At 47.3% G+C, this 203791-nt stretch overlaps 2 protein-coding genes across 2 annotated transcripts; both read left to right on the forward strand.

The window, feature by feature from the left end:
* The first annotated feature begins 10259 nt into the window (after nt 1-10259).
* On the forward strand, nt 10260-10605 carry LOC128058673 (protein preY, mitochondrial-like). The gene has a single exon (XM_052651165.1). It carries the CDS (start codon nt 10260-10262, stop codon nt 10602-10604), a length of 345 nt encoding a protein of 114 aa, XP_052507125.1. The 3' UTR covers nt 10605.
* A 22674-nt stretch (nt 10606-33279) lies between these two features.
* TOX2 (TOX high mobility group box family member 2) lies at nt 33280-187094 on the forward strand. The gene is made up of 9 exons (XM_052651226.1): nt 33280-33378; nt 94488-94553; nt 134437-134682; nt 179953-180192; nt 182401-182628; nt 183111-183191; nt 184226-184621; nt 185289-185416; nt 187058-187094. Exons 1-9 carry the CDS (start codon nt 33280-33282, stop codon nt 187092-187094), a joined length of 1521 nt encoding a protein of 506 aa, XP_052507186.1.
* Nucleotides 187095-203791: the final 16697 nt, after the last annotated feature.

Here is a 203791-nt window from a genome sequence, read left to right on the forward strand (position 1 = left end):
GAATTTTCTTTTTCCTAAAATAGAGTGTTGAGAAAATCAATGCACATCCCCAGACCTCTGGAGATGCATATTGTAAATTCCCAGGTATTCTGATTTTATCAGTGTGTGATGAGCTGGCACTTTTAAGAACCAGGATAAAAACCCATTGTTGGGATGAAGGAAAGCTTTTTAAAAGTCCCGCCTTTGCTGCTCCTGAAACGCCATGATACCACCTTTGACGGTCACTTCACCACAGAAACTGGAAGCAACAGCCCAGACCTCCAGTGTCAGTGGAGTAAACACAGAACAGCAAGGTGCTCTGCTGGCATCCTGGAACCATGAACTCACAGCCCCCAAAATAACTAGACAGGGAGTGCCTTTCTTAGGGAAGAAAGACAGGAAACTAAGTGCATCCCACCTGACACAGAATTATTGGGACCGATGGATCCAGAATTTAAAATAAGCATTACAAAAAGACTCAAAGAAATAAAGGAAGATGTAAAGAGTGTGAAGAAAAACTAAGAAATTGTTTAAAAGAAGCAATATTAAGCGTGGAAAACATAACAGCTGAAGGAAAGAATTCAAGAGATAGGATGGATCAAGCAACAGTTGACAGAACCTCAAGGAGATGCTGATAATTCATTAGTCGTCATTGGACATTTTATCATATTCTACTCTGAAATGGACAGATTAAGTAGGCTAAAAATAATCAGAAATATAAAAAAAAATCTATTTGCTCCCAGTGTTTTGAAATTTCACAACGATATCCTTTCAGTGGCCCCCAACTTTTTTGGCACGTGGGACAGTTTTCGTAGAAGACAATTTCTCAGTGGATCAGGGTGGGGGCATGACTCAAGTGCACTGCATTTATTGTGCACTGTAGTTCTTTTAAAATTTCTAATCTAATGCCACTGCTGATCTGACAGGAGGTACTGGTCCATGGCCTGGAGGTGGGGGACTCCTGCTTTAGTCCATTTTTGTGTGCATCTTACTAGATACTTATGGACTTTTTCAATCTGGAAGTTGAGATCCTTCTCTTTGGGGAGAATTGCTATTATTTTGTTACTGACATACGGTAATATTGTGATTTATAATGAGAAATATACGTTTAGTCTTTGACCCCTTTCCTGGCACAGAGCTAACACCCTTCAAATTTCCTGTGAGAAGAGTGTCTTGTTATGTTAATGAGATCACTTTTGGATAGCCCTTAGGTAACCTAAGGCTGGAGGCTGGTTGCCAGGGGGAACAACCATGTCATTAGAGGGTTAGAACTTTCAGTACCCCACCCTCCATCCCCCACTCCAACCTCTGAAGTTGGGGAGAGGGGCTGGAGGGTGAATCAGTCACCAATGGCAGATGATAATGAAGCCTCCAAAAAACCCCCAAAGGACCTGGTTCAGAGAGCGTCCAGATTGGTGAACACACGGAGATGCGAAGACAGTGGCTGTCCTGGAGAGGGCTTGCAAGCCCTCCACACCTTGCCCTGCACAGCTTTTCCATCTGGCATTTCCTGAGTTTTACCTTTTCTATAATAAACCAGCAAGCTAGTAAATAAATTATTTCTCTGGGTCCTATGAGCCACTCCAGCAAATTGCTGAAACCTGAGGAGGGGGTGATTGGAATCTGATTTCTAGCCAGTGGGGTCAGAAGCACAGGTGGAAAAACTGGACCTGTGATTGGCTTGGGTGAGGGAGTCACATAGGATTGAACCGTTTACCCGTGGAATCTGATGCCTCATCCAGGTAGATGGTGTCAGGATTGAGTTGAATTGTAGGACTCCCAGCTGGGGTCTGAGAATTGCTTATTGGCGTGGGGACCTTCTGCCACATTGAAATTGCTACCAGAACCCATTTATGTACTCCCCTATGCTCCTCTGGAACTCCTCTTATTTGGATCATTTTTACCTTTCTTGCCAATTTTCTATATTTTGTCTTTTTGGTCCACTTTCTGGGAGATTTCCTCATCTATATCTTCCAACCCTGCTGCTGATTTAAAAAAAATTTTTTTTCTCCTATCTTATTTTTAACTTTAAGAGCACCCTCTTGCTCTCAGAATGTTGCTTTTCTCAAAAATAGAATCCTGTTCCTGTTTCATGCTTGCAACCCTTCATACCTTTGAGGAAATGAATACTCAGTAAAAAGAGGTCTTCTTCCTGAATCATATCTCTTTTTTTGAAATCCCTTTGTATTGGTTTTTATTGCTGCTGTAACAAATTAACATGACACAAATTTATTGCCTTACCATTCTGTAGGGAAAAAAATGTTCAATATGAGATGGTTAGATAGCATCACCAACTCAATGGACATGAATTTGAGCAAACTCCAGGAGATACTGGAGGACAGAGGAGCCTGGCGCGCTGCAGTCCTTGAGGTTGCAAAGAGTCAGATCTGACTGGGCAACTGAACAACAACAACAGGTTTCACTGGGCTATAATCATAGGACTGTGTTCCTTTCTGGAGACTCCGTTTTCTAGGCTTTCGCAGCTTTTAGAGGCCACCACATTCCTTCCTCACAGCTCCATTTCTCATCTGCAAAGCCAGAAACTCACAACACTCTGACTCTTTCTCTAGTTGTCACATCTCTCTCTGACCATAGCCAGGAAATGTCCTCAGCTTTCAAGGATGCATGTCATTAGATTGGGTTCATCTGGATAATCCAGGATAATCTCATCTCAAAGTCAGTTGATTATCAAACTTGCTTGCCTTTGCAGCCATGTAACGTATTTAGCACATTTATAGGTTCTGGGGATTCAGACATCGACATTTTGAGGGGGTCATTATCCTGCCTGCCATTTTTTTTAAAAACAAGTTTGGGTTCTGATTTTCACATTAGAGGTTTTCTCAGATATCTGGTAGTCCTTAGTTATCTGAACATATTTAATAATGGGGGACTAAGGAATGTATCAGAAGCTCTGAAAGCATGAGCTGAGCTTGTTGACTGTGAAACTCCCTGTGAGTGTTTTGACTGGTCGTGCATGCGTGCCCAGTCACTTCAGTCGTGTCTGACTCTCTGCGACCCTATGAACTGTAGCCCACCAGGCTCCTCTGTCCATGGGATTCTCCAGGCAAGAATACTGGAATAGGTTGCCATGACCTACTCCATGGGATCTTCCTGACCCAGGGATCGAACCTGAGTCTCCTGAATTGCAGGCGGATTCTTTACTGCTGAGCCACTGAGGAAGCCCCTTGAATGGACATATCCATGGGCAAACTCAATGTTAGTAACTTCGGGACTTTCCTGACGCACTGCTCTGATTCCCAGAGAAAACTTTCACAGTCGCCTGCCTGGAGGAAGAGGGCCTGGCCTTCACACTCTGAAGATGAGTAAGGGAGGAGTCGGGGCTTTCAAAATCCAGGGAGTCAGTGTTGACTTTGCTCTTTGTTTCCTTCAGTGTGGCTTGGTGTCCTTTGTGCAGAGACTAGACCTTCAGTCCTCTGTTTGGGTATGAAGAGTCGGGGAGGGAGGAAGGGGCAAGGATATTGGACTGTTTCCCCAACAGAATTTCAAACCACCATCCAGCTTCCACTTGAATCTTCTCTGCCTCTAGAGATTCCTGATAACAATTGCTGATTATTTTGGCAAGGTGGGAGGGGGTTCATATAAATTGAGTGGGTTCTTGGATTTACCCCTGCTGTCTTAGAACTCAGCTTTCTTAGTTCTCAGTTAAATATGTTTCACTTGTTCCATCTTTCAAATATTATGTTGTTGCTTTTCCTCTTATTGGTCCTTTTTAATCTGTGCTTTATTTGTTGTTGCTAAATCCCCTTGTGTTGCTTTCTAAAGAGAGCAGAGTGCAATGCTTGGGTTCAATTCATCATCTTTAACTGGAAATTGGTACATGTTTCTATATTTGTTGTACCTACTGGGCAACATGGAGATGGGGAAGTGCCCTGGCCCACCGTTGGCAGGCGGAGGCCTCTTCTGATTCTCAATTCTTCCCCCTTTTTGGGAGTGGATCAATCAGATTGAAGAGATGTCAAGCTAAAGGAAAAGCTCATTACTATAGGCTTTCTGTGTTGAAGACTAAGGGTATTCCCACCCCAACCTTATTTGTTGATGATTTGGTCTATATTTGTGAGAATAGTCTCAGGATGACTGTCCCCATCTTCCATGATTCTGCCTTCACCTTGATAACATCTGGCGCACGCGCGCGTGTGTGTGTGTGTGTGTACGCACGCACACATGCGCACGTGTACGTGCATACACTCCTCATTCTTTAGAATGCTGTACCCCCAGCAGTATTCAGACTCTGGCTCAGAGAAATGTGATAGGAGCGTTGCTCTTATTGGCTCCATTACGACGGTTTCAGAATGCTGTTTATGTAGGGATCTGGGTCTCAGGTTTTCTCAGGACTCACCTGGGTCTTTCTCTTCATGCCTCCTCTGTGGAGATAGCGCCATAACTTTGCGTTAGTTTTACAGCCATGTGTGCTAAGTCTCCAAGTCCGACTCCTTGCGACTCTATGGACCATAGCCCACCAGGCTCCTCTGTCCATGGGATTCTCCAGGCAAGATTTCTGGAGTGGATTGCCATGCCCTCCTCCAGGGGATCTTCCCGACCTAGGGATCCAACCCACGTCTCTTACATCTCCTGCACTGGTGGATTCTTTACCACTAGCACCACTTCGGAAGCCCCTCAACAGCTGGGTTGTCATTTCCTTTTCCAGGGGATCTTCCCAACCCAGGAATTGAACCCAGGTCTCTTGCATAGCAGGTGGATTCTTTACCATCTGAGCCATCAGGGAAGCCCTTTATAGCCATAGGAACATCCAGTACCATACATGCTTAAATACAGGGCCAACCAGAATATAACACATATCTCCATCCATTTTCCAATTTAGAATAGCCTCTGGAGAATCCCAGGGACGGGGGATCCTAGTGGGCTGCCGTCTATGGGGTTGCACAGAGTCGGACACGACTGCAGCGACTTAGCAGCAGCAGCAGCAGCAGCACCAGATTCTTAGTCATCTTTAAAAAAAAAAAAAAAACCTTTAGGGCATAGTGGAAACAGGTATTTACTTACAAAATTTTTTGGAATAATTACACACATTTAGAACTATATATTACAAAAAATAATTTTATTTATTGCTTTATTGCTTTTTTCCATTTATTTTTAACAAAATTTATTTATTTATTTATTTTTGGCTGCCCTAGGTCTCCACTGCTGCTGTTCTCTAGTTGTGACGAGCAGGGGCTACTCACTGTGGTGGTTTCTCTGGTTGCAGGGCACGGGCTCTGGAGCACATGGGCTTCGGTAGTTTCAGCTTACAGGTTTAGTTGCCCTGAGGCATGTGAGATCTTCCCAGCAGGGATCAAACCCATATCCCCTGCATTGGTAGGCGGATTCTTAACCACTGGACCACCAGGGAAGTCCTGCCACTCATATTTTAAGGAGCAATTTTGTTCAAGGTCTTCACCAACATCTCGGACATCAGTGTTCTTGTCATCTGTAGGGCCATTTTGGGGGGAATCATCTTAACAGTTTTCCACACCACATTATCTTTATTTCCGTTTAAGGCATTTGAGATACATTAATGTTTGAATCTATATTTTTGCTTTCATAGAAACCTGTATCCCAAGCCACAATAATGCATTATGTCAGGGCAGGTTTGGGTTGTTTAATTTGTCCTGGTGGTGTTTGTGCATGACTTCCACAGACAACCATTTCCTGTATTGATTTTAAAGCAAGCTTTAAGAGGCTTGTTTACAAAGACGTCGGCCGCCTGCAATTGTGAGGTGATACCTCCAGCAATAATTACTAAATCTGTGTCAAATTTCTTTGCCTTCCTTATTTACTGACTCTGTCAGGTGCCATCTCTAATCATCCCAAACCAGCATTGATTGAGGTCATTTCAGGTCATTGTTTCTTCCCCAGACAGGATTTTTGTTCGAAACAAAGAAATTGAGAGTGAATTCCCATAATATGAGATTTTGTAAGGACTAAAATTTAGGGCAATTCTTTTCTGAGAGTTAATTTTTAGAAATATATAATACTTAAATTCCGTACTGAATTGGTCTTATTACTAATTACCAGTCCTCTTTCATCATGATCTCCTTATTTCTGGTTCTACACTTTGATCCAACAATCAGCAGGCTTTGAGTACAGTTGTTTTTAAATTTCATTTACACACTGATGACTTTCAGTTTTATACCTTCTGACATCTCCCTTGATCTCAGCTTATATATTCACCTGGCAACCTAACACTTCCAATTGATGTCTAGTAAGCATCTCCAATGTAAACCATCCAAAGCAGAATACCAAAGTACTGATTGATCCCCTCACTCCCTACTTTAGAATCTGTTTCTCCTTCGTGCGTGCATGCTCAGTCACTCACTTGTGTCCGACTCTTTGCAACTCCATGGACTGTAGCCCGCCAGGGTCCTCTGTCCGTGAAACTTTCCAGGCAACAATACTGGAGTAGATTGCCATTTCTTCCTCATTTCCAGGGGTTCTTCCTGACCCAGGGATCGAAACCCACATCTCTTGCAGTTTCTGCATTGGCAAGGAAGATTCTTTACTGCTGAGCCGCCCCACTCCTCCTTATTTCAGTTAATGACTTCATGCATTTTTCTGCTCAGGTTCAAACACCAAAAAGTTATTCTTTATTCTGTTCCTTCCCTCATCAACCCCCACTACCCAATTCATCCCAAATTCTATTAACACTTCCTTCAAAATCCACTCATTCTCATCTTCAAACCTTTTCATGTGCTATTTCCTGCCTGCAACATGTCCCTTTGGACATGCGTAGGACTCACTTCATTCAGGCCTCTGATGAAAGACGTTTAGATGTCCTCTTCCCAAAAACAACCCACTGACATCTTACCTTCAACTTTTCTGTATCCTTCTATTTCAGATTTATCTCTTGTTAAAGAACATAGGAGTTTCATACTTTTTAATATGGTTTATCTTTGTATTTATTTTGACCCTTTTGACTATTTATATTTAGTGTAATTAAGAATGTATTTAAGTTTAAAGCTACCATTTTACTGTGTAATTTCTATTTTCCTCTATCCTTTATTTTGTTCTGTTGAAGTTTGTGTTTTTGTGGCCTCTTTTGTCATCTTAATAATTATACATACTTTTACTATTTCCTTAAAGGCTACCATAGAGACTACAACAAGTGTCCTTGATGTATCAAAGTCCAACATTAATGTGTATTTTTATCTTCTTCCCAGTCAATGCAAGGGTCTTAGAACACTTTAGCAGTGTTTACCTCCTCCCAACCTGGTTGTGGGATTTAAATGGAATAGGGTATGTAATGATAGGGACCAAATCTTGCTCAATCTTTCTCTCCTCTTATTGAGGGAGAGGCTTCCTATCGTGTCTTCACCCTTTGGTTCTATGGGCTGTCAATCATTGCAGCTATTTTTCCCTGGACCAGAGCTGGAGAATGGAGCCCATTGGGGCAAGCAGAAATCTTCTAGGAGTTTTCAAACTGGAGTTAAAGGAAGAGGTGTAGCATCTTTCAGATGGGAGAGTGTGGGAGGTGTGAGGCAGGAAGTTGGTGGTGTCCAGGTGGCCCAGGAAGTCAACATGGAAGAATGAAGCCTAGAAAGCACTCTGGAGGCATTTCTCTTTGGTTTCTGATTATTTCTGCAGCAGCTGTAGCTTGTGCTGTATTAAACAAACACACATATCACATATTCTATCTTGCCCAAGCTAGATTACCATCGATTTCTGACTCATGTCTAAAGTCACCTAATTCAGTGATCAGACACTGAAGGACCCTCGGATGAGGTCATTTTGCTCCTTCATCCTTTCTCTCTTCAGAGCCTTTATCACTCCAGTTTTATATCGTCTTCTCTGTGATTCTTACTTTCCCATCAGATCTGAGGTTGTGTGCAGAGAAATTTAGTCATTCGACTTGGTCTTCCTGGTGAGCTCTCTGGGGGTTCAATTGGTGTTTGAGGATGTGTTGATTAACTCACAAGGCTCGGGCATCAGAGTCCTGGGTAAGGGAGTGAGGGTACTTAGAAAACTCCAGTATGGTTGCCAGGACTTCTGCCAACTCCCAAGGAGGGCTAAATTTGGACTCCTGTGAATTTCAATGGCTAATTTCATTTCCACTCAGTTCCACCAAACCCAAGTTTCTGGAAGTGCGTCCTGAGAATCCACATATGTATCAAGCAACTGGGAGATTTTAGCATGACCAAAACTTGAGACTCTCTGGACTGAGTCTTTTATGAAACTCTGAGTTAACAGTCTTACTTCTTCAGATTTCTGAGGAGAGCAGTTTGGGAAAAGTTATGACCAAAACAAGCCAGTGAGCTTAGTTTCTTATGCTAATGGTTCCAGAGGCCTCATAATTACATGACAACACGAGTGTCCCATAATTAGCGTCTGCTGTTCTGTTCCTGGGGGTCAATTGTTCTGCAACAATGGCCATGCTCAGCCCTGGACAGCCCGCATCCCGCTCAGCTGCTCCCCTCCACATTCCATTCTCATGAGAGAAGAGCCCCGAGTTCTCAGGGCTTTAACCCTCTCCTGCCAGGACCCAGGGACCAGAGCCAAGCTGGGGGAGGTTCACGATCTGATGCTGGGCACCTGAGGGAAGTGGAAGAAAGATTCCGAGAAATGACTTGAGTGTTTGGAGCAGCCAGCACTTTGCATCTAAGACTGTGTTTCTCACTCTGATCTAATGAAGCATTAACTTTGGGGATGGAGGCATAGGAATCCTCCCAGTGACTCTGATTATATTAGGATTTGGGACACATTGACTTAATCCTTACCTCTTTCAGGCTGAAGAGCTGGCTAAGAGGGCAGGGAAACTTGCCCTTGACACGTTTCTGTCACTCAAGCTACCAGAACAGGCTTTCTCCTCCTCGGTGGGGTGACGAGTGACCAAGCAGCGGAGTGGTGTGGTGACAGAACACCACTGAATCTGACCTGGAAACCTGTGTCAAATCCTGGCTATCAGCCACCAGCTATGTGACTCTAGGAAACTTGTTTCATCTCTGAGCTGCTGATTCCTTGCCTATAAAATGAGGATAAGCATGCTTGCATGCATGCTAAGTCACTTCTGTCATGTCTGACTCTTTGGGACCCTGTGGATTGTAGCCCACCAGGCTCCTCTGTCCATGGGATTCTCCAGGCAAGACTACTGGAGTGGGTTGCCATGCCCTCCTCCAGAGGATCTTCCTGACCCAGGGATCGAACCTGTATCTCTTATGTCTCCTTGCACTGGCAGACGGGTTCTTTACCACACGTGCCACCTGGGAAGCGAGGATAAGCACACCCAACTTTATTACTTGGAAATTTCTTTCCTCCCTTCTCTCTCTCTTTCTCTTTTTTAGGAAAGATCCTTTTACTGGGGTGGACATGGAGCACGCACTAGTCCATGATAAAATGACTTAAGAGAAAGATGCAGAAGGGCTGACTTCTCCCCCCTTACTCAGTCTTAGAGCAAGGTCTGGGCACAGAATAGGTCCCAGTGGAACTTGAGACAAGGCAAAGTCTTTAAGGCCTGGACTGGTAGGAGGGGCTGGGAGAAGGGCCCCCCCCCCACCTTTGCTGGCCAGCCGCAGCAGGGTTCCGGCTCTAGACCCTCATAGACATGCTCCAGTTTTCCAGAGAACTGGGGGGCAAGAGGAGGAAGGAGAACTGGACGGGGGTGGGGGTGGGGAGGTGAGTAACAATATTTATTTTTTAAGCATCTACTGACATCACACTACTGGGTCTGACGTCCCCTGTAACCATCACTTCGTACATTTTACCAGCATAAATAAAAACTCAAGGAAAATAAATACATTGGCTCCTATGAGGTTGGAGGCGGTGTGGAAGCGGCGTGGTGGGCCTCTGGAGGGGTGGGGGTGGGGGTGGGGGTGGGGGTGGGGGTGGGGGTGGGGGTGGGGGTGGAGGTGGGGGTCGGGGGAGCTACCACAATTCAGGTGGGCGAGGAGCAGACAAGACAGGAGGCGCCCGTGGGGGAGCGTGAGTTTTAAGGGTCCTCGTGAGTTTTAAGCCCCCTCGTCGGGGGCTGTAGTCCGTGCGACCTTGCGGGGCGTGGGGTGCCGAGCCCTCATCTTCCGGGTCCACTGGCTCCAGGTCTCTCTTCTTGGCGGCATTCTTTCTGTCCCATTGCTGATGTAGGAAGCCCAAAAGAATGTTTCTTCTGTCACGATGATCTGTTCAGACGGGTACTCCCGAGTGGGCAGGGAGACTGAGGGACGTCGGTTCGAGGCTTTGCACCCAGAGTCGGCATGAAATCTAAAATCGCTTCTGGTACTAGAGCTGCCCGGGTGGCCGAGGGCGCGCAGAGGCCCGGTCGCGGCTGCCAGACCATGCTGAGCGAAGTGTGCGCCCGGCTCGCGTCAGCGCTGCGAGGGACACGCGCGCCGCCGTCCGCGGTCGCCCTGAGGTGTCTGCACGCGTCCAGCTCGCGGCCGTCCGCAGACAAGAGCGAGAGGACGGAGAAACCGCCCCGCGCCTTCGACCAGGCCTTGCTGGAGTTCCTGGTGTGTCCGCTCTCCAAGAAGCCGCTCAGATATGAAGCATCGACAAATGAATTGATTAATGAAGAGTTAGGAATAGCCTATCCAATGATTGATGGGATTCCTAATATGATACCACAGGCAGCTAGGATGACACATCAAAATAAGAAGCAAGAAGAAGTGGAGCAGCACTAGATCATACTTAAAAACAACACACACAACAATCTAAATACCACCTACCTTTTAAAAAGTCAGAGTGGCGGGTGATAAGTGGAGGAGAAGGATGTTTCTGTCTCTTCCGACGCTGACTGTCCTGATTCCACTGGTGTCTTTGGCAGGACTGTTTTACTCAGCCTCTGTGGAAGAAGACTTCCCTCAGGGCTGCACTAGCACCACCAGTCTGTGCTTTTACAGTCTGCTCTTGCCGATTACCGTACCTGTTTATGTGTTCTTCCACCTTTGGACTTGGATGGGTATTAAACTCTTCAGGCATAATTAACGCAGCCAGAGCCAAGATGGTATATGCTAAAGATATGCTTGATGCCTGTCTCTGAAGGCTCATCCACATGGGAATACTGGGAAACCCACTTAATTTGCAGGAAAGATGCTTTGCCTAGCTTTCTGTCAGGGGTCTAAGGTCTATGAGAGGCTTAAGCTGCAGAGGCATGTTTATTGTATTTTGGTTCTGCCCTTGTTTTTTGAAGGTTCTCATTTATACCTGGGGTATCAGAAGGAACATTTCAACAAAGTGTCTTGTTGGAAATTAACAGCCCCAACCATCACTTGATGGCTTATCCCATTCATAATTAAAAGTTACTATTTTGAAATTTTACGTTTATTTTAGATTCAAAGGCTTTGGTAATGTCACGTTAACGATGACTAATTCCGAAGGAGCTATGTTGGAGTCGTTGTAGAGAAATGCATTTGAACTAATGTGATGTAAAACTATAATAAAATGGAAATTTCATGGAAAAAAAAAATCGCTTCTGTTGTAAACAGGCAGTGCTTTCAGAAAATCTGCCATCTTGTTTCCTCAGCCGCCACCACCGCAGCCACCTTCTTGCCCCCAGTAACTCCCCCGCCCCGCCACTTTTACAAAATTCTTGGCATTATGAGTTTAGCACCCAAGGTTCTGACCAGTGGATGGTACTTGGGTGTCCACAGAAACCACGTGGGGAGCTTTTATAGAATGAAGACCTGACCAGTTGAGCTGGAACCCTGGCAAGGGCGTGATTAACTCGGGAATGAGTGTTTGAGGAGAGCTCTGAAGGTCCTCCTGATGGCACTGCTCACACCCATTCATGAGAGACTCTAAAGGACTGTGACGTGTAAAAAGTGGGTGATTTTACAGAGGCATCAGTTTAAATTGTGCACGTTGATACGTTCAAGTTAGCAGGGAGTCAGCATGGCATTCACAGGGGTCCAAACACTTTATCTGATTCTCTTATTTAAGCTTGGATTTGTACTGCTAGCCTGGGCTACTTCCATGATTCATGCCTCCACCTACCTGTCTGCTCTCTGCACCTGAACGTGAACAGACTTCTCCAATGAATTTGTTCCAGCAGCTCCTGATCTCCCCTATGCCTGTTCCACTCTCAATCTCAATAGTAACTCAATTCTTATACTTTTGCAGGCTGAACCTTCTAGTTCTTACTACATCTTCTCCTCCACCTCCCCAAGGCTCAGCGGTATAGAATCCGCCTGCAGTGCAGGAGACACAGGAGATGCAGGTTTGATCCCTGGGTCAGGAAGATCCCCTGGAGGAGGAAATGACAACCCACTCCTATATTCTTGCCTGAAAAATCCCATGGACAGAGGAGCCTGGCAGGCTACAGTCCATGAGATTGCAGAGTCAGACATGACTGAATGACTGAACACCTGCGCGCACGCACGCACACACACACACACACACACACACACACACACACACTCAGGGTACGGTATCTTTACCATCTTCATGGCTGCCCATCCTAAGCCGCCATTACCTCTCTCCTCAATAATCGCTCTAGCACCTAAACGATCTTGCTTCTTTCACCCTTGACTTGCTCCAGTCAAATGTCACCTTAACAAGAGTCCTTTCTGCCTCAAATGCAAGCCCCTCACTCCATCTCATTTCCTATTTTTTTGTTTTTCTTTTTAGCATTTATACTAGCTCTGATAATTTGTTATTGTCTGTTCTTTCCTAGAATGTAAGTCCCAAGAAGGTATGAGTGCTTGTCTGTTTTATCAAACATGCTGTGTTCCCAGTGTTAAAAACAACACCAGGTGCATGACAGGCACTCTGTACATGTTTGTCAAATGAATGAATGAACTGCCCACAACAACTACATATTACTGCCTTTTTTTACTAACCAGGAAACAGAGGTTCAGAAGGTGTTACTTTCCCCAAGGCCACACTATAAACAGTATGAATAGATTTTTGAACCCAGAACTGATGAGTTTAGAAATCATTCTTCTGCATGTAGAGGAGGGGCCACTTTTGCAATCTACCATAATTTCCTTCTAAATGTAGCTCCTGCATTGGCATTTCAAATCGAGATTACTATTCTCATAGATGAACATGGAAGCTTAACTCAAAGACAAGGTAGCTTTCTTATCCCAGCATCTCAAAGCTCTCTGCTCTGAGCCAAGATAACCCTGTAAGGCAACCATGGTCAGCACTGACGTGATAAGGAAATCTACCCTACATGGCTCTTTTGCTCAGTGTTTCCCGCTGGAGAGGAACCATAAAGAGAAAAATACTCAAGCCATGGGAAGCCCGTTTGTAAAAAGATTTTATTTTATTTTTTTAAGACATGTAGTATCAGTAGTTGCAGTGCCCAGGCTTCACTGCCTCGCGGCAAGTGGGATATTAGTTCCCTGACCAGGGATCAAACCCTGTGTTCCTGAATTGGAAGGCAGATTCTTAACCACTGGATCACCAGGGGAAATCCCAGCACAAAGATATCTATCACTTAAGTACTCACTTATTCAGGAGAATCCTTGAGAATTCTAAGTCTGAGCTCCAGGGCCCATTTGAGAAGTCTGAGAGCCGGGAAGGAGTGAGCAAAAGATTCCATGAAGGAATCATTTGGGAGGTGGGAGGAAAAGAAAGGGCATGTGATGTCCTGGGAGTCAAAACAGAACAGTGCATCAAGGAGGGTTCCTGGAAACAAGATCAGAAAATGGTTTAATATGGAGAGACTAATGAAAGAATGACAAAGAGAAAATAATGAATCTCCACTCAAGGATATGAAATAGGACTTTAATCAATATAATAATAAGTACAGAATAGGGCTTCCTATCCTGAATAGGAAGTATTGGTATAGAAAGGATGTACATTCTTCTTAGATTAGTCTTTATTTTAAAAAATTAAAAAAAAAATTTGGCCACATCACATGGCATGCAGGATCTTAGTCCACCATCAGGGGTTGGATCCCACCCCCTGCAGTGGAAGCTCAGAGTGTTAACCACTGGACCCATCAGGGAAGTCCTCTTAGATTAGTCATTAATTCAAGGTAATCCCAATAAAAACATCTCCCTCAAATTGATGGGAATTTAACAGTTATTATGAATCTTGACCATTAGGTGTGAAAGAATAGAGCCTTTCCTGAAAAGGAAGCACGAGTAGGATTCACCCATTCATAAAACATGTTGCCAGTAAAAGAGATGGGGTGATGAATTGAAGAGGCCCCAGAATGAAAGTATAGACTCAAGAGTCCATGGCTATTGTCATATAATGAAGTGAGTATTTCACATTTGGGGAAGAAATGATGAATTATTTATTAAATCCTATCTAAATTGGCTCACCCTTGGGATACAAATTTAAGTTAAAAACTATCCTCAGGTCTTACTCCAAAATAAACTGCAGAGATAAATCAAAGATGAAAAGAGGGGGGAAAAGCAATCCTTAAATCCATACAGCATAAAAAAATTCAAGAGAACATTTTAGTGATCTTTTAGAAAAACTAAAGGAAAAGATTGACAGATTTAATTGCAAGAAAACAGATTTCTCTTTTAGTTTGTTGCTGTTTTTTAGAGGACACTTCTATACAGCAAAAGAAGGCTTGAAGCTAAAAGACAAACACTAATGTGGAAGAAAAATTTTAAAACATCTACGAGAGAAGGGGTTAATAGCATTAAGATTAATTTTGAGGTTAAAGTTGAGGGTTAAATAAATGCTTAGGTTGACTGCCTTAGACTCTATTGGCCCTTCCTCCAGTAGGTTTCCACCTCATCTTCCAGGTGGGCAGGCTGGGCCATGGGAAGGTTGAAAAGAACCCAGGAGCTGAAAGAACCCCACTCCTCCACCCAGAGGCCCCCCTGGATCCTCCTGTTCCATCCCCACCAAAGGGGTGGCCATGGGGACCAGGAGGAGTCATCCAAGTCCTCTTTCCCTGAGGCTGATCCCAGGGAACTTGAGGCCATCCTGGGCATCCACCCTGGAGGGTGAGCAGCTAGAACTGGTGGGTAGGGGGTAAGGGGTGTGCAGCCTGAGGGTAGATGGGGGGACATGTGGACGTTGTGAGCAACATCAGGAAGGGGATTGGAGAAGAAGAAGATGTGGGGATGGAAGCCATAGGTGGGTAGGATCTGAGGTCAGAGGGGAGTGTCACAGGCCCCAGAAATGTCATTTTTGCACACCCCAATCCTCCAGTTTGCAGCGAGTTCCCTTTGCTAAAGAGGAGGTACCCTGATGTCCTTGTTTTCAGGAAATGATGTGATGTATGAAAGCCTGTCTTGGGACTTAATTACTTAATTGCTTTATTCATTCAAAGATGACTTATTGATCATTTGCTCTGATCCACACCGTGCTGGTTGCTGGTAATACTCCCCATGACTTTGTTGACACATTTTAAGGCAACGTGAGAACACGGGTTTAAAGTGGAAAACCATGAATAACAGATTTCTCAGCAACTCTAAGTCGCTGCCTTCTCAGGGAGAGGGGATCAGAGAAAAACCAGGGTTTGGGTTTCCATCCTGTTTCCTAAACCTGCTGTGTGCCAGGTCTGGGGGAGACACTGAGATAAAGGGCTCATGAATCTCCATTGCTTATTAATTCCATGGAGGCGCAAACACAGGGTCACACAGTGTCCACAGTGAAACAATCTTTGAACTGACACAGCCAGTTTCAAAGCAGCTGAGATGGGTTGCCTTTTTGGCATTTGATTTTTGGTGCTAGGCCAAAAAAAAAAAAAAGAGGGTGGGGGGATTTTATCATAAATACTGCTATCTAATCCTCTGTCACTTTGAATTTTTGATGGAAAAAAAGGGTCCCTTTGAATTTTTGATGGAAAAGATGTTTGTGTCCGGGTCCAGTTTCAGGACAAAGGGATATTAACGAACACAGAGCTCAGTTGATAGTGTTTAAAAACAAGTTCAAAGATCCTATATTTTGTAACCGAGTTGCTGAGCAATAATGGAAGAATTCCTGACCCAGCAGGGAGAGCCTGGCCAAGCCCTGCCCACAGAGGCTGACAATAAAGGCTCCTCCTCCCAGCTGTCAGTAAAAGCAAATACTCAGTCTTGATGGCCACAGGCTGCTCTCTCCAAGCTCGGGCAGAAGAGAGTGATGCGCTGGGCTGTTTTTCTGAAATGACACGAAAATCTCAGTCGTGTTCTGGGGGATTGATTTAGAGGTCGGGGACTAGGTGGGTCAGCACAAGACTGGGAAACAGATGCCCTGGGTTCTAGTTCTGACTTCTGACTTTGGCGAAGGTCTTCTTTGAGGCCCTGTTTCCTCATCGGTCTAAAAGGGGTCATGAGCTAGTGAGTTCTATTTCCCAAGACTCCATGAGGATCCAGCATGAGAGAGTCCATCCCCACCCCCACAAAACTCACCTGCATGGTCCAGTTAGAATCTCAAGCAAGGCCGAGAGCTCAATCCAAGGCTCACTTGCTGGCTGCTCTTGTCCTTGGCCATGACCACACCTCTGTACCCACCTTCTTCACATCCGTGTCACCTCCTGTGTCCATGAACCAAACATCAGGGGTGCCCCTTCCATTTCTGAAAAAGTGTCTTTCCAGGCACCAACTACATTTCCCAGCCTGCCTTGCATCCAGGGTGAGCTGTGGACTAGTTCTTATCCAGAGAAGGGGAGCGGAAGTGATGGGTTACTTCCTGGTTGGGGTTTGTATGAAGTAGCTGAAACTTTTCCCTTCTCCTGGCCTTTTATCTGCCTGCTCAATGCAAAGGGCTCCAAGGCCCTTGGGGTATGATGGAGCCTGAAAGAGAGGAAGCATGGATCCCTGAATCACCACATGGAGGAAAGCTGTCAATCAAAGAGTAACCGTGAGGTTAAACCACTGATACTTGGCGAAGCGGGGTGGGGGGTATTTGTTACAGCAGCTAACATTACCCTAAAAGAGACACTGTCTCTGTGTACTTGCTTCCTCTGGCACACCTTCCCCTGCTTCCTTCCCTTCCAAACCTCTCAGACATTCACAGGTAACAATCAGAATATTGGGGTCATTGATGTTATCAATTCAGTCATTAATTGAACAAATATTTATAGCTCATGTACCATGTATGAGAAGCAGGGCACCTGGAACACAAAGCAGATTCCACCCCGTCCTCCCTGGAGGAACTCATGGTCTAGTTAGTGGCCTGAGGCTTCACCCTCCCATCTCAGGAGCCAGTTCACAGCCCAGTCTTCTGGTCCTGGACTCCACCTTCTCTCTGAAGGACAGCTACCCTCACTGCTGAGGACATACCCTAGAGACTGTCTCTCCCTTAGTGCTGGCACTCCCCCATATTAGATTAAAACCTGGCAGGCCTCATACCATCCTCAGCCTTCTCATAGTTCCTCTAGCCCCATCCCATGGAGCCCTCAAAAACCAGAGCCTCCACCCTTTTGCATACTCCATCCCCTCCTGCCTTCTCTTCTCTTAATTAGGATTGACTTGGAGATTGAGAGTTTTCACTGCTCCTTTGCAAATACCTTCACCCTGTGTTGTGGAAGGCGAGAAAATTTGGGTGGACTGGAGTGTGCCTGTTCCTGGCAAGCCAAGTAGGCCCTAATGATACTGGAGAAACTGCTAATTTATCCTGATTCTTGCCTGGCCTGCCTTTGGACTTTTCACCCCCTCCCCTCAACAAACACTGCCTGGAGTTTGGACTGAGGACACTGTTGCCCACCCCTGGGAATAGTCATCTGAGTAACTTATGTTTTTGCAAACTGACCTTACTGCCTTTTTAAGTAGAAGTATTTGGACATGGCCACTGGGCTTAGCCAACAGAATGCACGCTGAATTTCAACTCTACTCACCGCCTTTACACAGTGCACAACATGTACAACTGTCCATGGTCGCCTTGGCGTTGAGCTCTAAGCCTGGCTCACAGGGTCCTCCCTCTGGCTTTGTCTCTCCAGCAGTATCCAGGCCTCTCTGCCATGCTCTGTACTCTCTACCTATTGCCAGCTTCATGGAGCTATTACATATCATGGACTATTAATACTTCACCACTCTGTCTTTTTGCTTTTGCTGTTTTAAATGAACAAAGCATTGTTCTTTGCTCAGCCAGCTCTGGTCATTCCTTTGTTTGGGAGTGTCCTCGGCCTGGAAGTCTTTCTGTACTCCTTGCATCCTCCCTTCTTGCTTCCTGCAGCCCAGGGTCCCTCCCGTATTGGGCACTCGCTGTCCTCCACTGCACTGTCTGCACACACAACTGTCTGAATGCAGCCCTTGTTGGGCAGGGACCACGTCTGCCATCCAGATAGTCTGCTCCAGCCCTGGACCTGCCAACAGAGGACAGCAGGAATGGAGCTAAATGAGGAAGATGACTTTGACCTCAAGGAGTGGTTGGTACAATGAGATGAATCCATACTGAGAGATTCGCTCATTCTTGATCCACTGGTTCAACAAATACTTTCAGAGTCCACCTTGCATGCCAGGCATTGTGCCACCGCACAGTGAATAAGACAGGTCTGGCTCTGGTGGAGACCCCAGTCTTAGCTTCTATTAATACATACATCGCTGGATCAGAAAGAGGAATGTGAAAAATGATGCTGATGGGAGCAGTGATAGAGAACATGAAAAAGGCTGTAAGAGCTTCAACTGAGCCTAACCCGCAGGCAGAAGGCTCTGGCAGCAGACAGAGGGCCGTGAGTGTAGCCTGGGTCTGGGGCTGTTTTCCACCCACCAGTGACCTTGAAGAGCCGAGGCCTGGAAGTCAGGATGCTGGGTTCCTAGCTTTGCTCTCACAGGACCAGTTCAGTCATCTCCCTAGGTACTGCCCAGCCCCACTTCCTCTCCAGGGTTTCAGCTTTGAGGGACGAGGAGAGTCCAAGGCTGAGGGGCACACTTGAGCCCCAGCTCTGATCAGAGTATGTGAGGGGTGCTCCCCTGTCCTTAGCACAAGCCCCTTGCTCTTGGGAATAGAGATCACTGCAGATCCAAGGGTGGCCAGCACTCTTTTCTGGGCCAGAGCCAGGCCGCTTGCTAAAATTTGAAGAACCCATTTGCTCACCCACTGCTGCAGGAGTTGCCATTTAATAACCAAGTTTAGGAGATTCAATTAAGATTGGGAACCACATCCTTCTTCCAGGGAGGCCTCACAATTGGTATTTTTTCCTTGCAAGAGCATGAGTGGGGCCCTTTGCAGGGGTTTTTGTACAGCAAGCAGCACAGAGAGAAGAAGGGGGAAAAAAACAACTTTGGCTCAAAGATGCCAATAATAGGGGATTTCTTTTCCTGGTCTCCCCATGGAAGGTTGTCAACAGTGCAGGCATAATCGGGCCGGCGGCTGCCCTGCTCAGAGAGGGGGACGTGTGCTCCTTTGTTACGATGGGCTGAATAGGATGTCCCTGCACCCAGACCTGGCCTCCCGGCTAACAAAGGGCCCCTTTGTCACCCCGGGCAAAGAGTGCTGCCGAGGTTGCCACAGCAACTCAGGGACAGAGACTTAACGTGCAAGTGACATTTCAGATGGGAAGCGGGCATTCAAAAATTCAAATTTCTTTATGTATAGTGGTTTCCTTCTCTGGATATTTTAAAGGAATCATCTGGCAAACAAAAGAAAAATAAACAAGCCAATGATAAACAAATAGCCAAGCAAACGAATATCACTTCAAGTCGCAAAGCCCGCAGGTTCGTCCTCCCTTGATGGGTAAAAAGGCTTGTTGTCAGCATCACTGGGGCCCCTGGGCGAGCTGTGTGTTCTCCTTATCCAAAAGGCAATCAGACACCAGTAAAGAAAGTTTGAAAGCAAAATCATCTAGAATTCTACCTGCTGGATTCAGGACACTTTTTCTCTGTCTTTCTGCGTTCCTTAGACAGTCCTGTATGATCCACTGCATGCCAGACGGAGACCTGGGGTGGGGGATGCAAAGATAAGGCAGATTCTTTCACTCCAAGGTGGATGGTTTGGTGGTGTTCCCAAGTACCATGCTCTCCTTCTAACTCCAAATGGACTTTAGTTGGAGCCTAAGACAGTTGCTCCTCAGAGGGAGTAGCCAGTGCTGCTTGGGGAAAGGGGAGCAGCAGCATAGAGGAGGGGGAACCTGAGAAGGGATTTGCTGCCAACCCAGCACTGGCACTTAGTTGCTGTTTCCTGGATGAAATGAGGGAGGAAGGGAGGGAAGGAAGGAAGAGTGGGAGGCAGGGCTCTCTCTCCATTCTTTTAAAGGGGAAAGCATCGTAAATAGCAGGATGCAGGCAAAGCGGCAGGCAAACAAAAAAGGTCTTTAAACAATCGCCACCACAATATACCAAGATCTTTTCCTTCAACACTTTTTCATAACAGTTTAGTAAACAATACTGAAGGAATATTACAGCCAACACCCGTATGCCTACCACCTGAATTTGGCTATTGACTTACGTTTTCCGGCTTTATTACATATTTATCCATCTAGCCATTTCTCCACTCATCCATCAGTCCTTATTATTTGGACACATTTCAAATGCTGGCATCTTTTAACTCCCCTGGAATACATCAGTATGTGTGTAATTAATAAGAGTCTGATATTTGTTTACATTTTTTCTCTTGATTTGAAATTTACATGCAATGAAACAAGCAAATCTTTTTTTTTTTAAACAAACTTTTATTGAGAGTCTGTTACATTTTTTCTGCTGTTTAGTTAGCCTCTAATCCAATGAGTGGTGCATACTGGTTGTTTCACAAAGGTAGTTTTTTATTTTATTCATTTTTATTTTCGGCTGTGCTGGGTCTTCGTTGCTGCACGGGGATTTTTTTAGTTGCAAAGAGCGGGGGCTACTCTCTAGTTGCAGTGCGTGGGATTCCCATTGCAGTGGCTCCTCTTGTTGCTGAGCACAGGCTCTAGGACACTTGGGCTTCAGGAGTTGCAGCTCCTGGGCTCTAGACTGCAGGCTCAATAGTTGTAGCACACCAGCTTGGCTGCTCTGCAGCAGGTGGGATCTTCCCAGATCAGGGATCAAGCCAGTGTCTCCTGCATTGGCAGATGGTTTCTTTACCACTGAGCTATCAGGGAAGCTCTGTACAAATCTTAAATGTACATTCTCTGAGTTTTGACAACTGCATATGCCTGTGTAACCCAAGATACAAAACATTAGGATCACTCCAGAAAGTTCCCTCATGCTCTTTCCCAGTCTATCGTTAACACACATGTGTACACACGCACACACACACAGACACACACACCCCACCACCACCATTTTGTTATTTGTTTTTCACTTACCACTGTAGTAAAACAATTTTTCTTGTTGCTCACTAGCCTTCATGGTAATCTGTGCTTTTCACTCATCCCATTCTTTAGTTTCCTAAGGTCTGCTCTCTCCCAGGCATTGGAGACATGACCCCATATGAGATGGTGCATAAGGGTTCTGGAACTAAGTTGCCTGGGTGTGAATCTTAGGTCCAGAGTTCTTTAGGGGAAGTCACCTAACCTTTCTGAGCTTCACTTTCTTGACCTGTAAGCTGGGAAGGCTAACAATGACAACTTCACAGGTGGCTGAGAGAATTAGGTGAAAAACACTTAGTACATAGTACGTGCTCAATGGGGTTCTTCAGAGAGTCCATAGCTGAGTGCTTGCTCTCAGTATTCCAGGACTGAGAAACCCTTCTTATTTCTCATGGCCATAATCAGATTTCTCTCTGTCCACTTTCAGCGACTCCAAGGCCTACTTTCCTGAACATCTTTGGGCCAGGAAATTTAGGCTTCTCCCAAGTAGTTTCTTGAGACCCCCAAGGAAGAGAATTGGAAGAGAGTGATCAGAGAGTTGTACATCTTTTATTTTAATGTACTGGTTCTGATATTTCTTCTAAGGCTGGGCCTATTTACAAACCATCAGCAATTGGGGAGTGGCTGTCACTCTAAGGGGCTTTGTCAAATATCTTCTTCAACATGAGAAGTACCAATAAACTCTATATTTATTCTCATTTGCCCAAGCCTGTATATCACTAAGGCTACTACAGGTGATGGAGAATATAGACCAGAGGGCTGTCTGGGCCCAAAGTGGAGCCTTGTTATCCTTAGAAGAGGGAAACATTAGCAGATATTCTCAAGCTGAGTCAACTGAAGATGGGCCCAAGGGTAGAACCAAGAGATACCCAATTTCTTTACTTGCCTAACTCCCAAATATCCTATCATGCCCAATTCATCATCACCTCCTTCAGGAAGCCCTTTTTTGTGTTCCCATTCTCATTCTTCTTCTCACCTCTACTGTGTTTCCTGGAAACAGTGTCAGACTTTATTTTTTTGGGCTCCAAAATCACTGCAGATGGTGACTGCAACCATGAAATTAAAAGACGCTTACTCCTTGGAAGAAAAGTTATGACCAACCTAGATAGCATATTCAAAAGCAGAGCCATTACTTTGCTGACTAAGGTCCGTCTAGTCAAGGCTATGGTTTTTCCAGTAGTCATGTATGAATGTGAGAGTTGGACGGTGAAGAAGGCTGAGCGCCGAAGAATTGATGCTTTTGAACTGTGGCGTTGGAGAACACTCTTGAGAGTCCCTTGGACTGCAAGGAGATCCAACCAGTCCATTCTGAAGGAGATCAGTCCTGGGATTTCTTTGGCAGGAATAATGCTAAAGCTGAAACTCCAGTACTCTGGCCACCTCATGCGAAGAGTTGACTCACTGGAAAAGACTCTGATGCTGGGAGGGATTGCGGGCAGGAGGAGAAGGGGACGACACAGGATGAAATGGCTGGATGGCGTCACTGACTCGATGGATGTGAGTCTGAGTGAACTCCGGGAGTTGGTGATGGACAGGGACGCCTGGCGTGCTGCGATTCATGGGGTTGCAAAGAGTCGGACACGACTGAGCAACTGGACTGAACTGAACTGAACTGTGTTTCCTACACTATTTAATTGACTATTTGTTTGTCTGCTTTCTCAATTCAGCTGTGAGCCCCTTGAGAGCACAAATTAAGTCTTTATCATACTTCAATCTCTAGTCTCTGATATGTGATCAAAAATATTTTTCACATATTAGCTTTACTAATATTTGCCAAATACTTTCTAATTGCCAGATAATTTATAATTGCCTTTCTTTAAAAATATTAATTTTTAATCCAGTTGCTATAGAAAATTTGTAGATTAGAGGAGAATATAGAAAATAGAACATATATAATATAGAAAAAAATATAGTCTAATGACAAAGACAAACCTTGATAAAAAAAAAAGGAGTGAGAAAGAATGGATAATAGATAAGAAGAGTTCTTAAAACCGTAAGACTAAAACACCTTTACACTAATACATTTGAAAAGTTAGAGAAAATGAGCAACTTTCTAGAAATATAATTTACCAACACTCACTGGAGAAAAATATGACATAATGATACAATTATAATTTAAGCAGTTGAATCAGTTACCAAAAGTCTCCCTCAACTCATTAGGCAAAATGAATATAGCCTTGACATGCAAAGCTTGGCAATAACAGAAAAAAATTTTAAGAAGAGTTTCAACTACTAACATAGATGCAAAAATTCTAAATGAAATTATGCAAATGGCTTTAGCAGTGAGCTAAAAAATGAATTATGACTGAATAGAATTTCCAACAGTTATCCCAGGAATTCAAGGATGGTTCACCATGAAAATACATATTCAGTTCAGTTCAGTTCAGTTCAGTTCAGTTCCTCAGTAGCGTCCGACTCTTTGCAACCCCATGAGTCGCAGCATGCCAGGAGTCCCTGTCCATCACCAACTCCCAGAGTTCACTCAGACTCACGTCCATCGAATCAGTGATGCCATCCAGCCATCTCATCCTCGGTCGTCCCCTTCTCCTCCTGCCCCCAATCTCTCCCAGCATCAGGGTCTTTTCCAATGAGTCACCTCTTCGCGTGAGGTGGCCAAAGTACTGGAGTTTCAGCTTTAGAATCATTCCTGCCAAAGAAATCCCAGGGCTGATCTCCTTCAGAATGGACTGGTTGGATCTCCTTGCAGTCCAAGGGACTCTCAAGAGTGTTCTCCAACACCACAGTTCGAAAGCATCCGTTCTTCGGCACTCAGCCTTCTTCACAGTCCAACTCTCACAGCCATACATGACCACAGGAAAAACCATAGCCTTGACTAGACGGAATTTACAATGCTAGTAGGTTAAAAGATAAAATCCAGATGATTATTGTAATAAATGCTTAAAAAGTGTTATAAATTAGAATTAATCCATGATCACCAGAAAAATCTCTTAGCAGAATAGGAATTAAAAAGCAATTTTTTTAATTGATAAAGAGTATTAACAAAAGTTTACAGTAAGTATCTTACTTAATAGCTTAATGACAAAATGTAAACTGTGTGCTTATTAAAGTAAGGAAAAAGACAGCATTCCTGATATCAACACTTCTATATAGCATTGATTCTAGAGGAGGTGGACAATGCAATAAGAAAAAACAAACAAGTAATAAGATGATTGGAACAGAAAAGCAGATTCAGTCTCCCTCCCATCCTCTTTGTACAAATAATGGGGCCATTCACGCAGAAAGTTCAAGAGAATCTACAGGAAAAACTGTTAGAATGAGAGAGTTTAGTTAGAGAAATTTAGTTAATTTAGTTTTGTTGATATAAAATATTCATCCACAACTTTAATAGTATTCCTTTATATTTATATGTCGTTGTTGTTTAGTCACTAAGTAGAATCTGACTCTTTGAGACTCCATGGACTGTAGCCCACCAGGCTTCTCTGTCCATGGGATTTCCTAGGCAAGGATACTGGAGTGGGTTGCCATTTCCTTCTCCAGGGGATCTTCCTGACCCAGGAATCAAGTCTGTGTCTCCTGCATTGGTAAGTGGGTTCTTTATCACTGTGTGCACCAGGGAAGACTTTATATTTATATATATATACATATATATATGTATATATATATAATTTCTAAATATTGAAAGATTTTTTTATCAAGAAACTCTCAATTCTCTCCAAGTTAATTTAGTAACTAAATACAATTCCAATAAAACACTAACAGAGTTTTCTTTTTTGTATAAGGTGAAATTTACATGTAAGATTAGAGAGATACAGTGAGGTCTAGTGGGCTTCCCTGGTGGCTCACACAGTAAAGGATTTGCCTGCAATGCGGGAGACCTGGGTTTGATCCTTGGGTTGGGAAGATCCCCTGGAGGAGAGCATGGCAACCCACTGCAGTATTCTTGCCTGGACAATCCCCATGGACAGAGGAGCCTGGCAGGCTGCAGTCCATGGGGTCACAAAGAGTTGGACATGACTGAGCGTCAAAGCACACACAGCGAGGTCTGGTGGTTATGAGTATAGGCTTTGGAGTCAAATCAACTAGTTGAAAATCTTGGTTACACCATGTGCTAACTACAAATAAGTTACTTGGTTTCTTTGTGCCTCAGTTTCTTCATTTGTAAAATAGGGATAAGAGTAGAACCTACCTAATGGGGTTGGTCAGGATTAACAGAGCTAATATATGTGTAACATTTAACACAGTCAGGCACACACCTGGTACTAGGTACTTTTTAGCTGTTATTAGAACTTCTTTTAATTTCTTCTTAGAGAACTGCCCATGGTGGTTTATTTAGATTTCTTGTTTCTTTTTTGAGTGGGGTTCATTCACATTTAATTTTCCTGTGTTCTCTCCTTCTGTAACCAGTGCACAGTAATATACAGGTGTGCACACGGCAGAGACAGGTGAGGAATCCCTGAGAGTTCTCAGGGAATGTGTTCCAGATAGCTCTCTCATTACAAGCTCTTCGTGTTGTAAGACAATCTGCACGATGTAATTTAAACTCAAGAGCAGTGTGCTCTTGCAGAAGGAGCATGAATTCCAAATACGCATGAGGAATCCCAGCTCTGCAAAGTCCTGGCTGTGCGTCTGAGGTTCAGGGAATTTTCTCTAAGCCTCAGTTTCCTCATTTGTAAATGTGCTTTGATAATAATGCCCACCACGAAGGCTGGTGGGGGGGGGGGGCTGATGACACGCTGGTTCCCACAGCAGGGCTCCGTGATCTCTAGTTCCCGCCCAAGGAATCCTCCCAAGGGTTCTCCAACCTTCCTCCTTCCTCCCAGCAGCCCCTCCCCTCCCCATGAAAGTCCAAAGAGTGCAACGCCTCCCAGATGGGCTCTGGCACTGCCCTTCTGGAAGACTGGAGAGGGGTCCATGGGTGGGACATCAGGGTGAAGCTCCCTCCTTTTCTGAGGCGACTTTACAGTTGCTAGGAAAATGTGCCTTACTAACAGTGACTCACAGCTGAGTGGTGCTTCAGAGTTCCAGAAATGCTTTACCATTGGTGTCCTCGTTGCTTCTCACAACAAACCCGTGGACTAGGCTCTACCTTCCCATTTTTCAGAAGAGGAAACTAGGCCTCAAAGAGGTACATTGACTTGGATAGGGCAAAACAGGGAGTTGAGCAGAGCTGGGGAGTTAAACTCAGAGCCTTTGGTGTCTCAGTGCTGTTACATGCAGGGCCTGAATGCATTATCCTGTGCTAAAGTCTCTGCCACACGTGCGTTTGGTTCATTTGATCTTTCATCCAGCATTCGTTTTGAGTGGAAGTTGTGGGCTGACTTGGCCAGTGGTCAGAAATCATAAGTTGGAGTGCTATTGAGGGTGCATAATGGTTAGGGCCCCAAGAATGCCCAACGGATGCACCAGACAATAGTCACCCACTTCAACCAAGTTCCTGAAGGAGATGCGTGCATGCACACACACACACACATGACCTGAGAGTACCTAAAGAAAGCAGAGTTCTGCTCCACTATTAGATGGACTTGAACCCTGTGGCAGACACTAATGGGGCTCTGTCCACATCCCCACAGACTCACCGTTCCAGGGCATGAAGCCTGAACTGCCAGCTCTTGGTACCTGCATCTCTTTGCCTATTGACTCTCTGGTTGCCAGAGCCCCATTTTACCTCCCAGGCCAAACTGCCTTCTGAGAGCAACCATCAACCAAGACTATGAGGAGTTGGTGGGTAAAGAATCCAGCTCTCCACCCCTCAAGTGCAATGACTCCCTGGCTGTGTTCTACATTATTTTCCAGAATTCCCCACTGGAGTGAGGCTCCATTTGCCTGCAGTGGTAATTTGCTTGATAACGTGCCCCTTACTGACTGTCTTTCTTTCTTGGGATCACTTTTCCACCCCTTTGCCATGTGTCCTGGAATCCCTCTCCAGTAGATTACTTGCACAAGGATTCTTGCTTCAGAATCAGCTTTTGGAAAATTCCGACTAAGAGAGGTGAGCCTTTCCCCAACCCAGCTTGACATATCCCATGACATCGAAGCCCGGGTCAGATCTTATGCACAGTGGCCACTGGGAGGGAAGAGACACTGCCGGAAGCCAGCCACATGTGCTACACGGTGACTCCCCCGACTGGCAGATGCAGCCCATCTGGTCCCTGGAATCTGAACAATTCAGAGGCTACTACTTCCTGAGTGTGTGTGTGTGTGTGCGTGTGTATAGGAAATCCCTTGAGAGCTCTACCTCCCCTGGAAGTGGGCATGAAACATCCATCCTGTGTTAGTCACTGGAGGCACCAAGATGAATGAGCCATCATCCCTCCTTAAGATACTCTTAGGGCAGTTGTGTTATTACAGTTGGGTGAAATCTAACACTAACAGTCCTGTGTGCAGACAGTTATTGGAGCAGCAAATTGCAGCAATGAGTTGGATTCTTGGAGAAGTCTTCACTGAAGAGGTGTTACTTTCATTGAGTCTTCAGTTCAGTTCAGTTCAGTCGCTCGGTCGTGTCCAACTCTTTGTGAACCCCATGAATCGCAGCACGCCAGGCCTCCCTGTTCATCACCAACTCCTGGAGTTCACTCAGACTCACGTCCATTGAGTCAGTGATGCCATCCAGCCATCTCATCCTCGGTCGTCCCCTTCTCCTCCTGCCCCCAATCCCTCCCAGCATCAGAGTCTTTTCCAATGAGTCAACTCTTCTCATGAGGTGGCCAAAGTACTGAGTTTCAGCTTTAGCATCATTCCTTCCAAAGATATCCCAGGGCTGATCTCCTTCAGAATGGACTGGTTGGATCTCCTTGCAGTCCAAGGGACTCTCAAGAGTCTTCTCCAACACCACAGTTCAAATGCATCAATTCTTCAGCGCTCAGCCTTCTTCACAGTCCAACTCTCACATCCATACATGACCACAGGAAAAACCATAGCCTTGACTAGATAGACCTTAGTCGGCAAAGTAATGTCTCTGCTTTTGAATGTACTATCTAGGTTGGTCATAACTTTTCTTCCAAGGAGTAAGCATCTTTTAATTTCATGGTTGCAGTCACCATCTGCAGTGATTTTGGAGCCCCCCAAAATAAAGGCTGACACTGTTTCCACTGTTTCCCCATCTATTTCCCATGAAGTGATGGGACCGGATGCCATGATCTTCGTTTTCTGAATGTTGAGCTTTAGGCCAACTTTTTCACTCTCCTCTTTCACTTTCATCAAGAGGCTTTTTAGTTCCTCTTCACTTTCTGCCAGAAGGGTGGTGTCATCTGCATATCTGAGGTTATTGATATTTCTCCTGGCAATCTTGATTCCAGCTTGTGTTTCTTCCAGTCCAGCGTTTCTCATGATGTACTCGGCATAGAAGTTAAATAAGCAGGGTGACAATATACAGCCTTGATGTACTCCTTTTCCTATTTGGAACCAGTCTGTTGTTCCATGTCCAGTTCTAACTGTTGCTTCCTGACCTGCATACAGATTTCTCAAGAGGCAGGTCAGGTCTTAGTGAATGAGTTAGAACTTGTTAGCGTTTTCGTGGTGGAAGGAAAAGAAAAGTGGGTTAAGAATGCCCACACACTTAAATCTCCCACCTGGAAGTGACATGCACCACTGTGCTCATGTTCCCTTGGCTAAAGCAAGTCACAAGGTCATATACCTAAGTACCAGTGGGTGGGGAAGTACAATTCTGCCACATGTCTGCATGGAAATGATCCAAACTAGCCAACCTAAACTTGCTTACGCTGTGTTGGCTGTTGCTTCACTTGCGAGTATGTGTGTGCTCAGTCATGTCCAATTCTTTGCCACCCTATGGACTGTAGCCCTCTAGGCTCCTCTGTCAGCGCAATTTTCCAGCAAGAATGCTGGAATGGGTTGTTTCCTCCTCCAGGAGATCTTCCTGACCCAGGGACCAAACTGGCGTCTCCTGCATTGGCAGTGGGATTCTTTATCACTGAGACACGGAGGAAGCCTGTTCCTTCACATGGTAACCACAATACATGTTCTTGCCTACAATTATTCCCTCTCCCTTGCCTCCTAACTGACACTGGTGTTTCCCCATGTGGCCCCTATGGTATGGCCTGCCTCTTCTCTTGGAAACTGTGAGCAACATATTATCTTTTCAATGTCAATTGTTTCCTGATTTACCTTCCTTACCATAGCTAAATAATAATAAAACATATCAAGACACATCCATATTCTGATATCTCAGCTATTGATGATATCAGAAATTGAGAACTGGGAGATGCAAAAGCAGATACTCTGGGTCCTCAAGCTGGGTTGTGGCAGGCAGGGCAAGACCAACCCAGCCTCAACCAGCTGAGAGACCCCCATCTCCCAGAGGAAGAGAAGCCCCACTCCTGTCCTGAGAACAACAAATGAGGCTGAGGCATTTCTTCGGGGGAAATGAGTCATTGACTTCCTATCTGATCAACTCCCAACAAAAAACGGGCAAGCCCAAGCTCTGGGGTCTGCGTGGCTTCCTTGCTGCGCTCCACTGCCAAAATGCCCAGAGATCTCTTTGGTGCTGACCTCGCCTCAGGGAAGGGAATGGACATAGGTGATTGTCAGGGGTGGACATAGGTGACTGACAGGGTGGCCGAGTTGCTTTCCGAAGTTGACCCATTGCACTTGGGCCTCCATCCTCTGGTGCTTATTGTTCTACAGCCCCAACCAGAGTCAGTGAGACCAAGACTGTGGAAATATGGGCAATGGAAAGTGGGATTCCAGGCTTAGGTACCACTGATTGATTAGTCCAGCTATTAACACTGTGATGCTGAGGATTCCTCACTAGGCCTCATACTTATCTGTAAAATCATGACAGCAGTCTTATTTCCTAACCCAGAAGATTTACAGTGAGGACTGATCTCCTCAACCTGCAAAAACAAAATGAAATTAAACAAAAAAGCAAGTAAAAAAAAAAAAAACTTCAGCAGGCAACATAATAAATGGTGAAATATTGATAATGTTCCTTTGAGATCAGGAATGAGATAAGGATGCCTGTTACTATTACTTCTTTCCAAAATGTACTGGCAATACTAGCCAGTGCACCAAGGCAAGAAAAAGAAATAAATGTCTAAAGATTGAAAAGGAAAAATGAAATGATCACAGTTGGGAGCTAAGTTCCAAGCTGGTTCCTGTGAGGGCAAGAGGCTCACTCCCATTTCTCATTTTTATAGATGAAATAGAATGTTTGCCTGCTCGTGTTTGTGTGTGCTCAGACACTCAGTTGTGTTTGCAACCCCATGGACTGTAACGCCACAGGCTCCTCTATCCGTGAGATTTTGCAAGCAAGAATACTGGAGTGAGTTGCCATTTCCTCCTCCAGGGAATCTTCCTGACCCAGGGATCAAACCTGCGTCTCCTGGGCCTCCTGCATTGGCAGGTGGATTCTTACCACTGTGCCACCTAAGAATCTACAGAAAAATTGTTAGAATAAGCGAGTTTGGTAGTGTTGCTAGATATAGAGGCATTGCACAAAAATCTATTTCTATGTATGTTCCAGATCTCTATTCCCAAGTAACAAATCATTCCAAAACTTTATGATTTAAAATTATAATTGTTTATTATCTCTCATGATTTCTGTGCATTTTGGATTGAGGAAGAACTCAGCTGGATGTTTCAGGATTTTTCATTGTTTCAAGATTGCAGTCAGTCAGTATATGGAGCTAGAATGGCAGGGGACTGGTGGCATTTTCCTGTCCTTTTTCAGTCTTAAGGTCACTGCATATGGATTCTCTGTGTGGGCTACTTTAGACTTCTTCAAAGCAGCCTAGGGCTTCTTACATAGTGCTTAGTGTTCCAAAGACAAATGTCCCAAGACAAAGAGCCAGGCAAAAGATATATCAACTTTCATAACCTAGACTCAATTCTGTATCACTTCTGCTACATTCAATTTATTAAAAACCATTAAAACCAACACTTTTAAAGAGGAAGGTTATAAGGCTCCATTATTTGGGAGGATATCAAATAATCTGCAACCCACTCCAGTACTCTTGCCTGGAAAATCCCATGGATGGAGGAGCCTGGTAGGCTACAGTCTATGGGGTCGCTGAGAGTTCGACATGACTGAGCAACTTCACTTTCACTTTTCACTTTCCTGCATTGGAGAAGGAAATGGCAACCCACTCCAGTGTTCTTGCCTGGAGAATCCCAGGGACGGGGGAGCCTGGTGTGCTGCTATCTATGAGGTCGCAGAGAATCGGACACAACTGAAGTGACTTAGCAGCAGCAGCAAATAATTTGCTGACGTATTTTAAAACCAGCACACTATGTTGGCAGCAAACGGAAAATTTAAAAAAAAATCCTCACAAATAAAAAAACCATTGATAATAGCATCAAAACCATAAAATATCCAGGACTAAATCTATTAAAATGTGTGCAAGTTATATATATAAGAAACTACAAAACACTGCTGAGATGACTTTTTTAAAAAACCTAAATAAATGAAGGGACATACCATGTTTATGGATAGGAAGGCTTAATGTTTACTAATGTCAGTTTTACCCAAATTGATCTAAAGATTCTATGTGATAGCAATCAAATTTCAGCAGGATTGTGTGTGTTTTATGAAAGTGCAAATGTCAAGAATAGACAAGGCACTCTACATTTTAAAAGTGGGTAGATTTAGTCTATGGGACATTAAAGATTTATTGAAAACTACAGAAATCCAGTCAATGTGACAATGGCTCAAGGAGAGACAAACAGGCTAATGGAACAGACTAGAAAATTCAGAAACCGTCGGATGAACATATGGACTGCCTGGTTTATGACAAAGTTAACACTGCAGAGAAGTGGGAGGAAAGGTGATCTTTTCAATAAATGCTGCTGGGTCAGTTGGATGTTCAGATTGGAAAAAAAAAAGGAGAGGGACCAGTGGAAATTCATTCTAATAAGATATGACAATGAATTTTAGAAGCAATGATTGGTGAAATGTATTTAGAAGTTCTTTCCTTTCTGAGCTGTAATTTCCCTCTGTTGTTCCCAAACCTTTAGTGAAAGCCTCTTTCCCTCACCTATCCTGTATCAGGGCATCCTTATGGTCATGAATAAGTGGTCCTAGCTTGAAGCCAGGACCAGCAAAGCCCAGATCACAGTTGGGAGCTAAGTTCCAAGCTGGTTCCTGTGAGGGCAAGAGGCTCACTCCCTTTTCTCCAGATGCCATCTCGTGTTCTGCTGCCATTCAAGACTCCCGTTCTGACCTGCTTCCACCTCCTGGCCTCAGACCCTTCCCAGCCAGGCATCCTGAGTGTGCCAGAGTCGGGAACCAGAGGGCAGGGCTGGTGGCCCAGTCCGTGGAAAGTGAGGGCGTAGAGGCCCTCCGAGTAGACAATTCTTAGATGGGAAGGGGAGGAGCAACACAGGCTAGCTGTCCGCTGGTGATGGGAGGAGTTAGGGGCTTTTTTTGTGGGAGGGGGAGCTCGTCTCAGTCACCTCTCTGCTCCACTGTGGGAGCCATCTCACTTCCAGTCTCTCACTCCAGGAGACCGTGGTGGTTAGTGGTGGCGTTTGTTGGTCGTGATGATGGGGTGGCCGATTCTGGCCGCTTCCCCAGAACTTCAGTTCCTAGTCTCTTCTTTCTATGCCCCTTCCCTCTCTGTCATTAAAGGATGCTTTAGACTCCTCCAGGTGGTTTCAGTCCTGGATCCTCTGGGGACCGTGGAGCCCACTCCATTACCGATCCCACAAGTCCTTGCCTCAGTTTCCTCATCTGTAAAGTGAGAATTTAAGCAGCAGCCCCCCAGGCCCCTCAGGGCCGCTCTTTCAGTGACTCAGATCAGTGGGACCGGGAGCGAGGACATCCTACGATCGGCCGGCCTCGGGCTCTGGGCAACACCGGGTAACGCAGCATCCATCTGCGAAAGTGTTCCTTCTCCTCTGCCACCTTCCGGGCTCAGCAACGCCCTGGTATCTAGGGCGGGGAGAGTCCCACTTCTGGGGAGGGGTGTAGTACGGCTTTCTCCCTCCCCTCACCCTTGGTGGCGGAAGGCGGGACGGGAAAGGGCCGTCTGGACGGGCGCGCAACCCTCCGGGACCCGCGGGGGCGGAGAGCCGGGCGGGGGACCCGGCGGCTGCCCGGCCCGCGGGAGCGGTCTCCCCCCCGGGCCCAGGCCCCCGGCCCTCCGCGGCGCCCGCGGCCGGAACAATAGCGCGCGCGGGCGGGCGGGGGCGGGGCGCTCCGCCGGGCGCCGCCCCCGGCCCGCCCCCCGCGCTCGCACACCCGCTCGCACACTGGCTCGCACCCGCCGCCCGCCCAGGCACTGCCCGCGGGAGCCGCCGCCGCCGCCGCCGCGCCCGCCATGGACGTCCGCCTGTACCCCTCGGCGCCCGCGGTGGGCGCGCGGCCCGGGGCCGAGCCGGCCGGCCTGGCGCCCCTGGACTATTACCACTGCGGCAAGGTAGGCGGGGGCGGGGTGGGGGCCCGGCGGGCGGGGCCTGCCCGCGCCTTCGGACCCCGCGCCGCGCCGGAGCGTCCCGGGCTGGAGCGCGCGGGCAGCGGTCACCCGGGGGCTCGGGACGCGGGCGCTCTCGGGGACCCGCGCGGGGAGATGCTGGCGGTGTGGACGCGCGGGCACACGCACCCCCCAGCCCTGCCGACGGGCACACACGCCGCTCACGCCGATCCCCTTGGTGGTGACACTCAACGCCCGGAGTTGTTGGGATCACAGGCAGAAGTCACCCGACAGTTGCTCACACGAAGTCACAGTGACACACTCACCACGTCCCCCCTGACGGCCTCGCCCGCATTCACGAGCCGATGCGCAGTGACCCAGTGTCGCCCAGCCACGCACCTGCTCACACTACCGTCCCGCACAGGTCACCCTCGTCCGTACACAACCACACAGTCACGCGCCCACCTGCACTGTCACCCCGCCACGCACAAGTCACCGTTCTCACGCGACGCCGCCGCACACCGCGTCGCGTGCCCCCACGCCGCCGCACGCGGCCACAACTCGGGACAAGCACACAAAGAAGTCTCTCCGACAGTCACTCGCCCGCACTCCCAGTGACTTCCACAGTCGCACGCTGTCACCCACAGCCACCCACCCCGAGGACGGTGAATCTCAGGCACACGAATCGCCCTGACAGTCACCCAGTCACGCGCGGTCACACCCAGGGGCAGCAGCATCCCGCGCCCGGCCGTCCACACCCGCGCGTCGGGGTTTTTAACTTCTTGCCGCCGAAGCGCACGAATTGGGCCGTTTACGAATCGGTTGTCATCGCCCGGCGGAGCCTCGGATTCCGAGCTGGTAATGGCCCATCGAGGCCTGTCCCCTCCCCGGAACGGCGACCGGGCGCTTTCCCGACTGGAGTTGTGGCGAGGGGCGCCCCTTCTTTCCCGAGATCGCCACCCCAACCCGTGACCCGGTCATACCCAGAGCCAGGTCCCCGCCGCGCTGCCCGGCCCGGGCGCGGTGAGAGCTCTCGCTTCTGGAAGCCGGGACGGGCGGCGTCCGACCCCGCTCCGAGCTGCCAGACCAGCCCTGGACCCTGCGGGGCAGCGGCGCAGTCCGAGACTCTTGTTTCGCCCGGGAGGGAACTTTCAAACTTAAGTTAGGAAGCCGGACAGTCCGTGCGTCCGCGGGTCGGTGCGTCGGTCCCGGGCTGGCCGGAGCCGAGCGCGGCTTTTCGTCACTCGGAGCCCGGATTGAACGGCGCGCGTGGGTTTCACCGCGGCCAAGGCGCAGACGCGCGGGCTCCGTGGCGCTGCGTGGTGAGTGCCAGTCCGGTGGCTGGGTCGGCGCCCCTCCGGGGTCTTAACCCCACCCCGCAGTCTCTTCTTCAAGCTTCTTGCTATGGGGATGCTGCGGGGAGGGGGCGTCCCCGCGCGGAACCTGGGGGCCGCCCCGGCTGAACCTCGCTGGCTGCGTCCTCAGGCTTTGCGGAGCGGGTTCTGAAGTCTAGGGGCAGAGCCCTGGGCAGTTCCCCTGGGGCATGGGGTGGGGTCCGGGGCCCCCAGACCTGGGGCGGGGACGGGCGGTAAGTGAGATTGAGCGGAGGATGGGGCGATTTATCTTTGGTCCAGTGACCTGCAAAGTTAGAAGAAGAGGAGGATGGTGTCTTCAAGAGAAGGCCAGTTCTCTGGCGCTTCTATCTGATGGAGGGGAAATTGATGAGAAGTAGCAAGTGGAATCTTTAGGAAGCAGAAGACAGTTGGATGGGGGGGTGGGGGTGGGCAGTGGTCTATCTGCTGCCCTTGGCTTTGTTAGTTTTTTAAATATGAAGTTGGCCAGGTTCCAGCCTCTGGTTTGGGGGCATGGGTGAGTCTGGGGATGTGTGCCTCAAAGTCTGGTTAGGTGGGTGCCCCTCACCTGCAGTGCTCCTTTGCAGGGTGGTGTTTCTGTAAACGCGGTTAGAGTGAGGTGGTCTCCTAAGGGGGCCTTTGGGAGGTGGCATTCAGCCGAGGCCCTTGCTTTATTCTGATATTCTGTAAAGCTCTGACTCAGCACCAAGATCCAGTGTGAAACCCTGGTGGGAGGAAACCAGTCAGGAAAGGAGAAGCTGATGATTCTGGTTTCTGTCTGTGATCTCCCAACCCTTGGCCCAGAACGCAGGGTGTGTCCAGGTGGGAGGAGGGTGGCGTTTGGGTCACTAGGGTAGGTGAAAACCAGATCTGACTTTCTACTTGGATGTGGGAAATGCTTCTCAGTCCTGCAGCCTGGTGGCAGGGGGAGACAGAGGATGTCACTTGGCTCAGGGAGGGACGAGTCAGAAGCCTGTTTGTTGGTAGCAGATCACCAATGGGCACTCGCCTTCAGTGCTAGTAGTTGGGGGTGGTGGTGCATGGTGTACCAAGGAACTGATGCCCCTTGTTCTCCCAAGCTTCTTGGTACAGCAAGGAGGGACTGGGGAGATCCTGGTCACTCTCCAGACTGGAGGGGAGACACACCCAAGATGCAACCATGACCACAATTGGGATCTATAGACTGGGGTGCACAGCCAGGACGTGACCCACACGTTGGGGTCTTGGTCACTGGAATCTAGATAAGAGCCCGGTCCCCACAAGGACCCAACCTGAGAAACACAAGGACAAGCCTTTGCCAAGTGACGCTGGACAACCATGGGGCAGTTGATCTGGAAGGGCCCTTGGTGACTGTCCCCTTAGTAATCCTCTAACATAGAGATTCCAGCCTCTTTAAACCAAAGTCATGAGCACTGGCTGTTCTTTTGGTATCTTTTGTTTGAGAAAATGCACAATGACAAAGCTGCTAGGGTTTCATTTTTGCTTTGAAATAGATGTTTATTTTATTAATCACAATAATATTAGCATGCATTTGAAAAATAGCTTATAAGATATGAAAGAGGTACATTACTTATTTCATGTAGTAATGGTGCCTGGTTGAGCATAGGGATTTGCGGCCTTGTAGCTCTGTGTGTCTCCCTACGGGGAACCACTGATCCCCTCCTTCTTCCTTCACACAAGGGGAGACTGAGTCATGGAGTAGGACACTCACAGGTTACACAGCAGATGAAGAGCACAGCGGAGGCCTAAACCCGAGGTCCTGGACTCGCAGTTTGATGCTTCTCTGGCATTCCGCACAGGTCTCTGTCATGATCTGGGAGTTGGAAGTTATGACATCCTTCTAGGGTAACTATGAAGTCCCTTTATTTGGGTTTTGGTAAGGTGCTTTAGCAGGATGGGTGCATTGCCTGGGGCTCCCCGCTCAACGATGGCAGACTAGTGGAAACCGGCCAGTGGCATTGAACAAATCTGGATTCAAATTGCCGCTTGTGTCTTTGTGACCTAGGGCAAATGATTTTAGCTCATTGAGGTGTGATTTACACGCACTAAAATGGAAATTTGAAGTGTACTGTTCCATGAGTTTTGACAAATATAACCACCCTTGTGACCCCTATCCCAATCCAGATATAGAACATTCTGTCACTCCTGAAAGTTCCCTCATGCTTCTTTCCAGTCAACACTCCCTACCTCTGGAGGAAACGACTTACCTGATTTCTATTATCAGTGGTTTATTTAAATTCAGTTTATGTGTACTAAGTCAATTTAAGTCCTATAACTTCATATGAAGCATATACATTTTTGCATCTGGGTTCATTTTGCTCAATGAAGTGTCCTTGAGATTCATTCATGTTGTATTTATCCCTAATTTGTTCTATTTTATTGCTTAATAATATTGCATTGTATTGGTTTATTTCTTCACCTGCCAATGGACATTTGTGTTTGTTTCCATGTTGGGGCTGTTATAAATAAAGCTGCTGTGAACATCCTTATACAAGTTTTCTGTGAGTGGGGCAAATTACTTAATATCTTTGAGCCTCAGTGTCCTCTTAAGGACAACACTGTCTACTTCTGAGGTTCGGGAGAGTTAATTGAGTTAATATAGGGTATAGAAGTTCTTGGCGCATACCGGCTACTAATTAGATAGCAATGGTATCAACCACTTGGGACCTATTCCAGTGAGAGGCTTAGCATCTCTGTGTTCCACATATCCTTCATCCCTGTTTCAAACATCCTTCAGGGCCAACTTGGGTACCATTTTCTCCATGCAGTGCTCCATGGTCAGTAACCTTCTGTCTTTTTCCAGGCATCCCCCCAAGAACTGGATACTGCTTGGGTTTTGGCATGTTCTGCCATCCATCACTCAGTCAACAAACAGTTATAGAGCACATCTTTGTGCTAGGCACCGTACTTGGCAACAGAAGTGAAACAAAGTGACTCAAATTGGTTCCCTCTGGAGCTTATGTATCAGCATGGGAAGTCATAAATATATGGATGAGATCGTTGTGGTATTGTGACCGATGCCATCAGTACAACTATGGAGAAAAAGGAAGCAGGGAAGAGAGTTAGGAGTGTCAGGTCCAGGGACTGGTTTGCCATTTTAAGTAGTGAGGTTGGGGAAGGCCTTGTGGTCTAGACCAGGAGTTCTCAAATTCATGGACACAATAGGAATCATCTGGCAAGATTTGAAACACAGGTTCCGGGGCACCCTTCCTGCCCTCAGATTCTGATTCAGCTAATTTGTGCTGGGGTCCTGAGGGTCTGCGTGTCTGACGAGCTCCCAGTCTTGCCGCTGCCACTCCGGAGACCACATGTAATGTAGCAGTGGTTCAGTTGTTTGTATACAGGGTTTTGTGGGCTCCCACCAGGCAGGAACCATGCCCAGCACCTGGCACAGTGCCTGACCGATAATTACTCAGGAAATTGTGCTGGTGGGTGAATGATTCAACTCTCCACCCCCACAGCTCTGGGCACAGCATCTTACCCCTGGATGCGATCTAGACAAGCTTGGGTAGTGAGTGATTGGTGGCTCCTTGTGACGAAAATCCACGAAGTGGGAGGGCCTGGTCCCACCTTCACCCAGACTTGAGGTTGGAGAGGCCTGCTCAGCATCCCTGGTAGGTGAGATCCCCATGGCATCTTTCTGCTGGGACACTGGTGGCTGTGGGCAGGTCCCTGGGGGAGGAGCCCTGGGCTGGCTGGTCCTGGGGGAACTTTGGAAGGGCGCCTGTGTTTCTGTTAGGAGGCTTTTTCACTTTCTGTCCAAGGATGTTCTCTATAGGATGTCCTCTATAGGATGTTCTCTATAGGATGTCCTCCCCCAGCCTGTCCCAAAGGTTCTACAAGGACCACACTTCTATACCGTACCGATGTCAGGAGCAGCAGCCCAGGTCTGGCACAGCTGTCCCCAGTCTACTGGATGACCTTGAGCATGAAAATGCCGTACCCGGGACCTGTGTTCCCCTCTGTGCAAAAAGGAGAGCAAATTAGTGACCCTTAGTCTTGTGAGATGGGGGGCTGTGGTGTGGAAATCTAATGAAATGAAGTCTGGGCATGTCCTTTATAACTGTAGAGTGGGGTCCCCCTGGCAAGGATGAGGATTATGCTTTTTGAAGAGTTGGGCTCTCATATACTCCAGTAGGTAGGTTACCACCGTCTCTGTCTCCTTTTACTTTTGTATTCCCAGAGCTGGCCTGGCACATAGGTGCTGGGTAAATATTTGCTGAATGAATGAATTCTGGGCTGGCCTGTTGTTCCCTGTGGCTTGAAGAACTTAGCATCTGTTTGGCTCTTATAATCTGAAGACTTTTGCAGTGAGCGCATGGTGTTCAGGGCAGGGCAGAGGCCAAGAGTCTTTTGGCTGACCTGACATTCCTAGAAGAGCTTCCCTGCGTAGGCCCGGGGGACTGAGCCCAGCATGGAGAGCAGCCAATAAGCTGGGAAGAGCCTTATCCTTATCCCAAGGATCTCTGTGTGGCATAGCTGCCAGCCCCATGTGATTCTGTAGGGCATTTATTTTGCTCCTCTGATTTCCCAGTGCTGGTCTCAGGTTAGAAAGGCAGTGTAAATTCTGTAACCCAGCAGACATGGCTTTGATCCTCAATGCAGGCAAGTAATTTCACCTCCCTGTGCCTCAGTCTCCTCATCCGGAAAATGGGCACATCAATACTTCCCCCCACCCCAACCCCTGACCCCCATGAGGTTGCCTTGAGGACTAGAAATCCTGCTTGTAAGGCACTCAGCGCCAGCAGGAAATGCTTTCATTTCTATTCACAAAGAACAGCACAATTGAAAGTTAAAATGCAAGAGAAATCTAGTTTCAGCGCAGGCTGCTGGGGAAAGGGTCTTCCTAACGTGAGGTCTCTTCGTGCCGTGGTCTCTGGATCTGATTTTCCTGGGCCTCCAGTTTGAAGCAGTCACTGCACAGCATTATGGAGGGACAAGGAACTGTGCACTTCCTTCGCGTCTTTTTTTTTCTTCTTCCTTCTTGAATCTGTGTGGGAGGGAAGGTGGGTTTTGGAGGCAGAGAAGACCAGTACAAATTGCAGCTGTGTGGTTCACTGGCGAGGGCTGATGACCTGTGTGCATCATTTAACCTCTCCAAGTCTCAGGTTTTTTCATCTGCACAAGGGAGGCATAATGCCTTCCTCATATTGTTGCTATGAAGCTCAGATTAAAGTAACGGATATGGAAGTTCCCTGTAATCTAGAGCAGTGTTTCCCAACCTCAGCAATATTGACAGTTTGGACCTGACAATTCCTTGTTGTGGGGGTTGTTCCATGCATGATGGAATGTGGAGCAGCATTCTTGGCCGCTACCAACTAATGCCAGTAGCACCTCCCCTCGAGTCATGACAATCAAAAATGTTTCCAGACTTTGCTAAGTGTTCCCTGAGGGGTGGGGAGCAAAATCACCCCTATTTGAGAACCACTGATCTGGAAAGTGGCGCAGGTAAACTAGGAGATGATGGTGATGACAGTGGCAGAGTTTGAGGTTCATGCTTTCTGTCTGGTATTTTAGTCCTGTGTCTCCCTGTCAGCAAATCCTTTATCCACATGGTTGGCCATTATCTTTTTTTTATTTGTTTACATGGACTGAAAACCTACGTAGTGATGTTTCAGCATGGTTTGGGAGCAGCAGGAAAAACATATGGCAAGTAATTATTAACTTAATGAGTCGTGGTAAATTGTAATTTTATAACTTAGTGAAAACATGTTGTATAACACAGGATAATAAATTTTGATCAATTATCCTGAGGCTTAAATTTCCTACTGTACAGTTGCTGTTTCTGGTGCCTGCAAGAAAGAGCAACAGGGTTGTGGTTTTACAAGGCTGGATTTTCTGCTGGGTTTTTCTGATGCTCAACAAGTTTTCTTGAGTGCCTACTGTGTGCTAGGGGATTCAGCCCTGTCCTGAAGGGTCAGTGACTTGATAGGAAACTTGGCTTTCCTAGATGAAAGACCATGTGGATCTGTAATATTTTGGCTCAGAATGCAGAGTCACAATTAACTATATAACTGTCTGGGGAAATGACAGTGTCAGAGGTGTGAGTAGGCTTCAAATAGCAAAGTCTTACAAGAAACACCTAGCGGGCCATGTGGGGCACATGCAGAGTGGTGGGAAGACCTTCTAGGCAGAGGGGCAGCTCTTGCAAGGTGGTTTGGGGATACTGTCAGCCTAAGTTGGGGAGACCAGCCTGCAGGAGAGAGGGATACCAGTAGGGGTCATTATGCGGAGGGTTGAATTCGAGCTGCTTAGGTTTTAAGTGGAAAGACGCGGGGGCGCTACAGTTATCGTTCAGAGTATGAACCGTTCGTTGTTGCTGGATCCAGACCATTGTTGGTGACCGTCTCTTGGTCTTCTGCTGTAGAAAAATTTTTGTTTGTTTTGGTAGAGGGTTTAATATTATTATAAATGCCTATAAAATATTCTTCACCTATATGGATCTGGCATTCTCTTTCTCTTTTTATTGCAGTATAGTTGGTTTACAATATTGTGTTAGTTTCAGGTGTACAACAAAGTGATTTAGTCATCATATATGTATTTTTTTTTCAGATTCTTTTCCATTATAGGTTTCAAGATACTGTATTTGTTGTTTATTTTATGTGTGGTAGTGTATATCTGTTGGGCTTCCCAGGTGGCGCTAGTGGTAAAGAACTCGCCTGCCAGTTCAGGAGATGTAATAGATGCAGGTTCGATCCCTGGGTCAGGAAGATCCACTGGAGGAGGGCATGGCAACCCACTCCAGTATTGTTGCCTGGAGAATCCCATACACGGACAGGGGAGCCTGGCGGGCTATGAGGCCATAGGGTCACAAAGAGTCAGACACGATTGAAGTGACTTAGCGTGCATGCAGTGTCTATCTGTTAATTGCATACTCCTAATTTATCCCTCCTCTCCTTTCCCCTTTGTTAATCATAAGTTTATTTTCTATGTCTGTGAGTCTGTTTTTGTTTTGTAAATAAGTTGATTTTATTATTTTTTAGAGTCCACATATAAGTGAGGTCATATATTATTTTTCTCTGTCTGACTTACTTCACTTAGTATAATATTCTTTAAGTCTGTCCATGTTGCTACAGATGGCAATATTTCATTTTCTATGGCTGAGTAATATTATATATATGTATGTATGTATGTATATAAACACACACACACACACACACACCCCACATTTTCTTTATCCATTCATCTTTTGTTGGACACTTAGGTTGCCTCCATGTCTTAGCAATTGTAAATTATGCTGCTGTGAACATTGGAGTGCATGTATATTTTTGAATTAGGGTTTTCATTTTTTCCAGATGTATACCTAGGGGTAAGATTGCTGGATCATATGGTAACTCTATTTTTAGTTTTTTGAGTAACCTCCATACTGTTTTTCATAGTGGCTGCACCAATTTACATTCTGCTGTGGGAAAGTTTAATGACTTATGTTTGATTTCCCTCAGTAGTCAGAGATGCTCTGCTTCTCAAACTTTAGTGCAACAGAATTACCTGGAGGGCAGTTGGAACTCAGAATGCTGGTGCCATGCACATACCCCCGCACCACCCCTGCCTCGCCGCACCCTACAGTTCTTATTCAGTAGGTCTGGGCAGGAGTTGGAAATGCACACTGCCCACAGTTGGCTATGCCAGTGCTTCTAGTCTAGGGAGCACACTTAGAGAACCGGCTCTCGTCTAGATGATGGAAGAACTTTGTGTCTTGGCTTCGGCCAGCAGGGATGTGCTGCTGGCCTGGGGCATGTAAGCCTGGATTGGACTTGGTCGGGTGTCTCTGAGATTCTTGCCTTCTTCAGGACCCCTGTGGGTCAGGGGGAGTGTCTCCATCTGGGAGACAACTTTACGTGGAACTCCTTGGAAACGGACTCAGATGGAGAGTTGCCTGTGGAAGGTGTATTTGCAGGGAAGTTCTCAGGAGGAGCACCGTGAACGGGAGTAGGGGAAGTGTGACTGGGCAGAGGGAGGTACTGGCCTGGAATATGCGTAATGATGAAAGTGACTCACAGGGAAGTTTGGAGCTGGGCTCCAGTGTGTCCCAAACTGAAGCAAGGGGGCTGCCCACTCCTTGAATTCTTGTGTCCTCTGGTCGCTATCTTCAGGCAGCCCCACGTATAGCTGTGAGCCCAACAGTTTGGGAGTGAATGAGTGGAAAGGGAAGCATCGCAGTATCTCTTTCAGGGAGCTGCATTTGGGGGAGAAGACCCACCTTCTTCTCTGACCCCAAGAAATCAGGGGCCAGCGTGTTGTTAATTTTTAGAGACTTTTGAGTCACTGACTGGATTCTTCTTTATTTCATGCTGTGAGTGAGAACAGGTGGATAACTGCTTCTTAGGACCAAATGAAGAAAAATGGTTATTAGTGGGATATTCTGGGGCCCAGCGAGTTTCTGACACATTCCTAGGTAGGATTCCAGAGTTTTTGCATTGAAATGTCACACGTTTTCCTGTGTGGTGGGGAAGACTCCACCGTATTGGTTCCTGAGGAGCTTCTGGGTCCTGCCTGAGTGAGGCACATCTGGGCAGGGGGCCGTGGCTTTCTCTTTGGACTGAAGTCCTGTCACATTCTTCAAGAGCCTCTTTGCCCTGCCCCAGTGTAAGTCAGCAGCCATGGTGGTCTCTTTACCAATCTTTCATCTTCTCTGAGCAACCAAGAAGCTCAGAGGCAAATGCCTGGGTCACTTGTAGGCATGACATAGGATATCATAGGACATCTTTTGCTCATTAATTCACTCCCAATTTCATTTCATTCTTCTTTCATTTCCCTCTTTGTCTTAAAAGTGAAAGTGAAGTTGCTCAGTTGTGTCCGACTCTTTGCGACCCCATGGACTTTAGCCTGCCAGGCTTCTCCGTCCATGGGATTTTCCAGGCAAGAGTACCAGAGTGGGTTGCCATTTCCTTCTCCAGTGGATCTTCCTAACCCAGGCATCAAACCTGGGTCCCCCACACTGCAGGCAGACGCTTTACTCTCTGAACCACCAGGGAAGGCAATATTATTTTTTATTTTATTTTATTTTAAAAAAATTTTAGCTGCACTGGGTCTTCATTCAGGTGCATGGGCTCTTCATTGCAGTGTGTGGGCTCAGTGTTGCAGCACGGGCTTAGTTGCCTTGAGACTTAGACGATCCCCCCAGCCAGGGATCGAACTTGCATCCCCTGCATTACAAGGCAGATTCCTAACCACTAGACCACCAGGAAAGTTCCTTGCCTTTCTCTCTTTTTTAAAAATTGTTTTTATTCTCTATAAAATACACTGAAATATGTTAAGAGTAAAAAAAAGTAGAGCCTCTCTCATTCTCTTTCATTTTCCCCATTACCCTCTCAGCCCTGCTACCTAGGGTTAATCACAAAGTGAAGTGTGGTGGGTATACTTCCAGGCATAACCGTTCTTTAGTTCAATGCTTCTAATAAGTATCATTTCTATTTCTGTAATCACTTTTTCATTTCCCAGAATACTGTATTGTTTCTTGATTGATCTTATGTTGTAGTAGCCCATCCTTTTCTAAATGGATATATGAACATCTTGAATCTTTTTGAAGACGATAATTCAATTGTTTAAAGTCATTCTCTGTTTGCTGTGTTAACTCTGTTTTCTTGTTGACTAGCTCTTTGGTTCACTTCCTGGTCCCTCTTTTATGCTGTTATTTTCTACAAATGCCTGGTAACTCTTGGTTGACATTTATTTGTAAACAAAGCTGTAGATTGATCTATTCTGTGGTTGTAAGTTTCCTCAACATCTGTGAAAGCCACGAGCATGTAGGTAGGCAATGCAAATGTTGGTTTGAGGTGCCCTGAGGATGGTCTGTGTGTAGACATTTGAAGCTGGGGACTTCTGCTGGAACATGGGACAAGCTCACTTGCAGCTGGGTGGGGACCTCCATGTCTCTTATCAGCCAGCATCAGTCATGGGCACTAGTGCACTTTGCGTTTCCTGCTTCATGCGCATCCATAGCAAGGGGGAATCCCTGAGACAGACTTCCTGTTTAATTATAGAGTTCTTCTCCCTGGCTTAGTCCCAGGTTAAAGCCAACAGTCAGCTTCTCTGAGGACTGTTGTTGAGTCACTAAGTGTGTTCGACTGTTTGCGACCCCATGAACTGCAGCACACCAGGCCTCCCTGTCCATCACCAACTCCCGGAGTCCACCCAAACCCATGTCCATCGAGTTAGTGATGCCATCCCACCATCTCATCCTCTTGCCCCTCCTCCTGCCCTCAGTCTTTCCCAGCATCAGGGTCTTTTCCAATGAGTCAGCTCTTTGCATCAGGTGGCCAGAGTATTGGAGTTTCAGCTTCAGCATCAGTCCTTCCAATGAATATTCAGGGTTGATTTCTTTTAGGGTTGACTGGTGTGATCTCCTTGCAGAGGACTATAGGTTAACTCAAAGGTCAAGTCTCTCAGGGCTTTCAGCCCTTGCTGCCTGTTCTTTGGGATTTTCTGGATTTCAGTTAGGAAAATAGCTTTTCCTCTTCTAAACCCCACTAGAATGACAAAAAAGGGGAGACAGATATAACACAGATATTCATAATTCATATACACACATATGTATTCATAATTCAGATAGATGAAAGCTGAATAACTCCAAAAGGGTCTGTAAGAAAACAACAAAGGAGTGGGCATCAGAAACATAGAGAGGGTGCTGGAAAGTAAGAAGTTGAAGAGAAAGAGGGTTGAACCAAAACCCAGGAAACCCCAGTCTAGTGGGTTTAGAAGAGAGAGGTAAAATTATGTGTTCCACCCACCATCTTGAAAAAAAAGCACAGTCTCACTGACTTTTATTTCTAAGGTTTGTGCTGTTTTATGGAGAAAAGCAAGGTCAGAATAAGCACAAATTATTATCTGAGCATTTACTGTGGGACCAGAGCCAGGCTCTCTCACTTCTATCATCTCACTAAGTCTTTGTAAGAACTGTGCTAGACACACACATCCCCACTGTGGAGGTGAGAAGACTTAGGTCCTAATAAATCATGTTACACAAGGCAGCAGAGGAGCTGGCTGGCGGAGCTGGGGTTCAGACTGCCCTCCCTGCTCCTTTCTCCTGCCCCTTCCGTGGTGCCAGCTAGAGCTTCCTCCCTCTGCAGGGATGCAAGAGTGGACCAGCTCACCCCTTGTTTCAACTGTTTCGGCACTATCTATTCTAGGGGGTCAGGGGATTCCCAGCTGGGCCTCCTGCCTTGGTTTTCAGCTTCAAACAGCATTTGGTAGTAGAATGCCTTCACATTAGAGCTAATTAAAACATGCTTATATCGAAGTCGGGCCTAATTTGTAGGAATGATTTAGAAACTTGTTGGAAAGGAATCTACCTCAGTAGTCTAACCCAGGGTCAATCTCATGCATAAATTTTGCTGTTGCACGGTGCTGTGTTTTGACTTGAAGTATTCTTGGTAATTGGTGCTAGTGGTAAAGCAACTGCCTGCCAGTGCAGGAGACACGAGAGACCCGGGTTCCAACTCTTGGTCAAGAGGATACCCTGGGGGAGGGCATGGCAACCCCCTCCAGTATTCTTGCCTGGAGAATCCCATGGACAGAGAAGCCTGGCAGGCCACAGACCATAGCAGAGCAAAGAGTCAGACACAACTGAAGTGACTTAGCCTGCACACACATACTTGATGATGTGGAAGATGGACCCTGGGCCTTTCATTGCTCATTTGTTCTGCAAAGATTCAATAAGTGCCTATTGGGCACTACATTATTTAAGGAGATCCCTTTACTCTCCCCCCACCCCCCGCAAAAAAAAATCTGGGATGGTTCCTTGCTGACCTTCAAGGGGCCAAATGACCTGAGCAGCAACCCCCACCTCTACCCCATGCGTTCTCTGCCTAATACGTCCACCTGAGCTGTAAGTGAATTTTTATGCAAAACCAGATAGTGGATTCAAATATGACTTTCGAGGTCTGTGGAGGTATTTAGGTTCATATCCTGGCACTTACAAGCTGTGTGACTTTGGACCGCTCACTTAACCTCTCTTCTGCTGCTGCTGCTAAGTCACTTCAGTCGTGTCCAAGTCTGTGCGACCCCAGAGACGGCAGCCCACCAGGCTCTCCCGTCCCTGGGATTCTCAAGGGAAGAATACTGGAGTGGGTTGCCATTTCCTTCCCCAATGCATGAAAGTGAAAAGTGAAAGTGAAGTCGCTCAGTCGTGTCCAACCCTCAGTGACCCCATGGACTGCATCCTTCCAGGCTCCTCTGTCCATGCGGTTTTCCAGGCAAGAGTACTGGAGTGGGGTGCCATTGCCTTCTGAGCCTCAATTATCTCACATAACTGCATTTGCTTCGCAGGTTTGTGGTTAGGCCTCTGGGAGATCAAGTAAGTCGTATCCTCCCTCATTCTAGTCCTGGGTGTTGTTCAGGTCATCTGGGCCCTTGAAGGACAGTGAGCATAGGTGTCATGCCAAGTTTTGTTTTGCCTGCACCTCGCAGCATGTAGGATCTCAGTTCCCTGAGCAGGGATTGAATCCACACCCTCTCTTAACCCCTGGATCGCCAGGGCAGCCCGCATCCCAGGTTTTCATGTCTTTTGTAAAGGAGAGGTCTAAGGAGCTTTCAAGTGCAGAAGAAGTGTAGTGGTGTTTCTGATTGGGATCGTCTCTTTCCTCCTCTACATCAGTTCTCTTCTTTCTCATGAACGCTCTCACAAAGACTCTAAGGTTCAATGGAACATTCAGCTTCAAAAGACTCACTTGGGCAACCCTTGGTACCTGTCTCCTCGAAGGACTTGGAACAAGAACCACTGTTTGGCCAGCAGGACACGTGATCTGTGCCTCTTCCACGGGAGAAGTTCCAGCAGAGGTCTCTGACATTGTCCATGGAGGGGGACTTCTCTTTTCTTTATCAGCTCCCCCCAGTGCCAGGTTTTAGTTCAGATGCAAGAGAAGAAGATCCTCATTAGGTGACTTTGGAAACCACTTGACTTAAAAGCTTCAGTTCCCAAAGGACCATCTCATTTTCTAGTATCTACTTCCCTGCAAGGGGCATGTCGTTACAAGAGTCATTACACTCGGGGGAAACCTCAGATGTGGCTTCTTTTTAAATATGTATTAACTTGGCTGTGCCAGATCTTAGTTGCAACACTTGGGATGTTTGATCTTCGTGGAGGCACATGGGACCTTTAGCTGAAGCATGCAGGCTCTAGTTTTCTGACCAGGGATCGAACTTGGGGCCTCTGCGTGGGGAGCACAGAGTCTCAGCCACTGGACCACCAAGGGAGGTCCCAAATACAGCCTCTTAATCAGATAGTTATAGTTTATTTATAGTTCCTTCCAGTCCAGATGCAACTTATTCAATCAAGGGTCATTTTTGCCATAAGCAGAGTGGCCTAGTAACACAGTTAGCGTCCTGCCTTCTTCAAGTTACCAGGGGAGTTATGCTAGACAATTAACCAAGGTGAAAGGCTCTTGAGAAAGGGTTTGGTGAACCCTTTATCCATATTCACCATCCTGTTTTTCCCCAGGGGTGTCGCTTTTTGGCAGCTCTTTCAGAGGTGTGAATGAAGCTCTCAGTATGTTTTGAAATGTATCCCATGTTTCTGTATGTTTTCTGATTAATTATATAAAGACACACACTCACATTCCGGTCAAGAGATATGCTTTGGAGTCATATTGACCCGGAATCAAATTCTGGCTCTGAAACTTAGAGCTAATTCATTTATTCCTTCATTCGTTCAGCCAAGCAAAGAACATTCTCTGCCTGCTGTATGTAGGCCTTGGAGGTAGATGCCAGACATGAACAGATGATGAACACCTAGTCCTTGTCCTTGAGAAGCCGCAGTCTGATATATTAGAGAGACAGGCAAAAAGAAGCAATTTCAATGGGTGTGAGACTACCAGGCCAGGCAGAGGGTAGAGTGGGGTGGGGGGAGTCAGGGAAGGATTCTCAGAGGAGCAGACACCTGGCCTGTGCTTGGAGATGAATTGGCCAGGGGAAGAAGATAGGGAAGAGCATTCCAGGTAGAAGGAACAGCCTGTGCAAAGGCATAGAAGGGGCCGAGAGGGCATTTGGAAAGCTGCTTATTACCTCTGGGCCTCAGTTTCCTCATCTGCAATACGGAATTAACTGTGCTATCTGTTGATAAAATTAAATGAGATAAGTGTGTTTAAGCATCTGAGATACTTAATCTCTTTTTCTCTTTCCAGATCTGCTTATTGATGTCTAAGAGCCAAAGTTTGATTTTAAATGAGACAAAGAGGAAAAAAACTCCAAACCTGAAGGGCCTGTTCTCCCACCCTGCGCAATGCATTTCCTCCATTGGCTCTTCTGTTAGCTGATTTACTTATCTTGTGAACGGAGCACTACATGTTTGCACACTCTCTTAGATTATGTCTTACAGTATCAGTGAAGCACAGAAGTGTGTTTTCCTGATGGCTCCCCATTAACAACAAGCCACGACCCTGTTGCAGCATCTTTGGCACAATATTCTCTCTGCCAACGGCCTTGCCTCTGTCCAATGCTCGGTCAGCATGTCCTGTCACTTGCTGCTTTATCTTGCTCTTCCAAAAGATGGCCACCTCCCACATACCAGCTGGGGACGCTTAGCTTTGGGGGACAGTCGCTATCCAATGGCCTCGAGTGACACAGCACAATGCGCTGAGGAGCCATCTCGACTGTGATCGGGTTTTGTTTGATTTGTGAATGAGATCCTGTCATTTTTCTGGGCACAATTGCTTATGGGTCTCCATGGTGGCTTAGTGAACTCTGCCCAACCAAAATCAGACCTCTGCTTAAAACCTTCCAGTGCTTCCCCTGGATGTGTAGGTAATGTTAAATGCCTTTTTTGGTCCAGACATCCTGGTATGATCTAGCCTGCTTTTCCAGCCTCACTCCCAGCTGCTCTGTCCAAGGCCCTGGGCTTTGAGTTGGGGATACGATGGGGAGCAAAACCAGCCTCCATTGACTCCATTCTGGCCACCCCAGGCTTCTTGCTTTTTCCCCAAATGCCCCCCCGCCCCCCCCCCCCCACATGCTTATTTTTGCTTGAAGGTCTTTGCATACGCCATTGCCTTTGTGTGAAATGTCTTTGTCTTCATTCTGTACAAGGCTGTCTCCTGCTCATCCTTCAGGTCTCAGCTTTATCCTCACCTTCTCCAAGACTCTGACCCCCTCATCTTTGCAGTTACCCTGTTATTTTCTATCTTAGCCCCCAGTGTGTTTTTCCCCCTTGCATGCTAGATCTGTAAGACGATTTGAGGGCCTGTTCCACCTTGAGGACAGTAAGCTTTCCAACCACTGGAGTCACGCTTGTTTCTTTCAACACCGAGTCCCCAGCACTTAAACGTGGTGTCTGCTAGGTAGTAGGTGCTCGGTGATAAGTTGTTGAAAGAATGAATGAATGAGTGTGGTGGTTATGTTTGCCACCATAGCCATCATAACATATCCCAGGCTGTGTTTCCAAGAATAATTCGGTGTCACCCTCTCTGGGCCTCCATTGGGTATTTGTGCATTGTTGCCGAGAGGATTAAATGCATAAATATGAGAGACACAGTGTCTGGGGCTTTGCAAATGTTAATAAATGTGAGTTCACATTGTAAAGACCACGCTGAGCCCAAGGAAGATGGTTGAAATGGGAGTCAAGAGGGTTGGTGGTTGAAACCCTTAGGATTTTTCATCAGTGTGGTTTCATCTTTCGTCAGCTTGCTGGGGGAAGGGCTGGTGGATCTCAGCCCCATTTTGTCCACTTCCATTCTCCCTGTGGGTGATGACCTTGCCATTTTTAGGAGGGAGGCATCACTCCCAGTTGCTTGGGTTGGGGGAGCTGGAGTGCAGTCAGCCTGACCTTCAGAGATAAGGAAATCTCTCTCTAGCCCATGGGAATGCTTCTGCTGGGAAGGCAGGACTTTTTTTTTTAACTTTATAAGGAAAGGTTTTTAATTACTTGTGAAAAACTAAATTCACCCTGTAAAATAAACCATGTAGAGCAAAATCACAGTTAAGTGTAAACATCCATAGTAAATGATAAATATTGTAGAGAAAGGTCCCACTGTTTATGTACTACCCCTTATCAAGGTTGCTAAAGGTCTCCCTTTAAGTGGTGGCATCAGGCTATAATCAAGATCTCTGTGTGGCTGGGGACTTCCCTGGTGGTCCAGTGATTAATCCATGGTATAATGCAGGGGACACGGGTTCAGTCCCCGGTTGGAGAACTAAGATCCCACGTGCCATGGAGCAATTAAGGCAGCATGTTGCATCTAGAAAATCTGTATACCACAGTGAAAGATCCTACATGAGTTCACCTTGTAAAGACATGCCAAGCCCAGGGAAGAAGGTTGATATGGGAGTCAAGAGGGTTGGTGGTTGAAACCCTCAGGATTTTTCATCAGAGCTTGTCTAAATGGGAGACAGGCTGGTGGATCTCAGCCCTCGGTTTTGTCACAACTAAGACCTGAGGCAGCCAAATAAATAGAAAGACATAAATAGATAAAAAATAAACATCTATAAAAAAATCAGTGTGGTCATGCAAGATCACCTACTTCCTCTTATTAAAGTATAAATTGTGAAGACTGTGTTCCCTGCCAAGATGTTTAAGGTATGGGGAAGAAACCACCCGCTACTCTCCAGCCACACAGACTCAAGAGCATGTTTATTTGGGCTCTTTCCTTCCTTACAGTTTAATGCTGCTGATTTCTCCTTTCCAGCCAGTCCACCAGAAAGCCCTTACCCATCTTTTTCTTTTCTCTTCTCACGTGTCGTTTGCCTATTCATTCTGTGTATTGTTTTTGCCCCACTAGATTATCAGCTTCACAAGGGCTGGCTCTCTGCCGGTGGCTCATGGTTGTAGCTACAAGAGCAGTTCTCACTGTGGTGCCTCTGGTTTGGGCATCTTCCTCCCACCTGGCAGACTCCTATGGACATGTCTTTTAAGTTTCTGCTCAAGTGACACCTCCTCCAGGAGGCCTTCGCTGCTTGCCCCCGCTCCAACACCTGGCACACCATAGCCTCCCCAAGAATTGGAGTTGTTTCTGCTCCAGGAGATGGGGCCTTGAAGGCCATGTCCAGGAGTTTGGACTTTGTCTCAACGGTAGTGAGAGTTGAGGTATGCTGCACTTATCTTTGTGGCTGTCTTATGGGGAAAGCAGTGGATAGGACAAAGAATGGATGCAAGGGGACAGTGGGGAGGTGATCACTGTGGTTTAGGAGGATTGATGATCGCTTGGGGCTGCACACTCCAACATGGTAGCCACTCGTTACATGTGACTATTGAGATTTAAAGTAAAATCAATAAAATGTAGTTCCTTCATCATGCAAGCCATATTTCAAGGTCTCTATGTCCCCCATGGACAGTGCAGATATAGAACATTCCTGTCATTGCATAAAGTTCTGTTGGACCACTCTGGCTTGGACTGAACTGCTGGGATGAGAGTGGAGACAAATAGAAGGATATGGGGGATGTTAGGAGGAGACTATATGTGATTTGGGGATGGATTGGCTATGGGACATGCTCGAGATGGGGTGTCAAGGTTCAGACCGAGGCTGTTGGCCACGGCCAAAGTTGAACTCCTGGCTCAAAGGAGTGAATGTTTTTATGCCTCTGGATTCAGGACGTGGTACCAAAGGGTCAGCCATGTCCACCAACAGCCCAAGAAAGCACCCATCTTAAGGCAGCCTCCTGGCAAGGCTGATTGTCTTTTGAAAAACCTTCAGTTGTGTATATGTCTCTTGTCAAATCCGCCTTCACTTGGGGTCTAACATGTGGATCATGAGATCTTTGTGATCAGGGAATTATATGTGTATTAATGCAGATTTCAATCAGAAGAGTTATGTTTGCCATTGTGGTACGGTCTGATGCTGTTTAAATGCCTTCGGTAATACCTTCAATCAGACGGCAAATAGAAAACAGGAAAGTTAGTAATAAAAAATGAATTAGAGCGATTAGCAAAAGGTGAACCACTTCCCTCCTCAGGCAACAGGCAGAGATGACAAGCTTTGCACGGTTGCTCCTGTCCAAACACCCGGCAGGATTATTGCAGCCTCCGGGAATGGCCCTGGGGTCCACTAGGCATGTAGGACTTGGTTATTGCCTTTCCTTTTGCAAAGGTCATAGGCATCCCCTTGGAGGGGCTCTGTGGGGCTCATTCCCTGGGGTGGGCTGGAATGGGGCCTCTGAAGAGGGGTTTCTGACTCATGGCTGGTCAGGAATGTTCTTCTTCCAAGGCAGTGACATCAGTGGCCTTGCTCCCCCTCCCTCCACCCTCCAGGGCCCTGGGGAATCTGGACCTCTTTGCACCATCTTCCCCCAAAAGTGCCCTTGAGGAAAATTTCCTAGCTGTCTGGTGTTGAGTTGGGGGTCCCTTCAAGAAGGCAGTAGAGGACTTCCCTGGTGATCCAGTGGTTAAGAATCCACCTGCCAATGCAGGGGACTCAAGTTCGCTCATGGTCCGGGAAGATGCTACATGCCGCGGGGCAATTAAGCCTGCCTGTGTGGCACAATTACTGAGTCTGTGTGCCTAGAGCCCGGAGCCTGTGCTCTGCAAAAAGAGAGGTGACCTCAGTGAGAAGTGCGAGCGCAACTAGAGAGAAAACTCATTGCAGTGAGCTCGCCCCACTCATTGCAACTAGGGAAAAACCCACACAGCAACGAAGGACCCCTACAGTCAAAAATAAATAAATAAATAGTTTTTTTGAATAAAGAAGGTAGTAGAGGCAGACACTCTGAATAATGCAAGCAAAGGAAAACAGAAATGAAACAGGCATGAAAGAAAAACAGAGTTCTGGTGACCGTGTGAAGTGTGTGAGACTGGAAGTCAAATCAGAAGACATAGGGCTTCTACCTCGCTTATGCTGGAGCTCACATCCAGCCAGAGCCTGGAGCGTGGAGATGACATAGCTTCTTAGCCATACGGTTGCCACAACAGATGGGCAGGTTTGGGCAATACCACGGTTGGATGATCCCCACGATGGGCTAACTATCTCTGTTAAGCCAGAACGTCTCAAATTATACCTTGCATGGGAATCACATGCAAGTTGGTTTCTATAAAAAGGCAGTTTCTGATTTAGTAGGTCTGGGTGGGGTCGGAGAGCGTGCATTTCTCATGAGGTCCGGGTGATGCTGTGCTGCTGCTGGTGAGTGGACCACAATTTGAGGACCGAGGACTTTGTGTCAGGCTGAGCTCCCTAGCAGCAGAGCTGCTTCTTGTGAAAGAGAATCAGTGGGGAGTGCTTTCATGAGAAGGGGAGTGGGGGCAGCAGGGCAGGGAGAAGATGAGCAAGGAGGTGGTCTGCCTGGAGACCTGCTTCATCCTACAGGGATCCCTGAAGCACGAATGATGCTATAGGACTGGTCCCATCTTGAGATGGAAGGTGGCCTTTTGTACATCCATCTGAGGTGGCCATGGCCATGGGCTTCCTCAGGAGGGGTAGGGAAGCTGGGTCATGCCCCCTAGGCTTGTCTATCAGCCAAGAGCAGTTCTACGGAGAACAGCCTGTATTGTCACTGAGGGGCGGTCGCACAGCCTGAAAAGGAAAATCAGGGTATGGGAGGGGAGACCCCATCAACACCCACACTGTATCCTTGCCTGACAGTGACCTTCAGGAGTGTGGATGGGGGACAGGGTTCTTGGCTTTTGTTTGAACTCACTGTGTGACCTTGGGTAAGCCACTTCTGCTCTCTTGTGCTGTAGCCTCACAAGATTTTGGTTGTGATTGGTCCTTGGTCCCTATACTCAGGTTGTGATGGGGCCTGGGGTAGGGTTGGGTGGATTGGTTTCAGTTTCAGTTCAGTCACTCAGTTGTGTCCAACTCTTTGTGACCCCATGGACTGCAGCATGCCAGGCTTTCCTGTCCATCACCAACTCCAGGAGCTTGCTCAAACTCATGTCTATCGAGTCGGTGATGCCATCCAACCATCTCATCCTCTGTCATCCCCTTCTCCTGCCTTCAATCTTCCCCAGCATCAGGGTCTTTTCCACTGAGTCAGTTCTTCACATCAGGTGGCCAAATTATATGGGTTTGGGGCTTGGGTAGGGCCTGGAGTGTCAGCCCTCAGGGTTTGGATCCTGTAGTGGGGGCCATGGAAGGCCATGGGGTAGGTGTGACGCTTGCAAGGGGAGTCATCCAGTGTCGTTCCCCTCTGCTCAGGGAACCTTCTGTCCCCATGAGGGGCCAGCTCCCCCACAAGTCAGCCCTCCCTGGATTCAGCTTCATAAGTGTGTGTTGGGGTGGGGGGCGGGCAGTTGCTGAATCCATCCTGGAGACTTCCTGGTGACCACCTGTTGACATTCGGGGTCCTTGGGGCAGAAGGGCCTCTGCATTTGTGGTAGGTGCTTTGTGGGACAGAGGCCAGGCTAAGATGCCGACGTGTGCATGCTCAGTCATGTCTGACTCTTCGCGACCCCATGGACTGCAGCCCGCCAGGCTCCTCTGTCCATGGGATTCTCCAGGCAGGAAGACTGGAGTGGGTTGCCATGCTCTCCTCCAGGGGAGCTTCCTGATGCAGGGATCAAACCCACATCCCCTGCATCTCCTTTATCGGCATGGGGTAATTTTTTACCACTGAGACACTTGGGAAGCCCAAGATGCCGACTGAGGCCTGGGAATCATTCAGGGGCTCAGAGCAGGTTGCCTTGCGCCTGTGATGTGCCCACCTGCATCCTTCCTGAGTGGCCAGTGCCAGGCTGCCTGCTGGTGTCTTGGCGGTGAATGCAGGAAGGACCACAGATAATCATCCCAGATGAAGACAGATGTGGGCTTGGGGTGTGTCTGCCTTCAGGGCAGGGGCTCGGGTCTGAATCATCTCCATTTCTCTTCATGCTCTTCACCACAGCCTGAGTTTTCTCCCCTTGTCAGAGCTGCCAACATGGAGCTCTTTCCCTCTCATCCTTCAAGCAAGCCTTTCTCTCTTTCTCTCTCTCAATGTTACATAAGCAACAGTCAAGACTTGTCACCTGGCACAAGATATTGATCTGGAACATGGGAACTCTTACTCCACGTGGTGTGTTGGGGCAAGGTGGCAGAAAGCGGTGCCAGTGGAGTAGAGGTGGGGACAGAGGAGGAACTGCTATTTATAGGACTTCTATGTGCCAGGCACAGTGTTCCAGGTCTTATGTATACTGTCTTATTTAACCCTCACCATAGCCCTGCGTATTATGTACTGTTGCCAGGTCAGGGGACGTGTATCAGGTGACACCTGAAGCTCAGAGAGGTTGAGAGACTTGCCCAAGGTCACTCAGCCTGACAGCAGCAGGGTGAATCAGGAACCGGCATCTGTCTGCTCGGAAGTTGTGAACTTTCTTCTGCAGCACGTGTCTACCAGAGTCTTTAGCTTCCTCTGGGCAGCTCTTTCACATCCACTCCCTGTTTAGACTCAGACTACCCCTCCTGGGGAAACTTGGTTTGTGATGTGTCATTCTCATTGCAGAGATGGGCAAACGTAGGCACAGAGGCAGTGCCCACCTTGTCTAGGCTCAAGACAAAGTCACAGACCAGCAGGGCTCAAACCCGGAGACTTGACCTTCAGCCCCCAGCTGCTTTCCACCTCCCAAGACACTTTTGTTGTTTTCAGCTTGATGTTGTATTGGTCAGACCTGAGCTCTTTGGCTGTGAGCATATCTTGGCTCCTCTATCAGTTACCTTTTGCTGCATAACAAGTTATCCCAAATTAGTGCTTTAAAACCACCATTTTATTTGGTCACAATCTGTGGGTTGGCTGGAGGGCTTTCTGAGCCAGGCTGGCCTCTTCAAGGCTCTGTTCTGCATCTGTGGTCAGTTGGCCGGTCAGTCGGCAGCTGGCTGATTGAGGATGGCCTCACTGATGTATGTGTCTGGCAGTTGACAGGTGGGGGGCTGATTGTTGGGTCAGCCCTTCCCAGAGTCTCTCATCCTCCAACAAACTCACTCTGGCGTGCTCATCTGCTGCTCCTGAGTTGTGAGTGCAGCGAGTGAGACTGTCCCGGGGCAGAAGTGCTTTTCAGGCCTTTGCTTGCGGCACATTTGCTGCCGTCTCATTGGCCAAATGGAGTCACATGGTTAAGCCTGCCTTCAGGGCATGCACAGACAGACCCGGGTGCTTGATGGGAGGAGGTGTAACATTACAGTGCAGAGGGTGCATATGAAACCTGAGACCCTGTGGCATCATTTTAATCCATCACAGCTGCCCACGCTCTTTCAGAACAGCAGACACTTATCCAGTCCCTGCAGGGTGCCAGGCACTGTGCCAGGGACCCCAGCACAAGGCAGACCTAGCGCTGTATTTACGTGGCTTTTAGTCTGGTTAATAAATGATCACACAACGAAGCACGATCTGACCGTGACAGGTGTGATTAGCAGGGCTGCACGCGCGCTGCCTGGCTGGGTAACAGGGAGGGTCAGCGAGGCCTTCTGTGACCCTTAAGCCGAGACTTGAAGGAGAACTAGGACTTGCTAGATGGTAGGGACAAAGGGGAGGCATTCCAGATAGGACGGCATGTGCAAAGGCCCTGTGGAGGGAGGAACCTGGCACATCGGAGCTCCCAGTGAAGTGCCAGTTCCCTGTCAGTGTCAGCAGACTTGGGCTGAGAAGGGAACTGCTGCTCCATAGCTGTCCCATGTAACACAGGAGTGGGGATAGACCCTTCCGTGGGTGGCCCACTCGCAGGGGCAGCTGAGCTCGGTGGTCTTCGGGAGGAGGAGGGGACTGATGCTCCCGTGAGCACCCAGGAAATCCCGATGGAAGAGGGGGATCTGAGTATTGGAACGGGCAAAGAGACAGCAAGGGAAGGGTCATAGGCATAAAACTGAGGATGTGTGGGGTGCTGGTTAAGTGGGAGGCTCAGATTTAGTTCTGTTGGCCAGCAGTCTTTGAACCATGAACTGAGAATGGTGTGGTCAGATCTGGGGTGGGGACCTGAGTGTTAGGTCCCCCTGGGGAACTCCCTGCTTACTCCTGTTGATGTCTCTGAGCATTGGATACGGTCCTCTCAAGGCATATCAGGAGGTGCAGTTTTGGGAAAAGGCCTGAGTTTCCTGGGAGTCAGAGTAATGATCATAAATGAACCAGCACACAGCTGGAAAAAATGGGACAGGTTAGACAGTCCCAAGTTTGAATCCCTGCCTCTTGCTGACCCTGGGCAAGTCACGGCCCAAGCGCAAGCCTTGGTTTTCTCATCTGAAAGTGGGGTTTGGTTCCATCCACCCTGGACTGGATGGAGGGGGGACCTGGGGGGCCTGTGTTACCATCAGTGCCTTTGCTTCTGTGCTTGCAGGCTCTAGCCTGTGTGCAGTCGAGGAAAAAGAAAGGGACCTCGGTGATTACACTATCAGAGTGTAGCAAACACTCGTCTTTACCAGGCCTGGATGTCAGGGAAGCTGTCTTTCCCAGAATAAACAGAAACCATGGCAACCGGGATATGTCACGTGGGCCCATCCTGCTGCAGATGACCGGGGGAAGGCCTGTCTCTGAGGCCCACTAGAGGTGGGTTGACCCCCAGAGACTTCTTTGATCCCCTTCCTTTCTTGAGGTAGGACGGAGAAGTTCTGGAAAGATGAGTCCGGATTTGGGCTTTCTGTTCAAACTCAAATTTTATTACTTAATTTTTTTCATCCTGTTTCAGAAGGCATGTCTTGAATGAGGTAAGTTGGAGCAAACCTCCCTGGCCTTCCCAGCCCTCTGGCATCTGCTGATGGAGGCCTTGGAAGGGTTTGCCAGGACGATGCTGGAAGTCAGGCGGGCACCACTTGGTGGCAAATCTACACGGGGAGAGAGGGTATGGGTGCCAGTCTCCCCAGACATGCAGCAAGGCAGTGGGTTTAACACCCAGTATATGGAGGGGCTCACCCTCATCCAGGGTTCACGGCTAGTAAGTGGCAGAGCTGGGATTTGAACCTGGCTCTTCATGCTTCAAAACTCATTTCTAGGGACTTCTGTGGCAATCCAGTGGTTAAGACTTCATCACTTTCCAATGCAGGGGTTGGGGGTGGGTGGGTGGGGGGGATGCAGGTTCCATCCCTGGTCAGGAAGCTAAGATCCCCCATGGCTCACAGCCAGAAAAAAAAAAAAAAAATACAAAACATCAGAAGCAACATTGTAACAAATTCAGTAAAGACTTTAAAAGTGGTCCACATTAAAAAAAAAAGAACTAACTAAAACACTTGAGTCAAAAATACCAACAAAACAAAAAAACCTCATTTCCACACTGCCTTTGACTGAATTGGGCACTCAGCCACCAGTGTGACAGGGAAGAGGGAGTTTTTGAGCTCCCTGAGTAGGGGTGGGTGGCCTGGGATGCCTGCCCCCAGCACAAAGGGGTCCAGGGCGGTGGTGGAGAGACAGCTGAGGCGGCCTTCGTGCGTGTGCGTGTGCGTGTGCGTGTGTGTGTGTGCACTCAGTCGTGTCTGACTCTTTGTGACCCCGTGCACTGGGATCCTCTGTCCATGGAATTATCCCACCAGGCCATTCTGTCCATGGGATTATCCCGGCAAGAACGCTGCAATGGTTGCCATTCCCTTCTCCAGGGGATCTTCCCAACCCAGGGATCTGACATGAGTCTCCTGCATTGTAGACAGGTTCTTTAACACTAAGTCACCTGGGAAGCCCTGAGGTGGCCTTGGAAGACCAGGAATGCCTTCCGGTCCTCGTGTTTCTCCCTGGCAGTCTCTCTTTGCATCTCTGGCAGGAGTGAACGTGTGCCCTGACTTCTAGAAGCACGGCCTTGGCTAGGCCGGGAGTTGGGAGAGGGGTTTCCTGGAGTCCCTGGCTTCTCCCTTTTTGCCTGCAGCCATCCGGACTGGACAGTCAGAGCCCAAGCTCGGCAAACCCCTGGTCTCTTAAAACTTCACGTCCTTATCTATAAGATGAGGGATCCTGCTGGGAACATGCACAGTAGAGCCCAGAACCTTAGTTCCAGTCCTCTCTGTGACACCTGAATAGCTGTGCACATCCAGTAAGTTACCCAACCTGCACCTCAGTTCACGCCCCTGTAAGATGGGAATAATGACCATACCTGGCTAAGAGGGTTGTCGTGGGGAACACTGTTCGTAAATGTGCGGAAACAGTACCTGGGACAGAGGACATGCTTTTGCTAGTGGTACCTCTTGGGGTTGCTGGGAAGTTGGTGTGGACGTAGCAGGACCTGTCGTGCTTGGCAGGAAACAGACGCTCGGACACTGTTAGCTTTTTGGTTGAGGAAAGGAGGAAGTGGATGGGATCAGTATGGAGGAGACAGACTCCTGGACCAGCTGTGGGACCCTGTCCACCTCTCCATGTCTGGCTTTTGGTGCTTGCTCAACTTTGGTCATTCTTTCACAGGAACACTTATGAAGATATAAAAGTCTATATAATACATTTAGAAAACTGCTACAGATGAACCCACGTGCAAAACAGGAATAGAGATGCAGACGTAGAGAATGGGCCTGTGACCACAGGAGGAGGAAAGGGAGGGTGGGGCGAATTGGGAGATTGAGCTTGGCGTACGCACACTGCCGTGTCTAGTATAGATAGCGAGTGGGAAGCTGCTATATAGCTCAGGGAGCTCGGCTCAGTGACGACCTGGAGGGCTGGGATGGTGGTGGTGGTGGGGAGGGAGGTCCATGAGCAAGGGGGTATATGTATCCATGTAGCTGATTCACTTCCTTGAACAGCAGAAACCAATACAACATTGTAAAACACTTATACTCCAATAAAAAGAGAATTAGAACCAAGGAAAATATAGAATAGAGCAAATTCTAAGTGAAAAATGAAAACAGATATGTTGGCTTTGGGTCCTATAGTTACTGAAATTGGCATACCCATCTGGCTCTCCGGGCTTCCTGGTGGACAAGTGAAAAGGGAAATCGCTTTATTCCAGGATTTCTTTATCGGGGAAGAGGCTCGGCAGCTCCTCAGGTTTAACCGGCATTTGGAACGAAGAGAAACCCCTCTTACCTGCTTTATTGACATCCTCAGGGCTCAGTTTCCCCCGGGAGGGAATGAGCCCCTGCTCTCTCGCCTGTCTGGCTGCTTGTGGGCGAGGGTACGTGTGCACGCCGGGCGTTCAGTGGGCGCCTGGAGGGAGTGGTTCTCAGCCCTCTGTCCCATCACAGCAGCACCTCTCAGTGTCTGGGCATAAGTTTGAAGTCAGCACGAGGTCAGCGCACACATACCTGCTCGTGCTCTAGAGCACAGTTCTGCCATCAGAACGCGGGCGGGGGAGGGTTTTGAGTGAGTTCCAATTCACAGGACACCCCTGGTGGTCCGGTGGCTGACTCCGCGCTCCCAACGCAGGAGGTTCCGGTCAGGGAACTAGATCCCACGTGCTGCAGCGAAGACCCGGCACGGCCAAATAAATAACTAAATAATAAAAAAATAGGTCCGCGGCCAAGGCCAATGAGAGCGTTTATAAAATGAGACTGGCACGTGGCGTGGTGCAGAGCTCGCCGCAGGCGAGTCCATGCAGTGGTTGGAGGACCGGCAAAGGCCCAATGGGTGAAACTGCGATCAGACGTGAGTTCGAATGCGGAGAGGGCCGTCGGGATGGAGAGAAGTGGGAGGCAGTTGCAGCGGACGTCGGGAGGCAGCACCCTGACGTGTGCAACGTGGCCCCTCGGTGATCAGCGTTTCCCGCGAGGCAGCACGTGGGATTCAGCAACCACGAACCCTGGTGGGTATGAGGATCCAGGCAGGACCTCTTAGAGACTCAGGCTGGCTACAGGCACTCCCCTGGGGCGAGATTTGTTCTACCTTGAAGCAGCTCCATAGCTTCTCGGCGCTTGCAGGTGCTGACGGCGGCATCAAAATATTGTGAAATTCAGCCGCAAAGCCGACTTCATTACCAGCGTACCTGGCAAGGGAGCGGCCGCCTAAGTTAGCGCCGATGACTGGGTATGACAGAGCTAAAACTGAAGTTGGCAATTACCGCTCATGAGCGCGTCTCTATGCTGTGAAAGGAGGGTTCCATGGAAATCAACCCTGGTAATCACAGGGTTTAAAATTAGTCGGTTACTATAAAGGCTGCTCTGTCAGTGTATGCTTTGGGGTGATGCACGGGAAAGGGCCATGGAAAGTGGGGTTCTTGCTGTTTTGAGTTACCTTGTGTTCACCTGCGCCAGATCTGTTTTTTTCCATTAGTTCTCGGACAAAGGTTTGAGAGACCCCACCCTGTTGTGCTGCTGGATGGCTGTTTGAAATCCAGGTCCTTTTTAGAGTCCTTTCCTCTTTACTTGCATGAGCTCACACCTCATTCTCAGCTTTTCGGTTTTCTCTACACTCTGAAGGGGTTTTCCTAACAGCTTCTTGCATCTCCTTGGGATGCTGCACAGGCAGCTTTTGTGGACTCCTAGACCCGGGGAGGGGGGGGAAGAAATGATGTGCTATTATTGAAGGTTTCTTTCTGAGCCCTTCATGGAATTATTTTTATGAAGCCTTGGCTTGAAAATTTCCACCATCTGAGAACAATGATTCCATGCTGCCAGTCAAGAGTGAGGCAGCGAGGGGCTGGTGTGTGCTTGACTGGGAGAGTCAGATGGAAAGCACAAGCTCGTCCAGGGTTCAGTTCTCAGTTGGCTTGAGATGTGGGCCCTGATTCTCGGGAATGGGGAGATGGGAACTCAAGGTAGCTCATTGCTTTCAGCCTCAGTTTCCTCATCTGTAAAATAGGAACCTGGGCTGGGCAGGTGTGAGGCTTCAGTAAGATAATATAGGTACAGTAGGACCTCAGCACAGGTGCCTGCTGTTAGTAGCAGTGATGTTTATGGTCCACCGTTTCCATAGGAGACTGCTGCTGTGTACAGAGATCCTGTGAGAGATTCTTAACGCAGGCTCAGATAGGGTTTAACTTTGTCCAAGTCTTCTCAGTGAGTAAGGACCTGGGTCAGCATTCAGACTCAGGCCATCTGACCCCCACCCCCCTAGAGCCTGGCTTTTGTCCCTGTCCCTACTCTGGGAATAGCTGATCATCAAGGAAAACAAGGCAGCTGGGATGAGCTGCCTGGAGGACGGGGAAGAGAGAAGCATTAGAACAGAACCACGTTTTCCAAAAGGGCTGCAGCCCTTTCACAGGAAGCTGAGTCATCTCTCTTTGTTTTGAAGCAGAACCATCGAAAATCTGAAAAATAAAAATAAAAGAATGCTGAGTTTCATCATGGTGCAGGGGCCCCTCCCTGGCTCTGCAACATGGGCAGCTGAGCAGAGGATCTTTCGAGCTGGGACCCCCGTCACCCTGCACTGCTGGGCCAAGTACTCAGCACTGAGCAAAGAGCCCTCCTTCTGGAATCTAGGTGCTGGCGTTCACCTAGCTGAGCTACCAGTACCCAACCTGCCAGAGGGGCGCTCCTGCCCCACCCAGCACCATCTGCCCTGTGGGTCTGGGACTCTCAGGGTGAGCGAGTCACGTTGGGACGCTGCTCTGTCACTGCACACTGAGGACAGCATGGTCACAACCCCAGCGTTCCTCCTTCCAAGACATCCAGAATCTTCTGTCCTCAGACTCAGTCTCCCTTCCACCCAACACGTGGTGGAGGTGTGTTTGATGGAGAATGTCAGGACTTCCTGCATTTATCCCATATCAGCCCTGCTCTTAGCATGCTTCCTCTGTTCTCCGTGCACCCAAACTTGGCCCCTCCTGCAAATATCAGCCCGAATGACACCTGTTCTGTGAAGCCCTCACTCAGCGCATGACCCTGGGCCCTTAGTTGTGAGCACTGTCTTCCTTCCACCATAACCTTTCGCTACGTGCGTGAGCTAGGGTGTCTTTTTTTTTAATTTTTAAAAACTTTTATTGGTATTTATTTTGGCTGCAATGGGTCTTAGTTGTGGCACACAGGATCTCTTTTCAGTTGCATGTGGGATCTAGTTTACTTGACCAGGGATTGAACTGGGGCCCCTGCATTGGAAGTGCAGAGTCTTAGCCACTGGGCCACTAGGGAAGCCCCTGGGATGTCTTTTTGATGATACCAACAGTGCCCTGCTCACACATTGCCCTGGCGTCTGGAACCCGCCCTTCTTGATGTGGGACCTAGGCAGAGGGAGCAGAACATGCTCAATGAGTGAATGAATGAATACATGATAACTGAAGGGTTTTTATCTTCACATTCTCTGTGTGCCAGTCAGTTACACCTTTTACTTATCAGCGTCTCTGGTTTCCAGGGACTGAGTTTAACATTCAACAAATGTGAGCTTCTTTCCATAGCAGTGAATGCTGACCATTTCATAGGTGCCTAGTATTCCATTGTCCAGAGAGTTGTGATTTAACCAGTCCCCTCTCAGTGGATTTTATTTTTGTAACCATATTCTCAAAAATAATGTTGCAATGAAGAATTGCTTGACAGAGACAGAAGCAGGACTTCTTTCTCTTTGAAGCCTTTTCTTTCTTTCTTTTTTTGAAATTATTTTTATTTACTTATTTATTTTGGCCATGCTGTGCGGCACGTGGGATCTTAGTTCCCCAACCAGGGATCGAACCCGTGCCCCCTGCAGTGGAAGGATGGAGTCCTAACCTCTGGACTGCCAGGGAATTCTCTCTGAAGCCTTTTCTAATCCCCTCAATCCATCCTACTACTGACATGCTGGGCAGTGACCCCCATTATCATGTGGCAATTGCTGTTGCCTAGGCCCTTCTCTCTGTCTCATAGTTTATTATTGTGATAAGTGGGGTGATTCCCCCAGGACCGACCCCTCTCACTTAGTCCTGGATGCCCTCAGCTCTGTGGTGCTTTCTCAGCAGCCTCTGATAGTTCTGTAATGTCCAAAAGATTAAAATTAGCTTCATAGCACCCTGCACACTACATGGTATCTAGTAGGCACTGTCATCCCCATTTAACAGATGAAGAAACTGAGGCTCAGGGAAGTTAACTGTTCCAGCAGGCAGCGCAGCAATTCAAACCCAGTTTTGTTTTATTCCAAAGTCCACCTTCTTCACCAAGCCCTAATTTAACTGTGTTTGTATGAATGTCAGTGAGGCTGCTGGGGGATCCATAGTGCTTCGGGCCGGCACTGTCCTAGGCTTAATTCCGCCTTGTGGTGGGTGACCTTGGGCCTTGCTTGGCTTGCTGGTTTCAGAGGAGTGGGAAAGGAACCAGGGAGGCTCTTATGTTTTTGTTTTAAACTACAAATGTAGTACATGCTTGTGGAAAAGGAAAAAAAAATGAAATAGAAAAAAACAGCAGCTGAAAATACCTCCTTCTCCTACTCCCCAGGGTAAGCACTATTAACAGTTTGGCATCTTTTATAGTGCATATCCAAATACACACTCAATTATGGTTTTTATAAAAAAGGGGATCATGTCCTTGACTTTCTCCCAACTGGTTCTAAGTCAGCACCTACACATCTTCCCCATTCCATCATATTCCATAGAATGGATGCACTTCAGTCGATTCAGCCTGACCCTGTTGTAGACATTTAGCCTGCCTCTAATTCTGCTCTGTAATGAGCAACATCAGTGGGCTTGCGTGGTGCACGCAGGTACAGGTATTTCTGCAGAATGGATACTTGGAAGTCTAATTGCCAAATGAAACAGCATGCAAGTTTCACACGTTGACAGGTGCTGCCAAATTGCCTTCTGAAAGCCTTTACAGTCCAGCACCCACTCCCAGGGCAATGGACATGAGTGGGGAAGGCTCTTAAGCCACAAATAATACGGAGCCAGGCTGCCTCCCCTTCCGCTCCGTGAGACCTGGCGTGGAGACTGCCACCAGGAGCTCCAAACGCACAGGCCCAAATTGGGATAGAAGATGGATTTTGATAAAAGAGGTTAAATAACAGGTTTTTCCATTTCACCTTATAGGAATGGGATGGGGGGCGGGGGTGCTGGGCCTCCAGCCAATAGAGGACCAAGAGTTGTCAGGAGGGCTTATAAAGCTTGCTATTTCTGGCATTTTTTCTCTTTCTCTGCTGATTATGCAGCAGAATTGCACAGAGGCTGTCGCGGGCGCGTTCTCTCGCTGCCTGGGCTTCTGTGGAATGAGACTCGGGCTCCTTCTACTTACAAGACGCTGGTGCATTGCAGGTGTGTTTCAGCAGAAGGTAAGCAGTGGGCGCCCGCCACCTCCTGGGGTAGAGGTGGTCAGGCTGGCACTGCCAGGGTGAAGACAGACAATGTCTGGGTGGGGGCCGGCAGGGATGGACAGGTGTCTGTCACATTGTAGAATGAAGATGCTTTGGAAGGTCCAGGAGGCCTGCAGTTGGCAACGCCTTCCTAAAAAGGAATTCTGGCAGTGGCTGGTACCAACCCCCGGAGAGCAGGTGTTGGTGCCTAAATGCTCAGAGAGCATTTGCTCTTGCACTCATCCGTCCATTTAGCATGCCCTGCAGTAGGCCTGGCCAGGCACGATGGGGCGATCTGGCTAACTCAGACTGAAACAAGGATGGAGCTGGCTCATGGCATGGTAGGAGCCCAGCAGGTGCCTGGGATGAGGGGTGGGAAGAGCCTTTCAAGGCGGGCGGGGAGGGGAGTGAGGGGTAGCCGGGGATATCACCAGGAACAAAGTTTCAGCTGCCTCTTCCATTGGATTTAGGAGTTCGTGGAATCAGTAAAAAACCCTCACCTATTGTGGTGAGTGCCACCTTTTTCTCTTCTCCATTAACGATTTTGAAAAGATAACCAGTTGAAAGGACAGCAAAAAATGAGAAAGGACACGGTGACAGATTTCAGGGTGAACACATACACACGGAACAGGTGACCGGGAATGTGAGTGCAGAAACCCAACATCCGCGGCATTTTCCCCGCCGTCCCTGGGGAGATCTTCTTTGTGATAGGAGTTGGCTGAGTTGGAGGTGGGGCTTGTTACACTTGACAGGGCTGCACCCGGCTGAGCAGAGCGAGCAGGAGGCCTGACCTCTTCTGGTGCTCTGATTCATCACAGTCACTGTCGGTGTTGCAAATCCAGCTGTGAGCATGTGCGTCCCAGAAATGGAAGCCCTGTAGCACGCTCAGGCCTTCTTTCCCGGGCTTGGAATATCCCAGGTCAACTGAGACCAAGGAGTGTGTGATCTCTACTTTCTGCACACTGGGTCTCAAAGCAGGCAGTCACAGGCTTTGCTCAGAAGGCTTTGGAGCCAGCCATCCGTGGAGGAAGTAGCTGTTGAGTGTCCATTGTGTGTCGGAGCAGATCAGGTACTGGTTGCAAATGTCAGCTCTGCCTCAAATACAGTCTGTGACACTGGGCAAGCTTCTTGAGCCTCGCAAGTCTCAGCCTCCTCATCCATAAAATGGGAACAATGATACCTACTTTTCTGTGTTGTGATGATTGTGTGTGTGTGCACGCATAGGTGTGTATGACCCAGGGAGCTCTCCCCTTGTGCTTGTAGCCTGAAGCTCTGTGTTCTGGTTCTCTTCTTAGGAAGCTCGAATGCAGGGCCACAGTCTGTTTTTTTGTGGCCCAGGCTGATACAAATTTCTCTCTGTCTCTGATCACACCCATGAGCTCTTGACAGGGAGAGGAGTAAATTACAGGGGTTTACTGGCTGTCTTGACACAGAACTGACTCTTATTTTTAACACTTCCTGAAGGCTTACCGAATACCAGTCACCGGCATTGTAGAATACAATTGGGATCTCAAGACAATAGTCCCCTTAGTAAACCAGTGTTTGCTGAGAACCCTGGGTCAGGGAGGAAGACCTGGGAAGGGAGGGAGGAGAGGTCTTGGAGGAGAGGGTGTGGCTGGAGTATCACCTACACCCACCCTGAACCGGGAGAACAGAAGATGAACCCAGGTTTAAGACTTGGCTGTGAGCTCCCTGCTCGCTGCGTGATCTTCAGCACCTTACCTGTCTGAGCCAGAGTTTCCTCTCCTACAAGGTGATGGATTGTTAGGAGGATTAAATAAACACTTCATTGGTGCTCAGTAAATAAAAACACTTGTCTCTCTCGAGGAAGGCACACTGCAGAGCCTTTGACAGGGTGTGGCACACAACAGGCACCCCTGAAAATTTACGGAAAGAACAAAGGTGCCCAGGGAGTGGGAAACCGGAGTCACATGTACATAGCCTGCTAAGTAATTGCTTTGTGATCTGGGGCAAGTTCTCCACCTTTTTTGGTCCCTGATTCCTTCAGAGAAATAATTTAGGCTGGTCCCAGAAACTCCAGATGCTTTATTCCATGTTAGAAATCAGGGTTGTGTGGAGACCTTCCAGAAGAGGATGAACTGCGTGTTTGAAGTTAATTTCCTTCTCATGATTAGTGGCACCCACAACGCCTCCTCGTGTAGCCACAAACCAGTAATTAATGAAATTAGGGGCAGAGGCAGGAGTGCAGAGTTTCCCGAGGGGGTGCCCCTGTGGCATCCCCCTGTGACTGTCCTGGGGGCCCGAGGGCTATCCAGGAGTCATGGTCTCTGTCTAGTCAGGGGCCCTGGCAGGTGTTCACACATGTGGAACAAGGACAGACAAAGTCCTGAACTATCACAGATGGGATTGGATTCCCTAGCTTCTCCCAGACCCCGCGGTGCCGTTTTCCAGGGAGGGTGTGTGGGTCCCCTGCTGTTGAGTGTCTGTCGACTTGGGCATTGGAATGGGCATAGGTGAGCCTGGATGGGCAGGCTTTGCTCTCATGATTTCTGACTCTGAGACTTCAGGCAACATTCTCACCTTCTGCAGGTCTTAGAACTGAGGAGGCGTGGAAACTGCCAGCCACTAAGGATGGGGAAATAGTGTAGAGAGGCAGCCTTGATTTGCACATCCTCAGAGCCAGCAGAAGGTTCATTTGAAGGAGATGGTGCCTCTGAACTGTCCTTATCTTGACGCACGTGTGCCCATCCCCAGACATGCCCACTCCCATCACCCCATCCTGGTAAACCTCATGGCCTTCCAGTGCTTGGCTTAAGTCATCCCTGACCCCTCTCTCTGCCTTACTCCCTGACGACTGCACACCTAGGCTACAGCCACGTCTCCCTGCTTCTCTATCACCTGTGCTTGGGTGGCACAGGAGCCTCTACCCAGGACTCCCTAGCTGCTCCTTCCCTCTTAGAGTCTGCTCTGTTCACAGACCCCACCCCTGCAGTGCAATCTCCACAAACAGCTCCTCTGCTTGAAGCCTTGGTCACTTGGAGCTGCTGGATCTGTTCTGAAATCTTTCATATGCCTGCTAGTGGAGCTGGGGCCCCTGTTGGAGCTCAGGCTTTGGAGTCAGAGCTGGCTTCTGCCTCCTCCCTCCCAGGCAGAATCACTGCCCTCCTGCTTCCTAAAGCTCCTCCCTGCTAGCCGAGCACTCATGCTTCTTGGTTTTGTGCACCCAGACTCTATTGTCCAGAATATGCTTCCTTTACCCTCGAACTCCTGCCTGTTCTTTTTGTGTTAATAAATTGGCTCAGATGGTAAAAACAAACAAACAAACAAAAAAAAGCCACTTGCATTGCAGAAGACCTGGGTTTGATCCGTAGGTTGGGAAGATCCCCTGGAGAAGTGAATGGCTACCCACTCCTGTATTCTTGCCTGGAGAACTGGACAGAGGAGCCTGAAGGGGTCCTGATAGGATCTGATAGGGTCGCAAAGAGTCAGACATGACTGAGTGACTAACTCACTTTAAAATTAAGTCATTATTTTTGGTTATGCTGGGTCTTTGTTGCTGTGTGCTTGCTTTCTCTAGTTGTGGGGAGTGAGGGCTGCTCTTCACTGCAGTGTGTGGACCTCTCCTTGCAGTGGCTTCTCTTGTTGCAGAGCAGGGGCTCTAGGTGTGCAGACTTCAGTAGTTGTGGTGCACGGGCTTCAGTGCTTCTTGGCATATGGGATCTTCCCGGACCAGGAATCAAACCCGTGTCCCATACATTGGTAGGTGGATTCTTAACCACTGGGCCACCAGGCAAGTCCCTCCTTGCCTTTTCCTGCAGACAGTGTTGTGGTCACTGCTCCCTAGAAACCTTCTCTGATTGCCACCTCATCCCAGCCCCAACAGTCTGAGCCAGAGCCCCTCTCCTATGCCCACTGTATCACAGTCCTTCCCATCAGTGCTGTGATGCTTGGAGGGGATTGAAGGCATGTATGATGTACCTAGATAGCATATTTAAAAGCAGAGGCATTACTTGGCCAACAAAGGTCCGTCTAGTCAAAGCTATGGTTTTTCCAGTAGTCTTTTATGGATGTGAGAGTTGGACTATAAAGAAAGCTGAGCGCTGAAGAATTGATGCTTTTGAACTGTGGTGTTGGAGAAGACTCCTGAGAGTCCCTAGGACTGCAAGGAGATCCAACCAGCCCATCCTAAAGGAGATCAGTCCTGAATATTCATTGGAAGGACTGACGTTGAAGCTGAAACTCCAATACTTTGGCCACCTCATGTGAAGAGCTGACTCATTTGAAAAGATCTTGATGCTGGGAAAGATTGAGGGCAGGAGGAGAAGGGGGCGACAGAGGATGAGATGGCTGGATGGCATCACCAACTTGATGGACATGAGTTTGAGCAAGTCTCAGGAGTTGGTGATAGACAGGGAAGCCTGGGGTGCTGCAGTCCATGAGGTCGCAAAGAGTTGGACACGACTGAGCGACTGAACTTAACTGATGATGTACCTTTATTCTCATGCCTTCTAAAAGTCTGGATAGCACAGACTATCTGCTTGGTAAACATTACTTTAGATAGTAAATGCAGAGAGCCCCTTGCTAATTAACAACCTTCAGACCTAGACTGACTGAATCGGAATCCTCAGCCTGTGGTTTGACTTGGCTGTGTGACCTCAGACTAGCCACCTAACCTCTCTGAGCTTAGAGAGTCAAGAGGTTGACAGGATGATACCTATAACAAATTCCTACTTCTTTCCCACTTACTGAATAGGAAGTGTCCCCAAAGATACTTGGAACATTTAAACGGCTCCTCCCTGTTGGTCTGAGCAGAGCAAACCCAAAGAGGAGCTGGGCCCAGCAGCCCCTGGCCCCGTGCACAGAGGAGCCCTGCCTTGAACCCCAAACAGGAGCAAAAATAGCAGCCACTGGGGCAGCCACAGGAAGAAGCCACAGGCCTAGCGGATGTCAGCTGCTCCGGGGCCCCTCTGAGGTTCCTCGGGTGTGCCGAGTTGCGTGTGCATACCCCACGCCTGCCCTCGCCCGCTCCTCCAGCCACAGCATCAGATAAGGCAGGCGGAACAAGTTCTCCTTCCTCTCTCCGGGGAGGGGTAATCTCAGTGCCATCTGGGGGTACACGCTCTCCGCTGTTAACCTCTCTGGCCTCCCCTCCCATCCCCCTCACTAGCTCTGCCCACCTTAGTGGTCTCCACCGGCACACTCCTACCGTTGGCTCTTTGCCCGGCCTCTCCCCAACGTACCTGCCTGGCTGGCTCACTCACCTCTTTGCAGTCTTTGCTCGACTGTGACTTTCTCAGGGAGGCCCACCTTGACTACTCTGTTCAAACTCTCACCGTTGCCGACTCACCTCACCTGCCCCACTGTTTCTTCTCATATAGGTCTCAGAACCGTCCAACATACTAAGTAAATGACTTACTACATTTATCATTTTTCTTTTTAAAAAATTTCCCCCCAGTGGACTCTGAGGCTTTTGGGGGCCAGGACCGTATCTCCAGTGGATGTGGGGAGCTCTGGGCTTGTGAGGAGGGTCGATGCTCCTGGGCCTGCCTGAGGGAACACATCTTCCAGGCACCCAATTCCTGTTGCACCTGGTCTTTTAAAAAATATTTATTTATGTTATTTATTTTTGGCTGTGTTAGTTGCCCCGAGGCATGTGGGATCTCAGCTCCCCAACCAGGGATCAAACCTGTGCCCTGTGCATTGGAAGGTGGGTTCTTAACCACTGGACTGCCAAATCTTGGCCAGGTCCCAGTGCCACCCACATTCCCTGTAATGCTAAACACTCTGCCTGGCATTTCAGCAGCCTGGCAGATCCATGTGTGCCCATGGAAGGATGTAAGATCTGAGTTCTAATCCCAGCTCAGTCACCTAATAGCTGTGAGACCTTGGGCAGTTTCCTTTACCTTCCTGAGCCTCAGTTTCCTCATCTGTAAGATGGGCATACAGTGGGATGGTGTTCCAAGGGCCCAGCACATGTGCGCCTAGTGCTCGAGTCAACTCTAAACTGCCTTATTTGAAATCCAAAAGGCTCTGAAACCAGCAGTTATTTTGCAAATATGCTGCAAACTCACTCGGCTCCCAAGTCTGATCTAAACGGACAGACATAATCTCTACCTAGCCCTCTAGGGATTCACTATAGAAATCTGAAAGTGTCTTAACTCGAACCTCACAGAGGCTACTACCTAATTTGTGGAATTATCACTTCCTCACTTTTCTGAAATCCAAACAAATTCTGAATTCTGAAACTCTGTGGATCCTGGCTAAGGGCTGTGGACCTGGGCCTGTGAGTTGCCACTTGAAGACCCTCCTAGGGTCTCAGAGGCCCCATGGGGCCTTTGACAGCCACAATAAAGCTAGAAACCTCTAGTTTCCTCTTGGTTTCTTGGCAGCCAGTGTCTTTTTAGTTACCTGGGGTTAAATTGAGTTCTGTTGGCTGAGGGGCAGAGGTTAAGGCTTGGGTAGGGTAAGCTCCGGAGTTCAAGCATTTTGGGTTTGAATTTAAATGGGGAAATTTTTTTTTCTTATGAATCATCAGAAAAAGAAATCAGAAGGAAGTGTGTGACCAAGGAGAGGAAATTAGGGTTTGCAAAACTGTGTGAGTCACCCCTTTTCTGACTCCTGGGTGATCCTTTGCTCTTGGCAGGTTTCATTCATCTCTGAGACTCTTAGTTCTGAATTTTGGAAAATACACTGGAGATTGTCGTGGTTTTATTCTGACTTCAACCCTGCTTCCCTTTCTAACCATCAATATAAATTTCTATTTTTGAATCACTGCCATGCTTTTTTACTTATTATTTCTTTAGCAAGTGTTTCTACCCTGCTCAGAGTCCTGCTTCTAGGCACTGGCCCTGGATCATCACAGAAGCTTCTTCCTGGCTCTGTAGACAGACTCCAATCCTATCTCCCCCAATCCATTTTCTACCCAAGGCCAGAGGCCAGTTTCTAAAATGTAGCTCGTTCTATGAAAAATGCCATTGGTAATTTGATGGGGATTGCACTGAATCTGTAGATTGCTTTGTGTAGTATAGTCATTTTCACAATATTGATGCTTCCAATCCCAGAACATGGTGTGTCTCTCCATCTGTTTGTGTCATCTTTGATTTCTTTCATCAGTATCATACAGTTTTCTGTGTACAGGTCTTTTGCCTCCTTCAGTTCAGTTCAGTTCAGTTGCTCAGTCGTGTCCTACTCTTTGTGACCCCATGAACTGCAGCACACCAGGCCTCCCTGTCCATCACCAACTCCTGGAATCCACCCAAACCCATGTCCATCGATTCGGTGATGCCATCCAACCATCTCATCCTCTGTCGTCCCCTTCTCCTCCTGCCCTCAATCTTTCTCAGCATCAGAGTCTTTTCCAATGAGTCAGCTCTTCACAGCAGGTGGCCAAAGTACTGGAGTTTCAGCTTCAACGTCAGTCTTTCCAGTGAACACCCAGGACTGATCTCCTTTAGGATGGGCTGGTTGGATCTCCTTGCAGTCCAGGGGACTCTCAGGAGTCTTCTCCAACACCACAGTTCAAAAGCATCAATTCTTATGCACTCAGCTTTCTTCATAGTCCAACTCTCACATCCATACATGACCACTGGAAAAATTCTTTTTGCTGTGATGGTAAATGGGATTGTTTCCTTAACTTCTCTTTCTGATCTTTTGTTGTCAGTGTATAGGAATGTAAGTGATTTCTATGTATTAATGTTGTATCCTGCAACTTTATTGAATTCATTGAATAGCTGTAGTAGTTTACTGGTGGCATCTCTAGGATTTTCTATGTGTAGTACCATGTCATCTGCAAGCAATGACAGTCTTACTTCTTTTCCAATTTGGATTCCTTTTATTTCTTTTTCTTCTCTGATTGCTGTGGCTTGGACTTCCAAAACTACAGGGAACTCTACTTACTGCACCGTGGTGTCCTAAATGGGATGGAAATCCAAAACGGAGGGGATATATGTATATGTACAGCTGATTCATTTTGCTCTGCAGTAGAAGCTAACACGCTACCCTGGTGGTTTAGTGGTGAAGAACCGCCTGCAATGCAGGAGAAAGAAAGGAAAGAAAGAAAGTGAAGTTGCTCATTTGTGTCCAACTCTTTGCCATCCCATGGACTGTAGTCTACCAGGCTTCTCTGTCCATGGGATTTTCCAGGCAAGAGTACTGGAGTGGGTTGCCATTTCCTTCTCCAGGGGATCTTCCTGACCCAGGGATCGAACCCAGGTTTGCTGCATTGCAGGCAGATGCTTTACCCTCGGAGCCACCAGGGAAGCCAAGAGTCAGGTTCAATCCCTGGGTCGGGAAGATCCCCTGAAGAAGGAAATAGCAACCCACTTCAGTATTCTTGCCTGGGAAATCCTGTGGACAGAAGGAGCCTGGCAGGCTACAGTCCATGGGGTCACAGAGAGACATAACTTAGCAATGAAACAACAACAAGCTAACACAATATTGTAAAGCAACTCTACTGCAATAAAAATTAATTAGTAAAAAAATAAAATGTAGCTTACAATATGGACTTAGGTCTCCACCTCCCACCCCCACCCCATGTAGCCCTGAAAAGCCTCATCAGGTCCTGTTTGCCTGAGCAGCTCAGCTCTCACTGCCTCCCCTAAGTGGGTCCTCCTCTCCTGCCCTCTGGCCTTGGCAAATGCTGTTTCCACCACCCTCTCCCACCTGGTGGTTTCTCCCTCACCTGATTAACTCTGCTCAGCCTGCAGGTAGGTGGGCTTAGAAACCACCTCCTCTGAGAAGTCTCTAGGTTCCCGTGACCTCTGGCTCCCAGTGCACTTATCACCCGTTCATAATGGCTGGTCCTTCCTCTTCGCTACACCAGATGCTCAGAAGGGCAAAGACTGTGGCCTGTCCATCACTGATACCATCCCCGGCGTGGAGAACAGAAGCTGCTTCCAGGAAGACTCGGTGAACTTGAGACAAATAGGCAGCGTGGTGAGGGGGTGACTCTTGAGGCAGCCGGCAGGGGTCTCGGGCATTCATCTACCCTGCTTCCCGCTGGCTCTCTGCCTGGGGGTGGCTGCCGTGTTCCTTTCCAGTAGGCTGGAAGCTGCTTTCCACGGCAGCAAGGTGGAAAGTATCCCAGTTTCATTACAGTAGGTGTGTTTCATGTACATTTCTCCCATGTCCACAGAATCAAGCGCACGGTTTTTCCCTATGTACTTCTCTTGCTAGACTGCCTCCTGTGTGACGTTCCTGTTCGTTCTTGTGTCTTTTTGTCTGTCGGGACCTTGCTGTCTCTTTAATTTGACTACGCCGTTTCTGCGTCGTATACATTAACTGTCTCATAGTTGGTGCTGATGTCCTTTTCATTTTGATTTTATTATGCTTCCCTCTACAGAAGATAGGAATGCGTATATATTTGAATCTGTCAATCTCCCTCCCTCCGTGATTGCTTTGAGGACTGAGGAAGTTATCCTGCCGCCAGAGATCTGATAAGCATTCTTTCTGTTTTCTGATATTTCCCTGTAACGTGACTTTTTATACTTAACTCTAGAATCTGTTCTCAGGACATGTTGGTGGATGGCTTGCGATGGGTATCTAGTCCAGTGTTCCTAAGTGGGAACAGGATAACCCCTCATTCTGTTCATGAAATAATTGGTCTTTGTCTCTTTGTTTCCAAAAGGAGAGGCAAAATAGAGTGGCTGTTATGGGCAGGAGCTAGCAGAGTTAAGGTTCTGATTTTGTCACTTTGTAGCCGTGTAACCTTGAGCACTCTGCTTACATGGAGCTTTTCTCCTCTGTAAAAAGGGAGTCGTAGCATCTCCCTTACAGGCTCAGGCTCCTTGCAAAGGCTGTCTGAAATATCCTAGGTAAAGCACTCCATGCTGTGCCTGGCGCAGAGTAAGTGCCCTCTGTAACCATAATGTAATGTGTTTCCATACAGACTTGGGTCTGATTCTGCACTTTTTTTCTGTTTCATTGATATGAAGTTCTCCTTTGACATCCCTGCCCCACTGCTTTAATTATTTAACTGTTTATTTCCCTGTTGCTTCACAGAATATTTTATCTCTGGCCAAACTAGATGGCACTCCCACCCCCCATTACTCTTCTCTAGGAATATTGTTTCAAACACTCACTGTTGTTTTTCAGTGAATTGAGTCCTCCCATGCACTCTGCCCTGTATAGCTGACCTCACAGCTACACACACACACACACACACACACACACACACACACACACACACACACACACACACAGCGTTCTCACCCTCCCAGCGGCCTCACGTCCCAGCTCTCTGATCCTGTGGCTCCTCTACCTGGCAGGTGTGTATCAGCTGACTCACCTGGCCTGTCTCTACCTGTGTCTACCTCATCACTCCATCTGTCATCAGTGCTGGTGTCTGTACTGCCTCTGGAACCCAACCTTCCCTGGGGATCGTTTCTGTGTCCCTGGTACCCTCAGAGCCTGGCAATGGCCAGTACATTATAGATTCTCAGATTGGGGGTTGGGGAATTTGGGTATGCTGATACCACCTTGAATTTTGAGGGTAACCAGGATAAGTTTGTCATTTGGGGGGAACATAGGATCAGAGACCCTAGGAATGTGGTGATTGCAACTGTTGGCATGCTGTTGCCAGCGACTGGGGGCCATCTACCAGCCTCAGTTTTCCCCAGAGGGATAATGAGAAGGTCTGAGAGCCTGTCAGTCCTGAGGTTCTATAATGTATCTCCGACTGGGTGGCCTGATAGTGGGGATGAATTTGGGAGAACTCATTGGCATGTGCTCCGCCTTGGAATGGGGTTTGCTCTCCCTCCCTGAGTCTAGGGAGAAAAGCCCTGTTAAGACAGAGATTCCAGCTGCTTCTAACTGCCTTTCTGGCTTCTGTGTTACAAGGTCCCCAGGGAGAGTCCAGACCTGGGGCATAGGAGTCCCATAGTCAAGAGCAGAGGGTGGCCCTCAGCCTAGGCAGGTGGCAGGAGTGACAGAAGGGTCTAGCCTCTCTCGGGCATCAGGGTGCCCACACACTGCCAGGCAGACACACAGTCCTGCCAGTCTCATTCCCGTTTCACAGGGGAGACATACGAGAATCAGAACCGAGGTCCCTGTCCTAGCCACACAGCGACCAAGTGCAGAGCCTGCGCTTCCAAAACTGCCCAGCTCCACTGTCCTCCCGGCTCCTAAGTCCGAGGGCTGATTTTCATACACTAAAAAATACAGCAGCAGTGTTTATATAAATCATTTCCTGGGTTATCTGGCACTGACGAAAGGAAGTGAACTTGGTACTTTGTCTGTGTTAGGTTTTGGGGTTAGAGGCATCAGTGCCAAGTTCAGGTGACCTAAAAAACCTTTCTAGGTCAAATCACAATTTCAAAAGATATTTTTTTCTTTTCCTTTCTTTTCTTTTCTTTTTAACCGCCCCACGACTGAACGCTGTCGTTGACATAGTTCCCTTCCAACAATACCAGCCCTTTGTGGCATGATTGAGGGCTTGTTTTGTAGCGCTGGGGAGAAAATATCTTCCAAATCATCTGCTTCTCATTGTCTCAGTCACACTCACTCCCACCCGTCCCCATGCCACAGTCCCCCTCCTCCCCCCGACGTATGCTCATGTGGCTTTTAGTTAATCGTCTTTGGCAAGGATCAGTTTTGGGACTTGTTCCCAACCACTCAGATGATGGATAATTGTCAGGCACAAATACTGGCCGCTCTGGGCAGCCTGAGGCTCTAGACTGCTGACCGCAGCCCAGCCTCTGGGCAGCAGGCTGGAGGCAGGTAGCTCTGTGCCTTTGTGAGTAGCAGCCAAGGCCGTGGAAGTAGCCCAGCCCAGTCGTGAGCACGGGCTCTGGAGGTGGACATTCTGACTTTTGAGTCCTGACTCCCACCGCTTACTAGCCATGTGGCCTTGGGCAAGCTGCTTAACCTCACTTGACCTCAGTTTCCTCATCTGTAAAATGGGAGCCTTAGAAGTGGTAACTCAGTGGGAGGGGGTGGGAGGGAGGTGCAAGAAGGAGGGGGGATATATGTATACAGATAGCTGATTCACTCTGTTGTGCAGCAGAAGCTAACACAACATTGTAAAGCAATTTTACTCCAATTAGCAGCTCACCTTGCAGGGTTGTTGTAAGGATTATATGAGTTAAAAACTCCCAAATAGAATGGCTAACCACTCCAGTGTTCTTGCCTGAAGAATTCCGTGGACAGAGGAGCCCGGTGGGCTACAGTCCACGGGGTCGCAAAGAGTTGGACACGACTGAGCAACTAACACTTTCACTTTCACTGACATATTAAGCAGGCTGTAAATGTCACACAGTTTAGTTACAATGAACAGATGATCATAGATGTAGTGGAAACTGTTGTAAATCACCCAGATCCCTTCCCGACTAAGATGCTTATCCTGCCAGCTGTGAGGAGTGGCGGCTACTGCTACTCACAGTCGAGTCTCTCTCTGGGTATTAATTGCCTTTGGTGGAAGGAGGAGCCTTGTCCAAGTTTATCAAACACCCTTCTCTGCCGCAACCTGGACCCAGTGGCTGGCTCTGCCTCTCATCTTTGCAGAGCCATCCCAGCTCCAGAGTCTCCTTGGGACAGACTGAAGCCTCTGTTTTTGACTGCATCACAGTTCAACTTGCTCTCTGCCCACCAGCTTCCCTTGCTCTTCTATGGTGTTCCCCAGTAAACATCCAGCTGGCAGATTTGACTCTGAGTCTGTTTCCACGGAACTTGCCCTAAAACATCAGTTCATCATCAGTTGTGAATGGAGCTTGATATGCATTTTAAAGCAAGCATTTATTTCCCTTGTTTTTCCAGAAGCTCTTCGAGGCGTGGCCTCAGAGTTCTCCACCACCCCTGGTCCCCATCTCTGGGTGGGCACCCTTTGCCCACTCCATACTTGGCTTGGCAGGCTCCCTCTGCTCCCAGGGTCCTGGCTGAACCTTTGAATGGGGGTCGGTGGCTTCAGGACCACTCTTCAGGTAGGGAAGAGAAAGCTCTTAGCTCCTGGACAAACCATGAAACTTAAAACTGACTGCACTGCAAGGGGCCCAGAGAGCCTCACCCATTCAAACCCTCCATGTCCCAGTGGGGAAACTGAGGCCCAGAGAGAAGAAGGCCTTGTTCAAGGCCGCACAATGAGTAGGTGCCTCTCCTCCCAGCCCTTGGAGCAGAGGGTGCTATGGGGAAATAGTAGGACAGGCTGGTCTTACGAGCCAGACATGTGGCAGTTGGTTACAGCATTGTTGTTTAATCGGTGAATCGTGTCTGACTTTTTGTGACCCCATGGACTGTATCCCGCCAGGCTTCTCTGTCCATGGGGTTTCCCAGGCAAGAGTACTAGAGTGGGTTGCCATTTCCTTCTCCAGAGGATCTTCCCAATGCAGGGATCAAACCCAGGTCTCCCACATTACAGGCAGATTCTTTACCATCTGAGACACCAGGGAAACCCAGTTACAGCATCAGGGTCCAATAAATGCTTCCATAGCTTTCTCCCAGCAGAGGGGCAGCCAGCCTGATCCAGGAATGGGTATCAGCAATGGCTTCCTGGAAGGGACAGTGTGGGAGTGAAAGGGAGCTGCCAACAGGGAACAGATTGAGAGGGGAGATTCAGGTGGAGAGTTCAGAGCCGCAGAGGCCAAGAGGGAGGGAAAGCATGGTCCATGCCGGGAGGTCCACACATCTCCAAAAGAGCAAGGGAAGAATGTGAGAGAGGGATGAGAGGCCAGCCTCAATGGTCAGGCTGGCAGGACTCGGGTGCTTAAGTGCTTTGAATGCCATGGTAAAGCGTTTTGATTTTCCCCCCACCATGGGGAAGATGGACCTTGAAGGAGAGTCACCTGCACAGAACCAGACAGGGTCCTTATCTGTCCTGTCATCAAGGTCATGAGCCAGGTCTGATGGGGTCCTGGCCCTGCTCTTGGACGTCCCCATTGGACCCCACCCTGACCCACTTCTCGGGCCCCAGCTCCCTCTAGCCACAGGCAGCACTGACAGCCCCCTGGGAACCATTCCCCCTCACAGCGGCCAAATGAAAATGTTTGTTGAAAACAACATGTGCATAATTAAAGCTTAATGAGTGCTTGTCTGTTTGGAATGTGCAATTAGATTTATAATCGAGGATGGGAGCGAGCTCCAAATGGCTTTAAATGGAGCTGAGAGAGAGGATAATTTTTGCCATAAATCTGCAGTAACGCAGACAGTGTGTAAGTTACCACCAGGGGTAGAATCACAGGCCTGACAGGCGGCCAGGCTGTGCCCACTGAGCCACTCTGTCCATCAAGTTGTCTTGGCAGCTGCTGGGGGTGCTCAGTAGGGGTCTTTGAGGTGGACCTGCTCTGGGTTGGAGCTGGAGTTTTCTTGTGTCTTCCCATTGCTGAGCTCTGTGGTCTGAGCTGACAATGAGGAACTGAGGGGTTGATGCAAGTCTGGCTACCCTGGCTACCCTAGGGGTCTTGGGCCAGGCAAGGAAACCTGCATCATCGCCTTGTCACCTCTGGTCTGGAGTGTGGGTCCACATTTTGTCCTCTGTTGTATCCCAGAACTCACTGTGGATGGTGACTGCAGCCACGAAATTAAAAGGCAGTTGCTCCTTGGAAGGAAAGCTATGAAAACCTAGAGAGCATGTTAAAAGCAAAGATATTTTGCCGACAAAGGTCCATATAGTCAAAGCTAAGGGTTTTCTAGTAGTCATGTACAGATTGAGAGTTGGACCAAAAAGAAGGCTGAGCACCAAAGAATTGATGCTTTCAAACTATGGTGCTAGAGAAGACTCTTGAGAGTTCCCTGGACAACAAAGAGATCAAACCAGTCAATTCTAAAGGAAATAAACCCTGACAATTCATTCGAGGGACTGAAGCTGAAGCTCCAATACTTTGGCCATCTGATGCAAAGAGCCAACTCATTGGAAAAGACCCTGATGCTGGGAAAGATTGAAGGCAGGAGGAGAAGGGGACGACAGAGGATGAGATGGTTGGATCACCAAGTCAACGAACATGAATATGAACAAACTCTAGGAGTTAGTGGAGGACAGGGGAGCCTGGCATGCTGTGGTCCATGGGGTCAAAAAGAGTTGGACGTGACTTAGCAAGTGAACAACATTTGTTGAGTGAATGAATGCCTCTGTGCCAGCCTCTTGCCTTAAACATCACTCTCCCTCTATGGGTCTCAGTTTCCCCATTTCTGAGTGGAGAAATGGATTCAGCTGTTGCTGTCTCTAAGGTTCTGAGTCTAAAACTGTAGTGGCTGGGACAGCATCTTGACCAGCACTGTCCAATAGAAATATTATGCATACCGCCTATATAACTTCAATTTTTTAGTAGTCATATTTTAAAAAGGAAAAGAAGCAGCTGAAATTAATTTTAATAAAATATTTTAGTTAACCCCACATACCCAAAATGTTATCATTTCAGCATGTAATCTATATAAATATATTGATGAGACATCTTTAATGTCTTTTTTGCTATTGTCTTTGAGACCTGATGTGTGTTTTACACATAAACACCTCTCAGTTTGGACCAATCACATTCCAAGCGCTCATGGACCACTGCACTGTTATAGCCCAGGTCTAGAAAAAGCGAGGTTAGGGCCGGTTAGGAAGGCCCTACTTCCCTGTCTGTAAAATGGGGCAACAACTCTTATCTGCCAGAGGAGCCAAGTGCCTGGTTGCGCACTCTGCCACCAAAGTTGTATTGATCACTGTCTTTTCTCAGTACCTCCTGATAGTTTTTATTGATAAAACAGATGGCACCATCCTACGTGACTCTTTTTAGCCGTGGGGAGGTGGTTCCTGCAGTGACCGCAGCACCAAACTTGCTCTAGAGACTCCCAGCCCCTCAGCAGGCCATATCCAAGGCATAGTCTCTCCTTCCTGGTAGACAAAGTCCCTGGCCCAGGGTCATGAGGTCACCTGCTCTGGTTCACTCAGCTTAGAAACTGTGGGGGTAGGAAGCCAGTGTGGGCTTTGGGGGTTCAGCAGCCTGGAATACAGAAATCAGATTGGGCCCTTGTTGGCTGTGTGGCTTTGGGTAGATCCCCTAACCTCTCTGGGCCTCTGAGCCCTGGATTTCTTGGTGGGCAGAATAAGAATGTACAAAGGACTGATAAGGAGAAAAGCTTTTTTCTTTGGAGAGAAACTGATGTTTGACATTCAGGAACAAAGCAGGAAAGTCATCATCATGGGAAAAACAAACCCCATTAGACAAAGATTCTAGTTTGCAAATTTTATTTCAAATTATATATGACAGGCAGGCACCAAATTACATATGGCAGGCAGGAAAGAATCCCGCTTGAGACCTCACAGGTTCGCATGAAACCCCATTCATTTTCTTCATCTACAGAAGAGAAGCAATTATATTTCCCATCACTTCATGGGAAATAGATGGGGAAACAGTGGAAACAGTGTCAGACTTTATTTTTGGGGGGGGTCCCAAAATCACTGCAGATGGTGATTGCAGCCATGAAATTAAAAGACGCTTACTCCTTGGAAGGAAAGTTATGACTAACCTGCTGCTTCTGCTGTTGCTAAGTCGCTTCAGTCGTGTCCAACTCTGTGCAACCCCATAGACGGCAGCCCACCAGGCTCCCCCATCCCTGGGATTCTCCAGGCAAGAACACTGGAGTGGGTTGCCATTTCCTTCTCCAGTGCATGAAAGTGAAAAGTGAAAGTGAGCATATTAAAAAGCAGAGACATTACTTTGCCAACAAAGGTCCATCTAGTCAAGGCTATGGTTTTTCCAGTGGTCATATATGGATGTGAGAGTTGGACTGTGAAAAAAGCTGAGCACCAAAGAATTGATGCTTTTGAACTGTGGTGTTGGAGAAGACTCTTGAGAGTCCCTTGGACTGCAAGGAGATCCAACCAGTCCATCCTAAAGGAGATCAGGCCTGGGTGTTCACTGGAAGGACTGATGCTAAAGCTGACACTCCAATACTTTGGCCACCTCATGTGAAGAGTTGACTCATTGGAAAAGACCCTGATGCTGGGAGGGCTTGGGGACAGGAGGAGAAGGGGACGACAGAGGATGAGATGGCTGGATGGTATCACTGACTCGATGGACATGAGTTTGGGTAAACTCTGGGAGTTGGTGATGGACAGGGAGGCCTGGTATGCTGTGATTCATGGGTCGAAAAGAGTCGGAAACGACCAAGCGACTGAACTGAACTGAAGGGTTGTTGTAAGAAATAAACAATGTAAGTAATATAATATTACCTTATAAGTTATATATATATATATGTGTGTGTGTGTGTGTGTGTGTGTGTGTAATAGCTAACAATGTTGAGTGCTTTCTCTGTACCAGGCAATGTTCTAAGCACAGAAATTAATTTATTTAATCCAAATGATAGTCATACATGTTTTCTAGATGAGGAAACAGAGACATAATAACTTAGTTTAAAAGTTGCACAGCTTGAAAAGCCAGCAGATTTGGACCCAGGCAGCTTGGCATCCGAGCCCATGTTTGTATCCATGGTGCCATCATCCTTCAATAAGAGATGGTGGGCCTGGACTTGAGCGTATGCGATCTGGTCGGAGTTGAGCCCAAGGCCCTCTCCCTGTCCAGCTGCATCTCTGCAGGGCCTCTCTGCCCCTCCTCCACCACCTCCCTGCTCCGAGGTGTATCTCTCTGTGAGACTTCCACATAAAACCGCACTCTCGGCGGGACCCAGGGTGCAGCTGCCGCATTTGCTGCCTCGCTGCTTTTGAACTGTGTTTTATCTAGGCGGAACAAGTGTTCTCACGGCCTGGTGTGGGGGCAGGCGGGAGCCGTGTAGGCTGCTTTGATTGTTTCCTCTTTAGATCTCCATGAGGCACAGCTCTTGGTGTCTGCAACTGGCCGGGTTGAGGACTGTGCATCTTTGGTCTTTGATGTGTGTCTCTGTGCAGAGGGGAGGGTCAGCAACTTGTACACAACAACTGTTGCTTTGGTACCTAGAATCGAGGGTAGATTCGGAACTGATTGGAGAGCTATGCGCAAGCTACCAACCAGTTTGAGCATTGCCTTGCTCACCTCTACAGTGGGGCTGGTCATGCAGCCTTGGGAATTCTAGGCTTTCCAATGAGATGACCAGGCATGGCTCTGGGAGGAGGTCTGGAATAGAGTAGGTACCCACTGCCCTGTGCTCCCAGCAGCCTCTGATGTCATGTTCCCTGCTCTTTGCCTGGCCAACTCCTGTGTGTTCTCCATCATGGGGCTTCCAGGCTACCCTTTGCAGAAGATTTCTCTTGAAAGACCCTTCTCTCGTCTTCCATTCTTCTATGATAACTTTATCCTACCATGTCACATTTGTCAAGGATGAGGCTGCCATTCAATATCAGAAACAAGATGCTGAATTCATTGCTGTACCTTGCAAAGTTAGTCTGTCCAAATCAAGCAAGAGCTGAGTTTTGTAGGGTTTGAGGAAGCATGGAGTCCTGGGATAGGGGACTTTCTTGAGATAGGCTGACCCCTACCTGTGGACGTGTAGCTATGGTAGTGAGACTGTTAATTGATCTCTTGACTTTCAGAGGATGGGTGGGTGCAAAACTGTCACCGACCAATTAGGACAAGCTTTCAGACAAAGTTTTTATTTGCTCCTGTCATGAGACAGTGGCCAAAGAATGGCCTGTGTTCATTTCTCAGGTTTGGGGAATAGGAACATGTTATTCGCCCAAGCTTCTCCAAAGGACTGGGGACTCCTTAGGGGCTGTGTCATTACTGTTATAGTAAGCCTGGTATCTGTGCAATGCCAGGCACATAACAGACAATCACTAGATACTATCAATGAACAATGACTGTTGCCCCTTCTGTGACCTCAGAATTCCTTTGCTGTTACCTCTTTTCAGGGCCCCATGACAAGCTTTGTTTATCATAAACCCTTGATGTTGGGAGACGTGTTACTCAGTACATTGTAGGTGCTTGGTACCTGATATAAGGGCATTGACTGATTTCATTTTGCCTCAGCACATGTAAATTAGGTCTTAGACCTAAGACCATGAGTGGGAGTCAATGAGAGGAAGACATGAGGGGGATAAGGTCAAAGTGCAGGCGCTCACCTTGAACAGAAGGGAGACACTTCACCTATTTAGACTAAAGGAAAGGATGTCAGGAGGGATGTGATGTTAATAAAGTAGGGGAGGGGAGAGAGTTGAGGGGACATCTGATGGCCTCTGTGGCACAGGAGACATGGTTCTCTGTGAGACTGAGGGCTGTTGGGGCTGATGCAGGAATAATAATCTAGCACATAATAATAAAAGATAACATTTGTTAAACACTTGTCAGAAGTTATCACCATTATGAAGTATTATGTTACAGAGTATTCATCAGTTCTGTTCAGTTCAATTCAGTCGCTCAGTCGTGTCTGACTCTTTGTGACCCCATGAATCGCAGCACGCCAGGCCTCCCTGTCCATCACCAACTCCCAGAGTTTACCCAAACTCATGTCCATCAAGTCGGTAATGCCATCCAGCCATCTCATCCTCTGTCGTCCCCTTCTCCTCCTGACCCCAATCCCTCCCAGCGTCAGGGTCTTTTCCAATGAGTCAACTCTTCACATGAGGTGGCCAAAGTATTGGAGTTTCAGCTTTAGCATCAGTCCTTCCAATGAACACCCAGGACTGATCTCCTTTAGGATGGACTGGTTGGATCTCCTTGCAGTCCAAGGGACTCTCAAGAGTCTTCTCCAACACCACAGTTCAAAAGCATCAATTCTTCAGTGCTCAGCTTTCTTCACAGTCCAACTCTCACATCCATACATGACCATAGCTCGTACCTAATATATGATAACACATATAAAAAACTTTTTAAGGCAGTAATAATTAACTGCCATCATTACCATTTTACAGGTGATGAAACTGAGGCAAGGAGAAGTTAAATCCAAGGTTACACACAGCTGGAAAGTGTTGGAACCAATACTTCTATTCAAGAATCAATGCTGTTGACCAGGATGTCACACCATACAGGGAATATGAATTAAGTCCAAAGCTGACTTGAGATGGGGACTTTAAAATTGGGCCCAAGAATATGGGTTGATAGAAGCAAGCCGCACTGGTTAAGGTTGGAGTGTGTAGCCAGAAAAAAAAAACCAACAACACCTAGAAAGAGTTGGATTTCAGTGGGTAGAGAAAGGGAGGAGGAGGTTGCTCCAGGCTGACGATGGGGAAACATATGCAAGCTTCAAGGTTCTGGGGGTTTCTGCAGCCTTAATGGAAGCCGAGGCTAAGGGCTGGTTATCATGGAGGGTCCCGTATGCCAGAGCTAGTGATGTGGGGTCACTGCAAGGTTTTGATCTGAGCAGTGAAATGATTACCACAAGATTGCTAGTGATAGCCAGGGTGGAAGGAAGATGGATTGGGTGGGAGGAAGCTGAGCAGAAGACTTCTGCTGGAGATTGGATCAGGAGGATGTAGGATGGAAGGGGTCCAGAGTCACCCCAGGGGAACTCTGTAGAAGGTGACATCTTTCATGATGGCCAACCGCCAGAGAAAGCGCAGGCTCATCCATGTGTCATGTGTTCAGTGTTGGGTGGGTTGAATTTGAGGTGTGCGTGAACTGAATGGGGAAACATTCAGGGGTAAACTGTGCATTGGAATCTGGAGACAGCTTGGCTGAAGATGAGTGTCTGAGAGTCGGTGACACGTGGCCACCCTAAGAAGCCATCAGCTGAGTTCAGTTCACTTACTCAATCGGGTCTGAGTCTTTGTGACCCCGTGGACTGCAGCATGTCAGGCTTCCCTGTCCATCACCAACTCCTGGAGCTTGCTCAAGCTCATTGTCCAAAGCAAGTGTGAATAGAGGAGGAAATACCAGACTTATCTATCCCACCCACCTGTTCAACCCAGTCCGTCAACCCAGGCATCTCACTCACCCATGCCAATCATCTCCTTGTTTATATCACTCACCATCCCAAGCATCTTCCCATTACCTGTCTCTTCATACTCACTCACCCATCCCAGTTCATTCATCTGTCTCTCATCCCTCTCATCTCAGTCACTCATCTGCCCATCCATCCATTCATCCCACCTTCTAATTCCATCTATCTGACCCTTGAGTCATCTCTTTGTCCACCTGCTGGCCCATCTGTTCCATTCATTCCCTAAACCACTCATCTCCCCTGACCATCCATCCATTCATTCATCCCACCCATATACCTCCCCACCATCCATCCACTCACCTTACCCATCCCAACTATTTACGTCTCTATTTACCACCAGCCACTGGTGACTTTTGAGCACACAGAATGTGGCTAAGTCTAAACTGAGCCATAGTGGAAGGTAAAATACACACTGGATTTCAAAGACAGTACCAAAAAAATAGATGGTAAGCCATCTTATTTACAAATTTTTTGTATTGGTCATAATGTGAATATATTGGGTTAAATAAAATGTCTTTAAAATTAATTCCACCTGTTTATACTTGCTTTTTAAACTGTGGCTACTAGAAAATTTTATATTACACTTGTGGCTTACTTTACATTGCTGTGGAACTGTGCTGACTTGTACCATCCATCATCCACTTATCCATCCATTTATCCATCCATCATCCCATCCTTCAGTCCCTCCCTCCCTTCCATCCATCCATCTACGCAGTTATCACATTTGTCCATTCCACAGATATTTAATTTACACCTACTATGAATCAGTGGCTCTGTGGGTCTTAAGAATAAGGAAACTGAGGCTTCAGGCAGTTGCAGAGCTTGCCCGAGTTTTCACAGATGGAGCTGGCATCATCTGACTTGCAAAAATCAGAGCGTCTTGCCTTTCACCTTGCCTACCTATTTGCTAAGTTTGCTTAAAGATAGAAAAGGGATGTATCCTTTTCTTGGAGTGTGTGGGGAGTGGCTGTTGGATTTGAGGGCCGGCTACCCCTCTGACCAAGGGGACCACACGTTTTGAGGAGAGACAGACCCTTCAGAAGCCTCTTCTTGGTGGCCGTCATGAAAGGGTTATCCTGACACATTCGCTGTTTGCAAAAATGTGGATTCTTTCAGATTCCCAAACTCATTTCCATGACAAAACTCTTGGGAAGAGAAGATGAAGGGCTGGCTTTTGCAGAACAATCTTCCAGCTGTAATGACGACTGAAGATGGCGGTGGGAAAAGGAATTATAATTAGAATATGAAATGGGGAAAATTAATCTATTCCAGTCAGTGGTAAGAGATGTTCTCCTGGCGTTTCATGGAAATTCTTAGGCCCTTGTCCCCCACCCTCCCATACACACACATTTTTTTTCTCATGTTTTAAAGTGTGCAGAAGGTTGTGTGATGTGAAAAAAGATTTTTGACTGAAGGATCGAGAAGCTGAAATGTGCACAGAATTTAATTCTTGGGTGTCTGTGTGTGTGTCTACACGCTCATGTCATCTGTTTGTGTGCACATTTCTGTGAGTTATACACGGATTCAGTCGCAGATGGGTGGTGTATTTATTCACGCCTGGGCATCCCCTCCCTCCCCTGTGAGCAGACTCCAGGTGTTGTGTACCAGTCACGTGAAGGGTCTGTGCCGTGTGCACGCGTGCTTGTGCCCTGGACACCTTTGTCTGTGACGGTTGGTGTTGCCCATGCTTGGGGTGCATGTGTAACTGAGTGCTGTCTTGAACACTCTGTTGTGTGAGGTGGGCCCCTGCCAGTTTGTGTTGCACGTGTGGTCGCCATGCTTGGGTACAGTGCATGCGTCACTTACCTGTGTGTCCATGAACTCACGCAGCATCACTGCTGTACGCTGGGCATCCATGCGGGTGCTTTGGAGCTTTTCTGTGCACGTGGAGGAGGTGGCTCTGCTGTGTCCAGGCTCTGTGACTTCTCCCCTTTGCCCTAGGGGCCAAGCCAGGGAAACCGGGGAGGTTTCAGAGGCCCCTCCCCTCCTTCCTTTCCCCTACAAGGGCTCAGAGGTGGTGGAACACTGGACAGAGGCGGGCAAAGAACAGAGCCCCCAAACCACCAACTTGGGGCCCTCTCTTCACAGCTGCTCAGTAGCCAGTCCTGAATCCTGTGCTCCAGGGCACCGTGCAAAGCACCCAGTGGGGAACCCAGCAGAGGCTGACCCAGCCCTGCCAAATTCTCAGATTTTCCTTGAAGCAGGAAGCAAGCTTTACTCTGCCACGTGGCTGCTCTTTCTTGTTTGAATAAAGGACAAGTGAATAAGCCCACTTGAGGGGACTCTGATGACCTCATGGGAATCCCCTGCCCAACCCTTGGCACACACACCTCAACATCCAGGATCCCTGCTGCTCTTCCCAGCAGTGTCGTTCCCCACTGCTCACTGCAGGTAGGTCCTCCCTGCATGAACCACAAACACATACTCATCAGATCCCTATTATGTGCCAGGCCCTGAAGAATGATTGGTTATGTCTGGGGAGGGGGGCTGCAGCCAGGCCGTGATTCCTGCTGCCAAGGAGCTTATATGCTCGTGGGAGAGACCAAGCCCAAGAAGCAGACAGACCACTGCTGTGCAGCACCTCCCGAACTGTGTGATCTTGGACAACTGTTTATCTTCTCAGCTTATTTCCACGGTTTGACACATTGGTTGCTGTTGTTGTTTTAGTTGCTCAGTTGTGTCTGACTCTTTGCAACTCCATGGACTGTAGCCCACTAGGCTCCTCTGTCCATGGGATTCTCCAGGCAAGAATGCTGGAGTGGGTTGCCATTTCCTTCTCCAGGGGATCTTCCCCACCCAGAGATCGAACCGGAGTCTCCTGCATTGGGCAGGGAAGCCCAAAATGTTGGTTGTTGAAAAAGCTAAATGAGTTCTTTTATGGAAAGCATTTTGCTCGGTGCCAAGTATATTCATTCATTCACCCAGTGAACAAACACTCACCAAGTATTTGTTCATCGCCTGCTGTGCATGTTGGGGAGCAGGGTTGGGGTGGGGAGAGAGAGCAGACCAGGGTGGCTCTGTTCTAGCCAGGAGTTAATAAATTGGATATTACACAGAGTTTGGGGGCATATCTTTTAACATACATTAAAAGATATCTCCTGTATCTTTAACATACACCATACTATTTGATGACTTTTGCTTTATAGAATGTTTCAAATACCTTGTTAAATTTAGTCCCCTCAGACTTCCCTAGTGGCTTAGTGTACACTTGCCAATACGGGGAACAAGGACTTCCCTGGTGGCTCAGACAGTAAAGCGTCTGTCTACAATGTGAGAGACCTGGGTTCGATCCCTGGGTTGGGAAGATACCCTGGAGAAGGAAATGGCAACCCACTCCAGTACTCTTGCCTTGAAAATCCCATGGATGGAGGAGCTCGGTGCAGGCTACTACCCATGAGGTCGCAAAGGGTCGGGCACAACTGAGTGACTTCACTTTCACTTTCACTTTCTGGGAAGATTCCACAGGCCGTGGGTTGACTAAGCCCGTGCACTGCATTCTGGGGCCTATGTGCCACAAATACTGAAACCCGCTTGCCTGAGGCCATGCTCTGCGACAAGAGAAACCACTGCAATGAGAAGCCTGTGCACTGCACCTAGAGAGTAGCCCCTGCATGCTGCAACTAGAGAAAGCCCAGCAACAAAGACCCACCCAACCAAAACTATCCCAAAGAAAGGCAGTGCCAAAGAATGCTCAAACTACTGCACAACTGCACTCATCTCACACGCTAGCAAATTCTCCAAGCCAGGCTTCAACAATATGTGAACTGTGAACTTCCAGATGTTCAAGCCAGTTTTAGAAAAGGCAGAGGAACCAGAGATCAAATTGCCAACATCCGCTGGATCATCGAAAAAGCAAGAGAGTTCCAGAAAAAACATCTATTTCTGCTTTATTGACTATGCTAAAGCCCTTAACTGTGTGGATCACCACAAACTGTGGAAAATTCTGAAAGAGCTGGGAATACCAGACCACCTGACCTGCCTCCTGAGAAATCTGTATACAGATCAGGAAGTAACAGTTAGAACCGGACATGGAACAACAGGCTGCTTCCAAATAGGGAATGGAGTACGTCAAGGCTGTATATTGCCACCCTGCTTATTTAACTTATATGTAGAATACATCATGAGAAACACTGGGCTGGATGAAGCACAAGCTGGAATCAAAATTGCCGGGAGAAATATCAATAACCTCAGATATGCAGATGACACCACCCTTATGGCAGAAAGTGAAGAAGAACTAAAGAGCCTCTTGATGAAAGTGAGAGAGGAGAGTGAAAAAGTTGGCTTAAAGCTCAACATTCAGAAAATGAAGATCATGGCATCCGGTCCCATCACTTCATGGCAAATAGATTGGGAAACAGTGGAAACAGTGGCTGACTATTTTTCTGGGCTCCAAAATCACTGTAGATGGTGATTGCAGCCATGAAATTAAAAGACGCTTACTCCTTGGAAGGAAAGTTATGACCAACCTAGATAGCATATTAAAAACCAGAGACATTGCCAACTAAGGTCTGTCTAGTCAAGGATGTGGTTTTTCCAGTGGTCATGAATGGATGTGAGTGTTGGACTATAAAGAAAGCTGAGTGCCGAAGAACTGATGGTTTTGAACTGTGGTGCTGGAGAAAACTCTTGAGGGTCCCTTGGACTGCAAGGAGATCCAACCAGTCCATCCTGAAGGAAAGCAGTCCTGAATATTCATTGGAAGGACTAATGTAGCTGAAACTCCAGTACTTTGGCCACCTGATGCGAAGAACTAACTCATTTGAAAAGACCCTGATGCTGGGAAAGATTGAAGGCGGGAGGAGAAGGGGACGACAGAGAATGAAGTGGTTGGATGGCATCACTGACGCAATGGACATGAGTTTGCATAAACTTTGGGAGTTGGTGATGGACAGGGAGTCCTGGTGTGCTGCAGTCCATGAGGTCACAAAGAGTTAGACACACCCGAGCAACTAAACTGAACTGAACCAAAAATAAATAAATTTTTAAAAAGATATTTAATTATTATTTAATTATTTAAAAAATTTAGTCCCCCACCATTTCCCTGACCCCATGGACTATGCTAAGTCCATGGAATTCTCTAGGCCAGAATACTGGAGTGTGTAGCCTTTCCCTTCTCCAAGGGATTTTCCCAACGCAGGGATCAAATCCAGGTCTCCGGCATTGCAAGCAAGCAGATTCTTTACCAGCTGAGTCACAAAGGAAGCCCTCCTTCTTTTACAACTTATCAATTATGTGTGATTTTTAGAAAGATCTAATTTTTATCAAAGAGTAAATATAGGGCCATGGTGACCTATCAGATAGAACCTAGGAGCTTTCGTTGAGAACGTCGCTATGCTGCCCAAGTCATAGTCCTATCCTCGATACCAGTCTTGTCGGGCGTTGGGGGCTTGGGAAACCATCAGGACACAGTTCCAGCCTTCACGCTGCTCCACGCTGGGCAGAGGACAGATGTAGAGACAATCAAGGTTGTTAGAGGGACAGCCGAAGGAAATGAAAGCAATGATGTGCAGCCTCTTGCAGGAGGTGGTTTCTGAGCAGAGACTTGAAGCCTGAACTCCGTATGATGGAAGAAGCCCTGCATTTGGGGTCATGCGCAGACTCTAGGCATGGCACAGCCTTTTCTTTTGTGAATCCAGCAGTCACTGAAGGACTGTCCATCCCTGTGTTGGGAAGGCACTTGGGTATAAATCCTAATGCCACTGCCCTGATGAAAAGGTTGGCCTGGTAAAAGACAACGCAAGTGATGTTGTGGTTGCTTCATTCATTCATTCAACAAGCATTTATTGAGTATCTATTCCATGTCAGGTGCTAGTCTAGATATTTGGGAGGCATCATCAGTGTACAGAAAGACTAAGACCCCTTGGCCTCAAAGGCCCTTCATTTTCATAGGGGAAAGCCAACTGTGAGCAATGAAAGTGGTAAATAAGTAAATTACATAGAAAGCTAGAAGGTGAAGGGGTGATGGAACAATGAACAAGGGTGAGCAGGGCAAGGGGAGTCAGGCATGCTGGGCTTCGGAGCCCACCGAGATCGGAGGCTGGTGTCTGAGCCAGTTTGTTGTGAAAACCTCTCCGAGCAAAGAGGGTCTGGATGAACTGATGATTGCGGGAATGTGGGCTTTTCCAGCCTCCATATGGACCGCTTGGTGATGTCCATCCAAATTACAGATGCACCCACAGTTGGATGCAGCAATTATTCGGACTAATCCTACAGATAGACTCACACCCGTGCAAAATGACAGATATACAAAAATATTCACCAGAGCAGTGTGAGAATCACACAAACCTGGAAGCCACTCAATTGCCCGTGTGCTCAAGTAGTTCAATATATAAGTTACAGCCATGCTGGGGCATACCAGAAGACAAAATTATGATCTGATATAAAACACTCTCCAGGATGTGTTGCTAGGAGAAATATAAGGTGAGAAATGGTGTGTATAGAGCATTGTCATTTATAGAAAAGAAGTGACTCTAATGTATATACAGGGACTCTCTCTGAAAGGATGTATGGAAAGCTGGTGGAGGCAGTGATTGTGTCTGGAGAGGGGCAGTGGATGCCTGGGAGGTGGGGGCAGGCGACTTTCCATTCTGTTGCTCTTTGTGTACTTTGGGAATTTTAAATCATGTGAATATAACCTAATACAAAATTCTTTTCAATTACAATAAAATGGACAGCTGCTGTTGGTACCGCACCCAGATCTCTTTATTGTCCAGCACGGCTGGACAATATTGTCCCCCATCTGCTGTGAAAGTATTAGTTGCTCAGTTGTGTCCGACTCTTTGTGACCCCATGGACTGTAGCCCACCAGGCTCCTCTGCCCATGGAATTCTCCAGACAAGAATACTGGAGTGGGTTGCCTTTCCCTTCTCCAAGGGATCTTCCCGACCCAGGGTTTGAACCCCGGTCTCCTGCATTGCAGACAGATTCTTTACCGTCTGAGCCACCAGGGATGAGCACAGGCTGAAAATGGCTCACAGCTGGCACAGTTCTCTGGAAAAATGTCCTTGGCCAAATGGGGGCCACCCTTCTCAGGTTATGACTCCCTTTGGCCCCTTAAGCCACCACCAATGACTGACGTATGTGGGTTACAGAAGCCCCGCCCCTGGCTTCAGGCAGGAACAACTCTGCTGTACCATCCATGCCCCGAGCAAGCTTGTGGTGGGATCAGCCTACAGCAAGCTTCCCACTGGGGCTCCCTCCTTGCTTAGCTCCTTCCCGTACTCTATCCTGATCCCTCCCTCCCTTACAGGTTATTCCTAAAGTGCCCTTCTCAAAGATCACATACCTTTGAATCCTGGTCTCAGGCTCTGCTTCTAGAGAACCTGATTGCTTGTCTCCAGTGAAGGAGCTGGAATGGAGCCAAGTGCTTTGCACTTTCCGGTGCAGCGTCGCCTGGAGAGAGGTTTACTCTTGTCACCCCCTTTAGATAGATGAGGCACTGCACCTCTGGAGTGTAGTCTCCAGTGCAAGATCACACATCTTGAGAAAGGGGAGCCAGCGACTCCAGAGCCCCCGCTTCTCCAGCTACGCCTGCTCCCTCTTGCAGACGGATTTTCCAAAATCCAGCCTTGGCAGCTTCTCAAAACACAGGGTTGTAGTTCCTGTACCTGGTTTCTGTCACAGTCCTCAGTGCCTGTGGTCAGGGTCGGCCTGGGGGGCAAGGGTACCTGGAGGATGGGTCGGGGGCAGGCTGTCCTGATCCCAGGGCTCTGGAGATCTTGGCCTCCCTCCAGCATGTGGGATTCCAGCTCTAGCTGAGAGCCTGATGTCATTTTGGCCAGGAGAAATATTTGCATACTTCCCGAGATGGGGAGCTCAGTACCTGACAAAGCCATCTGTCACATCTATGGACAAGGTGTAAAGGGCAGAAAGGTATTCCTCTCTGTATCCTGAGTGTGATGAACCCAAGCTATGGAGGTCATGCAATAAGGACACCTCCTTCTACCCTAGAGGGAGCTCTGCTGAAATGGAGACTGGGCATCTTGGGTTCAATCTTTGCTTCTCTGGGCTCCAGTCTTTTCCCCTCAGTACTATAGTCCCCTGACCTCCTCAGGCTTCTGGGCCCTTCCGGAGAACATTTTCATCAGAGCTGCCTCTCTGTTTCTCTATTCCAGTTTGATGGTGAGAGTGCCTACGTGGGGATGAGTGACGGAAACCCAGAGCTCCTATCAACCAGCCAGGTGGGTGCCCAGCCTCCCTTGGGCTGCTGGAGCTGAGCTGCTCCCAGGGTGGGGTGGCAGGGGTGCAGAGCTGGAGGCATAGCCCACTACTGTCCTCTCTCAGAATGATCAAGAATATCAATTGATTGTTAATATCGAATTGTTATAGATGTTATATAACATCTAATTGTTAGGGACTTCCCTGGTGATCCAGTGGTTAAGACTCTGTACTTCCGATGCAGGGGGCATGGGTTCAGTTCCCAGTTGAAGAGCTAAGATCCCAGATGCCTTGCATGCAGCAAAAAATTTAAAAAACAAAAAACATGTAATTGTTAAGAGGCCTGTCTAAATCATAGATGTCATTGTTCTTGTACTGGTGACTTTCCAAATTAGACTATAATTGTTTAACAGGAAAAAAACAAGCCTTTATAAGCTTTTTTGAACCAAGTCTATAAACTGATTTTTTTTAGAAAGCAATGTCGATTGAGTTTTCCTTCTAATGGACAAACTGGGACTATAGTGTTTCCTGTAAATCAACTACCTGGCTACTCTTGGCATCACTGAAAACTTGATGAAACTCAAAACATGTTGTCTGCACTCTCCACGCACAGAGGGGAGATTTTCAGCAGCAACGAATACACCTGTCACATGTCCCTGGTGGCCCTGCCTCTCACTCCCACACGGCAGCCGTGGGGACAGACGGTGGTGTGGAGGTGCTCACACCCATGCATCAGCGTTCAGGGCTCTTCTGCCCACCTGGAGTTGTCTCATGCTCTGGGGAGGGTTGTGGATGTGGAGGAAAGGGAAGAGAGTGGAGGCTTCCTGGGCAGCTTTTCTTGGTGGGGACAGGAGCTGAGTCATCCCAGGGAAGACCAGCCCTAGCCCCAGTCCAGCCCCCTGTGAGTCCCAGACACCAGTTGGACAGATTTTCCACTGTCAGCCTGGCCTCTGGAAATTAAGGTCTGTCTCAGCCAGGAGCATCCTCAGTCTAGACTCAGATGCCACAGAGGGTCCTCAGTGCAGTCTGGGACCCCAAGGAGGGTCCTGCAGAGATCGTGGAAGATGCTTCCCAGTGGGGCCTCCTGGGTGGCAGCAGCTCAGGGTGCTGGATGGAGGGCGAAGGGGTTTCGTAGCCATTGACAAGCATGAGGGATCTGGGAGACAGGCCTGTCCCTGGAGCTGCTGTGCCCTCCTGGCTGTGTAATCATAGCAGTTATGGCAGTTGGGTGGCTGGGATCACGTTTTCCAGCTGGAGAAACAGAAGTCTGTATATTCACAAATATGTATGTGCCCTGCTGCGTGAGAGGTCCTACTGGGGACACAGATGAGAAAGACATGGGCTTGTAGCTCTTGGGGAACGCTACTGACAAGGAAAGAGACAGTGTCTCAGTGTGGCGTGGAAACGCTGTTACAGGACTCTGGAGCCCACACCCACCCCGACCCCCACCCCACCCCACCCCCGCCACTGCAGCAGGGCGCTGGTGGGCCCACATGCCATCCCCTTCTCTGGTCTGTGACCATGTGAGCACCAGAGACGCTGCTGAAAAGCTGCCTTTATATTGCACTGACAAGCTGCAAGAACTGGTGGGTAAGACTCCAGTCCTGGAAATGCCCATTTTGGAAGAAATCACAGAAGTCATTTAACTGTCCATAAGCCACTTGGACATGTGATTAGTTCAAAAGCCAGAGCTTACTCCTGAACCTCTTATCTGAGTCCTTTCACAGTGTTTCGATTTCTTGTTGCTCAGTCGTGTCCGACTCTTTGCGACCCCATGGACTGCAGCACATCAGGCTTCCCTGTCCTTCACCATCTCTTGGAGCTTACTCAAACTCCCGTCCGTTGAGTTTGTGATGCCATCCAACCATCTCATCCTCTGTCGTCCCCTTCTCCTGCCTTCAATCTTTCCTAGCATCAGGGTCTTTTCCAATGAGTCAGTTCTTCACACCAGGTGGCCAAAGTATTGGAGCTTCAGCTTTGGATTGCGTTTTGTTAACATCCTGACTCAGAACTGTGCTTTGCTGGAGTCTGCTCTGGCTCCGTCCCTAATGGAGAGGGTTGGTACTGCACTTCCACCGAGAAGGGCAAGTGAGACTCAGGAGCTCTGTGTCTGCTCTAGACTTGGGCAGAGGGGCATAGTCCCTCAAAGGGGAACTACAGGACAGATAAACGTGGTTATTTCAACTGGCTTTCACGACAGCTTTGAGAAGTGTCATGAAAAAGTAAGACGTTACCATTAACCCCATTTCATAGATCAGGCAACTGAGGCTCTAGGATGTTGATTGACTCAGCCAGGGAACGGTAGAGATGGAATTTGAATCTGCACGGCTGGGACTCAAAGCTCCGAGTTACCTTACTGTGTTTGTGGAGAGCTCCGTACCCACCTCAAGGCTATTGTCAACTTGCTTCGGCCTAAATGTCACTTCCTTACAGAGCTCTTTGTGAGCTCCGAATCCAAGTAGGTCCCTTCTCCATAATTCTCTCTCGAGGTACCACGTCCTTTTAGTTCACAGCGTTTGTCACTGTGGTTTTTGCTTATTTGAGTAATGACTTAGCTAACATCTGATTTCCACCCTGGACTGTGACCTCCCTGAAGGAAGGATCTGGTCTCTCTTTTTCTTTGTTGTGCCTTCCTATTGGGCCATACTGCCTGGCACAAAGGAGGCATTCAGGAAACATTTATGTAATGAGTGCATTCCTCAACAATGGAACAATGTGTCTGGACTCCCTAAGGGTCCTTCCTGGTCTCCGGCACTGTTGCTCAGAGAGTCTCCCTAACTTAGAACTTTATAAAAGAGATATCAGGATTCCCAGAGCCCATATGGTGGCATGAGCCAACCTTGACGTGAGCAGACTTAGCAGTTACAGTCTAGACTTCTTAAAGCGTATCAGTTAGCTTTTGCTACATAACTTGCACACCCCACCCCCCAAATTTAGTGGCTTAGAACAACACATATTCATCTAATTCATGCTTCCATGGCTTGGAAGTTTGGTTGAGTTCAGCTGGGTGGCTCTTCTGGACATGGCTAGGATCATTTAAATGCAATAGTCAGCAGCCAGGTAGGCTGTTGGCTAATTGTTATGGAGGACTCCCTTCTACTTCAGATGGTCTCTCCTGCTCCAGCAGGCTAGACCGAATTTGTCTACATGGTGGAGAAGGGTTCCCAGAGCAGCAAGAGCCATAGCTGCATGACCTCTTGAGGTCTGGCATATGACTGCTTCTAGCACATGCTGTTGATCAAAGCAAGTCACAGGGTCAGTCTAGAGTCAAGGAATGAGGAAACAGACTCTGTTGATGGGAAAGCAATATGGGCTTTTAACAAACTATCACATGTGGGAAACATGTGGGATGTAGTACATGCCAATTTTACTGAAAAATAAAAATAAGACCTGCAGCTCCAGTGGTTTGGTAGGGTTCCACTGACCTCTAGTTCTTTTTGTTTGTTGAAGTATAGTTTATTTACATTGTTGTGTTAGTTTCAGGTATATAGAAAAGTGATTTGGTTATTTGATACATACATATATATGTATATATATTCTTTTTCAAATTCTTTTCCATGATAAGTTATTACTAGCTATTGAATATAGTTCCCTGTATTATACAGTAGGTCCTTGTTGTTTATCTATTTTATATATAGTAGTGTGTATCTGCTGATCCCAAACTCCTAATTTATCCCTCATTCCCTTTTCCCCTTTGGTAACCTTAAATGTGTTTTCTATGACTGTGAGTCTATTTCTTTTTTATAAATAAGCTCATTTGTGTCATTTTTGTAGATTCCCCATATAAGTGATATCATAAGATATTTGTTTTTGTCTGGCTTACTTCACTATAGAATGATATTCTCTAGGTCCATCCATGACATTGCAAGTGGCAACATGTCATTCTTTTTTATCGCTGCATAGTATTCGTTATGTATATATATATTCATTATATATAGAGAGACACATATATATACACACCACATCTTTTTCTGTTCATCTGTTGAATAGATGAAGACCATCTGTTGAATAGGACAAGGCCTCTAGTTCTTCGTGGCAAAAGTTCTGTGTCTTTCCTTCCAGTCTTTTCCCTAGAATGCTTGCTTGAACCCACACATGCACATTTGTATGTGAGAACCAGTCATGGTGTGTGGTCTTATCAACTGTAGGAATTGTATTGTCCCGGTTATCAAGGGATAGACATAAACATGTGGGCAAACAAAGGCCTCATAGCTCGCAGAGGATTCAGAGGATAAACACTCGAAATGGCATGAAATGCATTTATAAATATGTTATAATAATTGTATTTATATGTATAAAATAAATTGTATTTACATTGTATTATTATAAATACAACTGTATTTTAAAAATACAGTTAAATACAAGCATCATCTATTTACCAAATGTTTATTGGGCACTTATTATGTGCAAAAGCTCTAGGTATAAGCAGGAAGCCATTTCTAGAAGACGTTTCCTTCCAGAAAGTCCAATTTCATCATGTTAAAAACCTTGCTCTTTAAGGTAGCCTTCTGCTGAAACATGGTTTTCCTTATCTCTGTAGCTGAGACAGAGGTTCCTACAGGATGTATATTAGCCAACTGTGTCCCCTCGTAAAACCTTTCAAACTGGTTCTCATAGGCTTGAAGTTTCTTTTGTAAATGAATGCTTCATTGTTTGCTTTTTTGCAAGTCTACAAAATTCCTGCGTGGCAGCCTTAGTTTCCATATATTATCCCTTCTCCTCCCTCCCTTGAGGACCTTGAGTTTCTTTGCTACCAGACTTTCCTGGGTGGTCTGAGCCTGAGATGCAGTAGGCAGACATAATTTCTGGCCCCTCAGTAGTTTCTGGGGGTGGCGGGCCTGGTAGAGATCAGCTCTTCCCCATCCTGAGAGGATACCCCATTGAAGAGTTACAGGGATTGATTGTTCCTGGTCAAGTGACCCAGAAAGAGTTTCCCCTTTCTTGGGATGAGAGTGAGGAGGAAAAGAACTGCGCTTGGATCTTAGCAGACCTAGATTCAGATTTCCATATTCCAGATTTCCAGATTACCAAAAATTCCAGATTTCCCATATACCAGCCAAATGCCCTTATTAATTTATGTCAGCTTTCTGTCCAGTGGGAGACATAATGCCTGCCTCCTAAGGCAGCAATTCCCATTGGTTTGGGCACCAGTTTCCTGAAAGACAGTTTTTTCATGGATAGTGTGGTGGTGGTGGTGTTGGGGGCAGTGGGGTTTGAGATGATTCAAGAACATTACATTTATTGTGCACTTTATTCTTCTTATGATTACATCAGCTCCACCTCAGATCATCAGGTTGGGGACCTCTGTCCTAAGATGTTTTGAGAACTAAATGAGGTGTGTGATGTGGATTCTATTGGTACCTCCCCTGCGGATTCCCTTCGCCCGCCCAAGACATCCATTGCCCAGGTGCTGTGAGTGTTGGCTTTTACCTGTTCCCAGCTGCCTCTTCCCTAGAGAATTCTCTGCTAAACGGGGACCACGAATCAGGAAGGGGAGTGGGATGTTCTAGAAGGCCATGCCCCTTGTCCCTAGAGGGGACCAACGGGGCCACTCCCCGTGGAGTTCTAGCCAGCTCCAGCTGAGACGGCACCCTACCTCAGCTCCATCCTCTCTGCCCTGTCCTGCTTCCCTCCCTCCCCTTCGCTAGAGTCACTTCTCAGTAAGTGGCTCTCGTGGGAATCCCCATCTCAGCTCCACTTCAAGAGAACCTAACCTAAGAGATATGTAAATCACCAGTGTTCAAAATAAAAAAAACCTGGCTGTGTCTTCTTCTTATTGTTTTTATTACCGTAAATAACGCTTTGGTCACAGGGGGTGAACCTCTGGTCACTTCTTGTGCTCATTTACAGCTCTGTGCCTCTGGGTGCAGCATTTCCTCCGATGGGAATCCCCTGGCCACTCTCACCCAGCAAATACCTGTTTGTTCTCTCAGGGCCATTGCAGACGTCACCTCATTATAGCCTCCCTGGCTGTGGGTAGACTTTTCCAGTCTTGTGCCTGTAAAGACCTCTTCTTAATTGAAGTATAGTTGATTTATAATGCTGTGTTACTTTTCAGTGTACAGCAAAGTGGTTCAGCTATATATGTATATATACTTGTACATATATGTTTTTTCATAATCTTTTCCGTTATGGTTTATTACTGCCTATTGAATATAGTACCCTGTGCTGTACATCATGTCCTGGTTGTTCGTTTGCTATGTACTAGTTTGTATCTGCTGATCCCAGACTCCTGATTCATCCCTCCCTCACCCCAGTTCCACTTTGGTCACCGTGTCTGTGAGTCTGTTTCTGTTCTGCGAGTAAGTTCACTTGTATCGTATTTTAGATTCCACATATGCAGATAGCATACGGTATTTGTCCTTAGTCTCTAGGTCCATCCGTGTTAGTGCCGATGGCGTTATTTCACTCTTTTTTATGGCTGAGAGCATGTATACCACGTCCTCTTTACCCATTCATCTGTCGATGGACGTGTAAGTTGCTTCTTGGCTATTGTGAATAGTGCTGCTGTGAACACTGGAGTGCGTGTATGTTTTCAAATTAGAGTTTTCTCCGAATATGTACCCAGGAGTGGGATTGCTGGACCATTTGGCAATTCTATTTTAGTTTCTTTACGGAAACTCCATACTGTTTTCTGTAGCAGCTGTGCCAATTTGCATTCCTACCAACAGTATAAGAGCGTTCCTTTTTTTCCCCACACCCTCGCCAGCCCTTATTATTTGTAGATGTTTTGATGATAGCCATTCTGACCAGTGTGAAGTGATACCTCACTGTGGTTTTGATTTGTATTTATCTAATAGAGACGCTGAGCATCTTTTTTCATGTGCATATTGGCTATCTATAAACAGCAGTTCTGCTACGTATTTCAGACTTTGTTTTAAGAATGACTGAAAGAGCTTGTGTATATGTTTGTATGTATGTGTTAGAGAGAGAGAAAGCTGGCACATGACTTCTTCCAGCGTATTTTAATAGTCAAAGCAAGTTACTAGACTTTGTTAGTGAGAGACAGAGGGAGACTGAGATTGAGTGATGTGATCAGATTTGCAGAGGGCTTAAAAATTCTCAATGGCAAGATTGGATACAGGAGTACCAAATGGGAGGATGTGGTAATAGTCGCAGGGAAGGATGATGTATTGTCCTAGATTGTGTAGAGGCAGAGGAGATGGGAAGAAGTGGATGGATATGAAATGTGTTTTGGAAATAAAGTCGGTGGGTCTTGATGATGATGAATGCAGAGGGAGAGAGAGATAGAAGAGTAAAGGATGACTCTTAGGCTTCTGCGATGAGTCTGTTTTCTGGCACAATGGCATGGTTTTCTAAGTTGGAAATTGTCGGGGGAGATACAGGTTTGATAAGGCCAGAATTGGATGTGTTACATCGGAGATGTCCATCCAGGTAAAGATGTCCAAGTAGGTAGATGATTATACAAGTCTGAAGCTCACGGTGGACATGAATTTGAAAGTCCTTAGCCCATGGTATTAAAACCTTGAGAGGATGAAATTTATAGAGGGAGAAGGGAGTGAGAAGACCACAAGGCAAATGATTCTTGAAGTGTTGAAGTCTAACATTTGAAAGCAAAATAGAGGAGAAGACAACTGTGAGACAGGTTGAAATCAGTGGCTGGAGAAGCAGGGACCATGTAGACTTAGAAGCCAAGGGCAGGGTTCTAAGAAGGAAGGAGGAGATCTGGGGAAAAATGCTGTTGGGCCCAGCCACTTCGCTATCAAAGGATAAACTTTAAATAAATTAAAAATTTAAACGTACTCAAGAAAACCATAATGGCACTAGAAAAAAGTCTTTACAGTACACATTACAACTTTGGAGTAGGAAAGGTGTTTCCACGACTCAGTCTTAAAAGAAAAAGCATTGAAAGGTTGACTGTAAATTAAAATGAAGCACAACTTTGGCATGGCCAAAACACCATGAGTCAAGTCAAAGACAAACAAAAAACTGGGCAAGAATGTTTTCAACTTATGATACAGTGAAAGGACTGATTTCCCTTCATATATAAAGAGTTCCTAGAAATCAATTCAAAACCCAATGAGCAATAGTTTACAGAAATATATTAAATATATGAAAAATGCTAAAAAATAGTCCATGAGAGAAACAAAACTAACATTTTCACCTATTAGATTGGCAAAAATCCAGAGATTTGAGAACAAACTCTGCTGGAGTCCACGGGAGGAAAGAGACACTTTTATATATCACTGAAAGGAGAGTAAATTGATATAACCTTTATGGAAGGCAAATTGGCAACACCTACCAAAATCAAAAATGTATCAACCTTTAGCCTAGTAATTCACTTTTTGGAAATATATCCTACATATATATCTGCATATATGAGAAATGATGTATTCAAGCTTATTCATTTTTGTACTGTTTATAATGGCAAAAAAATTGGAAAAAAAAAGTGCAGTAATATGGGACTAGTTGCAGAAATTATGTACATCCAGCAAGTGGAATACTGTGTGGTTATAGAGACAGAATGAGGAAACCAAAGTGATAGAATTCTTTAAACACATTTCTTACTGAAAAAAAGCAATGAACAGTTAGTATATTACCATTTATGCCAAAAGCATAGTAAGAATGTATGTTTCTGTGTGTTTGTATAACTCTGGAAGGATAGATAAAAGTGAAAGTGTTAATCACTCAGTCGTGTTTGACTCTTTGCAACCCCATGGACTGTAGCTCACCAGGCTCCTCTGTCCATAGAATTCTCCAGGCAAGAGTGGGTAGCCATTCCCTTCTCCAGGGGATCTTGCCAACCCAGGAATTGAACCTGGGTCACCTGCATTGCACGCAATTCTTTACAGTCTGAGCCACCAGGAAAGGATTTATGGAAACTAGTAAAAGTGACTTTGTACCTTGTGTGTGTGTGTGTTACGGTTATTGGGGAGGTAGGCAAGCATAACAAAGAGACTTTTCACTGTACCTCTTTACATTTTGGGGGTTTCCAACCATGATGACTTATTATCACTTCAAAAAGTTAAATAAAATTTAAACAAGAAGCAGCAGAAGGTCCATGCTTCTGAGGGGTTGGTTGGGAAAGGAGTTGATATTCATTTGATGGTTTTAGCAAAGAGAAAGTCACCCTGGACCTCAGAAGGAGCAGCTCTGATGTGTAGGGGATGTCCTACCCCTCCCAGGGTGGATGGAGGAGCGAGTATGAGGTGAGGACATAAATGGTAAGTCTAGACAATGTATGAGAAGTCTAGCAGGGAAGACGAGCAAGGGCCGTAGCTGAAATGAGATGAAGACTCCTTAGAAGCGGTTGTTTTTTTAAAACAAGAGAGTCTTTAGAATTAATCTCAATAGAAGGCATCTAGGAGAAAGGGTAATGCTGAGAGCTCAGGACAGGGAGGAGTTAATTGATGGCTTAAGTTTTTGGAGAGGGTGGGAGGCATGGGTACTGTTGCACCACTGCCCAGAGGTGGAAGCTCTGGCCTTTTAGCCAGAAGGGGGATTGAGGAGCAAAGGAATGTCGCTTTATAGATAGGATGGCTGGGAGCAGAGGGCACCTGTACCAGTAAGCACCTGTTCTCAGAGAGATTGTGGGTGGGTCACCTGCTGAGAGGGCACTAGAGGTTGAAGAGGGTGGCGAAGGTCTGCAATATTTGGTGTGGGTATGACACCACCCTTATGGCAGAAAGTGAAGAGGAACTAAAGAGCCTCTTGATGAAAGTGAAAGAGGAGAGTAAAAAAGTTGGCCTAAAGCTCAACATTCAGGAAACTAAGATCATGGCATCTGGCCCATCACTTCATGGCAAATAGATGGGGAAACAGTGGAAACTGTCAAACTTTATTTTGGGGGGCTCCAAAATCACTGCAGATGGTGATTGCAGCCATGAAATTAAAAGATGCTTACTCCTTGGAAGGAAAGTTATGACCAACCTAGATAGCATATTGAAAAGCAGAGACATTACTTTGCCAACAAAGGTCCGTCTAGTCAAGGCTATGGTTTTTCCAGTGGTCATGTATGGATGTGAGAGTTGCACTGTGAAGAAAGCTGAGCGCCAAAGAATTGATGCTTTTGAACTGTGGTGTTGGAGAAGACTCTTGAGAGTCCCTTGGACTGCAGGGAGATCCAACCAGTCCATTCTAAAGGAGATCAGTCCTGGGTGTTCATTGGAAGGACTGATGCTAAAGCTGAAACTCCAATACTTTGGCCACCTCATACTTTGGCCAACTCTAATGAGTTGACTCATTAGAAAAGACCCTGATGCTAGGAGGGACTGGGGGCAGGAGGAGAAGGGGACGACAGAGGATGAGATGGCTGGATGGCATCACCGACTCGATGGACATGAGTTTGAGTAAACTCCGGGAGTGGTGATAGACAGGGAGGCCTGGCGTGCTGCAATTCATGGGGTTGCAAAGAGTCAGACACGACTGAGCGACTGAACTGAACTGAACTGATGGAAGACTGAGTTCTTGGTTCAGGTGCTGTCAGGGTGGATATTATTAGAGTAAAGCCAGGGCAAGGATTTTCCAAGCAGATGTACCAGAAGGACATCCAAGCTTCATTGCCCAAAAGAGGGACTGAAGTGAAGGACTTGGAAGTCCAAGTTTGGAAAGGAGAGAAGAGAGGGCACCCTGGGCTCCGAGAGCCCCTGGGGGAGGAGCTGGACAGTAGGACATCTAAATCACAGAGTGGGACGTGAGCGGTGATTCGAAGGCGAGCAGCCGTGGGCGTTGGTGGAGGCTGTCCTCTCTGGGGGGAGGGCGTTGACAGAGGGAAGCAGGCATTCCTGGGGGTGAGGAGCTGAGGGCGCAGCGTCATCAGCATGATGGCTGAGCTGGAGCGACTCGGGGTGTTGCTGGAGTGTGATGGATGGGAAGCCAGAGCTGAAAGCTGGGAGCATGCTAGGGAAAGGGGACACGCTGGAGAGGCATGAGTCACTGGGTGCTGATGGAGCTGCAGAGGGTGGGGTGGATTTGTAGGGGAGGTAGACAGTGGTCTGCCTGGGACACTGGGCAAAGAGAAGGATGTCAACCCCATCCTCAGGGATGCCTGGTCTGTTTTTCTTACCACCTGGATCAAGCATTGACCTCCACTAGGTCGATGGTCTAACCTGGAGGCCAGAAGATAGGTTGCTGGTTAGGGTCAGATCTGCAGTCCCCAGTCACTGTCCCTGTCGCGAAGGTTCAGCCTCCTTCCAGCAGGGGGCAGTGTAGGGTGCCCAGAATGGGGAAAGAGCCTGGAGAATCTGGATTTTAGGTTCAGCTGTGCCCTGTTCCCCCTCACCCTTGCACTGGTATCTCTCTGAGCCTCAGTTGGCTCGTGTGAGTAATGAAGGAAGATGGTCTGTTGGCTTTTTCCAGCCCTAAATAATTCAGCTGCTGGGGATTGTCATGGACATTTACCAGGCACTTCCTTGGGCTCAGGCTCGGGGGCTCCGCGTTCTCCACGGCTGGTGTCCTTTCGTCTCTCGGGTAGGTAGGGTTGCTCTCCCGTTTTACAGAGGAAGACACGCAGCCGTAGAGAGTCTTTCTGAAGCAAACAAAAATACTTCCAGCAAATGTACCAGGAGACAGAAGACCTCTTGCCACTATTGAAAGCTAAGACTCTAGGCTTAGTAACTCCGGCCCCTGAGTCTGTCTACATTGTAAAGGGCAAAGATGACATGACTTTTATTGCTTTAATTAAAACCTGGGTGAAGAGCTCCCGATTCATATGAAAATGAAATTGTGTTCTGCCTGCCGTGGTGCAGAGAAGGGAACGGCAGCGATTACTGCTAAGATTACAAACAATCAAAGAGAAAAGGCCTTTTGCAAGCATTTCCTATTAAAGCCACAAACATCACACTTTAAAAATAATTATGGTTGTGTTATCGGAACATGATTCATGAATTCTGAATAAATATGAGGGGCCTTAAAGGAAACTGTTTCAAGACTAGAGATTGTGTTCAAATCTGATGAAATTTAATATCACTTCACAGCTGGAGAAGAAAATGTATGAAAGCGGAAAAAAAAACATGCAAGCTATGTATATGGAGAGAATTGAGTATATGTCAGGCTGAACTAATGAACATTCCCTCATGTGTCCTACACATGTGCTCAGAAAAATGGACCAACCTCTCTTGTTTTCTTTGAGAGAAAATTGCTAAGAGTCGGTGCTTACACCTCACCAGTCTTAATTACGTACTGCAATAGCTAATCTATATAATATATATATATTTTCAAGCTCTAGCCTCCTGGCTGTTAAAAGTTTAAATAGTTGAGGGCACAGGCGTGGGAGGCATTAGGGCATGGATTTGTGGGCAGAATTTAGGGCGTCCCTGGTGGCTCAAACGGTAAAGAATCTGCCTGCAATGCAGGAGGCCCGGATTTGATCCCTGGGTCAGGAAGATCCCCTGGAGAAGGGAATGGCTACCCATGCCAATATTTCTTGCCTGGAGAATTCCATGGACAGTGGAGCCTGGTGGGCTACAGTCCATGGAGTCTCAGAGTCAAACACAACCGGGAAATGAACGCTTGTGGTGCTGGGGTTGGGGAGGACCTTGGTCTGCACTTACTATGCCTCCCCCATGATGCTGATATTTTTTGTACAATGCAGTGAATGTTTATGGCATGTAGTTTTGTTTCCTTCCAACTATTATGAGAGAAATTGAATCCCAGGAAACGTTCACTCTCTCTAAAAGGGATGGAAACAATGAAGATGGTGCAGGAAGTTTATGGGTTGGGGGGAGGGAACAGCATTGCATTGGAAACACAATTTCAAGGGTTTTATTGAAAACAACACCCCTTGCCCACTCCCAGCCACCTGGAACTCAGCATCTTCTATAGGGCCTGAGTCTTTTCTGGGGAGGATTGGGAGAGTGCCTAATTTCACACACTTGTTCACTGTTACAGTGCAAGCTCACCCAGGGATTAGCAAGTTGGAGTGGGCCAGAGGTGGGACCTTTCCAGAGTGGTGCTGGGTCCTTGGCCTCTGGAGGGGCCAGAGCCTGACTGTGGCCTCTTCAGCCTCTTTCCCTGGGCTCCCTTGGGTGGTGTATGTGCCCTCTCTGAGCCCTGCTTTTTGCATCCGTGAATGGGGGCTGATTGGGTGTCTCAGGGTTATGTCTTTTGATGGGTTGGCCTCTTCCACCCCCTGCCTGAACCCTAGAAGGGACAGTGGTCTGTTCAACTGACCAGGGACTGGCCTCCCCCAGCTGTCTAAAGTCACCCGCAGGCTGGAGCGGCCCCCGAGGTGGAGTCTGGTGACTCTGGAGGTTTTAGCCCACCATGGGCAACCATAAAGAGATGCTGTTGGTCAGATGAGTTATAAAAGTAATGACAGGGGAAGACAGACTGAGCTGGGCTCAAGTTCTAGTCTTGACATTTCATGGCTGGGCGACCATAGATAAGTCAACCAACTTTTCTGAGCCTCAATATTGTCTTTAGAAGTTCTTCAAAGTGATATAGGGGGGAAGTAAATAAGGTGCATTTATACCCAAAGGTCTTATTACAGTGCTCAGTACATGGCAGGGGTAATATCATGAGGTGCTATGTCTTACAGATGAAGAAACTGATTTTCAGCAAGGTGAAACAACTTGCCAAAGTCATCCACCCAGGACGTGGTGGGCACAGGAGATAAAAACAGCATCAGAAATATCTGCAAAGAGGAGGCCAGTCAGTCATTTTATCTAATGCCAGTCAAATTATATGAAGGGTTGAAATTGAAAATATGATGTTGGAACTATCTTTCTTTTAAAATATACCAATAAATGCACCCCCCCCCATCACAAAAATAGAAGATGCCTCCTGATAATTGCCAGTCGGCTAAAGTGATGACCCCTCCCCACCCCCACTCCGTTTGACCACACTCCAATCTGGTGCCCCAGGCTGGGTTTGCCCAGCCTCCTCTCACTATTATTACAAAACCTTCATGTGGTCCAGACAGCCAGTGTCTCTGTCTCTCATATAGTCAAAGCCTGAGACTCTGATGGGAAACAAAGGCCTGGGTGTGACATGGTTGCCCCTGCCAGACCTGGCATCCCGCATCCTGCCAGCCCCTGGGAAAGTGTGGAGTGCCAGGGACTCAAGGAGTCAGGTGAGAGAAAGAGGCAGGTCTGGGCTCCCTGGGACTCCTACCTCTGTTTCGTTCTCCCTGTGTGACCTTGACCAAATTACCTAACCTCTCTTGTCTTAACTTTCTGGTTCGGTAAAATGGGGGTATTATTACCAGCCTTACTTCCCTGATGACTCAGCAGGTAAAGAATCCGCCTGCAGTACAGGAAACACAGGAGACGAGGATTCAGTCCCTGGGACAGGAAGATCCTCTGGAGGAGGAAAAGCAAACCACTTGAGTATTCTTGCCTGGAGAATCCCATGGACAGAGAAGCCTGGTGAGCTGCAGCCTAAAGAGTTGCAAAGAGTTGGACATGAGTGACTTAGCAGCAGCAAGCAGCCTTATCTACCCTGCAGGATAAAAAAACTAGCGGGTGTAGCTTAGTTAAGTGGTTCAGTTGAGTTAGACTGTTTAAGTGGGTGTACGTTAGTTAAGAAAACCAATTAAATGGGTCTAGGATAACCTGCTCGGCCAGTGATGAATATGATAGGAACTTGATAAAGCTTTTGTTTTTGTTAGAATGTGCCATGTAGAGAAGTGAAATAGTGAAGGAGGTAGGTAAATGTTTGGAGCTAGGCTCCAGTTTTTGGTGAAAAAAAAATTTTTTTTTTTTACCTAGGGCCAAGGTGGCATGAATTAGATGAGGCTTATGTTTCAGGTAAACAGAAATCCAGCCCAGATGCCCTCAGCACCAGGGCCTTGTGGATGGACCTGTTTGCTTGGTGTCAGAGTCTGCACCACTGCCCAGGGACGTGGAGCAAGATGGTGGCTCTCAGAAGCCTGGGGGGCTGGGGTGCACAGCCTGGAGGGGAGGGTGTGCCTGGCCAGTGAAGAATGGGGAGATAGGCCGTAGGAATGAGTGTTTTCTTTGGAGAGGGAGATGGAGAAGGAGCGCCTGTGAAAGCCTTGTTAGCATTGTGAGGTGGCCTGACCTGATCAAAGTCCCCTCAAGAAAACCTTAAAGTTTCCTGTAACAGCTCAAGGCCTTTCAAGTCACTCTGTGCTCCTTTGGGCTATTTCCTGTGCTGGGATGGCCCTCTAGAGTGGTGGGTTGTGGCTAGAGATTGTGTCTGTGTGATATGTGAACATGGAGCATTGATGGTTTTACGCTTTCTGCCAGCCTTAGCAAACAATCCAGACAGCAATAGGAGAAGAAGATATTTTATTAAATATTCCCCCAGAATGTAGAAAGTGGAAAAAAATAGAAGAAACCAAGTTGGGCAAGGAGGTGGAGGCATTGGTGCCCTCATGTGTGTGTTACTCGCTCAGTTGTGTCTGACTCTGTGACCCCCGCCACAGAGTGATAGCCCGCCAGGCTCGTCTGTCCACAGGATTCTCCAGGCAAGAATACTGGAAGTGGGTTGCCATGTGCTCCTCCAAGGGATTTTCCCAACCCAGGGATCGAACCCAGGACTCCTGCACTGCAGGCAGATTCTTTACCATCTGAGCCACCAGGGAAGCCCATGAATACTGCAGTGGGCAGCCTGTCCCTTCTCCAGGTGATCTCCCCATCCCTGGAATCAACCCAGGGTCTCCTGCATTGCAGGCAGATTCTTTACCATCTGAGCCACCAGGGAAGCCCATGAATACTGGAGTGGGTAGCCTGTCCCTTCTCCAGGTGATCTCCCCATCCCTGGAATCAACCCAGGGTCTCCTGCATTGCAGGCAGATTCTTTACCATCTGAGCCACCAGGGAAGCCCTGGTGTCCTCATACATTGCTGCATAAATTGGTACAACCACTTTGGAAAATCATTTCTCAGTATTGAGAGCTCAATGACCTAGTAATTCAACTCCTGAGTGTTCGCTCAACAGAAATGCATTCATCTGATCACCCAAAGACATGTATAAGAATGTTCATAGCAGCACTTTTCATAAAAGCACAAAACTAGAAACAGTCCAAATGCCTATGAACAGCAGACTGGATAGATTATTGCAGAATATTCTTACACAGTGAAATACTACACAGCATCAAGAAGGAACAATTTATAACCAAGTGCATAAATCTCACAAACAACAGGGTGAATGGAAGGAGCCAAACACCCAAACAGAGCGTTCCATATGATTCCATTTACATAAAGCACAGAAACAGGCAGAATTAATGTATGGTGATAGAGATCTGAATTGTGGTTACCCTGGTGGTGGGGGCCAGGGCGGGTAGAGAGGGCCCTTGAGGGGCCTTGGAGGTGCTGGTAAGTTTTCTGCCCTTGTTTGGGTGCTAGTTATGCAAGTATTTTTGTTTTGTGAAGATTTGTCATTGAGTTGTCCACATAAGACTTCAGCACTTCCTATTTATATCCTATGTTTCAACATAAAGGAAAAAGAATTATCAAGGTATTTGTATAGATGTCTCTATTTTTAGAGATGTGGTATGATGGAGAAGGGAACCTAGCCAGATTTGGTCATTTGTATCTTGTGTCAATCGGCTCACCAAGGTGAGTGCCTTTTCCCACTGGGAGTGTGGAGGGACTGGCCCATTACAGCCTGAGCAATTTATTTAACTTCCTGGGAGGGGCAGAATTCTTTTAGCCTCATAATGGATGATGAGCTGTGAAATTGCTCCAGGGCTACCCCAGGGGAAAAGGGGGTCTGAGCTTCCCTGGATCTGCTGTTCTCTGCTGGCCCTGACTTTCACTCCCATTTCTCCATGGACAGAATTTTAGGAACTCTGAAAACGTGAACATCTAAAAAAATGTTTGTGTGCTCTTGTGTCCTTGTGATGCTGTGTTGTGGTGTCAGAAAATCTTGTTTATGGAATATTTAGAGATATCTGTGGAAAAGTGCCTCTGGGCACATACACATACCACCCACACCCACACACCCCACCTACATACCAGCACACCAACACACACACACACACACACACACACACACACGTCTGCAGGCATTCATGCACAAGTACAAGCATATATGCACATCACACTCACCCTGTCATGCTTGCTGATACTCAACCTTGCAAGCATTAAGCATCGTTCTGTGACCCGGGGCAAGTTACTCAACCTCTCAGTGCCTCAGTGTCCTCATTGAGATGGAGACGATAAGGGCACCCAGCTGTTGGCACTGTTGTGTGCAGTACACACACATATAGACACACACAAATGATATTTTTATTTGTAGATGGTTGCCTCCCTCCTAGACTGTTGGTTTCATGGATGTGGGGACCTAGCACATAGTAGGAGCTCAGTTAATATCTGGTGACATAGTGAGTGAATGAACAACTCTCACTAATGCCCCGGCACACATGCTAACTTTTGGCACATACTCATTTTTTAAACATGGATACATGTCTACCTATCCACCCATTCACATGTGTTGACATACATAGGGCATATACATGCACACACCCAAACAGCCATGTCCGGGCCCAGGAATCAGGAGAGGGGGTGTTTAGCTGCAGTCTTGAGACTGGACTGGAAGTCCGAACAAAGGTTCTGTTTGTGGCTCCATGTTTATTATGGGGTCTTGGGTAAGTCTTCCCACCTCTCAGAGGTTAAGGATTCCAAGCTGGGATGTGACAGAACTGGCATTTGAACCATGGTCTGTCTGGGTCAGAGTCTGTGCTTTTCCTATCTAAGGCCTTGCTATCCACAGTGTGCCCCATGGGCCAGGAGCATCCCCTGGAGCTTGTTGGAAATGTAGCATCTCAGGTCCCACCCTAACCTCCTAAGTCAAAACCTGCATTTTCTCAAGGTCCCCAGGTGGTTTCCGTGCACAGTACAGATTGAGAGGCATAGCCTGGGGTACACGGTCTGCCTCAAACATTAAGGAGGGTCCACATTCAAGGGGCTTACCAGCTGGGTGTGGCACAGGCATATGCCCACCTGAGGACTGCTGGAGAGGAGAGATCAGAAAATAAGGGAAGAGGCGGCCGGGAGCTGCCCATGGAGACAGAATCAACACAGGCCTTCAGCATCGTTCCTGAGGGAGCCTATCCCTCCTATTTATAAAGAGGCAGAGTCCCACAGAGATTAAGAGCTAGATTTTTAAATATAAGGACAACATGTATTCATGATCTTACAGTTCTCATGGGTCAGAAATCCAGGTGTGGCTTAGCTGAATGCCTCTGGCTCAAGATCTCCCCTGAGACTTCAGCTGATGTGTTGATCAGAGCTGTGGTCTTATCCGAAGGCTCAACCGAAAGGAGATTTGCTCCCAAGCTCATCAGTGGTTGTTGGAAGGATTCAGACCCCCTGAGCCAGACTTTTGAGTTGGAATCCTGGTCCTAACCCTTCTCAGCTTTGTGACTTTCAGCCAGTTTCAAATCTCAATGCCTCCTTTTCTTCCTCTGTGAAATGGATTATAATTGTAGGCCCTACCTCCTGGAGTTGTTGTGAAGATAAATAAATTCATGTATGAAAAGTCATAGGGCAGGGAAGTGCTGAGTAAATGGTAAGTAGTATATAGATATATTGCTGTTATTATTATTTGAACAAAGCTTCAGAGAAATGGAACAGCAAAAGCTGGCTCACAGAGCTGGCTCACAGTAAACCTTAGGGGTGTGGATGAGCTCTGGGTTGCAGTCTCCTGATGGGACTTTTGGGGCACATTAGAGGGAGTATGGGGTCCAGGCTATAGGAGTCCCTGCTCCATTCTGTACAGAGCAGGCTTAGGGTGCTGGGCTCTGTCCTTGGTGCCACCACCTGGGAAGACAAAAGGGTATTGTTCTGAGAATGAGCAGGTGTCACCTGGGAGGACGATGACCTGAGCAGAGGGTCCAGCACACCCAGGGACCTGGTGATACCAGAGTGTGCAGTGTCTGGGGTCTTGAGGGGGCTCACCGTGCCTGGTGTCACGTGATGCTGCAGGGTCTGGTACAGGAGTCCTTGGATGCCAGACAGGTACTGTATCCCTGCTCTGAAGGCAGGTAAGCCTCGGAAGGGTCCGAGCAGGGCAGTGTTCCTGGAGCAACGCAAACTGGGGGTCTTCCCTGCTTATCCCAGTATCACAGGGCCTCAGAGCACTCATGGAGACCAATCTCTGAGGACTTCAGTGCCTGCAGCCCCAGACAGCTGGCGTGGCACATTTTTAGGTGATGCTACTTATGTAGCTTTCAAAAGGTAGAAATGGAAAAGAAAAAAAGCTGCAAATAGACATAATTTTTTCCCAGAAGCTCTTTTAACACAGAAACGACTGGAGAGCCTACTCATCATTTTAAAATACTTTTAAAATCAGTGCCGCTTCATGTCTGCCTGTGTACCTGTGAATCAGTGACACATACATGGATTGAATTTGGGTTTGAAAATCCATTGGTCCAACTCCCTCTTTTCACAGTTGGTATAATTGAGATCCAGAAGCAGCAGTGCCAGTGAGTTTCCTAAAGTTACACAGACTGTGAAGGGCAGAGCTGGAATTCAGACACTTTCGCAGGAAGATGATTTCTAAGATGGGGACAGTGAACCAAGAGATGCCCATGGGTCAAGTTAGAATTACTTTGTGCTAAGCAGCGTCTCTAAGGAGAAGGCCACCTCAGATCTTTGCTCTAACTTCTTAGAACAGGGAAGATGGTGCTGAGCCAGCCCTCTGTACCATCAGTGGGCTGTTAATAAATTCATTCATGTATTCATGCATTAAAAAATGTTTACTGGGTACCTGCTGTGTGCCACACAGTGTCCTAGGAGCTGGAGACACAGCTGCAAACCCAACAGTCCAAAACCCCTATTCTCATTCATTTGTTATTTCATTCAACAAATATTTATTGAGGCCCGACTATGTGCAAGGCACTGTTCTTGGCCCTTGGGATAATTAGTGGCCAAACAGTGGAATTTATATTCTAGAGAAGGGAACAGGCAATTATCGTTGTTCAGTCACTAAGTCACGTCCAACTCTTTGCAACCTCATGGACTGCAGCACACCAGGCTACACTGTTCCTCACTATTTACCGGAATTTGCTCAAATTCATGTCCATTGAGTTGGTAATGCTAGCTAATCATTTCATCCTCTGCCACCCTCTTCTCTTTCTTGCCTTCAGTCTTTCCCAGCATCAGGGTCTTTTTCAATGAGCTGACTCTTTGCATCATGTAGCCAAAGTATTAGAACTTCAGCTTTAGCAGCTGTCCTTTCAATGAATGTTCAGGGTCAATTTTTTTTTTAGGATTGATCTCCTTTCAGTCCAAGGGACTCTAAACAGTCTTCTCCAGCACCACAATTCGAAAGTGTCAATTATTCGGCACTCAGCCTTTTTTATGGTCCCACTCTCACATCTGTACATGACTATTGGAAAAATTATGGCTTTGACTGAATGGACCTTTGTCGGCAAGGTGATGTCTCTGCTTTTTAATACACTGTCTAGTTTTTTCATAGCTTTCCTTCCAAGGAGCAAGAGGCTTTTAATTACATGGCTTTAGTCACCATCCACAGTGATTTTGGAGCCCAAGAAAATAAAATCTGTCACTGCTTCCACTTATTCCCCTTCTATTTGCCATGAAGTCATGGGACCAGATGCCATGATCTTCGTTTTTTGAACGTTGAGTTTGAAGCTAGCTTTTTCACTCTTCTCTTTCACCTGCATCAAGAGACTCTATAGTTCCTCTTCACTTTCTGCCATTAGAGTGGTATCATCTACATGTCTGAGGTTGTTGATATTTCTCCTGGCAATCTTGATTCCAGCTTGTAATTCATCCAGCCTGGCATTTCACATGATACACTCTGCATATAAGTTAAATAAGCAGCCTTTTATATAGCCTTGCCATAGTCCTTTCCCATTTCCATTTCCCAGTCCATTGTTCTGTGTCCAGTTCTCACTATTGCTTCTTGGCCCACATACAGGTTTCTGGAACTGGCAATAAGTATCTTTAAAAAGTCAAGAATTTTGTGTGTTAGATGGTAAAAATTCTAAGGAGAAGAAAAACCACCTCTAGGACAAGGGTCAGCAAACCATGACAAATCTGGCCAACCACTTGACATTTGTGAATAAAGCTTTATTGGAACACAGCTATGTTCATTAGTTTCAATACTGTCTTGACTACTTTCATGCTCCAGAAGCAGAGGTAGAATAGTTGTGACAGAGGCTATATGACCCGCAAAGCCAAAAAGGTTTATTATCTCCACCTTCATAGAAAAAATTGTGCAGACCTCGCCTTTACGACATCCAAGGGAAAGTATCAAAGAGGCAGTTGGGTATGTGATTGTAAAAAAAAAAAGTATGTTATCAAAATAAACCTCTGCCAGTTATTAGAAAAGGGAGCCTGCTTGTCTGTAAAATGGGATAATGATGGTGCCCAGGTCACACCCTATCACTCAAAAGCTGTGACCCCCAAGGTATTCCCAGCCTTTCTACTTCAGTTCTCCTGGAATTGCTTTCTCCTAAAGAAGAAGGAAACCCTTCCACTAATTGCTCATTTTTCCAGACGCATCCCCCACAAGTGGATCAGTCTGGAAAGCTGCCTGAAACTTAAAGTGACTCACATAATTTCCTGAGCAAAAAATCTGTAGGATTATCATGTTTGTTCCCAGATACACTTTTAATAAACAAAACTCATATCAAGTGGGACTGGTTGTCATTATCACATTGTGACACCTCTGTCTGCTCCAACCTAAGCATTTCAGGGTCAGGACCACCAGTGGGAGAGTTTTCTACAGTTTCCTCCATCCCTGTTGCCATGGCTGGGAGGTTCTGCCTGTAAATAAAGGCTTAAAAAGCTATTATATCCTCCTCCCCTCCCCGCTGCCACCGGAATCCACATTTAATTTTAACAATATGGCTTTTCACTCCCGTTTCGCTTATATATGGCATGGACTTTTATTTATTTATTTTTAAGAAGCATTTTTAGCCCTGGAAAATGATAGCCCAACAAGAAGACGTTATTGTACTGATTTTCAGAAGGGTGGCAATACTCCAGATCTGATGGACTGCAAGACATGAATCAGAAAAATTCTATTAAACATCTCTGGGACAGGAGACACAGGGGTGTTATCCAAGATGATTAATTTGACTCAGTCATTATGGACATAGACAAGCCTGACAAAATTGCATTTCATTCCCCTCTGAATTCATAAAATCACTGTACACATAATAAGTTATGGCGCTGGGTGCCCTGATCCAGTTGATGGGGCGTTAGGTTGGGGTAAGATGCTGTTTTCCTTATTTTGAATACAGAGTCAGGAAACGCTGAATTGAATGACAGTCCTCTGTCTGAGATGTTCTTGCAGGGTGTGGGTTTGATTTGTTAAGATGGTAGATGGCCATATAATTTACTGTCCAAACCAGGACAATTTTAAGGTGAAAGAGGGCACTATTAAAAATTACTGCAGGACAAGAGGCATAAAGCAGGACAGTTCTGGGCTAATGAGGACTGATATATGTGTTGGGACAGGCGTGAATAATGGTAGAGCATGTGTTGGCCCCAGTCAGTCAGGGCTTCTTGTCTTTGTGAAATACTGCCTGTGTGACTTTGGATAAGTCATTTTCCCATGTTGAACCTCAGTTTCCAAAACAGAAAAGATATTTAACACTTGTATTGCTTACACCCTGAGTTTTTTGTTTGTGTGGCTTCCTTGGGTACGGGGGAGGGGATTGTGTTGACCTTTGGCCTTGTGTTCTCATATCCTTGTATAATTCTCTCTGCAGTGAGGTGGGGTTCGTCCATAGATAAAGACACCCAGGAGTAGGTAGTTGCGATGAATTGCCAAAGGTCCTTCAGCAAGTTATGTGGCAGGACTGGAATTCCCCCAGGTCAGTCTAAGTCCAAAGCCAGCGCTGTTTCTGTAGATTAAAAAAAAAAAATAGTACCCACTGGTTGTATATTTCAAGAATCTTCAAGGTTTTGTGGGAAAAGTATTTCAAATACATGAAAGCGTTTGGAGCTCCAAAGTCCTGTGTCCGCATAAGGTGTTGCTGTCAGTCTGGGTGTTTCAGCAGGCTGGACTCCACAGGGTACGAGAAAGCAGAGGTCCACCCTGGTCCTTTCCTTCCCGGCTCATGGTCTTGGAAACCTGCGGTGGGCAGGCAGTGGTTTGTTGCCTCTCCACTCACTCCCATTTCCTGTGATGCTGCTGGAGGCTTCAGAGTCAGGACAGGGGAAGGCAGGATTAAGGAAGAGGATCAGAACATCACGCTCATCAGTCTTGTTGATATCCTGGCCTTTGTGCCTGCTGCTGTAGCAGACCCTCACACGTGGCCTTTTTTCCGTGGGGCGCTGAGCTGGGGATCCACTCTGCAGGTGGCACACTTGTTGACAAACCTCCTGCTGCTAAGACACCCCCCCGCCCTGTCAGGCTGCTGTCCTGGGTGAACCTCTCTAGATACCTTCAGCCAACCGCTGTCCTTAGCTTTCATCTGCCTCCAGCAACTCACACATCCCGAACTTGCCACACCATGGACGTGCAGATCGCTCTCTGACTCTCCTTGCAGGCTCTTCTGGCGGCTCCAGCTCTCCTCGCATCTTGTAGAACCTCCTAGTCACAGAGCCTCTCGACTCTGGAGACACAATTTGAGTCCTCCTGAAAGCTCTTTCTCACCGACTTCACCAGGGAATGAGGTGCCACGACCCTTTTGTGTTGCACTCCAAGTCCTGACAGGTGACAGAGGTCTTTCTCACTTGGCTTGAAAGTGGGGGTTCAGGATGAGAGTAAAGCCAAATCACCCTCAGCTCCTATAGATCCCTCCTCAGTGAATCTTCTGCCTTCCACAGCACTGGGGTGGGCGATGGAAACTGGTAATCCAAATGTCAGCCAGACAACCTTCTAGTAAGCATTCATTGGATAAACCAATTAAATAATGAAAGGTATACTTCTCTAAGATACAATAATTGTTAATTTACAAATACATAACAGTGCTCTGAAATATATGAAGCCAAAAATGGACATACAGGAAGAAATTGATAAAATCACAATCATGGTGAAAATTTTTTGACCTACCTGTCTCAGAAACCAATAGATCAAACAGAAAAAAGAAAACTAATAGTTATTTAGAAGATTTACACGACAGAATTAAGCTGAAAATAATAACCATTTGTGAAAATCAGCCTTATACTCTGTTACGAAGGAATTCTCAACAATAACTTTCAAAGATTCTATGTACTTTTCATTCCTTTTGGGGGCACCCTTTTTTTTTCTCGTCAGCTGTGTACTATTTTGTTAACATCTTCAAAAAAATTGTCCTCATATTTATGTAAAATTTACCTTCTACAGTACTTTGTTTAGTCTTTCTTCTAACAACTTTTGGCTTATTTTGTTTTTGTTTCCAGCTTCTTGAGTGCTGAATTCATCTGTTTTGTCTTTCTTGTCTTCTAATAAATTCATTTAGGTAAGAAGTTATAAATTTTTCGTTGTCTGCCTCTCACAGATTTTTTTCAGGTGGTATTTTCATTGTCTGTAATTTCAGTTGTGATTTCCTATATGACCCCAAATTTACTAGATTTGTTCTTAAAATGTCCAAGTGTTTAAGAGGGTCTGTCTCCCTCCATGTTCAACTGCTCCCTCTTTCTCTCTCTTCTCTCTTTGTTGTTAAAAACTAGATTAGTGCAAAAAAAAAATCATAGAATGTGGCATGTCATCTCTACCTTTTGAAAAGTTTGTAATTTGTCTGAGTAGTTAGCACATGGTCATGGTTTTTAAGTGTTCCGTGCACATTTGAAAAGAATGTGTGTTCTTTAAATTGAGACAAATCAAGAGAGGGAATTATGTTATTCAGATCTTCTGTCCTTAGTCATTTCTATCTGATCGATTTGTCAGTTTTTGAAGAAATGTGCTAGTGTCTCTTTATGTTTATGATTTGGTTAAATCCTCTTTGTGCTTCTAACAGTTTGTCAACGTTTTATATTCCTGTGGTTTATCTGTCTACATAAAAGTTTATGTCTGTCATTTCTTCTTAGTGGATTGTGTCATTTATCAACTTAAGTATTGCTCTTGGCCTCTTTAATGTTTTTTGCCCCAAAATTGTGCTTAACTTGTTATTAATTTTGCCACTTCTGCTTTTTATTTGCCTGATGTATCTGCTTAGTTTTAGCCTTCTATGTAATTTTATCTTAGGCATGCCTGTTATACAGGTCACATACTGGAATCATTTATTTTAATCAAAATTTTAATTTTTTATATTTTAATAAAGGACTTGAAATCATTTGTATTTATTGTGATTGCTAGTAGTCTTAATACTCCCATTTTATGAAGGTTATCATATTTCATAATTCATTTCTGTTTTCTTTTTCTTTTCACATTTTTGTTAGATTAATCAGGCTCTGTTTTCTTTTCCATTTGTTTTTATTTTTGTTTTTGTTCCTCTAATGGTGTGGAATTTCTGCTTTTATTTAAAATTATAATAAATTGATAATGAATTCAGCAAAGTTTCAGGGTGTAAGATCAATATGCAACAATCAGCTGTGTTTCCATATACCAGCAAAGAACAATTAAAAAAAAAAAAACTAAGAAAACAGTTTCATATGTCACAGCATCCAAAATAATAAAATACTTAGGGATAAATTTAACCAAGGTGGTGAAAGACTTGAATGCTGAAAACTACAAAACACTGCTGAAGGAAATTGAAGAAGAGATTAATAAATGGGGAAGACTTCTTGTGCTTGTGAATCAGAAGTCTTAATTTTGGTAAGATTGCAGTACTGTCCAAGCAATCTACATGTGCAATGCAATCCCTGTCAAGTTTTTTAGAAGAAATAGAAGAACTGATCCTCAAATACATATGGAATTGCAATGAATCCTGAATTGCCATAGCAGTTTTACAAGAGAAGAGCAAAGTTGGATAACACTTCCCGGTTCGTACAAGAGCACCACGGTCAGAACACAGTGCTCATACTATTCAGTTCAGTTCAGTTCGGTTGCTTAGTCATGTCTGACTCTTTGCGACCCCATGGACTGCAGCACACCAGGCTTCCCTGTCGATACCAACTCCCGGAGCTTGCCCAAACTCACGTCCATCGAGTCGGTGATGCCATTGAACCATCTCATCCTCTGTCATCCCCTTCTCCTCCTGCCTTCAGTCTTTCCCAGCATCAGGGTCTTTTCCAATGAGTCAGTTCTTCACATCAGGGGGCCAAAGTATTGGAGCTTCAGCTTTAGCATCAATCCTTACAATGAATATTCAGGACTGATTTCCTTTAGGATGGACTGGTTGGATCTCCTTGCTCTCCAAGGGACTCTCAAGTCTTCTCCAACACCACAGTTTGAAAGCATCAGTTCTTCAGTGCTCAGCTTCCTTTATGGTCCAACTCTCACATCCATACATGACTACTGGAAAAACCATAGCTTTGCCTAGATGGACCTCTGTTGGCAAAGTAATGTCTCTGCTTTTTAATATGCTGTCTAGCTTTGTCACAGCTTTTCTTCCAAGGAAAATGCATCTTTTAATTTCATGGCTGAAGTCATCATCTGCAGTGGTTGTAGTATAAGGTTGGACATATAGACCAATGAAATAGAAATAAGAGTCCAGAAATAAACCTCTATGTCTGTGGTTAGTTGCAGTTATTTTCATCAAGGGTGCCAAGGCCAGTCAACAGAGAAAGAACAGTCTCGTCATCAAATGGTTTGAAACAACTGGATAACCATGGGCAAAATAATGAAACTGGACTCTACTTCATGCTGTATACAGAAGTTATTTCAAAAGGGATCCATGACCCAAGTCTCAGGACTAAAGCCACAAAATTCTTAGAAGAAAACATAGGGTAATTCTTCGTGACCTTGGATTTGGCTATGAATTCTTAGATAGGACATCAAAAGCATGAGCAACAAAAGAAAAACAATGAATTGGACTCCATGAAAATTTAACAATTCCTTTGTATCAAAGGGCATTATCAAGAAAGTGAAAAAAAAAAAGGCCTACAGAATAGGAGAAAAATATTTTGCAAATCATATATCTGTTTTTAAACTCTGTGCTTAGGTTTTCATTATTTAATTATTATTAATTATTTAATTATTTCTTTGTTTTTAAATGGAGGATAATTGCTTTACAACTTTGTGTTGGTTTCTGCCATACATCAACATGAATCAACCGTACCTAAACGTATGTCCCCTCCCTCTTGAACCTCCCTTCCACTTTCCACCCCATGCAAATCGTATATCTTATAAGGGTCTAGTATGTAGAATATGTAAAGAACTCTTACAACACTACAATAAAAAGACAACCTAACTTAAAAATGAACAAAAAAGTTCTAGACATTTCCCCAAAGAAGATATGCAAATGGCCAAAAAACACATGGAAAGATACTCAACATCACTAGTCATTAGAGAAATACAAATCAAAACTACTATAAGATACCACTTCATACTCACTAGGATGGCTGTAATAAAAATGGAATTTAAGTGTTGGTGGCAAGAATGTGGTGTAATTGGAACACTCATACATTGCTGGTGGAAATGTAAAATGTGCAGCCACGGTGGAAAAAGGTTGAGTTCCTCAGTAAGTTAAACATAGAATTATCATATGACTCAGCAATTCCACTCCTAGCTGTATACCCCAAAGAATTAAAAATAAGGACTCCGACAAATATATGTACACACTTGTTCATAGCGGCACTATTCACAATAGCCAAAGGGTGGAAACAGCCCAGATGCCCATCAGTGGATGAATGGATAAACAAAACTGGGTATATACATATAACGGAACACTGTTCAGCCACAAAAAGTAATGAACTACTGATATATGCTACATTGTGAATAATGTACATTATGCTCAAAAACCTTATGCTAAATGAAAGAAGAACGTAAAATCACATATGGTATGGTTCCACGTATATTAAACTATTCAGAATAGGTGAATCCACAGAGACAGAACGCAGATCGGTGGTTTCCAAGGGTTGAGGCCAGGGGACTAGGGAGAAACTACTTAATAAGCACGGGGTTTTCTTTGGGGGATGATGAAAATATTTTGGAACCTGATGGAGGCAGTGATTGCAAAACGTTGTGAGTGAGTGTACTAAATGCCACACAAGTGTTAAAAGAATTATCTTTTTGTTTGAATTTCACCTCAATAAAATTTTTAAAATTATAACAGAAGTATTTAAACTTACATTTTCCTTGCAATATAAATTACTAATCAATATTGGTAATCTTAAGGGAAGGCATAGGTTCTAATGAAATCTAGATTTTTAGTTTGTGATCATTATTAATTTTATAATTCTATCCGGTACCTTTTCTATTTTAGGAACCAATATAGTCACATTACATATTGAATACTATAGTCACCTGATGAACAGCTATTTTGAATTAATATACATTGTAATTTTTCAGCTCACTACTCTTTCTAGAATCCTTTTCTTGTTTTTTTTTTTATCATTCTCTAGGTTTGAACTTTGACTATTTGTTTCAGAAAGGGTTATTTAAAAGAATATATATATATATATATATATATATATATATATATATATATATATATATATAGGCTTCCCAGGTGGTTCAGTGGTAAAGAATCTGCCTGCCAAAGCAGGAGACAGAGGGAACACAGGTTTGATCCCTGAGGAAGGGAGATTCCCTAGAGAAAGAAATGGCAACTCACTCCAGTATTCTTGCCTGGAAAATTCCATGGACAGAGGAGCCTGGCAGGCTACAGTCTATGGGGCTGCAAAGAGTCGGACACAACTGAAGCGACTTAGGATGTACATACACATGTATTTATTTTTTTACTTCCTATATTACAACCATGTTAGTTCCTATGGCTAATTGATTCACTTGTCATTTTATTTTATTGTGGTAAGCAAATGAGTCTGTTCTGATCATTTCATGGAACACAAGCTTATCACTGCAACAGGCTCTGGTCCATTGGGTGTTCTTAGACTCCTTCCTCTCCATCACTTTCTCAAGGCCCAGGGCCCATCCCCCACCTTGCTTGTTTGTTCCCTTACCTCAAGAAGTCATCAGCTTCTATGTTTAATTAAGACTCTTCCTCCTAGGAATTCCCTGAGAAGACTTAGCCTTCTGACCCAAGGGCAAGCCACAAAGGTCTTTTGGATCAGTGCAGTAGTCTTCCTTTCCTGGAATTGGTGTGTGAAAAACCGGACAGTTTCCCGGATGCCCCTTCTACCCCATCTCTATTGCTTTGCTCTGAGTATAGTTGATTCAACTAACTTGTTCTTTAGTTGATTTGGAAAGAAAAGCGCAAAGGGGGGAACTGAGAAACAAGCTGATTCTGGCAGCCTCCTAACACGCCTCTGTATGGTAGATGTCATGTGTTGGTAAACCCGTACTTCCTTTGCTGCAGTGTCTCTTTCTCCCCACCCCCACCCGCTCCCACAGAGGTAACTTACAGATTCTCATCCACCAGTTCTGAGAAGGGGGAATGTTGGACTGATTCAAACAACTTGTGTCTTAGCCTTGGATCAGAGCCTGGAGTAAGCCTTCTCCTTAGAAGGGGGGACTCTTCATGGTCTGCCAGTCCATCCATTTTCTTACCACTCTTTCTTCAGGCATTTGCTGAGCAGTTCATTTCTTCATTTATGTATCAAAGACTTTTTGAGCACTCATTATATGCCAGGCACTGTTGAAGAAACTGGGGATATAGCAGTAGACCAAACAGGCGAAAATCTCCTCCTCCATGAAGATATTCTAGTGGAGTAAGGTAATACATAATAAACGTAATAAATCAATAAATGTGTGGATGTTGCTGCTGCTAAGTCACTTCAGTCGTGGCCGACTCTGTGCAACCCCAGAGACGGCAGCCCACCAGGCTCCCCCGTCCTTGGGATTCTCCAGGCAAGAACACTGGAGTGGGTTGCCATGTCCTTCTCCAATGCAGGAAAGTGAAAGGTGAAAGTGAAGTTGCTCAGTCGTGTCCGACTCTTTGTGACCCCAGGGACTGCAGCCCGCCAGGCTCCTCTGTCCATCAGATTTCCCGGGCAAGAACACTGGAGTGAGTTGCCATTAGTAAGTGGTAGAAACAAAGAAATTGTAGAACGTGGCTGATGATTTGTGACTTTAAATTAAACAGTGAGGGTAGACCTCATTGACAAGCGAATGTTTGAGTAGAGACCTTAGGGATGAAGGAATGAGTTGTGTGAATACATAACCATACCTAGTGTGGCCAGACTGGCATAAAGAAGGAACATGTTAAGAGGTGACGTCAGATAGGTTAAAGGGGTGTAGGTGGGAGTGGGGGAGCTGGGCCATGTAGCCATTATAAGATCCTTTTTCTTTTTTATTGAATGAAAGATTCTTTAAATTCTGCAGTGCTGGACTTTCCTGGTGGCCTAGTGGTTAAGAATCCACCTTCCAGTATGGGGGACACAGGTTCGATCGAGGATTGGGAAACTGCGATCCCACGTGCTACAAGAAAGCTTGTGCCACAACTAAGACCCATAAATAAATATAAAAAAACTTCTACAGTTTTTTTATGTTTACAGTTTTCAGAAGTTTCACACACATGGTTTCATATCATCTCATAATAACGCTTTCCCCCTCCTACTCTGTACTCCCCCTTCCCACTTCCCTCTCCCCACTGGTAACCGCTACTTTCTTATCTATATTTTTGTCTTTTTTTTTTTTCTGTTTTCACTTTTGTTTTGCTATAATTTGTCGTATTTTTTAGATTCCGCACGTACAGTCTATGTCTTTCTGTCTGACTTATTTCAGTTATTATAATGCCCTCCAGTTCCATCCATGTTGCTGCCGATGGTAAAATTTCATCCTTTTTATGGCTGAGTAGCCTTCCAGTGTGTGTGTGTGTGTGTGTGTGTATGCTATTTCTTCTTTATCCATTCATCTCCTGATGGACCCTTAAGTTGCCTCCATACCTTGGCAATTGTAAATAATGCCACTGTTAGCACTGGGGTGCATGTATCTTTTTGAATTCATATCTTTGGTTTTTTCTAGATTATAACCAGGAATGGAATTGCTGAGGACTCTGTTATTGAGTAAGAAGGGCACTCCTGGAGGGTGGTGAGCAGAGGAATTACATGGACTTACATTTTAACATGGAATTCTGGCCTCTGAGTGAGAATAGACCGTAGCGACAGCAGAGGCAGGCAAGCCAGGTAGGAAACGACTGCAGCCCCCCAGGATGAAGAGGATGGTGGCGTGGACAGTAGTGGTTCCATTTGTATGTGTTCTGCAGGTGGGGCCGTTAGCATTTCCTGACAGATTTGGTGTTGGGTATGAGAGAAAGAAAGTAGTCGAAGGACAGCTCCAAGGCATTTGGCCTGAGCAATTGCAAGGTTGGACTTGCCATTAGCTAAGGAAGAGAAAACCGTGGATTGACAGGTTCTCTTTTGGATGCATTAAATTTGAGATGTCCATTAAAACGCAAAGGTGTCAAATAACAGTGGGGTCCATGAATCTGTGGTTCAGAAGAGAGTTCTGAGCAGGACACATAAGCTGGGGAGTCAGCAGAACATAGATGGTATTTAAATCCAAGAGACTGGATGAAATCCTCAAAGACTGAGTGTGTCTAGAGGAGAGGTCTGGGATCTGAGCTCTGTGACATCATTAATAGGTTGAGGGAAAGAATGGGAACCAACAAAGGGCATGGAGAAGAAATGGCTAGTGATTTAGGAAGATCAATATCTGTGATGTCCTAGAACATTTGAAGAAATTTATTCCCAGGAGAAAGTGGGTGGCCAAGTATGTCAAATGCTGCTGAGAAGGTCAAGGGGGGCAAGAGGGCGGTGAGATCTGACCATTGGACTTAGTAACATAGAGGTTACTGGAGACCTTGACAAACAGTTTTGGTGGATGGTGGGATGAAAATGTGATTGGAGTGGGTTTGAGAGAGGATGGGTGGATAGGAAGAGACAGCTCTTCCCAGAAGTTTCCTTGTAAGGTTTTGCTAATATTTCAGCTTCTATAGCTTTTACAACCTGATATCTCTTTCTGTATTCTCATGAGGACACTGTGCTGAAGAGCAAATTAGGCATCACTGAGGCCCATCTCTTACTTAGAGGAGGTGAGGAACTTGAGTCTTGAAGAGGTCTCTGACCCAGTGTGGGAAAATGATGGATTCAGAGTCGCAAGACCTGGGCTTCAATCCCAACCGAGAATTACTTGTGACACCTTCCTTCACTGAACTTCATCATCTTCATCTACAGAATGGAGAGAACAGTCACTTCTTTGCAGAACTCATGAGTTAAATGGACAGTGGGTGTGGAAATGCCGGGCCCAGCGACTGACAGACAGTATGAAGCCATAGCAGGCTGGGCTGGTATTCAGGTGTCATGTATTTAGGATTTAATTGCATTCAGAGGAGGCATGTACGTGTTTGCATGTGTAGTTATTTTTAAGTGTGCTAATTGCCTCTTTAAATGAATTGTCATAATCGTGATTCCAATATTTTGATACAACATATGCTTAGTTTTGCAAAAGGCTTCTGGTCCTTTGGGCTGGTTCCAGTGTGTTAAGGTTTTGGTTTTTGAATGAAAGGTGTGAACTCAAGCAGTCATTTGGCTTTCACTGTCGTGTGCCTTGTGACAGCACCTGTTGTGGGTGCAGGGAGTAGAGAGGAAGTCAGCCGTCCACAGACGTGAATAGTAGGTGACTGAGGGACTTCCGGTCTGTTGGGAGGGACAGATACGGAAATACCCAGATGAGTCTAAACCCAAAGCCTAGTGCATCACCCTCTTACATGTGCTCACTCATCACATTCTAATTGAGCACCTACTGTGTGCCAGGCACTGGTGACACAACAGCCTTTACCCCTGGCCTGGGGTCTGGAGGAAGGGGACATAAACTGAAAGTAAGGAAAGAGTCACAAATCATTGCAGGTGTTAAGAAGGCTCGGAGAGTGCATGTGAGGCTGCAGAGGGGGAATCCTGACCCAGTGTGGGAAATGATGGTTGGATGGCATCACCGACTCAATGGACATGAGTTTGAGCTACTCTGGGAGATGGTGAAGGACAGGGAAGCCTGCCGTGCTGCAGTCCACGGGGTCCCAAAGAGTTTGGACGTGACTGAGTGAACAATAACAGCGATAGCTACGGTTATCATGGCTGGGCCAAAATTTGTTTTTTAGTGCTTAAGCCCTCAGTTTGGCCATGAACTGGCACAGCCTCTAACGATTATTAGGACCCAGAGTCCCAGGATCCATGTCACAGACTAGAAAACATTGCCTTCCTTTGCAGACAGTGGAGGGAGTGAGACCTTTTTCTAACTGTGTGACTTTGGGCAAGTAAATTCCCTTCTCTGTACCTTAGTTTCTGTATCTGTAAAATGGGCATATAATAACAGAACCTCCTTCATAAAGAGGTTGTAAGAATTCAATACATTAATTATCTGTAAAATGTTCATAACTAGCATATTAAATGTACAGTAAATGTTATTTATTTATATTTCCGAATTGAAACAATGCTCAATGAAGTTGTTTTCACTAGAAATGAGGCCTACCAGGACATAGTTTCCACTTATGTGTCAAGCTTGATCAGGAGAAACTGGATCTTCCCTGGGTCCCCTCCCCTGTCCTTCTGTTACTACTGGGCACCAGCTGTGGGACTCCCATCGAGTTGGGATTGAAATCTCATCGATTTGATTGAATAGCCAATGTATATCATTAGCCATGGAACCTGAGAGGTGGATGAGCCCATCCCCTGTCCCTCTTAGTGCAAGAGTGAGGACTGAGCCCAGAGAGAGGCGATGACAACCTCAGATCATGCAGGAAGAGAGATGTGACTTTGGGTGTATGCATATAGAGCAGCTAGGCAGAGGTTGGTGCCCAAACATGTGAGCTTGGCCCAGCTCTTGGAAGCAACTTCAGATGGTAGGAAAGAGCCAGATCTTGGTGTGGGAAGACTGAGTCCTATTCCATAGGGCTGCCAGTGCCCTTTCCCACCAACAGGGTCACTGCTTCCTGGACTGCTATTTGCCGATAATATGAAATAATCTCACAACATCCCTGCAGAGGGATCCAGTGAGCAAGAGGTGGCTTGGGGTCTGGGTCTGAGGGCTGGGCATGAATGTGGCAAGCCACTATCCTCTCAGATCAGGTTTCTGTGAATATCAAGGACAGTCCAGCTTCTCAGGTGGCTCAGTGGTAAAGAATCCACCTGCCAGTGCAGGAGGCACAGGAGAGAGATTCAGTCCCTGGGTTGGGAAGATCCCCTTGAGAGGGAAATGGCAACCCACTGTAGTACTCTTGCCTGAAAAATCCTATGGACAAAGGAGCCTGGCAGGCTGCAATCCATGGGGTTGCAAAGAATCAGACAGGACTGAGCATGCATGCATGCTCCTCAAAGAACAGTCCAGGGCTCTTCCCCACAAGTTGTGGTGAGGTTCAAACCACAGGCACCCAAGGAGAAAGGTGTTGACACCAAGCAGGGGTTTTAGAGACCATGTGGTCCCCACTCCCACCATTGTTGTTGTTGTTCAGTCCCAGTCATGTCTGACTCTTTGTGACCCCATGGACTGCAGCAGGCCATGCCTCCCTGTCCCTCACCTTCTCCTGGGGTTTGCCTAACTTCATGTCCATTGCATCAGTGATGCCATCCAGCCATCTCATCCTCAGATGCCCTCTTCTCCTTCTCCCCTCAATCTTTCCCAGCATTAGAGAGTTTTCCAATGAGTTTTCTGTTCGCATCAGATGGCCAAAATACTGGCGCTTCAGCTTCAGTATCAGTCCTTCTAGTGAATATTCAGGGTTGATCTCCCTTAAGATTGACTGGTTTGATCTTCTTGATATCCAAGGGATTTTCAGGAGTCTTCTCCAGCACAACAGTTCAAAGGCATCAATTCTTTGGCATTCTGCTTTCTTTATGGTCCAGCTCTCATAGCCATATATGTGACCAGAGGGAAGACCATAGCCTTGACTATACGGATCTTTGTCGGCAGAGTAATATCTCTGCTTTTCAACACACTGTCTAGGTTTGTCATCGCTTTCCTGCCAAGAAGTAATCGTCTTCTGATCTCGTGGCTGCAGTCCCCACCCACAGTGATTTTGGAGCCCAAGAAGAGGAAATCTGTCATTACTTCCACCTTTTCCCTTCTATTTGCCATGCAGTAACAGGGGCGGATGCCATGATCTTAGATTTTTTAATATTTAGTCTTAAGCCAGCTCCTTCACTCTCCTCCTTCTCCCTCATCAAGAGGATCTTTAGTTTCTCTTTGCTTTCTGCCATAAGAATAGTATTATCTGCATATCTGATGTTGTTGATGTTTCTCCTGCCTATCTTGATTCCAGCTTGTAACTCATCCAGCCCGGCATTTCTCATGATGTGCTCAGCATACAGGTTAAACAAACAGGGTGACAGCAGACAGCTCTGTCATACCCTTTCTCGATCTTGAACCAATCAATTGTTCCATACAGGGTTCTAACTATTGCTTCTTGACCTGCATACAGGTTTCTTGGGAGACAGGTAAGGTGGTCTGATATTCCCATCTCTCTAAGAGCTTTCCACAGTTTGTTACGATCCACACAATCAAAGGCTTTAGTGTAGTTGATGAAACCGAAATAGATGTTTTTCTGAAATTCCGTTGCTTTCTCTATAATCCAGCAAATGTTAGCAATTTGATCTCTAGTTCCTTTTCCTTTTCTAAACCCAGCTTGGACATCCAGAAGTTCTTGGTTTGCATAATGCTAAAGCCCAGCATGCAGAATTTTAAGCATGACCTTACTAGCATGGGAGATGAGTGCAATTGTCCAGTGGTTAGCACATTCTTTGGTACTGCCCTTCTTGGGAGTTGGGGTGAGGGCTGACCTTTTCTAGTCCTGTGGCCACTGCTGAGTCTTCCAGATTTGCTGACATAATGAATGCAAAACCTTGATGGCATCATCCTGTAGGGATCTGAATAGTTGTACTGGAATTCCGTTGCATCCACGCGCTTTATTAACAGCAGTCCTTCTTAAGGCCCATTTGACTTCACACGGCCGACTCTCTGGCTCTGGGTGACTAACCACACCATTGCAGTAATCCGGTTCATTAAGATCTTTTTTACAGAGTTCTTCCATGTATTCTTTCCATCTCATCGTGATCTCTTCAGTGTCTACTAGGTCTCTACCATTTTTATCCTTTATTGTGCCCATCTTTTGGCAGAATGCTCCCTTGATGGTTCCAGTTTTCCTGGAGAAATCGCTAGTCTTTCCCCTTTTGTTGTTTTCTTCTGTTATTAAGCACTGTTCATTGAAGAAGGCCTTTTTGTCTCTTCTAGCTATTCTCTGAAATTCTGCATTTAATTGGATTTATCGTTCCCTCTCTCCCTTGCTTTTCATTCTTCCACTATTTGTAAAGCCTCCTCAGATAACCCCTTTGTCTTCCTGCTTTTCTTTCTCTTCGGGATGGTTTTGTTCACCACCTCCTGTACAATATTACGGACCCCTGTCCATAGTTCTTCAGACACACTGTTAACTAGATCTAGTCCCTTGAATCTGTTTGTTACCTCTACTGCAAATTCATATGGGATTTGATTTAAGTCATACCTGGCCGGCCTAGTGTTTTTTCCTGGTTTTCTTTAGTTTAAGCCTGAATTTTGCTGTGGGAAGCGGATGATCTGATCCACAGTCAGCTCCAAGTCTTGTTTTTGCTGACTGTATACAGCTTCTCCATCTTCAACTAAAAATAATGTAATGCATTTGATTTTGATATTGACCATTTGGTGATGAACATGTATAAACTCATCTCTTGTGTTGCTGCAAAAGGGTATTTGCTATGACTAGTGCATTTTCTTGGCAGAATTCAGTTAGTCTCTCGCCATAACTCCTACCCATCCCACTCCTCAGTGACCTCGTCCAACAAATATTTATTAAGAGTCTACCAAGAACCGGATATTGTAATGGGCTTGAACTGCCCTAGCAATTTTTTAAAAACTTTTTTGGAGTATAGTTGATGTACAAAGTTGTCTTCATTTCAGATATACAGCAAAGTGTATCAGTTATACGTACACGTGTACATGTGCATGTGTATCTTTCCTTAGATTCTTTTCCCATACAAACCACTACAGAGTATTAAGTATAATTCCCTGTGCTGTTCAGTAGGTTCTTGTTAGTTATCTGTTCTATATATAGTAGTGTGCATATGTCAGTTCCAATCTCCCAATTTATCCCTTGCCACTCCATCTCCTGATAACCATAAATTTGTTTTCTACATCTGTGACTCTACTTTTGTTTTCCAAATAAATTCATTTGTACCCTTGAAAAAATAATATTCCACATATAAGTGATATCATGATATTTGTCTTTCTGTGTCTGACTTACTTCACTCAATCTGACAATCTCTCCATCTATCCATATTGCTGCAAATGCACTATGTTGTCCTTTTTTATGGCTAGGTAATATTCCGCTGTATATATGTATACCACATCTTCTTTATCCATTCATCTGGTGATGAACATTTCATTTGCTCGTGTCCTGGCTATTGTAAATAGTGCAGCTGTGAACACAGGGTTCAGTTCAGTCGCACAGTCGTGTCCGACTCCTTGTGACCCCATGGACTGCAGCATGCCAGGCTTCCCTGTCCATCACCAACTCCCAGAGCCTACTCAAACTCATGTGCATTGAGTCAGTGATGCCATCCACCCATCTCATCCTCTCTACTCCCCTTCTCCTCTTGCCTTCAACCTTTCCCAGCATCAGGGTCTTTTCCAATGAATCAATTCTTCACATCAGGAGGCCAAAGTATTGGAGTTTCATCTTCAACATAGGGTTGCATTTATCTTTTTGAATTATGGTTTTCATTGGGTATATGGCCAGGAGTGGGATTGCTGGGTCATATGGTAGTTTTATTTTTAGATTTTTAAGGACCCTCCATACTGTTCTCCATAGTGGCTGTATCAATTTATATTCCCACCAATAGCGTAAGAGGGTTGCCTTTCTCTATACCCTCTCTAGCATTTATTGTTTATAGATTTTTTGTTGATGGCCATTCTGACCAATGTGAGGTGAAATCTCAGTGTAGTTTTGATTTGCGTTTCACTAATATTAATAAGTAGTGATGTTGAGCATCTTTTCATGTGCTTTCTGGCCGTCTGCATGTCTTCTTTGGAGAAATGTCTGTTTAGATCTTCTGCCCATTTTCTGACTGGGTTATTTCTTTTTTTGATATTGAGCTGCATGAGCTGTTTGTATATTTTAGAGATTAATTCCTCATCAGTTGCTTCATTTGCAAATATTTTCTCCCATTCTGAGTGTTGTCTTTTTGCTTTCTTTATGTTTTCCTTTGCTGTGCAAAAGCTTTTAAGTTTAATTAGATCCCATTTGTTTATTTTTGTTTTATTTTTATTACTGTAGGAAGTGGATCCTACAATTTACATCAAATAGTGTTCTGTCTATGTTTTTCCCCCAGAGTTTTAGAGTTTCCAGTCTTACATTTTAATCTTCAGTCCATTCTGAGTTTGTTCCATGTATTGTGTTAGTGTTCTAATTTCATCCTTTTGCGTGTAGCTGCCCAGTTTTCCCAGCACCATTTATTGAAGAGCCTGTTTTTCCTCCATTACATATTCTTGCCTCTTTTGTCATAGACAGGTGACCACAGGTCACCATCATATTCACCGGTACCTTTTAGTGTCCTTCATCAGTTCTGGAATATTCCCAGTCACTATCTCTTCAGGTATTCCTCTGCTTCATTCTCACTCTTCTCCCCCCAGTCTGTTGATTAAAGAGATGTCCATTTTTTCCTCACTTTTTCCTCTATGTCTTGAAACTTCTCTTTCATGTTTTCTCAGATCCATCTTGCATTTCATATATAACTCTTCTCCTAGGTCTAATCACTCTCAGAGCATAGAAAAGGAAGAATGATTTTCCAGGCTAACATAAACCCAATAGGAGCAGTGTGAAAAGGAAAATCATAGGCCCATCCCACTCATGAACTAGATGCAAAAATCCTAAACAAAATACCAGCGATCAAAATGTAATAATGGATAAAATAGAAATGCATTACGGCCAAGTAGGGTCCAATGCAGAAATACAAGGTTGCTTTCGCATTAGGAAAACCAAGTGTAGCAATTTACCATATTTAACTGAATTAAAGGAGAAAAGGCTCATTTGATCCTTTCAGTAGATGCAGGAGAAAAGAATTCAATAAAATTAAAAATTGATGCCTAATTGAAAGAAAAAGGAATACCATTAACCTGTTATAGAATACCTATAAGAATCTATGGCAAACATTTTGCATGCTGGGTCACTTCAGCCATATCCAATTCTTTGCAACCCCATGGACTGTAGCCTGCCAGGCTCCTCTGTCCATGGGATTCTCCAGGCAAGAATACTGGAGTGGGTTGCCATGCCCTCTTCCTCTCCCTTGCCATGCCTTCCCTACTCAAGGATCATGCCTCCTGAATTGGCAGGCAGGTTCTTTACCACTAGCACCACCTGGATGCTTAGTGGTAAAATATTGAGATACTGAAGAAAAAAGAGCAAGTGTGTCCACTCTTACCATTCCTATTTAGCATTGCACTGGAGCTTCCTGGTCAGTGCAGTGAGGTAGGGAAGATGAACAAATAACGTTTGGAAAGAAGGTGTCCAGTGTGGCTCCTGGGGGAATAGCGTGTGTTCCCGGGGGAATGTTTGTACCATTTGCCGAGATGAGAAGACCAAGAGAGGACACAGATCAGGATACCCAAGAGAAAGTCATCCAGCTGCCCTGGAAGACCACCAGGCATGGGGCCAGGATACTTCAGCTCCACTCCTGGCTCTTTTACTAACCCTGCATGAGCCACTTTCCTCCAGGACCTAAGTTCATCCATCTGTAAAATGGGTGGATGTAGACAGATGGATTCATGGTGGGCTGCAGTGGCCAGATCTGGTGGGAAAACAAAAAACAGGTGAGCAGGTGGTGGCCCCACTTTCCAGGAGGGCAGGTTTCTGTTACAGACTGTCCAGTAGGAGGAAGCACCCACTGGGGATGGGTCGGGAGTCTGACTGCACCATCTCGACTGTGTGCCTTGCAGAGGGACCACCCCCTCTCTGCTTTGCTAAGGGCTGTTCACTGTGGCTGTCACTGGTGCTGTCAAGCCTGTTCTGCAGTTGTACAACATTGACCTGCAACAGCCTGCCCTTTTGATATTTTAGACCTTCAACAGCCAGAACGAGAGCAACGAAGACTATGAGATCCCCCCAATAACACCTCCCAACCTCCCCGAGCCATCCCTCCTGCACCTGGGGGACCACGAAGCCGGCTACCACTCGCTGTGCCACGGCCTCACACCCAACGGACTGCTCCCTGCTTACTCCTACCAGGCCATGGACCTCCCAGCCATCATGGTGTCCAACATGCTGGCCCAGGACAGCCACCTGCTATCGGGGCAACTGCCCACGGTGAGTCCATTACCCACCATGGTTCCTGCTGGGTTATGGCAAAGAAGGGAGGACCCTCTGCTCAGGTGCAGGGTCTGGGCTCTGTTGGTTACTTGCATGGGGGTCTGCAGAATATGGGGGGTGGGCATGGAGGGAAGTTTATGTTCTTATGCTACTTGCTTCTGAAGCTCTGTTTATAATATATTGATATTATTTGTTTTATTTTTATTTTTAATAGTATAGTCTCACCTTTTAAAGGCTTTACTGAAGGAGAATTCCCTGGTTTCCCAGTGGTTAGAGCCTCATGCTTCCACTGCAGGGGGTCTGGGTCCAGTTCCCGGTTGGGGAAACAAGATCCTACAAGCTACTTGACACGGTCAAAAAAAGGGCTTTATTGAAATTGAAATATTGTTCACCTACTATGCAATTCACCTATTTAAAGTATACGGTTCAGTAGCTTTTAAAATATTCACAGAGCTATGTGACCAGCAACACAAGCTATTTTAGAACCTTTTCATCACCCCACAAAGAAACCTTATACCCTTTAGTCATCATTCCCAACCCCACCCCCATCTTTAGCCCTAGGCAACCACTAATCTAGTTTCTGTCTCTGTATCGTTGCCTCTTCTTCACAGTTCATATAAGTGGAATCGTATTATTTAAAAAATATTGTGTCTTGCTTAAGCTGGGAGGGGAGAGGGTGGTGACTGACTTAGAGTTTTGAGGATAGGAGGGACTTTGGCAGGCAGACCAGCACAGAAAAGGACCTTCCAGGCTGAGGGAACAGCATGTACAAAAGCAAGAAGCAGGAGGCTTATGTTGTGCTCAGGTGTGGCATGTGGGTCACCCTTACTGGGCTGGAGAGAAAGAACATGGAGTCGCGTAGGAAGAGAGGACATGAAAGAGTTAGTAGGGCCTGGATCATAAGGATCCTGAATCCCATGCTGAGCAAGGTATGACTTTTCAGCATGAATGACTGGTTTGAACAATCAAGACTTATAGAAAGACAGTAGAGAATTCTTGTATAAGGGCGGGGGGGGGAATCCTTAAGGGAATTCTAGTACTTCTTCTGAATGACTGGGGTATATGTTTCTTTTTGCTTTTTCCTTTACAGTTAATATTATATTGATAGTCATACCTCTTAACTTCATTCTTAAGTGACAAGAATAAAATTCAAAGCAGCTGATGCAGGAAAAAAAAAAAAAGACTGAAATATCTAGGTATTGAGGGCTGGACAGAGAGTTTCAGGCATGGCTGGATCCAGGAACTCCAGCAACATCATTAGTATCATCCACACAGCGGGCACGACGGCCACCGGCGGCCAGCATCCCCTCTGACGCCTCTGGCAGGTGGTAGTTTGAGTCTCCAAAGAGGACCATGACAGCTTGGATGGACCAACCACTGTATCTAGGAGGCAAACAGTCCTTGATTTTGTCAGAAACACACCTGTGGGAGGGCAGGAGGGACCGCTAAACTGATTTCTAGAAGAATCACATGATGTTGGATGGATCATGTTTATCCCTACCAAGGCTGTTCAGAGGTCACAGCCAAATTTGTGGCCCAGTTCTATCAGATATCTGAGACCTTCATTTGTATTGTTTATCATCTACCAGTCTTGACTATATTCTATTTATTTATTGTTTACTCTTATTACCATCAAATCTCCTTGCTTGAAAAGAAAAAGAAAAACAACCTGGCATGCTCTATGTATTTTCAAGAGCCACATCACCTTTATTTTTGTGAAGCTAGGTGAGACGTAGAAGGGAAGATGAGAGACAGGGAAGGCAGGAGGAAGCCAATTCAAGGCCCACGTTTTCTACTGTTCACTGAAGTGCTCAGTGGAAATTGCTGCTCCATTTCTTGAAAAAGGAGCCCATCAATAATGCAGACCCTCCGCTTCCTCTTCTCTCTCGGAGACCTGCAGATTCCACAGTGTGTGGTTTTAATTCCACTTTGTTACAATGCTTTTGCCTTAGCTGCTTGCCCAGCTAATTTCCTAGCAAAAACTTCACAACTCCAGACGGTCCCGGTAACCCAGGCGAGGGCAAGGCCCGGCTGACATCTCTGTCGTGTACCCTGGGGAGGCCCGTGGATGCAGGCGTGCGTCTGCCTGGGGTTCTCGGTCACAGTGTCACTGGCCTGGGCTGCTAGTCTCCAGCAGACAGTGTGGGGTAGTGGTTAGTGCATAGGCTCTGGCATCCCACAGACCAGTGTTAACCCCGGCCCCACATCCTGAGCTTCAGTCCTCTTTTCTTGCAGTGACAGGTATCTGAGATAATGTACGTAAAGTCTCAGCAAATGTCTGGCAGAGAGTAAACAATCAGGGAATATTTGCTATTGTTATTATTAGTCATAAAAGTGAGTTCCCACTCTAACCAGTGGCAGTGTTTTCCCATAAGCCTTACTTAGCTAAAGGAACAGTCTCCAGATACTCGCAGGTACCTTGGTAGAGTCACCTGGTTATAAGAGCTCTGATCATTGCAAAGGAGGTTACCTGTTTATCCGAGATGACCCTCTGATCCCCTCACCTAGGAAATGCCTTTGTTGGGCTTAGTCCAGATAGGCACTTTGCAGCCATTTTCCAGATTCCTTTAAAACTAGTGCACGTTTAAGATGCTTCACAAATTCAGATCGCTTTAATTCTTCCATTAGTGAGAGTTATCAACGGTTCACTGGGTTTTCTATTCCCTCGTTATGAAATGAAAGGTAAGCCAAACTATTTTACCCAGAGGAAGGCTGCCAGACCAAGTGGGAAACCAATTAAGAAAACGTCCATCCATTGGGACCATATGCTAAAAAGACAGTTGTTTTAAAAAAAATGTTTTTTAAAAATATTTTTATTGATTTATTTTTGGTTGTGCTGGGTCTTCCTTGCTGCGCAGGCTTTTCGCTAGTTGCAGCGAGCAGTGGCTACTGTCTAGTTGAGGTGCACAGGTTTCTCATTGCAGTGGTTCTCTTGTTGTAGATAGAGCACAGGCTCTTGAGTGTGGGCTCAGGAGTTGCGGTGCTCGGGTTTAGTTGCACCATAGCATGTGAGATCTTCCCAAACTAGGGATTGAATCCGTGCATTGGCATCAGAGGTAAAGAATCCGCCTGCCAATGCAGGAGATGCTAGAGACACAGTTTGGATCCCTGGGTCAGGAAGATCCCCTGGAGTAGGAAATGGCAACCCACTCCAGTATTCTTGCCTGAAAAATCCCATGGACAGAGGAGCCTGGTGGGCTACCGACCATGGGATCGCAAAGAGTCGGACACGACTGAGCACTCACACGTTTGCATGCACACTCCTCCATTGGCAGTCAGATTCCTTACCACTGAGCCACAAGGGAAGCCCAGCAATTGTTTTAAATTTGTCTGAGCTGAAGCTTGAAGGTGTGTGTGTGTGTGTGTGAGTGTGTGTGGACATGCGTGCTATGTGGGTGACGCTGGAGTTTGTGTCAGCCCCCCGAGATGTGAAGCACCATGCAGGGAGCTTTACAAACATTGTCTCGCGTAACACTCCCGAGTTCCAAGTGAGGCGGGAACGACTGCAGTAAGGAGATGGAGACTCAGAGCAGGCAGGTGATTGTTAGTTTCCTGCGGCTGCTCTAACAATGGTCACAAACTGTGGCTTAAAAACAACAGAAATGTATGCTGTCACAGCTCTAGAAGATGGAGGTCCAAAATCTGTATCACTGGACTGAGAAACGTGTCGGGAGGGGTGACCTTCCTCTGGGGTCTCTGGGAAAGAATCCATCTTGCGCTTCTCCGGCTTTCTGGGGTCGCCGGCTATCCTCGGCTTGTGGCTACATCACCCCAGTCTCCGTCTGTTATCACTTCGCCTTCTCTTCTGTCAGTGAAATCTCCCTCTGCCTTTCTTATAAGGATGCTTAGGGACTTACAACATACAGGGTTAATCCACGACCCTCTCCCCATCCCAAGAGCCTTAACTTTTAATCACATCTGCAAAGACTCTTTTTTTTTTCCCCCAAATACAGAACCATTTACAGGTTCCAGGGATTAGAATCTGATATCTTAAAGGGGCCACTTTTGGGCTTAACCATAGTGATCAGTCTTGATTAAAAGGCAACTAAGTACCAGACATTGTTCTGAGCTCTGGACCTACAAGATGCCCTTGAGGAACAACTAGTGCCGTAGAGAGACAGGTGAGGAGCCCACTTCTGAACATGTAAGAAATCCTCTGATAGAATCAGTGCATGTTGCTCTGTGCACCTAGAAGAGGCACCTGGCCAACTAAGAGTTTACAGGCTGCAACAAAGATCCCACGTGCTGCAATTAAGACCTGATGCAGCCTAATTGATTAATTGAAATCACAGAGAGGAGGCACCTGGCTCAGATGTGAGGTTATTGCTTCCTAGGGGAAATGATAACCTGATCCTAGTATTAATAGTTTACGTACTTTATGAATGAATGGGTATAACATAGTTATTAAGTCCCCAAACCAGAATTCACTCCCAGCTCTGTCCCCTATCATGTGCCTCTCAGTTTTTAGCAGCTGCCCAAGGGGTGGAGCAGCTTGGGCACAGGGCCACCGGGGGCACAGAGGATGGCCCAGTGAACAGGTGCCCTCTGTATAGGCTGCGATGTGTCAAGGAAGTGGTCCCTGGAGCAGTGACATTTGACACCAAGGCATTTGACAGCCCTCTCATTAACGCCAGGCCCTCTTGGCTCTGATGCCAGAGGTCACTAGTTCCTTTTGGTCGCCTGCCCAGCCCGCGTGGTCTCCCAGCTTGTGTGGGAGTTGTTTCTTCGGTTTTAAAGGTATGGCTGCCGGCAGGAGGCCTGTACAATATTGGCTTCAGGCTTCTTTTACAAAATTAAATATGCTTAAGGCTTCTCCCTCGACTTCAGCATCTTAACTGATTAAACATTCATTTCCAAGACAAAAAGAGTCAATTTAGTATGAAAGATATATTTTGCCAGTTTAATTTAAAGCGCTGCACCTCCATCTGACCCCTATTTTCATAACTCAATAATTTTATCCTGTGTTGATTGTCTCATTTTGAGAGAGATATTGTATGTATAAATCAGTTTCTAAAATACCCAAAGAAACTAGAAGAGTGGAATTTATTAAACAGCCTCTGTTAAGTCTGAAATAATTTATTTTGGAGTCGTCCTTGGGAAATATTTAAGCTCACCGTCCTGGCTTATGCAGGAGAGGAATTATCCTGGGAAGGGCAAAGCTTGATGCTCCTAGATAAGTTCTTAGGGAACCTGCTCCTTTTTCAAGACCAGAGAAACTCTTTGGAGAGCCTTGAACAGATGGAGATGGGCCATGATGCGAAATGAGTTCTGGCAAAATCAGCCATGGGTCCTGGTGACTTGGGTAATATGGGGTCTCCCTAAGATGAGCGCTGGTCACTGGGCCATCCTCTAGGTCACTGGAACTTTGTGGTCCAGTCGTGGGCTTCAGTTAGCACAAGAGTGGCACACAGTCATCATTCAAACATTCTCCTCCAGCATTGACTCTTATTTACTGCTTTCTCTGGGGATTTGAGTAAGTAACTTCTCTCCCAGCCTCAGTTTTCTTTCCCATTGACAGAATGGAGACTGGAATTCTAGATCTGGTGAACTCACAAATAGGAAAATGGGAGTGATTGCTTTGTCAGCTATGACACACTGAATAAGTATATGGGTTTGGGGTTGGATAGACTCCCCCTACCATGACCACCACACATGCCACTGGCCTGGGGGGCTCAAGGCTCATCAACTTGGATTCACATCCTGAGTGCTGGACTGGTAGTTTTATACTGTTCATGCTCTAGGTCCTTGTCCCAAAACATCTTGCCAAGACTGGACCTTCTTCCTACACAAAGAGGGCTGGGGGCATACCGAGTGAAGGATCTTTCCTGGCTAGAATCCTAGGATAGGCTGAGGGAGAGGGCTGAGCAGTTTCGAAGTTGCACTTCACCCCCTTGCGTTAGAGGTGGTTCCCATGAGACAGCTTGCAGCCCTGGCTTAGGTTCCAGAGCCTGAAAGCAGGGCTCAGAGCTTCGGGGCAGGATCTGTGTGTTGACCCAGTGGGGGGAGGTTCTTCATATACATCTTCCCATCACTTGCCCCCTTCTCTTCCTGTTCTCACTCTTCCCCCCCAATCTCCTGTTCCTCCCCTCCTCCCATCCCTGACTCACTCCTCTTCCACGCAGAAGACTTGGTCTCCCTCTAAATGTTTCTCACAAATTGAGATGCAGGAGATCCTCTCTGGAGTCTGAGATAAAGGGACCAAAGGCCCCCAAGCTTTGATCCTCTGGACTTCTGAGCTGCAGGGCCAGTGGATACCCATCACCCTGCCCAACCTATTAATTTGATTGCTCTTAGTGCATAAATTGGTTTTTGTTTTGTTTTACAATTGTTATCAGTTAGTTTTTGCTGTGTAACAAAACTACCCCAACACTTAGTGGCTTAAACCCCAACACTTAGTAGCTTAAAGCAAACAAACAGTGAACTTTTTCTATTTCCTGTTCTTTTGTGGAAGAGCAAGGTAGTTGTTTTGACCTGGGCTGGCTTGGCTGGTTTCTGGGGTCGGCTTGGCTGGTTTCTGGGTTCAGCTTGGCTGGAGCTGCATGGCCTTGGATGGTCTTGTTCACAACTTGGCAGTTGGCTGGGTCTGTGCAGGTGATGTGGCCACAGGTCTCTCTTCACATGGTGACCCGGGCTTGTTCAGATGGTGATGGTGATAGGGCTCCCAAGAGCATCAAGAGGAAGAGGCTCCAACGTGCAACCACTTTTCAAACCTGCTTACATCACATTTTGTAATGTTCCTTTGGCCAAAGCAAGTCATATGGCCAAGCCCAGAAATAGACCCCAAAGAGAGAAATGGCTGAGTAAAACTGCAGAAAGGTAAAGATGCAGCAAGGACAGGAATTTGTGGCCATCTGTGTGTGTGTTGTTTTCTTGATGTTTAGTATTACCCAGCAGTTGTAAGACCTTGTAGCTAGATGGTAAAGAATCTGCCTGTATTGCAGGACACCTGGGTTTGATCCCCGAGCCAGGAAGATCCTCTGGAGAAGGGAATGGCAGCCCAACCCACTCCAGTATTCTTGCCTGGAGAATTCCATGGACAGAGGACCCTTGTGGGTTATAGTCCTTGGGGTCGTAAAGAGTCAGACATGACTGAGCAACTAACACACACACAAGTTCCCATAAGATAAGTAACATTACCTCCATTTTACAGATGAAAAAAAACTGAGGCATGGGGGGATTAACCCCTTGCTCTGAGTCACTGGGTGGAGAGTAACAAATGGTAGAACTGGGTTTTGAACTTAGGTTGGCCTAACCCAGAGCCCATGCTCCTAACTGCTGGGTAATGTGTGTGTGTGTGTGTGTGTGTGTGTGTTTGTCATTCAGTTGTGTCTGACCCTTTGTAACCCCTGTCCATGGAATTCTCCAGGCAAGAATATTGGAGTGGGGTTGCCATTCCCTTCTCCAGGGGATCTTCCCGGCCCAGGCTGCCATGTTTTTAGCTAATTTCCCTCTGGGGAGTGGGAGTCAGGGTATTTATCTCCCAAATGGACCTCTGAGAATCCTATACAGGGTGGCGGTGGACCAGAGGTCCAGAGGGTCCTTTTTATTCTGCAGAGTCTGGATGAAACTCCCTCCCTCTGTTTTTCAGAGGCAGTAAGCGAAAGAAATATGTCTTTTTACATTTTATAAAACTCAGACAAATGGCTTTAAACAGCTTTTGCTCTCCTGCTATAATTATTTATTTTCAAACACTCCTGCAGGGGACTGCTCCGTTTTCTTATCCTGCACTCCTTTTTCTCATAAATGAACCATCACTTCAATAAATCATTATGAAAACAGAGACTAACACCGGCTCTGAAAGGTTGAAAGATTTATGTAACACATTTATGTTTCCCATTTTCTCATTCTGGTACTCGGCTGCAAAAGCTAAGCTAATAAAAGCTGCTATTAATATTTCTTGTTGCCTAGCAACCCCAGAGCGGGAGTAATAGCTTCAGCTAGAAAAATAGATGACCGATAAGGAAAAATTCAATTCTTTTATTATCTCAGGGGGAAATGGCCTTTTACTGGAACATTATGATGTACGAGTGTGAAGTTGAACACAAAAGATTTTTGTGTGTGTTTGTTTTTCTATTTTTAATGAACATTATTTTACCTCCACTGACTCTTTCAGGGCACTTTTGTTTTCTTCTGCACTCTGCGCCTCCCTCCATCCCTCATGCTTAATTTAGTAGCTATAGTAGTTAAGAACCTGTCGGCGTATTTTAGTTTAAAAGTGGGTTTTGCAAAGGTTTATAACACAGTCATAAAAATTCAGTCCCTGTTAAAACTCAGGCCAGTGATAAGCCAACACACAGGCTGGTTCTCTGCAAACAGGCTCACGTTCTATTGAGAGATAAGACTCGTGGTTTTCTCTAAGAGAAAGGTCAGAAAAGAACAAAATGTGTTCTTTTCTGTGTCCCAGTTTTCTTTGGAACCCGGGGAAGCTGTCTTTTTTGAGAAGGGTTTGCTCTGAAGTTTGAGGTATGTTCAGAGTTGGAAAAGATAGGGCTATTTATTAAGCACCTGCTGTGTGCAGATGTAGTGCCACTGCCTTTTCCCGACAACCCTCTAAAGTAGGTACCACTGTTATCCCCATTTTTCAGATCCAGAAACTGAGGCTTAGAGAAGTCAAGGAGTCGACCCAAGGTAGCATGATGCCATGATGTTTCGCTCCTTGATGTTTTAGTATGGCATTTCTCAACTTAGCCCAACCAGCTTTGGTGGAGGGATTATTTTCTGTTGTGGCCGGCTGTTCTGTGCATTGTAGAATGCCTAGCATCCCTGGCTTCCTTTCACTACCCCTGGCCTCTAGGAACAATCCCCAGTCTAGAGAAAAACTTTAAAATAGCTCCTCTCATGGCCAGATATTCCCTGGGAACAGAATCACCCCGACCGAGCACCACTGCGTGCCGCCCCTCTGCTTGGACTCCTCTTCCCTTTGTCAACCTGGTGGTCTCCTATTCCTGCCTTGGGACCCGACTCAAAAGTCATTTTCTCTTGGAGGCTCTCTGGATCCTTTGAGCTGGATGTATGGAGAGGCATACAAGATTTAAGGGCATGTGCCAAAACTCAGGAATCAAGATAAGTCCTTTTTTTCATGCAGCATTTTTAAAAGGCAGAATTGCCACCAAAAATATGATGAATCATGGGTCAAAAATTTAAATAAAGGTAGTATCTGACTAAATTCCTGGAAATACGTGGTTGTCCATTTAGATGCCTTCCGCACCACCAGCCCAGCACAGCCTGAAGGCTGGATCTGTGCTTTATGCTTTGGTCTGCACTAGCATCTAACAACAGAGAAGGCAATGGCACCCCACTCCAGTACTCTTGCCTGGAAAATCCCAGGGACGGAGAAGCCTGGTGGGCTGCAGTCCATGAGGTTGCTAAGAGTTGGACCCAACTGAGTGACTTCACTTTGACTTTTCACTTTCATGCATTGGAGAAGGAAATGGCAACCCACTCCAGTATTCTTGCCTGAAGAATCCCAGGGACGGGGGAGCCTGGTGGGCTGCCATCTATGGGGTCGCACAGAGTCGGACACAACTGAAGCGACGTAGCAGCAGCAGCAGCAGCATCTAACAAAGGGCCTGGCTTGCAGATAACATTCAGTCTCTGTTTATTGATGGAATAAACAGGAGGAGAGATTACTTGTCCAGGGTCACACAGTGAAAATAAGGGTAGAGATGGAATTTGAACCCAAGTCTCTGCCTCGAAGCCCAGTGCCTTCTGCCCCCTTCAGGCTGTGTATGGAGTGAATCAAGGTTGCCTACAGGGTGGTATCTAAGTCACAGGGGATTCAAAGATGCAACGGGATGCTCCCAGCCTGGGGGAGGGGGAAAGGGAACAGCAGCTGTGATTTCAGCTTGGTGGCCACTTGGCTTTCCCGGTGGCTGACTTATGTAGCCACCAGCCCTGTGCCAGGCGAGAGGTAGCAGCTCACTGATGTAGAGCTTCTCCTAGAACAGGACCGTGACGATGGGCCTCCGGGAGCACCATTAATGCTCCCCGAGGTCATGGATTCTGTATCTTGGCCTTTGGAGGGCAAGGAATACTCCTCATTTGACCCCCATTTACTCTAGGTGGGGCTTCCTTGGTGACCCAGATGGTAAAGAAACGGCCTGCACACTGTTTATAATAGCCAGGACATGGAAACAACCTAGATGTCCATCAGCAGATGAATGGATAAGAAAGCTGTGGTACATATACACAATGGAGTATTACTCAGCCGTTAAAAAGAATTCATTTGAATCAGTTCTGATGAGATGGATGAAACTGGAGCCGATTATACAGAGTGAAGTAAGCCAGAAAGAAAAACACCAATACAGTATACTAACACATATATATGGAATTTAGAAAGATGGCAATGACGACCCTGTATGCAAGACAGGAAAAAAGACACAGCTGTGTATAACGGACTTTTGGACTCAGAGGGAGAGGGAGAGGGTGGGATGATTTGGGAGAATGGCATTCTATCATGTATACTATCATGTAAGAATCGAATCGCCAGTCTATGTCTGACGCAGGATACAGCATGCTTGGGGCTGGTGCATGGGGATGACCCAGAGAGATGTTATGGGGAGGGAGGTGGGAGGGGGGTTCATGTTTGGGAACACATGTAAGAATTAAAGATTTTAAAATTTAAAAAAAATTAAAAAAAAAAAAAAAAAGAAACTGCCTGCAATGTGGGAGACCCAGGTTTAATCCCTGGGTCAGGAAGATCCCCTGGAAGAGGGCATGGCAACCCACTCCAGTATTCTTCCCTAGAGAACTCCTTAGACAGAGGAGTCTGGTGGGCTACCATCCATGGGGTCGCAAAGAGTCGGCCATGACTTAGCAACTAACGCTTTCACTTTCCTCTAGGTGAGCTTTTTCTAAATGTGTGGACGCTGTGCTTAGTTGCTCAGTCGTGTCTGACTCTTCATGACCCCATGGACGGTAGCCCACCAGGCTCATCTGTAATCTGCTAACATTTATTAAAACATTTACTATGTACTCCACATACACTTAAGCCCTTTATATTTATCTCATTTAGTCCTTCATCCTGAGAAGGAGGTACTATTGTTATTGCCATTTTGCAGAGGAGAAAACAGAGGCACAGAGAGAAAAACTACACAACCACCGAATGAATGGTGGTGCCCAGATTTGAAACCCAGGTGCTGACTCCCCTGCCTGTGAACTCAGTATCCAACCTGTACAGCCTTCACGTGAATTAATGAATGCGCAAGGGGGTGAGTGAGCCAGGCCTGAGACCCACTTTAACTGACTCTGAGTCAAGCTGTTCACGTTCACAGGTAACCACAGCATGAAGCGTGAGGTGCTAGTTTGGAATGAAGAGCAAATGAGTACTAACAAGCTCGGAAGAGAGAGGTAGCAGAGAGAACTTCCTGGAGGTGGCATCCTAGGGGCTGGGCCTTTGGAACCAGACACCAGCAGCAGATGCCTAGGAGGAGGAAATTTCACACCTGCCTGGACTTCCTTGTTCAGACCAAATTGCCACCTGTTCCACTGGGATTCACAAAACGATTTTGAGGTTTTAGTAATAGATCACTTGAGCGCCCTCTAGTGTCCACCCTCTGCCAGGCTCCCAGTCGGAGCTGTGACCCTCTGGCCCAGAAGGGTGCAAGGGCCACCAGGCATTTACTTCCATTCTGGGCCAGATGCCCAGCTTGGCAGAGTACCTCTCCCTCTGAGACCTGCTCCTGAGTCACGAGGGAAAACTCACAGAAAATCTCAGCAACATTCGTCAGCTGCAGCTTCGATATTACCCAGTATAATGGCTCTTGCCTCCTAGTGCATATTCAGTACCGCGTTTGGGAAAATGAGCTTTTAATGTACCATCAGCATTGCTGAGAAACCATCTCTGGCTCCGCAGAATGTCTGGAGCACATAAAACTTGAGATCTATTGGAGTCATTTTCCCCCGGCTCTGCTGGATAATGAAAAGTCAGTCAGTCCCCTGCCCTCTTTCTCTCATCTTGTGGCTTTGTCCATTTAGTACTCAGAGTCTTTATAAAAGGTGGCAAGACAAATAAAACTCATCAAATTATTAAGGCTCCAGAGGGGAGCATCGCTGTATTACTGTTGAGGCCAAGGTGTCCTGGGGGAGGTTTCGGCACACTGGCTGGTCCGGGCTGTGGCCCCAGCTGTGATAGTGGCAGCCTAGGGTCCAAGCAGTAGCACTTAACAGGGAGTCGGGAGTCCTGGGGTTCCTCCTCTGCCCTGGTGGGTGGCCTTGGGCATTACTCCTCCTCTCCAAGCCTCAAGTGAGACAGAGCTGATGCTGTTTACCCCGCCCCTTACCCCTCACCTGCCCAGAGTGGCTGTGAGAACCAGCTATACTGTTGGATAATCCTGATGCTTAGCTTTGTGTGGGATGTAACAGGTGTCTGATACGGGTTTGTTGAATGACTGAGTGAGTGAGTGGGTGAGTAAATGAATGAAAAATAAATGGTGCCGAGGTAAACCCTTGACAAACTGTAGAGCGCTGCCTACACTATTGCTGGTAAGTAAGCCAGATGGGGACCCTATTTCTATTTTTTGTTCTATTGAAAATAGTCTTATTTCATCTAATGGCCCACCTTATCTAACCCTCCCATCAACTTTGGAGGGAGACAGAGTTAATCTCACTTACAGGTGTGTCCCCAAGGACAAGGGGCTTGTCCAGAGACACACAGCCAAGAAGTGGTGGAGGCAGGATAGGAACCTTCTTCCCTTTACCCTAACACTGCACAGAAGCATCCTTTGCCCAGCCTGTGGTCAGAGTTCTCACCGGACACAGAGATGGGGGGTGGGATAAAAGCGTTAGCTATTTCTCCAGACTCTTGGTAGCAAGAAAAAAGCATTTAGAACTTGTCATTGGGTTGTGTTGGTTGGATGAAATTTTGGGCCCCGAGATGCTGGAGCCCTGAGGATTCCCTTCCGAATAAGCCATTGCTAGTTCTTAGTGTCATCCCGGAACTGGTAGAAAGACCTGAAAGCAGGAAGCCTGGGTTCATGGCCCATCTCCCCACCACTGATGGATGATAGAACACAACCCCTTTTCTCCCAGCCATACTTTCTTCGTGTGCTGAATGGACCAACCCCAGTGAGAGCTGTGGAGAGGATCAGGAGAGACAACATCTCCAAAGCATTTCATGAATGGGCCCTGCAGGGGGCTGTTGTCAATGATTGGGGGCGGGGGTCAAGAGGAACTCCGAGGTCAGATGTACGATTGGCTGTGTGACCTCAGCCATCCGCTCACCCTCTCTGTGCTGAAGTTTCCTCACGGGATTGTTGTGAAGAGTAAATGAGATATTTCAGATGGTGTCCAGATCTGTGCTAGAGGGAGGTCTGTTTGGTTCTGTAGGGACCTCTCAAGCATGAATCAGACCGCCGTGTGCGGTGTGATCAGGCATTGGTCACAGGCCAGGCCAGGGTGGAGCTTGTGCATAACTTCCTAGGCAAGATGGTTCCCACTGGCCGTGGGCAGTTCTTAGAGAAGGAGGCAGCCAGGAACCTTTGGCAGCCAGCACTCCCAAGAATCCATCTCTATGGGACTCCGGCAGTATTGCCATCAAAAATGAGATCTTGGCTCAGTGGGTAAAGAATCTGCCTGCAATGCAGGAGAATACAGAAGATGTGGGTTCGATCCCTGGGTCAGGAAGATCTCCTGAGGGAGGAAGTGGCAACCCACTTCAGCATTCTTGCCTGAGAAATCCCATGGACAGAGGAGCTTGATGGACTGTAGCTCATGGGGTCGCAAAGAGTCGACCCGACTTAGCAATTAAACAACAAAAGGCCTACAAGATCCTGGGAAGTTAAGAGAGGCAGATTTCTCAGGCCCCACCCAAACCTCTCAACCTTTGTTAACCAGTCCCCCAGGAGATTCTGATCCAGCCCAGAACCACTGGATGGCCATCAGCCTCAGCTGAGTCCTGGTTTCCATTGTTTTAGGACCCTTGGAACTGTCACTTGTGTTTCTGTCTGCCTTGAGAATTTCATCACACCTGTGACAGTTGCCAGCCTTTTATCCCACACGTGTAACTCCTGACTCCTCCCAGCGCCTCCTGCCTCCTTTTGGCTAGGCCTCGAAGCAGACACACTGGCATGAGGACCATCTGCCCCCTGGGATCAGAAGGACTCCAGGCCACATCTCCTTAGATTGTGAGGCTTCACGGGTAATTGTGCACCAAGCGCCTATGCAGAATTAGAAGCAAAATGTATAGTAGAGGGTAAAGAAAGGGAACCCCGGGCAGGGGACGTCACTGGGACTTCTGTATGACTGGGAGGCGGGGTCTGGGGGACAGTGCAGTGCTTGAGGAGGGGTGATCAGGGGTGATCAGGGCAGCCTGTTCTCGGAAATCACGAGAGGACCGAGTATGAGGAGTTGGACACAAAGACTCAAGCAGACACTGCAGTGCTGGCCGCAGCTGGACCCCATGACCTGGGCTTTGGTTAGAGGCGCAGGGTGACAGCAAAGCATGGGCCTCCTGCCCGAGATCCTGGGCCCAAAGGGTCAGCCCGAGACAGTCACTCCCTCACCCCACAGGACTCATCGCTTGGGAACCCTGGACCTCTGGCCCCTCTGCCTTAGCACGTGAGAGTCCTCCTCTCCACCCCTTTCACCTGCCTGTGTGCTTGACGTGTTCTTACTTGCCGTGCCCTGCTAGGAGGAGCAGACTAACTCCAGCCAGCAGGTTGGCTGAGCCCTTCTCTGCATGGCCCCCGCCTCCCCCCCCCGCCATTGCAACCTTGGTCACAGTGATGTATCTTCTTATAACTCTGTGCCCAAGCACGTGGCTGAAGCCTGTCACCCCTGCAGGTGTCCACAGCACAAGTGACCAATGGCCAGCCAATGACACTAGAAACAAAACTGTCCTCGGGGATAGGGGCTTAGTCTCCACTGATGCCCCTTACCCTGGACACTTGGCATTGTGTCTTTGTGCCCCTGACCACTGCCCTGCTGAAAGGGGGGTGATACTTTGCAAAAATTAATATCTCTGACTTTGGACTTCCAGATACCTGGATTTAAATCTGAGTTCCTAGGACTTCTCCAACTGTCCAGAGGTTAAGACTCCACTGCAGGGGAAGTTCAATACCTGATTCAGGAACTAAGATCCCAAGTGCCCACCCCCCCGGCAAAAAATCTGAGTTCCTCCAGTTGCTTGGCATGTTGAACAAGTTATTCACATACTCTGATCATTAGTTTTCTTATGCATAAAATGGATATGTTAATAACCCTTACCTTATGGGCTTGTTTTGAAAATTAAATGTTATAATGCTTATAAAATGCTCAGCATGGTAGCCATAAATATGCTATTATTTGTCTCTAAGCACTTCGTGTATGAGCTGCCTGTTTTTTTTTCTCTGCCAACCCACCTGGAGGACTCTGTATCCTTCCTAGTTTTCCCCAAAAAATCTACCCACGAAAGTACTGGTGGACAAAGTTACCTCCCTGGGGACCTTCTTGGGGTGGGGGGCGGGTCTCCATCACAGACAGTTGACACGTGTCTGTGCTCCCAAGTCCCCTCTTTCCCACACTGACATTGTGATGACTTGTCTCTCTCATCTCTGCCCCCATGGCGCCCGTGCAGGGTCACGATCCTCTTGATTCTCTCACACCCATAATCCCCTCAGTTTCAGCATATGCCCCCAGACCTACGAATGCAGACATACCTCTGAGCTCGACTTCAAGAAGATTCCTCCATTAATAGGACCCTTCCTTGGAGGTTAGCTCAGGGCCCCTTTGGTTTGAACTGAGCATCCTTGGGTCCACCCACCACCCTGAGCAAGGCACTGGTATATTTCTCAGTGCAGTACAGTCAAACAGGGACAGTTTGCTCCCAGAGAGGGCTTCTGGTCGGCGCTAGTTCAAGTGCACCAAGAAGCAGCGCTGGACGGGATGGGACATGGGAGAGATTTGTTGATGAGGGAGAAAAAGAAGGCAGGAAGTGGGGAGTGGGGAGGTGGAATTCCAGATGGTGATAACAACCAGAATTCTACATCCACAGAAGGAAGAAGAGAAAGAAGGAGGGAAGGGAGGAGGGGTGGCCTGTGGAAAGTGTGGCCATGGCAAGGGCACATTCATGGGGCCAGAGGAGCACAGCTGGGCTCTCAGGGCATTTCCATGGCCAGCAGAGTCCGCATAGACCTACTTCTCCACGCAGGTGAGGGAGTGGCATCTCCATGGTTGCTTGGATCTCTGTTCCTGTAGGAGATGTAGTGGAACTCACGACAGCCTGCCTTGCTGGGAACTTATCCTTATCCTCCCGGGCTGGCCTCGGCTAAATTCCCCTCCCTTTCAGCGATCACCCCCGCTGATCTGGTGACTTAACGTGTTACCTGTGTCCCTGGCCCTCATACACTTCTCAGGTTCGGGTCACCGCACCTGTCCACGTACAGTTGTGGTGGGGAAGGAGATGGCAGGAGGGGGTCACCTCCTTGCCCCCACGAGGCAGCCCTCCCGCCTCCCACCAGTCAGGGCCAGTTCCTCCTGCCCTGATGGCAGAGTTCTCCTCTCTCATCCACAACCCCAGATGTAAGAAGCCCAAAGGGTTCTGAGACCAGCGGACCTCCTGTCTTCTCTGGCAGGAACACACCCTCCGCGGGTACCAGCTTCTCCAGCTCGGCAGAGCCCAGTGCTGCTGGGTCAGGGTAATCCCCTTGTGAGTCGTTGGGAGTGCTGAGAAGGAGGGGCGCCCCTGCTTCCACGCCTGGGTTCCTCGGCACACATGTACTGCACTCAACCACGTGGAAGCCTCCAGTTGAATGCAAATACCACGACTTCGGGATTAGTGCCCCATCTTCCCAGAGCGTTATCTCCAAGCCCGCGCTTCCTCTGCCTCTGTAGAAAGCCATGTCTGCGTTCTAGAGGCCAGATGCTGGCCTGATGAGTGATGTGAGCCATAACCCCGTGGTGACAGTTCCATCCCCGTGCCTCTGTCTGGGTGAAGTGGGCCCCCTGGTGGGATGCTACGCCAGGTAAGAGTCCACGCCTACAGACCAGGCTTTCCTTCCATCCCCGGGGAGTGGTGCTGGCTAAGTCGGGCTTTTCCTCCTCGTCACAGCCAGGTGTCTGAATTGAGGCAGGGGCACTGGTGCACCTGTGTTTTGTGGCATGATATGTGGTCTCCTAGCTCCCATTTGACTGACTCAGGCCCTCTGGTTCCTGCTTGGGTTTGATCCTAGATATACTTTTTTATTTTGGACTTTTATTATATCTACAGGTTAAAGTGGGGAGATTTTATATCAATATACTCATAAGTTGTCCCCTTCAGAAACAATGTGTATCTCCATTTATTTAAATAATTTTTGCTCTATAGCTGTCTATATATATATACATACATACGGATCCAACATACTCCATATATGTTTGTTTTTTTAGAATTGTATATTTTTGCATTGCTATCGTGCTTAGGACTTCTTGATTATGTTTTCTGTTTTTTTGTGTGTGAGAGTAAATAAGAAATCAGTGTATCTTTTATGTTTATCTCAAATTCTAATTTTTTAAAAAACTGAGGTTTTCTAGAAATGCTATCACATCTACAAAGGAGAAGCTTTTCCATCTTCTTTGTTGTTGTAACTCATCTCTCATCTCTTTCTGTTGCATGGCATTGGGTCAGACTTTCACTTAATAGGGACGGTATCAGTGACCAGTGATCTTTACTTTCTCCCTCAATTTAATGAGAATTAAATTTGCCCCTGGCAGGACTTCTCTGGTGGTCCAGTGGCTAAGACTCCTCTCTAAGATCTCCCAGTGCAGGCGGTCCAGGTTCAATCTCTGGTCGGGGACCTAGACGCAACATGCCGCAACTAAGACCAGTGCAGCCAAATAAATTTTTAAAATATGAAAGAAATTCACCTTGGCGTAAAGTCGGTTTTCCTCAGCATACTTTAAAAGACATTTCTACTCTTTGAGCTCACTCATAATTTTGGTTGAGTTTTATCACATGCCTCGAAGGTGTGCAGTGAGATAATCATATGCATTTTTCTTTCTTAGTATATTGAGTTAATAAATTTTATTAATAGGTTCCTGGTACCTATTAATATATTCTGATTGGGTATGGTATGGATGTATACATACATATTTAAATATATGTACATACACACATACATTTTTAATATGAGGCTGAATTTAATGTACTATTTTACTTAAGATGTTTCTTTTGCATTTTTTATAGTGAAATGGGTCTGTAGTTTTCATTTTATAAGATAGCTTTCTCATATTTCTGTACTGAAATACAAACTATACCGTATATAATTACTATACAGTTATACCATCTTTGTAAAATGAATAGTTATCTCACTGAGATCTATACAGTCATTACCATTAAATCGTATTTAGTGTAATGTTATATTTTGATAGCACTGTACCTCTAATTCTACCCCATTCATATTCCAAAAGCTGTGTTTTATAGTTTCTCTTTTTTTATGCTCATTTTTAATCACATTATTAGTTTATCAATTTTGTTTTATTCATTTATTCAAAGAACCAGCCATCAGAGTTATGTTTCAATTCTCTTACTTTTCTTTTTTCGTATTAATTTCCCCTTGTATGTTTATTAATCCCTTCCCTTTTTTCCTGTGTATGTTTAGAGTTTCCATTTTAAATTCTTTAATTCATTTACCTTTATTTTTATTGTTTCATAATAAAAAATTTTATGGCTATACCTTTTTCCTGAGTATGGCTTTGGCTGTACCCTATAAATTTGAAATGAAGTATTCTTACATCTTTTACTTTTTTCTGTCAAAAACATAGCTTTATCCATTTTTCTATAAATGGAAGATGGGTGTAATAAAAATATTCAGTTCAGTTCAGTTGCTCAGTCGTGTCCGACTCTTTGCAACCCCATGAATTGCAGCACACCAGGCCTCCCTGTCCATCACCAACTCCCGGAGTTCACTCAGACTCGCGTCCATCGAGTCAGTGATGCCATCTAGCCATCTCATCCTCTGTCGTCCCCTTCTCCTCCTGCCCCCAATCCCTCCCAGCATCAGAGTCTTTTCCAATGAGTCAACTCTTCGCATGAGGTGGCCAAAGTACTGGGGTTTCAGCTTTAGCATCATTCCTTCCGAAGAAATCCCAGGGCTGATCTCCTTCAGAATGGACTGGTTGGATCTCCTTGCTCTCCAAGGGACTCTCAAGAGTCTTCTCCAACACCACAGTTCAAATGCATCAATTCTTCAACACTCAGCCTTCTTCACAGTCCAACTCTCACATCCATACATGACCACTGGAAAAACCATAGCCTTGACTAGGCGGACCTTAGTCGACAAAGTAATGCCTCTGCTTTTGAATATGCTATCTAGGTTGGTCATAACTTTCCTTCCAAGGAGTAAGCGTCTTTTAATTCATGGCTGCAGTCACAATCTGCAGTGATTTTGGAGCCCAAAAAAATAAAGTCTGACACTGTTTCCAACGTTTCCCCATCTATTTCCCATGAAGTGATGGGACCAGATGCCATGATCTTCGTTTTCTGAATGTTGAGCTTTAAGCCAACTTTTTCACTCTCCTCTTTCACTTTCATCAAGAGGCTCTTTAGTTCCTCTTCACTTTCTGCCATAAGGGTGGTGTCATCTGCATATCTGAGGTTATTGATATTTCTCCCGGCAATCTTGATTCCAGCTTGTGTTTCTTCCAGTCCAGCGTTTCTCATGATGTACTCTGCATATAAGTTAAATAAGCAGGGTGACGATATACAGCCTTGACGCACTCCTTTTCCTATTTGAAACCAGTCTGTTGTTCCATGCCCAGTTCTAACTGTTGCTTCCTGACCTGCATACAGATTTCTCAAGAGGCAGGTCAGGTGGTCTGGTATTCCCATCTCCTGAAGAATTTTCCACAGTTTATTGTGATCCACACAGTCAAAGGCTTTGGCATAGTCAATAAAGCAGAAATAGATGTTTTTCTGGAACTCTCTTGCCTTTTCAATGAACCAGCGGATGTTGGCAATTTGATCTCTGGTTCCTCTGCCTTTTCTAAAACCAGCTTGAACATCTGGAAGTTCACAGTTCATGTATTGCTGAAGCCTGGCTTGGAGAATTTTGAGCATTACTTTACTAGCGTGTGAGATACGTGCAATTGTGTGGTAGTTTGAGCATTCTTTGGCATTGTCTTTCTTTGGGATTGGAATGAAAACTGACCTTTTCCAGTCCTGTGGCCACTGCTGAGTTTTCCAAACTTGCTGGCATATTGAGTACAGCGCTTTCCCAGCATCATCTTTCAGGATTTGAAATAGCTCCACTGGAATTCTATCACCTCCCCTAGCTTTGTTCGTAGCAATGCTTTCCGAGGCCCACTTGACTTCACATTCCAGGATGTCTGGCTCTAGATGAGTGATCACACCATCGTGATTATCCGGGTCATGAAGATCTTTTTGGTACAGTTCTTCTGTGTATTCTTGCCACCTCTTCTTAATATCTTCTGCTTCTGTTAGGTCCATACCATTTCTGTCCTTTATTAAGCCCATCTTTGCATGAAATGTTCCCTTGGTGTCTCTAATTTTCTTGAAGAGATCTCTAGTCTTTCCCATTCTGTTGTTTTCCTCTATTTCTTTGCATTGATCGCTGAAGAAGGCTTTCTTATCTTTTCTTGCTATTCTTTGGAACTCTGCATTCAGATGCTTATATCTTTCCTTTTCTCCTTTGCTTTTTTGCTTCTCTTCTTTTCACAGCTATTTGTAAGGCCTCCCCAGACAGCCATTTTGCTTTTTTGCATTTCTTTTCCATGGGGATGGTCTTGATTCCTGTCTCCTATACAATGTCACGAACCTCATTCCATAGTTCATCAGGCACTCTATCTATCAGATCTAGGCCCTTAAATCTATTTCTCACTTCCACTGTATAAGCATAAGGGATTTGATTTAGGTCATACCTGAATGGTCTAGTGGTTTTCCCTACTTTCTTCAATTTAAGTCTGAATTTGGCAATAAGGAGTTCATGATCTGAGCCACAGTCAGCTCCCGGTCTTGTTTTTGCTGACTGTATAGAGCTTCTCCATCTTTGGCTGGAAAGAATATAATCAATCTGATTTCGGTGTTGACCATCTGGTGATGTCCATGTGTAGAGTCTTCTCTTGTGTTGTTGGAAGAGGGTGTTTGCTATGACCAGTGCATTTTCTTGGCAAAATTCTATTAGTCTGCCCTGCTTCATTCTGCATTCCAAGGCCAAATTTGCCTGTTACTCCAGGTGTTTCTTGACTTCCTACTTTTGCATTCCAGTCCCCTATAATGAAAAGGACATCTTTTTTGGGTGTTAGTTTTAAGCACAAGCAAATACAATGAAGAAATAAAACTGTTAAAACAGCACCATTGGGAATTCCTTGGTGGTCCAGTGGCTAGAAGTCTGCACTTTCACAGCTGAGGGCCCAGGTTTGATCCCTGGTCAAGGAACTAGGATCCCACATGCTGTGTGTGGGCTAAATAGCCTCAGTCATGTCCAACTCTGTGTGACCCTACGGATCGTAGCTCACCAGGCTCCTCTGTCCATGAGATTTCCCAGGCAAGAATACTGGAGCGGGTTGCCATTTCCTTCTCCAGGGAATCTTCCCAACCCAGAGATCAAACCTGCATCTCTTAAGTCTCCTGCATGGATATGAGGATTCTTCACCACTGGCACCACCTGTGTGGTGCAGCCAAAAAAAACCAATGAAAACCCACACCATCCACAGATAACCATGATTAGACTAATGGTTCGCTAAGTATCCTTTTTGTCATAGCTTTGTGAAAGCTAAGATCATGCCATCTGATCCCATCACTTCATGGCAAATAGATAGGGAAACAGTGGAAACAGTGACAGACTTTACTTTGGGGGGCTCCGAAATCACTGCAGATGGTGACTGCAGCCATGAAATTAAAAGACGCTTAATCCTTGGAAGAAAAGTTATGACCAACCTAGACGGCATATTCAAAAGCAGAGACATTACTTTGCCAACAAAGGTCTGTCTGGTCAAGGCTATGGTTTTTCCATTGGTCATGTACGGATGTGAGAGTTGGACTGTTTAAACAAAAATGGCTGAGTGCTGAAAACTTGATGCTTTTGAACAGTGGTATTGGAGAAGACTCTTGAGAGTCCCTTGGACTGCAAGGAGATCTAACCAGTCCATCCTAAAGGAAATTAGTCCTGAATATTCATTGGAAGGACTGATGCTGAAGCTGAAACTCCAATACTTTGGCCACCTGATGGGAAGAACTCACTTATTTAAAAAGACCCTTATACTGGGAAAGATTGAAGGTGGGACGAGAAGGGGCCAACAGAGGATGAGATGGTTGGATGGCATCACGCACTCAATGGACATGAGTTTGAGTAAACTCCAGGAGTTGGTGATGGACAGGGAAGCGTGGCGTGCTGCAGTCCATGGGGTCACAAAGAATCAGACATGGCTAAGCAACTGAACTGAACTGAACTGAACTTACGACTTACACACGTGATTTACATAAAAAGAACCATAATACAGTACCATTTCCTGTAGTTTCTAGTCTCTTCTGTTGGAGCCGTTCTGTGACCTGCTGATTTTCTACAACAGTAGGCAGTGCATGTATTTCCACGTCCATAATTATAGGACGTACCTTTATTTTTCCTGGTGGCCTAACATTCGATTTATGGATATCTCATTGTGAATGTAACAAGTATTTTATTGACAGATGTTTAGGCTATTTCTGACTTTTCTCTATAATAAAACCCTCTTGAGATGGGTTCCTTAGGAGCTGTGAAAATGACTTTTGGAGGGTGTGGTGTCAGGAGAGGGAGGAGAGGAGAACTCTGCCCTGGGCAAGCCCTCTTGAATCTCAATCTTCTCATAAAATGGGAATCAGCATAGTTCCTGCCTCATGGGAGGACGCGAGGATGAAGGAGGGGCCATTTGTGAAAGCTGAAAAACTATTTACAGGTGGCAGGGGCTCACAGTGGGGAGAGGAGGCACACATTCCTCTGACCTGGCCATGGAGGGGGCTGGGAGCTCTGATTTTCAGCCTGGATTCTAATCCAGCCTGTTAACCCTGAATGGTTGTTCCTGCTTTGGCAGCATTTGCCCATGGCCCTTAGGAAGCTGGGGAGCAGGAAAGGCCTGGCCTCCTCGTATGTCCCTCATATTGACTCAAAGCCAGATGTCTTTAGACCCACTTCATCAGTGTATTTGTGTTGAATTAGGCAGTGGGAACCACCGCGGACTTCTGTGCCTTGGATCTACTGTGCAACCTCAGGGCCAGTCCTTGCCCTCTCTGGGCCCCCATCTCTGGACCCTTCCAGCCTGATCACCCACAACTCTTCTGAGAAAGTTTGTCAGAAATAATGTCGGCTGCCTCACGCCCCCTCCCCAGCATTTCAATCTCCCCTTAACCAGGGACTTCAACAGGCAGCGCTGTTCTCGAGAGTTCATAAAAACATGTAAACACAGGCGAAGATACAAAATATTGAGCGGCAAGGCAGTAAAACATGCCAGTGTTTGTTGTGTTAATTGAATATTCATGAGCTGACTGTTTAAATTACAGTTCACAACTGTTGCAGGGCCTGATGAATAATTTAAACGAGGGTGGCCAAAGAGATTTCAACACCACATTAGCACACTGCTCAGGATCTGCTACAGAGAATTCATAATTAGCTTGGAATATCCTATCATAAATTCTCTGGAAAGATGGTTTTAATTAGCACATGTGTTAATTCAGAATGTAGAATGTTCCCCATTCAGGGGGAGGGGAGTGAGTAACCCTTCCCTTTCCTTGCCTTTCCCTCTCACCTGGGGTCCCGCCACGTTCCAGCAGTTTCTGAGCCATGCTGGGCCTACCTCCTGAGTCCCTCTTATTTCCACTGCTCCCGGCTTCAGGCCCACTGCCGCACCCCAGCTCAGCATCCCCTAGTCAGGGCTGGGTCTGGTACAGAAGCCTCTGAACTTGTCTCCTGCCTCCGTCTGTCCCCCTCTGGTTCATTCAAGAGCTGGTGCCTCCCCACCAGGACCACTAGTACAGCTTTCTGAAATGCAAATCTGATTTCATTCAGAGCCCCTCAATTGAGGAAGCCCAGAGAGAGTGACTGAACTGAACTGAACTGAGAGAGAGGAAATAGGTTAAGCAAGGTCACTCGGGTCTGCAGGGGCACACCGGGACCAGCTGACCTCAGCCAGTCTCTAGACCTGTGGGGATGGGTGAGGTCACCACTGGCAGAAGGAACAGCATAAGCAAAGGCGAAGAAGCAGGAAGCTGCCGTGTATGTGGGGACAGCCAGCGGTGGCCGGGCGGGGAGAGGCTTGAAGGAAGCGGGGGCCTAGCTGTACCTCGATGCTTGGAGAGGAGGACTGGGAGGCGGGTCTCACGGGGGGCTCAGCCTCCATGGGCCTGGCTTCCAGAGGTTGCCACTGTGGAGCCCAGAGCTCCCAGGCCTCCTTGGTTCACTCCTACATCTACCCAATGCCTGCTGGGTGCCAGGCCTGGGGCTGGGCACTAGAGAAACAATTCCAAGGAGAGTAGCCATGGTCCCCGCCTTCACGGATGAAGCACATGACCAGGACCATGTCTGCATGCTGGTGAATGTATGATTCTGGACATGACAAGGAAAATAAAAATAAATAGCAAGATGCGTGAGAGGCAATCACCTGGGGACCCTGGTTTAGGTGGCGAGCCCAAGAGGCCTCCCTGGAGGTGCTGACATTTGAGCAGAGTCCTGTAAAGCGAGTCAGGGTTTGGGAGGCAAACTGGGTTCTCAGCAGAGGGAGCTGGGCCCGCAGGTCAGAGCTGCCCCAGAGGGCGGTGCTTGAGGACAGGGGTCTGGCGGAGTCCTCGCCAAGTGGTCTGGTGTGGGGATGGGGCTGAGCTGGTAATAGGCATGGAGTCTGGACTAGGAATGAAGAAGGGGTGTCTGTCCTCAGGGAACTCATTGCTGGGAGGAAATAACCCCCTTTTCTGGTCCTAAATCTTGACTCCGGTGCTTAAAGCTGCGAGACTTTGAATAGGACGTAGGAAATTTCTCAGCTTTATTTCATCATGATTCCTTCCTATGTTTTTTCATTCATTCTGTACGCTTTTATGGAGCATCTACTGTGTACCAGGCACGCTCCCAAGCCTTGGGCAGATGAGTCCCTGATTCGTGGAGCTTACATCCAGTGGGGAAGACAGAGAGACAGACAAGGAGATAGGGGAGTAAAAGACCCTTCCTGCCCCCCAGATGGGGAAGCGAGGCTGGCTAACAGCTCAGCAGAGGCATCTTCCCGGAACAAGGCTCAACCGCACGGCTGTGGGCAGGGGCACCAGGCCTCCTTCCAGTAGGAACCGAAGATCAAGTTCAGGAAGATGGAGGATTCACAGCTGGACAGGTCATTTTGGTTATCGGCCTCCCGTGACCGAGGCTGCTGGCTCCCTCCTCAGCTCTCCCTCGTCCGTCACATCTGCCCCGCCTACCTCCTGACCCCGCTCTGGCCTCTTATCCTGAGCACAGGGAATCTGCCAGACTGTCAACTCCTCACAGCTCCTTAGGCTCCCGCCACCTGCAGGACCAAACCCCTCACCTCTCATGTGCCCCTGGGGGCTCCCCGAGCTGCATCCCTGCCTTGACCCCAGTACGTCCCCAGTGCTAGGAGTGCCTTGGGGCTCAGGGACGACCATCGTGCTGACTCCAGACCCCAGGCTTTGCCTCCAGTCTTGCTTTAACCATAGCAGTTTCCTGGTGGATAGTCGTCCCCTCCCAGTCCTTCACAGAGACACAGAGGAGTCCGGCAGTAGTCAAAACAAGGCAGATAACAGAACCGTTCCCTCGGGCACTCTAACCCCGGGCCCGCCCAGGCCACGCTGCACCCTCCACCCTCAGTACTGAGAAGAGCTCAGATGTGGGGTCAGGCAGACCTGGGGTGGGACCCGGCCCTGCTCCATCTGAGCTGTGGACGTGGAGAAGTTGATTCTCCTCTGAGACTCCGTGGGCTCCTCTGTAAAGTGGAGGCTGCAGCCTCCGCCTCACGGGGCTGTTAAAAGGATCGCTGGAGACGGGATGAGAACGTGACCCGTGAGTGGCAGAGCCAGGATGCCCCGCATCAGTTCTGCAGTGAAGGTCCCCTCAAGGGCGTTCCTGTGACAGGAACACCTGCCCTCCCGGATTGCGCTGCGGCATCTAAATAGAAAGGCATCCTTTGACACTGTCCTGCTAATCCCATCTCACCCAGCAGAGCTTCAGAAGGAGTCATTGGCCCAGGTTGTCTGTATTCCTTCCCCTCGCATTCACTCTGGCCTCTGCCCACCCCACCCCAAATATGAAACCTGGTGGTAGTTTAGGGCCCCGGTGGCCTCCGCATTGCCAAAGCCAACACTTGACATTTAGCTCAGTTAGATCAACTCACCACTCCTTCTTCTTGGAACAGCCCTGCTCCTCTGCCTCCTCAGCGTGACAGTGAGGCTCCTGAGGTCCTTCACTGCTCAGAACACCCCCTCCCGGCCTCCCTTCCAGGCCTCTTCTCAGCCCCCAACGCCCTGCCTGATCCTCTGTTGTGGCTGGGTACCTCTAGGACCCCAGGCCAGTTTCCACTGCTTAGTCCCCTTCTTATCAGACCACATGATTGACCATCCCCACGTGGAGACCCCACTTCGATGCTGTGCCAGAGCTCAGCCTGGTCACAGGTGTCTGCTCTTCCCCACGTGGCTGGACTTGCCTTTTCTCCCTCGTGACCAGCCCAGGAACATCATTGGCTGTCCAGTGTCATCCTGGACCCTTTGCCATGACCTGTCCCGAATCCTGCCTCTCTCCCTCTGTGTCTCTGATATCCATCTCTTACCTTCCATCTTCCCGAATCTGTGATGGTGGTTGTGTCACTTTTTACCTGGGAGCTGCCACCTGCCACGTAGCAGCCAAGCTCACCTTTGTAAAATTCAAGTCACTGATCTGCTTTTCTGGACTCCCAGTGATGGAATGAAATCTGAAGGTCTTCGCTTGGCATTCCAGTCCTGCTCCAGCCTGGCCCCTTCTTGCATCTCAGTCTCATCCTTCCCTGCCCTTCTCACCCCTACCCACTCTCCTTCATCCCAGCCAGGCTTTCTGGAATCCTTTCTGAATTCCTTTCTAGATTCCTTTCTGGATTTCCAGTCTGCCTCAAACGATCCCTGTGGCCTTGGCTTTCCTTTCAGCACTCATCACTGTTGTGACTGCACCTTGATTTAGGCGTGGAATTGATCAATGTGTCTCCTCCATAAGACCATCAGCTCCATGGGGCAGGAACCACACCTGTTTTAGTCACTGTGAATCCCCAGTACAGAGCTGAGCACACAGCAGATACCTAGTCCATACACATGGGCTTCCTGCGAGTCTCAGAATCTGTACAGAATCCGCCTGAATGCAGCAGATGCTGGTTCAATCCCTGGTCTGGGAGGATCCCCTGGAGTAGGAAATGGCAACCCACTCCAGTATCCTTACCTGGGAAATCCCATGGACTGAGGAGCCTGGTGAGCTACAGTCCATGGGGTCACAAGAGTTGGACATGACTGAGCATGCGTGCACACACACAATCAATATAGATGGTTCTGCTGTGATGAGTGATGCTGCAAAATCCTAAAAACAGAGCTTATGGGAAAAACAGGGCTCTCAAGACCTCTGCAGCTTTGTAGTTAGAAAATCATAATGATCCCTAATGCAGATTCTTGCACAGTGGATAGATCCATGTTAAACCCTTACCAGATAAACTCTCAGTGAGAACTGGGTGGGTGGCTTGATGGAAGGGTGTGTAAAGATACCTCTTCACGACTGGGTTACAGCAAAATGCACGAAGACTGGGAGATACTTTCATGCCAGGATGTGTGGCCAGACGGGACGAGAGTTAGATGGTGGGGCCTGTGGGCCAGAGGAGTACAGCTGACTCCTTCACTGCTCACTGAGTTCGGCTGGATTAGCATTGTCTGCATTCTGAGGCTGTTCCTTGGTGGCACAAAATATTCACGCTCTAGAAGAATCACCTGTGCATGAGCAGGGCTTCCACGTGGTGCCCCCTCCGCCCGTTCACAGGGATGGGGTAGTTTGTGTCCCGGGAGCACAGGTTATAGGGGACACACGGCACTCGTTGAATGGGCGAGTGCATTAGTAGTAAATCATGGATTCACGTGGTTCGCTCAGCTGTCCCTCTGCTGGATTTGGTGGCCTTTCCTGAATGACAGGGCCTGTAGCTGCCTTCTCTGTGTCCCAGGGTCTGTGGGTCAGAGGCAGTGCCCTCTGGACCCTGGGACTTTGAGAGATCACAGGCCTCAGTTTCTGCCCTCAAGGAACCAAGAACATCGCTTGTGGCACATGGGAGTAACCCCCAAAACGCTTGCTGGAGACACCCCTGGGCAGCCCAGCAGAGATGTTTCATTGTCCAGGAAAAAGAAATGAGCTATGTGCCAGTCAGCGTTCTCCAAGGAGACGTAACCAACAGGACATAGATAGATACCTGGAAGAGGAAATTTATTACAAGAATTGGCTCTTGTGGTTTTGGAGGCCAAGAAGTCCCATAATTGGCTGTCTGCTGGCTAAAGAACCAGGAAAGCTGATGATATAATTCAGTCCAAGTCCAAAGACCTGAAATCATGAGCCCCAGTGACTGAGAGCAGGAGAAGATGGATGTCCCTGCTCAAGAAGAGAGAGTTCGCCCTTCCTCTGCCTTTTTAGCCTATTCGGGTCCTCAATGGACTGTCTGATGCCCACTTACATTGAGGAGGGCCTTCTTTTTTACTCAGCAGACAGATTTCAAATGCTAATCACTTCTGGAAACACCCTCACAGACACCCAGAAATAACATTTTACCAGCACCTGGGCATCTGTTAGCCCAGTCAAGTTGACACATAAAATTAATTATCCCAGGACTTCCCTGGTGGTCCAGTGGTTAAGAATCTACCTGTCAATGCAGGGGATATGGGTTCGAGCCCTGGTCCAGGAAGATCCCACATGCCTCGGGGCAACTAAACCCATGCACTGCAACTAGTGAGTAGCCCTCGCTCGCCACAACTTGAGAAAGCCTTTGAGCAGCAACAGGGACCCAGTGCAGCCCCCTAAATAAGTAAAAAATAAAATTAATTGTCCCAGGCCCTGAACCTGGGCAAGAGGGGTGGATGTGGGAGATGAGGAGGAGGTGGCGTTGGCTGACCTGGAGGCGGAATAGATGCAGGAAGAAGGAGACTGAGCAGACAATTCACTCAACCAACATCTGCTCTGTGGCAAGTGCGCTTCCAGTACAAGCATCTGTTGAACAAAACACAGCTGTCTGCTCATGTGGAAAGTACATCCTGGCAGGGGGAGCACGATGAGAGAGACAGTTAACGAAGAAGTCAGATGGTGTGTTCACCGGTGGTCAGTGCTTTGGAAGAAAGACAAAGAAGAGTGGTCCAAAGGGGCTTGGGAAGGCAGGAGGGGTGAGGGGTGGGGATAGGTTGCAGCGTTAGATGGGATGGTCAGGGAAGGCCTCAGGTAAGGGGAGGTTTGAACGAAGACTGGAAGGAGATGAGGGAGTAAGGCAGGTGGGTGTTCCTGCAGGTGGGGAGGAACATCCGAACAAAGGCAATGGCTAACATCCAAGTGGCCCACCCTTGGCACTCTTGGCATATGGGCCTGGGTAGTTCTCCATGGTGGGGGGCTATTCCATGCCTAGTAGGATGTTTAGCAGCATCTCTGACCTCAATGAACATCTGACTCAATGAACGTGAGTTTGAGCAAACTCCGGGAGATGGTGAAAGAGAGGGAAGCCTGGCATGCTGCAGTCCATGGGGTCACAAAGTGTTGGACATGAGTTAGCTACCGAACAATGACCAGCCTACTAGATGCCAGTAGCATCTCCTAGTCGTTAACTGAAAAAAAAGTGAAACTGAAAGTGGCTCAGTCGTGTCTGACTCTTTGTGATCCTAGAATTCTCCAGGCTAGAATACTGGAGTGGGTAGCCTTTCCCTTCTCCAGGCGATCTTCCCAACCCAGGGATCAAACCCAGGTCTCCTATTGTAAATAAAAGTATCTCCAAATATTGGCAGATGTCCACTAGGGGGCATCACACTGAGCCAGAGGAGGGCCCTGAGCTTGGCTGTGCAAGGGATGGTAGGAGGTACGGGTGCTGGAGTGGAATGAATGAGGAAAAAACCAATAGGGAGAGACCAGAGTGGTATGCGTGGCAGTGATGGTGGTGGGTTGTTTCAGAAGCGTGAAACATAAGTGAAAGTGTTAGTCACTCAGTCGTGTCTGACTCTCTGCCACCCCATGGACTGTAGCCCGCCAGGCTCCTCTGTCCGTGGAATTTTCCAGGCAAGAATACCTGAATGGGTACCCATTCCCTTCTCCAGGGGATCTTCCCGACCCAGGGAGACCCGAACCTGGGTCTCCCACTTTGCAGGCAGACTCTTTACCCTCTGAACCAGGAAGCCCCAGCAATACCAAAGTGCATTGTCATTCTCTTCTCCGGGTCCAGAAGCATATAACTTGGTTAAGACTCAGGCCTTAACTCAGAGTGAAGCTGGGGGCTAGTGCAGGCTCTGTCCAGAGGAGTAAGAGCTTGCATCCTAGAGAGGGGAAGCCTGAGGACCCCACTCCCTAGGAGAAATCCCAACCCAGCAGAAATCTCACACCCCCAGCAGGACAATCCCAGTGTCTCAGCATCCTGTGTTTGCAAACCTTTCTTCAAAGACAAAACCAGCCCCTAAGAGGACAAATGGCTTTCCATTTAGATCCTTCCCTGCTGGTGCCTTCATATTCATAACGGGATGATCACTGTAACCAGGAACGGGGCTGTTGCTTTCAAGGATAAATTAGTCTGACGCTTAACTCAATAATTAAAACTGTGATGGTGCTCGGCCTGCAGGGATAATGTACTATTATTATAGTCGTTTGTTTCAATTAAATGCTTACTGATTTTACAATAGCAGCTGGGCACCTGGGCACTGTAGCTATTACTCTGAACAAGACATCTCAGATTTCTGGAGAAATTTGTCAGTGTGCGACGGATCTCCCGCCAAGCATGAAAGTTTATTAGAAATACTTACTGATGAGGCTTCAGGGCAAGAGGCAGGCGCTGAGGAATGCTTCCTATTGGCTCCCTATCTCTTCTGTGCTGGAGTTTTATACTTTATTTATTTTTGGCTGCACTGGGTCTTCGTTGCAACTCACGGGTTTTCTCTAGTTGCAGCGAGCAGGATCTCTCTCTAGTTGCAGCGAGCAGGATCTCTCTCTAGTTGCAGTGGGCGGGCTTCTCATTGCAGTGAGTTAGTTGTCTTGTTGCGGCCAGCAGGCGCTAAAGCGTGGGCTCAATAGTTTGTGGTGCACAGGCTTCATTGCCCTGAAGCATGTGGGATCTTAGTTCTACCACCAAGGATTGAACTTGTATTCCCTGCGTTGGCAGACAGATTCTTAACCACTGGAGCACCAGGGAAGTCCTCGTGCTGGAGTTTTTTTTCTTAAAAAAAAAAAAAGTTTTCTGCCACTTCCTAGCTGTCCAGTGGTTAGGACTCTGTGCTTCCGCTTCAGGAAACACAGGTTCGATCCCTGGTTGGGGAACTAAGATCCCAAATGCCTCGTGGCATGGCCAAGAAAAGAGTTTTGTGATATTTGACTCTTAAAGCCTGAGGAAGCTTCAGAGAGTGCTGTATCCCTAGGAATGTCGATCTGGGGGGAGCTTTGGTTGTGACTGTCCACATCACTGATTCTGGGGTGAGGTAACTAAAGAACACCCCCACCCCGAGATGGCCATGCCAAATCTTGGAAGCCTTTGAATATACTACCTTATACAGCAAAAAGGATTTTGCAGATGTGATTAAGTTTAAACCTTGAGATGGGGAGATTATTCTGGATTATTTGGATGGACCCAATGTGGCTCAGAGGTTAAAAGCGTCTGCCTGCAATTCGGGAGACCTGGGTTCGATCCCTGGATCGGGAAGATCCCCTGGAGAAGGAAATGGCAACGCACTCCAGTGTTCTTGCCTGGAGAATCCCATGGATGGAGGAGCTTGGTGGGTTACAATCAACAGGGTTTCAAAGAGTCGAACACGCCTGAGTGACTTCACTTCACTTCACTTCAATGATGTAAGCAAGAGTCCTTGTAAGAGGCAGGCAGGGGGGTCCAGCATTCAGAATAGCTGATGTGATAATGGAAGCAGAGAGAGAAAAGGCCACGTGATGCAAAGCCACCAGCCCAAGAGTAAGGACCACATCCATCCTAAAGAAAAACAATCATGGAGACATACCAGCCCTACCCACACCTTGAGCTTAGCCCAGTGAGACAGACCCTGGCCTCCAGAACTGTACAGTAATGAGTTGGTGTTTGTTTGTGGTAATCTGTTGCAACAGCGATGGGAAACTGCCACACAGGGTCTCTGCTGCTTCTCAGAGTCCTGGGACAGCTTTCCTCCAGGAAGGCAGTTCTGCTGTAAATCACAGGACACCCTGGTGGCTGTCAGTGCACAGACCTGGCTTCTGACCCACCTCTGCCTGAAGCTCTCATCTGGCAGGGACTGTCCCCACATCTCGGCTCTGCACATCCTAGCCTCCACTACCCCTTCATCCTCATCTGCTGCTCTTCCCAGGATCTGTGGTCAGCAGGCTGGAGGCCCAGGAGAGTTGGCGGTGTGGCTCTGATGTCCCAGCACTCAGGAGGCAGGCTCGCTCTTCAGTTCAGTTCAGTCCAGTCGCTCAGTTGTGTCCAACTCTTTGTGACTCCACGGACTGCAGCACACCAGGCTTCCCTGTCCATCACCAACTACTGGAACTTGCTCAAACTCATGTCCATCGCATCGGTGATGCCATCCAACCATCTCATCCTCTGTCGTCCCCTTCTCCTCCCACCTTCAATCTTTCTCAGCATCAGGGTCTTTTCCAATGAGTTGGTTCTTTGCATCAAGTGGCCAAAGTATTGGAGTTTCAGCTTTAGCATCAGTCCTTCCAGTGAATACCCAGGCCTGATCTCCTTTAGGATGGACTGGTTGGATCTCCTTGCAGTCCGAGGGACTCTCAAGAGTCTTCTCCAACACCACAGTTCAAAAGCATCAATTCTTTGGTGTTCAGCTTTCTTTATAGTCCAATTCTCACATCCATACATGACTCCTGGAAAAACCATAGCTTTGACTAAATGGACTTTTGTTGGTAATGTCTCTGCTTTGTAATATGCTGTCTAGGTTGGTCATAGCCTTTCTTCTAAAGAGTAAACGTCTTTTAAAGAGTAAACGTCTCTAAAGAGTAAACGTCTTTCATGGCTGCAGTCACCATCTGCAGTGATTTTGGAGCCCAAGAAAATAAAATCTCTCAGTGTTTTCTTTGTTTTCCCATCTATTTGCCGTGAAGTGATGGGACCGGATGCCATGATCTTCATTTTCTGAATGTTGAGTTTTAAGCCAACTTTCTCACTCTCCTCTTTCACTTTCATCAAGAGGCTGTTTAGTTGTTCTCTTTCTGCAATAAGGGTGGTGTCATCTGCATATCTGACATTATTGATATTTCTCCTGGTAATCTTGATTCCAGCTTGTGCTTCATCCATCCTAGCATCTTGCATGATGTACTCTGCATATAAGTTAAATAAGCAGGGTGACAATATATAGCCTTTACATACTCCTTTCCCAATTTGGAACCAGTCTGTTGTTCCATGTCCAATTCTAACTGTTGCTTCTTGACCTGCATACAGATTTCTCAGGAGGTAGGTTGGGTGGTCTGGCATTCCCCTCTCTTGAAGAATTTTCCACAGTTTGTTGTGATTCACACAGTCAAAGGCTTCGGCGTAGACAGTAAAGCAAAAGTAGATGTTTTTCTGGAACTCTCTTGCTTTTTTGATGATCCAGCAGATGTTGGCAATTTGATCTCTGGTTCCTCTGCCTTTTCTAAATCCAGCTTACTCAGCCTTTTTGTTCTGTTTGAGTCTTCAGTTAATTAGATGATACCCACCCACATTGCATGCTGTAGTCCATGGAGTCGCAAAGAGTCAGACACGACTGAGCAACTGAACTGAACTGAATTGAACCCACGTTGAGGAAGGCAGGCTGCTTACTCAGTCTGCTGGTTCCGATGTTAATCTCATCCAGAAACACCCTCACAGACACATCCAGGATAATGTTTGGTCAGATGTCTGGGTACCCTGTAGCCAGTCAAGTGGAGCCATCAATCACACTGCTCCATGCCTCTGTGCCTTTGCACATGTGGCAACACCATCCACCTGCTCTTGTCTTCTGCAGTCCTCCCCTCCAAGAGCAGCTCAGAGTCTTTCTTGTGGGAAGGTTTGCTGGCTCTCCAGCCATTGGAGGGGCTCCTCTCTGTCCCCTTCCCCAGATCCTCCTACACAACCATGCTATTGCACCGGTTGAAACTGTGTGGCTGCATCTTTGCCTCCCCGTCAGACTGTGCACCCCAGGTGGCGTGTTTTTAGTCCCCTGGTTCTATCCCAGGATCTCAGACATAGCAGCCCTCAGGGAAGGTTTGTTGAATGAATAAGTAACAGGAGGAGGACTAGAGAAGTAAAAGGACCACAGAGGCAGTTCTGATGAGGGCAGCTGAAGGCAGAGGCCCAGTCGAGGACGTGAGAAAGAGGCTCAAGACAGCCACGGAAGCTCAGAGTCAGAGGACAATGGCCAAAGGTCTCTGCCGCTCTTCCAGACCTTTCTGATTTGAAACAGAGGCTGTGATATGAGTCAGACAGAGCAAGAGCCCAGCTGGTGGCCAGGGCAGGGTTGGGCCCGGGGCAGCACACTGAGCAGCTGTGTTCTAGGACAGGGCTGAGCAGGAGGGTGAGGTAGTACCTGAAGACACAGGGAACTAGTCAACCCTTAATTCAAATCCCAGCTCTGCCACTTACCACTGTTGACCTCAGGCACTTTTCTGAGCCTCAGCTTCCTCCTTTGTAAAATGCTCCTGATAAACACACCTTCCTCCCATGACTGGGTGAGAATGAAATGTAGTCAGGTCACTGCCTGGCAGATGTTAACTGCCAAATTCAGAGTAGTGCTTCTATCACCATTTCTATTTACTTAACAGCATTCAAGGGGTTGGCAATCCATGTCTATACATCAAACCTGGCCCTCCACTTGTTTTTATAAATAAAGTTTTATTGAAACGTGGCCATGCCCATTCATTGACTTCTTATCTGTGACTGCCTTTTGTGCTATAATGGCAGAATTGAGTACTTGCATCTGGTCCACAGAGCCTAAAATATTTAATATCTGGCCTTTTACACAAGAAGTTTCCCAACTCCTGATCTAACAACTATGACAGATATCTTTGAAGCACCAGCCCTGTGCCAGGCCTTGTGCTGTTATTTTTATTGCCATCACTGCCTCCTCTTGGCTTCTTGCATATTTCTCTCATATTCCAGAAACTGCCATTGCTTCTGCCCTCTTAGCCCAATTGAGATCCAACTGAAGCTTACACCCTGAGCAAGTCCATGAGGGCATGAAAGAAAGGAAACCTCTCGGGTTGAAGATCTGCTATGTGCCAGGTTCTCTACAATGCTCTCTTTTCATTGGCTCCTTACAGCTGCCCTGTGAGAGTGGGTTCATTGCCCTCCACCCGTCTTAGAGGTGTTGAGACCTGTGGGTACACTGCAGGGAAACTAAGCCTGTGTGTCACAGCTACTGAGCCCGTGCTCTAGAGCCCTCCAGCTGCAACTGCTGAAGCCTGAGTGCCCATGAGTCTGTGCTCTGCAACAAGAGAAGCCGCCTCAGTAAGAAACCTGCACGCAGCAGCTAGAGAGTAGCCCTGCTCCCCACAGCTAGAGAAAAGCCTGTATGCAGCAGTGATGACCCAGTGGGGCCCAAAATAAGTAAATAAAATTTAAAAACATTTTTAAAAAAGATCAGCAAATGCAGTAAAATGATCTCAGTCTTTGAAGACAGCAAGAATTCTGACTTTCCCACTACCTAGCTGTGTGACCTTGGGAAAGTTACTTACCCTCTCTGGGTTTCAGCATCTTTATTATAAAAGGGAGATGATAGGAGGGATATGGCAAAGTTTGTTCATGAAGCTCCTACCACAATGCCTGGGACATAGCACTTACTATGATAGTAAGAATTGGTATTATTATGACTATTCTTATCATCTTCTATGAAACAGAGATATTAGTATCTGTTGGAAAGAGCTCCTCTGAGACTATGGAAGGGATTGTAAAATGATGGTCAGTGGCTTGTTCATTTTCCTTTGGGGTTTGATTGTGCTGGGAAATGAGGAGGAGTTCCCAGACCCTTTGGAGCTGAGGTAGAGGTTTCAATGAGAGAATTAAGCAGAGCCACTGTTACCTCCAGAAAAAAAAACTCCCAAGTCCCTGGGCAGAGCGTGAGGTCGTATTGAATGACACCTTGTCCCTGCCTCAGAGGAAGCAGGGCGGATGTGCGCCCGTGAATCAGCAGAAAGCGGGAAGGAGACAGGTGTGACTGCTTCTCCCCCTGCTTTGTGGGGGTGCCTTCGGCATCTGGGTTGCTCTCCGTAGAGATTGCAAATGAAGCTTTGCAGAAAAACACCTTTGTGTCCTGCAGCCCTGAGAATCTGTTAAGCCAGGAGAACCTAATTATGTTCACAGCGCTGCCGCCTTACCATTTCCTCTGTTTCATCCTTCCGGGAGAGGCTCAGATGTGGCTCCTGGACGTGACCATATGTTTCCATGAGACGAGCAGGAGGCTTGGTTCATTTAGTTACCAGCCATCTCATAAGCGCCAGCTGTGGCCTGAGCCACCTGCTTGGTGGCTGGGGAAGCACGTTATATCTCTGCACATAAGCAGATGCTCCCTCCCCACCAGGATGAGCCTTGGGGTAGGCCCAGGTAAAAGTCGTGGCCAAAGGAGGGAGGAGGGGGAGAGGTCAGGGAAGGCTTCTCTGAGGAGGTGATGTTTCAGATTAGCCTCGAAGATGATAATACAGAAGAAAGGACCAGTGAGCCATGCAAGAAGCAGTCTCCATTCTAGGGAGAAGCCCATACGTCCCAGGAAGCTCTGGGAAGAACCTGGAGAGGTTGGGAGGAAAGAGATGGTGCAGAGGGTGGGGGCATCCCACAAGGGTAGGACCATGCCAGGAGGTCGTGAGGGAGCTACAGGAAGCTTCTGAGCAGGGAAGAGACAATTATACTCCTGAAGGGTCACTCTGGTGGCCAGCAGAGCACCTGAGCTTGAAGAAGCTTTGCTGGGAGCCAAGAGGAGGGCTGGTGTCTTAATTTGTGACCCCCATTTGGGATCCCTCATAAAGCAGATTCCAACACAAATGTTTAGGTGCACATAGTTTGCTTGGGGGTAATCCCAGGATGCTCTGGGAAGGAAGAAGGGAAAAGGGACAGGAAGGGAAGAAAGCCAGGAAAGGGCAGGGTGGTGAGCTGTGACCACCTGGAATCCTGTTCCGGACCCTCCAAGAAGTGTATGGGATGCAACTCAGAATTGTCCTCTTGAACAGGGGATGCCGAGGTTTTATCCACAAACTGCTGTCCCTTGGGGGTTGAGGGTTACTTCTGGGTTCAGCACTTCCAACTTCTTGGGACAGAAAACACTCTCAGGAAGGGAGATGCAGGAAGCCATCAGCAGGTGCAATAACCCTTGGACTCGGGCGGGGGGACCTCCAAAGTAGGCCAGAGGCAAATGGGCAGGCCCCTCACAGCATCTGCTGTAGTTGATTAGGACAAAAGGCAATGGTTGTCCAACAATTCACCAGGGTGAATTCTGATTGGGGAAAGTGTCCTGTGAGCTGATGGAGAATTCTAGAATGTGTGGAGGGATTGACATTGTCTGACCATTTCTGTGTCCTGTTCCTGTGAGCTCACCTTTTTTCCTTCCAAATTCTAAAATTGGCTTTAACCAAAACACTTTCTTAGGCAGGATATGGGAATTTGGAATCATCTCTGGGAAACGCCCCCTATCTGTAGGCATCTATGCAGAAGCCACGACTCACCCAGGGGGCCTGGAAGAAAGGAGGGAAAGTCAGATAAAGCTAGAGGAATGCCAGTGTTGAAGGAGTGGGCTGGAAAAGACCAGAAAGGAGAGACTGGTTAGGTAGTTGGGCAACCAGGAGCCAGGCCCTGGACAGAGGGAAGAGGGCTGCCTGGAGAGGCAGCAGTTCTTGGAGTCAGGGACTGAGGGGTGTCTTTGGGGAAGGTGTCATAGCTTAGAGAGAAAGTACAATGGTCTGGGGAAACCCAGCTCCACCTGCATTAACTGTATGATCATGGGCAAGTCTCTGAACCTGTCTGAGTCTTGGCTTTAGTGGATGATATTATCCACCTTATTTGATGATTAAATGGGCCGTAGATGGAAAAACTTAGCACTGCTTCTGGCACATATTAAATGCTTAACAAAAGTTTCTCCTCTTCCTCCTCTGATGAGGCCAGCAGTGAGGAAGGTGAAGATGATTAAGTGGTATTGGTAGTAATGAAGATACTAGATGGCCAGCTGCTGGTGGGAGGGGAGGGCCTAGTGACAGGGAGGAAGCTGACTGTGCTGGGAAAAGTTGGGGCAGAAGTCTTTAGGAGCCTTGGAAATAAGGGAGGTTTTCACTTAAAGATGGGAAAGAAGTGAGCGTGATTCAATGCCAGTGAGATGCTGCCACAGAAAGGGTAGACCAGTTGACCAGATGGAGGATGCCTTAGGCCTGAGACAAGGCTTCTTGTGTGTGTTGTTTACTGAAGGAGAGGAATCGGGATCCACAGAGTAAAGACTTCAGCACACTTGCACCACAGAAGGTGTTTTCAGGCCTTTATTACATTTTTATAAGTCTATAAATACATTTTGGGCTTCCCTAGTGGCTCAGGTGGTGAAGAATCTATCTGCAATGCAGGAGACCCAAATTCCATTCCTGGGTCGGGAAGATCCGCTGGAGAAGGGAATGGCCACCCACTCCAGTATTCTGGCCTGGAAAACTCCATGGACTGATTAGCCTGGTGGGCTATAGTCCATGGGATCATGAAGAATTGGATACGATTAAAAGTCTCTATTCAAATCCTATATAAACACTTTACAGTGATGTTTTATGTCTTGAATGCCTGCGTAAAGCTGTTCTATTGTGTGCCTCCTTCTGAAACTCTCCACTCAGCATTGGTTTGAGTTCATCATCATTGGTAGGTGTGCCTCCACGCCATTCGCTTGAACTCTGCACAGAATTCCATTGTGTGAATAGATCACAAATTTCCACCATTTCCCAACTAGCAAACATTCAGATTATTTCCAATTTTTCTGAAGTTAAAAGATGCCATAACAAACTTCGTCGTAATGTGTCATTTTTGAAAGGTAATATCATAACTCTCATATAAATATAAAATGAAACATCAGTTTATTTAATTTATTCATTAATGAAGAAGCCAGTAAAATATTATAACCGGCTCAAAGGAGAATCTAATGAATGAGTATGTATATAGGCAATCAAGAGTGCTGAAATAAATTTTATAATAAATGCAAAACTGATTGATATCTATAGAGCAAGAATGTAATGTTCAGGTTCTTCTTTTCTACATGGTAAGATCAATTAGTACCTCTACGAGACAACATTTTTTGCCTTTTTATGCACAATGATCAGTTGCATTTCACCTCACACCTATTAGGATGATTACTATCAAAAAAAATAAATAAATAAAGGGAGAGAGAGAAAACAAGTGTTGGCAAGGATGTGGAAAAACTAGAACATTTGTTCACTAGTGGTAGGAACATAAGACGGTGCAAGCCCTTAGGATAACAATATGGCAGCTCCTCAAAAATTAAAAATAGAATCACTACATGATCCAACAGTTCTGTTTCTGGGTACATATCCTAAAGAATTGATAGCAGGGTCTTGAAGAGGTATTTGGACATCCACGTTCATAGCAGCATTATTCACAGTGGCCAAAATGTGGAAGCAACCAAGTGTCCATCAATAGACGAATGGATAAACAAAATGCAGTATATGCATATAATGGAATTTTATTTGGCCTTTAAAAGGAAGGAAAGTGTGATGCACGCTACAACATGGATGACCATTAGCATATTATGCTAAGTGAAATAAGCCAGTCACAAAAGAAAAGGAACTGTATGATTCCACTTCAGGAGGTACCTAGTATGATCAAATTCATAGAATACTAGTCAAATTTCATAGTAGTAAAATAATGGTTGCCAAGGACTTCAGGGAGGAAGGAATCAGGAAGTTATGGCTTGATAGATCCAGAGTCTTAGGTTTGCAAGATGAAAAGAGCTCTGGAGATGGATTGTAGTGACAGGAACACAGCAATGTGACTATATGAATGCCACTGCACTCTGTGCTTCAAAATCGTTAAGATGGTAAATCTTATCCTATGTGTGGGTTTCTGTGCTCAGTCATGTCCAACTCTTTGTGACCCTATGGACTGCTTCCTGGTCGGTGAGCTAAGATTCCACATGCCACGTAGCCAAAAAATAAATTAAATTAAATAAAAACACCTTTTTTAAAAAAAAAAAAAGGCAAGGGGGACTTTTCTGGTGGTCCAGTGCTTAGACTCCACACTCCCAATGCAGGGGGCCTGGGTTCAATCCCTGGTCAGGGAGCTAGATCCCACATGTCACAATGAAGAGTTTATATGAACTAAAGATCCCACGTGTCACAACTAAATTTGTGAAACAGCAGATAGCCTGTGTGCATGCTCAGTCACTCAGCCGTGTCTGACTCTGCTACCCTATGGACTGTGGCCTGCCAGGCTCCTTGTCTGTGGGATTCTCCAGGCAAGAATACTGGAATGGGTTGCCGTGCCCTCCTCCAGGGGATCTTCCCCACCCAGGGATCGAACCCATGTCTCTTATGTCTCCTGCATTGGCAGGCAGGTCCTTTACCACTAGCTCAACCTGGGAAGCCCATAGCCTAGTCAAAGACAAAATATAGAAACAGATGACCCTAAGCCAACACCTAGGATGCCATTGAAAGGGCATTCATTTGCCCATTTCAAAGTCTTTAAAGTTTTCTGCAGTATATATGTGTTCTTGTGTATGTGGGAAAGTTCTTTATATCTTGGTGGTAGATTTGCTAGATTATAGGATATGTATCATCAGATTGCTTCCTAAAGTGTGTATCTTACTAGTTTATACCCCCACCAGTAGTATAAACAGAAACCCAGATGTCCAGGAAATAAATGAAAAGATGTCTGACTTCTCTAGGGCAGTGCAAATTAGAACAACTTTCGGAGCATTTCAGACTTAGAAAATTTGCAAAAATTCAAAGTCTGCCATTATCAAGTGTTGGTCATATATTAAACTCCTGAGTCAGGAGTAGCTGATTGAAGAATTCTAAAGCAGGCAGCCAGGAAGGAGAAAAAAAGAAAGAAAGAAACAGACAGCAAGCCCTAAACACAGAGCCCCAAGGTTAATTTGCCCTTGAAGAAATAATGTCAGGCCCTTGTTTAAAACTCATGGAAAGAAAAGTGTATACATGTTGGGATGGAAAAGGGGTGCTTAGAGAATAGATTTTAAAGCCTACTCTTTTTTTAAAGTGTTTAAAAATTTTTCCAGCTTTATTGAGATATTATCGAGATTTCACATATTTAAGTTTAAGGGATACAGCTTGATGATTTGATGCATGTATATGAAGTGAAGTGAAGTGAAAGTCACTCAGTCGTGTCCAACTCTTTGCGACCCCATGGACTGTAGCCCACCAGGCTCCTCCATCCATGGGATTTTCCAGGCAAGAGTACTGGAGTGGGTTGCCACTTCCTTCTCCAGAGGATCTTCCTGACCCAGGGATTGAACCCAGGTCTTTCGCATTGCGGGTAGACGCTTTACCGTCTGAGCCACCAGGGAAGTTCCCCAACTATATAATAAAGTATTGTTAATTATAATCACCATACTGTACATGAGGTCCCCAGAATTTATTCATTATATAGCTAGAAATTTTGACTTTTGAAAACCTTCACCCATTTCCCCCAACCCCTGGGCAACCACCGTTCTACTATTTGTGTGTGTGTGTGTGTGTGTGTGTGTGTGTGTGTGTGTATGTCTCAGTGGTGTTCGACTCTTTGTGACCCCATGGATTGTAACCCACCAGGCTCCTCTGTCCATGGAATTTTTCAGACAATACTGGAGCGGGTTGCCATTTTCTACTCCAGGGTATCTTCCCAACCCAGGGCTTGAACCCTTACCTCTTATGTCTACCTGCATTGGCAGGCAGGCCCTTTACCAACTGTGCCAGTCACGTAGGAGTGAGAACACAAAGGATTTGTCTTTCTCGTCTCGCTCATCTCACTCAACATAATGCCCTCAAGGACTGTCCACACTGCCACAGATGGCAGGGTTTCCTTCTTTTCTGTGGCTGAACAACATTGTAAAATGTAAAAACCAATATCAAATTCCCAAAACAAAAGCTTCAAAGAAAGATTTTGATGGAAGCAGAAAAGTTATTGGCAACTTAGACAAACAAAGGGGCTTCCCTGATAGCTCAATTGGTAAAGAATCCGCCTGCAACACAGGAGACCCCGTTTGATTCCTGGGTCCGGAGGATCCACTGGAGAATGGATAGGCTACCCACTCTAGCATTCTTGGGCTTCCCTCGTGGCTCAACTGGTAAAGAATCCGCCTGCACTGTGGGAGACCTGGGTTCGATCGCTGGGTTGAGAAGATCCCCTGGAGAAGGGAAAGGCTACCCACTCCAGTATTCTGGCCTGGAGAATTCCATGGACTGCATAACCCGTGGGGTCACAAATAGTCAGACACGACTGAGCAACTTCTACTTTCACTTCAGACCAAAGGAATCGAAATAATCATCACTGACAGGACAGAGAAATGTTACACTATTAATCTGCAAACACAGCACCAAATACTGTGAAATGTACACAAAATTTAAACATCTTTGGGGAGTGGAAAGAATTTGGAGATTGAGATTGACATATATCACTACTATGTATGAAATAGATGGTTCATGAGAACCTGCTGTGTAACCCAGGGAACTCAGTGCTCTGTGATGACCTAAATGGGAAGGGAATCTTGAAAAGAGTGGATATATTATACATGTATACGTATAACTGATCTCAGTTTGCTCCACAACAGAAACTAACACAACATTGTAAAGCAACTATACTCCAATAGAAATTTTAAAAAAGAAAGCAAGGACTCAAACAGATATGTGTACCACAGTGTTCAAAGCAGCATCCTTTACAATAAGTAGAAACAACCCAAATGGATGATGAATGAATGGATAAACAAAATGTAGTATATTCATGCATGTGCGAGCTCGGTCACTTCAGTCGTGTCCAGCTCTTTGCCTCCCTATGGGCTGGAGCCCACAAGGCTCCTCTGTCCATGGGATTCTCCAGGCAGGAGTACTGGAGTGGGTTGCCATGCCCCCTCGAGGGGCTCTTCCCAACCCAGGGATGGAACCTGTGTCTCCTGTGCCTCCTGCCTTGCAGGTGGATTTTGTACCCACTGGGCCACCTGGGAAGTCCAGTATATTCATACAGGGGAATTAGTGTTCAGTCTTCAAAAGGGAGGAAATTTTGACACATGGGAGAACATGAGTGAACCTTGAAAACATTATGCTAAGTGGAATACTGTTGTTGTTTAGTTGCTAAGTCGTGTCCAGCTCTTTGCGACCCCATAGACTGTAGCTCCCCAGGCTCCTCTACGGGATTTCAGAATACTGAAGTGGATTGCTATTTCCTTCTCCAGGAAATCTTGCCGACCCAGGGACTGAACACACGTCTCCTGGTTGACAGGCAGATTCTTTACCACTGAGCCACCTGGGAGGCCTCTAAGTGGAATAAACCAGACACAAAAGGACAAATACTGTATGATTCTACTAAGTGAAGTACCTAGAATAGTCAAGCTCATAGAGACAGAAGTAGAAGTATGGTTACCAGGGGCAGAATGAGCAGGAATGGGGAGGGGTATTGAAGGCGTACCAAGCTTTAGTTTTGCCAGATGAAAAGAGTTCTCTGGTTGGATGGCGGTGATGGTTATGTGAATGGACTTGATGCCATTGAACTGTAGACTTAAAAATAGTTACAATGTAAGTTTCATGTTATGCATGTTTTACTACAGTAAAAAAAGAATATTAAAAAATAAGCATGTTTGGGTCCCCAAGGAAACCGGAATAAATTCTCTAAAGTACAAATAGTACAGATTATATTCTTTGATCACTTTTGTTATGAGAAATGAATAGCAAAAAGGAAAGAACAAAAAATTTTAACCTCAGAAATTCCATAAGTCTTCTTAAACATCAGTTCCATGGGAGAGGAAATTTAAAATAAATTTAGGAATAAGTATATCAAAAAGAATAATAATGAAAATCTCGAGATGAAGTCTGGGAAAAGCTAAGGTCATGTTCAGAGGGAAATTCATAGCATGAAACATATTTCTAAACATCGAGGATGAAAATAATGAATTGAAGATGTGACTGAGAATTGAGGGGGAAGCAACACCAACCAATCTACAAAAGCAGAAGAAGAGATTAATAAATATAAAAGAATTAGATAAAGATACTATAAAGAGATTAATAAAGATAAAATAAAGAATTAGAAAGCAGAGAAAGAGTAGACCAGGTAAACAAATTTCAGATTTGATTCTTTTAAGGAGGAAAAAAAAAATCCCACAAAATAAAATAGAAAACTGATGAACTTCTCTAATAAAAAGTAGAAAGAAAGCACAGATACGAGATATTAGAAATTAGAATTTGACCACAAATTTAAAGGAAATAAAAATAACTACAAGAATATGCAAATTGGTATGCTTCACTGAACAGTGGGTGTGTATCTATAAAAATATATAATATTTAGGTGAAAAATACACACTGTTCTAAATATGATTAGTACGAGAAGTGCCTGTATGTTGAACTCAGTAGTTTTCTTTATATTCCAAAAATAACCAGTTAGGAAATATCCTGGGGAATAGATAGTAAGAAAACTACTGACCTATGGCAGCGGGAGGAAAGTGCAAATGTTCTTAAGGGATTTATTTATCTTTTGTATTTAACAAACCCTCATACAATATAGGGCTTACCGTGTGCCAGGCATATTTAATCCTTAACATCCCTAGAAGGTAGGTTTAATCATTATCCACATTTTTCAGATGTAAAGCCTGAGGCACAGAGAGGTTAAGTAACTTTGCCAAAGTCACCCAGCATAGAAGCGGAACCAGATTTCAAAGTGCAGGCGGCTTCCAGCATCTCTGTTCTTTGCTGTTATGGTGTACAGGGAATAAGTGCAAAGATATACCATGTTTCAGGAGGGAAGATCCAATATCATCAAATAACATATTCACAACTGAACTGGGCTTTCTCACGAGGGCTGAGATGCTGACCGTCTAGACGTCGAGGGTGACTGTCAGCAGAATGGTGCCCCCCAGGGGTGCACCGAGTCGTGCAGGGGGCCCTGAGGAAGCCACAGGTCAGAGCGGACCCCTCCTCTGAGTCTGACAATGCCAATGTGCTGGCCCTTTCTAACTCGGCACACAATCTCCTCCTCTCTAAGATCCAGGAGATGGTCCACTCGGAGGTTGCTGCCTATGACTCGGGCCGACCAGGGCCCCTGCTGGGCCGCCCGGCGATGCTGGCCAGCCACATGAGCGCCCTCAGCCAGTCCCAGCTCATTTCTCAGATGGGCATCCGGAGCGGCATCGCCCACAGCTCCCCATCACCCCCAGGGAGCAAGTCAGCGACCCCCTCTCCCTCCAGTTCAACTCAGGAGGAGGAATCGGAGGCACATTTCAAGGTACGTGGGGATAGAGATGCCAAGGCTTCAGATGCCTTAGAATGCCTTCCCGTCAGCAAGGGACAGGCCCTGTGGGGAAATGGGCATCGCCTACCTCTAGAAAAGACTACAAGAGTATAACTGTCCCCGTTGTCAGAAAACAAGGAAAATTCTGGGAAAACATGATGACATCTAATTCCTCAATGGCCAGTGGGTCATTTCAGTGGCATTGATGGCATTGGCAAGATCCTCAGGGCCACATTTTGAGGCCACTCTGACCTTTCAGGAGGTCCACAGAGATGTGCGGCCCAGCACAGGACACCTCTGGGCATCACTGTGGGAGGGAGCATTAAAAACAACCCCCCATTGGGGACATGACCCCCTGCATATCCCTGGAACCAGGCGTTGTCCTGCTTCTTCAAGAACATGCCAGGGAATGAGAGCTCACCACCTGTCCAGCTCCTGACCTTTCTTTGCACTGACCCCAAGCCTCCCTCCCTGTCAAAGAGCATCTTGTTTTACTGGAGCAGGAAACAGAGACCCATCAAAGCCAAGGATGCTTGTGCTTGCCCGGAATCTCCCAGTGAGCCGCTGGTAAAATCAAGACTTGCTCCCACAATGCCTGCCTCCCTTTCTTCTTCATAAGGGCCTCTCACCTCTTTCCACGTGGGGTCCCTGAAGAGGCCTGGGGCAGTAACCATGGCATCCGTCAGAAACCCTGACATCCTGGCTGGGGTGGGCACATCTGGATCCTGGTCTAGCTTTACCCTCAGGGTAACTTGGTCACTACTGTAGTCCAGGCAGGAAGTGCTTTTAATTTAATCTGTATTTAACAAACCCTTCTAAAACACTTCCATGGGGCAGATACTATTCTAAGGACATGACAGGTATTAATCCATATAATCTTTATTACAACCCTATGTGGTAGGTGCCTTTATTATCTCTGATTGGCACATGGGGAAACCAAGGTACAGAGAAGTCAAGTGACTTATCAGGTGTCACAGAACCAGGATTTAAACCAAGATGGTTGTAGTCTGGCTCCAGCACACGTACTCTTAAACCACCCGCAATGCCCCATCTGCTCGGCAGACAGAACTGAGGCTTGGAGAGGTGGGTGACCACAGAGAAACACTCAAGAACAGGACTGATGTGGCCACAGACTGCCCCTCACTGTCCCTCAGACCTGCAGACCCGAGTCTGGCCCATGGTTTCCTTATCAATGTACGATATTACCTTCATTTTCTTGGAGCAATAGAGCCACAGTCTTCGTAGCAGGATCCATAGCCATTGGCCAAAATCCCTGGTCCTTGGGTGGCCTGGGAGTCCTAGTCGGTGGGGGACGTGCCCACCCCCTCCATCCTGGAAGCCAGGTGCCCGCAGTACTGAGATCCTGGAGTCTGACTGCATCAGAGGCCAGGTATCCAGGGTGAGGTCACCCTGCTGACAGTTATATTAATCTCTCTTCCATCCAGCAACTTCAAAGAGGGTCAGAGGGACTAAGCCACCTGCCCCAAGTCGCAGAGCCGCAATGTGGTGGAAGAGACTGGTCTTATTCAATCAAGAATAATCTTTGGGGATTATTTGTGATCACAAGAGGGGAGAGGTGTTAAGAAAAAATATATATATCCAAAACTTGGAAATAGTCCAAAAACAGATAACTGCACAGTCTTTCAATGGCATATCACTGCCTCATCGAATAGGCTTAAGAATTATCTGATGATTCTCTGGGAGATTATACCTTCTGTTTGATCCCTCCCTCATTATTGATGGGGGCTTTTACATTCTGTAAAGGAAGATGTTAACTTGGGGTGGGGGGAAAGTGATGAAGAGGTAAGCAATTTTTGTTTGATTACAAGGCAAATTAATTTTTCCCTGTAGAGACACAAATGACTTCTGTGCAGCAGAAAAGACTAAAGGCCCAGAGGTGATAGTCTTATTGCTCTATAGGGCAGTAACTTGTTTCTTTCTCTTGAGTTTTTTTGAATGAACTTTACCATCATTCTGAATGAAAAACCCAGGGCTCGTACCCAGAGCATGTGTGCACACTCGCTTGTGTGTGATTTATGTGTGTGTGTATTCAAGCCCAGGGGGTGGCCAGGGCATTGCCAATGTGTGAGCAGGGCTGGGCAAGCTGGGAAAAGCTAAGGAAGGTCCAGCTCAGCCTAGGCTGGGTCGGTTCGCTGGAGGTCCTGGGCTTCTCTGGTTTGCTAACTCCCCTCACCCGGGCAGATGTCGGGAGAAAAGAGACCTTCAGCTGATCCTGGCAAAAAGGCCAAGAACCCAAAGAAGAAGAAGAAGAAGGATCCCAATGAGCCGCAGAAACCTGTGTCAGCCTACGCACTCTTCTTCAGAGACACTCAGGCTGCCATCAAGGGACAGAACCCCAGCGCGACCTTCGGGGATGTCTCCAAAATCGTGGCCTCCATGTGGGACAGCTTGGGAGAGGAGCAGAAGCAGGTGAGCCCCCATCCCTTTCTGGGCCATCCCCCAAGGCTCTGTAGTCAGACTTGGAAGGTCTAGAACCAGGTCCAGCCTCTGGAACTAGGGGAACTAGCCTCTGCCCAGCCTCTGCTGAGGACTCTACTGGGCTCACTTTGCCCATCTGTAAACTGGGGAGGTAGGGCCGGTCCCATTTGGCTGTTCTGTAGCTGTGTTCACTAGCGACTTGGTTAAGTGGGGGAGGAAATTGGACCTCTGCTGCCTCATCTGTTAAATGGGAACAGGCATCTCCATCCATCGTGTGCCTCCAACTCTGAAAGTCTGGGGTCCAGGTCACAGCTTTCCTCTCCACTGGCCGTAAGCCTGTGGCTTCCCCTCAAGGGCCTGCGGGGGGAATAGAAGCAGACCTAGCTCAGAGGTTAGTGCCAGTTACCAGCCCTATGAGCTCAGGCTGACCACCTGACCTCTTCCTGATATCACCCACATCTTGGATCTTTCAGGCCTACAAGAGGAAGACCGAAGCAGCGAAGAAGGAGTATCTGAAGGCTCTGGCAGCCTACAGGGCCAGCCTTGTTTCCAAGGTAACATCTGGGATCCCTAAGCCCAGTCCTTGAGGAATAGAGCAAGAACTGAAGTCCATGGGAACGGTCAACACCACAGGTCTTGAAAAGGATGGATAAGACCAATGTGGTCCCTTCTCTGGGCTTCCCAGGTGGCACTAGTGGTAAAGAACCCACCTGCCAATGCAGGAGACATAAGAGACCTGGGTTCAGTCCCTGGGTGGGGAAGATCCCCTGGAGGAGGGCATGGCAACCCACTCCAGCATTCTTGCCTGGAGAATCCCCATGGACAGAGGAGCCTGGAGAGCTATAGTCCACAGAGTCACACAGAGTCAGACTCAACTGAACAACTTAGCACACACGCACGCAGCCCCTTCTCCAGGGTACCTCCTGTGTGCCAGCTCATGCTGAGTACTTTACACGCATCTCATTTCACATGATTCTTCCAACAAGAACCCAGTACACAGAGGAGTTAAGCAACTTGCCTGGAAGTATCCAGTCTGTTAAATGGCTGTACTAGGATTCAAACCCGGTTTTGCCCGTCTTCAAAACTGGCCTTTACTCCTGTCCTACGCTCAGCTTTCTCTGTCGACACCAGTATCACAGGAGGCTCAGCATAGTGGTGGTTGCGTGGTCCAAGCCGGGGAGGGAGGTGATCTGGCAGCTGCTACAGAGGACATGGTTTCTGAATTGGGCCAGAAAGGGTCAAGCAAAGAGGGTGTCCCAAATCAAGGGAACAGCTCATGCCAAGGCACAGAGGCTGGGAGAAGCCCACGGAGAGGATCCAGCTGGGCGATGCTCGTGCCTCGGGCCAGGCTGAGAAGCATGGGTTCGCCCGTGGACAGGGGAACCCCCGGGGATTAAAATATGGGGTGGTTGGATGGTCAGAGCCAAGGGTGGTGGGTCCTGAGTGATCTCTCGTGAGTCCCTTGCTCTCCCCTGAGGGGCACGAGAGCCAGCCAGTGGGTTACAAAACCACGTGGGTCTCGTGGCCCAAGTTCCAGCTTATCCACGTTGGTTCCAGCTTATCCAGATTGGTGTCTGTTTCCTTCCAGAGCTCCCCTGACCAGGGTGAGACCAAGAGCGCTCAGGTGAACCCTCCGGCCAAGATGCTCCCCCCCAAACAGCCCATGTACGCCATGCCGGGCCTGGCCTCCTTCCTGACGCCATCTGACCTGCAGGCCTTCCGCAGTGGGGCCTCCCCTGCCAGCCTCGCCCGGACGCTGGGCTCCAAGTCGCTGCTGCCCAGCCTCAGCGCCTCCCCGCCGCCACCACCCTCCTTCCCTCTCAGCACACCCCTGCACCAGCAGCTGCCACTGCCACCCCATGCCCAGGGCACCCTCCTCAGCCCACCTGTCAGCATGTCCCCAGCCCCCCAGCCTCCCGTCCTGCCCACTCCCATGGCACTCCAGGTGCAGCTGGCCGTGAGCCCCTCACCTCCAGGGCCACAGGTAAGCAGGACCCAGTGAGAATGCACTCCTGGGGAACCCCCTTGCGGAAAGGGAAGGCAGCTTGGGGTTCCAAATACTGGCCCTGCCACTCATGGCCTGTTACCCCTCTGAGCCTCAGTGACCACATCTGTGAAATGGGATGAGTACGCCTCGCCTGAGATGCACTGGCTGCAGAGAACAGCTGGCAGGTTGCCAGGCAGATTCTTCAGATTCCTAGGGTGTCCCAGGCCCTCCTCTCTCAGCTTCTGTCCATTCCTGCGCTCTGGCCAGAGAGACTGAGGCCACAGAGCCTTAGCCCCTGGCTCTCCCCAAAGCCTTTGAAGCTTGACCCCTGCTAATTGCTCCACGGACACTGGGAATTACAAGGCCTGCTTGACCCTGGGAGGTCTTGCAGCCCAATAAGTCCATTTTACAGAGTGGGAAACTGAGGTCCAGGGAAGGAATGTCCTTCACCACCAGCACCCCACCCTTGCAGCTAAGACTAGGACTGGATTTTCCAGAAGGTGCTCTACCAGGGAAAAGAAAGAAGTGGTCCAGGCAGACGGGCAGAGCAGAAATTTCGTATAAGCCAGGGCAGTGTCTCTGGGAACAGCCCCATCCCCGCGCTGTCTGAGAGGCACCCCTTTGGCTCTCCTTTGCTCACCGCCTCCTCCTCCCACCTCGGCAGGACTTCCCTCACATCTCTGAGTTCCCCAGCAGTTCCGGATCCCGCTCCCCTGGCCCGCCCAACCCCACGAGCAGCGGAGACTGGGACAGCAGTTACCCCAGCACCGAGTGTGGCGTCAGCACCTGCAGGTGGGTCATCACCCCCACCCCTGCCCACGGTGGGCGCTGCTGATGCGAGTAGCATGAGGATGGGGTGACAGGGTGGAAAGGGCGACGGGGACACTGCAGATCACTGTCACTTGCAGGAGGGCCTCGTGGGCACCAGGTGCCCGGCGTTGTCAGGAGAGGAAGTAGAACAAAGCAAGGACCCATAGGGACTCAGCTGTCTGGGGCCAGGTCTGTGGGGGACACCGAGGCCCATCTCGCTCTTGCTGTTTTTCCTTCCATCCTATTATTTTTCTTTTCCTTTTTTTTTTTTTAAGATTTATTTATTTATTTAGTCCTCCCTGGTGGCTCAGATAGTAAAGCATCTGCCTGCAGTGCAGGAGACCCAGATTCGACCCTAGGTCAGGGAAATCCCCTGAAGAAGGGCATGGCCCGCTCCAGTTATTCTTGCCTGGAGGATTCCACGGGCAGATTTATTTATTTTTGGCTGCACTGGTCTTTGTTGTGGCTCACCGGGCTCTAGAGCTCAGGCTCAGTAGTTGTGGCGCAGGAGCTTAGTTGCCCCGAGCCTCGTGGAATCTTCCTGGAGCAGGAGTGGAACCCGCCTGGCATGCCTCGTGGAATCTTCCTGGGACAGGGGTGGCACCCGCCAGTGGATTCTTCGCCATTGGACCACCAGGGATGTCTCCACCCTGGTTTCTTTTCTCACAAGTGCTTCCGCGTGGCATTCATAGCTAGAGTGACCGTCTTTGGTCAGCTTCCCTCAGAGCAGAACCTGAAGCAGGAATTTGGTGCCCTTGATGACATATATTTGTTCAGGGAGAACCCGTACCAGTAGTGGGGCTAGGGCAGCAGCTGGGGCAGGGAGGAGCCTAGCGAGGGTGTGGCCTCAGCCAGAGACTGGCTTTTATTTTTTAATTAATTTATTTATTATAATTGGAGAATAATCACTTCACAATATTGTGATGGTTTTTGCCACACATCAAGATCAATCGGCCACGGATACACGTGTCCTCCCATCCTGAACCCCCATCATCGCCCCCCTCAATTCCTCTGGGTTGTCCCAGAGCACTGGATTTGGGGGCCCTGCTTCGTGCATTCAACTTGCACTGGTCGTCTGTTTTCCATATGGTAATATACATGTTTCAGTGCTATTCTCTCCGGCATTGGCCTGATCTCATGGGAGCTCTGGGCTCCAACCACAGTACAGATTTGGTCCCATTTTTTAAAATAAAATAATTTTTTATTATTTTTTGGCCGCACTGCGTGGCATGCAGAATTCTGTGTTCCCCAACCAGGGATTGAACCAGAGCTCCTGTAGTGGAAGCACGGAGATTTGGTCCCAACTTTAAAAAGTTCTAGCTTTTTGTATCCTCAGCGCTGAGGACCAGGTGGTCTCCCACCAGGATTCCAGGACACACACACACACACACACACACCCCCCTCGGACGCCCGCCGGTGCATAGTCAAGAGCCAAGACGGGACTGGCCTAGACTTTCACGCATCTTCCGAGGGGCCGCTGAATCCCGGGAGGGGATGAACGGCCAGTGAGCGGCTGTCCCCGCGCACTCGGGCTCTGTGTCCAGCCCCGTGAGGACCAGGGGACGCCTGGGCGGGGGTGGGGGGCGGCCACATCAGCTCTGACAGCCCCTCCTCTCTCCCCAGCCTGCTCCCCAGGGATAAATCGCTCTACCTCACCTAAGCCCGTCTCCCTGCCTTCCCTGAGGCTTGCTGGAAGGGCGCTGCTCAGAGCCTGAAGGGCTGACAGCAGAAAAGAGGCCTCGGCAGGAAGCAGGGCGCCGGCGCGGAGCGCAGTGGGACGCCCGGGCCCGGGGCTGAGGCTCTTCCTCACCTTCCGGCAGACTCTGCAGGGGCCGCCCGCCGCCCGCCGCCAGCCCAAAGACCCTGCTGGAACCTCCCGCCCCCTGACCGCTTGCTCCAGGGTTCCTGTGGACCCCGCGCCTCGCCTGCCGCCGTCCCCTCCGTCTGGTCGTCTGGCGCCAGAGCCCATGGTCGCCGGAGCTGCCCCTGGACCGGTGGCCCTGCCGCAGGAAACCACCCCCAGATGCGCCGGGCGGGGGTCGGCTCAGCCCCAGACGTGCAAATCCGGTTTTACAGTGTGAACAAGACATTATGACACTTATAAACTGTTGGCTCCATGTAAGTATTAGTTGACTACGTGTTTTAGAAGCTGTGCTGAAGACACCTGTAAGATTATTTTGTTGGGATGGGGTGGGGCGGAAAGTAGATTCCTTAAAAGTTAAAAAAAAAAAAAAGAGCATTTTATATGACCCTTAGCACATTTTTTTTAAGTTTTATCTTAAGGGAGACGTGCACAAAAGAGGCTGCCAAACCATTTCACCCTCTGTACAGCAGGAACTGGACAATTTATAGCCACATTCAGAGACATCGTGCTTTTTTTTTTAAATCATAACATTCATTTATTTCAAACAGCCAGCAACTACTTCTGTCTATTTACGAGGAACAATCGAGAACAAAATTGCAGTTTCTATCATAAAGTGTGTGTGCTTTGGGGGTTTGGTTTGGGTTTGGGTTCTTAAATGTTTGCAGCTGTTTTCTGACCCTGCAAATGTCTGTCTTGGTGCCCAGTGCTTCTCTCGAATTTCTTTATAATAAAACTGATGAAAAGTTGGAAACAAGCCTGTCTCTCTTTACACTTGGTAAGCCAGGGGCAGGCCCTCTGCAGTGGTGCTTGGTGGTGGGATTCGCCAGGACAGAGCTGCTGGTATCAGTCAGGTTGAGGGCAAAGTCCCCCTTGCCCTTTCTCCATCCTTGAGGGTCTCTGCGGGCGACAGAGCCTGGATGGCCTCAGTCTTGCCATCTGTAGAAGTGGGGCAATGACGGTGCCAGCAAGTAGGTTCCCATGGTGATTCAAGGTGCTCTGGCCTTGCGTGCTGGCCACACAGGGAGCTCCCATTGGCAGGTAACCACAGTGAGCCCCTCCCAACCACTCCCTTGCCCCCGATGGAGCTTCTGTCCTCTGGAAGTTTCCAAGCTGGTAGAGGTGAGAGGTGTGTTCAGGAAAGCAGGAGCCCAGCTCAGACAGGGAACTCTTAACTGGTTTTCCTGACAGATGTTAGCGGTGATAACCTCAAAATAATAATTATGTGAATATTTTAACTGTTTCTGGAAAAATCACAATTGCCTGGTGTGGAGGAGCTATGGGGAGACTGCAACTCTTGGGCCTCATGACACAGCTGTTTGGAGATGAGGGGAAGGTTTAGGCACCCCCAAACCAGGCCCATGACCCAGACAGAGGAAGCTCCATGTGCTGGGGTCCAGCCCTGGTGGATCCAGGGTAATTCGAAGCGGAGACGGAATTGGCGTCCTCAGAAAAAGCTATTTAATTAGAAGTATAAAGAGAGATTAGAAAGGAAGAGTGTAGTAGGAAAATTAGTGGAGAAAAAGAGGCTGAATAACTTGGTTTATGTGGGGTACCAATAAAGCTTTGAGACAAGAAGCTTGCACCACCTACGTAGGCCACCAGCGCCCACTTGAATAGTGGATAGTGCCCCTCCTTGGGCTCCCTCTCACTTGGATCTTAAAAGCCAGGGCAAAATTAGCAGGCTTGGCGAGCACCCACGCTCCAGATGGGAATTCAGCCAGAAAAACGGAGAACAAGAAAGAACGACACGGGGGAATCAGTCTTTCCAGAAACTGATCCGATTTCTTTATTTTCAGGTTTGCTTATATACCTTTTGTTACACATAGAGACAAATGGAAATTTCAAAGTCACGCGGGCGTCAGCAGTCCTGACCTTTATCAAAATCAGGTGCTTCATATAAATGTATACAAAAAGGTCTTAGGGGTTTTACATCACCTTCTGGCCAGGGGGCCTGCTAACATTTTATGATCCTTTCTTTCTGATAACGGTCAGTCAACCAGAAACTTATTTTCCAGGGGTGATTTTTCTTAAACCAGGCACCACCCTCTGAAGGTACCAGATAAAGTTGCATTCCTATAGGGTGAGGGTGTAGTGGGTTACAATTAAGAAAGGAATTTACTTAGCCTAAGGTTTAACATGATCAATCTTAAAGGTTAATACTTATTTCTCCTATATGCTAGTTATATATTCATTAACATGTATAAGGGCAGGGGATTTAGCAGCAAACATTGGCCCAATAAATGAAAAACCCCTCACCAACATGATTTTTATCTTTAGAAAAACCCAATGCTAACTAAGACTTTTAAAATACTCCAAACTCTCTGTGCTGTTTATGGCTGAGAGGTGGTAAACAATCATGTACGTAGTAGCAAGAGTGGGGATAATCCTGTCACACAAGCTAGTCTGCCAGCAGAGAAGTTTGACCTGAGACACCCTTGTCACACCCAGGAATTTTTATTGACTGGAGCTATAGGTTAACTCCTTCTCCGAGAGAGGTGGGGGACAGCCCCCCATAAAGTCAGAGGTGTAGGTGAGAGCATGAGGCAGTAAAGTAGGCAGACTCTGGTTTGGGGGGTAGATGCTCAGGAAAAGGGGGTTTCCTGAGGCTCGATCCCGTCTTTGTGTATGTTGAAGCCTCCTTCCTCATGACCTTTGCCACAGGCAGAGTTCCTCACGCTGGCTCCCGGCATCCATGGGTCTGGCCCCTCATTCTCCAACCACATAACCCTGCTTCACCCAGATAACAACTCCTGGGCACAATTTCTGTGAGCCGTTTCCTCACTGGAGGGCATCTTGTAATCCACTTTGGAAAAAGAAAAAAAGAAAACCCAGCCAAGCAAACAAAAGCAACGTGCTGTCATGTCAGTAGCATCGCTGCAGTGTGATGCATAAGTATTTCATGTGGTTACAATTTCCTGTGTGGAGCTTGTCAGTGACACACAGATGACTTAGAGAGTTTAATATTCAACTCTTGCTTCTCTTAATACATTGGAGAAAGCAACACTGCTGGATCACTGGGATCCACACACACAGTCCCAAATAACAAGAGTGCTAGGCTATTGGGTTCTTGCTGCTGAGGTGGACGCTCACACCTGATCTCCCCACCACCACCCCACATCGCTACATCAGGATCTCAGGGTTCCTTTGGCCACATCCACGTGCTGATGCTGGCCTCTCTCTCAGCTCCAGGGATGCTCGGAGGCACCCAGACGGAGTCTGAATACCCTGCCCACACGTATCAGAGGGTGGCCAAGTGGGTGCGTCCCGGGGGTCCAGAGAGTGGAAGCAGAGTGCATGGATAGTGGAAGGTACAAAGTTGATTTCAGGGCGAGGAAGTCCATGATGCCTACTATAGGGGAAGGTGTCGGTGCCCCGCCCAGACCCCTTTGTGGGCTGGCTCCTGAGTGTTGGCTGTTCACTGGTCACAGCTGCCCCCTTTGTCCTAGTCATCACCCTGGACCAGGAGGGGATGCCCCACACCCCAGAGCTGCCCTTCTAACCAAATAATGGAGCAGCCACTCCATGGTACCTCTTGTGCTCCAGAGCTCCATGGGATCACAATGCAGTGGCTCCATATCTTTGCTTAGCTCCTTCTCCACCCTGCCCTGCTTCCCTCACTCCCCTACTCAGAGCACCCGCCTGGTAAACTTCTTAACCCAGAAACCCCATCTCAGGCTCTTATTTCTCAGATGATGGACCCACGATCCTAGCTGAGCAGAGCGGGGCCACACCAGTAACATTCCATATTCTTTCCCTGGCTCTGGCCCTGCCTGCAGATGTGAAGACTTTCAGCCCTTGAAACCAACCCAAGCGTTACGCAGGGGAGATCTAGGTTCTCACGTGTTCGCAAAGAAATCCTCTCGAACTTCCCTGGTGGTGCAGTGGCTAAAACTCCACGCTGTCAATGCCGGGGGCCCAGGTTTGATCCCTGGTTGGGGAACTAGATCCCACGTGCCACAACTAAAGCTCCCATATGCTGCAGTGAAGATCGAAGGTCCTGCGTGCTGCAACTAAGACCCGGAGCAGTCAAATATTTTTTAAAAAGAAATTGTCTCCCCAAGGAAGTCCTCTCTCCAGGAAGCAGTGTCTGCTACCTCTTCCTATTCTGTCCAGAGATGATGCTGGTTCAGCCCATGGAGCCCCTGGAAGCCTGATGCCACACCCACTGTAAAAGCACTGAGGCTTCTTCACAGATGCCCCCACCCTGTCCCTGTGCCCCTAAAGCTGCCACCCTGGGCTCAGAATAGACCACCTACCGCTACAGCCATGGCACCCCCGATCTGCCAAGGCCAGTCTGTGGCCTGGACCCACCAGTCTTTGAGGTCACATGTTACTGTTGCTTGGTCCCTAGTGCAGAGTCCCTGACCTGGTGAGGACCCTCAGCTCCTGCCTGCAGCCTGCCCTCCCCCACCCATCTCCCCTGTCTGTGGAGCTGACCCAGGAACCAAAACTGCTTGCCCTTGCAGGTGCCAAATGCTTGATTCAGCTGCTTGCATCTTCCAGCTCCCCCACAAAACCCTGGAATCCTAGCAGGGGCCACAGCAGGGGCAAAGGCCAAGGTTCTCATCCTGAAAGGAAGGCGTGGCTGGTCCTGAGATTGCCCAGAGGTAATCCCTCCCTCTAGGGCTATATCTGAATTTCCACATTAGACAGAATGTGGGCAACATGGCCTGGATGGGCTTTCCGATGAATTTTCAGAGTCCAGGATGCTAAAATTCAATTTATTCATTCGGCAGGAATACAAACAAGTGAGCAGTTAATTCTCTGCCAGGCCCTCAGCTGAGCACCCGGGAGACCAAGTGGAATCGGACACAGAGTCTGCCCGTCTAGGAGCTTACACCAAGTTGGGGAAGCAGAGAATGAAACGAATAATATTAAATTAATCCTCAGTTTATAATTTCATATCATAAATCATTAAAAAAAAATACATTTAAAACTACTATGTGGCCAGTGCAAGAAGAGGGAGCCAGGAGAAGGCAGAAGAGGGGCCCCCAGTCCAGCTGGGAGGCTGCTGAGGCTTCCTGGGTAGCTGACATCTGGACTGTGCCCTGCCCGGTGACCAGGACTGAGCTGGAGGATTCGCCCGTACCTGAAGAATGCCATGTTTTCCTGATCCTGAGCTCAGAGGCTGACTCTGTGGTTGTGATTGTGCAAAGGTGAAGGGGGCGGGGAGGGATGAATTCAGAGTATGGGATTAACTGATACACAATCTGTGTACGAAATAGATATGCAGCAAGGATTTACTGTATAGTACAGGAACTGTATTCAAAAGAATAGAAAGAAAAGAATATAGATGTATACCCATGCATAGCACATGGGCACACATGCCATACACATCACATACCATGTGCCTGCCAGGCCCATCCATAAACCCCAGTACATCCTGGCTAGTACATAATACGAGAAACTTTACCTTCTTGCGTACAGCTTGAATAACAACAATAATAATAACTTCAAAGAACTTTCCATGTATTGGCTCATTATTATTTACATCAGCTCTTTGAAGAAGAGACTATTACTCCAAGTTTCATATGAGAAAATGGGGGAGGAGCTTTGCTCAAGGTCATGGGACTCTAGGATGCAGAGCCAATATTCTCCCAGGCAAGCTGTGCCTGGATCTGTCCCTCATTACCACGCACAGCAGCCCTTCGTCTCTCTGGCCTGAGTTTCACCCCACATTCAGGGCTTACCTGGGCCTCCAGCCTCCCTTCTCTCCAAACGAAGGGTGTTCCTGCTGCCAGAAGGCACCCCCCAACCCCACCCACCCATCTCTGTCCATTTGACCTTGTCAGCCCTTGACCTTCGGCAGGAGATCTAGACCCTGCAGTGGAGGAAGACTGCCCTCCAGAGGTTCCTATGAAATACAAAGCGGGTTAATTAGCACTCTCTCTGGAAGATCCCCTGGAGGAAGAAATGGCAACCCACTCCAGTATCCTTGCCTGGGAAATCCCAGGGACAGAGGAGCCTGGCAGCCTCCTCTGAGCAACTTCACTTTCCCTGCTTTCCTTTCACCAGTACTTATAAGATATCAATTGGTAAGGCCCCTTAGAAAGTAAAACTGAAAGTAGCTCCGTCGTGTCCGACGCTTTGTGACCTCATGGACTATTCAGTCCATGGAATTCTCTAGGCCAGAATGCTGGAGTGGGTAGTCTTTCTCTAGGGGACCTTCCCAACCCAAGGATCTAACCCAGGTCTCCCACATTGCAGGCAGATTGTTCACCAGCTGAGCCACAAAGGAAGCCCAAGAATAAGTCCTTTTAGAAGGGCCCCAAAATAGTTGTTCCGATCAAGAATAGCAGATGGTGGTGTGTTAGCTTGGGAGAAAGCGGTGGGGAAAGGGCTCTTGAGGAAGAGATCCTGGCGGCCCTCTTGGCTCCAGCCATCCCCTCCCACGGGATGCAGGTGTGGATAGTGTCAGGATGCTGGCTCCAGGAGGTGTCCGTTCACCCATTTCTTCTGGAGCTCCACGTATGAGTGTGTTGGGTATGGTGATGTTCAGCCCCGAATCAACTTCTCTAACACATACGCCTCAAAGGTAGCTCTGGTCATCCACCCTGGGCCATTGGAGCTGTTCCCTCCAGCCAACATATTTTATACAAATGAGTAATGAGTAAGAGGGCTTCCCTCATAGCTCAGTTGGTAAAGAATCTGCCTGCAGTGCAGGAGACCCGGGCTTGATCCTGGGTTGGGAAGATCCCCTGGAGAAGGAAATGGCAACCCACTCCAGTATCCTTGCCTGGAAAATCCCATGGACAGAAGAGCCTGGTGGGCTACAGTCCATGGAGTCGCAAAGAGTCGGGCATGCCTGAGCGACTAACACGTCTTAATGAATAAGATGGATAGTCGGAGATGGTGACCAATGCCCCAAAGACAGCATAATAGGATGACATGAGAGGAAGGGGTGGAGGGAGTTGTGGCCAGTTCAGACAGGGGATGGAGTTGGCCAAGCAGAGCCCTGAGAAGGGAGAGGAAGCAGCAGTGACCATATCTTAGAGGACAGATTGCCTGAGAGAAGAAAAGTCTCGTGGAGGGGACCTGGGGCAGGAAGACGCCTTCTTGCTCTGGAGCAGCAAGGAAGCCAGTGTGGGTGAGGGGTGATCAAATGCAAGTGTGGATCAAGATGGGTTTGAGGGTGCAGCTGATGGCCTGATGGGGACTCCTAGGCCACAAGAAGGAATTTAGACTTAGTGGTCAAGGCAGTAGGAAGTCACTCAAGTAGAGGAGGGGCACGATCCAAACTGCCTTTTCACAAGGTCCCTCTGGCTGCTGGGGGTGGGGAGTGGAAGCGGGGAGATGCGTCAGAGGGGCTGTGCAGTCATCCAAAGGAAGGACAGTGGTGACACCAGACAGGCTAGTGACAGTGGACGAGAGGGACTGAGATGGCTCAGGTGCACCATGTCACTGGAAGTGATGGGGGCTCGAGGTGTAGTGGCTCAAGGACAGTTGTTGGCCGAGAGAAGCAGCACTCGGGGCAAGGAGTTCATAGCCCGGTTCGTAGGAAGCTCAGCCCATCTCTGCCTCGCTGTACATTCACCAGGTCCCACCATGAACGGTGGGATTAATATTGACTTTGAGGGCTGGGAAGGAATCAGAACCAGAGTACTGGGCAGGAAAGGACTTGCTCAACTGCAGCCTCAAAGCAGTTAAAGAAACTACTCTGAAGACCTTCTAGTCAAGGGGGAAATGGACACAGAGGCCAGCTGCGATGTGGCTGTCGCCCTTGGGTGTGGACTTAATTATGTCCCCTCAAAATTGTATGTTGAGGACTTCCTTGGTGGTCCAATGGTTAAGAATCTGGTGGCTCAGATGGCAAAGAATCTGCCTGCAATGTAGGTGTCCCGAGTTTGATCCCTGGGTTGAGAAGATCCCCTGGAGAAGGTAATGGCTACCCACCCGAGTATTCTTGCTTGAGAATTCCATGGACAGAGGAGCTTGGTGGGCTACAGTCCATGGGGTTGCAAAGAGCTGTACATGACTGAGTGACTAACACTTTCACTTTCACTTGCCAACACAGAGGACAGGGATTCCATTCCTGGTCCAGGAAGATTCCACATGCCTCAGAACAGTTAAGCCCCTGCACCTGAGTCTGTGCACTTTAGAGCCCATGCACCCCAACTAGAGAGCAGCCCCCACTTGCCACAGCTAGAGAAATGAAGACCTAGTGCAATGAGAAGTAAAAAATAAAAATTAAAAAAAATCACGTTGAAATCTAAACCTCTGTGTGATAGCACTCGGAGGTGACTGGGTTTAGATGAGGTTATGTGGCAGGGGTGGGGGGTGCCCACGTTGGGATGAGTGCTCTTGTAAAGAAGTACTGTGGACAGCGACTGCAGCCATGAAATTTGAAGACACTTACTTCTTGGAAGGAAAGCTATGACAAACCTAGACAGCAAATTCAAAAGCAAAGACATCCCTTTGCCGACAAATGTCCATATAGTCAAACTGTGGTTTCTCCAGTAGTCATGAATGGATGTGAGAGTTGGACCATAAAAAAGGCTGAGCACCAAAGAAGTGATGCTTTCAAAGTGTGGTGCTGGAGAAGACTCTTGAGAGTCCCTTGGACAGCAAGGAGATCCAACCAGTCCGTCCTAAAGAAAATCAGTCCTGGAGAGTCATTGGAAGGACTGACGCTGAAGTTGAAGCTCCAATACTTTGGCCACCTGATGCAAAAAGCCAACTCATTAGAAAAGACCCTGAGGCTGGGAAAGATTGAGGGCAGGGAGAGAAGGGGGCAACAGAGAATGGGTTGGTTGGATGGCATCACAGACTCAATGGCCACGAACTTGAGCAAATTCCAGGAGGTGATGGAGGACAGGGAAGCCTGGTGTGCTGAGTCCATGGCGTCACAGAGTCGGACACAACTTATCAGCTGAACAACAACAAAGAAGGGACACAAAAGAGGTGTAATTAATTCCTCTCACTCTCTCCTCCCTCTCCTTCCCCCCTCCCTCCTCCCCGTCCCCCTCTTTCTCTGCCAGCAGAGATCACAGGGAGCAGACAGCCGTCCGTCCTCACACCAAGACAGAGCTCTCATCAGACCCTGGTGGCACCTTGATCTTGGACATCCAGCTTCTAGAACTGTGAGAAAATTGATTTCTGTGGCTGAAGCCCCTCGGTCTGCGGTGCTTGTCATGGCAGCCCAAACTGACTGCTACGCCCTGAGAATTAGTAAGGGCTCTGGAGGGGCAGGAAAACAGGGGCAGGACCCGCTGGCACTTGGAGCGTGCAGAACTGGGCAGGGCTCGGCGGCATGAAATCCTGCCAGTGGGACGTCCACAGTAATTTCATGCTGTCTCCTAACAGCAATTATCAGGGACACAGGAGGAAGGATGTTAATATTCAAGGTCCTCGACTTCAACATTTAGACCAATCATACATGTACGGAGCTCAACAAGTCAAACGACCACGCAGCTTGTAACAACACGGCTCTCCACATCTTCCAGCCCCAGCTCCTACCACCTCCCCTCTTACCCTCAACGCTTTTAGTATTTCAGCTTCACACAGAAATATGGCTGTACTGCTTTTTTGTGATTTATCCATTTAAAATTATTATTTATTCACTTCTTTCCCTCCATCTGAGGGACACTTACAATGAGACAAGCTGGGATCCGGCATCCTTTGCTGCAGTGCTTGCACCTGAATACATCGCTCCTCCTTGAGCACCAAAATACAAAGAAACTATATGGGACTAAAAATAATTGCGTATATGTGGAGTTGGGGCAAAGCTGGATGAAAGATACAAAGAGACCAAAAAAATCCCAACTGCCGCTTTTGAAGAGCCTGGAGCAAAAGCAGGGTACTGTGCATATCCCCTGCACACACCACCACCTAAGGGAGGGGGTGCAAAGCATCCAAAGCACACCCTCACCCTCACCCCACATAAGGAACCAGCTTGACTCCCTTGGGAAGCAAGCCAGGGAAACCCTGATGCTTTAGGAGCCCCAGTAAAGCCGAGCCTGAATTTGGCCGCTGATCAATTTCTATCAATCAAGGAGGCCAAGAACCCCGGTCGGTAACAATACTTTTTGAGGACCTACTCTGTGCCAGGCATTTTCTATATAAAGTCTGTTTTATTTCTCACGCAACCCTGTAAAATAGTTGCCATTAACCCCATTTCTCAGATGCAAAGAGAGATGAAAAAAATAATTGATCCCAGAGCAAGTCAGTGGCAGAGTCAGGTCTGAACCCCAAGCCTGTAGCCCTCATACTTACTCACGTGTCATAGGGTTGCTCCACCGTGTCACGTACATGGACACTTGGGGCTGGATAATTCTTTGCTGGATGGGAGTCGGGGGAGGGGGTGGAGCACTATTCTGAGCATCACAGAATGTTGGGTAGCTTTGCTGGCCGGTACCACTAGATGCCAGTAACATCCCTCTTCCTGACTTATGACAACCCAAAATACCTCCCGACGCTGCCAATGACCCCTGGGAGGCCAAACCACCCCCAGTTGAGAACCACCGATGTATCAGAAGCTTGGGCTGGACTTCCTGTTGCTGTAGACTGGTGCTGCCTTAGGTGGGGAGCCAAGCTTGGCCTCTTGAGGGCCCCCCTCTGGCCACTGCTTTCCCTATGTTGTGAGAAGTCCACGGAGCCAAGGAGACATGCCTACCTAGAGCTTCCACCTTTCTGAACAACATTCTGTTTCCCACGGCCTGCCTGGGCTTGTGGCCAGTTCTCCTGGCTACTGGAGAATGTCCTTCTACCCCTGAGAGGTGGCCCAGGGTGTTGCTGAGGCTGGAGGGAGGTGCGCAGAGCTGGACATTTGAACAGGTGTACTATGTGGTCTGGACACAAATTCCAGGCCCCTCCACTGCAGGCTGCTTCTCCGAGCTGGGAAGGACAAACTGGTGGGTATAGGTGGGGAGGGCCCTCCATTTGCATCTCATCTTAACCTGCAAACCTCAGAGCTGGCCCCTGGCTGCCAGTGTGGCTGGTGGGGGATGTGGTCATAGGTCACACATTTGGCACCTCACTTTGAAGAATTTAGTTACCTCTTTTAGTAGAAAAAGAGAGGATTTAGGGCTCATCCGTCTCCACCTTTGCATCCCTCAACTCTGTCCGGATTTCCTCCTCTTATAAGGACACCAGTCAAACTGGTTGAGGGTCCACTCTGATGGCCTAACGTTTGCACTTAATCGCCTCTCCAAAGGCCCTATCTCTAAATACAATCACATTCTTATGTATGGAGGGTAGGGCTTCAACACGCAAATTTTAGGGGAGACACAATTCACTCCTTAACAGATGGAGTGATTGATATTCATTAGAAACCCCACAATGCTGATGAAGTCCAACCACTGGGTCAGGGGCCAAGCAAATGGAAATCGAAAAAGACACACAAACTGGGCAAGATTCTGCATGGGTCCATGAAGTGGCCGGTCACCCTGATTACCGTGCTTGGGAGGATGCTGTGACGTCAAAACGTGTCACGTCCACTTCCAGCTCACTGTCGTCTGTCCCAGGAAACCCACACATCTGCGTGCCATGCACACTGCAGCTAACTCGTTTACTGACACATCCGGGACAGCACTGAAGGACAGTGCTGCCTCCCACATCTCTGGAATGACATTGGGCCAGGACCATTTGTTACCTTTCCTGGCTGTCTTCGTAAAACTCCAAGATTCCACCCAGTTTTTTTTTTTCCAGTCCACCAAATATTATTAGTATAAATGGAGTCAGCACTGTCATTGGCATAAATGGGGTTGCAAATTCAAATGATGTCAGAGTTGGGCAGGTAAGATAAACAAAAGAGAGAGGCAACAGGGCATGGTGAGGACTGTGGCTAAGCCGAGACCGATGTGTGCGTGCTCAGTCGCTCAGTGGTGTCTGACTCTTTGCCACCCCATAGACTGTAGCCTCCCAGCTCCTCTGTCCACGGGATTTCCCAAGCAAGAATACTAAGAGTGGGTTGCCATTTCCTCCTCTAGGAGAATGTCCTGACCCAGGGATCGAACCTGGGTTCCCTACATCTTCTACACTGCAGGTGGATTCTTTACCGCTGAGCCACTGGGAAGCCCACAAGTCTAGACTGATGCCCTGCCCCAAAGCATTTAATGTGTTTTAAGGTACCAGCCTGGCCCAAACAAAAGTTTGCTAGCCGAATGTACCCTCCAAGCATTTAGTTTGTGCCTTCCATTGAGGGTATGGTTAAGCGTATGGGCTTTGAAGATGGACAGACAGTCCTGGGTTTAAATCTTAGTTTCTAATCTGTGGAACACAGTGGCATTTGAAATCACAGAGCAGTTGTGAGGAATATATGAAATAATGCATGTAAAGCACTTGGGCAAAGCCTGGCACATAGTAAGTATTTAATTTATAGTAGCTTTTATTGTTAAAGTGAATCACAGAATGGCAATGGTGATGGTTTGTTGTTGTTGTTGTTTAATAAAAGCAGCGCTCTTTGGGGAGAGGGCAATGGCACCCCACTCCAGTACTCTTGCCTGGAAAATCGCATGGACGGAGGAGCCTGGTAGGATGCAGTCCATCGGGTCGCTAAGAGTCGGACACGACTGAGCGACTTCACTTTCACTTTTCACTTTCATGCATTGGAGAAGGAAATGGCAACCCACTCCAGTGTTCTTGCCTGGAGAATCCCAGGGACGGGGGAGCCTGGTGGGCTGCCGTCTATGGGGTCGCACAGAGACACGACTGAAGTGACTTAGCAGCAGCAGCCGCGTTCTCTTGAGCCCATTTATGAAAGCATTCATGTGTGGAGCAGTGGCGCCCCTGGTGGTCATAATTAAGAACTACAAGCCAGCCTAACTGTAACTAGGTGCGAAGTTGGTCTTTAGGGTCAAATAGATGAGTTTGCATCCAGTTCTGCCAGATACAAGTAGGTAACACAGGTCATTTACCTTCACCCTTATCCTCCATTCCCTGCTCCCAACAGTTATGATTACATGGAGTGGCTCTTTTTTTTTTTTTTTTTTAATATTTATTTGACTGCACTGGGTCTTAGTTGTGGCATGTGAACTCAGTTGCAGCAGGTGGGACCTAGTTCCCTGACCAGGGATCGAACCCAGTCCCCCTGTATTGGGAGTGTGGAGTTTTAGCCACAAGACCACTAAGCAAGCCCATGGCTCTGACAATTTAATGAGACAATATAATATCACTTGGCATGCAAGTGGTATTACTAGCTCTTAATAAGTGCTGGCTACGATCCTAGCACCCAGAACACCACGGGCCACAGACTGCTAATATCCCTCCCTCATGTGAGAAGGGAAATGGGTGGGTGGTTATTTATCTTTTCTTCTTTTGGGTAGGGATGAGGAGCTGTTTCTTTGGCTCGGAGCACCTGGCCAAAAAAGATACTCTGTGGATATCTGAAATTTTTCTAGAGTAAAATATTCCTTTAGATAATGCATTGCTCTCTCCAGACTTCTCAAGTGAAAACTCCCCAGGAAGGATAACTAATATCCTTGTGTCAAATGCCCAGGTGAGGATGAATGAACCAGCTTCTTGCCTCCCAGATCAGAGGGGCCTGGGAGACACTTCATGTGTCATTACCCCCTCCCGCTCGCTCCACACACACCCTCCACCCCACTTGCTGTTCTGCCTGGAGAGAGGAATTCCTTCCTTCTCAGAGTCTAGAGGCAAGCAGTGAAGCAGGAGGTACATGCCCCTGCACCCAGGGGAAAGCAACTGGAGATTCGTCCCCTGTGGACCGATACTTCAAGATGAGAATGGCAGGACAATTGAGAGAGGAGGCTGGGCCCTGCCCAGACAGAAGATAACAGATCACTTATTTCTCAATGTCAAGAGACCTCCCTGACTACACATGCGCAGAAAGGATTCTTTGAGGTCAAAGGGGGAGTGATGCTGATGCCAAGCTACCCACAGGCTTCTTCAGCAGGATCCATCTTGGCTAAGAGATGCATGTGTGCACTTGGGAGGGCCCTGAGATATACCAAATAGGAACCAGGCGAATCAAAATGATTAGCCAAAGGAAAACTGGAACAAATGCTCCATGTAAGTGATTTAAACTGCCATGAGGGTGCAACCCTGCAACTGAGTCTGCCTGTGTGTCTATCCACATATACAGTACTCTTTTTTTCCCTTCTAATAAATACTTCATTTGTTTCATCATCTTCCATCTTTGTTAGAGTTATTTTTCAGCAAAGTCAAAGGGCCAGGGCCTTGTCAATCATCACTAGTCTCTATGTGTATTCAGCCACTCAGCCATGTCCAACTCTTTGTGACCTGGTGGACTGCAGCCCGCTAGGCTTCTCTTGTCCATGGGATTTTCCAGGCAAGAACACTGGAGTGGGTTGCCATTTCCTTCTCCAGGGGAATCTTCCTGACTCGGGGATTGAACCCAGGTCTCCTGCATTGCAGGCAGATTCTTTACCATCTGATCCACTGGGGAAGCCCGATCACTGGTCCAACGGCCAGTATGTGGTGTCTTCACGGCTGTGACCTCACCTCAGTCTCTGGCTGGGAGCCCCACTACAAGCCGCTGTAGGCCAAGGTGACCAGAAATCAGGAGGAGCCTAGGGTGAGAGAGTCCCCCCTCCACTCTCCACACCCCCCCACTGCAGAGCCTGAGGCAAGGCCGGGGCTCAAACCACAGGGTCTCCCCCCTTCAGCCCCCTCTGAAACAGTTCCTCCCATGTCAGCCTTGCTTCTCTTCCCATATCCTATTACAAGGTCCTGGGCTCTTTTTCTGGCAAACAGAAGCCCCTTCCAACTGGAAAATGTGGAAGAGGAGCCTCTACTTGCTCCCTGGGCATCCTGTCCCACTGCCAAGTGAGAAGAAAGAATAGGGTAACAGCTCATGTTGATGAAGCTGACCTTGAAGGAAGTAATCTGCTCGCTTTCAGAGAGGTGCCATATGGCCAAGAAGCACTAATGAGGGAGAAGTTTCACCTCAAGAGACAGTATTTTGGACAAAGGAAAAATTAGCTACTTGAATTTCAGCATACATGCAAGTTTTGCGTTTTACAGTTTTGCTATTGTATTTTGAGCTACATATTTGAGGGTGCACCATAGAACTTTTTCAGGCTTGAGGCCGCCAAAAGTCATCATCTGGGCCTTCATCTCTCCCAGCACAGTCAGATCCTTTGTTGGTTCCTCAGAAATTATGAAAAATTTCATCTTGTCACAAATCCCTCATCTGGATCCCACAGCTCCCAGGCCCCCCATCTTTTTTTCTGCCCTGGAAGAGTCCTGCCAAGATTCCAAGGCAGTGGTAGTAATCACAGGCCCTAGTTAACGTCCTTGAGGTGGTTTTAAATTCCCCTAGGGCACAAGACACCTTCAAAGGACCTTGGACCTGGCAGCGGAGGACAAACTTCTAGAGGTGTCAGTGGCCAAGGCTGAAAAGGGGACCAGCCAGGCTGTGTGCTGTGCTTCAGCCCCCAGGGGGCGCCAGACTCCAACCAACCTTACCTGACTCCAACGTTCCGGCCGGCTCTGGAATGAGCTTTTTTCCCCCAAACCATTCAAGGGGATTCGAAGGCTGTCTGCCTGCCCCCTCACCCCACACTCCCAGTTTACACACACACACATATACACACACAGAGGGCCAGTCTGCAAATCCCCGCAGTGGGCTGGCTGCCCACTCCCCCTTCTCTTGGTGCACTTTATTCAATCCTCTGCAGAGTACAACTCCTCCCTCCTCACTCCCAGCCCCTCCGTCCCTCCTGTGGTCCCTCCAGGCCCATCCTTCTTCTTTGGGACCCCTGGATTATTCCAGGGTTTTGCCAACAACCTCTTTACCACTCGAGCTACCTCATCGGATGCTCACAACCATGATACCTGTAAAGAAGGCAACGGGGCAGGGATGATGGTCTCCTTGGCAAAAGAGGAAACTGAGGCCCAGAAAGAGGGGGTGTCTGGGATGCAGTAAGTCAGTGATGATGCTGGGCAGACAGCCAGGACTCCCGAGCACCGAAGCACTCTGGAACCTGCCTGAACTCAAGCCTACTGACTGGTGAGGGACCCTCCCCTCCAACTATCTCATGGAGGCTGCTGGCTTGACTTAGCCACAAAAACAAATCACGATAACTGCTTTCCCACCCCTGGCTTGTTGTGTGACCTTGGGCAAGTCTCTTCTCCCATCTAAGCCTCTGGAAGCTATGGTGATGGCCTCTAGGTCCTTCCTTTGACTGAGACGCTCTGTGACTTTCTGACAGGAGCCCGAATCATCTCCATCCCCTCGAGGTTTCTGGGGTTTCAATTAAAATGCAAACGGCTTGTGAGAGGGCTAATGGCTGTAATTCAGGTCAACAGCAGTACTGACCCCAAAATGGGAAGTCTGCACTTACTGCCCTCAATCGCTGGGCTTTATATGAGCTTTAACGTTTAAAGTTCTCCTCACTACAACCCCAGGAGGTAGTAGTAGTATTTTCTCTGTTTTATAGATGAGAAATTGAGGCTCGGAGAAGTGAAATAAGTATCCTAAGCAGGACAAGAGCCCAGGGAGGCCAATCTCAAAAGGCAGGCTGTTTCGGGACTTCCCTGGATGTCCAGTGGTTAGGACTCTCGAAGCAGGG

The sequence above is a fragment of the Budorcas taxicolor genome, chromosome 13, assembly GCF_023091745.1.
Source record: "Budorcas taxicolor isolate Tak-1 chromosome 13, Takin1.1, whole genome shotgun sequence".
Classification (NCBI taxonomy): domain Eukaryota; kingdom Metazoa; phylum Chordata; class Mammalia; order Artiodactyla; family Bovidae; genus Budorcas; species Budorcas taxicolor.

Coding starts and splice junctions, on each gene's coding strand:
- LOC128058673 (XM_052651165.1), top strand. CDS start 10,260: ATGCTGAGCGAAGTGTGCGCCCGGCTCGCGTCAGCGCTGCGAGGGACA.
- TOX2 (XM_052651226.1), top strand. CDS start 33,280: ATGGACGTCCGCCTGTACCCCTCGGCGCCCGCGGTGGGCGCGCGGCCC. Junction 94,554..134,436: donor AGCTCCTATCAACCAGCCAG/GTGGGTGCCCAG, acceptor TTGATATTTTAG/ACCTTCAACAGCCAGAACGA. Junction 180,193..182,400: donor AATCGGAGGCACATTTCAAG/GTACGTGGGGAT, acceptor TCACCCGGGCAG/ATGTCGGGAGAAAAGAGACC.